The sequence below is a fragment of the Amia ocellicauda genome, chromosome 16 (assembly GCF_036373705.1).
Source record: "Amia ocellicauda isolate fAmiCal2 chromosome 16, fAmiCal2.hap1, whole genome shotgun sequence".
Classification (NCBI taxonomy): domain Eukaryota; kingdom Metazoa; phylum Chordata; class Actinopteri; order Amiiformes; family Amiidae; genus Amia; species Amia ocellicauda.
Window position 1 is genome coordinate 17,583,160 of NC_089865.1, and position 288,358 is coordinate 17,871,517.

General features: G+C 39.8%; 8 protein-coding genes across 13 annotated transcripts; 2 read left to right on the forward strand and 6 right to left on the reverse strand.

Moving 5' to 3' along the window:
- Nucleotides 1-6,297: 6,297 nt before the first annotated feature.
- On the reverse strand, nt 6,298-49,299 carry LOC136711273 (thrombospondin-type laminin G domain and EAR repeat-containing protein). Of its 5 annotated transcripts, XM_066687406.1 has the most exons (16): nt 49,183-49,299; nt 45,803-48,037; nt 44,860-45,043; nt 36,118-36,246; nt 33,669-34,388; nt 26,547-26,739; nt 26,152-26,378; nt 25,846-25,936; nt 25,184-25,340; nt 22,175-22,306; nt 21,806-22,038; nt 17,830-18,016; nt 15,076-15,305; nt 9,023-9,201; nt 8,064-8,165; nt 6,298-7,256 (listed from the first exon to the last, which is right to left on the reverse strand). In XM_066687406.1, exons 5-16 carry the CDS (start codon nt 33,803-33,805, stop codon nt 7,103-7,105), a joined length of 2,022 nt encoding a protein of 673 aa, XP_066543503.1. In that variant the 5' UTR covers nt 33,806-34,388; nt 36,118-36,246; nt 44,860-45,043; nt 45,803-48,037; nt 49,183-49,299; the 3' UTR covers nt 6,298-7,102. The 5 variants fall into 5 exon arrangements, with proteins under 5 accessions (XP_066543503.1, XP_066543502.1, XP_066543506.1 ...); XM_066687405.1 differs by lacking the exon at nt 49,183-49,299 and having other exon boundaries at nt 45,803-48,627; XM_066687409.1 differs by lacking the exon at nt 49,183-49,299 and having other exon boundaries at nt 26,547-26,767; nt 45,803-48,626.
- Nucleotides 49,300-49,782: 483 nt separating this feature from the next.
- ube2g2 (ubiquitin-conjugating enzyme E2G 2 (UBC7 homolog, yeast)) lies at nt 49,783-75,570 on the reverse strand. Its single transcript, XM_066687382.1, has 6 exons — nt 75,403-75,570; nt 73,183-73,218; nt 72,658-72,703; nt 58,500-58,618; nt 53,573-53,713; nt 49,783-53,282 (listed from the first exon to the last, which is right to left on the reverse strand). The coding sequence occupies exons 1-6, from the start codon at nt 75,443-75,445 to the stop codon at nt 53,170-53,172; spliced, it is 498 nt and encodes a 165-aa protein (XP_066543479.1). The 5' UTR covers nt 75,446-75,570; the 3' UTR covers nt 49,783-53,169.
- Nucleotides 75,571-76,993: 1,423 nt separating this feature from the next.
- Nucleotides 76,994-82,244, reverse strand: LOC136711458 (small ubiquitin-related modifier 3). The gene is made up of 4 exons (XM_066687743.1): nt 82,099-82,244; nt 80,465-80,593; nt 78,622-78,693; nt 76,994-78,152 (listed from the first exon to the last, which is right to left on the reverse strand). The coding sequence occupies exons 1-4, from the start codon at nt 82,117-82,119 to the stop codon at nt 78,090-78,092; spliced, it is 285 nt and encodes a 94-aa protein (XP_066543840.1). The 5' UTR covers nt 82,120-82,244; the 3' UTR covers nt 76,994-78,089.
- Nucleotides 82,245-86,054: 3,810 nt separating this feature from the next.
- Nucleotides 86,055-99,407, reverse strand: pttg1ipb (PTTG1 interacting protein b). 2 transcript variants are annotated; one of them, XM_066687723.1, is made up of 8 exons: nt 99,309-99,407; nt 98,916-99,099; nt 97,109-97,161; nt 93,450-93,558; nt 92,479-92,581; nt 90,446-90,511; nt 88,994-89,040; nt 86,055-88,330 (listed from the first exon to the last, which is right to left on the reverse strand). In XM_066687723.1, exons 2-8 carry the CDS (start codon nt 99,013-99,015, stop codon nt 88,287-88,289), a joined length of 522 nt encoding a protein of 173 aa, XP_066543820.1. In that variant the 5' UTR covers nt 99,016-99,099; nt 99,309-99,407; the 3' UTR covers nt 86,055-88,286. The 2 variants fall into 2 exon arrangements, with proteins under 2 accessions (XP_066543820.1, XP_066543819.1); XM_066687722.1 differs by lacking the exon at nt 99,309-99,407 and having other exon boundaries at nt 98,916-99,236.
- A 7,202-nt stretch (nt 99,408-106,609) lies between these two features.
- myo10l3 (myosin X, like 3) lies at nt 106,610-206,634 on the reverse strand. Its single transcript, XM_066687304.1, has 41 exons — nt 206,242-206,634; nt 174,852-174,950; nt 156,024-156,182; nt 153,751-153,938; nt 151,891-152,025; nt 151,562-151,686; nt 151,009-151,022; nt 149,261-149,345; nt 148,731-148,834; nt 148,150-148,279; nt 147,516-147,634; nt 144,714-144,860; nt 143,836-143,936; nt 141,632-141,698; nt 140,849-140,941; nt 140,206-140,274; nt 138,254-138,336; nt 137,470-137,578; nt 136,105-136,185; nt 132,858-132,982; nt 131,940-132,054; nt 124,830-124,936; nt 122,853-123,284; nt 122,441-122,480; nt 121,535-122,329; nt 119,673-119,796; nt 119,329-119,572; nt 118,974-119,069; nt 117,887-117,980; nt 117,412-117,467; nt 116,645-116,787; nt 116,038-116,232; nt 115,728-115,885; nt 114,577-114,700; nt 113,116-113,413; nt 112,528-112,735; nt 111,854-111,990; nt 111,086-111,209; nt 109,973-110,446; nt 109,426-109,617; nt 106,610-109,060 (listed from the first exon to the last, which is right to left on the reverse strand). The coding sequence occupies exons 1-41, from the start codon at nt 206,260-206,262 to the stop codon at nt 108,956-108,958; spliced, it is 6,315 nt and encodes a 2,104-aa protein (XP_066543401.1). The 5' UTR covers nt 206,263-206,634; the 3' UTR covers nt 106,610-108,955.
- Nucleotides 206,635-262,025: 55,391 nt separating this feature from the next.
- LOC136711770 (cis-aconitate decarboxylase-like) lies at nt 262,026-265,588 on the reverse strand. Its single transcript, XM_066688225.1, has 6 exons — nt 265,472-265,588; nt 264,767-264,821; nt 264,447-264,634; nt 264,185-264,277; nt 263,758-263,963; nt 262,026-263,537 (listed from the first exon to the last, which is right to left on the reverse strand). The coding sequence occupies exons 1-6, from the start codon at nt 265,487-265,489 to the stop codon at nt 262,610-262,612; spliced, it is 1,488 nt and encodes a 495-aa protein (XP_066544322.1). The 5' UTR covers nt 265,490-265,588; the 3' UTR covers nt 262,026-262,609.
- A 1,446-nt stretch (nt 265,589-267,034) lies between these two features.
- LOC136711448 (uncharacterized) lies at nt 267,035-269,602 on the forward strand. Its single transcript, XM_066687731.1, has 6 exons — nt 267,035-267,270; nt 267,671-267,976; nt 268,086-268,178; nt 268,566-268,670; nt 268,930-269,039; nt 269,227-269,602. The coding sequence occupies exons 1-6, from the start codon at nt 267,114-267,116 to the stop codon at nt 269,557-269,559; spliced, it is 1,104 nt and encodes a 367-aa protein (XP_066543828.1). The 5' UTR covers nt 267,035-267,113; the 3' UTR covers nt 269,560-269,602.
- Nucleotides 269,603-269,721: 119 nt separating this feature from the next.
- Nucleotides 269,722-272,826, forward strand: LOC136711449 (putative threonylcarbamoyl-AMP synthase). The gene is made up of 5 exons (XM_066687732.1): nt 269,722-269,888; nt 270,118-270,283; nt 270,497-270,591; nt 270,986-271,089; nt 272,784-272,826. The coding sequence occupies exons 1-4, from the start codon at nt 269,822-269,824 to the stop codon at nt 271,069-271,071; spliced, it is 414 nt and encodes a 137-aa protein (XP_066543829.1). The 5' UTR covers nt 269,722-269,821; the 3' UTR covers nt 271,072-271,089; nt 272,784-272,826.
- The last annotated feature ends 15,532 nt before the right edge of the window (nt 272,827-288,358 follow it).

The window sequence follows — 288,358 nt, forward strand, 5'->3', positions numbered from 1 at the left end:
GTTCCACCATTTAGGGGCCAGGGATGAGAAGGAGCGGCTCTGGAGGAAGGAGAATTGAGAGGAGGCAGAGTTAGTCTTCTGGCACTGGAGGAGCGCAGTGGTCTGGAGGGGATGTATGGAGAGGTAACTTGATGCAGTGAAAAGTAACATTTAGAAGCATGTGGCCACTATAGTGTCAGGTTTGCAGAATTTACATTACGTTAAATTATTTGTCATTTAGCAGACACTCTTATTCAGGGCAACTTACATTTGTACTTGTATTATTATTTTAATGAGGACATTAATAGCGTTTGTATGCTTGGAGAGTCAACCCTGACTGATTGTCCTTTCCCCTTCGCTGTGAAAATGATGGAGCCAGTGTTTGGTTCTTTTCTCTTACCATGACCTCCTGAATGTGTCAGCGTGGGGCTGTAAAGTGACAAAATGCTCACTGAGAGTGCAGTGCTCTGGGCTTGAACTCCACAGACCAGAATGTACACCGCAAGCAGATGCCTATTAAAGGCAGTCCTGCTTGAGCTTAGTGGTTAAGAGTGGCACTGGTGTGTCCTAATGAATTGTGATTAAAGGTACTGGGAAAAGAAAACAACAAAATATATTCATTTGATCTCAGTACAAAGAGCCTTGAGGAGCACTCTGTTTAACAGGCTCATTACATCGTAATGTGTTCACCTCCCTGCTTTTCCTGCAGATAATCAGGAAAATAAAGGATTACATAATCAGCATCAACACAAATGTTCTTCAGCCTTGCAACGCGTAGGTCAGTAGACTTTGTATGAGTTACTTTTACTTTTCTAACAATCTGCCATAATGCTTAATTCTTGCAATCAACATATTTCTAACCTATACTCACCCATGCAGGCACTTTTTCACTAATGATGCATATAATTATAGTGATTATAGCTGGTTAATTTCAGACACATGATGGTGTCACGTGTTTAAAAAGATTATTCAATTCTCTTGATGTGATGTGTCCCAGATATGCTTTGGCAATTAAAGGTTAGTCCTACTGTTGTGTTTTCCTGGAAGTGCTTCCTATGGTTCTGGGTGTTTTGAGCTGAAGGCTTTTGGTCTCCACCTCTTGGCCATTCCTGGTAAAACAACATTATTTTGAGCACTTGACCACTCACTACTTTTAACGTGTGGAGCATTTATTTTCAGTTCACAATTGGAATTTTACTTTTAGTTCTTACAAAATAAAGTAATTACTTAAACATCCTGGCAAAATAAAACCAGAAAGCCTGTAAGTGAATGTAAACTATGGACAGTCAGTCTCAAAGACACAGACCAATTTGTACTCACTCAGCTGTGTAGAGATTAATCAGAAAACAAAAAATCACATTCAGTCGCATGTCTGAAGTTGACATCTTTGAATATCAAGGAGTAAAATTAATTGTGTGTTACAGAATATTATTACTCGTTACAGAGGCTAAACAGTAGGGGAAGCTACTGAAAGAAATACAAATGTGATTTTAAATAACTAATATGGTTGCACTTTTAAAACAAAACACATACTCAAAATAGATTTAATTTACTGGCAAAAGTGAGGATCTGTGATGAAGTCACTTGCATGTCTTGTGTATCAGGAGAAAATTGAAAGGGGAAGTAAATAATGAAGCAGCAGGGCTTTGAGAACATTCAATAAAACAGTTTTAATCATTTTAATAATTTAACCATATGAACAGGTAGGCCTATGTGCGGTTGATATTCCAGATTTTCAAATAAGTAATGTTCTTTGTGGCTTATCATTCAGAGCACTAGTCTCAAAACTAGGAAGTCCCAAGTTCAAATCCTGGTGGACCACCTGTCTTCTGAAAATATGATGGTTTTCTTTAGTTTTAATGCAAGAGGAGGCAGTTTAAGGTTTCTATACCAGAATTATGATCAAGTAAAAAGGGAGTCTTTGTGGCTTACTGCATGGCATGCTGGCCTGAACCCTAGCAGGACCTGGGTTCAAATCATGATGCAGAATCTTTCTTCTGTTGCTTGTGATGAGTTTTGGTGTCAGAGGATTCATTGTGCAGTGGATATAGCAGATCTTCAAACAACTGCTTTGGAAATCCTTTGTGGCTCACAATGTAGGGTGCTAGTCTCAAAGCTGGCAAGTCCCAAGTTCAAATCCTGGTGCAGCACCTGTCTTCTGAAAATATATCCACTACACAGTGAATCCTCTGGCACCAAAACACAGCACAAACAACAGATTTATTTCTTATGATGACTGCAAATCAAATACTCCTAAAGAAGCTTCTGGGAATAAACACCTAAATGCTGATAAGTCACAGCCCAGCAGGGAGTTGAACCCAGGTACCACTGAAGTCTACCTAGTGAGCTACTGAGGACTACAGAGCTAGCCTTTTACTGACAACTCTAAAGCTGGATTCAGACTAGTGAGAGAGAGACATGTACTGTGCTCAGTTTCTCATCTTGAATTCAAAAACGTTTTTTTTCAAGGACACTAGGAAGTCTTCATTTTCAGTAGAATCAGGAAACATCTTGAGTGGCAGTAACCATTATCTGCACGATATCCTCCATTTTTAAAAACACAGTTTACGAGATTTTAGTGTTAAACCCCACAATTAGACAAACTTAGTAAAGTAGATCACATTAAGCAATTTAATCTCATACATATATATATATATATATATATATATATATATATATATATATAAACTACTAACATTTCAGGGGAACTGTCACTAGCAAATGCATTATTAGTAATGTAATGAATTCTAATAGACCTTTATTATAAATCACACATAGATTTATCCATCCAATGGTAATTAAATCTTTATGACTTATGATCATAATTATCCATTAAAACATCATATGTATTTAATCAAGAAATATGCAAAACAAGCACAGTAATTTCATGCGTATTTAATTTAATTAATGTGTATTAGAAGAATGAATGGGAAACTGTTAAGATACAGAATTTGTAGAAAATGATACACTTTCTTCTTTAATGTTATAATACATTAAGAATGCCCCATAATTTGATTACCAGAGGGGTTACTACATGCTTGCACGTGGGCTCTGGGACAGAGCAGATGGTGTAGGATCACTCACACAGCACTGCCTTTCACAGAGAGCTGCTCCAATCCATCAAGCTGCACCTGGGCATTTCAGGTGGACCTCAGAAGGGCCATAAGTTACAGAGATTGTGTTAATGAAAACAAACCAGCATGGGAAATGTGTATATTTGGGGTCAAACCAACTGAAGTTTTCATTCTTGGACAGTTTAGTCTGGGTTGTATTCCTGGTAGAATATTATTAGAAACTTTATTAAAATGTCCAGCTTTTGGTTTTGGCAACATTGAATTTATAATATGACAGTTTTATAATTTGATCTTTGATGTTGTTGCAAGGACTGACTTCATGTGTAGTTTTAATTTGATTAAAAGGGTTTGCATATCCTTTTTCTTAATTTCAAGGTTTTTATATGAATTATGAACTTCCAAAGAAAGGGCACAACAAACTTCAAACAAAGATTTAAACATGATATTTATTGAGATATATTAATATGAAATGCACCCATCAGGTTTTAGAAAAATAGTTTTAAATATTCAATTTTAATTACACAAAAAGGTAAATTAGTTCCACACTACATGATAATAATCAATTATATTTCTAATTTAAATAATGTGAGGAATATAAATATTAACAGCGGGAGAACTAAAATATTATTTAAACATCAAAGCACTGCGTGGAATATTGAAAGAGTGATGGAAGGCATATAGAACAGGTTCTGGAACATGTTATGACAAGTGGAACATCAAGCTTTCTATCCATGCATAGGTAAACGCTGAATAAAGCAGGACATATCCTCTTATTTATATGATCTCTTTTTGCAGAATCACAATACCAGTTTGTACAATGTGATTGTTAATCATGAAGTTTAAATTAAGCAAAGTTTATTATACAGTGGTTCTGTATATTATAGCAGGCAATACATTTTCCTGGATGCCTAAATAAAGTGTTGAGATCATGTGCAAATTAATTTACTTAAAATATCTTGGATTACCTCAAATGTACCTCTTTGCCATTTTGTTCAGTACCTTTTCTTATAGGGTGAAAATCTGGTGGGCAGAGTGAAACCTTTATGAATTATACAGTCATGCTGAAATGTAGAGAGGAGGGATTCTTATCATTGTCCAAAAGCAATTCGCTTTCATTTGGGTCTTTTAAATGGCATTTGCCCTAAAACAGCCCAATATAATAAAGTATTAAATGCACCTTAACTCTGCCTAAATAGTAATGCACAGTATTTTGCACTTGCTCTGCAGTAATCATACTCATTAGGACTAAGCCTGTGTTTTCGATTTTCTTGCCAACTGTATTTTGATGTGCATTGCAAAAGCATCTGATAATGATAAATAAAATGGTAGTAGTCATAATATTAAATTTTAAAATAAGGTATATAGAGCAGTGCAACATACTAGTACTTAATTTTAAAGCTTAGTCTTAAGTCTTATTGCCCAAAACAGTGAGTACTGTGTGTACTGATTGAATTTGCAAAATATCTATATACATACAAAGTACAGAGAATGTTGTAGATTCTGTATTCTGTGATGTATTTAAGATACATCTTTTGTTTGTAATTGACCAAGTTTGACAGGTATAGTATGAGCTTATGATCATCTGATTCGTTTTTTATTTTTAATTATTATTGTTGTTTTGTGTATATACATGTTTTAAATAAATATAAATATATTTCAATAATAATGTTTTGCTATGTGATTTAATTCCTTATCCTTTCAACTCTGACAAATGCTTAAAATAACTACTATACATAAAACATGTCATGAGCAGCATTGGTCATTTGTACTGGCTTTGAACTGTGAAGTGTACAACATCCGTTTTAAAACATAACATAACAATTAAACAATTAATAAAGAGATATCTGATGTAAATCCAAGCAGCCAAAATCAGCTACAATTAAATGAGCAGGAAAATATTCAATAGTCGAGAATCAGATTGCAGTATGTAGTTTACATTTTAAAGAACAGTTGTTTTTTTCCCCCCCAAGAAAGTTACAAGAAAACTGCTTTAGCTTATATTCAATTTAACTTAAACTTCATAATTGCAGACATTATCCCTTGAATAGTTGAAATGCAAAGCGAGATTCTTAAAAACAGAAAATAAAACTCTACCTCTCCCAATTCAAACATTTTCTTCTGGAACCATATCAAATCCAGGCAAATGGAATTTTGTAGTTCATATTCATAAGACCTCTTTTCTGAAATTCTTGGTTTATAAGCATGTAATGGTATGATTTATAAATTTCTTACAACTACTTTGAATATATTTTTGCATTTAAAGGCATGTAATGCATTTACGTTAAATATAATCAGAATTGGTTCCTTTCGAAAATGTTTGTTAGAAAATCTGTCAGAGTTTTCTTTAAAATAAAAATTCAAAGTTATTTCTTCAAACATATATAGCACCAACAAAGTTATTCAAGTGTCAAATAATATCAGATTGCAGATATCTGAAAGTGTCTTGAGATCAATGAAGGTTGGCAGCACCACATATATTCATTTCTTCCACAATTTGGTAATCTTTCTACTTTCTTTCTGCAAGTGTGTGACCTGTGATTTTGAACCCACTGGTCTTGTTTAGAGTTAATATGATTGCCACGGCAAGAAAGCGAAGGTGTTAGAGAGGGATAATTGGCTCACCGCCAACTCCTAGGCTTCACAACTCACCTATTTTTGGGAAATGTGCGTCTGTGCACTTCTCAAAGCCTCACATTTCCCACCCTCCCTTTGGCAAGTGTGACCAATTCCACCTTTCTGGTTAAGAACAATAATGATTTAAAAAGGCATTTCAAAACCCATCCATGTTTTTTAAAGCCTGTTTAATCGTAAAATGTAACTGTAAATGTAAATGTATGATTATTTACAGCTCATTCATCACTCATTAATAAAGTGGTCTCTTGAACCCTTAAGGACCCACATGGAAATCCATGTCACATACAGAGGCCTGGGAAATCGGAATAATATGCTCTGTCAGGCCTGTGAAATGTTTGTGGCACATACGTCACACTTCAGGAGTAAAGAAGTCAGACATACAAATTCAAACTATTTATGTAGCAGCACCCTGGCAAAATACAGCTTACTTACTATGAAATATTATGCCCATGGTTCATTTCACTCTTAGGACCAGACTAAATCAAAACTTTGATCCAACCACATACTGGATTTTGATTTATAAGTAGCAGAAAGGGGTTTCTTACAATAAATTCACAGGTGGGTCGAAGTTTTTATTTAGTCTAGCCATTAGTTTGCCATAGCCATTCAGTAACCTAAAGTGAGCATTTTCAGTATCATCTTTGTTGATTCATTAGCTGCCAATCTCAACCATATTATTGCAGTGTATGAATTATATATATGTGTGTATTCATATAGTATATCTCTACAGTATCATTAACTGTGATATTTGTGACCATCTTTTTTATTTGAGAATAAATTATAATTGTTATTAATAAACCATGTATTTCAGCAAGATTTTAGAATTTGGTTCTCATCACATATATTTGAATGATCATTACTAGATATTTTTTTACACATACAAACCAAAAGAAGAAGTTAAAAAAAAAGAAAAAATTCAAACAAAGCTCTCCAAATGCAATGTAGTCTTGTAGGACAATGTCCACTGCATTTATACGCATAAAAGAACCTTCAACGTTGACAGTTGAGTTTGCCATTGGTTCCCATCCCTGAGTTCACAGTTGTGGCTTTTTCTCAGCCACAGATCTCCAATACATTGGCAATGAATTGAGCTGCAGTTGAAAGTCATAAGTCTTTTGTCCATAGAGTGAGGCAATGCTTCTCTCCTGTTCCTTATTTCCCATGAAGAATCTGACTTCTTTGATTACCATAGTTTGTGTATCTGTTTTGAGGTTTGAAATATCATAGTCTTTGTACTCAGCATCAATAGGAATTCTCTCCTTTAATCTGACCAGGTTACCCAGCCCAGTGGACTCCCATAGTGTGTAAAAGGGTAAACCATTTACTTCACACTTCTTTCTGTCATTATTGAATCACAAAGCTTCCGTACGGCAGCATTACCTCTGGTCTTGTGCTGGACGTACGGCTCGTGCACTTTAGTAGGTTTTCATCTTCAGGACCTTTGACCGCGGCTCTTTCGCACTCGAATATATGAGGTAGGAGCCCTCTGTGGAACTAAAGTGCTCCCAATCCGCACACCCGAAAGTTGGAAGTCTGTGTACTGGAACAAAGCCCTCATAGCCCTGCCACCTGTCAAGAAAAGGACCCCGGTGTCTTTAGCTCAGATTCATTCTTTCAGGAACAAATTCGTATTGGGGGCAGTGGTAAATGTCATCTAAAGCAGGGTCTTTTGATTTTTAGATCATCATTAAATCCAGACAGGAAATCAGCATATTCTGTTTGATTGTTTTGCTGATTGCAGTTATTTAGAGATCATTTGGAATGAACAAATAAATACCCTTCAGCTGTCCTGGAGCAGAGTTCCCTTAATTGACCGAGTGAATTGCTTAATTGATTGCCAATTGCTGAAGGATTAAGGGGTGATCTCTTAGAGCTAACCATGATATTCTAAATAACACATTAAACACACAATTGACTAATGGAAAAAAAAAATTTGAGACTCAGAAAATAGCTTTATATTGAATCTATGTACTAGGTGGCACCAATTAGTATTTGTTAACCTGATAAGCAAGTACCTATTGCTGCCATTGATGGATATATGAAACATGTATACATTATTTATAGGCCACTTTCCACGAGCTGTTACTAATTAGCATTACCATTAACTACAGTATGTACTTGTATGATAAACATAAGTGTTTTAAGTATGTTTAGGGTATGCTTGTGTTCCTTTTTGTACACTTATTCTATCTGGTGAATACTGTGAAAACTGAGACTAAATAAGTGAGATTTTAAAAATATTTACATGATTGCACAGACTCAATAACCAGAACAGATTAAAATACCCAAACATTAAATATGCCTCTAATTCTTAGCTTTTTAGGCAGTAAAATGTTCCAGTACAAAAGCACCAACATTACCAAACATATTTCTCACCTGTATATAACACTGTCTACAGAGAAGGATTTCCCATTGAATGAATTTGCAACAATCAAGAACTTGTCTTCTCCCAGTGTAAAAAATTCCCAATCAACAGCACTAATTAAAGCAAGAAAAAGAAAGAGGAGTTAAATATGCTTTCTTGCTACTATATTCACACAAATTTGTAATACGTTTTTAACGGCAGAATGATATTCAAGTTGTTACAACTTCTCTACTTCAAAGGTTATCAGGAAGTGAACAACACAGGAGCGGAGACTGAAATGACCCCTGGGTTCATTAACAGACTGATCGAAGCTACATATTTAACATGATTTATTATAGATTTATTTTTAATGGTAAGCGTGGTTGACATTTATTACCCTGTTCTGGCAAATGTGTTATTTGTTTTGATAATTTAAAAATTTTATGATGCATGTTTGACATGAGATTTATTTTTTGTAAACACATTTATGAAAAGTGAATACGCAACTTATTTCAACAGGGCTTTGGTTTCAGTTGTGGTAGTTTAAATGATATATAGAATCATCTTAAATTCATTAAGTTAATATAAAAATCACTTATCTACCGATTTTAGCATGCACATACAACCTTTTTGGTTTGAATTAGATTTTTGGTTTAAAACCTGCATTGGTATAAGATTAAATTAAATTATAATTAAATCTAAAACAAATGTAATTGAAATCTATATTTATAAAAATACAGAACCCACAGACTTGTCAAATGTTGCCCAGCATATTCTGTCCAGATCTTGTAAAAGTGGGCCTTAATATTTATTAGTTTATTTTTACCAAGGTACTTGACCTATTGGTGGCATGGATTCTCTGTGGCTTTGTAAATTGATTTACGATACCTGAAGTTCATATTGCTATAAAATTGATCTGCCTCCTATTAAATGCACACAGATAGATACATCTAGTCTTTTCTTATACCAGAGAACTCCGCTCCGATTGTACCTGTAGGTCATGATGTCCTGAAACTTGAAAAACATCTGTGCAGTGACATTGAGCTCATAGATTGTAGAGTTAATGGCGTAGGAGCTAGATCCGGTCTCGTCGTACTTCTGACTGTTGGCCACAGCGAGGAAGACCCGGTCCCCAATGTGGAACACCTCCCAGTCAGTCGCTCCATAGGTCTGTGCAAGAGAAGAAGAATGGGACTCTTATGGGTAAATCAACAACAGAATAACAATGTACAATAGCTTAGCATTAGATGACTGGCAGCATGAACCAGAATACAATTATATTGTACCCCCTGATCTGCAATCATTTCACAGGCGTGGAATTCCCCATATAGACCAGAGTATGGTTTTTAATGGCTTTGTGGTTTTCTGCTTGCAAAGCTGTGTTTGTTGATATGTATGCAGGATAAGTGATTAAATGTGTATTCTCTCATTAATTATAGCTTTCACAATTTTATTTTGAGATTTGTATTGACACATCCTTCTAATTTTAAATGAAGTGTTTTTTTTCGACTCAAGGTGCATCTGCTTTTGGAAGGCAGCCAAGTGGGAGATTTCTAAATCTGAATAAATAACACTGGGAGATGGGTATGTTCAACTTAATCTTCTTTTGATTGCACTTGTCTGACAGTTTGTCATTTCTGGGAAGTCTGAAAATGTACGGTAATGCCCTCAAACTATATTTTTGATTTAATAATGTTCACAATGTGGTGCTCTTATTAGAATTGTATCAATTAAGTGGGAGTTATGACTAACTGAATTGAAACATTTATGCTATGGGTATATAGCAAGATTTTCTCAATGTGGTGCACCGAGATACAGATATGGGAAATTATTTTAATCACTCCAGTGATACATTTTCTGCCAGTGGATTTGACTATGTATTATTGTACTGTACTGCTCTCAAGGTGAAGACATCCTATAAGACTTGTGTTGTCAGCATGCATATATATGCACACACACACACACACACACACACACACACACACACACACACACACACAGCTGGAAAATATTTGATCAGCATCTATATTTTTAAATTAAATGTTTGAGGGGGTATTCTATACAGAACCATGAGGGGGCTGTGTCAGTTACATTTTGCACTTATTTACTCCAGTGATCTGTGCATTATATGTTGGGAAGGTTTATTAAAATAGGTGGCAGGTAGAGAAGACTTATATCAACATGTTGCTTCCTTGAAAATCCAAAAGATCATTTTCTTTATTATTCTAAGTATTGAATAAGTGATACACCTTTCCAACTTGTTTTCACAACTGAAACACAGGTATAGAAAAATAACATTTTAGCATCATAAAAAAATAGCCAGAATCTTAAGAGCATTCACTAAGTTTTGTTTTTGAAAATGACTCAAGTTGTTATCTACAAAAATCATGTAACTATGGACCCTGAAGTAACAGTTTCTCACTGTGAACGTGTGCGATACATGCTTTGCTCTATGGATTTTATGGTGCCACTTGTTCCTTCATGCCCTCTTTTCAACACTGAATATGAAGATCTCAGATTTGATGGGGTATGTCTGTTAAAATAGCCTATAATGACACAAACCAAATCTGAGACTTAGGCGAGACATTATCAGTACGATATGTCAGATCTGGCTTGATGCCATCTGGAGTGAGCGATTGCAATTTATTTTCACGGACAGCTATCAAACACCCAGTTTAGTACGTTGCTATTGTAAATTAATGTACTGCTGTGCAATAGAAGTAGAGTTTCTATTTAAAAGTGTGTGTGTGTTTATAATGTTTTAAAGTTTGGAGGGGGAGTCCAAAGATACACACACTACTTTGGAGAATCAGAAATGAATGCTAGTCAAATGAAGAGGGGTTATATTTGCCTCCATGTTCTCTTAAAATATTAAACTGGTGCAAAAACTTGTTTCCTGTACCTTAACGTTCTGCATAAATAATATTCAAAGAACTGCAACAAAAGAGGTACAGTATTTCCCTTTTTGTTTTCTCTTTTCTTTTTTATGGAGTTTTCCCAGAAGCAACACACAACACCATACATTAAAACCACCTGTGCCCTTCCTGGAAAAACAAAAACAGTTAAAGAAAATGTGTCATCGTCTCTATATATAGAGTTAAGATAATATAACCTTGAGAGTAAATGCCCTGTATTTGGGGGGGTCCATGTTCTATGAAACAGATGTTAATTGTTTAAAACTATGTATAGATGTACCCAATGAATACATATTTTGTGAATAAGTAAATGTGTTTGCCAGTGTTTTTCCCTTCTGTCCGTCAGGCTACTTCTTAAAGTAATTGAGCTTGAACTCATCTCACTTTTTAATTCGCCACAAAAATTCCTCATTCCTAAATGAAGACCTGTCACGTTAAGTAGTTACAACCCACATGCAACAAATTAAAATAAATTATAAAATCAACAGGAACACATTAGTGACTTAAAAAAAGCCCTGTAGCTCAAAAAGATACACAAACGTTTAGAATTTATTTAAAAAATTAAAACATTACAAAGTACAGTTGTCTCTGCATTTTTGGTGTGCCCCCCGAAAGATGTCCCAATTGCACTCCTGGGTGAGAAGCTAATTGGCAGATAGATACTTAAGACAAATTGGCAGTTCTACTTCATTATCCACCAAATAATCCAACTAATGATTACCTTCAGGACTTGCTTTCAATGCCTGAGGGTATCTTACCATGATTGAATACCAGCTACCCAACGCATATATACTGAGCACAAAAATTGTCATGTGATCTTTGAAAAGGACAAAACTTGGTCTTCCTTGGCCTCCTTTCTGAAAAGCAGTAAGTAACAGAAGCCATACTAGAGATCATTTACTATGATTAGGATTTCTGACTACTGCCAGCACCGCTGCAGGTTTAGGGTGTTAACATATACATCTGCCAAACACTCTACGAAATGTCAAAGCTGGGCATATAGCACGGTGGCTGATGGAGAATAGCACGGCCTACTCAAAGTCCCGATCTCACTCCTATAGGATCCTCTTCAACACCTCTGGGATAAAGAGACCAAAGAGACCAACTTCGCTTGCTCTACTAGAAACCGTGCTTCATTGTGAATAGCCCTGTATCCCCCAGGCAATCTATCAAAAAGATTACAGTTTTTTTTTTTTTTTTTTAAGGCCAGGGGTGAACCTACATCCAATTCAATATTTTGAACAGCCATTTGTCATATTTCATTTGTTACATTTGCTAATGCTGTGCCTGATTTTCGCATTACTTTTTTGTATTGAGACACGTTGGTTTTGCAGTCTACAAATGTCACGCTGTATCCATTTCAGTGAGTGAGTACTTACAGAGGCTGTCGCTATATTTTAAGAGTGTTGACTCAAGCGAGTTAGAACATTGTTTTGTCGAGTCATTCTTTACCATGAAATGAGATATAAGGCAATAAAATAAGTTTATTACATCGCCAATCTCTAAAACAATTGTTTCACTATTTTATCCCAGCTCAGCATCTGTTTTGAGTACAGAAGACATAGTAATACAGTTGTTTCGATTTAGTGAGCCTTCATATATTGCTCATGGGAAACAGGGTTACAGTAATCTCATTTATTTACTTTCCCTTGCCTCATATCAATTTTACTTTCTTTGCTTTTCTGTGAATTATAGCCCATTAATTACAAAGCATCTACCTTGTAAACAGTAGATATATTTATGTTGAACAGATTACATGCTTGAAGTAAGCATAATGCATATAACAAACATACACAAAATAATTATTAAAAGATTAATGTTTTTTGAAAGAAAATAAATCATATACACACAAATCTCTCTGATGCACATTTATGTTTGGCATTCTGCCTGTAGCAACTGCTGATGTACACTATTTGGGGATATCTTCTGATAAACATTGAAGGCAACATTGAATTTGTATTTGGACTGTAAAGAATGATACGTGGAATTAAATATATATATATATATATATATATTTCAAAACTAATATATAAATAAAATTAATAAATAAGTTCATAATACATTTTTGTATTACCATTTATTCTCCTTGGAACATTTGAATGTAACCACTATTTGATCTGTTTTCTGGACAAAATCAAAAGTGATATTCATTTGAATGTGACTGCAAAACATAAGGACACTTTCTTGTCGTTTTTTAAAATAATCTTTTTCCAGGTTAAAATGGCTGCCCACTGTTGGATAAATACTCCTTTAGACAGTATTGATTCATTTTGCTTGTCATCATGCAAAATATACCCATGTTTGTTCAAGGAGCATAGTCGTAAACCAAGATGATTAACAACAAGCAATCCCAAGTTAGGAGGGCATAAAACAAATAAATAAATAACAATTGCAAGCTTACATTAATCTCCTCTTTTTTAATCTAACTCTAATCAATAAATGCCATTCTGCAGAAATAAACCTTATTCTGTCTATAATTTGAATTATTATTAGGTTTAAACTGGTCAGTTTTCAGGGCTAAACGATGTTTAACTTGAAAGCCAAGGCCTGGAAAAGTTACAGTACATTAAAATAGCTTTGGATGACATGCTGACAACCGCAGTGTTTTTGTGCCTCGTATTGCCTTCTTCAAACAAATTAGAAATTTAAAAAAACAAACCAACAGAAAAACACTGGGGACTCCTGTTTGCCGTCTTTAGCAGTACCATATCTACTCACTCACACAGTATGTCAAACAACTGCCTTTCAGTGGTGTATTTCTTAAATAATGTCTGCTGCCTGTCATTCCAGAGATTTATTAAAATCTAATCAAACAACAACTTTCCATTACATAGGAGCAGAGTTGAAATGTGGACTTTCCTGTTCAAGCGAAAACATGGATTTATGATTTATGGTTTTGCTTTTAAGTTGTTATTAAATGTACTCGCCTTCTGTTCTCTTACATTTTGAGCCTTCTTTTTCAACTGTCACTTTTCCCCCCGGTCTTACACTGTTACTTTGGAATATTTTATGTTTTTAAATGAAAAACAAAAATCGCAATTCAATTCTCGGTAGTCTAATCATATTTCTATTGATGTCAAAAATGTTTAAGTTTTATTTTTTAAAATATTGATATTGATAATACAAGTATTACAAGTATTTAGTTCTCAGTGATAATAGAACTAATAGAACATCTATTGAAACCTTACTATGAGAACCACATAGCTTTGAATGTATACAAATAAACTACTATACCAATCCAATCAGATTTGACTTTTACAAATATTAATTTTAATTAAGGTAAGAAATAAACAAAAGCAGAACATCTGAAGCTATTTCCAACACTCTAGTCATATGTATCTAGAAAGTAATAGTGCAGAAATACCTAAGGATAAGACATCCTAAATCTATGACTTATCAAAGCAGTAATTATGGAATTTGGTATTATTTCTTTGTCAAAACAAAGTTCACCAAATAATGAAGGGTGATATTAGAGTTTGATCAAAAGCTACAGGAGGGATGAAGATGCTTGGAATTAGACTATTGTATTTTATTCACAAATATTTTGGATATTCTTTAATTGTTTTAGTTCTTCAGCTGTCGCTCTGGGAGAAATGACATACTTCATAAGATACTCAAACAAAAGAACAAAAAATATACTTAAAATATAGCCAATATATTGCATTTGTTGTCTATGTGTATAGTGGTTGAAGCTCACTATTTGGGAACATTCAAAAATAGACTGGACGTTCATCTTGGATAACTTAATGGACACTAAATGTGTATGAGGTGTCAAATAGCCTCCTCTCATTTGTAAAGTTTCTTATGTTTCTTATATGTGAGAATATTTGTTGTATTAGTAATTGCACAGAGCCATGTCTTTGTACCAGAACAAGCTGAAGTAATGCAATAGCTAACAGAGAGAACTCACTGTGCACGTCAGAGGTCAGGATTGCAGAATATTGTAGAAATTAATTCCATGTAAGATATATGGGCAGCTTTGTTTAACTCCAGCATCCTGGGTTAAGTCCCTTTGGATTCATGCAAAGTTGTGAGTTTTTGTGAATGCCGTTGTGAATATTGTGGGTTTGTTTATTTTTCCTTTTAAAGAAAAAAAAACAACAAAGGAATAAAAACTAAACAGACTCACTGTAATGGACTGAAAAGGCTGGAACTTTCCATCAAACCAGATGTAAATGCTAGAATCGATGCGAGTGGATACCCCATTGAAGGTATTGGCCACAACCAGGAAAGAGTACGGCCCCACGGTGAAAAACTCCCAGTCGTAGGCCCCAGAGGTAGGGATGCTTTGGTTGGCCTCGAAGAACCGGGTATCTGGGTTCCACTTGTACACAACACTCAGGATGTTGTGATTGTTCTCTGTGAGGAAAGCAAAAAGTGTAGCTGTCAAACTAGTCATTGAAAAATATGACGTACAATAAACCAAGGGTCATTTTCAACGGTCATCTTGTTAATCAAGGGTTTTGGCAAAGGTTATGAGGCAAATTCTACCGTATATATATACACCTATCAGCCATAACATTATGACCATCTGCCTAATATTGTGTAGGTCCCCCTTTTGCCACCAAAACAGCCCTGACCCATTGAGGCATGAACTCCACTAGACCTCTGAAGGTGTGCTGTGGTATCTGGCACCAAGACGTTAGCAGCAGATCCTTTAAGTCCTGTAAGTTGCGAGGTGGGGCCTCCATGGATCGGACTTGTTTGTCCAGCACATCCCACAGATGCTCGATTGGATTGAGAACTGGGGAATTTGGAGGCCAAGTCAACACCTTGAACTCGCGATTCATCAGACCAGGCCACCTTCCTCCATTGCTCCGTGGTCCAGTTCTGATGCTCACCTGCCCATTGTAGGTGCTTTCAGCAGTGGACAGGGGTCAGCATGGGCACCCTGACTGGTCTGTGGCTACGCAGCCCCATATTTGAGCTACAGTAGCTCGTCTGTTGGATTGGACCACATGGGCCAGCCTTCGCTCCCCACGTGCATGACCCTGTCGACGGTTCACCGCTTTTCCTTCCTTGGACCACTTTTGATAGATACTGACAACTGCAGACCAGGAACACCCCACAAGAGCTGCAGTTTTGGAGATGTTCTGACCCAGTCATCAAATGTTCACTTGCTGCCTAATATATCCCACCCACTGACAGGTGCCATGATAACGAGATTAGTGTTATTCACTTCACCTGTCAGTGCTCATAATGTTATGGCTAATCGGTGTATATCAATGAACCTACTTTGAAATAGTCACTCATAATGAGAGAAAAGGAAAATAATAATATGGTTGTCTACATCTCTTTTTTACACAAATAAATGTCCCTCAAATCCCTTCAGCGATGATATTTAGTGTAAATACAAGTTGTACATAAACAGGGAAAATACACTCTTTTGCCTTTCATCTCCAAATGTCCTTAAAAAAAAAAAGAAGAAAGAAATTAGATGCATTATTTCAGTGCACACCTCAAATAAGAGTGGCCTTGTTTTAGAAATGGCTTTCATCATCTTGTAAGCCGGCCGCGTATCCTCAAGCTTTTGTTGCATCTCCCTCTCTCTCTCTTTCTCGCACACCCCCCCCCACCCCAGTCGGTCTCAGCCGTGGTTCCCAGGCTGTCTGTGCAGGTAGCTGTCTGGACAGGTTTTGGGACCTCCTGGCTCTTTGCCAGGCTCTGCAGGTGTACCGACTGCGCTCCTGGGCTGTAAGAGCCCACGAAAAGCTCTTTATGTTCCCTGGGCTCTTTGATCAACAGAAAGACACTTTTCCTAACTTCAGAGGCAGCAGGAGAGAGATGCACACATGGGCGCTGTCGAGAGGTTAAAAACAAATGTGCACTATACAAATGGTGCAGACTAGTAATGGTAAGAATCTTGCTTCTGTTGGTGTATTAGGTACCACAAACCAAACTGGCCCTTCTCTCAGAGCTGTGTATATTGCTCCTTGTTCTGAGACGCAGGTTTTCAAAATCTTTGTTGTTTATCCATCCGTGCAAATGTTTTTGAAGAGTGCATTATATAACATATACACTTCCTTGTTTCATGTTGAACCTGTCTTTTATCCTGTGCTGTGCATTGTTTGATCTATCTGTGTAGATTATCCTAATATTATTATTATTAAATGTGAGCTGATATACCCTTACATAAAGTTATCCAAATGTAATTGCCAGAAAATGAGCAGTTCAGAGTGGTTGCATAAATTAAACGGGGAAGTGTGATTTCCAGCTTTGCGGAATGTATGTTTTGGCTGACAGTACCTTTCAGGCACCCGGCTTTCAAAAGGAGGCAAATGCAATGCAATAGCTTACTTTAAAAGCAAGTTAATATTGATCATATATTAAAGACACATTTTAAAGATTTTCACCAAACTTTGTTACTGTGACATGTATGGATGAATTTTTCCATTACAATTTTATTCCATTTACTGCAATGATCATTAATCTGAATCAGAGTTTGCCAGCATAATGAAACACTCTTTATGTGGAACAGGGCTTTCCATTTTGTTCCCAACTATATCAAAATGGCCAGATGACATTATTCACACTAATGGGATTTTTCAAACAATTCAATCATATTGTATACTTCACAACTAAATGTATCAGTGTACTTTTTATAGGGAACTGTGATTCTTAAAAGCATAGGCAGTGTTGGCCTTTCTCCCTCATTTACATTCCTCAGCCTTGGTTTGACAGCTCCCTCCCTGTCAATCCCCCCCACACACACCCACACACCCACACACCCACACACGTTTAAAAAAAGGTTTTTCGTTTAGAATTTCGCTCAGTTCTTTGTGATTCAGGTATTTATTCTAGTAAATAGCAGCCTGTTCTTGAGTGGCTTTGATTACAGCTTTTCCAAGGCCTGCATGTCTGGTATAATGACAGGACTCAGTACCTTGCCTGTGATTGGCCACAACAAGGAACGTCTCGCCAGCAATGTGAAAGGCCTCCCAGTCTCTGGCGCTGTGGGTCTCCAGGGTCTGGTAGAGCACGAACTTCAGCTTCCTGTGGCTCCATTTGTAGATCACTGAATGCTCCTGGTTTCTTTCGTTCTTTTCAAAGTTGGCAACCACTAAAAATATCTAAGGCAAAATGAATAAATAAATATATATGTGTCTACTTATAGAAGCAAGTTCAGAGCACTACTGTGCACCTATATTGAAACCCCTGTTTTGTGTACATTTAAATTAAGCAATTTTATGTATATGATTTAAGCACCTCATCCACTCATGTCTATCTTAATGTAAAACCCTTTCTATTATTATTATTATCAATACTGCTTTACATTCAATGCTGATTATACCTGAGAAACCAGGCCAAAGTAAGTGACTAGTCCAGCTCTTTACAATTTAAGTAATCACAGCGGCAGCTGTTTGTTCACCTCTCCTAAACTAAATTGTGTATTAAACAATCTGATACAAACTTATACAAATCAGTGTGTGATTTTTCAATTTCAGAATAGATGCACAGTGTTTTGGTGCTTCTGCCTAATTATTTCTCTTTGCCATGGTAACAGAAAGATCCATCAATTTGATTTTGCTCTCTTTACATATAAGTAGTTACATATTGTGCACTTGTTCGTGATGGGAGATGTAACAGTTGTATTGCATTTAAGTTTTTTGGCTATATACAGCTCTGGAAAAAATTAAGAGACCACTGCAATTTTTTCTTAAATCAGCATCTCTACATGTATGGCAGCCATTCTATTCCATTCCATTCATATGTTTATTTTGAATTTGGGAGAAATGTTGTCAGTAGTTTATAGAATAAAACAAAATTGTTCATTTTACCCAAACACATACCTATAAATAGTAAAACCAGAGAAACTGATAATTTTGCAGTGGTCAGAGCTGTATTTCTACTTCCCAAACCACTGCAGTCATTCCACCTTTAGAAGCCAGAGGGCAGTGATTGAATGATATGAAACTCACAGGAGTAACAACTGTGTGAGGATAACTGGGTCTCAGAAGTCAGATTGTGTTGCTTTAACTGAGCTATTTAAAGATAAATGGATTACCAAGGAAGTCAGATTGAGACTGAAATCCTAAACCACTGTATTATATGTCTAAAATCTTTAAAAAATAATAAAGATGATTATCCCACAGACACAACATTGTACGGAACTAAAAGGCCTGCCAGCTCTTAACATATATAGGTAGCTACTGTAATTAAATAACATGCATTGTGGGGGTGCAGGGGGGACAAATAATTTATAGACATGGAAAAAATAAAGGAAAAATTGTAATTCATTTCTGTGATTCAGCATGTGATTTATGACTTTTACACATGCATGTTGTGTCACCTCCCCCCACTCCCTCCAACCACATCAAAGATTCTCATTTCTGTTAATGGAAAGTATTTCCCAAAGGTCAGCCATTGAAATATCATACAATAGAACGTCTTTGTTCAGAGGTCTGTGATTTATCCACACCTATTGAAATAACAAGGTACAAATGAGAAAAAGAAGAAGTCTAATTTTAGCTTTGATGATAAATCAGTCAGTCACAAAGTCAATATATGATTGGCATGTTCTATTTGATTATCATAATTGACCATGAAACGTGCCGTAACAGAATAGTATTATGGAATTTGTGAGATGTATATTTTTTTATATTCTTCCAAACTATCGTTTTGTAGTTTCCCACTGCTGGGTTGTATAAAGAGGCCAATAACATGACCATATTTAAATATCCCTCTTCAAGCAGTATTCATCCATCCATCCATTTTTGAAACCACTCATCATGGTGAGGGTCACAAGGCAGGAATATACCCAGGATGGGATGCAACCACCGCTGGGCAACACACACACACACACAGGGCAATTTAGAGAGACCAATCAACCTATCTTTGGACGGTGGGAGGAAACCGGAGTGCCCGGAGAAAACCCATGCAGACACAGGGAGAACATGCAAACTCCACACAGACAGGCTCGAACCCGGGACCATGGAGCTGTGAGGCAGCAGCGCTAACCACCGCGCCACCGTGCCGCCCCCCAAGCAGTATTGTAAGCATTAAAAGATGATTTCTCCAGCTTGAGGGTGATAATGGTTGTAATAGTTGATGGTTGTAATGGAATCAATAGTGGTGTGTGAATCAAACACCCTTAAAGCACTACTTTTTCCACCATGCCATTTGGAAAGCTGGGGGGTCGAAACAAAATCACAGCGCTAACCTGGATGTGAGAGGTCTAATGACCAATTGAGCTCTGTCCTCTCTCACCCAGTAATGGCGTCTGAAACCTCTCAGAACACTTGATTGTCACAATTTAACACTGGTTGGTTTTTGGTTGTGCCCACCTGTATGGTGGGATTGAGGTAATGTCATTTCTGCAGAAGATTAGACAAACTCAGGAAATCATCAAGAAAACTAAATTGAAAATAACAGGTGGCAGCACTTTATACAGACTGTCAGCTGAAAAGAGTCATCACTTCCAGGGTAAATTGCAGGAACTGAGGATCTAACTGATTGGGGCTGTTACTCAATGGCTTTATCCAATTTGAGTGCCCTGTTGTGAGTGACCTGTCCTGAGTTCACACAAGCATACAAGAGTGCTTCATACTGGGTCTACCGAGCTACCATGCATTTCTGCCAGACTTATCCCCAGTATTCACTCAACCCAGCTGGTGCTTTACTGTTCTTCAGTTTCTTGTGGTTATCCTCAGAAACTCCTATCAATTGCAACCCTGTGGCTTTTTCCTGTTGTGGGTTAAGGCTCGCATGCCGCAGACAGCAGGGAGGGGACTTTCTCCTCGCCTTCATTGTACCTCTACCCCTCCCATTACTCCTGCTTAACTCTCTGGCTCTCTACAAGCTCCACGGTTTCAAAACCAACACCTCCATGCCCACATCAAAAGCGGGCACCTCTTTGTAAATATTGGACAAGGGCCTTCTCTTTAAACGAGGGGGAAGACTTGAAATAATTTTCAGGAAACAGAATACCTAATGAAAAGGCGGAGGTAAAATAAACACAAATAAAAGGAAATAGAGGTTACTCTACACGTGCATTTGAAGTGGCCATGAAAGTTTCCAGGGGATGATTAAAGAAAAGCACTTTTTTGGTGTTGTTCATATAATTAAATGGTAGAATAGAAGGTGGTAAAACAGTAAATGGGGGAAAGTCAAAACAGGACATGTGGGCATGAACCCAGCGGTGTGGAAAACTTACAATTGTGGAGCTGGGTGTGTTTCACAAGGTGATGTCATCTCTGTATGATAATGTAGATGCACAACTTAGCCTGCCCCAAGCTAGGGAGACTATCGTGATTTATTTTGGTTCTTTTTTATGAACTTTCTCAGAGTGGGAGAAGTGTGATAGATTTATTTCTCATTACTGAGTTGTTTATTTTTGTGAATAGAAAGTGCCACTGACCAAGCTGTTATTATGCTGGAATCTGCTGGAGAGAATGAAAAATTAAATGGACTGTGACTTTAGGGGGTAGAAGGTTTTTGCAGAGTTGCAAGTGAAATAGAGTGAGTGGTGAGATGTTCATTGTTCCTGTTATTTTGTTTATAATAAATGTGCCATATTTCTCTGGAAAGTGGCTTGATTACATTTGAGCTCCCGTCTGTTCGCTTTTGTCTTCGTCCCGCTTACACTATTAAAAACTGTGAGTTTCATGGCTTTTGTGCAATTTAGTTTGTTGTAACTGAAGACGGTTGTCACCTAGGGCTGTGCGTCAGTATTCATCTTCCACACTATATTTATTCCCCGCCAAACCACAATGTAAAGAGAATAAAACATAATTACACACATCAAAACAAAGCATCACAGGTAGCAAACAAAAGATATACGAGTGAAGATAGAGAACCTTTTCTTAAACTCCCATTATCAGGTAATGGCGATGTCCTTCCCACTGAATTCAGAGGCTTACCTTGTCATCCACAGTGAAGTATTTCCAGGCCAGCGCTTCGTAGGTGGTAATGTTCTGGTAGGGTTCGAACTTCCCATGGGTCCACTTATAGATTGCCGAGCCGGGATTGGACTTCCGGTTGGCTGTAGCTGCAAAGAGTCCTACAGATGGGATTTCAAAGACCTCAATGTCCAGAGTCTCTGAGTTGGTATAGAGGTCCTGGTAATCTTCCACATAGTCCAATCTCTCTTTCGCTGTTAAAAAAAAAGCAAAAGCGGTCAAGAGATAGTCTGGAGATGAATTACATTTTATACAATATTTTCTACTTTATCCTCCTCCTAGCCTGCTAATACATTTCTAGACATGTTTTTAAAATGACTGCTCTCCTACCTTGCAACATGGCAATCCAGTCCCTGCTGTCACACAGATAGAGTCCCCTCTTCAGGGTGTCGAACCACAGCTGGCCTGTTTCTGTCTTTGTACAGGGGGGGCGAGAGCCCAGGGTGACTCTCAGTTCAGCTTCTGCTTGAGTCAGGCAGGTAAAGAGGAGGGAAAATCAGAAATGCATGTGTGTGTGTTTACAGCAGAACCTAAACGTGCTGGTCTCCAAAACATGACAACGTTTACAGGAATGCATTTCTAAATGTGCCCAACTGGGTCGACAAGAATCTTTTGTATTAGAAATCACTGCGTCTGGAGCTGCCCAAAAAAGGTAATTTGGAATTGTATTGAGCTTTTCCTGTTCCGTCTTGTTGGTTTCAGGTCATACAAAATTGAATCCCAATAAGTTGCTGATTATATTTGAACTATTCTCCAGTACCAGTTTATGGTAGCATTGTAAAAGTAAAGCCAAACTATTTTTCCATTATAATGACCTGCAAAATGAGGTACATCGTGCTTGTCAGTTGTTTTCAGCCAGGGTAATTCCCCGAGTTGTTTATAGGATTGGTTGGACAAAATAATTCTAACTCCAAAATGACTTGTCTAGTTTCTTTGTTACAATTAGTAATCACATCATCAACATACAATATTGTACCAAGATCCCATGTGTAATCAGATCATTTCTGAGGAAACAGGACTTCGTAACCAAGCGTTAAAAAAAAAAAACATATATATATTAGAGAACTCTTTGAAGGTCATTGCAGGGTTGCATAATTAACCAGAAAATATTGCTTTTATTTAACCAGGGTAGATTACCTAACTTCATTTTTAAATTAAATAGCATAAGTCAAATATTAATTCATGTCTGAAACAAAAGGTATAAACATTGTTATTCTTCTGGGATCACCCTGCATGCACAGCCTATTTTATCAATGAATTAAGGCTGGCCAAGTTCATGATTTATGTGCTGTCAAGATTTCAAGTAGCTGAAGTTGCTAAATGTTCAAATTAAAACTGCACAACTTAAACAAAAAATATTGTTACAACATACTTTTTTGTTTAAGGGCAGAATAATGAAGCCATGCCAAACCACACTCAAACATTTACAATAAAGAATGTTTTTCCTAAAATAAGCAGAGAGGTAAATCTACAGTGACAGATTGCAACTTTCTTATTCACGGGATAAGCGGCCTTGTGAAAAAGGTGTCTTATCTAATGTTTTGCTTGGCATCAGTTCATGGTGGAGACTAATGTGTTTACATTTATGGTTGAAGAAAATTTCACCAGCCTCTGACAAAAGCTTTCAGTATAGCTTATTATATTATTTCCCCCCCCATTTATGGATTCTCTTAAACCATTAAATACAAGGCATCCTAGACAGTTTGTACAAGAAGGCTTGTTTTTAAAAGATGGTACTAAATGAAGGACAGAACCTAATGGAAACTTCAACCTTCCTACCAGTTACAAATTAAAAATACCATATTTAATGTTGGATTTGCACTAGGTAGAAGGATGTTTTCTCTTGCAAATTGGTCAAAGGTTTAATTTGGTCCAATTAGGACTATTGAAAATCACCAGTTTTCAGCAAGTTACTGAAGTGTTCTTTCCATAGAAATTACAATAGTCCAACTCAATCTAAAAGGTCCCTGTCAGGAGTCAACACAAACTGTTGTGAAACAAAGTGGCTAAAATGGGTGATTCTCAAGGCTGCACATCGTAAGAAACTATTTAATTACATGTATTATATTAGTATTATATTCAACATTCTTGTAAACAGTTACCTTCTTATCTGGCCGATTCTTTTATGTGTAAATAGACACTACCCTAGTCTTTTTCTTTCCAAGTGTTGCAAAATGTAACAAAATATACCTTTCGAATAAATGTTACTTGTGCTTGTAGTCTTGAAAATTCATCATCTGCCTCGCAGCAAATTTTCATTTCCATTTAAAAATATAACGGAGAATGAAGGAAATGTCTATTCTTTTTTCTTTGCTTAATCTTTGGAAAAACACAATTTAAAAAATAAGGATTTGTTTGTTTGAGGAATTGTTACCAAACTGTCTTATGGGACCTGGCCACTATGTAGGTATATAAATGGGTGACGTAAACTGTAACTTTCACCATAGTTTTGGCCAATATTAACTCCTCTATCTAAACTAAATATATCCCATGCTGTCTCTTAACAGGCTAGGAGCTGCAGAGGTTCAGTATATTGTGATCCGTTTGTTGGCATGGTTCCACCACTTCTTTCAGCAGAAGCACTGAATACAAAACGCTTTAAACATGAAACCAAAAACAAGCTCAACTTTGGCGATGGAGAAGCACACACAACACATGGCTTTCAATCACTGTCATATTGCCAATGATGCAACCCTGGCATAAGATTACTCTGGTATTCATACCATCACAATGGAGTGTTTATAGGTTAAACAAAACTTCTCGGAAAACAGAAGCACTCGATATCTTTCCGTCTAATAGATGGGAAAAGGCAAGAGGATCCGTTTCAAAAATAAACGATAGGATTCACTCGCTGGTACTGTACCACTCAAGAACAAACTTGAGAAGTGAGAAAATATTTTATATTTATATATGTATTTCAACAATATTTAATTTATGTCATTTTAAGTTCTAACGTTATCTTATGGGAGTGACAGCAGTGTTTTAAGTGCCAGCAAATTATTTCCATGTCATAAGGTAGTAAATTGTACACTGTTTCCAAGAAATGTTCAGGAAAAGGTTGTGTAAAAATATACCTGAAACATATAACAATCACTACCTACCATTCATAGCAGGCTCGACTTTAAAGCATTATATAGCAGCCAATTCTGTTTTTTTTTTTAATCTATGTCTAATGCTTTTCGTAATAAAGTGTATCACAGTTCACAGTAACACACATTTGCCATTTATCAAGCATTTCTCTGCCCACACCTCTGTTGCCTTAAAACAACATAGAAACTGCTCTTTGCCATGAAATTCTACCTTTTCCTCACTTCTTGCCTTGTTTCCCGTTCCACTCACCATATGGGTACTTTAAGACTTCATTTCCGGAGGGTTTGATTGGTAGGTCCAGGAGGGCGGGGGGTACAGAGAGGATAGAGAGCTGGGGGATTGAGGAAGGGCAGATTCTTGAGGTAGCGTCCGATCCGGGCAACAGAACCAGCTGTCGCAACAACCCCTGGGAAAGAAGACAAGCCATCAGCCATTAAAACCTACATTTCACTGTTGTCACTTAGTCAACTATATTCTGCCATTAGTACATGTTTTTTTTTTTAAGAGATCATTGTCACTAAACTTTCATGTTGTCAAAATCCTTATCACATTAAGGTAAATTCAAAATAATATAAACACAATATTTTATTCTTTCAGTGACTGTCCTGCAAACTTTGTTGTTCTTGATGAGCAGTCTATACAAGTCAGTTGCAGGGTGTAGTGTATTTTCTATCCCTTTCTCTCTCTGTGTGTGGCCAGAAGGAGCGTACCCTGAGCGGCCAGTATATTCAGAATGTTTCATTAGGTCTGCACGGGAACCTGCTGACAGGAGAGAGGACTATAAAGTGTTATAAATCAGTTGTTTATTAAAAAAACAACGCTTTTGTCAACGCTTTTGTGAAACATAAAAACCTTCTTTAAAATGGTGGCCCTGGTGCATTTTGAGTGAGGAATCAACCAGGTGAGCTTACTGAAAACAATCCTTTCCATCTTCTTCTACTGCCAATGTAGAATCTGGCTCCTTTAGTGCTCAGAGAGGCCGGGAACGGCTTGCCCAGGGCCCTGCATTTCAAAAAAACATTCAAAAGTCAGGAGCTCAGTGGCTGACCAATAATACAAACAGGTTTTACGTGTTAGTTATTCATATGAACTGTAAATAAACTGTGTGGAAAAAGATGTGTATCAGAGTTTTTCGGCAACCCAAAAGCCAGCTTCTGTCGTTCAGTATCGGTGTTGAAGTCAGTGTAAGAAAGACATTCTGTCCTGAAATGACTTACAAGTCAACAGGCATGCCGCAGTCCACAGTGAGAGAAGCGTAGTGCCCAGACACTGCCAGGACAAGGGTGTGCCACTGGTTGTCCGCCAGCCTCATAGATCGGAAGGAGATGCGCTCCCTCTTCCCCAAGATGGAGAACAGAAAGTGCAGCTTATCCTGAGAGTAGCGTAGGCCCAACAGCAGGCGGCTGGAGTCTTCTTCCACCATAGAGAAGATGTATTCATTCCTCTGCAAAGGCAAGGAAACATTTTTACTTATAATACAAGTAAATAAGTAATACAAAGTAGTCTATGCCAGCTCTGCACAGTGGTGGGGGTAATCTTTTCATTTTTTTATTAAATGTTTTGTGCTTTCTATTATTCAACTTGCAGACTGTTCTGGACTGTGGCACTATACCTTCGGGGTGACTCTTGATATCTTCAGGGTTGTGACAATGGAGAACTCCTCTGGGAAGTAGACACAGTTTATGAAGAGCTGCGAGGCAGGGAAGCCGAGGGCCTCATGAGGGGCCAGCAGCTGCAGGCCCCGGGCCCCCTGCTCCTGAACCATCCTGACTGCACTGAAGCCGGCCCCGCCAGCAGGCAGCACCCTGGAGAGGAAATCCAGTGGTAACAAATCTGCAGGAATGACAAAGCCATGGCAGAGATGAGCTGTGTAAGACAGGCCTTCAGCGGTTATGACTTAGGACAGTGTTTCTCAATGCCAGCAATGAAAGACTTCGGAGAATATCAATTGTGTACAAATAAACACACTGTATATAATGATATGTATATTGTCTTTAAACCATTTTTGAAAACTTTGCAAGGACACAAAACCTTGGCTGTCAGTTGGACCACTGGACAACATGGGGAAACACTGTCCTGAGGTTTGGCATGAAGGGTGGAGGGTGTTAATAAAACAAAATAAGACGACAACAAACAAATCAACATTTGTTCATCAATAGTTTTCTGATTTATACAGTAGAGCTGCAAGTGAAATGCTAAGCACCGATACTGAGCCACGTCTAGGGTGGAAGGTGACAATCATTCAAATCTACACCGAGCCTGAGGAAGAGATTGAGAGAGGGATGGGGCAGGAAAAAGGTATTCACCCTATACCTGATCATGGTGCAAGGGGAGATTTGATAAAAACACATGGCAGGTGGTTTGAAAAGACTGCCAGGACTTGAGAGCATTTTATCTGTTGGAAAATGCAAATACTTGATTATGCAAAGCAGATAAGTTAAAGGGAAATAAGCAGGAATCTTGAGAGATCATATATTTTCATCACAGATCATCACAGGATATCAGAATAAACCAAATACAATTATGGACTAATATTTTCAAACCATGAAACTTCATGTATTATTATTATGATAGATTTAAACAATATTGCCTTAGTAATTTAAAACGCATAAACATTCTTAACAGATTGCAGTTTTATGTGAATTCTGATAGTGTCTGAATTAGAATTATGATTTGCAATGGTCATTTCTTTTCTTTTTTTTTAACTGCTGTTTGGTACTTGAACAATGTGCTGATACTGATGCTGAGAGCATGATAGGCATTGATTTGGAGAAAAGCTATGTTGGCTTAATCAGAACCACTTGTCTTTGCAAAAGGATTTCAAACCGAGATCAAAGACTCATATTGGTTACCTTTTCCTGTTGCTTTAGATGAAGCAGTTACATCCTGTAGTCATTGCTTACCTTTTACCTTTAAAAGGCATTTCATTTAGCCAAAACAAGAAGCCGACACTTGAGAAACCAAAATAAGGAAATCAAATTTAAAGACCGTATACAATGATCCTACCAATACTGCTCAGCTGCCAAAATGAAAAGATAACAGCACTGTATTTTCAGTAAGACAGTTATTGAATTGTTCCATTGAAGACAGGAAGTTAAATTCACTCAAGCTCTGGTTTCAAGAATCATTTTAATATTCAGATGTCAATGTTCAGCTCTAACCCATCCATTTTCGTCACCATGTTCATACTGAAAAATAAATGTATAAAAATGCATAATATATATCCTAACCACATGGTACACAACTCAACACAAGAATCATTCCACTAGTGTGGGCAAGAAAGCTGGAAGGGAAGGCATCAGTAAATGACCCACCCTAGAGGAATGGAGACATAGCAATAGGAGCAATAAGGGAAATAGGAAGAGCAAACAGACTAAGGTAGTAAACGGTAATCATCATCTCATTATTCATTTAAAGCACCTGTGTTTGCTCAAAAGCAGACTATCTCCCTGATTATTTAAATGCAAAAACTACATTCCCACAAGCAAAGTAGCTGATAGTATCCCGATTATTTAAAACAGGTACGGTACAGTAATACTCTCTGTCATGCAAAGCGAGATAAATAATCCTCATAATGTTTACGGGACACGTGTGCGATTTTGCAGACAGTTGGGGCTGCTTGTTATGAGTTTCTATGGTGGTGTCATCTTCAAAAGAGCCTACTGTGTGACTTACTGATAAGATTGTGACAACGCGTTTCTCTGCTTCTTGTTTAAATACGCCTATGCCGGCAAGTTTTTAAAATAGCTTCAGATTATGTTTGTGAATCAAAGACGATGGCCATGACAAGAGAAGCATTTAATGGATCAGTTTTTAAAGGCAGGACTTAAATGTGTATGAGAAACAAAACATGTTGTTCTGAATGGTCAAATATGTATTTAAATATAAATACAATATTTTTTTGACATTAACAAGGACATGTTATTACTGAAAACTAAAAATAAAGTACTTTTAAATAAATAGTACATTCATTAGGAATTGACTTTCACTGTCCAATATATTGCAGGAAAACAGATGTTATGGTTCCTAATCTACATTGTAAGGTAAATAAAATATCCAAAATATATTGCACCAAGCATTCATAAGAGGTTGGAGAGTTTAAGTGTATTCACAACATCCAGCATGTTAAGTCATTCATCTGGACATTTGTTGTTGTCATGACTGTAAAACAAGGGAAAATGCATTGCATATATGGCGTGTTAATCAAGAGTTTAAAACAATCTTTCAATATTTTCATTTCAAGCACTATGTTATTGTTAACACACAAAAAGAAAATCATATTTCTGACAGACTTTTAAGTTGTTCAAAGCTCCCTTATGATTGATGCTTGAACTAATCAGTGAAATTCTTAAACGAAGAAGGGTGGGGTATCCAATTACGTCTTAATTGAAACAGAGACAGCTAAACCTTCCAGTCTTCAGTGCATAGTTACTGCTGTTGCACTATACTGCACAAAATATATAGCAAGTTGTTGAAATTGCTTCAGGGGCTCTTGCAATCAATATTTAAATTCAAAGTGGTTTAATATAATACATATATTTAAAATGTGTCCCTTTCACACTAAATATCCTCAAATAAATACATAAAATAAACTTAGACTGCTCAACAAGTCCTCACTACCCATTCCAGCTCTTTTTCAACTCTGTTGAATGAACAAAACAAGAAGTTGGGAGCAATTATGGCATGGCACCCTGGGCTCCACTATTGATAGGTTTGTTACAGTCTGGGAAAACAGTAACTATTTATTACACCTGCAGGTTTGGATTACATTCCACCTCGAGAAAAGATGCAGCAGAAGAGTTTGTGAGAAATTGGAGTGGGAAGTATGGACACACCAGACCCCCTGTGCAGGAGCGGAGGTCTTTAGACCGTAAAGCCCCAAGGCAGGTTGATAAAGTCCATTGGCCCCCAGGGAGGGAGAGTGAAGTCTGGGAAATGGGCAGGGCTGTGGCCTGGGTTTATAAAGCGGGGGTGCAATTCATGTATACTGCCAAGAAAGGAGACATTATTCTACCTCGAGAAATTCCCCTAGGCCTCAAATCTGTGAGTGGCATCTCAGTGTGAATTAATTTTGCATTTAACATTACCAGAACTGGAGGGGAATTGTCAGTAACTTAAAATGAATCAAACTGGAAAAATGTTTTTTCATAAAACTGTTGACTTCACTAATCTGTTATTTTCCTGCAGAATTGGTCCCACGCGGCAGCCTTCCCCGTTCTTCCTGGTTCTGAGATTGTTTTTAACACCCCTCTGTATATTAAACTTTATTTTATTAAGATTAAAACAACAGCAGTTATAAATAAACTACTGACCTGCAACAAAAGCAAACATTGACATCCTATTCTGTATACCAACAGACAAATAGGTGTTAGGGATTTAAATATTATATATATTCATAAAGAAAATGTTTTGCACATAAGGCATTCCAAAGGGCATATGTTAAGATCTAGAGAGCATGTGCACCTGAAGAATCATATAAAGTCTAATTATCCCCTTAAGTTTCCTTGGCTGTGTTCACTGTAATATTATATATTGAGATTCATGAAAGGGGCTGAAGTTTCTCACGTTAGTTGTCATGAAAGATATACTGCAAAGGGTGTAAATAAATGTCTAGTCCGGTGGCATAATTTATGGTTTAATCTTTTCATTAAAAGCCTAAAGCGAAATATAAAGACATTTTGATGATTCACAATAAATACAAAACTATGACGAATAATACCATGCAATATTTTCATACTAATTCAAGAGCTGTTAGTTGTAGTTTACAGGTACTTAGTTAAACTTTATTGTGTGCAATACTAAACAATCATTGTATTTAAAAAAATAGTTACAACTATAATTTTATGATGCATCAACACCTTCATCTGACTCGTATGAATAAAAATGTATGCCAAAATATTTGACAGCTGAAAACATATTCCATTCTAATTCTATGTTAATCTGCACTTTCTGGTAAAGAACAAAAACCTAAACATATATTTGTAGTATTTATTTATTTGTTGTTGTTTTATTTTTTACAGATGTGTTGGTTACAGAGTCTAATCTCGCTTTAACATGATACAGAGGGGACTCGTTGCATACTCTTATACATCTATTCTGCTTTCTGTCTGCATGGGTCTTCACAGATGCCTTGAATAGACGAGGGGGAGAATTACGACCTGGCACCAAAGAAATGCAGACTTGTACGATGTCATTTTCTCACAGTTGAGGGCAATAAGTACAATAGGCTGATAACCTTCATTAACTCCATTTGGTTTTATATTGAGAATCTGAGAGACACTTCTAGCACAGGCTACATTAAAGATATGTGGTACTGTTTTTTTGCTTTCTGGGTTTGCAAGGACTGATGTTTTACATTCCTTTAAAGCCTTGTTATAAATAATTATTTCGCCCACTGGTCATATTTAATATATTTTATCCCATTTTATGTAGGAAGCACTGCATTCATATCACAGGATCTATACACAAATACAGCACCGGAGTCTTCAGTGGAGCGAAAAAGTATTTGCAATTTATGAAAGAGTTTATGAAGAGCACGAACACATTGTCCCTGAGGACTAGCATTTTAAACGCCCACTAAAGGACTGAACTGATTGCCTATTTGTAAACACTGATTGTCAGAAAACAAATGTATCACTCTGATCCTTAACCAAATAATTACATCCATTGAAATCTAACAAAGGAAGAAATTGGTGGTGGAAACGCCTGGTGAAGATAATCTCTACATTCTCCACTGTGCTGTAATTATTTATGTTTAACAAGTGTGCATCTTTTGGTTGGACTTGATTCATTTGGATTGCTCCGATTCCAAAACTTTGAAGCACTAGTCAGGAAGGTTAAGCCAGGACGCTAGCAGCACCACCGCAATGCCAAGATGCCTATGCATACATTTTGGATATCTTTTAAATCTATTTAACATTGTTGTGGTTGCACCTTTCCAAGGGGATGCAGTAATTTGTTAGCAGTGTTCAAATATCTGTATCCCCAGGTGGATACAGACACAGACAATTACCCAGACAGGGCCAGAGAAGCAATTAGATTGAGCTCTGATCCTCTCGTTTCTGTAGCTCACTCTCAGGCTCTCAGACAGCGGAGAGGGAGAGCAGGTGCCGATCTCTATGCTTAATGAGTCTGACCTACGCAGCGCAGATAAGCAGGAGACGTTCACAAGCTTGGCATGCTGATACAGCAAACTAGTAGACTGGGATAGCAGGATAGTAATTAGTCTGTATTTTACAACATTTTAGGTCATAATATGATGCATTACTCAAAATAAGTGAACTTTTGAGTGCATGTGTGATTAAAAATTACTGGTGTGTTTAGTAAATTATATATTAACAAAATGAGCACTTAACACTGCACAGGGCTTATCTGACAACACATTTAATTCTTAAAATGGCAGTTATCCAAATACCTCTATCTTCCAAATATGACCTAATAAAATTAACAGTTTTTAATAAGCATTACATTGTCTTGTGGGGTTAAGTTGTCTACTGTGAGTGTAAACTGCTTACAGAAAAGTGCAGGTTTTAACTTGCTGCTTAGAAACTTACAAGATTTCACTCAACGTTTTTATGTTCTTTGTTTGTAATCAGCTACTGTCTGCTTTTAATTAGCCAGCACCACTTCTAGCAACGTTCTGATGTTGGTTTTGGTTGGATCCTTCTTTAAAATGTATTTACTTGTGCATGTATTGTTCTTATTACGTGTAATTGCTTTTATGCATTTTTCATTACATGTTACTTCATACGTTTTGTTTTTTAGATAGTTTAATTTAGACAGTGCCAGATACTTCACAGAGAAAAGTTAAACACACACAGTCTTTTCACTGTCGGGACACCTGCTGTAAGGGTTTAAAGCACTGCCATGAGGTCTTAGTCTTGTGTTTTTTGGACTGTGCCCATCTATGTTGAATTCTGGGGAAACAGGCTTCAGATCTGACAGATGTTTTAGTTAGTGGTTTTACAAAAATAAAATAAACTCTTAGAAGATATTTTACATATTGAAAGATAGTCTCTGCTATGGTGTTAGGTAAACAATGAATAAAATCCTTCCCACTGTTTGATTGCTGTGAAATGATGCAAGTCATACTTGGTTGATGTGTCTGTGTGGTGTTAAAAAGTTCAGTTTCTGGAGCTACCAAAAGGGAGCATTTTTAAGAGGGAAACGTTAACCTTCAAATTAAATGTAAAAACATTTTGAATTGTTATTCAACCTTATTTAACCCCAAAATGTGTCAATTGGTTTAGCTGTTCCTGGTGTATATAATCATATACATATTTTTGAGTTAAATACTAAATAAAATGGAAAAAAACTAAAATTCTGAAGGTGTTTTTTTTTTTTTTTTTTTTTTTTTACAGCATTTCATATTGTGTAATCCACCACATTTAAGAGTATTACACCATTTACCCATATAGAAGCGATACAGGTATGCTGGAATGCGCACGTCTGCATCCGTCCTGTGCAGTGTGATATAATTTATACTAGCTGTTATCAAGGCACATGAATGTTTGAAGTATGGGGATTTGGAGAGTGAGCCGGGCCAACACATCTGGTGCACTGCCTGTGCGGGGCAGATTGAGGGTAAAACACTTAAACAAAGCATGAATGACTGGGAAGGCTAGAGAAAGCAGGTTAATTCCCCTTGGACTGTCGCAAAGGTGAACCCCGAATGCTGCCCACGCCAACTTAAAAAGAGGGAAAGCAAAGGCAAAGCAAAAAGTATTTTCTGTACCTGTGCAAGGCCTCCATCCTCCGGCCAGGCCGCCTCTGATCCCCGAGTACAGGAGCCAGCAGAGCAGCAGCAGTGTAGACATTAGCAAGATGCGTTATGGAGCTCCATTCACAGGAACTCTGACCAAAGTCCCACATGAGCTCAGGAAACCCGCAAGGAACCCAGCGCTGTCCCTCATGTTAGCCCTTATCTGATGGACATCTTGATTCCAGCCATGTTCCAGCTCGGGGTTCCTCAACAGGAGCAGGCACAGCCAGACTGGGATGATGGGTCCATCAGATTGAAGAGCATTTGACTGGTGGCGAGAGGCTTCAGTGCCAAGGCCTGCTGGGTTTGCAAGTTCGGTGCCTGTTTCCCACTGCTTTTAGTGTCTTGTGAATTTGAATAACTAATCCGCCTGTAAATGTTCACTTTCCTCAACAACAACTAGAGCTTTACTCCCCATTAGGTCTGCTCCACTAAGATGTATAGGTCTTTTCAGGTGTTTAGTATACAGCTAAAGGTACAGGTACATGTTCCCCAGCACAGTTCAGTGTTCGGTCTAATCTCTGACTGCCAGTGGCACCAGCTGGCTCAGGGTTTCTGATCTTGCCCCGGTGCTGCTACCTCTTCCACTGTGAGCGTGCAACTTCACGTCAAGAGTTATTTGAAGGGAGAGGTGGAGGGCAGCTCAGGCAGACATTTAAATGAGAATAAGTCAGCTGTCAAGAGGAGGGGTTGCTGCAGGGGGAAAAAAATAGAAAGAGAGAGAGGGAGGGAGGGAGAGGTGAGTTTTACCGATCGGTTTTCATCTTTTTTTTTTTTTTTCCCTGCCCTCTTTCAGATGTGTAAGCTGAAGAGGAATTCCCCTGCTTATAAAGGAGGCTGTCCTTACAGTGAACTCTCAATGTGATTTGAAGAGCCCAGCCTTGCACACGTAACACCTTCAGCACTCCATCACGTTAAATGTTTGTTTAAAAGCCTGTCACCCTTCCAAGTAGGAACCTGTGAAGAGGCAACTCGGAATATCGAAGTATGCATTTGTAGGGAGCACATTTGGTTAGGGACGCATTTTTCCAGCAGCACATTCCTGAATTTTACCTGCCACTGTTAAACTGTATAATTACCACCACGAAGGAAAGAAAGTAACACCTCTGACTTAATCTCCCCGTTAATCCGTCACCTGTCGGAAGCTGCAGGGCTCTTTAATTAATGTTATGATTGGCTTAAATGATCTGGGGATGTGGCATAACCAATTCTTTCTTGCACCTGTAAATAAATATCATATCCTCACCCAGATGAGTTCGGGAGGCTTGGGAGAGCTTTACTTTAGCAGGGAATAATACACAAGTTTTCCTTTTTTTTTTTTTTTTAATTATTATTTTTTTTTTTAGGAGATGTTGATGTTAAAATGTGCAAGTATGTTTATTCACAGGAAAATTAGCCAAGAAGACATGGATATTTAAAAATCCCACAGAGCCTGCATTCAAGCCTACTCAATATCCAGATTCACAGATATTTGCATAAATGTTGCTGCTCAGTTGCATTATTTTGTAGTGTAAAAGCAGTTACAGCATATCAATGAAATGAACTGAAAGGCTAGCGTTAAAAGGTAATCCAAGCACGCAGGTATTGGAGAAAGATCACACTTAAACCAAATGCCAAAACTCAGACACTGCATAAAAAACATTAACTGTAAGGTTGTAATATTCAAGTAGTGGCTAAAAGGAAAATTAATTTAGTAGCTAGCAGAAGATTTTTAATGATTATACATTTAAAAAAAAAATGCGCTAAGACTGAACATTAACAAAATACGAAGTTTTCCAAATATGCTTTTTTCTGTATGTATTAAACATTCATTGGTGTTTCAGTGTAAGCTACAGCCACTTTTGACTACTCACACACAGCGGGGAAAAAACTTGCTGCCATTCTATCTTTTAGGCATTTTCAGTTTGGCAAATATCAGAGAGGGGTAGTGTAAGAAGAAAGGAATGCAGAGAATCCAGAGAGAAAAGACTGACTAGCTATTTATTATTATTATTATTATTATTATTACAGTAAAATGTTTCCATGTTAATAAAGTAGTAGTAAATATCTGAATTTCTCTTAAATATGTTCACTGCTTGCTCTTCAGTTTGAAGACTCTGCTAAAATTAGTTACTGTGCAGATAATTCATGCAGGGCAGTACTGAACAGACACTTCTGAAGCAAAAGAGTAAGTACAGGGTATGAATGTCAGCACTGTCCTGGTCAGACAGCTGAGTCTAAACAGGGTCTATCCCATCATCATTTTTTGCCCTTCCTATTTCTTTACTGATGAAAAGATATTTTCTGTTTTTAACAACAATAGAGGATCAAATAAAATGTAGACATAAACAGCTCCTTTAATGTTATTTATCCACATGGGTAATTGATGTCTTATGTTGTGGCAAATTCAATCCCAAACACATCTCGTTTGATATATATTTACCTCTGGTTCCAGCAATGTAAGTTTATCAGATTACTATTTGAAGTCCATTTTTCACACTGACAGTTTGGCCTGTCCTCCAGGGACGGTACACAGTGATCTTTCTTCACCGGGTTTCCACCCTGCTGTTCTCTGTTTGAGAGGGACAAGTTCAGAGGTTGAGAAACAGGTGATCAGTAAGCACCTGCAAAAGTGAGGTCGGTCACACTGCCAAACCAGAGTGCTCAAGCTGTAGCCTAGGGCTCGAACCGCAAAGAGAGGTCAAAATGAATTGGCCCCAGAGCCCCTGACCTCTCGTAATCTGCAGGAAAGGCTGTTACAGATCGAGGTGAAATGCAATAGTAGAAGAAGCAGTTTTAGTTGCATTTTTACCATTGAATACAAACACATTTCCTCAGTCACTACTCAATCTACGTACTGCTGTCCAACTGTGGTAGTATAATCCAAATGCAAACATGTTGCACTCAGACTGTTAAATTGTGGTATTATAATACCTACAGTAAAATATTCTAGTCTTTAATTAAAAAAAAACATTTTAAAAGTATGTATTAAAGAAGCCTATTCCCCATATCAAATGCTGTTTACAAGATTAATTTCAAACAAGCCGCTGAAAGCGTTTGATACGAGACACTTAACACGGCGCAGAGGTGTGTCATTAATTAGAAGAAAACTTGTTGGGTAATGGATGTCTTAGTTTCTTTGTCATCACTTTAATTATTTCCTTTCATAACTTTTCATCCTGCATAGTTTGTTGCTTTTCATGTCACATTTTTAACCTTCAGCATTGATGTACAATTAAATGCCTTGTGCATATTTTAAAAATAAATACATGTTTTTTGTTGTTGTTTTGGTTGTGTGTCGTTACAACTAAGCTTCTTTAGTATGGAAAGTTTAGAATAGAACCGCTTCTCACATGTGGAAAACCAGAGAGGAACACAAGTGATTTGAGTCAAGTAAGGATGGTAACTGGCCTAACAGATGGATAATATTGGTTGTTGACCTTAATTAACATTATACCAAGTTATTAACGGAGCTCAGTTTCCAATATAAGTACTTATAACAGTGACACCCAAAAGCCTACATTGCATCATCTTCATGCTATGATTATGGTACAATATGGTACATTAACAATGCCTTGGTTAAACCTTGTTAGTATAAATATAAGTCACCTTAAGTAGGGGCTGAGTTCTAATTACCTTTCTACTCAAAGGAGGAAAAGTAACATTTTGAGAAACTCATGAGTTTAAAAGGAAACTACAATTAACAGCATCACGCACGCCCGAACTCTCTAACTCCGTTCTGAAAGCCCTAAACTTCAAAGGTCTCGTCGTAGGTAGCTGGATTGTGGCTGATGACAAAAAGGGTTATAATTATACAGAGAAACCCAGGGCTCAGGGTGTGATCAAGGGATTCATCATCACACAGAGTCCCCTGTCTATTTATCTCCTGCCTGCTGTGAACAAGGCCTCAATTTACGGACACTGAACTCCATTAGGAACAAAGAAGGCTTTGATGTCAATTATGCATTAAATAAAACGTATTTTATTCCCCCACCAATTCTATGCCTTTTTGGATATTCGTTACTATATGATATTTCTTTCCCCATTATATTATTACTCTACTATTTTTCTTTGCCCGACAATGGAGTTGGCCTACCAGCACTGAAATCATGAATGAATGGAGATTACAAGGCGTGGTCACTTCCAAAGCAACCACAACCTCAGCGAGCTTGTAAGAAACTTCTCTAATGTTTTAGCCATTACCGGATACTGTGCATTCAATTTTGGTTTGATTTATTGATGTATCTATTTGTTTGGTTTATTTTATCGTTCACTGTAATACATTATGCAAAATCAAAAACCACAGACTAGTGCATCGTCCAACCTGTTACACTTTTGAGGGACAATAAAACATTAACATGCACATAAACGTCAAAACGTCTAATTCACTTTGAATTTGCATGTATTGTGTGTGGCATCCTAAGGGTTAAAAGAACTGTAGGGTACATCATCAATTTAAAGTAATTTCTGAAGCAAAGCCAACATCTATTAAAAAAAAAAATCCCGGCTTTTAATAATATTTGCGAAACTGAATGGGATACAAGTCAATGCGATACAATGTTGTATATTTCCATTATTTATAGCTCTTTTATAATAGAAAATATGAGTACAGAAATCAGCACTAGCTGCGAAGAAACAATCCAAGAATTTACTTTTGCAGTTATTGAATCTAGCATGCTAAAAAGCAGATTAGCTAGGAAGCAGGCAACTAGTAGGTGTCTGGTGATGAACTCCAACCTATAAGCCTCCCTTTAAGAAAGTTGGGCCCTGCCTCCGCCGAGCCGACATTCATCTCACTGGCGTCATGGTTACGTTTTATGAAATCGTCTCTCTTGACACGTCCGTGGGTCAGAAATGTGAGCCGTCACCTTATTCCTAGTGTGGATTAGCAAGGCTTTAACTTGTTTTAAACCTCATTTGACATGGTGCTATTTGTGTAGTGTACGGGAGACAAGGGATATCCTGTTTTTGAAAGAACTGTAATTCACTTTCATTGATCCCCTGTGGAAACACCCTGGAGTTAACTGGCCTGTCACGTTGGCCTTCATTCTGTAACAGGCTAAGTGACAACTGCACACAAGCCCTACTGGTGTCAAACATAGCCCACTAATTGTTTAAAAATCATCTCAATTATCAGAAAGCCTGAAGACTGGGTAGGTTATTTTGTCTTGCATGGAGAAGACTGATTTCTCCCTTATATTTTCTATTTAAAACAATGTTATTTTAGGATTTCAAACAAATAGCATGGGGGGGAAGACAACACACAAAACAACCTAGACAGATAAGACGTGGTTAAAATGATTACAGACTTATAAAGTCTAACAATGGTTTGTAAATAATGATGTAAAAAATATTAATAGCATATTACTGATTTTACATGTGTCAAAAATTTGAACATAAATATAAAGTTTACATGCATACATTTTGAGAGGATTTGCTCGAATGTGTGTGTAACCTGACTGATTTCAATTAGCTCTCCAGCATGGTTTCGTTTTATGGAGTCTAAGATTAATACACCGTTCTCTGCCAAGACTCATTTTGAAAATATATCTTGCCAATGTTTAAAGTAAAGAGCATTCATGTAAGAACATGCAATTACAATAAAATGCCGTTATTTTAAGTGTGAATTACAATGAGAAATAAAATGTTAAATAAATTATATAAGTGGTACAAAGGACTTATACTGTAATTATAGTGTAGCACCTATGTGTAACAACATTTTTGTTGCTGAACCAATGACTGGAATAAACTACATTTGCTAAAAGTTAGTTTAAAGATTATTATTAATTTTAATTAGAAACTTTGTGGTAATAATGGCTGGAGATGGTCTTTTGCAATCAAAGTCATGGGGCCCTTATACAACAAAGCCTCAGGTTTCTTTTTGTTTCTTTTTTTGCATAGACGCAAATTTGATCAATTTCATACCACTCGCACTTACAGGTATTATCCTCCTACGTTTGCATGTAAAAATGCTGTGGAGTCATATTAGTAAACGACAATTAGCGCCAAGAATATTGTTTATCCTGAAGTAGGATCACACACATTTTTTTCGCTGGCGAGAGATCTTAAATCTGAGATTTAAATCTGAAAAGTCAGGGATTTGTTTTTACAACATACTGATCATCTCTTCAAAAGGTTTGACCTGTACATCCCATTTTCATCTTCTGTAATGCACTCTCTGAACTTTCTGCTCCTTGTTCCAAAGAATAGACCTATTTTTCAGAGTGATAGGTCTTTCAAAATGTGTACTTAATACCTTGAGATGGTCCTTCCTTCAAAAAGGGAAAAAACTCAGTGTCTATTCTCTAACATGAAAACTAAAAAAACTAAAATAATATATACTGAAGTAAATATTTGTTCTTAAACAACAAAGACACAAGTCTGCCTGTTGGCTTGCAGCCTCCATGAAAGAGTTACACCCTCATTCCCAGTGACCCGGCCTGCTTTGTTTAACCTTGAACCCCAAGCACTCTTCTGCAAAGTTGTTTTGTCTCCAGATTAAGTGTCCTTTCACAACAAGGCTATGATTCGTTTTATGTCAAGCTCAGGTTTACTTAAACTTAGAAAGGAACTGTGAAGGTGGTGGTGGTGAAGTGTGTATATGGAAAAAACAGTGCATATAACGTCCTTACAACATATGTGGGTCGCATTGTTCTGCAATTCAAAGGTGTCTAAGTACCACCCAAACAGGCTTACTGTCAAGCTAGACACCACAAGTCATGTTTACAGCTAGAGGGACGTGGGCAACTGTTAAAGTGGCAAGCTCGGCATTGTATCCAGTCTGGGCAGAGGTACTGGTGTGCTAAGGTAGTCACCCCTTTCTTGTTAAGAGGATAATCACAGCAGCTGTAATGCATAATGCACCCACTTGATTTATTATAGATGATTTTGTTACAAAAAACGACATTCCCATGTGGTTATTTTCTATTCTGAATATATAAAGTCTGAATTGACAGTGATTTAACTTGTTTTCTTGCTGTATATTGAAGTCTATTTGAGAGTGTGCCTCTGGCTTGGACAAACTCCCAGAATGCTTTAGGAAAACAGAACACCAAATATCTGATATTTAGTCAACAATAGGCCGGATACATAACTTAACAGACTCGGAAATGACCACTAACATTGACGTCTTTGAAAGCTCAATGAAATGTAAGTAAAATGGGACAATCTTTACAACATTTTCAAACATTCTTCCCTATACATAGGTATATTGCAGAAATGCATTTTAATACATGTAAACCTCACAATCCACTGCAATACTAATCCAGAAAGATCAAGTTTATGTAATAAATAATTAAATAAATAAATAAAATAAGGTATGAGCAGAAAAACTGAATTTTTCAGGAATGCTCAAATATTATTCAAGATATTGGTGTGTCAATATGGTTTCAGTCAAATTGAAAAAAAAACAGCCTAAATACAGATGCAACAATGCTTGCCAATAGTTCCTGAACCTGGTCTAACAACATAAACCCTGAAGCGATGCCTGTTGCGAGAAAGAACAGTTCAACCGTCCTATAGCAGCTGAGTCACGTAACAAATCAAGGTTAATGTTGACCTTTAATGCTTTCAAAATTAGTAAAGAATTCTGCTTTATAGTTTTATGGTACATGGAATGCAATTTCCTATGTAATTGTGTGCTATGTACCCAAAGCTAGTGGAGTAATACATGTATCCTTTGGAAATTAATGGTGTTGAAATGCACTGCATTAACAGGCTGCAAAAGCCTATCGCTGTAGGTGCATTCTACTTTGATTTTTGTTTATGTTTCATTATCAGTGCGAGGAAGAATTCAGGCATGCTGGTACACGAAATTAGATGTGCATTACTCACATTGAAAGCAAAATTACTGTATATACAGTCAGGGTTGTGGTTACTTTACCCCCATTTTCCTTGAAAACCCCATCTGCGCCTTTGTCACATCAGTAAACATCCAATTGTACCGAGATCTGAGTGCTATTAATTTGGTACTATACTTATAGAAGAAAGCCAGAAGTAAGGCTCCTTACCAACTCATATTGCCTAAACTACACATCAGGTCTGGGAAGAGGGGAACATGGAGACCATCACAGTCACTGAGACCTGAACCAGTCAACCTAGGCCTCCACTAATAACATCCCTGATAGATCTTTCTGCTACAGAAAGCTGTTCAATGATAATCCTGTACATATTTATTTTTTTATTATCTAATACTGATACTGCAATCAGTCCATGTGGGAGGAAGTTCAACTTTAAGTTGCTACACTGTTGAAGCCCAGATGCCACTTGAAATCTGGTTGTTCTTTTTTTCCCCCCATGATAACAATCTCTACCACAGAGCTTTAATCTCAAAAGATAGGGGATAAGAGATATGCCAGGCAAAGGCAACACAATTTCCATGTGGCAAGCTTTCAAACTGCTGCGGTTCTGGTGTGAAGATCATCTGCCACGATATCAGTGTTTACAGACACTTGTAAAGCAGTGGAGAGTCAGAGGAGGGTCAGATACGATAACAGCGCCCAAGTCAGAACAGGGAAGGAATATTTATCTCGTTTCAGCGCCTCCCAAAGAAAACATCCTTTTACCTAATTAATTAATTTTAATGACCTCAATCAACCTCATCAAACCAACCCAGTTTGTTTTATATAAATCCATGCCGTAACCATCTATCTTTCCACTGAATGCAATATTGTTTTTCTGACCTACAGTTCATGCTTACACATTAATAATATCTTCCCCATGATATTATAGTGCCGATAAACCAATTTTATCAGACATTGCATGCGCACAAAAAAAGACTCCACATTACGGTCTGAACTGAATCATACATCAATTCTAAATAGGTTCTAATAATCGAGTTGTATTAGGTCATTGGCTATAATGAGTAACTAAGCAGAGGTCAATGTATTTCGAAGAATGAAACGAGGATGGGACATTTCAGTCACAGGCATTTTCACTGCTTCATTGTAGGCGGAGATAAACGAAACAACCAATGATCCCTGGGGCAGTCATTTGAGTCCCTACTTAAGAGATTATCAGTTTGTATTCAAAGTCTATGAACTTATTACACTTCGATGTAGGTGGTTTCTTCAAGATATTTGTTATTTCTTACCAAATATTTGATCATTGGTATGGAAAATTGGCGTATTAAATACGTTACATTAATTGTCTTGAGGCTTTAAAAATATTTGTTCCAATTGTGCCCTGAATTTGTTTAGATGTATTTTTCAATAAGGTTGAAATTCTATGTTTATTTAATTTGTTGTGTTTAGTTTTTGGGCCAGAAACCAGTTGCCAAGAAAAACTGTCAGGGACTAATTGCTGGCAGCAAGTTAACACTGGGATCATACTGTTGGCAATAAGATGTGCCAGTTGTTACCTTTGCATAAACTGTTTAATAAGTCAGATGGTAGACACCAATTTTTCCTTTGCCAAGTGGTTTAAACATTTGAAATGACCTCAAGCTGTTTTTGTGTATGAGTGTATGAGAAGGTGCAGACTGGAATGCTCTATGGTTGTGCTGAAAGGTGTGCTCAGGTTTAGTGTCTGCCTCTGTCTGTGGCTTCATTGTCAGAGTCCATTCCTGTTGGTCAGAGAGCTAATGTTTCACTAATGAATAAACTGCATTACCCTTGAAATGGCCTTTGCCATTAGCGTTTCGACTAATAGACCTTTAAGAGCCTTTCAAATACACATAACAAACAAAATGGTTAAACACTAGATCAGAGACGATCCCTTGTTCTTTGGATTGATTGGCGAACCTTACTTTATTTGATTTGTTCTGGTGTGTATTGTTGTATGTGTGTATGAGTTTGCAACTGGCATGAATGCAAGCTATATACATTGTCCAATATTTAATTACTCCCTCCATTTTCTTTGCAAATTCAACACACTGGCTCCTGAACTCTTTCTTTTCATGATACTTTATATCGCAAACTGTCTGTACTTTTTTCATGCAGAAGTACATGAAAGTGTTCCGACAGCAGCTAATGTTTCAATTTGTGTTATCGCAAAATAAAGAGTACAAAACATGTTGTTGTTATGGAAAAACACAAAATTACAAAATATCTATATAAAAACAAGTTTTGCAATCTGTTTCAAGGACATGGTGTCTTTGAAAAATAAGGAAGTAAGGACAGAATTCTGCAGGGAGACTTTTGCGCCTCTGAATGATTGGGGTCTGAAAGCTTAGATTACATGGAAAGGCGTTTTCCCAAAATGTCCTTTGGCTATTTAGTTTTAAGATCAGTTTAGTTAATGTGTGCCTATGTGGTGAAGATTGCTCCAAGAGAATCCATTAAAACACATTTGCTTGTCAGTAAAGCTATAGTTAACTAAATGTGTATACTTAGCTGTAGGGGAAAGAGTGGACAAAACTGGATATTTTGACATTTCAGTTAGTTTGGCAATTTGAAATCTTCAAACTTCAATTCACAGCTTTTTTTGTATATTTCTTGGAACATGTTTGGATGGTTTTAAAATGATTCTGCAGTTTGGCATAATACATTTTGGAAATAGTTTTGGCCACAAAGAATCTCCAGAAAATAAAAGACGTCTCATTGGAAAAACAAAAGGCTTGTCCAACACAAGATTAATGGGTAATTGGGTATTATTAATTATCTTAGTTGGGTTTGCTGGCATGCAGAATCCTATAGACAGTAATTAAGATCCAGCAGGCAACAGTAACAGCACTGATTTAGCGAGTAATTTAGGCTTGGCAGCTGCATTTTCTTATAACACTTAGCAAGTATGTCTCTCAAATGTTATTTTTGGAATCTAGTCCTATAAAGTATTAAAAGGGATTAAAAGTATCAAAATCAATTAAAATGGGCAATCATATTTACCAATTCCAATACATCTAGAAGCTCACAATTACAGGAATAATTGTTTAAGTGTGTGTGTGGGAGGGTAAAAACAAGTATCTTCACAAATCCTTTTAAAATATACGTAATAAGTGTTTAGGCCCTGAGGTTTATCCTACTTATCCAAAATAAAACTTCAGACCACAGTAGTTTCAAATAATGGAATTAATACATCAGAAAATTAAGGAGAAAAAAATGGATGGAATGGATGAAATGGGTCTGGATTCATTGTCTGACTGAAAGCCATTTAACCTCTTCCCCTGGTTTGTCATTCTTCTGAGTGGCATTGGCTGGACGTAAAGAACAGAGCTACGCAATTGGCCCCACAGGGACCGCACACCGACCTGCACCTGGTGAAGCTAGGTGTCCTTGGCCCCCGGCTGAAGGGAACAGGGTGGCCTGGGGGTCTGAGGGGGCCAACACCCATGCGCTAACGAGCCGCTCTCACCCTGCCACATTCCAGCGATTCTCTCCCGCCGGCTCCTCGCTGCAGCCCTGCGCTTTAATGCCCTGCCAATTCCAAATTACCTGCAGTGAAGAGAAGCAGGAAGGGACAAGTTCACCAGAGAGCGGGGGCCTGTGAGATCATGCCATTTCAGGGTGACTTACTGCCTTTCTAAACATGGCTTTGGGCTGCATAAAAATAATAAAAAAGGCATTCAGTTGAGCTTCTCCAGAATGGTTGTGGGTATGGGCCAGTAACAACTATAAGACTGTGGCTGCATCAAGCATTCCATCATTCCCAATTATATATAAATACTGTCGGCTGCTCCTTTTTGTAAACAAGTAAAGGTTTTATCACTTGATGTTGTGTTCGAACACCCCATCTTCCACAGTCATGTGATGAGGTGCTCCAGAAACTTCCACAACCAGACAGCTTGATTAATATCTCAGCCAACACGTATTATTGGTAGATATGACAAATTCACTATGTAAATTAATTCACACAAAGCTGCCCGAATGGCATAGTATTCTGGAAGGTAGGGGCTACAGAACTCTGTGTGAAAGTGATTGTTATTAAGCAATGAAGAACGCGCTGTTTTCTCCTCTCCCGATACAATGACACATTGCACCAGCCCAGAAAATGACACAGCACTTCATTGTTATCTATCAATGTAACTAATCTAATCTATATTATACATGTATCTATCCGAAACAATTATACTGATTAGCCGATGTAAGTCTTCTGCTTACAATGACACTGACCGAGGTGATTAGCATGAACAATAGTTTCAAGAGTTTGTTTCTGATGAATCAGCACTGTGTGACATCATAAAGCTGACTCACATTGCAAGAGGGATCAGGACCTTTTCACATTATCCTGTTTTCAGGCTTCACTTATCAATCCTTAAGGCAAAAGAAAGATGATTCTGAGATTTTGCTTGATTGCATACTTGGTATATCCTGACTGACACACACAGAGGAAAATGAAAGCGTTAATCTGCTCCCATCATTTTTAACTGCTCTCAGTAAACTCAATCCAGATAACAGAATGTTTTCTCTCAGATATATCGGTCTAGCAAGATGTTTAGATCAAGGTACAGTTATAGACATAGGAATGATTGCAAGAGATTAAAAAAATCTGTATAGATGTTTTTGATCTATGTATATGAGATTGTGAAGCATGGCAGTAGTTCAGTATTGTGGCGTGCAATAATGGAAGGTTTCCCAAGGTCTCCTGTTGCTTCATCACACCAGTAGCTGAACCATTATGCTTTGAATGTATTTCCACCACTTTACTGTGGAAATCAAACAAAACCCTTCCCTGGATCCTCTTTGCATTCAGCAGAAAACACAGTAATCATTTCCCATTTTGTGTTTGTTTTTGTGCTCTGTTCCTTGGGGCTACGGTCGCAATAACTCCAGATGCCCAGTTTAATGACACCTAAATAGTGGCCTAATTTATGGGTGGCATACTCTACACCCTGTAATCACCCCCGAGCTGCTGCCAGCCCCAGTGATTACCACAGGTCAAGCCCCTTCGTTACCTGTGCTCGGGTTAGAACGGTGTGCCTTATAATTAGGACAAGTGTTTGCCTTCTTTCAGCTCAATCACAGATAGCGTGGGCGATTTGGAAAAGGCAGTCCTTACTTACTCCACCAAGGCCCAATCCATCTCCTTAAATAGCAGTTTACCGGCTCAAAGTGTCAAGGGGAGGAGGACTATGGGCTTCAGCTGTCCAGATAGTATGTACCAGTGCTGGGTGAGCAGTCATTATTTAATACTGTGCAAGAAGAAAAACAAACTGGTAAGAGGTTAGCTATGGGCACCATCTAGATTTGGGCTTCTGTTTTGAGGCCCCACTGCAGTTCTGTGGCCAGTGCCTTCTGCTTTGCATTATGAATTGACCCAATACTTCCCCTGTTATCAAGCTTAAGCGGGCTGGTGCTCTAGATCACTTCAGGTACATTCAGTACAGAAATACAAATTCATTCTTTTCAGACTATTTCAATTATAGTAAAGTCACAAGGATAGTTAACTGAGAATTGGCAAGCTTTGAGACTTAAAAAAAATAAAGAAAAGGCTTTCCTGTATATACAGCTCTGGAAAAAATTAAGAGACCACTTAATTGATTTCTGAACTTGGAGTGGTCTCAATTTTTTCCAGAGCTGTATATACACTTAGACCATCTCTTTGGACCGTTAATCGGCCATGTCTTAGCAGCTTCTCCAAGCCTGGACCACAGAACCATTACAGTGTACAATTGTCAGGATTATTTTAGAGTCCACAACTATGCTTTAATGATGGTGCAGTCACAGCAATATGGGTGTTTTAAGTATCTGTAGATATTCCTCTGTCAGTTCCGCCTCTCCTTTGGATACATATGGCCACCGAGGTTTGTGAAATCAAAGAGAAGAGAAGAAAAAAAGAAAGAAAAATGCACATCCGCGGCATAAACCACACTTGATGCTTTGAACCGCTCAATCAAATGAACTTTAGTGTTGCTGAGGATTAGCAGAGCCTCAGTCTTAGAGAAACCAGATCCTAACATTAGGAAAGAAGGCACTACAACACCTGGGTTTCTTCAGTAAAGGTGCGGGGAGATATCGGGCACATGAAACACGGTGGGCCTATTTTATCTCTCCTTTCCCCTGCTCTGTCTCTCCCACCCTTTGCATTGCTTATTAAAAGGTAACTATATAATTGTGTTCATAATCAGTGGATTGAGTTCTCTTCTGAGTGAAGGTGCTTAAAAGCAAATTCCTTTTGCCCTTAGCTTTCTTCCTTTAGTTGTTATCTTTACCAGTCACAAGCCTACAGACAGAAAAAGAAAAATCACCAGTACATTACACTAAGTAGGCAAATTGTTACTTCCGTGAGCAATGTCTAAATCATGCAAAATGCTCAACAAAAGCACCACCTATATTCAACACATTGTCCACGATCAACAAAGTCTTACCCAAGCCCAGCGATGAGACAGGTTTCCATTCCAAGCAACTGCAGTCGACAACATTTCTCAAAGCCAGTCCCTATGGGTCACAATGCAGCAGGTTGTAGACGTCTAATGAAATCGTTTCCAGCTGTGGACCCGGAGAAGTGTTTACATTTGCTCTGTTAAATTTTCCACAGGTCAATTCAGGAAAGGCTCAAAACTCAATCAAAACTAGAAAGCCAAGTGGATATCCAGAAGCAGAGTTACATTCCTAATGCGTTCACCTTTTGGTGTGACAGGTAGATTTAAAGCCTGCACAATGATTTCAGCCCCTTTCATGTCTTTATTACTGTGTCCACCCCTACAATGTGCTTCTTACATACAAAGGCAGAGTTTGAATAGATATTAACGCGGTGGAAATGAATTCATAATTGCCGAACAAAGCTAGAGTGAATTTGCAGAATGTTGTTGTCACATTGTTGACTTGCAATCTCTATAGTAACTGTGCTTTCACACACCTATCTATTCATTCAGAAGTTTACCCACTGGTGCTATTTAAGACTAGCTATTTTAATTAACAGAGAAAGCAATTCCTTCCCCTTAACTCGGGCAGAATTTAGTTTCCAATAGTAACCCTTTGAGAGTCAGGTATTGCTCTTTCAGTAGCCCATTATCAATCTGTGAATACTTAATTAAAATCAGATTTAGGTATTTTAACAAGCTTTCAATTCACTGCATTTTTAAGAGTATTAGATAATTAATATCAATAAAAACATGGAATTAAACAAAGGACTGAAGTACTAACGAGAAAAAAGGACCCAACGCTAAAAAATAAAAAGTCTCTGGAAAGGTTAAATCAAAGCTAGTTATTTTTGAAGAATTTAAGAAAAAAAACAAAAAAAAACTGTAAAATGGACATTAAGTTTTGATTAGTTACATTTGTGGATCTATTCTTTGATCTGGGAAACCCCGAACTGCATCCCTCAGATACATTAAATCAAAGTTAAATAGTGCACTAAGGTTTTCATCCCCAGCACACTTCCGAATATTTACTCAAGCAACAAATGCTATAGTACATGCAAAATACACCGAAGAGGATAATAGACATTTTCTTTTTATACAGAAACAATAGTGCCATATCATACACGGCTGTCAACTACAAAAGAAAACTGTGCAAGTACCCAAACAGGAGGACTGAAAGAAATCTCATAGGCCCTCTTTGATGAGGTTTTGAATAGTTGATACAAAAGTGAAATATACTTAACTGCTTCCTCAATAAATAAAGAACAGTACCTTGGCACAGAAACTGTCAAAAATATCCCAGAGCTAAAGACACAGACTGCGTTTTCGTTTCAGGTTCTCTGGAGTTCCCTGCTTCCAGGGGAGAAAGGGCTGAAGTTCTGACGGAAGGTTTACCTTCCGGCCGCAAGGAACGCCGTGTTCTTTTTTTCTTGGCTCTGCTCTATCGGAATGATTTTGAGATGAAAGTGTATTAATCCACCCACCTCTTTCCGTCTCCAGTTTACTCCTTTCTATCCATCATGATCCTTGCTTCAGTATTACCAGGTGGGGGGCAGAGGGTCGGGGGCATGGCTTTTCAATGCCCACTTGTACCGCTTTGTACTTAATTGTGAAGACTAATACTCAAGTTTATAGTTATGTCCAATTTTAGGTGCCGGAGCTATAAATATATTCTACTAACTTGACAGTAAGTTAACAGAGCCAATGTACACTTGTAACTTGAATAACGTCAAACCACAATATTTCTGGCTACAGCATCCTTTAAAATAACCATTATGCGTTTTCAACACCTCAATTTGTATTTTGTGGCCAGTCCAGGCAAGTGCTGTCCATAATGGTCTGCTCTGAAAAAGAAAGAATAAGAACAAACAATAAAAGAAAGGGGGCATATATTTATTTGTATTGCTTCATGTTTTTAACAGAGCACAGTAGTTGTTGTTCCGATATAGTGTGCAACAAGTCTGTCAAAGTACAAAGATATGTAAGCATTCAAATTCAAACCCTAATAGAAGCCTTCTACGTTAAATAAATGATTGGAAACCTTGAAATGTGTATGAATCTACAAATACCAGCAGTTGTTTTTTATAGCCACTTTATTGCATAGCTTTTCTGTGTAACCTCAGATTCATTACGGTCTTGGAAAATATTCAAAAAACAGTTCTCCAAGATTGTCCAAATTCAAAATAATAAAGTCACATAATATAAGGAGCATTTAAACATGAAGTCTGAATGACCATCATACCACCAACTCAACAGAAGTAAAGGCTGTTAACAGTTCTAATGCGTTTCTTGCAATGTAGTGCCTTTTTCCCCAATGTCCAAAGTGTAGCCTATAGAAATATTATAATAGAGTCCAATTTTGAGGCCGTACTACGAATTTCGAGGCAGGGCAGAGACATATGGTTTACAATGACTGGGCATAAAAAATAAAAAGAGTTCTAGGCCTAGGAGATTGTCGACTGTTAGGATAATGCATGGGCCCTTTCACCCTAAATATTTTACTACGGTGTCACTACCCTGGTATGTAGCATTAGAGTTTCCAGAACCACTTTACCTCGTCTTGAGAAACCTTGTCTTGAGTCTGGAGTCTCACATGACTGGTAAGCTGAAACAGCACAGTGATAGTCAGGCTGTAAACGGGAGTTTGAGATAGGACATCTTATCACATCAGAACAGAACAGCAGGGATGTCTTTTATCTATCCACTGCTGGGTTTGTTTTATGAAACACAGGCATACATCAGCAATCATGGTTGAATCCTCAGAAAACAATCAAGATAACCTCCAAAATATTCAAAGAGAAAAAAAAAAAGATCTACCAAAAAAAGCTTACAAATCCTTATCTGCATCAGAAAAAAAAAAAAAATCCAGTTATAAATGTATTTGTTTTGGATCTTATTGCCCAAATTCGTTCAGTTCTTTCAGGGTTTCTATTTTTATAGCTGCAGTGAAACAAAGTTGCAAACCAGTAAAATTATTTATATATATATATATATATATATATATTATTACAATATGCCTTGTTAAATACCCTATTCTAAGCTCGAGGGGCCATAGCTTATGGACCAAGGGAGACTGGAGTTAATATTTGAGTAATGTAACTGTCTTTTTTGCAATAAGATCCCCTTATATTTGGCAGCTAAACATTCCCACTGAGATGCGCTCTTTAGCTGCTTGCAAGGCCAGATTATTAGGAAGGAAACCAGAGATGATTTCAAATCTAGTGTTAGAATCACTACTAAGCAAGATTTGTAGTTAATGTGTTATCAATTTAATAACTTTCTCTAGAGAATTGCATGAATCTGGAACCAATTAATTTGACATGACAAAGGATTTTAATCATCTCAACATGAATTCAGCTAATGAATGCACACACGTCTGCAATTACAATTATGTTCGCAGGCCTGAATCTGAATTTCATAATAAGGAAATGTAATTAACTTTACTTTAACATTTAAGAGGAAATTGTTCTCGGGTAAGGGCACTTCATCTAAAATCTTACCCTGCTGCTTGAAAAACACTTATGAGAATGTGATGATCCACAATGCACTGCTGCTCGAACAGCATCCATTAAATAAGGAAATAAAAAATAACCAAAAAGCAAATTCTATATTTTTTGTATTTTAAATTTCACCAAAGATCATGTTAATTATGTCAGCTAGTGTGCTCTAAATTAAATATTTCAAATTAAGCCAGCACAAAGTCTATTAAAATATGTAACTACAATATTTCAGAAAAATACAAGTATTCTGATGATTTTCTCTCAAAACCATCAGAATTTTTTCTCATTTCTATTTACTAAACATATATATTATACTATATCATCATCATCATCATCATCAGCCAGGTATTTCCAGTTGTTTCGAACTACAGAGTCTCTTTCCAGGTCACACCAGCAAATCCTATTTCACCTTCCCCTCTGTTATGTGTTCGTCTTTCTAGATCTTTTTTCATCTCTTGGGATCCCTTCTTTTGTCCATCTTTGGTCTGATCTTCTTGCAGTGTGTCCGGCCCATTGCCATTTTAACATTTTCACTTTCAATGATGTAACATAGGTTTGTTTATTCTCAAATTCATTTGTTTATTTGTCTCTGCTCATTATTCCAAGCATCCATCTTTCAATGCTTCTTTGTGTTGTCCGCAGTCTCTATGTAATTTTTGCGATTAGTGGCCAGGTCTCACACTCATTAATGAGCACTGATTGTATGCATTGATTAAATACTTTCCTCTTCAGGTAAATAGGTAGATTTGGTTTCAGTGGCAGCTGTTTCGTCCCAATGTACTCCTCCGATTTTCACTCTTTTGATTTCTTCCAAAGGATTTGCATCTGCTTGAATTACTTCTTCAATATTTTGATCTACTTCAATTTTCTTATTTTTATCAAAATTAATTTGGTTTTATTCAGTTCATTCAAGTCCAGGTGGTTGAATTTGACTTGAATCACAATAAATCAGCTTTATTACATATATCTATCTGTATTATTTTATTTAGCTACATTTTAACACTACCACCTTTTCAAAATGTGATTTTATATTATTGTTGATTGAAAGTTGTAACCAGATAGGTCTCTCTTTTACATCCCTACAGTGAAATTGATTTCTACACTTCATAGAGCATTAGGCAATTGTGTAGCCATACAAAAGAAAGCCCTTTGTGCAAAAACCAAAAGAGAGAAATGCTGGACTGAACATCCAAAGAGAGACTGCTGATTTCCAGTGATATGGTCAGCTTAATACAAAAGCACTGTTCCAGACGGTTCTGTATTAAATAACACTGGTGGGTATGTAGGCTTTTGTCAGACGTCTGTTGTTTTTCTCTGCAGCACCTAAACCCAGTGGGTGTCATTTAGACCTTCCTATATAGATAAAATAATCATAATACAAAAAAAACAATCATGCTCATGTTTATGTGAGCGGTTGTGTGTAAAAGATTATCCAAGCACGTCTTCCTATATCACGGATCACAAGAAAACTAGAATAATAAAATGTCGTAACGGCAGAGGGAAAGCAGTAATACAGGACAAACCAAGGATTCAGAATCTATTGATCTTCACGAACACTGTCAGGGCTCTCCAAATCAGACCCTACAGGAAAAGTAAAGAAGTGGATAACATACAGCAAAGAGTCCAAGGGAGTGTGAGAGGGGGAATGGGGGGGGAGTGGCCACTTCTTCACCTTCTGTTCTTCAGTGTCCAGAAACGTCTTTGTAACAAAGAAAAAATTAAATCTTTCAGGGTCCGTTAAGTTGAAATGCAGGGAGTATTATAGGCCCAGGGATTTGCGCACGATCTGTTGAGCAATTCTGCAGAACTGGTCTCGGTCTTCACGCCACATCTTGGATGCATCTACGTTGGCTCCACTCTCGTCATTGGGCTCTGTAAATACAAGAGTAAACACAAGAGTAAACACAGAGATATACAGAGGGTAAAACCTCAGAGGAGCAGCCTGGAATATATGACTGTCAATAGACCTCATCACATGACATGTAATTTGGAACTTTAACTGCTTCATTGCTGGATGTTAATGTATTTAAGTACCTTTTGGTAATTCTTCAATGTAATGAAGGTTCTGGCGGAATTTAAGAGACACAGTACCAGAAGATTGTATTGGAAGATTGCATTTGAAAGTCCCTGCCCTGTGAGGCTGTCTTGAGGAGCACACTCACCAGCCAGCATGCTGACCACAGAGAGCAGGATCTTCTCCACACTCTGGACTGGACTCCACCGCTCAGCGCTGCTCTCATAGCCCATGGGATCGTCTCCAGGAGCGTGCAGGATGGAGATACACACCCGCCCATCAGGGTAGACTGGGGTAAAGAACAGGCGGAGAAAAACTCTGATTCAACATTGACACCTGATGAAAATGCACTGATCTTTTGCCAAAAGAGTAGACTTGAGTCAAGGACATGCTCAAATGAGTACAAGCACTTTTTCAACACCTATACATATTCCTTTAATATTTTTGTATCCTCTGCAGTTGTGATTTAGTCTGTAACAGTCCACATTGCACCATAATTAGCCTGTGATCGCAAAGTAAACTTTCTCTAAATGCTGGCAATACAAGTTAGGGTGAGTTTTATCTGCAGCTGTGCCTGTTTTCTAAGCACTGATTGGGCTGCTGTGGTTTAATCTAACCGATATAGATAAGGGTCATTTTTTAGTCACAAATGATTTACAAAAGCATTTCAGCTCCGATTTGAGTTTGAATAATTTTCCATTCAATTACACAGCATCTTTAGCATAATTAAGTTAGTTTTTTCAATTTGTTCTACTAGTTCAGGAATCCAATTCTTACACCACTGAGCAGATTGGACAGTGTCATTAGTATTCGTCTTCCGTCTGCCTGTTGTCTAATGGACCTCAACTGAACTTATCTAACAGACATTGTTAAGAAATTATCGGGGGGGTTGAAATCTACAACCCCTTAATTAAGATTGACTGTAGTCGCACATATTGATCAGATTGCACTGAATAGTTTTATAAAGCTATGGGTATCATTTTGGTACATGCATGGTTATCCATTAGCTTGTTGTTTAAAGCACGTCTTACTGGCGAAGATATTGAGGAAAATAATTTCTATACCATCACAGTAAGTGTGTTGCTATATTGGACCTAATGAAAAAGCAATGATTTTATCCCCCGTTTCTGACTGGATAGGAAACTGTTTTGCCATCAGATAACTCCTTCATTTCTTGTCTCTGTCATACCCAGCTTGCTGATAACACTCTAAACAGGAAGTTGTTTATCAGGATCATTTCCTTAAGCACACACCGTTCTTACACCGCAGTGCTCCAACACGCTGACAGAGAGAAAACGTTACCGTTCCAAATAACCGCAGGCCTCCACACAGAGTCGGGCTGTGGCTGGGATCAGTCCTTGGCAGGTCTTCACAATGTTATAGTCTCATGAAGTGAAACCATTACCTCCTCTTATTGGAGCCTGCAGCCATTCACTATACAAAGACTTACTGTAAATGTCACATAGTATTGTTCTGATCGGCTTCAAGCAGAATGGTAATTTCTATTAAACTGGTCAATTATTTTTTATTTAGTACTGCTATGCTTTCTCAACAATTTCAGTGATGTGTAATGCCAGACAAATCCTCCTCACTAAGTGCATGTGAAAGATCAAAAGCTAACCTCAGCTCTTCTCTCAATAGAAAACCAACAAGAACAACAATAAAAGCACAGCGAGTGTCCTTTTCCTCATGTACAATCAATTGGACATCAGATGAAAGGTGTCCTATATTTGATAAATCTATTAACCTCATTATAACCACCAAACATAAACCCACAAAGCTCTTGTGCAAATAAGTTATGGCCTTCAGCTTAACTTATTACTGTTGCTTACATACTCTTTTGACTGGGAATATTATATTTCCTCAGCCTCAGAGACAGTCAAAGGCTCAGATCCATTAAGTGGCTAATGAGGCCATGCATCATTTAGCCCACATCGGGCATTTCTTCTACGAGACCGAAATAATACAGGAAATTCATTTCACAAGCGCATAGCAAAGGGAGTAACCTTATCGCTGACTTATTTGAGAAACTTGTTTTTAAAACCTGTCAGACAGACAGACAGTGAGCGAGGAAAGGTCAAGGATTTAAACTAATCTCCGCTCAATGAACCTTTGATGCCGTAGTTGTCGGTAGTAAGCACCTTCTTCGCAGAAATGACACAATAGCAGTTTAACCTATGCCGTACCTATGTCACTGCAGTCCCTTTTACAGGGTGAACACCCAAGTCATGGCATTGTTTAAACACCTTCTCTTACAGGGACATTCCTGGATCTGTGCCAGAAGAACAATACAAGATGTGCATACAGAAACCAATAGTGTGGCTTAATTTCCATTATTTACCTAGACACCTGACAATTAACTTTAATCTGCCCCACACCAGCTATGAATTCCACCTAGAACCACTAAACACGAATTCCGTGTGCTGACAGGGATAGCAATTTTAAACACATTTGGCTGTAACTATATGCCTTGGGACATAAGTCTGGAAGAGACTGTAGGAAAGTGCTGCTTTTGTGCAGGCTTAAGAGTTCAAATTAAACCCGTTACACATGCCGTACAGGTTTCCAGCATGAATGCAGGCTGACATCTAAGAAAAAGCAGACTGAAAAGTGATACTTGGGGCTTTAATGACAGGAACTGTTTATCAACAAAACCAATCTCTCCTTGAGATGACTGACCTACAATGGTCTGATTCAATATTACAGGCTGACTCCGAGCTTCATTTCTGGAATACATAATAAAAGGCAGTAGAAATCTTTTCTGTTTAACAAAAACACACATTGCACAAGAAGTGCTAAAACTATCTATTCATCACTTATTTAAATAGAAATTGGTAAAAAGAAACCAGAGAAAGATCATGACACTGACAGGTCGGTTACCTTATATAGACATTATTCTTGGAATGGCAGTGGCACTTTTCTTTTATTTTAAGAATACAGACATTATAAAGCTAATGCTAAAGCAGAGATTATGTCAAGATGAAAATATGATTTATTAATTTTAAATAAAACCAACCTATTGAAGTCAAAGCATATCTAAACATGACTAAGACCTGAAAAGTGAAACATTTATTTGTATTCTTAATTATAGATTGAGATCTTAGTGAAGCTGTAATTGCTTTGTTTGTAGGTAATGTGGCGAGGTGATTACTGGAAATTGACTTGCTGCACTTTTTCTTGCACAATATATATTATATTCATTGTAAAGAGTATAGTTTCCATAGTGCCAATGGTGCTGAAATGTGCTATTTGGTCCTGCTGTAAGTGTTCGGTGGAAATCATTGATAAAGATGTCATGCAAGCTTGCAGTGGTTCCTTCTGAGATTGATTGATTAGCTGCACTTCGGTTTTCTATATAAAGGCGATCTCTATGTAACGGTAATGACCTTAAAATGTATGTTGCATTGTTATAGGTTTGTAGATTTTCTATGAGATGATTGGTAATTAAGTCCCATCAGCCTCACCTGTTAAGTTTGATTTTGGATTACTATCATTACTATCCAAGTCATAATTAAGATTGTCATCTGAATTGTTTCCTGTTGAATTTTGGAATGTGAGGGAGGTTTTGTTATTGACAGAGACGTTAACTATTTATTATGATGATACTGATATATGTTTGATATTTGCAAAACACTGTACGGGAGTTGTCGTCTTCTTTTGAATTTAAACTGAACTGAAAACCTTCTTCATTTCCATTTCCAAAATACACAATGCATTCGCCATCTTTGTGGGATCAATAACAAACAAAACCGGTAAATAAACTATTTCCTTGCATAGTATCAAGGATATGCTTTAAAGGATCAAGGGGATCCTTTCGGCAATTCAAATGTCATTTTCCCCCTTTCCAGAAATTATTAACGACCTCAGACAGAACAGATATCAAAGGCAACTTTGCTTAGAAGAGATGAAAACGTGTCCCTTTGGGCCTTCCATGAGGCAGTCCTGTCTAGATCTGCCCATGGATCCAGAACATTTCCCACAATCCTCACACCAGGGGCACTTTCACCAGGATCTCTTTCAGCCATTTAAAGTCTTAAATGTTTTTTCAGACAAAACTAGAAAAAAATGCTTAAGAGATTCTATTTAGGAGTTTAGTTTAAAAGTCTTCAATTTCATAACACAATCAGTGATATACCAAAATAATACAAATTTCTTCGTACAAAGAACATCTCAGTCCAGATTATAACCAGAGATGGACTATAGGGCTACACCTGTTCTCAGTTGAGATTTCTATCAGTTGAACCATTCAAACACCTCTATATAGGCCTATATTTTGTCATTTGAATGCTTAAAAAAAATCCTCAGAGAATATTCCTAAATGGAAGCTTTTTAAAAGAAATTAAATAATGTATGCAATTAAATCTTCCTACAATGACACAGTCTTACTGATACACACAGAGAAGCCAGTTGCAGGGTTTATCTTTTCAGGCAGCCGAGCACTGGATGGCACGTTTCTAGACGGGTTCCTGGCTCTTTGTAGATGGCCGAGGACAGGTTTCAAAACATGTAGAACTGATAAATTGAAGAGTGAGCTGAAGTTGCGCAAGGGGTGATACTGTAATTACCGCCAGCACGTATCAAATAGCACCATCATTAGGATAAAGGAGGGAGAGAAAAAAAAAAGTTACAAAGTTTGGAATGCACTTGCCACCTCTATTATTACCCGCTGCTTTAATGTGTGTCAATATCCTATAAAAGTCTTGATGTGGGCTCCTGCAATAATTTTCCTATAATCATGAAAGCGATCTTTCATCCTTGTGGAAATAATGCATTATCACTAGTCTGAACAATTAGATGGCATCAGGACAGGATTAGGACTGAAAATGCATGCAAAAAATTATATAATATTACTTACACATGGATCTCTGTGTCCAGATTACAAAAGTACAGACAAATGTGTGGCAAACTGCATTCAGAAATGGAAGTCACCACTCAGATTTGGAATGGTTTCTTAATATTCTATTTTTGTTTTTTTTTATTTTTTTGGTGGGGGGGGTGATCTTGCAAAACTAAACTACATTTAAAAAATTATGTTTTTGATTGAAGGAGAACAAAAGTAAAATGGCCAAGCTTACTGTTCGGGTGGAACATTTCACAGGTGAATCTCATCTTCGGAGGACTGAGGGGGTAGTCTGATGGAAAACTCAAGATTGCCGGAAAAACCCCTCCTTCGAAGCAAGTATCTTCAGGGCCCCTGAAAACAACAACAAAGAAAAAGCACAGCTATTGTAGGTGGTAGTGTATTTTAGAGGGTGAAGAATCCTTGGCAGAACTCGATTCATCCCTGTGATGTGCTGTATATGATAAACGTTTAGGGGAAGAAAAAAAAATTGTATGCAAGCAAACACTTCACAAATGGAACTGTGGATTCAATTTCTATATTTACAGAGAAATAAAGACCTAGAAGACCACCATATAAAAGATGGGAAGATTAAATGGTAAACTCTGCAGGCGTGACATCGGAAAAGAGAAGCATTAGATCAAAGCAAATCTTGGGGAGGCCTTCAACCAGCAGTAGATTGATCTGGTCAACCAGGGCATAGCTGCTTCATTCAGGTCAGAAGGTAATGTAAGGTCACATCTACTGTAAAGTAGGTTAGGGCTTTTAATACCCAGGCCTACCCTCTTAATTCAAGGGCATAGCCAAGAAATTAAGTCTTGTATTGATCTCTATTAGTGCAAACACAAAACCAAAGGGAAGAAAATAAAAATGAATAGAAGACATTTCCCTACCCTTAAATTGACAGTGATCTGACAAATTTCAATGGCTTTTCCCATAACCAAAGCAAATAATATACAAGGTGTTAGTTTTCTATGTCTGCCTCATTTTGTTTGTTTGTTTTTTTATTGTCCACCACCAATATCTCCCCACACTCATCTTATCTCATGCCAACAGTTATCCGTGCCAAACCTAGACAGCTCCCATTGATTGTGATTTCAAAAATACTACTGTATCCACACAAACCAGAGCACACACCAGATAACTGTTGCTGCTTGCTATACGGTCTGTGGCACACCAAGGAAACTCCAAGGTACCACCTTTTGGGAATGTCTGGACCCACCGGGCAAACAATGTGTTATTTAGACATAAGAGAGCTTTTCAAAATGAATGCTCAAAACAGCATGTATGAAAGACTCGGAGAGAACAGCAGTGTGGAAAGACAGGCTTATTGGAAAGTACTCCAGGGTTTCTTGATGAGAAATTAAGACAGGGATAAATGTATTACTAATTCCCTTGAACAGCTAGGTTCCGTTTGTGCCGTATAGGCTCTCCGCTGATGCTCAATGTGAAAACGTCAGCTGCTAATATTGCACAAAACCTTTGATAGGGGGAGAAGGGGAGTTTGAATTGGATGCAGCGGGAAAGAATCGGGGCATGGGAGAGAATGCGTTTTGTTTGAACTTTGTTATGTATTAAAACAGCAAGACTATCCGGAGGAGAAAAAAAAATGACCTGTTGCCGAAATCCTGTGAGGGGTTGAGTTACGGGATTCGGTGCTGTTTTCGTGGACTTAAGCAAGGGCTAGAGGCACTAGAGCGAGTTGACACTGAAAAGACAACGAGACCGAGGAAGACTGCGATCGGGTTTGGGAGTTTATTTGGTTATTTTTTGTTCCTTTTCGAATAACTTGGGACTGTTTAGTGTTTTGGCAATGGAGTTTTTTTGTTGTTCTTCGATAATTAGTGACTGGAAGCTTGATTATATAGCTATTAGGACTTGCAAGGAGGAGATCGGGTTTATTCGTGAATTGTTTCTTTTTTTTTTTTTTTCTATTTGGGACAATTTTTAATGTGAAAGATCTGCTGCGGGACTAATGTGTTTTTTGTTCTACACTAATAAGAGCAACTGCTGCCTCTTCCACGGAAACTGTTTTCATCCAATGTGCATTTTCAATGGGCTTCAAGATTGGGCTGCTAATGAACTTTAAGCAATAAGTCACTTGCTCCTGCTGCTACTAACCTTTTCTTGTATTTGTCTGTCTGCCAGCTTGTTTTCTTACTGTTTGTGCGTTTTTGTTTTGCTCCCCAGTTTTGTTTCTTTTTGATGTATCACTGCCCTATTGCTATGCAGGGTGAAGAACGTATGCACTTTACATAATGCATTTGCACTTTTACCGGATGGTACAACAGTCCATTTCTGAAAGGTGTTATATACTGAAAAGGTATTTATATGTATTTATGCGACTGTGTATATTATATTAACTTATTACCGTCTGTGTGATGATTAGTGATTCAGTGTAATGTTTATGGATTTTAGATAGACGGAAATTTGTTGTGATCATCAATGTAAACTGATATGGGGAAGCGGGTGTATCAGAGTAGTAATTGTGAAACTGTGTTATATGTCGGGAAGAAGAAACTAATAACGAAAAACTGGTGGGGAAGTAATTAAAATGGTAAATGTCTATTTCTATTGCTGTTTTCCTCTCTATAATCCTATTTATTTCTCTGGTGTTGGGGTTCAGTGGGTAAAGATCTAGGTTTGCTGCCGAGTCCCTGTAATTATTTGTACTTCACAAGATAAATTAAAACTTATATTGGTAAGGGTTAATCCTTGCCTGGCACCCAGCATTTACATACAAATACTGTTACATGTTAAGGTGAGCCTTGCAAAGTCCAAACAATTGTTTTACAAAATAAACAAAAAGATGCCCTACAGCCATAAAGAAAGGTTTATGTTCAATATCTTCTACATACAGAGCCTACTGAAGCCAGGGAATCTAAATATATAATTTAAACATAAACCAATCTGAATTATTGCTCTAAATCTACACAAATATTATTTTTGCTTTAATACAAGAAAGCTTTTAGTCTGGCATAGTATTGTAGGGCACAAGAACATTTTAAAGACAAAATAACTACAGAGAAGCATGTCTGTAATCTCATCAAATCACTAAAGCATTCCTAAAGACTAAAAATAACCTGCTACCTCTGCAAAGAGTGGAGTTTTTTCTCCCAACAGGAAATTCCAGAGAAACTGATGGGTTCATTCTTAACCCCGGAAAATTATTAATAAAAAATAGGCACTAGCTCTGAAAATAGCAGCAACAACTTTGACCTCAATAACCAATCCATAAACTGTCAGCAAACAAGTTACTCAGCTAGGGGTGTTGCATGCATTGATGTCAAAGCTATATTAAAGAATACCACACACTTAGTAAGAAACTCTGTTTGGGTCCTTTAAAAGGTATTCAATTAAACAAAGAATTTGTGCGTTAACTGTGTGCTGAACACACGCAGAGCAGAGGACAAACTGCTGTATGAGCACAAAGCTCTGAACATCTGGTCTCAACACGAATACACAAATGAGTCATAACTGTATGTTTTCTTAGGGCTTCAGCAATATTACTTTTTTCCTCTTCTTTAAATGCAATAAACTTTTATAATAAACTTTAGTCCGGTAAACAGAAAAGAATTACATTGAAATCATGGTGTGTATTATGTGGGTCTTGTAACTAAGTGAAGGACAAGCAATGAAAACAACATCTCAAGGTATGAGGGAGAAAAAAGCACAATAGGACGTGACATGTCAGCAAAACCAACAGGGAGATTATAGTGGCACGAAAAGCAGTTACCATTAGGGCTGTGTCAGCTAGTCCGGGGATTGGTTCACTAGCCACGTATTTGAAGGCAATTCCCTACTTGAAAGAAGCATCCACCGGTTCACAATACTTGAATGATATATCACAGATAAAATGTAACTCACATGGGCAATAGCATCTCATGATTTCTTGAAATGACCGTTACTTTATATTATACTACTATACTCATAGGCACCCTATCCATGAGCTATGGCAGCCTTTCCAAAGGTTTCAGGCAGTAAACTAATTAAATGAAAAGTAATCATCAAATTGTTGTTTTTCTGTTCTTTTTACAGCTTTAGAACTCATTGCCACATCCATGAAGGGGATACATTATCTTTACTGTAAAGTACTCTAATGATGGTTGGCAATAAATATTAGAGATCCTTTACTTCAACTATCAAAGGCAGAAGTCTATACGGTACTTTTGATATTGATCTCACATAATCTGTATATACAAACCTTAAAATATTTTTAAAAAAGCCACACAAAAGTAAATACAGTCTTTCATGGATGGAAATGGTCTTGGCAATATCCATAGACCCTGAAACTACGAATAATGAAATTAACCTTGCCTTTTATGGAGTGTTGCAGGGATATACCTGCCTTAAAAGCAGGCTTATTTTTTCCAGATCAGTCACCCAGGTGTCTGAATCAAAACTGAAGGGCCAGGAAACTAAAAATCAGCATCCTTTAACCCATTCTTCAGGGGAGCTGGATGATAAAGCATTACATTTGGTTAAGAGCACTTTAAGAGGTGATCGAACCATTATGAAAAATATATTGTTAAATATCACTACAGGTTCCATTAACAGTATGAGTAACTTGTATAAACAAACAACAAACATTGACATGGCATTGAGCTCTGGAGGAGGATTCAATTTATTTATTATTTTATTTTTTTATGTTTTTTATCAGGCATGTTATGTAAACCAGTAGATGAATAACTATTTTATAAATCCTGGTAATCCATTTTCATCATGATCTAGCACTTCTTCCAACATATCGATAGCACACGATTTCAGTTTCAGTGAAAGGTTTTTTGCAAGATGCCAATCAACACAAAGGGATGCTGCGCTTGCATTTTCCTGGATAGAAGCGGTTTTATGGATCACAAGGATACAGTTGTGGCATAAAGAAAATAAGCTTTCTATTTTATCTTTGAGTGTGTTTGACTGAGGAGGGAAGTTTGTTAGAGCTGCCATGCTTTGTTTCAAAATGTCGACGAACATTTGTCATTTTGCAGACTGCTACGGTTTGTGTGCTTAACACACAAGTTGGCTTTGCATTATCTTTTCCAAGTAGAACTAAGCAAAAATTATCTGTTCCATCACAGACTCTTTTCACTGTCTGCTGTGTGCTTTTTAGATGTACTCATTGAGTGAACCTACAGTTGATGTTATTGGAACTCTTCAAAAACTGCAGGCCACAAATTAACCTCTCTCGGGAAATTACAGTAAATAAAGAAATTACAGTAAACGCTTGCTTAAGATGTTGACTGGACATTATAAAGCAAAAACACAGATCACAGTGGAAGAAAAAAAAAAAAAGACCTCTCAGACAATGTTTGATAAAATTGAAAGTATACACAATATATTTATTTATTGCACTATAATCTGCCCCTTTTGGATCAGTAGTATTGAGGACTGAGTGCTTGTGAACCTGAGAGAGCCTGACGCGTGTAAAATGCTAATATGAGATAGGCCAGCACTTCTTTGTTCTAATGTATAGAACATGCATATTTTTCCATGAGTGTGAAATTGTTCATATACCTGGTTCTTTGTTTGAATGTATAGAACATGCATATTTTCTATATTTTTCCCTTATTTTAATTTATATAATTTTTGCAATGTTTGATTTGTTGTTGTTATTTATGATAATTCATTTTAACAAAGTACAAAATTCTGGCTTCAGTGCATATCTTTGTCACAATTTCTCTTTGAGAGTCAAATCTGAGGAATCCATGCTAGAACAGGTCTATAGATTATCAGCAGATACACTCACCTAAAGGATTATTAGGAACACCATACTAATACTGTGTTTGACCCCCTTTCGCCTTCAGAACTGCCTTAATTCTACGTGGCATTGATTCAACAAGGTGCTGAAAGCATTCTTTAGAAATGTTGGCCCATATTGATAGGATAGCATCTTGCAGTTGATGGAAATTTGTGGGATGCACATCCAGGGCACGAAGCTCCCGTTCCACCACATCCCAAAGATGCTCTATTGGGTTGAGATCTGGTGACTGTGGGGGCCAGTTTAGTACAGTGAACTCATTGTCATGTTCAAGAAACCAATTTGAAATGATTCGACCTTTGTGACATGGTGCATTATCCTGCTGGAAGTAGCCATCAGAGGATGGGTACATGGTGGTCATAAAGGGATGGACATGGTCAGAAACAATGCTCAGGTAGGCCGTGGCATTTAAACGATGCCCAATTGGCACTAAGGGGCCTAAAGTGTGCCAAGAAAACGTCCCCCACACCATTACACCACCACCACCAGCCTGCACAGTGGTAACAAGGCATGATGGATCCATGTTCTCATTCTGTTTACGCCAAATTCTGACTCTACCATCTGAATGTCTCAACAGAAATCGAGACTCATCAGACCAGGCAACATTTTTCCAGTCTTCAACTGTCCAATTTTGGTGAGCTTGTGCAAATTGTAGCCTCTTTTTCCTATTTGTAGTGGAGATGAGTGGTACCCGGTGGGGTCTTCTGCTGTTGTAGCCCATCCGCCTCAAGGTTGTACGTGTTGTGGCTTCACAAATGCTTTGCTGCATACCTCGGTTGTAACGAGTGGTTATTTCAGTCAAAGTTGCTCTTCTACCAGCTTGAATCAGTCGGCCCATTCTCCTCTGACCTCTAGCATCAACAAGGCATTTTCGCCCACAGGACTGCCGCATACTGGATGTTTTTCCCTTTTCACACCATTCTTTGTAAACCCTAGAAATGGTTGTGCGTGAAAATCCCAGTAACTGAGCAGATTGTGAAATACTCAGACCGGCCCGTCTGGCACCAACAACCATGCCACGCTCAAAATTGCTTAAATCACCTTTCTTTCCCATTCAGACATTCAGTTTGGAGTTCAGGAGATTGTCTTGACCAGGACCACACCCCTAAATGCATTGAAGCAACTGCCATGTGATTGGTTGGTTAGGTAATTGCATTAATGAGAAATTGAACAGGTGTTCCTAATAATCCTTTAGGTGAGTGTATATTGGTTATTGGAAAATTTTGCTTCACAATTATCGGTATGGGACCCAAAAAACCTGTGTATCGGTTGGCTTCTAATCTTTAATACTGTGTTATATACTTATAAACCTATTGAGATATTTAAATTATCCTTCACTGCATGATGGCACGTAGTACCCCCGGCCCAGAGCTACGTTTGATCACTGTACTACGTGCCTGGATGCTCTGATGGACATCTCCTTCACGGCCTGCCTGACTACGCCCACTGGAGGACCCGGAGACATGTGCCTCTTCCTCACTCCAACTCCCTTCAACATCTTGGCTCTGCTGTTGCCTCACAGCTGCCCCATGGTCACAGGTGTCACAAACTTGCAAAATGACTCCCATTCACATACCAGGTTTTTTGGTTTTTGGTACAGGTTAACCACAATTACACCATGTCAAGCGTTTGTTGTGGGTCATAGTCTGTAGTCACTGTCCTGTTTTTCCAAGCTAGACGACCTTAATACAACAAGCATTACAACTCGGGCAATTTAATATCTCATCTAATTCTAGAACAATATTCTTATGTTTTAAGGTGTTCCAGAACAAACCTCAATAGCCTCAAACAATTTTGCTTCCACTTTGGAGTTAAACGATTCAGGCGAGCCTGTATTTCTAATATAATTTAGAAAAGGGTTGCAAAAACAAATTAAAGGCCCTTTTCTGTTGGATTTCAATAAACTGAAAAAACAAAAAGTATCAATTTTTACCAAATATTATCTCTCAGATAATATGAATAATATAAACTCTAAAATAAAATAGAAAAATCTACCTCAAAATAAAATGGCATACTTAAAAGTAGCTGTCATCTCTGGTAAAGGTTGTTATACATTTAGTAGAAATAACAAGCAGTTCCTTCTCTGTGCCTCAGCTATCTATTTCACTTTTGTCCCAGCTCAAGCCCACATCTTAATCTATCAAAATCAAATTGCGAAGAGGCATCAGTTCAGGTATTTTACTTCATTTTGTATTATTATTATTAAAGAACAGATGTTCTAAGGTTTCTCGATGTTTTCTCCAATTCTTAAGCATTCCTTCTGGGCTTATTAAAATGACAAAAGCCCTGAAAACAGAATGACACCTGTACTATCCAGCAAGCTGAAGCATTTTCAAAACTTAAAAAAATAAAAAGGTTGATTAGGAGTATGGTTTCAAGCATCAAGTTACACACATACATATTCCACACCCAGGTAATCCAGCTGTTTCAAATGTTTCCAAACAACAGTTTAAAGAGTCTACTTTGTTCAAATAACAGACAATAAGAAATACAGTGTGGAAGAAGGGTCTGAGACTGAAATAAGCCTGTGTTGAAATGCTCCCTAAAGAGATTTGATGGTATAAACTTTTGTAACATCTTTAATCCATGATTGAATACAAGAGCTATTGTTGAATACAAGGGCTATTGTTTAAAAGTATACGTAAAGGAAAGACAAAGATAAACAAAAAATATAAAAGTGCGCAATTAAGAGCTGTAAATTAATGGCTGTTTCTGCACAAAATATCCAGACCCATATTTCATTACTTTCACCAAGTTGTCTCCAGAATTGCATAGTTTTTTCCTCTCCGTCTTTTATTTGTATCTAAGTATTTCCATAACTTCTTTGTTGCACATCCAGGTTTCCTTTCTGACTGTTTGAGTTCTTTGTGACTAACCAAGCTGGGCATTAATATCACCAAGTTTATAAAGACTTTTCTAAGACTTAATGTATCCTTTATGATATCTTGGTTGTTGTTTTCGTGCCATTTCAATGCAATTATACAATCTTGGAAGATCTGGTATGGATAGATGCACTGAGGGTGGAGGTGGGCTGGTCAAAATGACAGCTAAAGGCTACAGCAGCGTCTCTCGAGAAAACCAAAACAAAACTCAATGGAATCCATGATGAGAAAAAAAAAATAGATCAAATAGCACAAGAAGCAATGTTAAATGATATATTAAATGATTAAGACAAAAAGGCATCAAGAGCTTCCAAATAACTCTCTAGTTTATCGAGCACATGTAGCGACTGGTTCAAAGGTTATTTACCAAACCTTCCGCTTAGATTTGGGGACGTCTTTGTCTTAAGTGCGGAGGATAAACATCCACTTAACAATGACTAACACTGATGACAACACGATGCACACTACAGAGCACTCTCCAAAGGGAGCTGGAAAAGTTTCCTTTCATGAACGTACTGTACTTAAAAGACGTTTGACAAAATGAACATGATCAAAAAGAAAGAGGCAGCCACCACCTTTTTACTGCATGTGTGGGCTTAAGAAGTACCCACAAAATGTGATTGTGACCTGGATTCATTGATTAAGAATGGCTTGTCAGGATCAATAACATAGGTATTACACTGTGGCTCTGACTCATAAGCGTGATTTACACAATTAGTTAAAGATATGCAAACAAGGGAACACACATTGAAAGCCTGAAGAGTTACCAGTGCTGTGTTATACATCTGCATCTATATTGAACACTTTTGGTACTTAGAGGTTTAGGTTTTTTTCCATGTTATGTTGAAAAATGAACAGGCTTAAAACTGCTAAACATTACCTTTTAAAGTCTAACCACAGTTTATAAGGTATGAGTAACCTGAAACAACTAGGACACAAAGCAAATTAATCGATTCCTTTGTCCTTCTGATAAAATCCACATTGCCAGTCAAGAACTTTATGGGATTCTGCTTTGTACACATTTAACAGGCAAATGGGGTGCTGTTTATTTTCCACTCCCAGATCACCTCTGCTACAGCAGTTGATATTAATCATTAACAAGATTATTTGGTCCATCACCGCCATCTAATTTCCTTAACAGCCTCAAACCATGTTTCAACAGGACAGGAAACCATTAACTGCCTTCCTTGTTTTGACTGGAAACAATCTGCACTTACACAAATCAGCTTCAAATGATGAATCAGTGGCTTTAAAGCAGGCGAAAATCTCTACATACATTATTTTTGTGCATTGTCTGCTATAGACTGAACATTGCTACCACACTGTTGGGCTTTTAATGAGTTGTGTCAGCTGCATTACTTTAGCCAGTGGGCTAAACAGATTTTAATTATAACAATAACAAACTAATGTGAAAAAAGTAGTAGCTACCACAAAAGCACAAGTAATTGTACAGAGTAGGCTGGAAAATACACCCATTATCCAAAGGGTCTTTTAAAACAGTGATACCAAACCACGTCTTGGAGAACACATGGTAAGTTCAGGTAAGCAGCCAACAGTGGGGCTGGAGTGCAAACCAGCAGGCACAGTGGTCCTCCGAGAACAGGGTAGGGAACCACTGGTCAAAAAGGTTATAAGTTAATGAGGGCATCAATGAAAAGAGTTTAGCAATATCCAAAATCAGCTTTGTGCAAGACTCACTGCACAGAGCCACCAAGGTATCTAGACAGAATACGTTATTACATGTCTTGGATTTTCAGCAGAAAATGTCTATATTGAACATGATTTCATCACAGTTGTTGACGAGAATGCTTTAAAATACTATACTACGTAACTAACATTGTGAGTATTTATTAACCCCTCCCACTTTTGAACATCTCTTATTTTCACTTATTTTACTCAAACAAATAACTGCACTGCACAAAAGCAATGAACTTTAATAACAAAGCTTTCAAACATGAAGAATTGGCAGAGTTCACTTCCACAGTAGTATAGGCTAAGCCCCCATCTGTAATGTAATTAAAAAGCTAATTCCACTACACAATGTTCATATTCTTGTCTCTATGTGGGACATACAAATCTTTACAGCTACTAAATGCTGTAAGTACTTAAAAGATTTACAGAGTTAAGAATCTTTCCATGCTCTGTAAATTTCAGGGATTAATTCTTCAGGAATGTGTTGGCATGTCCTTTGCCATTACTGGCATTTTACTGTGCTTTGCTGGTACCTTTTCCAGCCACAGATAAGGAAAGGCTTAAAAATACAAATTGCAGGCTAGCAGAGTATGCTCAATTACAGATAACTCTGCCCTGACATTACCTTATGTCTGGAAACCATTCATTCACAGTTGAACTCACACTATCTACTCACAGTGAACAAAGTACTGCAGACAACAGTGATTTGCTGCAAAACCACCAGACAATTCAACATTTTAAATAATAGTTCAGCAGTTTTTTTTCTGTGTTTAGAGATACTTTCATCTTGGAATATGAAATCCTGGCCATTCAGCTTCCTCCAGCATGATGAACTAACATACTGGACTAAAACTGGAGTACTTGAGTCTTGTGAAGTTCACAAACACCAAAGTCTAAGGCATATTAATCTTTTTTGGTTCTGTCACTTTACTTTGGATTTTTTAACATTTCATAATTTTCAGCTTGAGTGTTAAGGTTTCAGATTTAAGCTCACAACAAATGCATAATTCAAAAACAATTATGTTTGTCAGAAAACATATAATTTAGGAGAATTTTTGATTTGATTTCCAACAACGGTAGATCTAATTCAGTTCTACAGCTACATTACAGAACTACTTTAGAAAGAAGTCTCTCGAAGAAATCCAGTGAATGTATTTGCAAACTTGCCATTCACTGCCTGTGACATTTCAAGTAATTTAAATCACCATGTAAATAGTTCTGTTCAGATCTGGAGCACAAGCAACCACAATGAGTGTGCCTTTACTAATAGAAGCAGAAGTGTGAGAAGATATCTACCAAAAATGTGGACTAAACTTACAGAACACAAACAAAAAGAGCCAAGTTTGTACGTACCACAAACTTATTAGATGTTAGAACAAACTGCTCACATATCAAGTAGAACCATTACTGTAAATTACATGGCAGTAACAAAATTAATAAGTTATGATATATGTAAAGTAATAATTTTAAATTATGTAATAATTTAAAAACTGCAAAAGCACGGGGAAATGAAGGAGTGCATATTAAAATAGTGGTTTGGTGTGTGAGGCACATATTCCACCGATATATTTTGTCAAACTAAATATTTTTTTCAAATTACCATAAAATCTTTTGTGAGACTTCAGACAATAACTAAAAATATGTTTATTTGGTTTTACAGTTATTATAATTATTTACCATTATTGTTTAACATTGTTATGGTGCCTTAATTCTCACTGGAAGCTTCCGACTTCACTGTGCGGCGGTGCCGCACGCACTACTGAGCACCGTGGTGAAACAAACACACACCCACTGAGAAACACAGGTCTCCTAGACCAATAAACATGTGTTTTACTAACAACCTCATAACCAAAAAAAGTGTTTTTGAAGGCTGTGCTGCATTTGAGTATCCATGGTTTTGATTGTTTATTTTTGTCATGTCTGAAGATTAACGTATATACTATAACATATATGGGCATTTTTACTGAAACGTTATTAAATCACTTTTCAAAACTCACAATAGGAATTAAAATAAAGAAAAATAGTAAATGTTCGCTGAAGATGTTGATATCAGCAAACAAAAACTGTCTCCAAATGACAAGCAAGCTCAGATCACAGGAAAACTTCTAATGAAAATTAGTGAAAAACGTATCTCTCAGACAATGTTGGATAAAACTGAAACTACACATGGGATTTATAAAACTATTTCAAATCCTACATTGTGTGTTGGCTAAGATTTATATTGCAATACATTTAACATACATATTAAATAAGTTACTCTTGTGAGGGCATTTTTAAATACAATTAAAACATATATGTGCTGTGCCGCCTGCACTATAACCTGCCACTGTGTGATCGGCAGTATTGAGCGCTGAGCAGGACTTGTGAACCTGAGAACCTGACGCGTGTAAAATGCTAATATAAGCCAAGCCAGCTCTTAACACTATCTTATTATTTGCTCTAATGCATAGAACATGCACATTTCTCTGTGTGTGTAATTTATTTTTACAATGTTTGATTTGTGGTTGTTATTTATGTTGAAAATTTATGTTAAGTTTATTATGTAAAATGTAAAAATCCTGCCTTCAGTGCATATTTGACACAATTTCTCTGAAAGGGAGAGATTTGAGGAATCCATGCTAGAAAATGTCTGTTTTGCATGCTAACAAAAAAGTAAATATCGTCAGAAATCAAAATCCGAGCACTGAATCAGACATATGTAAAGGATGTAATAAATATGAAGAGAGATATAAAGGAGATTCTCATCTTTGTCTACCACTCCATCACTCTGCCCAGTGCAATCTCTGCACCTTCACACACTCTGCTCCTGCTGGCCTCTTGACAGTGCCTTGACTTTTCTCCCGACTCTTCTGCATCTGCTGTACTCTATTTTTGCTCAACTGTATAGATTACTGAATAATAGTTACGCCTTTATTATATTTATCCACTGAATTTATTCACACTATGAATTTTGACTCTGACTTGTGTCACATACCCAACACCCCCTGCTACACTGCGTAGCTGCCAATTAATTCGGAAATTGTAGTCATAGATACAAAGGTCGGGTCTCTCTGATCCCTAAACTCTTCAGACAATACCCTCAGAAAGGCACAAAGATCTTATCGTGGAAATCAAAGGAATTCTGTAATGCAGTCATATTACTCCGTGAGGTCAAATAGCGTTTTAACCACCTGCCCTTACTGCACAATCTGTCTTCAATTGTGTATAACAGCTGTACTAGCAGCATCAAAACAAAATATATAAAGCTTAAACATTCTGGTTAACAGAGGTGTGGGAGCATCAGATCAACTCTTTCATTTTAGTTTTACCTTTCTTCTCACCAAAAGAAAACAGGATAATTACTCAATGATAGGAGTTCAGCTGTATCTGCACAAACAAGTCTTTAGCCATACACACAGGCTAATGGCTAATAGTTTATGTAATTACTGCACACAACTGTCAAATGATTACAAAAATTATACAAGACAGCGTGGCTTGCTACAGTACAGACTATACATGAAACTGTGGCTGCTGAGCTTTTTATGACAGGATCAGAGCTTCAAACAAAACGTATTATAAAACCAAATCCTTCAGATGAGCTACAGGGGGAATTCCTACATTATGTGCACAAAGATATATGGTTAACTGGTATATGTGCACAGCTCTGAAATTGATTTGCAAATGAGCATATGCAAAACTGTTATATAAATCATTCAGAGAAAATACAATAGCAACAAAATGTTGGCTTTTGAAGATACTGTACCTTGTAAAGCAACCTTCACATTTGTGACCAACAGAAAGAGATCTAATTGAACTCATCCTAAATCAAATATATAAAAAGTGTCCATTTACAGGTTAATAATTGTGTGATCATTAATAAATTAATATTAAGAGTGATCAAAAGGGGATTTAAGTATTTTGTAATAATAACCTGTCATAACCTACAGAAGACAAAATGCATTACATAGTAAAGGATGTATTGCATTTATGATACAGCAAAGGACTTTTTTTTAAAAAAAATTGGATATTGTATAAAAGAATGACGATGAACAAATGAAGACAAGTTAAAAGTTAATACTTACATGATCAAAGCCTCCCATTCAAAGAAATTCTCTTCATTAACAGGACCTGTGAAGAAGCAAAAGACAAAGGCATGCTGTTGTTAAAGGAGCAACTCATGACTTTTCAGTGCAGCAGTTCGAAGCTACTGAAGATAATACATTTTCTATATTTGACACTTTATCTCTATTATGTTTATTTACCATTATGGGTTTTAAATGTGCTGCCCATAAAACACTAACACAGTACACACAAGCCATCTTGTTTACTAATATAAAAGATAGAAACTCAAAGACAGGGAATGATACATGCATATCTGATATCAAGAATGGGGTTGCATTGCCTCCCCAGGGATTCTGGCCTCATTCACATCATAAAACAGGAACACAAACTCCCATATTGTCCCTTGATAGATGATACACATTTACCAAAAAAAGAGCAAAGGAGTGCATTTAGGGACTCCAAGTCTCAGCATTTTCCAAATAAAGCACTTCTAATAGTACAGCACCAATCCTAAAATAACAAATGCGAAGTGAAAAAACTCCTACCTGCCACAATCCCTTCTGGTGGATTGAGGGTCAGCTCTGGAAAGAAACAATATTTTATTACACATTTAACACAGGAGTAAGAATAACTAAGACCAGGCCCTGTTTAAGGTCTTTGTACCCATTTTATTATCAAAACATCACAAACCCCACTTGATAGTGTATTTTATGTCTGTTTAATTCATGGAGAGCACAAAACATACAACCCATCATAATGCGCTTAATGATTAATACTATACAGTTAATCTGACTGAATTGGAGTGTTTATCCTACATCTTTCTAACAGTTCTAAAACAAATATTTTAGTGATTTAATGAATGCATTTAAAATTATCCTTTATCTCAATTAAAACTGTCAAATGAGATTGTACGTTCCATGCATGAATTACCAGAACACTATTGCCCTTATCACCTGTCACACTGGTTTTCAGAGAAACACACAGACATGTACAATACAGGTGATAAACAGATATTCACAATATAGTCTCATATGACCACAGCCATTGTATGAGACAAGCAACTAACTATTTAATTTCAGCTCCAAATGTCATCAACAAAGAGACATTTTTCGGGAGCAGTTTATGATTAATGGAACTTGCGAGCCCGGGGAATGATTAATAGTTTGACATTCTCTTTGCACATCACATGCAGGAAAGAAAAGAACAGTCTGACCACTATCAATGACGACTGCGCAGATTCCTTTACAACAGAATCGACATGTCTTATAATAAGAGGTGCGATGTATGACCACAGAACAACAGAATGCCATATATGAGGTGACACATAGGATTACAAGAGAAACACCTGCTTTTGTTTCTCACAGTCAAGAATTTAGCACAAAAATTACAAATAAAATACATATATCAGGCCTCCAACTCATTTATATTATTACTGCTGCTGCTACTATTATGCAACAAAGAAAATGAATATGGTCCCAGTATATTAGAGTAAGATGGCCCATTTACTTTAAATATATTGTTCTGTGTGGGTTCTTTTTCTTAATGTGGAAAAGGTATTACAGAACCAACTAGAAGCTGAAATTAAAATAGCAATATCCCGGGGATGAAAATTAAAGCAGCTCAAATACAACAACTGTTACATTTAGCAAAGGTTCAAGTTGTCCATGACACATGCCTTATTTCAATCACAGTGGGACCTTTTCCAACTCAAGGTGTGGTAGTTTTTGCAGATTTGAATGCAATACAATTGCTCCACCTGGAGAAAAGCGTCTGTATTGCAGTTTATGTTTGTTTTAGCTTAGGGGAAATTGCAACCAACTAATAATATATTTAAATAACGGTTTACTTGTCAATACTCGTTCAGTACAACCCAGTGAATGTTTTGAGACTGATCTAAAAATTGACATAATTACACATCTGATGACGTGTATTCTCCAGTTGCACGTCTGAGCAGCATAATCTATTTTGGGTATAATGACGTTTCATAATAACCAGCTTCTAGAGAACCGTTTAACTTATTTTGTTTGTACTTGTCTCTGAGAATTCAAGTAGTATGTAATAAAACGGCAATTCAATCTTAGAAGAAAACAAAATGCACGACAAATACATAACTATAGTATTTTGCTAGATATGTGATATAATTGCATCACTCACTACCTTCGTATAACAAAGTAAAGTAAGACTGCATTATATACTGGTAATACATTACACATTTATAAACCTTAGATTAGATACAAAACGCAGTAACATGTAAACGTATAAATAGTAAACCCAATGGTAAACAAACTCATAGAATGGAACCTAATCCAATAATAACATACGATCGCATACGTCAAATGATTTAAAACACTGTGAATGTTGCTGCAGTAACCTAAATGAACAGATTAATTATGTATTATTATATATGTGATTAATTTACCTATTATCTGTAATGTAGGGGGAGGGGGGGTCACATTTCAATACACTCCACCGTGTGATGGATATACAGTCAACAGTCTGCTTTTTTCGCTGGGTGATTAATTAAATGCATTTTATTTTCCACTACATTCCTATCCCCTAAAAGTCAACGCCACGTCTGAGTTTTACTTTCAGATGTCATGTATTTTTTTTACAGGACCTGAAAACATCGAATAAAAACACTGTCATCGACCACAAAGGAGCTTTTAATAACTTTTCAGATTAAATCAATTTGGCGTATCGTATTAAATAGCCTACAGCACGGAACACATAACAATCACGATTGGTTAAAAACAAAAGGCACTCACGTTTATATTCAGCCATGAGTCTTTTCAGTGCTGTTCCAGCCATTTCGAAGAAATATAATAAAACAAAACTAAAGAAAAACACATAAACCGGTCTTAAATCGGATTAATGTGAAAACACCAGTATCAACACAAACGCAGCTACGGAACACAATCTTTTTCCGGGTTATATTGATGACGTCAGCGTGGTCGTTCTGACGCACAGCGCCACCTGTTGGTCGGAAGAGTTATATGCGAGTTGGGTGAGTAGCATGAGTTGCTCCCCCATCGAAAAGCACTAGATATTCATTTTAATAAACATCTATAGTTATGCAATATACATTAATAAATCTTTGCAAAACATTAAACCCAATACCAAGTGCAAAACCAGTGATAAAGGCTAGCTTTTTTTTCTCCGATGTATTTCACAGGCTTTCACTGTGATTATGAGGAAAAACTAAATATGTACTGGCATGTTTTGTGTTTAAATTTTCATAAGCATTAACTTGATTATCTTTCAGTATCTCTAATATGTCCTCATATCTCTAATATGTATCTTTTTCAGTGTCTATAATTTATCAGTAGTGCAGATTCAAATATTTATACATGGACACGTTTTTTCTTTTCTTATTGCTGAACAATATAGTTTTTCATCTCAGTCCACCAATAAAACATGTACAACTGCACCATTCGTGTGTTTGCTCTGGTCTGTACTTCAAATAAAATAAAGCAAACTAGGGCCTAATTATCCCTTTTGTATGTTAATTTCTGAAACTGATTTTTATGCAGCTCCTCGACATCATTAAAGGTCATCCTTTAGTTTAAAGCAGTTCCACATTTCTCACAGGGTTGGCAAGGGTCAAAGATGGGTACCATGTTTCGTGTTTGGAAGCCAACAATCTTAAGTAATTCATATTATATTCAATGCTATTTTCCAAGGTGTTGTACAAATCTCAATAGCCACCCAGACATTGAGAAAAGCTGTTTCTAGGTCACAGTTGGTCAGGCCTACATGGCAACTGAGAGGGAGGATGGATTAGAAATAAAGTAGTAATACATACCTGAAATGAATCTGGCAAACTTTATAGTTTTTCTTTTTTTTTTTTAATTACAGCACATCTAGAAGCTAGGCTACATCAAAGCAATGATTAGGATGGATTTATACAGTATCATTAACAGTAGATACAAAGTCAGAAGCTCTCCTTCTGAACACTGCCGTTTGTTTACACACCCTTATGCTAGTTATTTCAGTGGCACTATGGGAAGAGATGGGGGCCTCCAAAGCCATTGTAACCCACAGACAGGACTTCATGTACCCTGTATTATATATTTACTGGCAGATGTTCTTATCCAAAGTGACTTTACACAGCATTACAAGAGAAATTAAGCACACCATGCAGCTACATTCAAGTAAATGGATCGATCTATACATGAAGACCAGTTGGCATAACAGCGCAACTAAGAAAGCAACGTAATTGACGGTCATCAGCCTGTAGTGCTGACATGCATGTATAAGCAGTTATGAGCCTCCAGTTAGTGGTCTAGCCGAAATAATTGTTTAAACATGAAAACAGGGCACATTGTTTTAATAAATCATTACTCCTGACAAGCAATCTGAGTACCAAACTATATTTATTGTATACAGTAGTAAAGGACAACAAATAATGTACAAATCAGTAGAGAAACATGACAGAATCAGTGGAATTGTCTACCTTGCCCAACTCCCTCCCACCCCAATGAAAAAGATGCAGAAAAAAAAGGAAAACAAAATTAACAAAAAAAACAAAAATAGGACATACTCTCAGAATGCAAGCTGATGAAGCAGTTCTTTTGAACAATGACATTTAAAGGAAAAAAATAAAATTCTTTCAGGTTTAATGTGAGGGAAATCACCCAGTTCTTTGCCACAATACAAAAGGTTGCTGGGGGGGTGGAAGAAAAAAAAAAAAAAAAAAAAAAAAAACTCAGTCAATTACAAATGGCTATTTAAAACTGTCAAGTTCACTTCCCCCCCATTACCTCAAAGAAAAACAGAGGTTTAGATTTAATACAGGCAATAATATCTTGTCTTCATTAAGATGTTACTATAAAATAAACCTGAATTTGATTTAAAGTGGGTTCTTACTTCAAGAATCATCTGCAAAGTATATGGTGTCTGTCTACCAGTTTGTCTGCCAACAAACCCCAGCATTATTTCTCATCCAGAATAAGAACTGCTGCTTTCAATTATTCATTCAATCTGGATGGCAATCCTAAAAATGAATCTATCGCACGAAACGTACAGCGGGGCTCTTTTTGAACGTACACCTGAAAGAGTGAGTTTTAGTACCTCACAGATACAGAAATTGGCTTCATTCTTTACCTCCACATCCTCTGACACCTCCCAGGTTCATCACACAGTCAATTTCTAAAGGGAAACCATAAAATCATGATCGCCTGTATAGCGCCTTTTCATTTGTGCACTCAAGGCGTCTGTTTAAAGCATCCACTGTTCCCAGCGAGTCTTGGTTACCAATTAAAATTATTCCCTTTTTTCACAACTTGTTCACACTCAAATCTTGTCCCCTGTAATACAGTCAGGGTTTACCAAGAGGGGGGGAAATGATAGCGTATTCGGAGGAAAACAAAATAAACAAACAAATTAACAGAAGAGTTTAGTAAAGTGGGTTTTCTCCAGGTCCACAGTCCTCTGTTAGGAGGGATATACAGCTTTAACACACTCCACCAGTCTGCTGCTGAAATACGTCAATAGTGTCTTCGTCCTCCATCTCAAGCTGAAAACAAACAAAAACCTCCGATGTAGGACAACTCTTTCAAGTGGACACCAACATAATTTATGATCTAACGAGTACAGGAAGGTAATCCTTTACCAACTCCCACTCCCAACTCTTAATGTCCTTAAACCACTTTTTAAGCCCCATAAAAAGACAGCAGCTTACAAAAAGGTCAGTAATAAATATATAAACTACTTACTGCTTAATTTAGGATTGTCAAGTGTGCTTTATCATATTCTGGAGCTGAACATTTAAGTAATTAGCTTTAATTGCTCCCAGAAATCTAATATTAATGATGAAAATAAAGTGCATGCGTTATGATATTTAAGAATTACTATTCTGTAAATCTTTAAGAGTTCAATCCAGTCCCATTCAATAACAATGTTAGCAGCATCTTTAGGTGATTAAGCATTTAAAAAAAAAAAGAGGCATAATAATTCTTAGACAGTCTTCTTTATCCTCTCCTTACCTGCGCAGGTGTGTCCGTTTCATTGATGGGTTGACCATCAAACCTGAATCGAATTTGTCTAATTGATAGACCCTGAAAGAGAGAAACAAAGCCATTACACCACATGCATGCAAATCTTGACTTTTCCCCCCCAATTAACAGGGTCCTCCTATGAGGTCCTAAAGATCTGCATGAATAGATGCAATACAACAGTTTGGCAACATCTCATTGGCTCAATAATACTACAGTCTCCATTATAAGCAATCCTCTTTAACTTTGAGCAATGGTCAAATGATGGTGTATTCCTTTGGGTCAGTAAGTCTGTCCATAACTTTGGTCCTTTATTTTTTTCTCTGTTGTATTTCGTCCCACATTCAACTGACTGACTTGCTGTTTGATAATTAACAAAGCAGACCATGCCGAGAAGGCTAGATATAAATAAACAAACATGACTGGTTATATTTTACATGAATATGCTGCATAAGTAATTATGTACATTCACATCAATGGTAACCTGAAGGTAAATTCGGTTCTTTTTAACACACATACATTACATGACCAATGTAGAACATTAACAGAACAGCAGTGTAGCCCAAAACAACAATTACTGCCTATGTTACTCTTAATGTATAGTATAAGATTGCCAAGAAAAGTAATAACATTTAAGTTTTTAAATATATATATATATATAGCTTTTGCTTGGTTCTGCAAAATGTCATCATAAATAGAGTGGTCCAGCTGCTAAAGTCAACATAAGAGACACTTCATGCTTAAAAAATTGAAGCAAGCTTGTTTAGCTTTGAGATTTCTAAAGGTTCAGGGGAATGAAAATCACTCTCTACTCCCAGCTGAATTACAATTTAAAAGCATTGCTTGATATGAAGTGTACCACACTGAGCCATAGCCAGTTAATGAACCTAACTATAATAAAAATATAGAGCACGAGGAGAAAAAAAAAAAAAAAGTTCTTTCCTCCAAGCTGCCATCACGCAGTTACCCATTTCCGTTCAGGTTCAAATTTTGACATGAGAAACCACAATGAAAATCCTTCATGAAACTAAACCCAAATTTGTCATTAATATGTATAAACGCCGTGCTCTATAGGCACTTACTTATACAATGTGGATATTTAGTAATAACCCCCCAGCCCCACTAAACATCATTTAGCTTTGATGTGGTTTTTTTCCTCCAATTTTCTAAGAACAGGATATAAAGCTCTCTCCTTGGCCTTCCGAAAAGGCTTGAACTGGGGGGGAATGCATTTCAATATCAATGTTGGCCACTTTGTGAAGTCAATATTTAGACACAACAAAGCACACACTTACTGAGACAAAGCAATGACTATGTATTCTGAAGTTTATCCTATTACAACAAAACTGCAAAGTTTTCATTGCTAACGATTATGGAAATATAAAGAACTTGTAACTTTCAGCAAATAAAAAAAAGACACACTGCAGTAAGCATAGATGTAGCACCTTTCAATAACAGTTTTGATTTCACCGCTATACAATCAATAGTCTTTTTAAAGATGCAATCAACAGATTTCTGAGCCATCTCTGTGTAAAAGACCATACTTGCTTTAAACCCATTCACAGTTATCAACAGTACAGGCCTACATCATACTGCCCATATAAAAACGGGTTTAGTTCATAGATCTCCATGCCTGCTATTTGAGCATGCTACTTTGCCCACACATAAATTACTGTATGTTCTGTAAACTGTAATGCATTTTTCTTATTATATACAAAGACAGACAAGATCGATGCCTCCATGCATTATTTATTGTTGACTGATAGTCATCTTGGATATAATATAAGCGAAATAAATTCGAGAGGTGTGCGATGATCTACGGAGAAACCTTTACCTGTCTTTCGCAGTACGCTTTCATTAGTTTGCTGAGGGGGGTGTGCCTTTTAATTTTGAACTGGACAACAGAGCCATCCTGGCCCGCCACCTTGAGGTTAATGTGGTCGTTCTCAGTTTTCACTGCTTCCTGAAATGGGGAAGAAAAAGATAAAACCATGTCATCATCACCTACAGCAAATCCAGAAAAAGAGCCCAACACTTTCATGCATTAACATTGTTTTCAAGCCAGCAATTAACATTATAAAGATCTTACCTGCCTCCTGTAGGGAAAGGTTTTAAACCTGAAGAGTTCAATTTGAATAATCAGCATGGTACTACACCGCTCGAGTCCTTATTAATGTACATTGATTGGCAACAATTTGTTCCACAAAGCAGCTAACCTGTGACCTGTTTTTCCACAGGTATCACTAATGCTCTCCTCTCCTTTGTGGCCACTTCAAGATCTGTATAAATAAATACTAACTGTACACTAACCATTCTGCAAATTCCCTTCAATTACACTGTTCTACCAATTAATTTGTAACATTTATATTGGATGAGTTCCAGGTATAAGTATGTTCAGATTTTATCAATGTGTACCTCATTTAGCACATTTCAGTAACTCTCAGTGTCTATAAAGTACCCTGTTGTGTCTCTTTATTTTGTTGCATTTGTCTTACTGAGCATTTCAAAATATAATTGTCGCCATCAATAATAATTTGCACAAGGAGACTTAGGGCTGGTTTCACAGAGCAGGCATGCACTAACCCTGTTATTTTAGGGGGAGACTAGTGCAAATCGAGGTCTGTGAAACCAGCCATTACTGTTTACGTTCAACGTCAATTCGCTCAAACTCCACTGAAAGGATAAACACATATCCACCACCACGAATTGATGTACAAATATTTATGTTTAGGTCTTTGATCGCCTTTCTTAGATCTATAATTGCAATAGCAGGGGATTTCAATGTTTTTAACCCCCAGAGTAATTACACACTAGGGCACCGTAGCATGTAGTATGAAAGCGTGGTGAAAATGCCTTCTGCCTGCGCACCCTGGTCGCGTCGGTGTAGCGCAGATCTCCGCAGTTCTGCACAGATGTCCACATTTAAACCAAATATATTACGAGTAAAGTGCACAATTTGCACTTGTAAACCGCGTAGCTTCACTAAAAACTGCTGGATTTTAATACAGTAGCAAAGGTGGTTTCGCTCTGCTTATAAATGGAGGCTGTTTCCACTGTGCATCTTTCCGCTCAGGACATCTCTTCTTGCGGCATTCGCTACGCCGAAGACGTAACGTGGCCGTGGGACTCCATTACACTTTCACAAAGAAAATCGCGCAAAACAGACGCTGAATGCCAACCCGAGGAGATTGCGCGGCACGGAGAAACAACGGCGCAGTTTCATTGAAAGCCCCCATCCGCTGCGCCCGAGCATCTCTGAGAAACATACCGGACCAATACAAGCGAGAAAATGGTGGAAAAGCGACATATTCACCCTGTTGGTTTGCACACCTTTGTTTCTGTCTGCCCCCACTATGCGGGATCCGCGCTATATGGAATCGCTCGATTACCACACATAACCATTAAAAAAATTAAAAATAAAGCCATCGCACCTCCTTCGATTTTTTTTTAATGTACACTAGCCCTTACCTTTGGCTTCTCTTCAGACATGCTGCCGGTTTTGCGAGCTGTGTGTGCTGATTTATTAGCGCAGATCTGTTTGATACACCTCTCCCAGCCGTCTCCGCCAGATCGAGAACGCGCCTTGTCGCGGGCTGCCTCGCCCCTGATTGGTGGGAAGCCGGCCACGTGACCTTTCCTGTCTCGGGGGCGCGCACGCAATCGAGCACGCAAGTCGGCACGTTATCAGGTCGCGCGAAAACTGCCCGTCGTCATAACAGTGCGTGTGCGCGTGTGTACAGCGTGTGTCTTAGAACATGAGAACATGCAGTTTACATGCGACTCAGCGTGCTCGCTTGGTGTCCATTCATAACTGAGTGACCCAAGGATCCTATCCAGTCTGTTTTTAAATGTTCCCACATTTTCAGCTTCAACCACATCGCTGTGAAGAAGTGTCTCCTGTTTTCTGTCTTGAATGCCTTGAAGCCCAATTTCCATTTGTGTCCCCGGGTGCGTGTGTCCCTGCTGATCTGGAAAAGCTCCTCTGGTTTGATGTGGTCGATGCCTTTCATGATTTTGAAGACTTGGGTCAAGTCCCCACGTAGTCTCCTCTGTTCCAGGGTGAAAAGGTTCAGTTCCTCAGTCTCTCAGTAGGACATTCCCTTCAGACCTGGAATAAGTCTGGTTGCTCTCCTCTGAACTGCCTCTAGAGCAGCGATATCTTTCTTGAAGTGTGGAGCCCAGAACTGCACACAGTATCCAGATGAGCTCTAACTAGTGCACTGTACAGTCTGAACAGCACTGCCCTTGTTTTAAATTCTACACTATTGACAATATACCCTAACATTGTGTTTGCCTTTTTTATTGCTTCCCCACACTGTTTGGATGGGGAAAGTGAGGAGTCCACGTAGACTCCTAGATCTTTCTCATGCGTTACTCCATCCAGTTCTATTCCTCCCATAGTGTAATTATAGTGGACATTTCTGTTACCTGCATGTATTACCTTGCACTTGTCCACATTGCATTTCATCTGCCAGGTGTCGGCCCACAACTGAATATTATCTAAGTCCCTCTGAATATTATTAGTATTAATAGTATTGCTATACCTATAATTATGATGATGACATGTGACGCACCTAATTCTTTAATTAAAAGTCATGCAAAATGAATTCATCTATATATCACACATGTATAGTATAGTGTAAAAGAAGTCATCAACAACTTACTTTGACTGGAGTGATTTCCAGCGGCTGCGGCTCATTCTGGGCTTCTGCAGGTGAGGCCGCTGGGGAGCACAGCGGCTCGCAGTGCACAGAGACCCTCTGTCTGCCCCTCTTCTTTGCAGGCTTTCTTCGGGCTCGTTTTCTTTTCTCTTCATTTCGCTCAGGCTGTATAGTGGGTACGGCAGTGGCTTTTAACCTGCGTTTCTTTGTAAACCCCATCTCCACTTCCAAGGCATTTGCAAAGCTGTCGGGCGTGAAGTGCTTCCCACAAATCAGAGAGTATTGCGTCGCCCGGAGGAAGTCCTTTCTTGTTGTTTGAACAAACTTGACCCACAGTCGCCTTAGTGTGGGGTCTTTGGGGAAATAATGCACACTGTGTCCACTCTGATTGGAGTTCACGCAAAAGTTGACCACACATCGTTTAACCATAACGAAACACAACACCCGACAATAACAATACCTGGATTTAAACGCCGCGCGGTTTGTTTATGGGGGTGTCTAGCAGATCTTCACCTTGTGACGTCAGGGACGCAAACACTTCCTGGTGGCGGTTTCTTGGCAGCGCAACGAAAACCCGGTTTACAGGTTTTGGGAATTTATTGCATCGCCAAACACACAGTCACGCACACATACATATTAAAGTTTACAGGCGTGACGTGGAAAGCCTGGCAGTGATAAGCCGTATTAAAAATCGCATACTACACGTACTACATAGCAACATTTCAGTAGTATGCAGTATGCATGTTGGACGTAGTGTAATTTGTAGTATGGTAAAAGTACCCGGATGGCTTGCTACATTCGCCAAAATATGCAGTATCCAACCAGGGCTCACTACAATGAATACTGCATTCACGGGTAAAACAGTTAAGTCTAAGTCATGTACTGAGTTATCCCATTTATGAAGTTCTGAAGTCATGTAAACAAGTGTATAAGTGTAGCTATATAATCAAAATAATAAACCATATATTTGACTTGCAGCTATTTTTAGTCTCATTCCAAATCCTGCACTTTCATTTGTCCCAGGCACCAATTACTAGGTCTCAGTTTGTATGGTAAACTTTGAACCTTTGCATATAATCTTCCCACTTCCTGCTGGGGTAGAATGAGAGGCATGTTTAGGTGATAATCTGATCATTTGAATGAAAAGGACCAGCCATGCTAGGTGATAAGAAACTGCTCCTATTCTGCTTTGCTTGTGGCCTCAATAGCTTGTCTTCCTCATCTCAGTCAGTGAGAATCGAGACAAAGGGGTTCCATGCCTCGCCTTGACTGTTACACATCAACCAGATGATCGTAAACTTTGTCTATTTTCATCTCCACATTAGAAGAAAGCGCTTTACCAAGGTAATCCATTGATGAAAAATGCAGTTGGTCATAAAACTATGAACATTTACAAGACATTCTAGACGCTGTTCTGCAAGTTAAACATTACCTTTGGAAAAGGGAAAGGGGAAAAAAACACTGATATAGATGTGCTAAGACTAGGATCATTCAGTTGATGTAGACTGTATGATTGACAAGTGTTCAGATTTTGTATTAACATAGCATTAAAACTAGATACGATTTTGAAATTCACATTTTAGCAAGAGTTACTGTGGAAGACTAAAATGATTATCCCAATTTTGTCTTGTCAATCATTACAGGATTCACCTAGATTTAGGTGACAGTACAACAGGTGCATTTCTGTGTTTGCACAATAGGGCTTTGCTATTGTTTTTTCTTGTGCATAAATATTGTAGACTGAATTAGAGGGTGTGGAAGGGGTTTTGATAGAGGCAATATAGTCTGGGATTATTTTATCTATAATTCAGATCAATCACCAGTCAAATGTTTTAGAACACCTACATTTTTCCAGTTTTTATTGAAATGTACGCAGTACTCTGGAATTAAAGCATAGAACAAATAAATTGGAGATAAAGAAATTATGGAATAGTTATAACCCCAAAATGTAACCCCTTAGGCTGACAAACCCCTCTGATACCCTTAAAAGGGCACCAAATCCATGTGCTTCTCTTTAATCCCATGTGTACTCTTCACTGTTGTGTTGTTTGCCAAGTGTTTGATATCCCATGAGAGCTGAGTCTCATCTTTCTAATGGTGTGAAGCGAAGCATTCTCTGATGTGAAAATTTTGTTTTTTATACCCCCCCCCACATTTACGCCCCCCCTCCACATTCTTAAATGGGGGGGGGGGGGGATATTTGGTCTGAGTAGGAATACAAAATCTCAGAAAATATTGACAATTATAACATCCATGTTTTTGTAGAAGCAACACACACCCATAGAGAGCTCAAAATGTCAAGATGGAAAACTGTTCACAGTGTACTAATACACAACGATTTTACATAATTGGATCTGAACTTCTTTGTTTGATACAACATCAAAATCTGATCGAAACGGAGTGATCTGTGACCATCTGAATGGTGTCTTACCGCTTACCTTTGTAACATTTCAGGTTATTCACTGGATTTGAACTGCTTAATTTCAATAACAACTGGAGAAATAGGGGTGTTCTAAAACTTTTGACTGGTAGTGTAGTAAGTACCACAATTATGGTAAATCAGAGTGGGTACAGTTAAATGGGTGGTACTTTTGGAAATAGAATGAACATATTAACTATTATATAGTATTCTGCAGTTTCTACTTCACCCCACCAGACAATTTGTAACCAAAAGCCAAACATGAAAGGAAACCCACCTGTAGATTTTCTTACAAGAATATACAGTAGTATATATAAGAAAGTTAGAATAATGATACAGCAACATTCAATATTCAATATTGTCACTTTATTTGAACAACAAAGTTTGTTTCCTAGATGAAGTGAAAATATTTAAAAATCACATTGAAAAAAACTACTTAAATTTGTCACTTTAAGTAGAACAATCACCTCTGTACAGTGAATATACAAGTATGACATACAGTTATGACATAACATTTTGTTTAACATTTTGTTAAATGCATGCTCAGATTTGCCTATCAAAGATGATTTTAGAAAATATGAAACTCAGTGCCCTAAACAGAAGGCAATGCATTTTTTATCAGAATAAGGAGTGTAATGCTATATAATATTTGTGATAATAATAATAATGAGAATGTGATAATACTTCACTGAAGCAGAAATTAATAACAAAAAACAAGTCTTGTCAGTATTATTTACTCTTAAAGTCAGAGTGACAGTCAGACAGGTTCATTATTACATGAAAAGCATATGCATGCAGACTTGGGTAAGATCTGGAGTTTATTTTTGTGTTAACCACGCTGCTGTCTTAATGGATGGAAAATGTATATTCATTTTTACATTTTTAAATGTGGGTTGTGAGAAAACGCCAGGACAGACTTTTACAGTATGAATATCATGTTATTTATTTATGTATTGGATATTATGTGAATATCACATTTTTTTTGTTTTTTTTTTAATTAGGCCACAACCAAAAAGCAAGACTTTACATAAATATATAGCACAAACTTTAACAAAACTGTCAGTGCAGAGATGCTTTGTAAATGATAAAAGATTACACGGTTTAGCACCTTCTCATGAGGCAGCAAAGAAAGCATCCTCTATTTCAGCTTACTAGTCATTCAACAGCAGGAATGAGTGACTATCAATTAAATAGTGACGGAGCTCAATGTAGGAAAGTCACTTAAAGGAAGTGACCAGAAGCACCTTGAGCTGTGCAGCCTGGCTGTAATTCAGCAGAGTGTTTTAATAGTGTAAATCTGATAGTTCCTGTCATTTCTGTGGCATAGGCAACCTACTTGGAGTTCATATATTGTCACAGACTAACTATTTAGTGTCCGCCCAATAATATTTGCCTCACAGAAGAGTTACGGGCAATATTGGCAGAACTACGAAATAACTGATTGGCTAAATAAACGTTAATCAATCAAGTACCGCATATTAAAGCATTTCAGCATTCTTCATATTTTCAAATGGTTTCAGTTGCTGCATAGGAAATATGAAAACAGGTCTCACTGAGCAGTCTTGCATGGAATGACAAGTATTAATATCTCAATTTCCACTATGTCATCATTGGTTTGTCAAATGGAATGGAACAAAGGGGATTTAGATTAGGGATATTAAAAGGCAACATGTCCAATCTAGTTCAGAATGAGCTTTACTAAAATATGTAAAGAATAAAAAATAAAATGATTGATCAGTTTACTTCCAAGGAAAAATACATCTAAACGCTTTCAAATACTTTATAATTTTGTTAAGTGGAGGATTGATAAAAATGCAGGTTTTACATGGATTATCAGATTGTATATATCAGAATTGTTTTCATACAGATTTTGCCACTATTTCTGTAACTAAAACACCTTTACTAGAGAAGACTATGAAACAGTAACTTTTATTTTAAAGTTCAAGGATGTCTTTCATGCACATAAACCTGTTACAAGACCTTTACAAGAGCAATGTCTCAAAGTCTGTGTCACGGCGGGAATTTTTTTTTTGCAGCACACAAAAATATTTGATCATTTGCTGGTACTACAAAGGAAAGCCACTAGTGACAGTGACATCAGTTTATTCTCTTGTTAAACATTAGTATTTTTCAATCAAGTCATATATTTGATCAGATAGATTTCAGAATTTGATGGTAAAAATACAGTTATGTACATCTATACAAAACAGCTGGGGAGACCAAATTAGCAGTGACATATAAAAGCAGCTTTACGAATGGGATCTCTAATAAATTGAACAAGGTCAGTATCACACCTCTAGGCAAATATATCTTTAACTCAAGTCAACAGTCAAGCCAATCTCTATTTAAACTAACAGTTAGTTATATATATGAGTCAATACATATGCATAAAGTTATATGGTAGATTTAGCATCGCCAAAAACAGTTATAATATTTAATATAATGTGATATTTGGCTTATTTTTCCTATTCTGTTTAACAAGAGAAAAATAATGAAGTCAGTAGAGTTTGGGGGATTGTACAACCATGGAATAAAAGTTTAGCTCTACATAGGATCCTCTTGGGAAGTAATGCAGTTTAATTGTTCTCAAATTTGGAGTAAGGGTTATCCTTTGTCAAACCTAAAAGAAAGAAGGAAATTAATTGTAAATATTTGTACAGTGGGACAATCTCTCAATGTTTTTGTTGCCGTTTTCCATACAGAAATTTAGCACTGTAAACCCAAACTAATAATATTTATATGTGATGCATAAGTACTTCAAAAAATACAACACCAAATCTGGTCAGTATACACAGTGTGTGTGTGTATATATAACAGTATGAATACAGAGTGTGCATGTCACATCAGCAAACCACCACACTTTACAGGCCTAATTGAAAGTGGATTAGCCTTGTCATCACCACTAGAGGGCACACAACCCAAAAAAGGTATAACATTTCACATTTGAGCTGTGAATAACAACCATTTTTTCTTCCAAAGCCTCCGGAAAATAAGAACATTTTCTTTTGATAAAAAATGTCACATGAATCACATGAATGCCCTAAGCAAAAATAACACGTCTTCTCTCTCCCTCTCCTTGAACCTTGATACCAGTCCAACCAAACAACAAAGCAAAGCCATAAAGTGTATTATCCCCTTATATATACCTGTGCTTCTTTGTGATCTGATGAGGTTCTTACTGTAACAGTTACATTTAGGGATTTTTCCCATAACTACAACCAGATATTCACTTAAAACTATAATTTTGTTATTGTAAGAAAGGGAAGTCCGAGAGGTCGCTTACCATACTTCTGCCTGATCTCATCGTGCCTCATCTGCATTTCAACTTTCCTGCAAGAAGACAAACAAACAAACAAAAACTATTAACATTAACTAAAATGCTCCTTCTCCAATCTTTGTTGGGCTGCCTCACTTTTAAATCAACAACTCAAAACCCCAAATATGCAAAAATTGCCAGGGAATCACTGTGTATCATCCCCAATGGCAATTGAGGTACCGGCAAGAGGACTAAACCAGTTATCTCAGAATGATAATGCTCTCTCATTCCACAATGGCAGGATTCAATATTCTGAAGCTCTTCTTCAGAAACCCTTCTCAGTAAGGGAGCTGTCTGGAATGACTATCTAAAGGGCAGCATTCCTGTGATGACAATCTGCAAAGTCACACGACCAGGTCTAAGCATTATGGGAATTATACTGAAGGCACTTTCCTTACAGATACTGTATAAAGTTTTTGAGCGGTGTGACAAAATAGACACTATGTATAATTTAGACTCTAAACAACAGATAAATGCTACAGGGACATCCAAACTGAAATATGTGGAAATTGAGTCCGACACAAATAAGAATAGTACTCACATTGTCACATCATTATTATGATTGTTGTTGTTATTATTATTATTCTTAAGTCATGCATTTATTTTACTATATGTCCAAGAGGCCACTGTGACTCAATCGGAGGGGAATTTCAGAAATTCAAAACATTCTGAAACACGTTTCTATTTTTGCTTTTAGCTCAAGGATCCTTCTGCTTTAGGTCAGTAAAACAGCATTGCTCAACTGGGTGGAGGCAGATCTGTCTGAGAGTTCCAGTTTTACAACATTATGTTACCAGTGAAATGAACTCCTCACATCTGTGTCAAACGCTACACATTGGAACATTTTTTTAAGGCCAAAATACCTTTGTACCAGGAACTCCATAATAATAAACATGATCACAAAGTTAAACAAGAAAAATAGAAATCTGGATCTAAGAAATACATTTCAAATTCAAGAGTATTTTCTCAGCCACTTCCCAAATTCAGGATATTATGACTTACCACACCTGTTTCAACACGAAAAAGACTGAACTTGGGGCAGTCATTTTTTTGTCTTAAAAAATTATAATTTACAATTACTTATTTCAGGTGTAGTGGACAGAGACTGTGAAAGGTAAAGACTTCTCATGGTTTGGATTAGGTTCAAAAGTGTGCCAAAACACACAGACAATCATGGCACTGATCCTTATGAGGGAGTGCTATTTCCTGTAGGAGACTGAGGATGTGCTAGCCACTACCAGAATCGGTTTATGCATTAAAAATGTTCATGTGACCTTTGAAATGGCAATTAATTTTCTTCTAAACTCTGGGAATGGACATGCTCGTGTAAACGCACCGATTGATTGACTGTGACTATAACAGTTAGTGTGTGCAGAATACACATGCATGGTAACGTGTGATTGAGTTCAATCTTCTTACCTCTCCGCCTGGCGCACCTTCCTCTGCTCAGACTGGCGCGTCATTTTCGCATCCATCTTAGCAAGACTGGAGGAAAGAAAGACAGGTGGAATCAGAGCTCCGCTTAATTACATAGCCAAACAAACACAATCTTGTTCACTTCACTTTCCTCAGCAGAAACCTTTTTAATTCCTCCAGCAGAAATTAAAGCATTAGGAATAGCACCATAGGGAGATAACTGACCAAACCAGGGTCTTTCTTGCTGACAATGATTACATTTTCTACTTGGATATCAAGAACACAAATTAATTAAAACCAAGTACAAACTTTGGGCTGAGAAGAGCCCCTTTTCACCTCAGTACCCATGGAAGAGACTCAAATACAGTGTATAGTGTAATAATATTTTAATGATCACATGGAAATCAGGCTCTGAACTCAACATTAATTACCACAACTCCTACATTACAAGATTACCTTTCACAACATACTTTGAATGGTTTGATTTTTTGTTGAAGAGGTTGGAGTGAATTCAGCAAATTTACCAAAACTTTAGCTGTCAAAGACATTTGCTTGAGGCATGTCTCTTCCAGGTACTGACCAGGCTCAGCCTTTGTTAACCTTCAGAGAACCAGCAAAATCAGGCTACAAGGCGAATCACAAAGAGTGGCACAATTAAGACTCTGACAGATCAAACTCTTTGTGCTTTGTGTAGCACGAAAGCTCCCACTGAGCAAGCGGAGAAGAAGATTAAAAATTCAAATTGCAGATTTTCATGTGACTTGCTTCCAGACTGCAGTTTGCCTGTATGAGCAATAAACTGCATTCTTCTCCAGTGTAGCTCACATCACAAGTTTCTTAAAGCCCCGCCACACTGGGGCTGCCCCGAGGGGGTATCTGCTCATGGTCATTAAGGCACTCTGGGATATATTTTCACATGCAGCCAACAGAAGGAAATCCAACCATTACAAATTCATTCCAGTCTGGAAACTGGAATCACCCCATCGTGACTTATTTGAGAATAAAAGTTATTATTATTAGTTATTTCTTAGCCCTAACCCACTTACAGAATATGACTTACAGAATATGAGACCAAAAGTACTACTGTGTCAAAGCTGAAAGTACACCCCATACACCAAGACATCATGTGTTTAATCATTCTAGTAGGGCAGGATCTCTATAATTTGCATCACCATTTACTGTATTATGCCATCTGTATTTAATGAAAAGTAAGATACACTTAGTTTTGGTTAGAAGACCAAAACCATTAAACAAAATGATCAGTTAAGACATAAAAGTTAACAATACGCATAACATAACTGCGAAACAGCTAGTCAAAATCTAGTCAAAATAAAATAACCCTGTGAAACAGCATCTCAAACTGAAACTGACACTTGCATTGAAGAACAGGTTGATCACAGATAAAAGAAAAATGTATGTCATCCCAGCAATGGCAGAAGGGGAAATTGCTCTTGAAATACAGAACATATCTTCAGCACATTTACAGACATCTGCTTCAGTGTGACTTAAACAGCTGCAGCATGGTTACTACATTCGGTTGATTAATCTGCTTTTGTTTTGAGTGGAGTGTAAAGAACAGTAAGAACCACTACATTAGCAACTAACACTTTATGTGATAAGACATCTCAAGGTGCTAATAAACCAGCTCTTCCACCAGAAAACATCAATGACATCTAATAAACACTACTGTATGTGCAATACTGTCAGTTCCCATTTTGGCGAGAGCAACATTCATAACTCAAAGGTAAAAATTGGAATAACTGTTAAACGTCAGTAGCTCATTCATCTAAGGAAACAGTACAATTTAATGATCGGCAGATTGCCCACGCATGACTGGTGTCCAGCACCTAAACAAATCAACTGCTCCCCCACCCCTGCCCTCCTCCCCCAAATTCAAACACTTCCAAGTGAAATTCTGAAAGAATGCAGAGGAGAACAGGATCCCGGCACCACTTTAAAAACAAAAAACAAAGTATTTCAGACACACAGCAGACACATGTTAACACTCTTTTGAAAGGCAAATTATGGATACTTACCCCCCTTTTTCACACTTGCAACAGCAGCAGCAGCAGATGATAATGGATATAAGAATGATCCCCGCTACTACAGACATGGTGATGATCAATGCCTGGAAGTTCACTGAAAGATATAAACATGTACAAAAAAACATAATTCAGTGCATTCAGACAACAAAACTAATTCCACATGTTTCCACATTAACCATTGCTAGAAGTCCTTTATACCTTCACTCATTGTAAAGCAGGTAGTATCAACCAAAACCATGATCTGGATCCTTGCTGAATAATGAAAAGCATGATTTTGTACTCTTTCAGAGTGTCTCTCAACAAAACACTGACATCAGACTTGTTTATTCCAAAAAAATTGACCCAGCCTCCCATTTTGCACACCAAAAAAAATATTTGAATAAGAAATAGTCTCTTGCTTTTCCTGTTTAACATCCTGCCGATGCACAATTTGAATTCTCCCATCCAAGTAGCTCTATGAAAATTATTGAAAAGTCAGACAGACATTTTAGAAATCTAAAGCAAAGGATATTAATGCCAGTAATGACAGGTTGGTGATCTCAAACAAATGCATCAATGAATCTAAAATCTGGGTGAACAGTTAAAAAATACTGTAGATCCTACAATTTGTTTTTCCATCGTATTCTGCTAAGAGGCGAGGAACGAGATGGTGGAAACTGAAATATTTTCATTTTATGCCATGTCATTTTTGATGAGTTCTAGGAAAAATGACCACCAAGGCTGCAACACAGGAACTGTTCTTTAAGCATATTTATTTATATTTATATAATTCTGGTTTTAGAGGTCAGATCCCATCAGAAAACAGAGAGATCATGACTGTCCTAACCTTCATTAATATAAAGAAAATGCATTTTTTGAAAGTTAATTGCTGATTGGACCAGAACAATCCTTGTCTTGATGAGTGTCTGTAAGTATTCAGTCTAGACTTGGTCATTAAGCAATAAAGGAGGAAGATCTCTTACCCCAGCAGAGCCCCCATCGAGCCGAGTTCAGGGGGCACACAGAACTGGGTGGCACGAGGCTCCTCACAGGGTAATCGATGCATTGATGATTGAGGTTACACCACAGGCACTGTAACACATACAAAAACCATGAGCATCTTTTCCATGGTTAACTGAGACATATTTCACATTCATGGATAGGCATCCTGCTCAGAGATGGTGGACTATGCCTTTCACTTTGTTTGTTTTCTCCTTAACAGACGCATTGTTTAACTTATCATTCAATCAAAACCAGAACAAACAAACCCATTTATCATGTAAAATAAGGATAATTATTATTTGAAGTAAAGTATATACATACAGTACTGTGCAAAAGTTCTAGGCAGGTGTGAAAAAATGCTGTAAAGTAAGAATGCTTTCAAAAATAGACATGTTAATAGAATATATTATTCAATTAACTAAATGCAAAGTGAGTGAACAGAAGAAAAATCTACATCAAATCAATATTTGGTGTGACCACCCTTTGCCTTCAAAATAGCATAAATCCCTTGTAGGTACACTTGCACACAGTTTTTGAAGGAACTCGGAAGGGAGGTTGGCCAAAACATCTTGGAGAACTAACCACAGCTCCTCTGTGGATTTAGGCTGCCTCTCTTCATGTAATCCCAGACAGACTTGATGATGTTGAGATCAGGGCACTGTGGGGGCCATACCATCACTTCCAGGACTCCTTGTTCTTCTTTACACTGAAGATAGTTCTTAATGACTGTCGCTGTATGTTTGGGTCGTTGTCATGCTGCAGAATAAATGTGTGGCCAATCAGATGGCTCCCTGATGGTATTGCATGATGGATATGTATCTGCCTGTACTTCTCAGTATTGAGGAGACCATTCATTCTGACCAAATCCCCAACTCCATTTGCAGAAATGCAGCCCCAATCTTGCAAGGAACCTCCACCGTGCTTCACTGTTGCCTGCAGACACTTATTCGTGTACCGCTCTCCAGCCCTTCAGTGAACAAACTGAAAATCAAAAATCAAATTTTGATTCATCAGTCCAGAGCACCTGCTGCCATTTTTCTGCACCCCAGTTCCTGTGTTTTCACGCATTGGTGAGTCACTTGGCCTTGTTGCCACGTTGGAGGTATGGCTTTTTGGCCGCAAGTCTTCCATGAAGGCCACTTCTGACCATACTTCTCCAAACAGTAGATTTCTGTTTTCTGCCAATTCTGAGCTGATGGCACTGCTGGACATCTTCCGATTGCGAAGGGAAGTAAGCATGATGCGTCTTTCATCTGCTGCAGTAAGTTTCCTTGGCCGACCACTGCGTCTACGGTCCTCAACGTTGTCCGTTTCTTTGTGCTTCTTCAAAAGAGCTTGGACAGCACATCTGGAAACCCCTGTCAGCCTTGAAATGTCTGCCTGTGAGAGACCTTGTTGATGCAGTATAACTACCTTGTGTCTTGTTGCTGTGCTCAGTCTTGCCATGGTGTATGACTTTTGACAGTAAACTGTCTTCAGCAACCTCACCTTGTTAGCTGAGTTTAGCTGTTCCTCACCCAGTTTTATTCCTCCTACACAGCTGTTTCTGTTTCAGTTAAGTATTGTGTTTCAACCTAAATATTGATTGATGATCATTAGCACCTGTTTGGTATAACTGTTTAATCATACATCTGACTATATGCCTACAAAATCCCTGACTTTGTGCAAGTGTACCTAGAAGAATTGATGCTGTTTTGAAGGCAAAGTGTGATCACACCAAATATGGATTTGATTTAGATTTTTCTTCTGTTCACTCACTTTGCATTTAGTTAATTGATAAATATAATCTATTAACATGTCTATTTTTTAAATTATTCTTACTTACATTTTTCACACCTGCCTAAAACTTTTGCACAGTACTGTAGTTGTTAATTCTTCAAAGTTTTTCTTGTAATAATTAGTGGTGACTGTCCCTCACAATTAAGTTGCACATTCATTGGCCACCCTCACAATATCATCATTTGTGATATGCTCATTCTAGGATTCAGCCACAATATTTTTACTTTAATAGCAAATTCATGCAATGCATCCAATAGCCTTTTGATTGTATGCCACAGACACTGACGTTTACACCATGGTGACTAAGTTGCTAATTGTTTTCTTTGCCTGAGGGTTAGAAAGTAGCCATGTATACATCTTTTTTTTAAACAGTGCATGGATAAATACTACTTATGATTAGTCTCGGCCAGTCTCAAGAAAATCTATTTTGCAACACAATATAGCCTCTTCTGTCATTTAACCTAAAAAAGTCTCACAAGCTCAACATGTTTTTCATTTTCAAAAACACTTAAAGGGATGTTTATCAGTCTAAAATCTGAATTATTGGCATTTCTGGAACAGGTCTGATTTAAGTCTGCACTGCATGGGCAAATAGTATTTGTTGACATTAGTCAACATATGTAACAGACAGGGAAAGCTGCAGATGTAAAGACCACAGAAACCTTTTAGTTCCTTAATTCAGTTATATTTTGTGACTCACCCTGGACAAGGGTGTCTGCTTATAAATAATTAATAATAATAATAATAATAATATTATTATTATTATTATTATTAAGTTTGAGCAACACAAAAGCAAACATTCAAATCAGGGTGCTATGTTAAGATGAAAAAACATGCAATATCTAGATAAACAAATTTGGTTGCTATGATCTGTCAGGAGCAAAAGCAGTCTCAAAAGATCACCATTGGTTCACAGATAAATATTGTATGACTGTTTATAATGCAAGTCGAAGCTGAACTGGAGAAAGCATGTGAAAAACATGTCCACACTTGCATGCACTGTATGTGACAACTGAAGCCATTTTGGAGAAATCAGTCAAGATTGACACAAACTAGTGTTACATATATATATATATATATATATATATATATATATATATATATATACACATATACATATACACACACACACATATATATATATATATATATATATAATGTTCAGTGATTCTAGTTGAATTTAAAACTTTAATCAGGTTACTGAAACTCACTTTTAAAAGTGCAGATTTCTAAAACTGAAATGATTAAGTAAAAATAGATTGCTTAATGATGCAGATTGCTGCAGAACAAGATGGTAACTATGCTCACTGTATTTAGTAAGGAAGACATTTACAGCAGATTGTAATGGTTGATTTATGGCATTGCTTTATTACCACCTCAAACTTTAAGTGTTAAAGTCACAAGTCTTCATTTCAGAATACTTAAACCATTAATAGCTAGACACTGTTTAAATGTATTTCTACATCAGTAATTGACAACAAACAAAAACAATGTCATCACCTTATACAAACGTTTGGCTGTGAAACAGAACCACTCCCTCAGAACTTTACGAGAACATTCTGCTTATTCATAGAGTGATAAAGCTTCCCTTTCATGATCCTTGAAGGGTAACTAAGACTGTTAAAAGATGGCTCGCTATGAGTCATGATCTGACTAAGAGAACTGAAGAAGAAAAGAGAAAAAAGAACTGAATGACCGGCAACTGGGGGTGTTATTGGCCATCACTGAATCTAACCAATGAATCTGCTACCTGAAATCATCCTGTCTGCAACAGTGGAAATTAATGGGCCAGTCAAGGAGGAAAATGACCTCTTGACTGATAGGACAGGAGAAGATGAAATTGTGAAAATCACTCTCTTACCTTAACATTCTTCAGACACTGCTCACAACTGCTGTTGGAATAGGTAGAACAGGCTGCGAGAGACAAAAGAGTAAGGAGTACAGATCAATATGACGCGCACACACAAACATCACTGCAATATATTATCCAAAAATCTATTTTTGTATGAATCTATACTGAATACATTATCTATAATCCAGGGACAGTTTTGTGTTTTAATGGTTTCATGTAAAATCTGGGGCTTCCAAAGTCCAGTTGGCTGGTCTCTTCTTCTTTGTTTGAATGTTTAAGTGCTGAAGTACTTTTAAAATGTGTAAAATACATAATTCTAATCTAATCATGAGATTCCTCACATCTTCATAGGAGAAGAATGTAACACTGAACTTCAAGCCTTCAAATTTCCTGTTCACTAAGTCAAAGTAATGAAATTGTTAAAAAAATAATCATGGGATTAAACACATGAATCACACAAATCGTTCAAAAAGCATTTAAAGCCATAAACTCAAGAACAGCTAATAAAATTGGATTCTAGGTTTATTAACAATACTGCCAAAACATTTTAATTAATCATGATACAATGCTGCTTATGTTCAGTTCGTAATGCTGTACTACTTCAGAAATGTAATGCCAGATTTAGCCTGCTTACATGATGTTGACTGGGCACAGCTGGGTTGTGTTCCTATGTAACGACACATTGTATCCTTGTTTCCACAACAGAACAGTCAAATCCCCTGTTCATAGCAGATCATCACTTGGCTGAGTTCAACTAATCTTTGTTTTAATACTGTCGGAAGTTAGTTTTAGTCCATTTGCAAAGGTCTTGTGAAATGTTGTGAGCACTGTACTCATAAGCCAAGATAATAGTTCTCAGCTTTTACAGTAATTTAATGAACACATAAGGTTGGTTTACGATATATGCTGTAATATTGACATTTAATACTGATATGTGTACACTCACTATTGTATGTATGAAAGAAATCAATCAAGGGTTACAAGGGTTAAACAAAGATTAGGGAAATATTGCCACATACAGTGTGAGGATCTTGACGTTTCTTATTGTTTTCTTTGAATGTATTTGCATTGGAAAATAAAGTGATATGTGAATATTATCATACATTAGCATATTAACATATATTAAAATGTCAGTATTTGTTTGTTCTTGTTTTGTATTTGTAATTGGAAGATTAGTAAACAAAGCAAACCGGACAATCTAATGATTTAGGCTCATAGATACACATCAGCCGTTTTTCTAGACGTGTTTGACAACATTACGTAAATTGGATTCTTCGCTCCGGTTCAATATGAATTCAAATGAAGACGATTCGATTCAAACCATAACTTATAAGTGTACAATTCAAAATAACTCAACCGATTAGGACAAAACTTGAATCGTAACACAGAAACACACAGTACGTGGGGAAACTGGCATTCAATATTTCGGCCAATTGAAAGTAACTGTATTTCCACCGTGTTACAGGAAGTTACTAAAAAAGCTGATAACATATATACTATTTTATGCATCTGCCTGGCTCTATGACTAGTATAAAAACACTACACAGTTGGAGTAAGTTGAAACTGACAGACTGAGATAATGCATGTGTCAAATCACAGCCCCTTACAGTTACCCAAAAAATTGCTTTTCCTTTTCTTCCTGCCTGGACACTACTGTTTCTGCTCTCATATGGGGGTTTAAAACGTGGTTCAAACTACTTCTCAGAGACGTCGTGGTACGAAGTGCTCGTCACCTTGATCAACACGACATCTAAATGACACTGAGAAACACTGCTCGCTTGTGAAGGGGAGGGCAATGAAATAAAGCAGGACTTACGTATCTCGGGAGCTTGGGTCGTGGTCTGAGACAAGACTGTGGCCAGGTTAATGAGAGAAAGACAGACCACCAGGGCCACCGCGGTCCTCAGTCCGGCCATGATCACCGTTTCTGTCTGTAGTGGATGTGTCCGCCAAGGCTTCTTGCTCTGTTCCTATTGCTCCAGCGAATACCCCCACACAGACTAAGATAAAGAGTAACCAGATTTAAAAGGAAGGGAAACTGTCCGGAACTGGCACTAGACCTTCACAGATATTGTAAGCTATATATATATATATATATATATATATTTTTTTTTTTTTTAAGTACCCTATATAATAAGTTACCCCCGCGTATACTTTTATTAGCGAATCCTCTCACAGCCAAACTGCAAACTTTTCCTGTTGTTCTCACCTGACTGCCTCCGCCCACGACCAATGGGAAGTGAGCTGGACCGCACCATGTGACCCGGCGGCCTCCCGGGGCGGCCCGTTTGGACGTAAGCCGTGTGTGATGGGTTTTGATTGCAGCTCAAAGAAAGCAATGAAATGTAATTTACTTTTAGTTTTATTTCCTTTTCAGGTGGCAGCCATGATGTTGTATCCGGAGAGTCATTAGACGACACCGAGAAAGCTGTTTTGCTATGAAGTGGTTTTGCAAGTTTGGTTGTCACTAGTTTTTGATTATGACTAGATTTTGTGATGGATTAGGCTGTGGGCACTCTTTTCTCCCATAGGTTGATTATATTTTCTAAAATAATAGAACCAAGCAAAAATATCCCAACCCCCCCACATCATTACACAATTTAAGGATATTGCATAATTTAAGGATCATGTTTGTTTTGTGCTAATGTTCCATTCATACCTAGAGCTATAACAAGTCTGTACTTCCAACTAAATTAATGAAAAGTATTAATTGTTTTGTGTTCATGTGCAGAGGCTGTTGAGTGCCACCTTGTGGGCTGTGCAATGCATGATGGTGTTTTTGCTGATTATGTTTTTCTCATGAAATTGAAAAACAAAAATAAAAGACAGGAATACTCACAAAACGCACGCTGAGGCGGGACAGTGCCCTGTCTAGATGCCAAATATATTATATTTGCACCATTGTTGTAGCAAGATTGTGTAACCCATGTAGGAATTTAATCTTTGTGTATCACTCCGGAGAGGCCAAGTGCCGTAGTTCTGTGTAGCTGATTTCTAGAAAAACATTTTCATCCAAGACCATAGAAAGAACAGAAGACACAGGAGAAGTGTGAGATAAAGTTTGGGGTACCTCACAGACATCATCTAGTTGCCCAGCAACCAAAGGGAGTCCTCTTACATATGATAGTATGTCCTTTAGAAACACTTTAGATGTGTCTTGCCGACTGGCCATCTCTGGAGCACTTTGTTGTAGCTGAATAAACTATTTTGGTATTATTTCACTTAAATCGGGCCCTGAGTATTCCTTGTCCACGTATTTATTGAGGGAGTACATTTCTGCCTATCATTTGGTTCCGAAACTCAGAACCTGAAACAGATATCTGCACAGATATCAAGTTTTATTTTACTGCCTTTTAGGGATAGTGAGAGTGATTTGTGTTCAGACAGTTGATAGCTATCAGAAGTAAAATTAGTTGGATTGAGCGGACCTGGGATAACAGGGGGGGTGTCGCCTGGCAGAGTCAAGTGTCCTTTGTCAGAGAGACGTTTGTATTGTGTTAGTATTGTCCTTCTCCCTGGTAAAGTTGAAGTGTCCTTTCTAGGGAGACACTTGTGTTGTTTGTGTGTGTGTGGCCAGTTGCTTTTGTGTGAGAGTGTCCAGATAGAGATTCAGGCTATGGTACAACTGCTAAATACTCTGTGTCTTTTGTGTGTGTCTGGAATTTGGAGAGAGTGCAGCCAGTGATCATACATCGCTGAAACAGTCTGCTGAGTCTGAGCTGCGCAGAGGAGTGCCTCTGTATATGGCAGCCAGAGTCAGTGGTTGTGATCAGGTGATTTCTGATGTACATGTAGGTCTGTTCAGTCAGGCTGGCTGGACGGCACTATAGAGTATTGTAGAGAATAAAGGAATTAATTTGAGGTGTAAATCAATAATCATTATAATTATAATATATATTAATAATAATAAAACAAATATATCATAATAAATAAAATCAGACAGCCATGGCAAGTTTAAAGTTACCAAACTCCATGGAGATTGTAAATTTCATGAAAGAAAGGTTGCAGACAATAAGAGACAAGGCTGTAAGTAAAGGGTGGGACCCTAAATCTCCAGTTCAATTACAAGTTCAGTGATGGAGAGGTTTAAAGTTAGGTGGAAAAGAAAAATATACCGTGGTGTTGTTCATTCAGTGAATAGAGGGATAGAAGGGTTTCTCCAGTGGAGTTTGTAGTTTGGAGGCTGGGATGTGTAAAACAATGGGAACAGTGCAACACAAACTGTACAGAGTTATGAAACTCAAACCAGGAAGTGTGAGTGAGGGGAATGAGGAAGGAGGAGACTGGGAGAGAAGATGGGATGACATCAGAGCTGAAGCACAGAGGCAGTGATCAGAGTGGGAAGTCAAATGCAGCTTTTATTTGCAATATTGGTATGTTTGGTATTGGTATGTTTTGTGCTGCTGTTCTTTAAATATTTGTGAAGGAGGATGTTACGGGTCTGTTATCTATTCCTCAGTAATCGATTAAGTTTACTGGCCCAGACCCCGGAAGTAGGGCTTTTGTTGGAGGAACTATACAACATGCTGTTTAAACATCATCTGAGAGTCTGTCATTATTTTCATATAGAATTAAAACACCAAGCTGATAAAGGATTTGATCCACCTCTAGGTAAAGGGGGGCCAGGAACAGTAGCTGTAGCCTCACCCCCGACCACTGTATGCCAGACAGCACAGGGGAGTTGAGATTGGAGTGAGAGAGAAAGAAAGAGAGCAGCAACTTTGTGATTGGAGTTGTGAGTGAACAGTATAAAAGCTACCCGTCTGCACAACTGTGTCAATAAATGGTCATATATTTGGGGGTATTAATTGGAGAGCAATTTTGACCACAGTGCAAAACTACATAGTGTGTTAGGGTTCTTAAATTAGATAATGTATTTAGCCACATTCTGAAATAGTTGCTGTTTGATAAAAACAAACAAATGCACCCCAAGACTGAAAGCTGATCTATATATATATACACATATTCTTTCAACGGGTCTCAGGTGAAACCTCATCCAGTCCTAATGTCTATGTCTCGAATAACTACTTTATATAGTACAGGTCTGACTGGGAAAATCCAGCAACAGAAACATCTGAAAACCGTATATAACATAGAGACCAGTCTACATATCTAAATACTAAATCTAATACAAGTGTGTGTAGGGAAAACATCTGGAGAGAAGTGGAAGCATTGGACTCAGGTGAAACCACATATAGTCAATTAAAGGGATGACATTTATTGTGCGCACTAATACTAACTTGGATGTGAGTGTCTTTTCTTTTACAGATTTCAGCCCGCAAGAAGATCAAGGAGAAGACTTCAATACAGCAGTGAACCAAATTGATTTTGAAAATGGGGATAAGTCAGTTTTGGGCCCTGCTTGTATGTTTCTTGTTGTATCTTCTCTTCTTGTATATTTTATGTTGTGTCCTGTCTTGTGTGTGTCTTGGAACCTACTGAGAGTTAATATAACTGATTCAGCATGTTTAAAGATAGGTCAGTATGCAAGACTGACCCACAGGACAGGGCTTTACACTAATTTGTTTTCATAGGAGCACACGGTGTTCCTAAATAAATAAACAAAAGCAGAAAACACACAAAGACTTTATATCTCTATATTTATGTAATTAATATTTACTTTTTCATTTTTTGTCCAACTTGGTGCAAAATGAAGACCATATTTCTCATTGTCATCAAATAATGAATAAGCAATCAAATTAAATTAGCAAAGCAGCATTTAAGTAACACAAAATGTTGGCCTAAATGAAATTAATACAGATTAGTTCTGTTAAGAGACAATTTATGCTGATTTTATACTTCGTTATTTCCTATTTTTAAATAATATATTATCAGAGATCTCCTCACCTAGATATTGTTTCTAGTTTGTTTAATAATAATAATAATAATAATAATAATAATAATAATAATAATAATAATAATAATAATCTCAAAATGCTTGCAGTCATATACTGTATTATTTTTACATTAAAACCTTTTTCATCTGATTATTTGTTGTTGAAAATATAAAATCTACTCCCAGCCCCAATGCTAAAAGTGTTTTCAGTTAAGTATTTAAAGGATAGTTAACATGTATACTGTATGTACATTTGTGTTGTTTAGAACATGTTACTTTCAAATTGATTAAACTAGAGTTGCTTTACAGAATAGGAACCCATGAACACTATCCTACAAAATTGCTGCAATTAGAATAATGCTTTATATCTAGTGAAATTCTAATAGTGTATTAGAAAGTACTGCCCCTGGTGCAAATGTAATGTAGCTAGGGATACTATCCTGTCTGTTACTGTTTACTGTGGAGTAACCTGGTCTCAGCTGATATGCAGAATTCCTATATATGAGGATACAGAGTTAGGTAGTTTTGTATGTATGTGCACACATTTAGGAGTCCACCTTCTTCGAACTTGGACAGACAGTTAATGTCAGGATGGCACAAGTGTCATCAATCTTATGGGAAAATGTCATACCAGGACAATATTGTCAAGAGTATTGATAAATGAATGAATGCTGTTTTAACTTAATTACTACAGAGCAATGACTCGTTCATATAGGCAGGTGGGGCAGAGCCCCAATAATAAATACACCGATCAGCCATAACATTATGACCACCTGCCTAATATTGTGTAGGTCCCCCTTTTGCCGCCAAAACGCGTCAAGGCATGGACTCCACTAGACCTCTGAAGGTGTGCTGTGGTATCTGGCACCAAGTCGTTAGCAGCAGATCCTTTAAGTCCTGTAAGTTGCGAGTTGGGGCCTCCATGGATCAGACTTGTTTGTCTAGCACATCCCACAGATGCTCGATTGGATTGAGATCTGGGGAATATCTGGGGAATCTGGGGAAAGTCAACAACTTGAACTCGTGATTCATCAGACCAGGCCACCTTCTTCCATTGCTCCATGGTCCAGTTCTGATGGTCACGTGCCCATTGTAGGCGCTTTCGGCAGTGGACAGGGGTCAGCATGGGCACCCTGACTGGTCTGTGGCTACGCTGCCCCATACGCAACAAACTGCGATGCACTGTTTGTTCTGACACCTTTCTATCAGCACCAGCATTAACTTTTTCAACAATTTGAGCTACAGGAGTTCGTCTGTTGGATAGGACCACACGGGCCAGCCTTCGCTCCCCACTTGCATCAATGAGCCTTGGCCGCCCATGACTCTGTACCCGGTTCACCGCTTTTCCTTCCTTGGACCACTTTTGATAGGTACTGACCACTGCAGACCGGGGACACCCCACAAGAGCTGCAGTTTTGGAGATGCTCTGACCCAGTCGTCTAGCCATCACAATTTGGCCCTTGTCAAAGTCGCTCAGATCCTTACGCTTGCCCATTTTTCCTGCTTCTAACACATCAATTGTGAGGACAAAATGTTCACTTGCTGCCTAATATATCCCACCCACTGACAGGTGTCATGATAACGAGATTATCAGTGTTATTCACGTCACCTGTCAGTGGTCATAATGTTACGGCTGATCGGTGTACATCCACTAAAAAATATTTATACACATCCACCCAAAAACATAGTTGTTGCTCATAAATAAATGATCCACCATCAATACATGGTAATAGATATTACCCAGTTTTTGTACAATCAATTAATCAAATAAGACAAGTGTTGATATTTCAGAGTTAAAATCACTATTTCAGCTATTCAGTCTCAATCCAGCTATTGTGCAATATTGGGGCAGGAGATCTCAGCATCCCACTCCAGCAGGCAGGCTTATTATGGTGTCTTGTGGTCAAATATGGGAATTGCAGGACTAATAGAGGGTTGCGATATTGACGAATTGTTTGGTAGTACCAACTCATACAGAGACAGATTGGCAATATGTCTACTAATATGGATTAGATCTCAGACCGCACAAGTGCTTGAGGAACCTTACATATACTCTTACTGCAGTAGAAAATGACTGGGGATGCATTAATACAATATTCAGAAAGCTTGATTGGTGTGATAACAAACATCACTACATCTCAATCTAAAGATTGTGATGTTTTAGCCAGAGACCTTTTAGATATGTTAAAAGATGATATTTTGACCGCGATGCTACCAGGGGGGGTTGTGTTGATGGTGTTTTGTCCGTGTTGTCATGAGGGGGGCCAGTGGGGGGGGCAGCGATTGTATTGGGCCACCCCTTGGCCGGACCACTGCTTCTATCTTTGGATTTCCTCTAATCTACCCTGCAGTTACAGCTTCCCAGACCTTCTCTAACTCTTTAACACTTTAAATCTAGAGGTAACCGTTCTAATGCCACTGTATATCACCTGGGGACCTGGATACATGTCTCCATATTCTACAGGGATGCTTATGACCACTGCTGACTGCTGCACAGAAACAGTCTCCTTTAAAATCTGATACTGTTCTACCCTTCAGCATTTTGGTAATACTTCAGCAACTGTGATCACAGTAACCCCTCTATCTGTATCTCAGACCGCTGTACACATTTCAGTTACCCAGTGCTGCTTCATCACCCCCCTACTGTCCTATCAGTATGGGCCTTTGACGTGCCCCACTTAACCTGTTATGTGTATCAGATCTCTGACTCTTTTGCACTGGGGATATTCACCTACCAGGCATATTGGCATGATTGCTCTGCCTTGGTGGCATGGGCATCTCATTGAAGACCGCCGGTTGCTCAGTGTTGCCCTATAGGATGTGCGGAGGCCGGTATCACTGGTCAAGGGAGAGGTGGTCCAAGGAAGATATCAAGTACAATTAGGGAATAGTGTGGTCATGGCTTTATTTTCATCATCAAGTGCTGAGGTGAATTGAACTGATATTAATTGTTGGGATATTGGCCGAATGTTAGCGGCTGCCGCCTCAGTAGTGGTCTTCACAATAACCCTGTGTCTATGTTGATATTTCTACTGTTTGCTTACTCACACTAAAAAGTTTACTCAGCATTCAGAGCCCCGCTATACTTCTGCTACTATCAGGGATCAGCCCCTTACGCCAATATGCTCAAATAGTGTAGTTTTCTTTTACAGCCACCGACACGCTGCAATACATATTCACATAATTGCACACACATAGGTACAATTTTATACACTACATATATACCCTAGGGAAAGTTGTTTTCTTTGAGAGAGCAGTGTTTCTGATGACCTGGTGTCCCTGTCCAACTTCGTGTGGCAGGGCCAAAGGGAGGTCTGATGAAAAAAAGCAGTTGTGAAAATATGTCAGTCAACTATGTGTAAATAAATTAGTTAACTGTTATTAAATCATTGCTAAGTAGGAAGATAGGATCGAATTATTTATTTAAATCAGTATTTCTAATGGTGATGTAAAGACTTTGGGTATTAAAGTATATTTAATCAAATCAACATCTAGATTTGCTGAGGTTTTCCCAGGTTTAAGAATTTAAGATACATGTCTGATAGTATCTGATTGGTTGGTGCTTCATGCTTAAGATTAACTTACTGGAGTGAGCATTATAAGAGTTTTTAGCAAATAAAACATTTTCAGAATATACAAACTATGGAAAAACAACACACACAACATACAGAATATGTAATCCAATAATTTATTAAAGCGTTTTGTAAAGCCAGTTACAAATAAAAAAAAAAAAAACATTTTTTCTTTGACTTTTCTTAAAAACAAGCACAATGTTCATATTAAATGATTACATTCTAGCTCTGGTGTGGCTGCCTGCAGCTTTCCCAGAGGCCTCAGCATAACAGCAGTAAGAGACAGGTAGGTGGTGCTGGGGATGAGGCCTAGTTTTTATGACAATGTGTGCGACCATTAAACCTACACACAGACACATTTCCCAAAAAGACAGCACCAAGAGTGACGTATTGCCATTCTGCAGTAAGTTTAGGTGTCATATCTTTCATGTTAAAGAGGCCTTCTCAGGTTAAAAAATAATCTGGACCTTCCAGGCTCACAGTGCACAAACTACCCCCGCCCTTATTTTCTTTGCATTAGAAGTATCATGAGCAATATATAAATAAATACCCCACTTCCCCTCCCGCCCCTTCCCTTGACACACCACAACTCCTTTAAACACATAAAAACTTCCTTCCATAACAGAAGTACCTGACTATATCTGCCTCCCCAAACTCTGACTGAGGTCTGTTCTCAATGCTATTCCTTTTTTTTTTTTCCCAATTCAAAAGCACAGTTTGCTTTACACTAAAAATAAAACAAAACCTTTGTTTGCCTGGTAACAAATTGTTCCCTACGGTTTTGGTATTGGAAATAAACTTCAATACCATACTTTTGATTTTTATTTGACTTACTCTGGTGTTTTTCTTGCTATTGTTGGTTTGTTTATTGTAAAAGGAGAAAATCTGAATTTGGGGTCTAATTAATTGTTGTCTTGGTTACTCTTATTATTTACTAGTTTTAAAACATTAAAACAAATTCAAAGCCTGGTGTTAAAGGCATCCATGATTAAGCCTTGAAATTCTCTTTCACTTTTCTGTAGAAGAAACCTTCAATTGTCTCTTCTAAGAAGCAGTGAAACATTTTGGTAATACAATATAGGCTAACTGCCACTTCTCCACTGAGAAAGCCCAAGTACTGGAGACAGGAAAGATCACTGAATACCAGTGGCTGACAACTATAAAATACTAGCTTGATTGGATACTGGTATACTCCTGGCTCCCTTCTAACTAAAAGAGAAGGCATCAGGCCACACAGCCTGGATGGAGAACACTTCTTTGAGGTTAGTTACTTTGTTGTGCCAGTCTGTACACCTTCACCCACTTTCCACTTCAGTAATGGGCTCAAAGCTGAAGAGCAAGGCATTGTATGAAAGCAGCAAGTCTATTTAAGGCATAAAGACTTAGGGACGGAATATGGTTCTTTCCAGTTTCACATGAAAGCTGATATATTGTTCCCTACACCTATTGACCATACCTGAAAAATTCAGTGTTTTTTATAGAAGAGGTAAAATCCTTAAAACAGCTAGGGCATTTCCTTTATGGATTCATACTGACTAAAATGGCTACATGTTTTATATTTAATATTATATAAAAGTAGGGTGCTGTAGTAGTATATAGTATACTGTAGAAAATAGTATACAAAAAGTTTCAAAATATTGTCACAACCATAGCCATATTTTGTGCAAAACTGACACTGACCCATCGACTGCAGCGAGGTGACTCATTTTTCTCACAAAACCAGAGCTGCTGGACTTAAAAAACAAATATTATATTCGTTTTCTGAATGGATGGTCAAGAAATACTTGGAAACATCACTTTCCAGTTTTAGTCAACTGTTAAGATTCAATTCTGCAATTCTGAGGCCTTGAGTCTGAGACTGTACAATGACTACAACCAAAATCTACGAAGAAATTCCTTTTGAATCTGAGCCTAGTCAGCCAGTATATGTGAGGCAGACTGATATTCCGTTCCCTGGTATCATAAAACACGAGCTGACATCAAAAGACTCACTTGTAAAAGAGGCATTTGCATATGTGAGGATGAAATAGAAGAAAAGCAAGCAAAGATTGTTCTTTGACTCATTGAGGTGTGGCGGCAAACACAAAGAGGCTGGACTAATTAATGTGCTGTGCTCTGTTTGGTGAGAATGTTTCCGTTACAGTATAAAAAGAGGAAAACAAAAACTGGTAGTAATTACAGCATATATAAGAATGTGCTAGCCATCTGAATACATCTTGAGTAGCACAGCAGAAGTCTTCTCAGGGTTAAGGTATTGTTCATTCCAGTCCTTTAGTCTGGCAGGACATCAGTTTTCCCTCATTGGATTTTGGTTTCCCTGTGAAGCAGCAGATCACCACTTCCAAAGCTTCCAGCTGACTGCTTTTCCTTCTGGCTGCATGACAACTTCCTGCTGCCAAGCACACGCCTTCCCGGTGGAGTTACTACGTGATGATTGGGCCACGCTGATCACCTGATCCAGGTGCTGCCACGGCTGGACACAGATTTGACACTGCATCGCTTCTTCACGATCATGTTTATGTAGGCTTTCATGATCTTGGTGATCTCACCAACCTAAAAAGCCAAATAGCAGTTCATTATTTTATAATCATGAACTTTAACGGCATTTAAACTATTTAAATTCATGCTACAAAGGGTACATTTTCACAATGTTAAGCGCAAGGTTGTCATGTGCTTTTTTTTTCTTCTGCCCTGGCCTGCTGTTTTTCTCGATGGTTCATGCTTCCCTGGTCTCTGGTCACATTTTCAGATAAGCAGCAGCTATTACTTAATACATGCTGAGTAAGAATTGAATTCATAGATTTGAAATGCGTGAAAGAAACATATAATCAATTAATTAAAACAAAGTCTAAATAAAGCATGGTGTTTCACATGGTCAATACAGATGCATTGCATTAAGGAATTAGCAAGGCCAATACCTGTGGGGTCTCAAAGAACATCTCCCTCTCATCCACAGTGATCTTGTAGGTGCTGGCCTGGGGTGCCCCAAAGAAGACAATGTGCTCATAGGGGAAGGTCTCCAGAGGCTTGGGCTCCCCCCTCTTATAAACAGAGACGTTCTCTGCACTCACTCCCAGCCACAGGTCATGAGGGAATCCTCCTTCCTTACACTGTACAGAAACACAAGATGCTGCTCTTAGGACAGGCAGCGTTCCTCCATGCCACCCAATGCCAACTGGCTCATGTAAAAGGAGACGAGACTAAGGTATCCAATTTCAAGTTTTTACACTTAATCATTCTACATCATGCTTGGATGTCAGTAAGTCAGTGTAGAAGATCATGCTATCATCATGGATTTTTACAAACAAGATCATCAATTGTCTTCTGGAAGGTGCAGTTACAATGCTTCCGAATACAAAAGTGTATCTGAAACCTGTTCTAAACTGAGTAAAAGACCAGTCCAGCTTTAATCTCAATTTCTTCAGATCTACCAGCACAAGCTCTGCAGTGTGAAATGCATCTCACCTCCACGTCGAAGAGTGTGGAGCCATAGCCCGGCCACTCCATGATGATGGCCATGTACTTGAGCATGGCCTGGTGCTGGGGAAGGCCCTGGAGCCTTGACCACTTCTCCAGCACACTGGCGCGGGTGGCCGACAGCTCCTCCTTCACCCACATCTCCAGCATCTGTTCCTCCTCCATGCGCTGCTTCTTCATGGAGCCCGTCTTGAAGCTGCGCCTCAGGGTGCCCTCCAGGAAGCTGGTCCTGCGGCGCTCCAGGGTGTGCCCCCCTGGCCCTGCTGCACTCCCCCCGGCCCCACCGCTGGACTTGGTGGACTGCAGGATGCGGCTGCGCAGACGACCCACTGGGTAGATGTTGTCCAGGGTCCAGCCAGCCCGTCCCACCTCCCCGTGGAGGTACAGCAGCCGCAGGGCAGCCAGCTGCTGGAGGGTCTCCTCTGGGGCAGGGAAGTGCCCGCTGATCAGGCTCTCGTGGGCCTGTGGGGAAGACGCATAAACAGAAGGAGGAAATTGTGAGAGAAGACATCACACCTAGGTATGTTATGAAGCAATGAATCTGTCATGTTTGTTTTGTTGCAGTCAAAAACAGACATGCCAATATCTTCAGAGAGTCAAGCAAGCAGTAATCAAGTGTCAAACACAAAATCATTCTGAATATATGTCTTGGATGTCCTGGATAAGGGCATCTGCCAATAAATAATAATAATAATAATAATAATAATAATAATAATAATAATAATAATAATAATAATAATAATAGTATTTCTTGTGTTTACAGAGTTTACCACTGGGGTCACTACTCTTGGTTTATGGCTGTAGATAACATATTTACTACTCTGATTGTTATAACTAACAGAACTAACTATATTCGTAATTTTCCTGCTATTTATATTGGATTATACTACTAAACTGCACTTCTCAATTTGAAAGGTATAATTTTAAATGCCCAAGGTGTTCTTTGTTGTTGAGTCTAAAACCTAGGAAGAACACTGACGTCTGTTTGCAGCTACAAACTAAGTTGACAGTTTAATTTTATTTCTACTCATTTCCAGTAGTTTGCAGTTACTCAATTCTTCTCTCTAGTGTTCACTAAACACAAAGCGGTGTGGGCCTCACCTGCTCAAACATGAACGCAAACTCAACACCTTCCTTGGGAACACTCTCCACATCCAGAAAGCAGTAGAGCTTGAAGTACAGCTGCCATTGGCCCTCCTCTTCCTCTTCCTCTGTGCCTGCCAGCCTGTGTGAACATCACAGCAACAGGTCAGTGGCACTGCAGCACCAGACACTTTCAATATTGATGTCTAGTACTGTGGACCAGCAATTAACAAGCTTTCCTTGGCAAGGAAAAACAAAACCTAAGACACATACCCCTACAATATTTACCATGCCAGCATAGTTCCAATAATCTTTGCTGTTTACTTTATTAGTCATTAGATTATTATAATATGCCCATTGAACTTGATTCTGTATCGTGCTTTACATTTATATTATTACATTAATATATATATATATATATATATATATATATATATATATGTATTTATTCTTTGTTAATAAAAACATTGCTTCTAAAAAGGTCGACCAAAATTAAGAGAATTTGGGTCATGTTTTGTGGGGCATTTGGTGACAGTAATGTGCTTAAGCCTGTATATCTTCCCACGTCGTCTCCACCCATTCAGCCAACAAGTCTTTTCAGGAACTATGAATGAGAGAATAATCTAGGACAAAAATGCACACTGGAGAATAGTGCCAATATGAAATCAAACCTGAAGGAATTAGAGCAGGACAATGAGTGAAGGATAATCCCCTCCCACCCCCTTTAAAATCAAGTCTAATGGAATAATCAATCAAACAGTTCACATTTGGGGTGGTCCCACCCACCTCTCGAACTTAGCCAGCACGTCTGCCACGATGACGCGGCTCTCCACAGCCCGGTCGGTGGTGTTGTTGTGTTCAAACAGGGCGAACATGTTGCGGCTGTCCTCCATAGCCAGACCTCGGATGAGCTTCTCTACCACCTGGACACAGAGAACATTGTCAGCTGCAGTAAATGTAAACTCTCCAGACTCTCCAAACACTATCATATCTGGAAAGCATTAATTTGACTTTTGAGAAGAGGGCAAACACATTACAAAAAAATCTTTAGAAGGATTTTTAATCGAAATTCTCCAAGCATCAAAACATGAACCTATGATAAGATGGTTTTCTTATTTATCCTCACAGTTTTGTTTTTTGTCTTCCAATGATTGTTTTTCTAGTTATTTTAAGATGCCCTCTTATTTTTTAAATAATACAATAATTTTGCACAGCAGCTGGATCCATGTTTCAGACCAGTTTATAAAACATGCTGTGAGAATTTTTTATGATGATAACAGTGTTTACAAGAGTGACAAGAAAATCTTTCATGCAGTAAATTTTTCCTAGTGAGATTAACACTCAACAGATATGATTAAAGGAAACAGCCTTTCTTCCGAAACCGGCTTCAACAGATAAGCTAGTTTAAACCTCCCACAGTTGATCCCATGGCGCTGTGTGTGGTTGGTGAGTTGACGTACCTCCCCAGCGGTGGTGTGGGAGTTGATGGAGATCTTGCAGGAGCCCCCCCCATGGCAGTACACAGTGGTGGTCATCTCCTTTCTGGTGAGCAGCGCCGCAATCTCTTCCTGGGAGGGCACAAACTCCCTCGTCTTGGTCTTCTTCAGGGACTCTCCGATGAAGTGGGCATACTTCTCAATCTCCGTCCCCGAGAACTGCTCCTTAATCCTGTAGGAGGGAAACACAGCAAGGGCAAGGATGAAGTCAGGAGATGGAGAGCTCGAGGCAATGTGCACAGACAGCAAAGACAGGACGTCATGGCTTGAATCTGAAGACTGGGCTATATCAGCCTGTCAGTTTATACCCTGCTAGTTATTTTGTTATCTTTCTATGGATTTAAATAAGCCCTTATTTGTGGTTGCAATGCATGATAGGAAATTTAACTGCACGGAACATGGCTCAGTTCCCTTGTGCAGCTGGGGGCTTCTGAAGTTTACTTGTTGATACCTGATTGTACAAGTTCAGCTGACATTTGTCTCTGGTGAGGGACGCAACATAACAGAGCGGGTGAGAGCCAGAATCTAGTGCAGAGGAGAGAGGACGCTGACCTCTTCAGGTGAAACTTGAGATAGCGCAAGATGCCGCGGCTGGGCAGGAAGGTGCAGCTCATGCAGGTGAGGAGGTGCCAATGGGCACGGTTGGCGGGGCTGTTGGGCTGGGGCACGTGGTTCGTCTGCTTGATGAGCTGGCAGTAGACCTCGTCTCGCAGCGGCCTCAGGTCCTGGCAGGTCTGCAGGATGCCCTGGATGATGGGCACAGGGTCTAACACCGTCTCCATCTCCTGCAGCGAGTTGAACATCTTCACTGCCTCATCCTGCAAGCTGGCATAACCCTTCTCCTTTTGAACTGGAAACACAGAAACACACAGAGGCGTGGATGTGTTATTTGCAGATATAGGCAGGGTGCTTGTTTTGTAATTGGAAGCCAACAACTTCCGAGCAAAATTAATACAGGGGCTATTGTATGTGTACTCTTCCTCCCTCATACAAGCTGTATTCTACCAGCTGGGTTAATCAAATTAAGATACTTACTGCTACTTAACAGTTTATGATATGCTTGAATTATACTTTTTGTGATAATATAAAAACCCATCTTACTCTTATTTTATATTTCCAAGGCAGATTAATATGATTATTACCAGCTACCGAGCTTTCCAAATACAGCTTTGAAGCATTGCCTGTGGCAGAACACACTGTTCCCAGAACAGTAGATGGCAGATCACATTACCTAGAGAATGAGCTAACCCTGCACTGCCTGACACAGTGCATAACACTGACATCTGGGTGTGTTGCTCAATTTTTGCCAAAAACATTTATTTCACCCATAACGTCATCGATGGTTCCAAGCAGACGGAACTGATTAAATTAATTAATTAAAAACATATCAGCTTCTACTACGTTGACACCAACATTTAAGAATGTTTGGCCCTGAAAGATTAATACTCCCTTTTAATTACACTAAATGATGAATGAGGGCAAACACTGCAGCTCTGTATGAATAGTTCTTATGCAAACTAGGCAACTTTAACTGTTTCTTTCACATGGGATACTGCAGGTTTGAAGTCACTTGAATTGATTTGAACCACTTACTTACCATTCTATAAATCAAGACTTATTTTGTTATTTGTATAAGCAGTCCACTCACCTGTTATTTCCAAGTTATTAATCAGTTGTTAATTGAAAGGCACAACAAAAACCTGCAAGAATCTGGGCATTGTCTCAATGTCTTGAGTTGCTAATCCCTACTCTGCTATATATTTTGTACCTTTCACCTGTCTTCATATGACAAAGAGGGGTGTGTATATGAACAGGCAGTAATACCTTTGGTGAAAATACCCAAGGTAGGTTGAAATAACAGAAATAAACAGTTTAAATGTGTATAATGTACAAATCAGATTGCACTTTGTTTGCACTTATGTTGTAAGTCGCCCTGGATAAGGGCGTCTGCCAAGAAATAAAAATAATAATAATAATTAAAAAAAAGCTGGGGGGAAAAGAAACGATACTCACGATTGATATTGATGTCTCCATAAGGCAAGGGCAGGAGGGGGGAGTGCAGGGGATGCTGGGTGTATCTGAGGATGGGGTTCCTCCTGTAAGTCTGCTCCACGGCTTCTGCATTCAAACTGTTCTCCTGGAGAGAGCAAGGCAGAGCTGCAGGTAAGAGACTGCCTTACTGAACACCGTTCTCAGGCACTCGGGTCACCAGTTCTCATATGAAACAACACAATCTATAAACAGAGTCCAAATTCTGTGTTAAGGGAAAGCACATCAAACCATAACAACCTGTATACGATAAAAAATACTCTATACCTGATAAATATGTTTCGTGATAGTATAGCTGAAGAACAGCAACATATTTTTGATCACAATGTCAACACAACATTGCCTTTCAACTAGTTCTGGTAAAAAACGTATAAGCAGATAATACTGATAATACTTTTAACGCTTATGAATATAAAAATGAGGGAGTGGTCTCACAACATGACACACTTGAAACTAATGAACAAAAATGGCACGGCAACCAGCAGAAAAATTAATGTCAAATCATACCTAACAAATCGTTAAATAAATGGAACCATTATCTGGATCCCACCAAATTTGTTCTCCAGCTTAAAGTGCCAGAAGTGGAGTAAATGAACACAAAGTCCAAGGCTGAAGGAGTTAAAAGAGTGATTCAATTCTATAAAGCATGCAGAGAGAGTGGGTCGAGTACCCTGGCACAACTCCAGGTACCTCAGTGAACTACAATGCTTCCCTCTTGACAAACAGGGTGTGCAGAGTTATGCGCTTCCACAGCTGAAATCAAGATGCGTCACGGGTGAGTTGTAGAACAACAAGTTAATTCTCTATTCAAATTATTTAGATTTTGCCTATTGGAAGTAGACATACCAGGGGACAGCATTCAAAATTAATCAAAAGACTGAGATCTGCAAAGTTTTTTTTTTTACACTTACAATACAGTCTTCAATTTACACTGATTACAGCCAGTCTATATACTGGTCAGTTGACACAGCAGCATCTGAACATCATGAGGATGAACTTTCACAGCAAACACAATCTACATTCCTATTTGCAGGATGTTGCAATGTCAGTACAAAGGTGGATGTGCTGGCAAGAAGTAAAAGTGCATCGTCTGGTCTGTCTGTCCAGGGTCTTACCTTGATATCCCTAATCAGCTGCTGTGTTGGCGTCTCGATGGGGACCTTGTTGTCGATGACGCCCTGTATTGCGTTGGCCCACCTCATCGCTTCATTCAGCATCTTGGTGTAGAGGCGGTAGGAGTGCTTGCGCCCATGGACGATGATGTTCCAGTAACCTAGGAAGAGATGAGAAGAGCTTCAGAACAAACCAAATAATCTTTCCTGACCACAGGACCTGGGAAAAGGTTGGGCATTGACTCTTCTATAGCTTTAGCATTTACAAAAATACCAACTGTGAAGCTGACATACGGGGACCCGAATGGCTTACCGGTTTCCTTGAAGATCTTTTCGTCGGGCTGCCCCACGGAGCAGAGGCTATTGAGGACCAGCGTGCCCAGCTTGGAGGCACTGCGCTCGGAGGATTTGTAGTAGTCCAGGGAGTTGTTGGTGAGCACAAACCAACGCTTCTTCAGCTTCAGAGAGGTGCTCTTCCCCCCAGACTTCACCTCCTTGTGGAGCCAGCCTGGAAAAACACAGCATTGACACCAGTGACGTTTAGACACAGACTGGGCAATGATGAGCTGAGCTGATTAAGACCTCGTAGAAGTTCTTTCTGCGGATATTTAGAGGTTTACAGTGTTTTTCCTCATGCTTTACTTTGCCATGGTTTCTCATTGTTTGCATTAGCTGTACTATGTCATAGCTTTATGATCCTTTCTGAAGGTCTAAGGCAGTAATTTTCAAACGTCCTTTTGGATGAACTGAAAATATATATCATGAGGGAAGGTGGGGACTAATGCAGCCCTCATGGTAGCTTTTCCAATCAGTCGGTGGCAGCTATTCAATTCTGAACCACTTTCTTTCATGGCTCTTAGAGAGAAATTTGAACCACCTCCTGCTTTTTCCACTGAAGATTAGTCAGAGAGATGGCTCACCTCGCACTAAGAACTCCTGGCCGTCAATCTTTGAGTCTCCCTTGGGCTTCTGCAGCAGGCTGATCCAGTGGTGCATCTCCTCGGGGGTGTCTGTGTTGCAGTGGATCACTCGGTTCGCAGTGATGATCACAAAGGAGTTGGGCCTGTGACGAGAGACAACCAACATGGCTTCCTCAGTACAAACACGACCTACTGCACATCATCCACATTATTGTTTGTAGTTTAAGTCGGGCTTACATTTGCATGTTCACCTGTGGTATACCTGTCATTTTGTATACAATTGTCACATCATATTTTGCTATCAACCTTCAATAGCCATGCAGAATTTTCAGGAATGTAAAAGAATTGGACTTAAACTATAGAGATATGTCTGAAAATATGTTTACAAAATGATAGACGATGCATCTAATAGAGCATATTATGTACTGTTGACAGAGTGAAGGTTATTTTGTGGCTTCATATTATTTTCTGTAGTGGACTCTCTCCCAAGTGTATGTTGTGATTATATGTTGGTAACATTGCAGCAGCTCTACCATAAATAAACCACATGCTTAGTCCACTACAAAAAACGAATGGGATTATATTTACAAACAGTATGTTTTGCGATGACTGGAGAGTCCTCAGATAGTGAAAACCACCATGGGAAACAATCTTCTCTTGAATGTAATCCTACAGTTCTAGGTAGGTTAAGGCTAATTTTAGTACTAAACACTATGACTGAGATATTACTTTGACACTCCACCAGTTGCCTCAGAGACCATCTTTACCTGTCTGGATTGTCCGAGGCACAAACAGAGTCAATCAATCCAACATCCAGCGTCCCCTGGAACACAGCAAGACACAATACTTTAGACAGGAAACCGCAGGATCAAGAAGGATGAGTTTAGAAACTCTTTAGTCTCAACTTATTTTATACCTACGACATGGCCATTTTTTAGGGATCTTCTTTAAACACCCACAACACTCTATGAAATGTTACTTACTAGACTGGATTTGTTTGGACTCTGGTATAAAACTAGATTTGAGCCTCCAATCTGGCTTCTTAACATCCACATTGGAGAATTGCAGGACACAGAATAATATTTAATCAAATTTCCAAAATATGGCAAAATATGTAATCTTTAGACTATTTGACATTCTACACTTCTGTCTCAATGCACTGGACAAAGATCAAATGAAACAGAACTGACTCATTATCAGAGAAGGGCAGGGTAGGGCAGGAAGTGAGAGGGACATACTGACCACAGCATTCTTGGGGTTGGCCTGCTCGTCCTGCATCTCTAGGAGCTGCTCTGCGGTGGCGCTGTGGACCCGGCTCAGCACATTGAACCAGCCACTGAAACAAAAGACAGCAGGGGTTTGAGGTTAAGCAGGCTGTTGTAGCAGCGAGAATAAAGTCTTAGCTTACCAGCATTTAACAGTATGTGGCAGGGCTTTAGAGAGCATTCATGCCTTCGGTTTCTATTCTGTACATTTTGTACTAGGATCTAGAAACTATCATTCTGTCCCCTACCCCCACCCCAAACAAAAATAGCAAATATATGTCATACACCCATGTGTTCAATGTGAATGGAGATGTTTTCTGGGAGGATGTGAGCAACAGCAGCAGAGTTTGTATCCTGTGTGAGTAATGAGAGACTGCCTTATGTTACACTGTGTCTGCCGAAATCATTATCAGAGCTCAGGGTCTGCTGGCTTCGGGTCTAAGTGTTGAAATATGTCTCCCGGGTTAGTTTTACAGAGAGGATTAGGATTATTACATATTGCTATTTTGGCAGTGGTGCAGCAGTGATCTAAGGCCAATGGTGGGAAATAGGATGGATTAGAATAAAAGCCATATGGTCTGGGAAAAGCGAGGCCAGGAGACTTGAACCATTCAGAAACTTTCCTTTTCCTTTCCTGTATCTTCCTGGTGAATAATTAGCTCCTTCAGTTTCCAGAAGCAGGCATTGCCACTGGATGGAGTTTGTTCTCAGTTCCTTTGTTTCTATTAACAATACACCCTTTCATAGTGAGGACATTTTAGGGTGAAAACTGTAATTTTGGAGGATATTACATTATAGGGACAATCTCTGTAATCTATAGTAATGTTTATTGAATTTTATTGTGTTTTATTTAGTTTGTAAGGAATTTAATATTGCAGCAAGAAACCACAATAATTATCATCGTCATCAAAATGCACATGCTGTACTGAATTATTCCAGCAGGGGGAGACACCCATCTAAATGTGCTTCTTAGCCTTCAGTTGAGCAGATCCACACTGCTTTTTCAACAACAAAAAAACCTTCATGGCCAGGGTGAGACGTTCAGCGGCCACACGGGTTCCTACCTGGCATCCTCTGGTGACTCGGCCACAATGTGATAGGTCCTCTCGTCGGTCACAATGTCCAGGGCGTTCTCCTTCTCGTGGTTGTCAACAATCTCCCTGCAAACAAGCTCACGTTCAGTGCCAACAGTCTAGCTGAGGAGCTTTGGCTTTCCTTCACAGAGCCCTACCATGTTCAAATGTTAACCCCTTCAAAACAAGGGAATTTCCTAATTTTCATGTTGTCTTCATGCAAATTTCCATAACACCCTACAGGGGGCACAAGGCTCCTTTAAGAGCAAATATGCAGTGTAAAAACCTTTCTTTAAAGCACCGACAGACTGCAAACTGTCGGAGGCCGATCACAGGGTTGTCTTACTTGGCCACCCGGATGTCGATGGTGCCCTTATGCTTCTCCTCGCTGTCGTTCTCAAAGTACATGAGCTTGGACTCCCGCAGCACGAACCAGCGCATCTTCCAGTTGCGCCGTGAGAGCGTGGATAGGCCCCCGCCCTTCTTATACAGCCAGCCGGACTTCAGGGCCTCCTGCTTGGCCCTGAACCACATGAAGGTCTCGTCCTTCAGAACACACCAGCGCCGTCGCCACGGGATCATCAGACCACCTGCATATGGAGGAGGAGGGAACGTATGCTTAATTTCCAATATTGGGCAATCAACATCATATCTGTGGACGTACGCATTGTTGTAAAGAAGGATTCTCACCCTTCATGTAGAGGTAGCTGTGGAAGTATGGAGGGCCTGTGCCATTGAAGAGGCTCACTCTGCCATTGGACACCTCCTCGTCTGTGTCAATGTAGCCATCGTTGTCATCATCGCTGTCAATGAACTGGAGAAAGGCGACCAATTACCTCAGCTGAAAATAACTGCTCTGTCTGGGTTCTAACAGCAGACATATCCCCCCTGATGTAGATGACTAATCCAGTTCTCTGCTTTTAAAGGGTTTCTTTGCATTGTTACAATATTTTTTGTTTGTTTGTGGCTTAAATGCTTAAAGTGTCTCCATGAAGGTGGTTTGGAACACTGTATAAAATAAATAAAACCCAACCAGTTTACTGATGGAAAGTTTTGGTCTCACCACAGAACACCATCACCCATGAAGGGAACTCTGTGTCCACTTGTATACGGATTGGCCAGAACTGGTAGAGGTTTACCATTGCAGGTCAGACTCTGTTCTCTGAGAGGAGGATTCCACCCCCTCCCTGGGTTTAACAAGCAGCAACAGTATGTCACAGTTGAAAAGCGCAAGGACGAATATCAAGAAAAAACTAGTTCAGTGATTATTAATTGTGCATGGCGAAATTTCAAAACTAAACAGTGGGATCATTGTGGGAACATTCCCATATTTTCCCCTGAGGATAACTGGCCAGCCCAAGAATAGGCCTTGGATTGTTGAACTGCCTCCATTTACTGTATTTGCAACAGCTCTCATGCTTTCATGTCGTGGACAATATTTGGTCGCACACTGGTTGAAATAAAGATGAAAGAGGTAGTGTGACCGAAATAGAACATGGTCTTCTGTTTCCAGTTGGGAAGCGAGAGACCACACAAAAAAAAAACGGAGGAAAAAAGGTTTAACGTGACAAGGTCAAGTATGTAGACGTGGAATAAAGAAAAATACTGAAACAAATCAAATCAATAAACATGAACAAAAGCAAACCACAATGAACTGTCACGTCACTGAGAGTTCAGTTAACTGCAGCTAGTTTATGTCAAGTCGGACAGACAATTCTTGTTTTATCCTGTCAGCCTTGCTGTGTATCTGCTTAGGAATTGCTGAACAAAAACCCACAGCTGTATCTTAACTTCCTGTTTACTCTTCAGCTCCAACAGTGCAGAACGTTTGGATTGGTAGGTACAACAAAGCAATGCAATGCAAACTCCACCCATTGCCTTTAAGTTTGGGGTTAAGACCCTTTCTATTGGAGCACCCTTTGTACTAGAAAGGCACTGGATATTAAAGTACAAATTCAACCACAATCCTTCCACTAGCTTAATTTGAGGCTCTCCATCATATCAGACAAAGGTTTTCAGTGGGGATCTTGTGTTGTTGATTTAAGACTTTGAAAGCACTTCACCTGCAATAAATTGGTTCATTACAAATTGGGACGCAGATCTGCTTCTTAATTAAACATGATATTTCTTTAAAAGTTGAATTTTAAGATTAACTGCATTAAAATGAAAATAAGGTTTTCTTCTCAATTTCTAAGAAAATGGGTATTCGATGAGTTTGAATGGTCAACATTCATCCCCCATCCTATTCTAATCTTCTATCCCCTATTTCTTTATTATAATTTGTATGTGCAATCAGGATTTCTTTCCTCTGAATTAAGAAGTGCTATATTCTCTTCAAGCCTAGAGGAAAGCCACTATCAGTCCCGCTTAAGTTATGGCATGAAGCACTTGAGCTTCTACAGAAACAAAGGAAGCAAGACAGCTGGCAACTTTCCATGTTTAAGAACAGGTTCAAAAACAGACACCAGAGCCTAAAAGGTCCTTAGTTTGAAGGTCATTCCCATCGGCAAACATCTGAGGAGAATTGTGACAGTAAACCAAACGCCACTCACCGAGTCTGAGCTGCCCCGGTACGAGTCCAGGCTGTTGTAGGTGCAGGTAGACTTGCGGAGAACCTCTTCGTCGGTCAAGTGGCCATCATTGTTGCTGCCCGCGTCCCCTGAGCTGGCCAGGGCCTCTTCTAAATCATCGTGGTCATAATCAGACTCCATATCTGGGGGAATGCTGTAGATGGGCTCCTCTGAGTCAGGCAGGCTCTCGGGGATGGTCTGGTCGATGCTTTGGTAGTCACTGCCGTCGTCCTCAATGACGGCAGGGGGGGGCGGTGGTGGAGAAGGTGGAGGGGGGCAAGGTTCTGAGGTGTTGGGAAGGTCCACGGGGGCTGGAGGGGGTAAGTCCTCGGGTCCCTCTGGGAGGATAAGATCAGGGGGTGGGGGAGGGAGGTTGGCAAAGATATCCTCCCCCAGAGCTGGGAAATCAGGCATGGGGATGTTCTCTTCTTCGGCATGGAACCCCTCGTCCACCTCTTCCTCAGCCAGGGGGGCCGTGGTATCCAAGGGCTCGTTGAGGTTCTCCTCGCTGGAGAGGGAGCGCTCCAGGCCCCCGAAGTCCAGCAGCTCCAGGAACTCCTGGGCCACCTGTGAGGCTTCCTTCTCCAGCCGCTGGATCTCAGCATCGCGCCGCATCTGCAGCTCTACCCTCGAGGTCTCGCACAGCAGCGACACACCCTCCTCACGCTGCTTTTGGAGCCGCTCAATCTCCCGCTCCAGGCGCAGGATCTTCTCCATCTGACGGCTCTCCTCTTCCACCACACAGGGGCTCGGTGTGCGGGGGGACGCCTGCTCTCTCTGAGATGTTGAGAAAGAGAGGGAGGGAGATTCATATTCTGGATTCCAAATGCATTGAAATAGGACTGTTTCAATGATAAATAAATGGGACAATGAGAAAGGAAACATTACCTTTGGAGGAAGCAGCTCAGATCCCAGTTGCTCCATCTCTCTAAAAGGGGAAAGAAACACTTAGGTTCACTAACTCTTACTTCACAAGTGGTGGCCAGCTATAGTTGGCCTAATCAAATCATATCCAGTATTGCAGAAACTGAAATGCATGCCAGCATAGATCAGAGCTTAAATCAGGTGTTCAGAGACCATATTTCTTTAAAATGGACTGATGCCTTTTTTAAATATTTATTTAAGCATTTTTTTGGGGGGGGACCTTCTTTCCCGAATTTAAGCTCATGAGATAAAGGAATTATATTTTGCGTGTATTAAAAATCACACTGCACACTGTAAAAATCTATTTTCATAGATTAGTCAATCTGTCAAAAGAACAGAAACTCAGCCCAGACAATCAGGGAAATGTTTCCTGTACCTGCTCTCACTTTCCTCCTCCTGTGTCTTGGCTTGGTCTTTGGTTTTCTGCTGTAACTCCTGCTGGGCCCTCAGCTCCTCCTTTTCCTGTTGTCTCTTCAGCTCAGCCTCTTCCTGTAGTATCCGGAGCTTCTCCTCTTCCTCCTTCCTCCTCAGCTCCTCCTCCTCCAGCCTCTTTCTCTCCACGGCGGCTTCTTCCTCTACTCGCCTCCTCTCTTCCTCCTCCTCTCTCCGTCTCCTCTCCTCTTCCTCCTCTCTCCTTCGTTTCTCCTCACGGATGTGCTGGAACAGGCCCCGGGCCAGCTGGCCTCTCCGGTGCTTTTGGAAGACCACGGCGGCGGAGCGCAGTCGCAGGAACCCTTGCCTCCAGAAATGAGCTCGGTAGTTCTTCTGGATGGTGATGGTGCTGGCCAGGACCTTCTTATAGTGCTTCCTGTGTGATAAAGCAGGAGACGCATTTGGTTAATGACTGTCCAGCAAGTTCAGCACTAAAACCTCACACTGTTGACAAGTAATGTCAACTTACTGTCCTAATGCAAGTTGGTGCACGTGCTTGAAATAAGTTCTCAGACTGGAGCGCTCCCCCTGCTAGTACGTAGGTTTTTCATCTGTTGCCTGCTGTGCACAGTATGACATATCATATTAGAGCTGGGCTTTGGCCGTAGTTCCTTTGGAAATGCTTTTTCCTTCAGAGGCTTATGTGGTTTACTCACACCTAGTTAATCTTGGACTGACAGACCGATGACAGTAATGTGTCAGCAGTCCAATTATCTTTACACCATTTTGCCCTGTGAATTGAAAAACTTGGTCCTTTGAAGGACCACCCAAAAAGCTAGGTCTCCTTGGTCAGCAGTCTTGGATTGTTATTGTCTTTTGTGCAATAAACAGTAGATTGAGACCTCCAAGCATTTCTATTGTTGAAACCTTAGTCACAAACCAGAAAAGACTACTTTATGAAGTTGCTGCAATATCTATTTTTCTCTTTTCATGTCATCATGGCAAACATGTCAATAAGAGTGATTTAAGGAGGAAGGAAAGCTATTGCACTGTCCAGGGTAGATCCCATCGGTGTAAGAGCATAGTGTAGCTTTCCAACAGTGTCCGGCTAAATATATGGTAAACCAGACCATAATCATCCATTGAGACGTAAAGAAAAAAGAGTAACTATGCTATTTTAGATTTGTATTTGGAAAAGATGGAAGATGCAACTCATCCTTTTCTACATCATCACTCTAAAATAAGTTTAAAATAATTATATAAATACATTTGATTTTCAAGGCAGGCAGAAGGTTTTATAATGTAGAAAGCTTTCCCACAAGCTTATACAAACACATTTGGGAATAATAGCTGTCAATATGAATAATACACCTGTAATTCTACATTCAATCTGTATGGAAATTGAGTGAACTTCCCAAATGCAAGCAGAAAGCAGCTGGTGACTCAAAACATACAAAAAAAATTAGTCTTCACTGTTTAACAGGCTTTGTTTCCACCAGTTGCATGGGCTTTAACCCTTGCAAGACAATGGCAACTGCTAGGTATAAGAAGATACCTTGAGAGGCAAATAGAGACATACTCCTCTGTTTCTTTACTGTACTCTGTACTATGTACGTATTCCTTGTCTGCTTTCACTTCTTAACCACCTTTGTATGTAAAATTTTTATTATTAGCTATTGCAGCAGCAACCTTTTATTAAACTGTGTGCAAAGGTTAATTATATTGTCCCTTTAATTCCTGGTATTCTTTGTGGTGCTATTATACGATTAGTATGGACTTCTTACAGGCATACCTGCAGCAGAATCAGACCCCCCCCTTAGCTACTGCAATACCAACCTAGGTTCTTCCTGCAAAATAACTTCTGGGCACAGGTTTCTAACAGGTTGTTGTCCCCTCTTCTTCCCCACCACCCCCCGCAACACACACAACCGCACGCCCCAGCCCCGCTCTATTTCTCCCTCTCGCTGTCCCCAACACTAACCTTGCCACATAGCTCAGGATGTGGGCTCGGATCACCATGCCAGCCTTCCTCCGCACTTCCTCCCGCTCCTTCTCCAGCCGCTGCTCCAGTGCTTCCTTCAGGAACACCTGTGACAGGCGAGACCGCAGAGGTAGTTGAAGAATATGGGAGGGGAGGGGTGGGGAGTGGGAGGGTGAGGGTGGGGGTGGGGAGAGGGCAGTAAAGGGGAGGTTTTGTCCGGCGGGGTGCTTAGAAGCTATTCCCCAGGATTGCAGCTAGAAACATTCCCAGGGACGCTGCTATGGCTCTGCATTGCATGACACCCAAAGCGGTTTGTGAGTCTTGCTCCTGCTCCCACAGCTACGGCTGCTGTGGCTGCTGCTGCTACAGTTTCCCCTGCTCTACTGACGTGCGCGCAGAGGGAGAGCTCAACAGAGACCGAGAGGGGAGGGGGGGATCAAAGTTGTGAATGGCTGTAGTCCAAGGCCTAGGCCACACCTCTCCCTGCTCTCCTTGCTCTCATGAAGAAAGAAAGAGAGACACACACACACTTTTCTTAACCCTTCCCTGTCCTACACTGACAATGGGACGAACCGACACTAAGCCTCGAGATTTATTTTACTGCTACACTCAACAACTCGGGTGTTAGTCACTGTCACACTATGAGCCTCAGGCGCTGACACAGCAGTGTGCTGAAATGTCAGCGTGGAATTGCTAATGGTTGCTCTGTCAAGGAGCAACTGGAACAGAACAGGGCGTTTTAATTGCAGGAGATCTGAACTGCACATGTACAAAGCACTGCAGTTTGTGTTTTCAAAAGCCTTAGCCTCTTGCTACTCTGATGCCTGGCTTCAAATCACACTCACTGCTATAGGCCAATTTGTATCCTGTTCATTTTCACACACACAATTGGTCACATTTTGTGATCAGCTGTTTTGCAAAGCCATGAAGTCTGTTGAGGTATTTTAAGGCAATGCATGAGTACTTAAAACACCTCTCCTTTAATAAGATATTAAATTGACAGTAGGTTAGCTTCACAGACACTCATATTTAGTCCTGCAGTATCCCATAAATACTTAGCCGTCAAAAGATCAAATAATCATTTGCACTGCAGCTTCTATAGTGAAGGGCTGTTGAAATTGTAGTACTATACTAATAAAAGTATTTCAGATTTAACCGTGGATTGCAAAATGAATAAATCAAGCATTGTTTGATTTGCTAAACAGCAATCCATAAAAGCCAATTTGACTCCTATCACAAAAACAACGTAAACGCATCACAAAGTGCTATTGCCATGATTCATAGGTTACCTATTGACGGTACACATGCAAGCCCAGATCTGACAAAAGGATTTGTGCTCATCTGTGACTAAAGGACTTTGAGACCTGTTGTACTGACACACAATTCTGGAAATGATCCAGGCCTCAGCAGGTTGAAACAAAGCACTACTAAACACACAAGGTAATTCGGATTTCAAACATGGAGACTTTCCCATTTCCAACAAAGGGATCTAACAGCACTAGTAAAAATTAGGTTTACTGCACCACTTCAGTTTGGGATGTTTAAAATCTTAGGAGGTACCTTCACCTCTCATGTGAATTGGATCTTTGTCATTTGAAGACCAAATAGAACGCATATCTACTCGAAAGCCCTGCCGTATTCACTGCCGTACCACCACAAATAAGTGGAAGTGTCCAGTTTCCCACAGTAACGGGGAAAACAGGGTTCTCTCTTTGCTCCTGCTGTTGTGGACCTGCGTTTCCCTGTCACGACTCCCCAGATGTTGGTGGAATCAGAGATGCACAGCTGGGCCGATTGCTCCAGTCATTCTTAGGAAGTTTCCTTGTCCACATCCTTCCCGCGACCCACACAATCCAAAACACTAATTCTGGGAACGCGTTTCCTTTCTACACAATCAGCCCAGATATAATTACACACAGATTGTTTCAACAAAGGAAACTCTGCCCCCCCAAGTCCTCCTACCTCCCCCACTACCTCACATTCACATGCAAATACATAGACAGAAGCATGCTCACTTAGGAAATCTCAGCACACTACCGAACCACAAAATAAACCACACTTCTAATAGTCAATGGGGAAATACCACTAAATGACAGTATCGTAAGGCCTTCCCATCTATTCAAATTGTTGAAAGCAGAGGAATCATTTCACTGCAGTGAGAGAAAGGAGAGGTAAATGGATCAATGATCTATTGTCACCTGGAAGATAACTCTGAACCAATCATTATTGACTATTTTGATGCACTGCAAGTCCTTACACTTTGTTTACAATTCAATAACACTGCATTCTCAAAAACTGCAGAACTAACACCCCAGAAACAGAGAGGGAGACATTCTGGAACCATATCAGTATTGATATGCTTCATATATAAAAACAGGTATGTTCCATCTATACAATGTCTTTCCAACTCCAGTCAAAGCATTAAGTGTTTGCTTATATTTTAGCCTATCCCATTTGTCCCTCTCTGGACTGGTGGAGTGAGATTTTAAACCTCCACTGTAGTCAACAATTTATTCCCACAGCTATGAGACAATTATTTTCTCTCTTTCCCGTAATCTGTCCTTCAGAGAAGCATGCCCGACTGGAAACCTTTGTCTATCCGTCCTTCACCTCATCTACGATTTACAACCAACACAAATGGTAGTCAGATTACCTCATATTAGATTACAGCCCATTAGTAAAACTATCTGCACAATGTCAAACATACATGTGAAGCACGAAATAATGTTGTTGTTTTTTTTAATGCTGAGGGCTCCGTCGATTTCGTATTGTGCTTAGCAAAAGCTGTAAAAGAAATCTAACATGCCTGGTTCAGTTGAGGCGATGTTGACTTAATCGGAGATCAGTGCACCCATGCCTCACTCCATTATTGTGGACGGTTATATAAGGCTTTCACCACAACACTGCCAAAAACAGCAAGAGCCAGTGTGCCCGCTAAGCCCTAATGACGGGCCTGCTGACTCCTACAGGGCGCATTAGCCCAAACCCAATATTAGAAACCATTGTTATTATATTGGCTGCTTGCTGCAGGGATGTAACTTTTTCTCCCACTTAGGGATTTGCCAATGATTTTACTGGCGAAGGCAGATATTAAAGGTGGATTATGCTGCTATTAATGATGCTGCCACCAGAGTGAATGAAAAATTTCAAAAGTATGCCTTTTAATCTCCCAATGGTGTTATGACTTACAGAAATTAAGCTGGGGAAATGCGATGGCTCCTCTACAATGGCCAGAAGGATCATAGATTTGGGAAAAATAGTTAAGACCATTGGAATTCAGCGATGGAGGCACCAATACTAGGAACTGCAGGTAACGCGAAGACCCGCTGTTTGGTGTATTTTCTGAAGGAGTGAAGGGGTTAAGGCAAGTGACCTTGGGCACATTCATAACTGCAACACGCCGAGAACAAATGGGAGGGGGGCACGGGGAGGCTGTCCACTTCTGACCTCGCCACAGAACAATGGAGCTATTTTACTGCTGAACAATCGGTCAAGCATGTCCTAGTCAGTCAGCCTTAGCAGCTCTGTGTTTGTGTGTTTATGTGTGTATGTGTGTGTGTGTGTGTGTGTGTGTGTGTGTGTGTGCGCGTGTGTGTGACCAATCGCCCAAGTTGCATGGCTCACATACTGAGTTACTTTCTTTAAGGCTGTTACAGCCAGCTCTCCGATAACCTCAGAGAAATGGCTTGCATGTTCGTGCTGAAAATAATAAATTAGAAATTAGGATGTTGTTGGTGCAATGCTTTAGTCTCAGATATCTAACTGCCAATAAATACTGTACATACACCGTAGAGATATTCAAAATAAACTTTTTCTCTGCCTTTAAATCTCTTTCTTTCCATTTCATGTCTAGGCTCCAAACCTGTGTACTGTATTTCAAGAAAAGGAAAGGCAAATTATCCTGAGGAGCTGCTAAAGCTAGACATCTCTGTGCATCTTCCTTCCTAGGTTGACTATTTTCAGCTCCTGTGCATCTGATTTTAAATGCACAGCTTCAGGGTCTATTAACTGCCTCTTTAAAAAAGATCCAGAAAAAGACACACAGAAATTATTGGAATGGAAAACCACTTTGAAATGTCAAAGGAAAGCAAGTTATTAAAGAAAACTTTGTAACACTTTTTAGTAATAAATAAATCTTATATTAAATGACAATGGAAATTCCTTTTAAGTAAGGAACTATTTATGTAATACACAAGAGACAATTTAAGAAAATGAACATTGTAAATGTTGCTCCAAAACAAACAAATAAAAAAAGCTCTGTCAAAACAACATAGGAGATAATATTGACCCAAATGAAGAACTGGTTAGAACGCGGGGCCCGTTGATCCGCCGAGACCCTTTAGTAAACAGAAAGATGACATTCTGGAATCAATTAGTTACCAAGAACAGTGGGAATTCGGTGGGTGGAACAGTGTCTTCTAAATTATAGCGGTTTGTGAAATATCCCTCAGAAACTTCTCACCCATTGCCATCGTCTCCGAGAAACTGATTTTAATTCCTGAATATGTCTGAGCTTTCATGTGCGCAATGATGAGTACCTCTATAAGAATTTGAAGGGGCAAATTACCCTCACTGTAGTAAAAGGTAAAGATTATTCCTGACTATTCCTTACGGCTGTAGAGAAGTTGGCCAAGAGAGGTCAGTCATTACCAGGGAGTTAATTGAACTGTGTGATATTGTTTTCCCTGTAAAAGCATACAGGATTTGTACTCTGGATTTAAATGGCTTTACAATGGAAAACAGGAAAAGTTTGTGTGTGACTCAGCCAAGTAGGCCAATTTTTCATCAGGAGCCTTGTGTGAGAAGACCGGAAAAAGAAAAAAAAAATCATCCCTGACACAAATACGGTGAACTAAAGCACTGTGAACTCCAATTTACAGACGATGAATCCAGACTCCACTCACTCTCTGTAACTGAGGAGTTCGGCCTGAGAAAAGGTCAGTGCCTGAAGAGGTGAGTCACTCTTCCTCAGAATAGTGTCGCTAACTGCTTTATTTATCCAGAACAAAGAAACCTTAGTCACTGCAGCACACGTCCCGAATCAAAGAAACCGATTTCTCTGCTGTGTAATTTGTATCCCCAGTGTTCATTTTCCAGTGCATTTGTTTCTTTCCCTATCGCTGCGGATTGTTAGTAATCCTCCATCGTTTTCCAGGAGGAATTATTACCTATTCTAAAAAGCAACAATGGGGGCAGAAAAAAGCTTCTCAAAAGGTTTCTCCAGGCTGAATAGAAGGAAGTATGTCCGTTTTTCCCTTGTGCAACGCTCAGATGGAAGGGCGATTGGCAGACCGAACACAGGGGATGTGCTGTTTGAGGAGTTCACTTAAGCTAAAGCCCAACTCCCCCTTCAACCACTGTGGCAGTCTTGTTTGCAAATAAAGTAAACAGAAAATGCATAAGGGTAAATTCCACAAGTTTATAACCCTTAAATCTAAGACAATAGTGTCTTTTCTTCCCTTGAAACAGTTTTGCCAAGGAACAGCACAGTACCTTGTGTGGCGACGGAGGGAAAAGGCAAATGCACAATTCATTCCTCTTGCCTAAACGATTAAAAAAAGCTTACATTTTGATTTCAGTCTTAATACGGCTAAAATTTGACACATCTCATCAGAACTGACATAAAAGCACATCTGTAGTCGCAAGCTTCACTGGAACTCAAACCATTAAAGCAAAGAATGATGAGAAGAAAAGTCTCTTTAAACCACACTGACTGCCGTACTTATGGAGAATAACAAATGAGCTCCTGATCACTCGACAAGCACATTCCTCAGGATTTCAAGGTTTAAGAGACACTCCAATCTCAAAAAGACTGAGCAACGCAATTGCATAACTGTTCAGCGGATTTCTATTCTAGTCACAACAGCAATTTATTTGTTCTTGGTATGATGCCATCAAGGTATGCAGGAAAAATCTCCTTTCTTTTGTATGTCGCTCTCCAGCTTTATCACAGTCAAATATTCTCCTAAAGCATTTATATTAATCTCCACATTAAACAAGAAAGAAATGCACAAAACTGCACTCAGGGTATACAGAACACCTAGCCGATGTGTATGCTTATGAAAGCATGAACAAACTTGGCTCCAAAAACCAAGGAGAAAAAACTACCTAGAGTCCTGTCCATCATTTTCTTTCTTTTTATTTCCAAAACCCTCTCCCACTCCCATTGCCCACAATTCGTCGCCAACACAAAGAGAGCCAAGAATGCAGAAACCACAAAAATCTCAGAGCCTTTGATGACTTCTCGATACAACCTAATTACTGTAGGCTTAGCACTGCACTATGAACCCTCCGAACTGGTCTGGAAAAATACCAGCTCCTTCCAGCTGGGAAGGATGGTGAGACCAACTGAGTGTTTGATATTGATTGCATTAAAACCATGAATCAATTAAATGCATAGTACCACACTATTACTACTACTATAACAGAAAAGAATACAACTGTATTGCCAGATTTGAAGAAAATTGAAAATAACAGCACTAAAAAAAGTTAAAATGTTTTGCTTTTACAGTAGAAGAGATAAATACGAAATGCATACACAGAAACTGTAGTCATTTGTGATGTGTGTGAATCTCTAAACTTCTAAATACCAACAACAGTTTTATGTTAATTATTTTAAGGTATACTATACATTAGCCAATAGCATATAGCAAATTCAGACTAGAGGTCCAGTTTTTCACCTATATATGAAGAAATACTAATTTCTATTATATAATTTATATTATTGGGTTTACAGAGGAAAACAAAATACAATGGGGTATATCCATAACACTTTTACCTTCAAACTAAATTAAATTAAATCTATTTTCCCTAACGAGGAAAAAAATACACAGAGCTGTGGGGAAGAGTCACATATCTTTCAAGGTGCTAATCTAGAAGCAAATTAATGCAAATGTTTCTTCTTTATTTTGCACTATATAGTGCTTTCTTTCCAATCTTTTAAAAAGGGGTGTTTTTAACATGATAAATGGAATGGTATTTTATGAACACTTCCCTCAGTCCCTCATTCATATTGATAATTGAATACAAGTTCAGAGATGATGCCAATACGTGCAGACCTGCCCTGTGTTTAAAAGTGAATGCTGTTGTTATTTTAATTGAAGAGGGTACCTTTGTCTTCCCAAGCTGCCACTCCCTTTTGTTGCCATCATACACTTTCAGCAGGTCAGTGCATTTCTGCTTGTCATCCTGAGTGGTGTTTATTCCCTTCTGTAACATTTTGTATCTAGAAAGAAAAGACCAAACAGAGTAAACGACTGAGGCTGGACTCTCCTTCTCTCTCTCTCTCACACACACAGACCTGTCATAAAAGACTAGTTCAGTATTATGCAATTAGGCTGGAAACTTGGCGAAGAAGAAGAAAAAAAAGGAATGGAAAACCTTAAAAGAAAACAAACCACCATTGAGGGCAACTTTACTGAAATCAAACTAATTAAAAAGTATTACAAATATCACTTTATTCTCCGTCACTACTTCATCATTATTTGAAATTTGAAAATCACTACTTGGGTGGCATGATATAGAGTAACACTCATTCCACATTCCACATTTGCACTTCATTTCAAGCGGAGTTAATTTATTGTACTAGCTACAGGCTTTTAGTGAAGTGTCTCGAAGAAAAAAAAATCTAATACAAAGCTTTTTTTCTCTTCAAAAATGTCTGAAACTGAATTGAGAACCTCTTAAAGGAAAGTGCTTCTAACTTACTAGGTCTCTGATGGAAAATAACAGACTTCCCCAAAACAAATATTGTGCCTTAGCCTCAGCCAGGTGTGAAAGGGAATTCCATAATTAAGTGAAAGCCCCACATCCGCCTCCAACAATAGAGGCCAAGAGTGAAGACTCTCCACAGAATGGGTACAAAAGCATGCTCAAATAACTACCAAGGTAAACCTTTTGTATATTATTTTAAACCATGGGGGACTTCTGTATTTGTATTTATATCCTATTTGACAATGGAGGGGTACCACTGTTATGATCAGTTGCTTGAGGAGAAAGAGGAAGTGTTAGCTTAGGTCCTTTATTTACCTGCTGTAGAAGTCGCCAAACTGCCGACGCACAGGGAACCCAGCCCGACGAATCTTCACCGTTTCCAGCATCCCGGAATACCGCAGTTGGTTCAGAACCACTTCAGGGTTGAATTTATTGGCAGTCTGTTGAGCAAAGCACACAAAAACACCTAAGTAGTACCATACACACAATACCGGGCCAGGTACATGTGGTCTGCAGAGGCATCTGTGGAGGTTCTGTATGCGTCACTCTGTTGCAGGGTGGCCAGCGTGGTTTCTGAAGACCTGTGTTGTTGTGCGAGTTCAATTACTAGTTGAAACACATTCTATAATTGGCATGGTCTGCCACTTTCACAGATCTAATTTGCCATGCTACAAGTTTATACAGACCGCCTGTGAAAAAACAACAACTGTGAACTGTGTACTCCGGATGAAACCCGTTAAAAACACTTTGCCAAAGTATAATGAGCGAACATAATGCTAGGAATGTGTATGAATAGGAATACATAGTGCCGTTCATATCTGGGGCTCTGGTTTTACATTTGAGGCACATACAGTCCTCAATGCAATAGCTTAATAGACAAACCAGCACATTTTGTTGTTTATTGGTATTTGTTCTAATTTAGCTTTTATTGGGTTCTATTTTTAATTTGTGCCTCCTACTGCTATATTATTAGTAACAGCTCAAACAACAGAGTAAAAAACTACAATCCTGGAATCCTCTGAATTCCTCTACTTAGTCAAGCAAGACAATTCTTCTCTGCAATGGTAAGCTGAAAAAGAGAACAGGCTGAGAATTCAGGGAAAGCATTTACAGAGGAATATAATTTGTAAAAGACACCGGCTATTCGTACGGATCCATATTAAATTTCTTGGTTCTAACTGTAATGATCCTTACAAATAGCAACTAATTTACTGGCTATTCATATGGATCCATATGAAAATGTAATCCGCTAAATTGTACGGATTCTAACCCTAACCATAAACAGATCTGTACCTGATTTCCGTACATAACATCCGTACGAGTTAAAATGAAAACTTTAAGTACAGATCCGTATTAAATTTCTTGATTCTAACCGTACTGATCCATACGAATAGCCACATCCTTTGTAAAAATGAGTCAGGCACCAGACCTTTTTTTCCCCTTTGTTTAATGAAAATTAAACAAATCTGTAAGCACAACAAACACAACTATACGACTTCTTGAAAAAATCTCATGCTTCAAGCATCCAACTACTCGGTTGCAAATCATATGGTTTTCAGAAACGAGTGATTTTAGCTTTGTTTTTTGTGGTTGAATCCTTATCTTATCCATAAAATAATGTTTTGGGATTGAAAAAAAGGTACAGTATATTGGTGTATGTCTTCATATAGTGCAGTTTTTTTACTCTGCACACACCAGCACATGACAGTATTTGACAGCTCTATGCGGGTTAATCAGGGAAGACACAACAAACTGAAAAAGGCAGATCCTCAACAACAGGTTCTATCTTTTCTTTAAGTTTCTCCTGATATCAAACAGATTTAATCTATTTTCAAATGGCTGCCAGCCCTTCTCTCAGAGAGACTTTTCCGCCTGCCTAGCTCTTGCTGTGGCCTAAAGTCATCTCTTGCTGAGTTAAAAAAGGCAAAACAGTTACCTGCACACAACCGCATGCTCTCACTTTACTGACAGTAAATATTATGGGGATGAGGACTTTATCCAATAACAGTAACACATCAATTAGGGACAGTAACATTCCAAGAGTCAAAGCGGTTTTGTTTTAATGCTGACAGTTGAGAAACAGCCAAAGACTCTTATCACTAATTTCTCTTCCTTGGCATAACATTCTGCATCTGTATTTACAAGAAACCCCCCCCAAAAAAAAAAAAACTTGACTTACATTCGAAGATACCTTTGACACAGAGGCGTGGAAGGCAGAAATGCAAAAATTGATAAAACTGGCTTTAAAAACAAAAACAAAAAGCAGTCCGGGTGTTGTGTTCTAGTCCCACAATGCACCAGTCTTGTCAACGGACACCGCTCTCTCTCTGTGTCTTTGGAATCAAGGGGTTTTCCTTCAGACTCTTTAAATGATCCATCTCTCTTAAAGGTTCAAAACTTTTTTTCCTTTCCAACCCAGCTGCAAATCTCAATACTATTCCCTTCCACTGACCGCTTCACACCCTCAAACATCCACAAAGACTTAATCTGCCTGTGAAGTCCAGTTGGCCTCACAATAACAATCCCCCCAGCACACACACCACCCCTTGTCACCTCTCTGCTATTCTCAGCCCCTCAGGAGGTTCTTGGCCACAGCTGGGAAGTGGTGCATGAGGACAGGATTTATAGATGAGGATTAGCACATACTGTGGGAGTTCGAACTTGGAACGCAAAAAGGAAAAAAAAGGTGGGTGGTGGTGGTTGCATTTGGGCTTGGAGACAATCATATGGGGGTGTTGTGGAGGTTTATGGAAGGTGAGGGGCAACAATAACAATGCTGATGCTCACTTGGTGCTAGTTGAGGTTCCTCAAGCTTCTGAACAGTTCTGAACACCAAGCATGCTGACAGGAACAGTTCTTGCCAGCCCTCTGGTTCATTTTGAGGACTGTGATCTTTGGGAGCCTTACATTGTGGCTCACTAAGTTTATAAATAGACCTTCAACAAAAAATTAAATAAAAACAGATGGGAATGTAGATGTGTGGATGGGATTAATTGCCCCAAAAAGCAAGCAAGTAAACTGGGTCTCTTTAAATCACAAGCTCCTCTCTCTGCTCTCTGACTTGGTGCACCACGGAGGCACTCGGCTGTGGGGCGACAGATCAGAGGTCAACAGGACGGCTCGTTGCAGCTGGAATGGGCAGCCATCCTGCAACAGTGACCTTTACCCTCTTGTAGCAGCTTTGGGCTGTAGGAATGTGCTGCCAACCAGACTCTATCACACTGTGTTTCAGAGAGACAAAAGGCCTCCTTTCACAGAGCTGAGCACGGGCTGTGCGATATATTTTTTGTAAGTCTGCTAAGAAATAAATAATAATAATAATAATAATATATTTGATGTACCTATACTTGAGGGAGTTTCATTGCCAATAAACTTACCAGTGCTCCTTTGCAAAACTAAACATCATTCCTCCCAGAGTGAGTTAGCACACATTTGTAGTTCTGTATGTCATGTATACTGAACCTCTGCCGAAGGTCATTTCAAGGCAAACTTCTCCAGGACATGATATGACTGATCCATGAAAAGGCTAGGCCCAGAGTAAAGCAAGATGTCTGCTACCTACCTTATCCATGTTGGGTTTGAGGCAGCGGACAAAGAAGGGGTTGGATGCACTCAGCGTAGCCATTAGGGAGTGAAGTGAGTCCTGGAGAGAGACATTTCCAAGAAACAGAGAATAAAAATTAAATGTGAAATATTCTTGTTATACCATCAATATTTCTCAGTAAACTCCGCCCCAAAGTCAATCCAACTGAACCAAGTCTGGTTAGAATTCAAATCCAAACAATCCTAAAAGGGCAACATTTTTATTTATTGTTTATTAATTCAGAAGTCAGGAAAACCTTGCAGGAGAAAAAGATAATTAATGTTTCTTAGCCAGTTAAAATATGACTTAAACTAAGTGTTACTATAGAATAAATGTAGTTGTGGGAGCGTTCTTAGAAATAATGTTATAGCCTTCTAGTTGCTAGTGCACAACTGGCCAGATCTGCCACCCAAGAAGAAATGTCTGAAATGTGTTGCATGACATTTGGACTCCTAATATACCACCATTCCACATTAATGAACCTCAATGCCACACACCTAAGCTATCTATGGTAAGACGAGATTTATTGTCTTCAACAGTGAGGACCTTTGAACTTGGCGCCAACCCCCAACGCTCTCACTTTCAGACTCAGAGTCTCCAGCCCAATCTAAAGCCCCCCAGAACGGTAGAGAAGTATGTGCCGCAGAGTCACCCAAGGTTAGAGTAATCCCCTCGGTTTAAGTGCTCAGTCAGCGCAGGAGGCTAAATCCCCCCCTCTGCTATGTTTTTCAGATGCTATCTTCTGCAAATCAGTCACAGTAAATCAGTGCAGCATTTTAATCTCGTGAAACTGAGCTGACTTTACCAAAAGGGCCATTCCAAATATATAATCAATATTCTGGAATCCTTTCAATCTTTTCAGAAATGTCAGGGAAGCAGGGCAGAGGCAAAGCCACTATTATACGTTTTCATAGTCTGGATTTCAAAACCACAAATCATTCTTTCACCCCTGAGCAGGAGTGCTAAGTAATTTAGGATATCCACATTGATGAGAATGCTAATTTAATCAAACTCATTACCTTAAGGAAAAATGCTGTGATGTATTTGTTTTACTAGAATGTTTTGGAGCTTTTAAAGATGTCTTTACTCCATGCATTGATAGCCATACACAAGTAAACTGACACCCAAGCTAATAAGAGAACACCAGTTTATTCTGGAACAGAGGGGGAGTGATTGACTGAATCGAAGGACAGTTATGGTGCCCCAGTTTAGTTTCTTAACACTTTCACAATGTGCATCTGTTCTTGGCTACTTAGGGAAGGGATGCAGCCCATGGACAGATAATGAAACAATGAGGTCTTGACACAACCCTCCCCCGGTCCTTCTCCTAGCCTGTTCTCTCACCCTAAACTGGGAGCTGACGGTGGGTTTGCGCCTGGCAGTGCCCATCTTCAACGTCTCTTCGCTGTTCCTGCTGCCCACTCGCTCAAATAGGTCATAGATGAAATCCAGCCTGAAACACAGCAGTAATCACACAAAGGCAAGTCAACGGAGAATCCTGACAGACACTGAAGACCAGGACCCACGTGCAGAGGCTTTGTATCCAGGAAGGTCACAACACAAGTCTTCTGTCAGCGTGAACACTGGAATCCATACATTCATGTCACTTCCTCTATTTTATGGCATGCAAACATGACACACTGAAAGATATTGTGTATATGATCTTGACAATGGGCAGTTTGTCCGAGAGAGATGACCCTGAAATGAGTTGCAATGGATACTTATTCCAAACTATCCAAACGAACCAATTCTGTTCAAACGAATGTCTTTATCAAAGATTAAAGGAATTTGTATTATCTCTAATTGAATTCACACTACATTGAAGTTCACTGGCAAAGAACTGAAACCTGCAAAACAGGCAATTTCTCGACTTATTATATTTCAGTCTAGTGGAATCTCTTCCAGAGCTACATTCTCTAAGCTGGAAAAGTATAGAACATCCCCGCAGGAAATAATCTGATGAAAATCACTTAAAACCCACACAATAGACTAACAAATGAGCACCCCTAAACAAAAAAAAACAATGAAATATCAAACCAGGCATTTAAACCTGCGCCTTAAAATACTCTTCAGAAAATATTTTACAGCAAAGTCTTGAAAGGAATGCTCGTCTATTTATATGGCTCACCTGCTGTCTTTCAACATGTTCAAGATATCATCTCTGAACGTGTCTCTGTTTTTCTCCAAAATCCCTTTCACGTCATAGAGGACCTGGCAGGATAAGAGGCAAGCCACATCAATTATCACACTTCATCAGCTGCTGACTGGGAGAGAGGGAGACGAACGGACCGCACCCCCCCAACCACCTCTGCTGCACAGAGCAAAAACACTCAGACTTCCAGTGATTAGCCAACTATATACAAGGTGTTTTCATAGCCGAGGATAAGAGGGGAGAGTGCACTATCTGGCCACATTTTTAATTAAAGTAGGCCGTGGCCGGCTCTGGAAAGAACATGCCAGCTGTGTGGTAGAGCATGCTAATTCAGTCACCTGTTCCGCTGCACAAGCATATTTATAGCACTGGAATCTCTTCAGCCATCCAGTGAAGATAATCACTTATAAAAACAGTCAGACTGGCCCACTCCACACACAATTGTCAAAGTGGGATGAGGCACTTTCAAAAGTGGGCCACATAAAATAAAATAAAATAAAATAATAATTCGATAGCAATCCCGTAGCCCAAATTGATATTAACATAAAACCCCACTGTGAGACAAAAGTCCCACAATTTGTAATCCAGATCAAATGCATCAGTACACTGGTTTGGCAGTGTAAATGCTCAGTGATCAGATCAAATGTTCCTCTCAGGGAGTTGGAACAGATCTGGATCAAATGCATCGGTAGCATTTTTTATATATAGCTCTTTGTTCTACAGTACTAATTTATTATATAAATATAATAAAGTTTGGAATTATGTGCTAGTGCGCATTCGAAGACACCTGGGCTGCTGACAGTTGATCTGGACCAAATTACAGTGTAAACGCAACACCATTGATTCGGATCAAATGTACCAATGCATTTGATCCGGATCAGAAACAGCAGTGTAAATGTGCCCAATGCTAAACCAGCTCCACATTCAGGAAATGGTGTCACCAGTGTCACCTTTTTTGGTATTTAGCTACAACCTCTTTAGGTAAGAATGCCCTTTGGATAATACAAAGGTGCTTTCATCTCAGACACGAAGGCCAAGAACCAGCAGCTCGAGGACTCTTGGGGCCAAATAATTATCATAAGCGAAAGTGCCAGGCATTCTGCTGCTAACCTAAGACACTATAGAGACATTGTCTGCTGGCTTCTCCGAAAGGGCATCTTCACAAAGCACTCGTTTCGCTCTATAAAGTGAACAGGTCTTATTGCTCCTGCTGTCACGCTGCCCACTCCAGCCCACTCCAGCCCAGTGACCTTTTTATTTTTTGGGTGGGGGGGGAGCCTTTCTAGTCTTCCATTCAGTGGCAGACGCCAGATTCACAGGCTGGTTACAGCGTGTAATTGTGTCCGGCCCCGTTCCTGGCAGGGTTCCCAGCTGTGTGCTCCCTCTTCACAGAGGCAACTCACCCCATTACAATCCCAGAGCTTTCTAATTACTGAAAGACAAACTGACTCTGGCACAGTCGCCCGCTATCAGTTACTGTGAAACCCTGATGCCGATTTCTCTTCTGGCGTGCAGCACTTAATTCTTTTTTTCTTTTTCTTTCTTGTATCCCTATGAGCATACAGGGTCGGGGGAAAATAAACAGCATATTGTTACACTTCTGCTCAGGGAGTCCTAATAATACTTTAGAATGTCATTCTCAAGAGAAATATGCTTGTATCAGTCGCCCACTGACAGGCAGGTGTTTATTTATTTAATTTTGTGGACAGGGTGGAGGCTGCTGTGCCAGGGAAGAGAGACTTTTACAAACACAATGGCTATATCTTGGCTGGCCTGCCCTGGTTACTCATTATGTGTTTTATTTCCTTTAGTGAAAGAAAGCATTGTGGTGAAGAAGTAATTTGACACTTTCTCACAATGGATAGTGCTTCAGGTAAGCGGGGGTGGAGGGCTGCCGGGGGGGACCTATGTTTGCTGTGTTCTATTACCTCTCCGGCGTAGTGTTTGATCCCAAACTGGTGATCTGCCACCCGTGGCTTCACGTAGTAGGGGTTGGTCTGCAGAAAAAAGGAGCAGGATTACTAAACAAGTTTTCAATAAACACTTAACTGTCTGTGGCACACTGAGCATTACATTTGAATGAGACAGAAAATTGTGAACTCTTCTCTTCACAAACAAAAATAAGCATTTTCAAGCCTTTCCATGATTGGTGGGTTTTGTCATATTAAGAGGAAACAAATTCATCCCTCCATTTCTCTAATTCTGTTGGGCAGGAGGGCTTGGGACCTGGCATTAACACCTATTGTTGCTGCATCTGAAGCATTTCATATCAGGTTGCTGCATTGTGTGTTTCCTGGTGACATTAAGTGGGTGTGGGAGAGGGTCAGCACTACATTATTCAACAAGAAACAAAATATGTAACCCACTTTTGGCTACTCAGCTGAAAAGTGCACGTTGAAGGCTTTGATTTTGCATTTTTCAGTTTACAGAGCTGGATACCTCAGTCAGTTCTTGAGCAGAGTGAAACCAATACATAGATAGAAACTGCAAAAGCGTGACAGTCCTCATTTAAATGTTGTTTTCTGACTTGGACTCATGGAAATGTAGTGTCAAACTGTAGATGATACTTACTGCATGGCGGCTGTGGAGCTTCTCCAGTAAAGTGTAGTCTGTACCTTTAGGAAACCTGCTCTCTTCGTTTATAAGGGCCAGCATGCCCAGTTTCTATGGGGAAAAGAGGTTGGCATGCAGACATAAACAGACAGTTTGTGACAGACTTCTCCTCTATTTTGATATATTGACGTTCTTGTCACTTTTCATTCCTCTGTTTTCCTTATGTTTCATTCCGTCCTTATGTTTTCAGGACACCCGAGGCAATTAACAGAGGGATTATAAAGAGCATCCCTGCCAAAACGAGACTACCTCTACAGCTGAGATTGCTTTCAAAGGCCCCTGAGAGCTATGCACAAATAAAACATATATATGAATTGTACAAGTGTATGGATTATACAGGAATTATTACTGGTTTAAATTCTTCTTTAAATGTCTGTTTTGGAGGAAATTTAAGAGTTGAAAGAAAAAGTGCAATACAAGGATTTAGTACAGAGAGAAAACACAAAATAAATCGATTCTTGTTGTTTTATTGATTGGCCCTTGGAGAGGATTACTAATGAACTAATGAACCAGTCTATTTCATATTCATACAGACAGATTTCATATTCCCTGCTGAGCTCCATCTAATTACCATTTAGATTAAAAGCTCATGTCCCCGTTCATAACAAAGCCAAAGGGGCGTTTTATTATTACCAATTTTGAATTGTGCATCTCACCGTAGAGTAAATTAAATGTTTACACTAGGAAAAACACAACTCTCATTTTCAAAGACAGCCTGCTTTAGTTCAGGGAGGTCAGTACCTTCTCAATGAGATCGAGACACTCAGCGTTGTCCATCCAGTCAATGGCTTCCCAGTGGATTCCCTCCCTGCATAAGAAGACAAGAGCTGAGGTCTACACCTTGAATGCAAAGCACCTGACAAATTGTAGTTCAGGGATAACAATGAAAAAGGTGCAGAATAAAATAAAATAAAATAAAAATAGACCTTGACAAAAAATGTAAAGCTGTGCTGTTCTTAAATCAACACTCTCACCCCTCTTTAAAAAAAAAGACTAATTAATTATATTTATTTTTTTATGACCATGATTGATGGTCATAAGACCTTTAAAACACCCAGCAGTCAAAGGGATTTGGCTCAATATACAGCAAGTTGATAGTACTGTTGGGCACCAGACACCGAGTCTCTTGGCCCTGAGTGGGCAGATAAGTTTGATCAGCTTCTTTCGCTCACTGGTTCTGGCCGGCCGAGTACACACACTCACACACACATTGGGGGAGCCACAATAGTTATCTTGTTTGTCTGTTCATGTGATTTAATGGGCTATGACCGGCCTGATAGCCCCTCAAGCCACTGTATCTTACAACACAAAAAAAAAACAAGTCTTCGAATAATCAACCCATTCAAACATCAGTCTCCCTGTCCTTCTTGAACAGTACAGCATTTACCACACACAAAAAGGGCTGGATTTATATCTTTTGTAAGCTCCTGATGTCGAGCTTGGTCTACTGCGATTGTTGTGCTGTTTCTGAGCACATGAAAAACATGAAGAAAATCGTGAAATATTTTAACTTTATAAAAAAAAATATATCTAGCACCTCAAGTGAAAGTAGAGGATACTTATTCATTTTGGAGAAGTTACCAATAATGTAATTCTTAAAATACACATAGAGATTTAAACCATGGTGTGTTTTTGTTGCATTAGTACTTGGCAAATAGAGCTTTTATTTGTACATTTGGTAATGCTATGGTTGGAATGGTCTACTGTTTCGTAATCACTGTTGGTTAATGCAGTGCTGAATATTGAAATTAGTGAAATGCCACTTCCCGTCATCTGTTCTGGGTCTGTGATTGAGAAGATGACTCATTTCAATGCAATTTTGCTTAAATTATTGAAATAAGTGACTTTAAGGTCAAATTTTCTTGTAATTTTGAATGACATAAAAAACATACCCAGAGCATGTTAATATGCTATTTTAGGGGAGTGCAATCAGGGGTGGCCGAAAGTTAGACAGCCCTGACGTACATACATACATTTCTTTTTTTTTTTTTACAAGGAGAACAACGCTATGGATTTAGAGAAAATAAATAATTTACTCATTCACAATGTCAAAATTCACCCCCACCACTCCCCTTGAACCGAATACTACAGCAGGAAATGTACGACTGCGGAAATCTTCCCATGTACAAATAAAGCGGTTCCTGAAAAGCACAGTAGATGGCGGCAGTTGGGTTCCTACAGCGCATATAAGAACATGGGAAAGCAATTATAACCACAGCCTGTGAAGTCTACCATGAAGTGCACACGGGGCCACATACACACACACACACACATATATATATATATACACATCTCTATATATCAAGAGATAGAAAACTTCAAAAACATTTTTGGTAAACCATTTTTGTATCTAATGTCGCCAATTACTTGTTTCTGCACAGATGTTGTTGCATGCTACAAACGCTCGAAGATACATGGTGCATGGGACCATAGATATTGGTATTTTCTAATATGCATATTTCTGTTTTGCCGAGGATTTGACATCAACTTTAAGCATGAAATGGACACATATGTAAAATCATAATGGTAATGAAGAGCACTTTTAATTCAGAAAAAGCCATAAAGTAGACCTTTAATCAGGTTTCAAAGTGATGCATGTGCGGTCTGGGCACCACCTCTTGTCCTGGAAAACTTGGGATGGTTAGGGTCCCCCTTGACAACAAGTTAAAGATTAATGTCCAATCTGATGGATCCAATATGCCCTGATAACGCAATGGTATGGTTGCACAGACTTACTGGGAAACAACATCAAACGATGTACCAGTATGTTCATTACCACACAGTACACCGTCACAGGTCGGCTACCAGCCAGAGCAGGAGGCTTGGTACCTTCAAGGTCAGTCTAGTCTGACTTAGCCCAAGTAGTTGGCAATATAACCTCATAACATGCCCTTAATGGGGCAGGATCCCAGATCAAACGGCTTCCTTCCAAGCCCTAGCCTCACCTGTTGTACTCCAGCTGCTCCAGGGAAAAGATGTGCTTGTTGAAATACTCCTGCAGTTTTTCATTGGCGTAGTTGATGCTGAACTGCTCAAATCTGTTCACCTGAGGAGAGAGAAACACAGGCCCACAGTCACACACGTCCCACACACTCACTACAAACTCACCCACCTAGTGCCCAACCTTCCCACCCCTACCTCAAGCTCACAAACCCAGTCTCAGGGAAAGGATATGTTTATGTTTTCCAAGAAAAGGAAATGGAAATTGTATATATCCAACTTAATTATTACATATCAGAACTTTACCTGACATTTCCTGTCATGTTATGATGTTCTATTTGTTATGTATCCTGTTATTATTTGATTCTCCACTGTCTGTGCTACAATTGTTTTATATTTACCAAATACACCATCGCAGAGGCCCATAAAGGAAGCATTATAAACTCTGGTGTAATCATCGCTCACCCAATTAGCCCTGTCATTCACATGACAGACATTGCCAGAGCAGGAACATTAGTTATCAAAGCTAGTAACCCAAGGAGAAAAAAAAAAACAGTGAGAAAAAGAAAAGGACAGGTGATACACAATACTCCTTCAGTTATACGTAACATGGAAAATGGGGAAAACTGTTCCGCATGATTGGAGCAAAATTCTTCAGATAATATGTGTTGTGTTCTTCAACTAGGAACCAAGCTTAAACTGAAGAGTCTTACATTGTCACATTTAACATGCAACAGGAATTTATATTCAGTTGTGATCTGGTTCAAAGTAACCTCAGATGTCAGGGTATAATAAAGCCTCTCTGAAGATAATGAAAGTGGGGGGGAATGGCTATTCAAAGCTGCCCTTTGGATTTAAGGGGATGCAAACTGTGGGTTGTTACCTCAAAGTTCTCAAATCCAAAAATGTCCAGGATCCCTATGGACTTGAAGTTGTCCTTCCCTTTGACCTTGTGGTTGATCTTCATGATGATCCAGGAGAAACATTGGGAGTAGAGTGCCATGGCCATAGAGTCCCTGGAGTCCTCGGCCTGGAACACAAGGGTAGTACTGTGAGTCAGGAGAGAGATGAGCCTTTCTGCCCCTCGTGTGAATGCTGGCAATGCCCCTCTTAAATCTCAGCACCTGGGCTCAACCGCTGCACTCCACACTTAACACACCAAACACTCGCCATATTTGCTAAACTGATCAAGTTAACAACCTTAGATATATTTACTCTATTCTTCCTCTACTGCTCCATTTTTTATTGTTTTCATTTTCAGGCTAAAGAGGTCATGCTTAACTGAGCGCAAACGATTTCCACGTTATTAACTGGATATTCGGTCATCAACGTTTTATCACAACAGCTTTCAAGAGCTTTCAAATACTGCAGCAGTAACCAAAACATAAACCGATAATTGATGGCAACACATTTTTAGTGTGACGCAAAGAAAAATACAGTCAAATACCAACAGGGCATTAAATCAAGTGACCTTTTGGGAACACTGTATGGGTGACAATTGTCAAATATGGGTGGAGACCTGTTATTCCCTTCTGTAAAAGCTTGTCAAAAAGGAGAAGTTAATATATGTGAACAATAGGCTGTTTGTTTGAGATGTTTAAGTTGCTGGGCTAAAACAAACAACAATAAAAACTCAATACAGAGGTATGAGCTTATTCCAGTATGTCTGGCCTCCTATAGAGCAGAAGAGTGTGTCAACAGAGGGCTCGGAGTGAATAGATCGCATTGCAATGGGTGAACTGTACGTGTGACCACAAAGGAAGCCAACCTCAGGTGAGCTCCCAGCCTCTGCATTGCCCAGACCTCATATTTACTCAGTGTAGGGTTTCAACTGACTGACAGTGCTTCCCCACCCCCACTCTGTCACACTGTCACACCCAGGCACTGCCTCGCCATGCAACAACCAATAACACAACAATAGAATGAAAAAGCCAGTCGGGGACAGAAAGAGAGAGTTGCTAAGTCCTGGCATATTCCTCACTCCTGCCCAAATCATAATCGTAAGAACAGCTTTCATTCGGAGGGAAAACAATGATAACAAAAAGGAAAGCAGGCAGGTTTGGGCTTCTAATAGGCCTCATTGTAACCAGGGAATGCTTTCAGTCTAGGATAGCTCTGGGTCATAATTCATAAATTTTTCTCATTTTGAATGCCGCTGATGGTTCCAAGAGAAGAGTCCATTTCGACGGCTGAAAGAATGCCCATTTGTCAAACTTATGGTAATGCAAAGCCTGCATTCGGTGACTAATATGAGAATAATTAATGAGCTGGGCCAACCCGAATAATACAGACCATTAAGATAGTTTATCCAGCCATTGACTGAAGGCTTTTAGCAGCCTTTGTTTTGTCAATGAAAAGATCATTTGTATTTGTATTTATTGCACAAGCTACTAGCTACTGCAACGGTAGAATGACTATTCATAGAAATAACCTCTCACATGTACCACTTATTTAAAAAAAGTGTATAAATAAATATCTGAATATCACTAAAAACATTCCATATATACAAACATATATATGATTTTACAAAGTGCACATTGCATCTTCACAGCAAGACATATTTTGTGAAGTATATTACTGTGGTTGTTGGATGAGAAATAAGATTATCCACTTCTCCCCGGACACAACTTTCAGAGTAAATGCAGTGTAATTTGCTGTGTTTTAAGGTGTTGGGAAGCTCCTGCAGCAGCACTCCTGAGATAATGTAGCTCCAGATTCTTTTCTGGGCAAATCTGCCAAAAACATAAGTAGCAGAGCACTACGGCTGAATGATTACAAATGTGTAAGAGGATATCCCTATACCAGCCCTTACATTACATATTGCACGTCTCTAAAACACAAAAGCCAGGACAGCCCAAGTTGTCTTCCCTTGATTGTCACAGGGTTATACTCCCTCTGCTGGTGACTCCCACCCAAAAGATTGAAAAAATAAAAACGGTTTCTTGTTTTTCCAGTTTTTATTCTAGGTCACTCTCCCCCCACCCCCTTAATTTTCATGGAGGCTTTGGAAAACTGGAAAAGGAACAAAGTGGTGAACAAAACAGGTATAGATGTTTTAGAATCATTGTTCACATCTTAAAATAGGAAACTGTCTGAAATGAGAAACAGCCCCTTGTGGATTTATTAGCTGTATGTGTTAAATGTAGTTCAGAAGCATGTACAATGTAAACACACATGCTATGCTTGTGTAAGTAGTAAAATAAATAAATAAACGCCCCATCTATACTTATACTAAGTGAGGTTTAGCATCGTTGGATACACTAATAAAATAAAACTCACTTTACCAGTACCTGTAATGCTGCACAGAAATTAACCCCTTAACATTAATTCTGCCATCAAAAACACTGCACTAATTAGATTAAACTCATAATAATAATTTGGAAAATGAAGCACCATTTATTTGAAGACAATTTCAGATCATTTCTCTTCAGACAACTGAGAGAAATTAATAATGAATGTAATTATTATTCATATTTATTGTACTATGCATAGATATGGGCCAAAAAGCCAACAGCTTTCCCCAGGGCAGAAGTGTGTCAGGTCATTCCCACTTATCTGGACTTTGATTGGTTATCATTTTCGCTCTAGGTTCAGTGATTGTTCGTTGTGATCATGTGTTGCATGCAAATGTCTTGCCCTCTCCGCTGGGCATCTGCTGTGACAAGGAACAGAAGCTAGCATTTACCTGCTCCACGGTGAGCGGAGAGCAGATCTCCTCCCCCCGCAGGATCATGGATCTCTGGGTCAGAACTTCGGACAGCTGGAAGGAGTCCAGGCCCAGCAGCTCGCACACGTTGCTGATCACTGCGGACAAGTTTAAATTCAGATGACATTTTTCGACCACAGCAGCTATCGACATTTGATTTACAAACCTGGGTCAATTCCTTCTCTGATCACCATCCAAATACTTTATTGTACATTTCTGGCTGCAGTGTAGCAGACTTGGCCACAGTTTGTAGTTTTTTTCTTCCGATTTCAATACGAAATATGGTCACAACACGTTTGTGGTTCAGGAATTCCAGCTCGTGTTCCGGCGTGTTTTTACTGTACTGAATGAACCAAAATAAATACAGTAGTTCTGGGCACAATGACAGCGGAGGGGCGGAAATGCAATTAAAGTACACTATGGTGTCAATGTCTTCTCTCCATCTTATGAATAGGGCTGTGCATGGATGCTTTCTTGCTTTCTTTATATTTTTATTGCATGCAGTAATTATTATTCACTTGACCTCAGATATGTGCTCACATTACTTACTCAGCTACTCCCCAGCTAGGATCTACTGTGCCAGGTGGATGTCTGGCGAACCCCTCCCTCATACCTGCTTTGGTGGTGATCTGCGCCCCTCCTGCAGTCATGAACTCAATGTTGCCCATCTGCAACACCCCCGAGAGCAGCTTGAATACGTCCCTGATCTCCTCCTCACTGAACTCCATCACCTTCAGAGCTTCCTGTGGACACAGACACCTTTATTTGAATCTTTATATAAATAAATAGAAAAAAACACTATTATAGAGAGTGCCAGCATCTCCCAGGATGCATCAGCACCAAAGCCGACATGAACACAATAAACATTATTTATCAAACTCTTGCTTTTTGACAGGTTGCTATTGGAAAGGCAAAGGGGATCACTAAATTGGAGGCCTTTTGTTTATACTCCCAGCTTTTCTGCTCTATTATTCAGCACAAGCACATCAAGCCCTATCATGGCTGCAAAACACATTCATCGACTTCAAAGACTCCAATTATTTTTAGTGGCACCCAGCGGTTACAGAACACCCTTATGCAATCATACGTCATTTAGTCATATACGACTAAAGCAAAGATGTGCCACTCAGCAGAATTTGTACGCAGCGGTACGAGAGTTGGGTGCTGGTTGGCACGACTGCAGGACTGGCTCACCATGACGCTGTTGAAGAGCTGCTTGTCGTCCAGGCTCTTGTCCTTCACACAACCTGACTGGCTTAGATAGTGGTACGATTCAGGCTCCGACAGGAAATACAGCTCTGCAATAGGGACACTGGGCTCATAATGATGCAGTCAACATACCTCACATAAATGTACAAGGAATTCCTAGAGAGTCGATTAAAGACATGTAGGGGAAATTCAAAGATGTGAGGAAATGTCATTCTAAAATTCAGAGTGCTTCTGAACAAACAGCATACACTTTTATATAATTTTACAAAGACCAATTTGGTTTACAATTTGGTGAGTTACAAGCTGTTCCTTTGGTTTGGTTACTGTGGTCTACATATGATAAGTTTCAAAACATTTCCTGCTGTGTTTGCAGTGGTTATACTGTAGCAATTGAATAGAAGGTATGGGAGACCCACTCCAACCTACTCATAAATATGTAAACATACAACCATCTACACTATTTCAGATCAGTGTTCTCCTGTTCTACTCCACTAGAGGGCGCTGTGGCCACTGACCTCTGTGTTCCTCATCAGCGCCGGCCAGCAGTGCATAGAAGATGTGATAGTTCCTCTCGCCGGGATTCTGTCTCACCACCCGGTTCTACAATTCAGAGCAAACAATAGGTTTATTCCCCAAGTACAGGCTTGTGCACTTTAAATCGGGTAGACACTGTGTAGGTACTGTGGTGCTGCTGTGAATGTTATTTCGTTTAAGCTACAAAAATATATACACATTTTTAGGCTTATGCCACAGTGAGATATATTTGGAATACGATCATCATTTCATATTTTCCTTATATGATATATATATATATATATATATATATATATATACACGCACCTAAAGGATTATTAGGAACACCATACTAATACTGTGTTTGACCCCCTTTCGCCTTCAGAACTGCCTTAATTCTACGTGGCATTGATTCAACAAGGTGCTGAAAGCATTCTTTAGAAATGTTGGCCCATATTGATAGGATAGCATCTTGCAGTTGATGGAGATTTGTGGGATGCACATCCAGGGCACAAAGCTCCCGTTCCACCACATCCCAAAGATGCTCTATTGGGTTGAGATCTGGTGACTGTGGGGGCCAGTTTAGTACAGTGAACTCATTGTCATGTTCAAGAAACCAATTTGAAATGATTCGACCTTTGTGACATGGTGCATTATCCTGCTGGAAGTAGCCATCAGAGGATGGGTACATGGTGGTCATAAAGGGATGGACATGGTCAGAAACAATGCTCAGGTAGGCCGTGGCATTTAAACGATGCCCAATTGGCACTAAGGGACCCAAAGTGCGCCAAGAAAACATCCCCCACACCATTACACCACCACCACCAGCCTGCACAGTGGTAACAAGGCATGATGGATCCATGTTCTCATTCTGTTTACGCCAAATTCTGACTCTACCATCTGAATGTCTCAACAGAAATCGAGACTCATCAGACCAGGCAACATTTTTCCAGTCTTCAACTGTCCAATTTTGGTGAGCTTGTGCAAATTGTAGCCTCTTTTTCCTATTTGTAGTGGAGATGAGTGGTACCCGGTTGGGTCTTCTCCTGTTGTAGCCCATCCGCCTCAAGGTTGTACGTGTTGTGGCTTCACAAATGCTTTGCTGCATACCTCGGTTGTAACGAGTGGTTATTTCAGTCAAAGTTGCTCATCTATCAGCTTGAATCAGTCGGCCCATTCTCCTCTGACCTCTAGCATCAACAAGGCATTTTCGCCCACACAGGACTGCCGCATACTGGATGTTTTTCCCTTTTCACACCATTCTTTGTAAACCCTAGAAATGGTTGTGCGTGAAAATCCCAGTAACTGAGCAGATTGTGAAATACTCAGACCGGCCCGTCTGGCACCAACAACCATGCCACACTCAAAATTGCTTAAATCACCTTTCTTTCCCATTCAGACATTCAGTTTGGAGTTCAGGAGATTGTCTTGACCAGGACCACACCCCTAAATGCATTGAAGCAACTGCCATGTGATTGGTTGGTTAGATAATTGCATTAATGAGAAATTGAACAGGTGTTCCTAATAATCCTTTAGGTGAGTGTATATATATACACTCCATGATTACTCGCCCTCAAGTGTTGAAAGCGGGCATTGCATTTAATCTTATTTGAAAATAAAATGTTGAAGATAACCAGTACTGAATAAATATAAGTCCTTCCTTGACATTTTTAACAAAAGAGAACAAAACATTGCAAATGAGCTTTGCAGATCCACAGGAGAAGTAGCACCAGCTGCATTCATGTGTTACCTTTTCTAGTAAATCTGGTAGAGAGAGGTTAAGGAAATCACTTTGTGAAAATTGATAAAATTCTCACATTTGTAACAACTGATGATCAAGGCTGCCCCTGGTAGTTTATTGTGTTGACGTGCTGGAATAAATCTTATAACTCCTTAAAAATTGGAACATAAAAATAATGTGTTTTATGTGGCTCTTGTCCTTGTGGGGAAGGTCGATTTTGGGGGGGGGGATTCTAGTTAGGTCATCTGTCTGGCACTACTTACTACCGGCTCCAGTAATTTAAAGATCTTGTTTCATCACGTTCTTTATGTGTGTATTGAGCCAGTGGATGTTCAATTGTACAAGTGTAATGAAGCAAAAAAGAAAAAAGTTGTGAATAACCACAAATGCTTCAAATATAATTCACATTGGCAGGTTAACAGGTTAGAACATGGCAGGAATTGTCTGTGTAGCCCCGCTGTTGTCATGTCGTGGAAATTGGCCACTTCAAGAAAATGAAACTTGCATGACAACCATAGTGTTTAAACCAAGTTATTTTCTATGTTGCAATACAGAAGGATACAGTCGATGATACAGCCTCCCTGGATGTTCCCGTTCTGAGAGAAATGCAGCTGAATGAACTTCCCAAAGCGGCTCGAGTTGTTGTTGTAGACAGTCTTGGCATTTCCTAAGGCCTCCATGATGGGACTGCAGAGACAGACAAGAGAGTTTGAGTTGGTGCTTTTGAGCCGGTTCTTTCGGTTTCCCGACAACAACGGCTCCTTGACACCTCCAGTTTGAAGACACACCAGAGCGTGAGCAATAACTTCAGAACTTCATTAGAAATCCACTAAAATACTGTTAAGCTAAGTCGATCATGTTAGAGAGGTTCAATTGAGGGTGTGTGGGTACCTGCTCTGGATGATGGCCTCCTCCACACGGGTGGATTTTTCGGAGGCAGGGATCCCAGAAGAGTTTTGGCTCATGACCGACAGGAACTTCAGCAGCAGTTTTGTGCTCTCCGTCTTTCCAGCGCCACTCTCCCCACTGCGGACAACACACACACACACACACACACACACAGACATCATTCTCAAGAATAGTTATCTATGCGATTTCAGCTAAGCTTCCACTGTCATATTGGTGGTTTTGTTTAGAAAGGCTGGCAAAGAAACATCATTGTCGTTAGGTTTGCTTTGAAAGCAGAGAAAGAGAGAGAAATGAGCTGTGATCATCTTGTCTGCTCTACTCAGCTGTCAGAGCTAGGAGCCTCTGAGCCACACAACACACATTGCTTTAAATAGCACTTGAGACAACTGAGGGAGTTTATTACATTGTCAGTAGAGTAGGATGGTAGAGACCTTCAATCCAACAGAAGACATTTTGTAGAAGTTAATATACAAGAGGCATTAATCTTAAAGCATTAATCTTTAATACTTGACTTAATCAGGTTCTAATTAGGATCAGATTATGCTGTATAGCTGTAATGGGAGAAGCCTATTAGCTATGTAATTTAATATCTATACAAACTATCAATGTGTTACTAGCAAAGGATGTGTTTTTGTGCTTTTCTAAACGCAGTTTCGTCTCCCAGATACAACCACACGGTTTAATTCTACCAAACTGCTGGGAAATAACAAATCGATAATTTGCTACATCAAAACAAACCCCTGCCAATAAAGATCCTAAATTCAAATCAAGGTCTGAATAACCTAATTGCCTTTTCTTATTTGATCTCCAACGAGTCTCTACTGTGTCGTTAAGCGCGATCAATCCATCACTCTATCGCGGGCCGCTGCCACTGCAGAGCCCGGGAAGACGGACAGCGAGGGGGTCTGCCTGGGGAAACTCATTCATCACGCAGACAGGGAAACGAGGGCTCGCTGCGGTTCAGACAGGCCCACTAATCTTGGCGACGAGACAGACAGCGGCGCTGATACACAATCAATGGAAAAGGGCTTCGATGCAGGAAGGCGGGCAGGCAGGCAGGCGGGGAGGCGTGAACAGACATTCTGGAGAGGCATTAGGAGTGATGGTTTGGATCAATAAACAAGAGGCCGGGGAGCAGACACCCAGACACGACGCTCGCTCGAGGCGGTGGGATCACACGTGTTCCTCATTCTTTTACACATTCCGACTAATCCCTGTTAAATCCGCTCTCTGGGGACAGACTGAACGCAGGCAAAAGTAATTAAGTGGAAGGAAGCAAATAAATAAATATCAAACACCTTCTACTCCAGACTCCATGCAGAACAAAAACGTGGATTAGTTATCCGGTTTTACATCCTGCTCTCTTGGCAGGCTGAGTGAAGGTGTCTGGATTGCCAGGGAGAATTCCCATGATGACTGTCGTATGTAATGGGTTCCCAAACTGTACCTTGTTAACCACAACCCCACAATGCACCTCTCCACGACACTCTGCATGTCCACTCACTCACCAATCCACTGGCATCTCCCTCTTCCATACCTTTCCTGGCTACAGCTATGATGCCAGAGTGCTTAAGGTTATAGATGAGGGGAATTTAAGCTACAAGTTGGCCTTTAAGCCTCCTGGGTTGTATTCAGTGGGAAAGAGAGACATTCCAATGTCAATGAGGTTTCTTCTGAGGAAAAGAGGTGCAAAACAAATTGGGGTAGTGTTTTTTCTGCACATGACCTTCAGTGATCTAATCTAACTCCTTAAGTCATATGAAAAGACTCAAGAGATGCTTTTCAAGCTTCAGATGAGGCCCTTGACCTTTTTGTGGTGCAGGAGAAGAAGGCCCATCTTACCTGATGAGGACGCACTGGCTGTCGTGTCTCTTCCACAGGCAGCGGTAGCACTCATTGGCCACCGCAAAGATGTGGGGGGGCAGTTCACCCAGGTGGTGCTGGCTGTACAGGTCCACGGCAGAGGCATCGTACAGCCCACTGATCGGTTTATAGGGGTTCACTGCGGCCAGGATGGAGCCGATATTGGTCTGAGATGCGAGAGGAATAAAAAAAGTCAAAATTATTTAAATAAAGTGAGACCTTTAGCTTTTAAGGGTTTATATGTAGCAGTATGTGCAGAGTGCAGCAGAGAACAGAATTAATAATAATAGAAATTCATAATAACATCACAGTTTTTAGAATCCACCATTTTATTGCATATTTTAATGGTGAAGTCTCAAAGAGCTTGATACCTGATTTATTGTCATATTTATCTGACCTCTCAGTAGCAGGCAATCTAGTATACGAGCAAGAAATACTGAGGGTTTCTTCTTTTTTGTTTTACTGATATTTTCTTTCCAAAGTGTAAAGATAACAGAGCAGACCGTAAGGAGACTCCATCGATCAGATCACAGTGCATAATTCAGTATCAGTACGAGTGAGTAATCTAGAGGAAAAAGATAAACTTATTGATACTAGTAATAGATTCTAATGCAATTTAACTAAAAGCACTGTCTGATCAGATTAGAAGATGCTTTCACCATAATAGCCCAATGTTTCTTTTTTTTTTAAACTACACATAATCTGTAAAACTGATTAAAACGCAGCCTCATCCTAGTGTGCATTGCCTGTAAAGTACCAACTAGTGCAATTGGGTCAGCCTGAATGAACTCGAGCAACAGCTGTAAACGCTCATCTTAAATTGAAAACGGGATCCCTCCCCAGATCACTCATGAAGGATAGGTGTCATTTGATAAAAGCATCCATTATTGAGAGACAATTGTCCTTTAAGGCTAAGGTTTACTAGCTGGCTGTTGTTTGATGTCTCTTGAGTTCGCCAATAGACCTCTATCTCTCTGAGAAACCTCACTACAACACCAGAGGGCAGCAGGGTCTTTTGACCGGGGTTTAATCAATCACCACTATCGATACGTGGCGGCTGGGCTGCGGTTTAAATTAACAACAATTTTGAAAAGAGACAAGAAGAAAAAAGATCCTTGCATATTTTAGCTGCTGTCTGTTATTCTGAAAGAAATAAATTGAACGCAGCTGTCTTTGGCACTGTAAATTACTGCCTTGTTTTGTTTTTACAATTTAAACCAATTTTACACAGCTATTGCTCGAGGAGTCAGGACATGAAAGTAGAGGAAGTGGAAGAGACCTTCAGTCTGGAGCTTTGAAGGCAGATAGAGATGTATAAGAATGCATCTGCAACACTTATGAAGAATAACCCAATCAAAAACGAAAGTGGTGGCCTAAGGAACTTCTCAGGGAGGTTTTGGAGCCCTACCAGTAAGTTGCAAAGCTATCCCACGACCTGTACGATTATGTCCACTTGTTTTGTTGTTTACATTGAACTTTGTCCTTCAAACCTTAGGAGCCGATTCATTGGGAATTTTTTAAAATCCATTTGTGACCCCGATCTGACGTTCTTCCAATAACCATAGAGGGGAACAGGATATTGTATTTATGAACCCTTATTGGCAGTTTTATCCATGGCTCTTTCCCAAGGAAAATGGAAGGATTACAGACTGTACAATACGACTGAGCAAAAAGGTCAGGGAAAGAGTTTTCATGAAGCGCTGGTTGGCCGCCGCAAAGATGGCTCATCTGTGGAGTCCAGGGGAGGGAGACGGCCCCTTGGGCATGCAGTGTTGCTCATCTATTCTGTGGGAGTAGGGCCCGTAATGGAGGAGTCCTGTAAATACCTGAAGATAAATGTATTTCGTATGTTTGTTTTTTATTCACTTGATTTTACAGCCTTATGTAATGATTAATTAAATGAATCACTTTCGTTTCCTGTCTACCTAATTCAGATTTTTTATTGCCTCATCATAAAGCACTTCGGGGTGGTAGTCACTGTGAAAGGACAGTAAACTGCTCGATGGACTGAGAGATGAACACTTAAGAACCCAATGTGGCGTAAATGCCACAAACATTTAACAGGCTTGACAAAAATATATTATCCCAATTTGCCAGGCAGTCAGCACCTTGTCATATCCTTTCCGATAGAAAAATGGTAGATTGGAAATCAAAGAAAGCAGAAAGATGCCGCACAGGGAGGGAAAAAGTAACAAAACCCAAAAGGGTAAAAAAACAGGAGTTATTAAACAGAGAGCAGTTGTCCAACTCACATAAATGTTGTCCTTTTGGTAGCGCAGGTAGAGGTTGTGCATGATGGCGGCCTCGTGGAGCTCAGACAGAGTGGACATGTCCTCCACGCCCTCCACGCTGCTCTGGTGCATGGGGAACACCTTCTCCCTTGACACCGTGCCCTTCTCCAGCCTGAACACCTGCAACACAGACACAGATGACAGCACGTCAGGGACAGGACACTGCTTTGATATGTGCCTGAAAGGGCGTTATGCATCTTCATGTACATGTACAAAATGGCAGATTTAAGGTTTGCGTTGAAAATATGAGTCTTAAAGGGTCCTTGTAGTTTTCATACAGTTCCCTTGAAGTGGTGTGTAAATGAGTGTCTAAAACTAAAAAAAATTAATGGGGTGCTAGTTTGGAGTTGATATTAGGGCAATTTTCACACCATGGCCGAAATGCAGAGTGCTTAGATGTACTTCAGTAAGAATGCTACAGCACTGTGTGAATCTAAGCCAGCTGAATGATTAAAGGAAGGTTGCTTTTCCCCATAACAGACCATTTGAACAGATCACTGTAACCTTTGGCAACGAGGAACTGAAACCTGAAATAAACGTCCGGGAATGCTCTAATGTTCTTCCAGTGAAATCAATTTGAAAGATCTCCTTTCAGAAGCAGTGCTGAAAGTGATACACTGGAGTGATACGAATGCACAGGGGTCCCCAACCCATCCAGCTGTGTCTTGAAGATTAAAGCAAAATAATTAATAGACCAGGTTCAACAATGTATACAAATTACAAAAGATAAACTAAAAATGGAAATGTTTTTTTCCCTTCCACCAGTCTTTCTGCATAAATTAATACTGTTTCTTCAGTGATGCCTAACATGAAATTTGAAAGAGGATACATATAGGTCACAGATTCATGTAAAATTCCAACACAGGCCAAAAGATACATTTTTCGCAGACCTGTCCATTCAATAACGGAGAAGGATGGTTACATACAGAAAATGTTACATATGTTAAAAGCTTCTATGTATTCCGTACAATGGAGAGGATGCCGAGATGTGCTGAATGACAGTCTAGGCGCTTTTAGACAGAACTACCCCTTTTCTTTCCATTAATCTAATTAGGGAACCTTTGATCTTTATCTGTGGTTTCTAAGGCAACCTACAAAATGACCATAATGGTTTCCCTGTCACGATTTCTTGAACACAGAATAACATTTGCAAAAAAGCTGGCAAATCGATAGTCCAAAGTCTGTTGTTTAGGCTTTTGCCTCTTATCACCCTCCCCCGCATTTCAATACTCAGGACAGTACATTCAGGAAGCCAAGACACCAGGGAGGATTAAAGGCAACAACAACCTATTAAAGATCATAACAATAAATGCCAAAGTCTGTATCCTATACATGACTTTAGATATTAAGGCACTGATGATAAGGGAATAGTTACATTACCGGGACAAGAGGAAAGGTGTAGACAATTAAACAACTTTTTAATTATTATTATTATTATTATTATTATTATTATTATTATTTGTAATATTATTATTATTATTGTATAGGCAGCTTTCGGTGAGAAAAGCATGTCAGGAGATTGCAGCGGAAATCATTTTTCCACAGAAATGAAACCATAAGTTAAAACAGACAGCTCAATTCAGCTGTTCATTTGGAAAACAAAGTAGTTTCAAACCTTCTAGGATATAAGACAAGACTATTCCCTCATTGCTCTGAGTGATTCTGGCTGCCGGGGGAACATGGCAAGTCATCTATTGTGCCACCCCTTGGGTTTCCTTGAGGCCACGATGTCTTGGGAAATGTTTCACAATGGCTTCTCAAATTAGGCAGAGCCTGTTGAGACTTTATCCATTCACACTCCTGATCAGTCTTAACTGGGGGAGATACAGTGAGGGAAAAAAGTATTTGATCCCCTGCTGATTTTGTACATTTGCCCACTGACAAAGAAATGATCAGTCTATAATTTTAATGGTAGGTGTATTTTAACAGTGAGAGACAGAATAACAACAAAACAATCCAGAAAAACGCATTTCAAAAAAGTTATAAATTGATTTGCATGTTAATGAGGGAAATAAGTATTTGACCCCTTCGACTTAGTACTTGGTGGCAAAACCCTTGTTGGCAATCACAGAGGTCTGTCTTTTCTTGTAGTTGGCCACCAGGTTTGCACACATCTCAGGAGGGATTTTGTCCCACTCCTCTTTGCAGATCCTCTCCAAGTCATTATGGTTTCGAGGCTGACGTTTGGCAACTCGAACCTTCAGCTCCCTCCACAGATTTTCTATGGGATTAAGGTCTGGAGACTGGCTAGGCCACTCCAGGACCTTAATGTGCTTCTTCTTGAGCCACTCCTTTGTTGCCTTGGCTGTGTGTTTTGGATCATTGTCATTCTGGAATACCCATTCACGACCCATTTTCAATGCTCTGGCTGAGGGAAGGAGGTTCTCACCCAAGATTTGACGGTACATGGCCCCATCCATCGTCCCTTTGATGCGGTGCAGTTGTCTTGTCCCCTTAGCAGAAAAACACCCCCAAAGCATAATGTTTCCACCTCCATGTTTGACGGTGGGGATGGTGTTCTTGGGGTCATTCCTCCTCCTCCAAACACGGCGAGTTGAGTTGATGCCAAAGAGCTCGATTTTGGTCTCATCTGACCACAACACTTTCACCCAGTTCTCCTCTGAATCATTCAGATGTTCATTGGCAAACTTCAGACGGGCCTGTACATGTGCTTTCTTGAGCAGAGGGACCTTGCGGGCACTGCAGGATTTCAGTCCTTCACGGCATAGTGTGTTACCAATTGTTTTCTTGGTGACTACGGTCCCAGCTGCCTTGAGATCATTAACAAGATCCTCCCGTGTAGTTCTGGGCTGATTCCTCACCGTTCTCATGATCATTGAAACACCACGAGGTGAGATCTTGCATGGAGCCCCAGACCGAGGGAGACTGACAGTTATTTTGTGTTTCTTCCATTTGCGAATAATCGCACCAACTGTTGTCACCTTCTCACCAAGCTGCTTGGCGATGGTCTTGTAGCCCATTCCAGCCTTGTGTAGGTCTACAATCTTGTCCCTGACATCCTTGGACAGCTCTTTGGTCTTGGCCATGGTGGAGAGTTTGGAATCTGATTGATTGATTGCTTCTGTGGACAGGTGTCTTTTATACAGGTAACGAGCTGAGATTAGGAGCACTCCCTTTAAGAGAGTGCTCCTAATCTCAGCTCGTTACCTGTATAAAAGACACCTGGGAGCCAGAAATCTTGCTGATTGATAGGGGATCAAATACTTATTTCACTCATTTACATGCAAATCAATTTATAACTTTTTTGAAATGTGTTTTTCTGGATTTTTTTGTTGTTATTCTGTCTCTCACTGTTAAAATACACCTACCATTAAAATTATAGACTGATCATTTCTTTGTCAGTGGGCAAACGTACAAAATCAGCAGGGGATCAAATACTTTTTTCCACTCACTGTAGCATAGTGCCAAGGTGTATTTTTAGCATCTCTTTCCTCTGTGGCAGTTTAACTCTCGGCCTCTGTGAGATCTCTAGATCAGCGCAATAAGTAAAAGATGCATTTACCGTCTTCTATTTATTTGCTACTCTCGATTTGTTCCACAGTGAATCTACTGGTTTAAACACACTGAATGAGCCTGAAAAATAAATTAATATTCATAAAAATGTGTCGGCCTTTGGTTGACATCTAGCCCCTTCTCCCTTGTGGTGTTCAGGTGGAAATGAAGTTTGGTTTCACACTAAATGGGACAGCTCACAAAGAGTTGCGGCTTCAGGACAGATTGACTATGAACTTCCGATAATGGGGCTTAATGGAAAAGCGGGAGCTGTGGAGGAAGGTAATTTGAAATTGATTACCCAGGCCAAGCGGGTTGTGTCTAGATGAAAGGAAGCAGGACCATTAAAGAACATAATATATGACATAATCTGAATTGGGTTTATGCTTACTTGTAGTTACCTTTATAGTCACACTAAAGACACAAAGATGACTTAGACACCAGGTCAGAGGATTATGCTCTGAAGATTCTAAACATGGAGTAATATCATGTCACAAAATAATGCACTTTTTTCAGTCAGTGTATAAAGTACATATGATTGATAATGATGAAAGATGGTTGTACGTGCTACAAGAGGACTGCTTTAGCTCATTGCTCCTTTGGGGTAAAACAATTATCTAATAAAATAACAATAAAGACTAGCTATATTATTTACACACTGTATCTGAAGGCATACATGGATTTAGAGCAAATTAAATAAGTAATTATGAGGTGAGAGATGAATGTTTTCTTCAAACATCTTTTACAGAATCATGGAATAAGAAGAGAATCATGGAGCCACTGTCACCACATTGAACTGCATGTAGAGCTCCCCAGGTGTATCTTCTGGACGGGGCAGTGCCAAGATGAAGCAGCTGGCCCCAGACCCTGGAGATCTAAGGCCAGTCCCAGAGAGTGTCTGCTTCTCTCAGCCTCTCGCTGATGGGCCCTGCGTAGCCAGGCCTCTGATAACGCCAAGCTGAGACATCTGTCCCTGCACAGGATCATCTTACCTGCTCTTTGTTCCACTTAACTAATCCCATCTGCTGGGCCCCGCTACTCACACCGAGTCCCAGCACCCTGTCACCCCGAGCCCAGTGAGGTCCCAGCAGGCCATCAGCCCACAGTCACTGTGTTCCAGACTGTAATTCCAAACTGTCGACTTATTTCTTTATTTCTAAGTGGAACTGTCTGTGTTTCAGGACAAGTTTCCATCGAATAGGAACAATACATCCAATAAATATCTTAAATTGATGAATGCAGTGCAAATGGACACCTTATAACAGAACCCAGATTGGGAACCATGGTTACCAAAATATCTTCTCAAACTATAAGAGGGTGTCCAGTCCAAAACTGGCCACTTTGTCTGGGAAAGAAATATGTCATTCCAGTGTGTTCTTTTTAGGCTTGTTTTAAAAGCCTTAGAACACACACCAAGGATCTGAAAAAAAATAAACTGAGCATTGCATATAGGCAGGGTGACACTGATTTCTGATGAGAGAGGGGATTCCACGTTTCACAGCACAGAAAACAAATTGAAACCCTATCCAAAGAATCGCACACTGGAAAGAATCTGAGAATCCATGCTGAGCTGCCCTTGCATATAAATAAACAAAACCTGTCCTCCAAATGTTTGATATTAACCTTCAGGGGACTGCACGGTATAAATATTTTATGTATTGCTTTTGTGCGAGTGCTTCTCCTGTAGATGTAGTCATGTTTGTATACAAGGTGAGTCTTGAAGATGAGGGTTGTTGAAAAGACCTAGAAAATATGGTGATCTTAGAGACTTGCTTTTCTCCCACGAGCGCCAGTCAGTCACATTTCAATTTCGGCGCACCTCTTGACTGCTTGTGTTCCTTGTTTCTACAATGAGACCAAAACCAGTCACTCAACACCAGCATCAAAGATCAGAAACTGGTCAGATCATCAGATCTTATTACTGTGTTGCCATAGTGAGAGAGCAGTTTAACTCAGCACTAGACAGACAATACTTATACAACCATTGCTCGTACCACTCACATTGTGCATCTGATAATGAACTCTTAATAAGGAATGCAAAATGGCCTCTCATGTGTGTGTGTGTGTGTGTTTCTTCTTCATTTCTTGTAACCCACTCTTCACCTCAATGGCTCTGAGAGTTGGCTGGAGACATATTGTGCTAATGTACTTCATAATTGTACTACAAGACTGAGGTCAGGTCTCAGACAAGTCAATGAAGTGACCCTGTGTTTATCTTTAGCAGTTTTAATTAAACTAATCCATTACTTGAAGGAGGAATTCACTCAGATGCATGTTCCTGTTATTTCAATTCTGACACATCGTATTATGTGTTCTTCTTGATCCAGCATTGTTGTTCCAGCGTTGGCAACTATTTGTCACGCCAGCAACAAGCTGATCCAAAGAAAACAACCACTAAGCAGACTTCTCGAGCTGGTTGGGAGGAAGTGCACAGGGGAAGATCACAGAGGTTGCATAAAAATGTGAATTCCACTGCTGCATTGCACAAGTGCAACAACGATTAACTTCCCCGTGTCACTTCCTATCACTAGCTGTTCAATCAGGCTTTCAAAAGTGTCTTACTGAAATATTAAAACTCAGCATGCAAATAAAGTTGGCAAATATAACAGGGAATCCAATATAGTACAGTCCTATTACCAAATGGAGAAACACTAACTGCAAATTATATTACTTTAGAGAAATATATAAAACTCATTAAAAACTATGTAAATATAATCTAATTTGTAAATCTCTAAAGAACTCCTAAAACATTAAGCACACCATTATCCTTAATTAATGCCATTCATTCATTTTTAATTAAAAAAATAAGCCCTTTTCCACATAAATAATCTCGAGAGAAAGCATTTGGTGATGGAAGCGAATCAATCAAGTTTAATTTCTCCCTACCTATGTAAAAGTAGACTACATAACCAGTTAAACATAACTGCATAATTACATTAATGCCAAGAAGAACCATTTACCTAATGTGTCATTTTAGCAGGGCTCTGGTTTTTGTTCACAGCCACATAAACCAAAACGAGTAAAAACCACTAATGACGAGTCATTTTGTTAGTGTCCAACTGTGACCATATTTTTTTCCAAACAACACATTTATAGCACTCTTTATACAAGTATCTATATTTATATGCTGATCTATGTTTTATTTGTGTCTACTCTCGAGTGTAACAGTGACATTTTGGACAGTGCTTTTGTTTTCTGTTTTTACATTTGCATTTACTCACTTTCACAATTGTGTTATGATGTTCTTAGGTCCTGAACCACAGGCACTTTTGAAGGGCACTATTACTCTACATTAACAACACAGAACATTTCTTCTTTGTCTGTGGAAGCCAACTGCACCGGCTTCCCTTAATTTCAGCCCACATCAGTCCTGACCTCCACACCGCTGTCATTCCAAGTTGTATGTGCGTGTGTGTGTTTTTTTTTTTTTGTCAGTGTAGAAACAGATGTCTACTGGGGGCTAGGCTGAGACAACCACATTCATTTGTGCTGTGACCAGAGACAGATTGTAACTCGGGTCTACAGAGAGCGAGGGATGGGGGGGTGTGGGGGGGTGGTACGACAAAAGAATTTCAATCTGTTGTGACAGCCAGCTTGGGAAGCCATTTTTTTCCCCCTGTAGTTTACCTAGCTTGCTTAACAATCACAGGGTTTGCAGGGTTTAGTTATTTAAAACAGCTGCCTCATAGTATCTTTTGTACCCATCTTTTTATCCCCTCTGTCTGGGTTTTGTGCAGATTAAGCTCATGTGTATTCCCTTGAGGACTGGTAGTGATTTATTATGTGAAAAAGTGAACTGCAGCTACTGTGTGTAAACAACACAATGCAACCAAGGATCCATTTTCAATCCTCTCTCACTGTCAACCGAGTTAAGGGAAGAAACCTGACTGACTTCACTAGACACATGACTATGAAGACATTGGAGACAATCAAAAGTGACAACAGTTTGGGTCTCTGCCAAAGGTTTGGGTAATTATTCCTGGTTGCTTAGCAACTTCCCATCTCTGCCAGGAGGAGAGAATTTTAGGCAGGGACAGTTATTTATTTATTTAGCTTCCATGTATAATTAGATCGGCCAAGTTCAATTAAATAAAGAAAATAAATCAAAATTCAACAAAGAAAACAAACAAATAAGAAAACAAGAAACCTTCCTGTGTTCATTAGTATTGTATCTGCATCATTAGATTCACATTTCACAGGAGGAAGCCACCCGTATCCTAATTAAGGATGGTAATACAGGTGGATTGGCGGGGAGGAATGTCTGACTGCAGGGGGTACAGGGTACTGGCCTGGTTTCTTGGAGCCAAGACTGGAGGCCAAATCCTGTCGTTTGTTTCGTGACGTGATGGAGTGGATGGGGATATTGTGAATACACTATTTTGTCTGTTAAGACGTTGGGGAGAACATAAACTGGGGGGGTCCTACAGCCATTCAGAAAACAAATAATCACCATAAAATAAACATGTAGAACAACTGTGTCCACGTGCAACAGAAATTAAATCAAGGGCAAACTTGGACTATGTTTTATTAATAGTGCAATCTGCCAACTGTGATGTTAGACATGTAGCTCACTTTTACTTAACCCTGCAGAACATATTAATATATCTACATCTGGAGAAGCCTGTCTCATTAAGTTTGAGGTTATTAGCTCTAGAAATCCTTTTGAACCCCCCTGAAAAGTGATATAAATGCAGATCGTTGAGAGAAATGAGGAGGAACACTGATTTTACTTGGTCTCTGCTGAGGATCACAGAGGGGCCATTGGCCCTGACAGTTTTTCACTCCTTTTTGCAAGTAAAAGCTCATCCCTTAATTGAAAAGACACTGTGTGCTGCTGGAATAGTTTGCCCATCAGCTATCACTGCCACGGTGCTCTTTGTCAAAGCTCCAACCCATAGAGCCCGCCAAACCCGAGGATGTTCCCCAGAAAAGACAAGAATGGCCATCTGAATGTCGACAGCTCGATGAATATGGAATGCCATGAAAGTCTTCCTGTGCTAGGAGACAATATAAATTGAATATAACTGGTCAGCTTCTTAGCCATTGGATTTGTGGTAGGAGGTTTTCAACGTTCAGAAGTAAGCATGATTTTCATATGACTGTAAATCCAATCTAAGGTCCTGGTTTGGAAATTAATTATCGAATCAGCGTTTAACAGCTGTAGGCTTTGGCACATTTAAAAACAGGAGACGTACTGTTCAAATGGGGGTTATATTATATTATATTGCCTCAGCTTAAAACGACTACAAACCTGTGAGCTTTTACTTGAACAAATATTCTTCGGGAGATTTTGAAATTTGTCTGTAGCAATTTTAGCCAAAAAAAGAAGAAATCGTATCACAGATATACTCTTCCAATATCCTTCATTCAATCTCTCCCTAAAACCCTCAAAACTCATACAAAAGGACTAAGAAGTTGACATAGACGAACTTGACATCAGCGTCACGACAACATCAAGATCAGACACCGCCTTTCTAAGTCAGCGCCGGGTGTAACTCCTCTCTTATGTAAATCAAAGCAAGGCAAGGGGTAATTAAAGCGCAGCCAGTCACGGGGAGATCAATGGCCACCTCCAGGGGAAGTGAGGACTGAGCAGGCACCGGCCAGAAGTGATATATGGGACCATCTGCTGCTAGGCATGCCCAGCCGTCTGAGGACCTGGGCTGACCAGAGAAACACCCTTTTGCTGAGGAATGCTGGGACAGCGTCTAATGTATCCCTTGGGTGGGTAGGGGGGACAGAGGGCCTGACAGGATACAGCTGCACACACCTTCTGTTTTCCTCTACACTCACATTCCCCATCCTACGCATGCTTTTACACTGTTCCTGCAGAGGGTTAAACAGCGTTGCTTTAACATGCTTTAACTCTAGTGTGCTGATGCTTATTTCCAGCTGCGGTGTTTTTGCAGAGTCCGCACGCCTGACATCCCTCCCCGAGCTCCGATACGCGAATGTTGATTTGCATGAATATGGTCGAGAATCCGTAGAAAACACAAATTCTTGCTATTTGACTTGACAAATTAAGCAGAAAGGCCCCAGGCATCACTGACCTAGATCTTAAAGACTACACATCGTTTTGCGTAAGCAATCCGTAGGTGGCAGAATAAAAGGATTGAATTAAGATGGTTCTATATCATTTTCTTTCAAATGAAGGTAGCTTCCTTTTTTGCATAGATAAGGCTGCTAAATACACAAATAAAAAGGGAATTAAAGCTTATTTTTCATGCATGCATTTATTTGTATTTGTATCACTTGCTGCTGAATTACATTACACTACAGCCTATGCGTAAAACGAATTAGGGTCAGCGCCTAAAAGCAAACAGTGTCTGATTTATTTGGTTGGGAACACTTTGCGCCATTTCAGGCTAGCTCACAATTTAGGTCATGGGAATTTTTTTCGCAGCATTTCTTTTCTTGCTTTCTATCGCAGCTAACCTTTATAAAAACAAGAGGCACATTAAAAAACATGGGAAGGCGGTGGAGCCCTGCAGCCACTGAAAGAGCGCGGACCTGTGAAAGATTAAACGGATGAATAGGCAGGGAGTAAACAGTAGCATGAGCAGTGAAACAGGTGAACGAGTTCAGCTTTGCCATATAAGCTCATACAAAGAATTAGCCCTCATGGTCATACAGTGCACAACAATCAAACTCTCTTTTTCTGCAGGATTGCTGTAGTTCCCCCTCTTTCCTCACTGGAGAATAACAGAATAATAAGCTACACGCCCATTGACTCTTCTGCCTTAAAAATCCAATCACCTTCAGGGAAATTTCAGACTAACTTCCTGTCATTGACATATCTTTAAGTGTAGAGTAAAAGTGTTTGACACAGCTTCGTTTCTGAAACCTTGCTCTTTTTGCTTCTCATGAATCTGAACTTCCCTGCAGGAGCCCTCCTTACACAGCTCCTTGTCACACGGCCACAGACTTTTCTTTCCTCTTCAAACTACTGCCATCTGGACAGACAGAGGGGTGGAGCAGAGTCGAACAAAGGCGCCGACCAGAGAAGCGGCCAGACTCTGTGCCTCCACTGGGACCAGAGCAAGACTGCAGGTGATGCTGGGTTTTATCTCCCCCTCACCCAGCAGCCACTAGAGTCCTCCTCAACACACAGCAGCCCCCTCCTGACAAAAGAGCACCATGGGACTCCAGCTTTGCCCAGCTGCCCACCCATGCTAATGTAAGGATGTCAACATGGATGATATCTATTGATCACTGTCAAACAGAGTAGTCCAACAAAAGCAGACCCAAAGTGTATCCACTGATGGAAAGCCCTGATCAAAGGAAGGCTAGATTGTGAGAAGCACAACACCATGCACACAATCTCCTCGTTCCATGGACTTAGCGTGTTACAAGAGGCGTAGCTTCCCTGCTCAGTCACGTGACCCAGGTCCAGCATTGTGTCGAGGTTAACTGACATCTCAGCAGCTGGCAGGATGAATAGCCCCTCCGCATCTCGGCTCATAGTCACCGATCTGTCATAGACACTTATCCAGGGGACTACTCACTTTGGCTGTCCCAGTCTTTGAGCAATATACGGCAGCGTAGTATAGAACGCCTCCCTGCTGATAGGTAATCACCCGTCCTCTGCTGACAGCAGCTAGGACACGGGAAACATCTCACAGAGGGATATTCTGCCATCAGATCCTCAGCCCTCCTCCCCCACCCCTTGGCTTAACCTGTACAGAAAATCAACCTAGACAAAGAGAGCCAGTGCCATGTTTTACTGCCGAATTACATGAACAGAAGGAGAAAAAGACAAGAATCGTGCAGGAAGCTGTAATTCAACCGTCTGATTCAATTTGTCTTTGCAATGCAGACCCAGCAGGGCAGATAGGCTCACCTTGGTTTGAGCGGGAAAGACTTTGCAATTCGCAGACTGATGTCCCTCAGGTCAACATGGTTCACATATGTGCTTTTCTCTCTCTCTCTCTCAAACATGCATTCCCCTGCTCTCTTTCACTATACCTTTTTCTCCTCTCTCTCTCTCTCTCTCTCTCTCTCTCTCTCTCTCGCTCTCTCTCTCTCTCTCTCTCTCTCTCTCTCACACACACACACACACAGATACACTCCCCTGCTCACTCTCACTCAAACACACATGCACACACAAACACGCACTCACTTGCTCACATACTGTCCTGTCACTGAAGCTCAGCTGACAGTTTTCAAAATATTCCCAATGTGCTGACCCAGCAGTGCTGCAGGATTTGAACAAATGTAATTCCTCTATACGACTGCCTTCGAAGCCTCATAGCAGCAGCAGTATATCACTATATTTGGCCTAATTCTTTTCCTAGCCTCCCTACATGACCCCATTCTTCTTTGGCAGCACACGCCTCTGATGTTCTCCAAATCACTCTCAGAGAAAGACACCTGCTCCCAGAGCATCTTACATAATTGAGCAATTTGTATGTGTGTCTGCGACATTCAATGTCATATTTCTGGGGCCATTATAGCTATGGAGATGGCTTTTACAGCTTACATCCCCACAGGTGTTATATAGCACCTGTGATAGCAGATTTCTTTTCCAAGGCCATTCTTAAACAGTTTTCAGACAAACAATAATGAAACCTAGTAAGCACACTTATGGCACCTTGTCGTTTTTTCTGAGAACCACCAAAACATCACAATATTACTTGATTATGTTGTGTAGCTCAGATTAAATTAAATACACACGTAAGAATAGGGTCAGAAATCATGTATTCTGTGAATATAGCACAATACAATGGAATGCTGATGGACAGATTCATTGTGGACAATTTCCTTTTGTAGCAGAGATCTTGTGTGTCTGTAACAGCTGCAGCATTTCAAAGGCAAAAGCAGTGAAAGGCATTAGAATTCATGGCTTCTCAGCGGCAACCAGAGAGTTAAGATGAAGAGCAGAGAGCTGGAGACGGCTATGGGAGGTGACGGGTGCAGTGAGAGGAACAGCGCAGGGCTAAGATTAGCACACACCAACAGCCGCTCTCCCTTCCAGGGGCATCCTATCACTTATTCAAAGGTGCTGCCATTTTTTTTTTTATTCTGAGGAAAAGACAACCTCAGCTCAATCTGCTGTGGCTGATACTCTCACTCTGCGTAGGTGGGAGGAAAGGAGACCAGTGTGCTCACTAGAGTCAGGATTTAGTGGCGAGGAAGTTAAACACCGATCTCAACAAATATTTAACAAACAACAACAAAAATACAAAGTACTGGGGTGGCTCAACATTCCTTAAACTTGTTAACCTTAGCTTGTTAACACAGTTCTTATTTCTTATGTAACACAGATAATGTTGGTTACCCCTAGGCCCCTTCATGTCTTGCATGTTTTACTGGCTAGTGCAAAAGAGGCAACAACACAACTTTCCCACAATGCTCTACCTTTCAGTCGCTCCCTCACATGTCATTCTTAGAACTCACTTGGTCCTTTTCAAAAAGATATCCAATGTGCCGTGACGAATTGGGAATGTGTTTTTACTATCTCAGCCAAACTACCTGGAGAAGCAATAACCAGCACCTCTGAACTCTCGGTTCACGGTTGAGGAGAGATGGATTAAAACGCAGACTGTGGTCTACTTTCTGTTTCACTCTTGTTGCCCCCGTCCCTGCCCCTGCATGATCAAGGTACCTTTTTAAAAAAGGTATGCAGCTTGTCACATGTTTAATTTTTCCCTCTCCTTCCCATGGAGCAGTGCGCCCCGGGATGAGCCACAAGAGTCTCGCTGAGTGGCGGAGCCACAAGAGTCTCGCTGAGTGGCGGAGGATGACACAATTCGCTCATTATCAAGTCGGCGCACTGCAGATTAACATAAAAGCATATGATCGTTTACCGTTTGCATTAGCTCCATGTCGGTTTCCATGGGAACCTGCCTAGGAGCCTACACAAAGCCTAGCTGACAGCAATGAAGAGAGAGTCTGCAAAGAGAGATGGTTCCAGGATGATTTTAAATATATCTTTTTATTTTATTTTACTTTAAAGATGTGGGTCTTCAACACCCATTTTAACAAATATGCCAGATGAAAGCCTTTACTATTCTAAGATAACTACATTTTAAAATCTGAGATACTGCCTAGAGAAAAGCACAACACTGTGTTAAAGTATAAACCAGTAGAGTTTGAAGAATAAATTACGAATCACATACATACAGTATTTGATATTTTGTACCAAAAATAAGCTTAATGGAGAACTACAGCAAACTAATGAATGTAACAGTTGTACATTATGGTAAACCGTGTCAGTGTAAAATATGAAATACATGAGGTTTTAGTTATCTCCCTTTGCAGGAGGTTTTGGCTTTAAAAAGTCATTGTCCCAGAGGTCCGAGACATTTCAGCACTGCATTCCTTGAACCAGTATCTGTGGCTGTAAAAAGAAAATGGATGGAGAGGACACAGATATAGAAGAAAAATAATTTGTTAAATGTGAAAAATTATGGCTTGCTGTAATGTTTTCCCAATATGTCATAAAATATAATTTAAATGAAACACCTTTATTATCAGTGCTATTATTAGAATGCAAAAACATTTCAGAAGACAGTAACTTTAAATAAATTATTTTGGAGCCCATCTCAAGACTCATGGTTTCATGGTTTTTAAAAGAATCATTTGTCAAAGTCGTTTTGATCAACGAAACAGAGTTCTGATTTGAATGGATTGAACTGACACTCTCGCCAGTAGTGAAGTCTTCTCTGAATAAGTCAGTTTTAATTAAAACCCGTAATATATTTCTTGATTTTTTATAGCAGATTATACATTTTAATTCAATTTTTTACCTTCCTATACATGTATTGTTACATCATCAAACTGATTCATTTTAGTTTTCTCAAAACACCCCCCCCCCCCGTGAGAATGAAGAGGCACTAATTACAGCAGAAATGAGAGACAATCACTGTACATGTTTGCATACAACCAAAAGGGATAAAATCATTATTTATAAGTAGAAAATGATTACAATTATATACAAGTAATAATACGTTAAATACTGTAAATAAAACAAAATAAATAGTCTGGGTTACCTAATGCTTTATATGTTATAGATTAACAAAGTTGTAGTCCACAGATATTGAAGTAGAAGAATGGCTGCCAACAGTGAGTGAAGTGAGGGCATCATTTACAATAATCCTTGTTGCAGTTGCCTCAAAGGAGAAAACAACACCAGTGATTTGGACTTTGAAAACACTTCATAATAAAATCCTAGAACAAAATTATATCCCTACTGGCAAGTGATCTTCTCTGAGACACTCTCTACCACAGCAGGAAGTAAACTAAATCATTCACAGAAAACAGTAATACACATGCCAGCTCCAATAGAAGACAATCATTGAACTCTTCTCCAGTTGAAGGCACCCCTTCTGGTCCACATTAACAATTGAACAAGGCAGTTTTGTTCCCATTTATAGAAAGAAACAATGTCACCCATATTGAAGTGCATCATTGGCCAAGCTAGAAGACTGTCCTACTGGAGAAGCAGAGGCCTTCAGTTAGAGGACAAGCCTGGGTCACGGGTGAAGACTGCAGCTGAGTCGCAGTGAGAGGGAGACTGCTAGAGGTCATTCCAGCAACCCTGACATGTCACTGTGCGATTAATATGCTCTAGTTTTTATACTCGTTAACATACACACACACACACACACACACACACACACACACACACACACACACACACAACCAACCATACGAATAATGTACTGGAGAAGTTTTCACTTTGCAAGATGGAGAAGACACATTGGTTGGAAAAGAGTCGAGAGAAGATGCCAACACTTAAATTCAGGTTTCCTCCATAATTAATATTCAAGGAGCCTTCATTAATCAGATTGGCATAAACGTCAGCAAAGGAAAAGCAACTCCAAAAGCAGGAAATTAAAAGAGAATGTCTTCGTTCCCGGTGAAGGAGTGAAGTGAGACCATGGGAAATGATTGATTTGTGTGGCAAGAAACCCTCTTACAAGTACCAACCCTAGTTCAAATGGAGGCCTTGTTTCAGCACATTGAGGGAAAACCAGTTGTGTTCGACAGGATTTCACAGCATGAAGATAACAGCCAGAGGATTGCCACTAATTGGGACCCAAATACATACTCAGCTCACACACACACTCAAGTTGCAGGGCAGGGAATAGGGTGAAGATGAGGGTTAGCCATGGGAGATGCTGGCTGTGTTTCTGTACTGGGAGACTCTGCTATTCTCAGGCAATCAAGGTTTAGTTCCCCAATAACATTACATCTCGTGCTACTATGAACTTAAAGCATGAATCTATTCAATCAAATTCACTTTCCAAAATGTCTTTTGCCTCAAGATTATTAAGGTGTTAGAACCTTCTCTCTGTACTGACACCAAAATATCTGCATTGGACAAAGAAACACGGTCCATTTGCTTATAGTATATAATAAGAGTAGTTTAGGACTGTTACTCTCTGCCACCCACCTTCATGAAACACACATCCAATGACTAAACCTCCAACCTAGAGAAAACAGGCAACAGCCTAATTTCTATCTGGAAAAGAGTGGATATTTTTCTATTCCTTTAATTTTTTTAGTATTGTAATGATATCGCCACTAGAATCTCACATCACAGAGTAGGTACACAAAAACTGTCATTTGTACCAGAGAGAGAGAGTGTAAGAGAGAGAGAGAGAAGGTAGGATAGTTAAACTCTTCACAGACTCCATTTCCATTAAATTGCACAACTCCAGCCATCAATGGATGAAATCCATTTTTTCCCTGACCTAGTTCTTCATGCTTTATTTTTATTTATTTATTTCTCTCTCATCTACAAATGTGTTTATCATCTGGATTGTATTCAAGTTGCTGGAAGAAGGAGTGTCCAAAGTGTGTGCTGTAAGACCCTGCCTTTCCCCCAAGCTATCCACCCCATGCGGTAGTGAGAATAGTGAGATTGTGCTTTTCTGCTAGCTATTGAGATTGCATCACATGGGGGACCAGTCCCTGGATTTCAAGTGGTATTTAAATCAAGAAGGATGGGACACAGAGACTCTTTCCTGATTCTTTAATGAGGCAGAAACCACCATCTTTAACCTTTATTTTCAAAAGCCGTTGAGTATGACAATATTGGCAATAAATCTACTGTTTAATTATAAGATGCGTTGCACAAGGGAATTGATGGTATTCTGAAAACATTTATCTCAGCAGAAAGACATTCAGTGGAAAAATGTACAGGCTAACAAAAAAAAAAAATATTACGAATTCACAGACTCTGCCTTGGTTATAACTGAGTGTTTGTCACTATACTGCAGCTTACACCACATGAAAGCACCACTGTGAATTTAATTGTTGTTATTAGCTTGGTACATGTTGAAATCACTTTTTGGTGAGTCAATGTCAAACCAGTCAATGTGAAGGGCAAATATACATATCATAACACAGTGCCCAACACGCTTGAGTCGAGTTCCTCCACAGTAATGACTCTATCGGGGAGCACAAAGCCATATAAGGGTGTTTGTGTCAGTACAGTCCGGAATGCATATGCAAAAATCATTGAAATCGCTCTTTCAAAACACAACACCGGAAGACACTTTATCCTGCTAAGACGTTTCTGGTGGCGGTCTTAAATGTTAAGATCTGATACTATTTTCAAATATCTCTTCTCTCCTCGCAGGATTTCCTCCAGACACAAAAGGTCTCCACCAACTGCCAAGTAGATAAGAGCAGAGAACTTGGCTGGGTTCAAACTGGACACAATTCCTGCCATTCTTTCCTCAGGCAGGGTCCCCTCATTCCCTTTCAATACTCAATACAGACATGGACCACAAAGGCCCGTATGCTACAGAGAATGGAAAAGGCACTGAGAGAGAGACTGTCCCCACAGACATATGACCCAGTTCCAGACCCTATTACCTCAAAAGTCCCCTATCTAAAGTCCACCAAGACTTGGGTAGGATATAAAGCAGTCAACAGAATGAGACTGGCTCAGATTTGAAGCGATTGTGTGTGTACTTCTATTATATGAACATCTGATAGGACAATGAAAGTGCAGCTCTGATACACAGAACATTATGCAGATACAGAACATTAAAGGAAAATAATTAAAAAAATTCCTAATGCAGATTGTTCCTTTGGGTACTACACAGCAGTGAAATTAGCTTAGCTGACCTTCAAAAAAATAAAAGAGTCAACAGTTAAGTACTGCTATGGAAATGCTATTAACGAAGGGGGCTGGTACAGACATACTCTCATTAACACTTCAACATTCTTAAGACTTGAACCATTCCTTCTAACAGTCAGTTTGTCAGTTCCTCTGTTTACAGAAGGCTGAAACTGGAGATACTTCTCAATAAAAACGAAATCCCAAAACACTGCATTAAAAATATTTATCACGGTTTTAATGTTTGGTTTTACTATTATTAACAGCATAGTGGTTCAGTTGACATTGGCCAACAAAATTGAAAGATATGTGTTACACAATGCTTTGTGGAACAAATGAATCAAGCTAAGAAAGCCAATATGACATGACCTGTGCCCTTTTTCAGCAGTTGTACGTTATTTCCATGCATATATTTCTTAAACTGTCATCTCTAAATGGTTTCAATTATCATGTCTGTGCTACACCATTTGGTATTTTAACACATATATATATGTTTAATGGCAAATATCTCCACCCTGATGGAGGGGTGCCTCATGTGACATGTCATGTGACTGACCCGGAGTCAGGGAAACCCTTAAATCACATCATTAGTATGCATGATATGACTTTGCCACTGTTGCGGTGTCTGATTTATTCATCAGACCTACACAGTTAATTTTGGGACCATTCAAGGAACCAGTACTTTCTTTGCACTTTGTGAGAGTCCAGCATAAATACAAAAAAGCATGAATGTGAAACCAGGGCTCAAGACTCGATAAACTATTCTATAACTCACAATAACTCGCCTCTCCATGTTTACCAGTTACTTGCCTAACTTTTGAACTTTTATTACCTATCTGTTCTTCTCTCATTCTTGCAGCAATCCCCAAGGCCAAATTCCAGAAAATTGACACCTGACATCAATCGAGTATCTAGTTTCCAAGTTCAAAGTCAAACGATGCTGTTAAAAAGGTCAGGCAGGGAACACAGAAGAGAGGGAACAGAGACCCTCTGACACTGACCCCATTGATCATTACTCCCCCACTCAAGAACACAGATCTAAATCTTCAAAGTCTACTGCAGTGCTTGTGTGTTTTTTAATTGTAATTTTAACAAAATTAAAATCAAATTGAGGCATCATTTTCTATTATTGACAGAATAATAAAATACTTTATGGCTTGGTTCATAGAGTGGCTGCTGCCTTCCCTAGCTGTGAGGCTTACCTCCCCATAGTCGGTGGTGAGGACAAGAGCGCCATCGCTGCAGGAGCTGACGGTCGAAGGGTGGAGTTGCTCCTTCTCTCTCACCCACACCCGGGCACCCTGCAACACAGACAGACAAGACACAATGAAACAACAGGCCTCATCACACTGCGGCCACAAGCTGGTAACAGTGGTAAGAGAGTGATTCATACCATTCAAAGACAGGAAGGAAATAGTTAAAAACACACAAGATCAGGATAAACACTGCAAATATATATATATATGTTGTACAGAATGCTTTTTAAGGTTCTAAAATAACAACTGAAACAATCCAAAGGCAGTTTAGAGTTACTTCCTTTACTGGAATGCCATCACTGCTGGGACTTCACTTAATTTTTCTGGGCTGTCTGCGATATCAAACCTCGCCATCCAGCTACTCGGCATTTACTTCCCTCTCAAGTCCTGCCAAGTGCTTTCTTTACACACAGCCCCTGTTGTTTCACAGCTGGGAGATACGCCGTCATTGCTTTTGACAGCTCAGCAGATCCCCGGCAGCCTGGCAGTCGGAGAGTTAAGCGGTGAGCAGCCCGGCCCTCGGGGTGTGGCGCAGACACAGCACAACTCTCGCTCTCGCCGCTGCACTGCAATTACCCCACCGCAGACTGCTTCGACAGGGGGCTCTGGGGAATGACTGTTTTAACAGAGGCACAACTACCTCTTAACTGTATATAAATAGTGCTTGTTTTGTAGTTTTGTAGTCATTTTTTCCCTCCTGTTTAAATTTGGAAGCGGCTTGTATTTCTTCACTTTGATGTCCTGATAATAAAACCCTCAGAGCTCCCGCCTTGTGGTACTGGAGGGGTTAACAGTGTGCTTTGTTGAAGGAAATGGGAGTGATTCCACCACATCAGTGATTATTAAAATGCTAGTTAACTTGAAAGATCCCTTTAACCCCACCCCCCACCCCTTCCACACTTTCCTCCACCCTCTCCATTTCATTTTCCTGAATTTGTTGCTGTTTAAAATAACACAGTTCACAGCCCATTAGGGTCAGTTCTTAGCCTTTATGTTTACATCTGCTGGTGGCACATTTCACAGCGCTATCATCTGACACGGTTCTGCAGCTCTTTTCATAGCACAGAAGTGAAAGCATTCCCCTGCAGTGAAAATTCACAACCCAGGGAGTCAACTGAATGAAGCCGTCCAATAGTAACAGCAAACCTTCACAACCCAGTGAGTCAACTGAAATAAACTGTGCAATACCAACAGCAGATTACAACACAGCAGCAATTCCATACACACATACGATTGGTAGGATGTGGAATATCATTCTTCTAGATTCATAGAACAGGCACAAAGGCAGATTATATAGAGACAGAGGTGGATGTATGAGTGGATTGTACCACAAATTGTTCAGCAGACATGATCTCCTATGATCTCCTGTTTATGCAAATGCCACATTTTCCTTGATCTATTACTTACAAAGAAGGTTTGTGTGGCAGTTTTCTTAATTTAGATAGCAGATTCACTAAAAAATATCTGTGGTGTAGTACTTCGGTTATGCAGCTGCCAAAGCTAGGGGTTGCATTTCAGACTGTACTAGTTTCTACATGATGTAGTACATCCTCTGGAACAAGTCTTCAGTGGCATAGTCCCATTGTGGCCATTGCATTGTACCTGCGTTCTCCTCACGTTTGCTTCAAATGCCCACAATTCCTGCTAAAAAACATTCCCAAAGGAGCACTCAAATACCCTTTCAAGAGTATAAATCTGAAAGTGAAGCTATTGAACAGACAGTGTGTTGGACGCATTGCGTGTGGAGCAGGAACATTAGAATAGCGAGATCAATAGGCATCGGGCCTTGCAGAAATCCAATACAAGGTCCAACCTCCAAGATATCAATCTTCATTAACAATTTACAAGGCTTCTTGATCCAATTCATGCCGCCTTGAGACTTGCCCAATCGACACACTACATAGGAACTCTCTTCTGTCACCATGAGTTATGAGGATGCTGAAGGAACACATGTTTAAAGTGACTTCATGTTCCAACGCCAAGGTGAGATACTATATAAGTTACGGGAAGGCAGGCACTTAACTGCTTTGTAATGAATGGCATTTTAATGTAATTTTATGCTCATTATTTTATATACTTTTGTAATAAAAAAACAAAATGCAATCTTGAATTGAATTACAGATGGTAATAATATGAAACAGCCTTTACGATTTCCCTTTCATTGAACATCTCTGGGATTAGTGTCCCTGGTATATATGCATTTCAAATCTACATTGCACAAATCTAAGAGATGAAAGGAGAGTTCCTTCCAGGGAGGGATTTGTAAGAAGTAGAGTAGGTTAAAAATATCTCTCTGGAACTCCCTGTTCCTGTTACAAACCACCCTGGATGAAGCCATACATTATGAAGGTTCTTAACTGCAGTTCTAAACAGGATGTAATAAATGTACATATATATATGCACTAAGGATCAATGAGACAGACACAACCCACTACTGATACTACCTACATATACTGCCCTCAGTCTTTTTTGCTGTTCATAGTTATGTAGCAATAGCTTATATAGCCATATAATGTGTCAGGGAGGTAAAGCACCATAAAAGGCTGTGACAATCAATCTTATAGCAACTAAAGCTACTGCACTGCATTTAACCCTGCCATCAAAGAAAAATATTCAGTCAGGATTCATCAGTTAACCTTGATTGTGTACTTATAAATGAAAAGGCAAGAAAGAGGTTCCTAACAAAATGATAAAGGGAAAGGAGAAAGCATGGTGGCCTAATCTCAAACACTGCACACAGGTTTTTAATTCCTTTTCAAGAGGCATACCAGAACAGCAGCTCTCACTGAGTTACACAATTGCTACTTCAGAAGTATGGACTGTGACACCCTGCAATTTGACAGATTTCACATTTGTTGAGAGATGTTAAAAGCCTACAAGTTTATCTGTCTACACTGGTGAAGATATAGATTCCACAAAACTATTCAGCTGATAGTTAATCAAAGATCACACTCCTTGAACAACACTATGTCTAAGATCCTAAGCCTACACTTGCACCAGTTTTCTCTCTACAACACAATGGTTGGTTTAATGAGGAGTAAAAAAAAACAAAAAAAAACAGGGTCATTGATGGGTTCTACAGAAGGGGTGGGATTTCTCTGAGTGGTACCATAAGTGCATGACTTTATGACTGGCAAGGCTCCCAAAAGTCTTACAAGTCACCTGACAGCAGTAAATGTTTAACAAGGGAATTCAAGTATAGATTCATGGAGCTGACTTGTCAATTGCTGAAGCCATTGTACATTAAACTGAGAGGCTTTCTGGTTCATATTATTTTAAATAGCAATGGGCACATTGCAAGAAGAACAGATCAAAGTTGGACAAAGGAAGCTTTCTAATGGATCCCAATAGACGAAAAAAGACCTATAAGAAATCATACACTTTGCAGGCGTGACATGGAAAAGAGATGCTGTAGATCGAAGCAAGTGGAAACATCTTGGGGAGGCTTTCACCCAGTCTTCAAGTAATCTGTTTGGTGGAGTGCAGAAACTAGGCTGTACTACATTAGGCTATTCCATCAGAGGTTTAAATGCTAATTCTTTAAAAGATACTGTGCTTCTTATCAGATTCAAGGGCAGTAATAAATCATAAAACTCCTAACAGAATAATGGCTTCTTTCCCTATCTATAGCCTGTATAATCTGACAAACAGGGGACTGGGCAATAAGATTATGGTTTTAACCACTTTTAACCCCAATTAACCAAATCTAGTGTAACTATATGGCTTTGATTTGTTTCGCTTCTGATTGTATGACAGGCATTCCAGACAAATTCCAAAGCTTCTTTTCCTACATATAGGAAAAAAGCAGAATTACTCCCTATAACTCTGAGTAGCTTGAAGCTGGCTGGCCTGCTGTGATGCATTAAATCTAGGCATGCCAGGACAAATACAGCAGTTTGACAGCTGATGGAAGAGGAGCAAAGGAGATTTAGCAATTACAGAGAAATGTAACTGGGTGAGCAAAGTAGTGCAGCTATAGAAGCCTACAATGTCCACAGGAATGGAAATTCACTAGAAGATAGTCATCATGTTTCTCAGGAAAAAGGCATGGTATTTTTGATTTCCTTTACCTCCCACATCAGGAATCGCAGGCCCTGCCAAGATTTGTTTCTCCATATCTCTATCATATCCAGATTGGTCAATAATCTCTGCTATCTCACTCGCTTGGCTGGAGGATGTATTACTATACTTTATTGTGTTCAGGTTGGCGTCTCTGCAAAAGCTTTTCATCTCATGTCTTCATCTTCATGTCGTCTACAGTTTCTCGTATTAACAGCAAAATCGTATTATTTTAAACAGCTCCTATGAATTAAGTCGTCACCAAGCTTCCACATAAAGCAAAAATGCAGGATTAAAAAAGGCAATCAAAATGCTAAACCAACACATGTTTAGAAAAACAGCATTCATTGTTCATCTCTTTGGTATTACATGCCATAAAATATTCCAGGGATTATAGACACCAAATATCCTTTGAGATCCCAGAAATACATTCCTGCAGTTCTCTTGAATACTACAATGTTAAACGTTATTTTGTTTCTGCACCTCTGTTGTACCAAAGACTCACTCCACCAACACACACATTATTTTAGACTCTAAGACTTATCCCAGCAATGGTTTCTGTAACAAGTATACACCTGATGGTACAGAAGAGTAAAGTAAATAATCAGATTTCGATCAATAATGTTCAAAACACCAAACCGTGGCATTATTTGTACTAGATTGGTAACATCAGTGGATTTGTTTATTCACCTAAAGGGTATGACAGTAACCATGTTTTCTCTGCAATGTGATGGGCCTCATTTGTGAGTCAATTTGGACCCATGCAAGAATTATATATTATAAATAAATACAAATACCAATCTCCCCTGCACTAAAACAAGTCTATTTGCTCTGCCCAATGCATAAAAACATCATACATTGAAACAAGTTGCTTCTTCGATATTTTCAGTGTATTTTTTTTGTAATGTACAATACTAAATCCAAATAATAATTTGGAAGAGATGACAGCTGCCTTTCCCTGCCCTTGCACACACTCCCAAACTGCCACTGGAAATTAGTCACGTGAGGGCACAGAGACTCAGTTCATAATATCCCCTTGCACACCAAAAAAAATGGGTGAGTTTTCCAGCAAGGTTTGTACACTGCTGCATATGCTGCAGAGAGTTTGGATGCTTCATCGATTTCCATTTCACTGAGGATATTATAAATGCATCTGTGTCCTGATGAAAAACATGCTTGAGTGTTTTCCACCACCTAATATAAGTGACTGGTTGGGCTCTTGAGTCGGACACCAATATAATTCAAATAACCTGTAGGATACAGCCCTTGGATTTGAACTCTGTATTTCAATTATCTCAAAATGTTTCTATTGAGATATCCTTATGATTATGAAGAACCAAGAAAAGTGGACAAAAGGAACAATCACCCCTCTCTGCAATGTACAAAGCATGCAGTCTTGGCCTGCTACAGAGAATATAGGGCCTTCACATTTTGCACTGCGTTTTACATTGTCAGCTAAAACATAATTATAAGCCTTGCTGGACAATATGAGTAAGAGAACCAGAAGTAGAAACTGACATGGTAACCAGCTCTTCAGACCTCAGACTTCAGCAAGATCTGAGTCTGACTACTGGTGGAAGATTAAGAAAGTTGTCATAATTAGAGGTCACCAGGAGAGAAAATTTGATTCGTCTTTGAAATGGGGCTGAACTCAACCAATTTCAGGCTTTTGCCTCATCTGAACCCCCTTCCACAACTCTGGAGCAGAAAAAGCTCCCAGTCAAAACAAAAACAAATGGGGAGGGGGGAGAACGCATTTCAAAAGGGATGACAGAGCTGACCAGATGTGTCACCCTGAAAGAGTGCTGAAAAGAAGGACGGGTGAGGAAATGAATTATTTTAGCAACAGATGGTCTGCCGGGGCTTGTAGTGTCCTTGTGGCGACTCCCCCGCAGCCCCACAGTCTATACCCCTGAGCTGCAACTTACTTGTTCACTTTTCACTTCTGACAAAGGGAACCACGGTTCCCTGAGGCCTAGAAAGTAACCAAGCGGAAACTACCTCACAATAGCCAGCTGGGAGGCTAAGGCAAGGGGAGTCGGTACAATCCCTTTACCCCCGGGAGATTTCACTCGGAAGGAGACCAGCATCCCCACATATTCGAGGCACTGAAATCAGTGTATATAGCTTTCAAAATCTAGTAATTTCCACCAATTTTATAAAGGACCAAGTAACCAATGTATCTATGGCTATTGATATCAAATTGTACAGATCATTTGGAGTTTAAGACACAAAATAAAACATCAGCATACAAATTACTGTAATTGAGAGTATGACTTAGCAGGGAGACTCGCAATGTTTCTGTTTCATTGCCCCTGCATTCAGGCTAAGGGTAAAGGGAAATCATTAGAATGGATTGGAAATACTATACTATACTATACTATACTATACTATACTATACTATACTGATAAAAACATTTTGGAAAAAGTTCTTTAAGACAACATAACCCTCAACACATATCTTACAAAGGAAGCTAATTTTGTACTTTAATGTCTAGAAATGTCGGATTAAATTACCACTAGTTTGCCAACAATACTTAATCACCTGTGTAACTGGAATCCAATGCATGTGGCTGAAATATTTATGCAGGGACAAGGCCATTCATCTAATTGCTCAGGTGTTGAACTGCCTGCTACCAACTAGCAGGAGCCTGACCACATCTGCTGATTAAAATCCACTTAACAAAGAATGGCTAATTAGTCCAAACGAATCGAGGCATTGTCAGTCAATTGGGTTTAAGGTAATTTCAGAGAAACACCAGCCCTCAGCGTCTCCGGTCTCAGACGTATGAGGGGGGCGAATGGCCAAAAGGGGAAGACCGTTTACGACTCTTATCTCTGCAAGATAAGTTGTGATCTGATGCCGAAATAAAAGGTGACCTTGCCGTCCCAAATGGTGTTCAATGTTTGTTTCCCTGTGGTTTTGGTAGAAGAGCTCTTTTGAAGGGTGGCATAGCATTCTTTTAATGGACCCTGCCTTTTACAATACCCATATATCAGCTCTCCTTGTGTCTTATTAATACATTTAATGTACTCATTAGGGAGCTGGCTGGCTTCCTAAAACTACACAACCACCTCTGTTTAAAATGAAGTCTTTAAGTCACTTCAGATCAATACCTATAAATAGCTTTTGTTTATTTTTATTTGTTCACTTCTACCAGTGAGCAAAAATATCTAAAATCAAAAGAATGACAATGCCTGCACTAATCCAAACAGGGCTATACCCGTCTATAGCCTCGTTTTTTGAGACATAAGGAAATGTTCAAACAGAATGTGCATCACTTAATTGATTGTGTTTGGGATTATTTACAAAGCTGACAAAACTGTCTTCAGCAAAAGCAGATCATGTATGGGCTCGAAACCTCTGCCAGGAAGAGCACACAAAAGCTGAACTGCGATGCATAAGCATACGGGTAAAGCATTACAAAACCGTCATCAAGCAACCACCTCCGAGAATAATGCAGGACACACCCAACAGGATATGCAACAGAAAAATAAGGACGTGACAGAAGCATGGATGATACTGTACAATAACACACAGCAACCTGGCAACACAACACATATGTCAGACGAAAAATGCAAGTGACCTTTACAAACGTCAGCTGAGTCGCATTCTGAGTCAGATTAGACCTGCATGACTTCCTTAAAACGCTCGACCCTGGATGCTGTACCTTTAAGGATCCGTCTTGAGCATGCCAGGTTTTTCTATAATGGAATTCGTGTCGGGGCAAAGCCACGCAAGGCACGGTATTGATTTACAGAGTGGAAAAAATAAAATTCAAATCAAGCTAAAGTGAGCAAGAAGAGAGTAGCTGGAACTCTATGGCCATGTTATTTATACGAAGAGGCTTTGCTCCTGAGAGGCAAATTAATCTTCTGGTCCTTTTCAGGAATCCTATTACCCTTGCCTTGTGTCCGTCCATAAATAACACCAAGGTACATGCGTTAGAACCAGGCTTTTGCAGATGAGAAGTATGTGCCAGGTTCTAGTTAAATATACAGACACCAATTCCTCCCATTGTCATCTTGTTTATGTCACAATTAGGTGACACTCCACCATACTGTTTTCTCAACAAATACCAACAGCTATTCTTATTACGCTAACAGTGGGGGAACCACACAACCCCCAGCTCCTTTTCTCGCTCTCATTAAGAGCAGTGCCCCACCATGAGACCAGAAATGTAGCTCTGCATTTTGCCATCCAGAGACACTGCCTGAGCAGTCCGGTCCCCAGGGTGGGTGTAATTAATGACCTGCCTCTCACAGTATCAGTGTGCCCCTCCCCCATCATCTTCTGCCCGTAATACAGACACCTTAACCCTTTGAGCACCGCCAAGACCGCTTCGCCCCAGTCACCGTTTTCTGCGGGTTTGCTTGCAGTCGATGGAATAGGAGGCAAGAAGCTAAGCTAGTCCTTGTAAGAGCAGCAATGATCTCAGAACCTGCAGCTACTATAGAGCTAGTTGGATATGAAGTCCTTCTTGATCTGATGGGAAGAAAAGGATAAAGCTGATATTTATGATGTTTTATTCAACAGTCCCTCATAAATTTAGAAAGAAATCACCCCAGAAAATACAAGTTTTTAAGCTTGCAAGATGAATTTGCTATCCATTTCTAGATTGTATTTTTAAAGTGGACCTGGAACTATGATATATAAGTTGCTAGCATCTCGACAGACCTCAGAGACAGGCTGTCCCTCTCAAGAAGTGACTAAGCCGAGCCTTTGATGCTCAAATCCACGAGTCCCAGCAAGGTCCCAGCATGCTACAGTACATGGCAACAAAATGTGGACGGTTTGTTTCCGATACCATTAGGACAGTAAAACTAAAAACTTGAGCCACAGACAAACAGTACACATGACAACACATGAGTTTAGCCACTGGAGAATGAGTGTATCGCAGGCCGAGAAATATGAAATATGTTATATTCTAACAGTTTCAATTCAACAGATTTGCCAAAATCTGCCAAACAGAGGGAGAGGAACAAGCTCAAAGACAGGGAAGGATTAGAACTAATATTGTCTTGTCAGTGAATAAACCCTGCCAGCTGGGGTCTGGCCAGGTAGTAAAAACTCTCTTCAGGGGTGATCAATCAAATCTGCCTGCAATAGAGCTTAGATCCTTTAAGCTGAATAGTACAGGTGTGTTTATCTGTCTGAAGACTGCCCCCCTGACAACCACTCCCACAAACACGTCACGGCCCAGAATACAAACCATTTCCATCCCCTGATAGCCTTAAGAAATCCCAAAGAAAATGTGTAGATACCAGAACACAAAACTCATCAGAATAAAAATAAAATGCTATGACTTTGCTCTTAGGGAATGCTACAGGAACTCAGCTTAATTAAAAATCTAATCTTAAAAAGGGAAAAAGCTACCAGTCAGAGTGAGATTCTTTTCTGAATGCCTGTGTTGCCGCTTCGATAAAAGATAGCAGTAATTAAGGGCTGGTTTCTGCTTGGATAAGCCCATTAAGCCATGCCATTTGATTGAAGAAGCGCCCTAAAGACATGTAACCCTCTCCACAGTCACAACATCGCCACAACAGCCATTAAAACAGACCAAACACAATTCATGATAGCAAATCAGAATTAATCTTCCGTAAAGCCGTATTTCTTGACACAATTAGGAAATAAAGCCACTGCAATGAGGGCTTTTGAGAGCTGCATTCAGCTCAAGGTGCTCATTAAACACTATTTTAGTTTAAATCCAATCGAAAGGGGGAATGAAAGGTAGGCAGGACTGAATTTAAACGGTTATCTGCAATTTTCCAGGAAAAGGAGAAGCTATTTATATTATAATCTATAAATAGACCAAGGCTGACAAATGTACTGCTCAAGATACAGCGAATAACAATGATCTAGTTTTGTTATCTGCTGGTTTGTTTCATGTTCAGCTTGTGTATTTATCACTGCTCCTAAAATATTTTTCTGGGTCTATTCCATTTTAAAAATCAGCTTGCTGATTCTGCTACTGTACACTTTCTAAAACTGCAAACCTACATAAATCCTACCTCTGCACGTCTCATCAGGTTTTAAGTAACATCACTGTCTGTGTGTATTGATTTTTCTGGAGAGCAGGGAGGTTGACTGTAAAAAAACTGACCAGTAAAAATCTTAACAACAAATCCATCCTTTATTTCTAAACTTGATGCAGTAATTGCATCATAGAGTTTTGATATATGGATGCCATTTTGCCTGAACCAAAAATCAAACTGAAAACATCAATGCAACACCTAGTGAGAGACAAATATTGTGACCTGTTGGCAGCTAGCCATCGTTGACAATAATACTCCATTAAAAAGACAGAGAAAGGTTTTTGCATTTTATGCCAGCCTCATAAAAAAAATAACTTTCTACTGCAGCAAACTGACCCTGGGGGAATCAAAGACAACACTCATATGTCCTGTTGCTTCGATACACACTGTGGATCTGGGCCGCAGACAAGCGAGGCTGTAAGTGTCACCCAGAGGATGGGCACACCTCCCACAGTTAGCCCCCAGTCCTGCAGGTGACCAGGCAGTGGCGGGAGTCACTGTTGCAAAGGAAGATGAGAGTCTGAAATCCAACACTACCCCACCCAATCCCTGACAACAGCGCACTGAGGAAAACTGGGAACCGCCTTGGGCGACACCAAGCAACTGTCAGGAAGCAACACGACTGAAAATGTTTGAATCTGCAGTTTCCAAATAGGACTCAGCCTGAGTGCTGGTTAGAGTTTTGTTTTTTCACCAGATGAGGCCCTTGGGAGCCCAGATGAAGACTCCTAGCTTGTCACACTGTAAGCTTTTATCTGCACTAGATCTCTATGCAACCATGATTGAGATCACAGTGAAAATGTAATGAGGTTCTGTCCTTCTCAGTTTAAACCCAATACTCTGACCACTAAGAATATCAATTGCTTTTTGTTATTAAAAATACATGATGGTAAACCAATTAGTAATGGTTCTGGGAAAAGCTTTACACGCACACACACACACACACACACACACACATTGTACTGTATTCAGGCAACCAGGTCACATTAAACAGGTTATACATCAGCTATGTTATCACACAGATCTGAAGGAAAGGCCTCCACATAGCATCTGAAAAGTGTGTGATGAATTAATGATGGCTAGGGCAGTGGAACAGAAATTAGCTAATGGAGAGGGGGTGGCCCATGGGAGAGTGGAGCCCCTCAAAAAGAGGAAGGAGAGATTGGAAGTAACATAAAGAGGGAGGGGGGGAATAACGGAGAGCAGAGCTTATGAAATCGAATGTATTCCTTGGAGACACAGACAACCAAGACCCCTACTCCCTTGTACACTTTCCTCCTCCTTCTTTCCAATCTGTGCTGGGGGATGGCTGGAGGTGAGCATTTGAAAATGACACAACAGAGGTCAACAAGCTCTGATGTAGTGGCTGCATCCCGACTGGTGCGTACAGCCAGGACTTGTTCTGGTCAGCAATTACACTAAAGAGACTGCTCTCGTTGCCTCAAAGAAGTAACAGCCTCCGTGAAGGAGTGGTACAAACAGTCTTTTTAAACTGCTTCGGTGATCCCCCACTCATAAGCACAAACATTGGAAAACGAATGCAGCTTCTGGATATCTAGTTGTTTCAGATTTGAATGGGGGAAACACTTGCGTTAGCTCCCATAAGTATTTGTGCAGGCCAATCCTTCAATTTCTGCAACACATTCTCGGCTGTGGTACAAGCTGAATTTCTGCAGGTTTTAAAATCCACAGTAACTGAGGCAAGTGCTGGAAAACAGGAAGCACATTAAGTTGACCAAAGACAACAAACATCCTTCAGACCGTTTAAACTGGGGGACACCTGGACCGTGTGGGAGGAGAGTCACCAAAGGTCAGCAAGACTAGTAAAGTGATAAAAGGGTTAATCAGCCTTACAATGGGGCATATGGTCAGCAGTGCATCACTCCATCATCGAGACAGACTGGTCTCAAGAGGGGGACTGCACTGAAGAGGCTTTTATTGGGATAGTGTAGCATCACTGCCAGCTAGGGACCTGATGGAGCACGCTTAATTGCCTTGGCTGCAACAGACCAAGACCTAGAGGAAATAAGGCCTTCTGGAGCATCAACCATGAAATAAGACATCCACTGGTCGTACATACAGCTTGACTGAAGCAAGAAGTATTATTATTATTATTATTGATTATCAATTCAATACAAATACAAATTCTTTTGTAACCCTAGCTTGCCGTCACATTTAAATTACTATAAGAGAAGGGGTCAACTTATTAATCTCTTGGTTTTGTAACTTTGATGTCATTTCAAAAATAATATTTGTATATTGTTTGAAAATAGATAATAAAAATAAGTATCCATGCCTTGTGAATCATTACACATACCAACACAGTACCACACATTCATTTCCCATCAATCAATAAATGAAGAAAACCAGACAGCCTATTCCCTAGGTATAGGCCAAGTGACAATATGAGGGATGCCTTTGTTGCTGCTCGGGTTTGGCAGAGATGGAGATTACATTGAACTCATGATACCGGCTACATTTGCAGCTGAAGAAACATCAGTAATTGGATGAAAGGCGATAGGTGAATTTGTGTGAACACAGACAAATGCATGTTCCATGTTCTAGCCATGAATTAAAACTGACAATGTGTTCTCTTTAGTATCACTTCTCCTCCTCCTCGGGTCAACTGCACCTTATAACTTGACCTCCGAGAAAGGCAATGGAGTATTGCAAATATGCAGGTTAATAGCACAACAGCCCTTCTCTTGCACATCTGGACTGCTGCCAGCTGTAATTTACCTCAGGCAGAGTCGCACATGTGGCAGTCCAATGACCTCCGCTTCATTCCAGGCAGGAGCCTCTTCACTCCAAGCGAAGGACGAAGGCTGGGCAATTGTGTGAGAATTTCCCAGACCTCTTCTGGCCTTAAAATGTGCTTGTCTGTTTTTATTACAGGATATACAGACCACTCAGCATGGCGGGGCCGAGGAAGACACACAACAAGACAAATACACTGTTTATTGGGCGATGTGCAGGGAGATGGGATATTTAAGAGCACAGTTATGCAATGAAGCACAGAGGGGAAGGTTACCTCACTGGACTCGGTTGTCCTGTGGGAACCACATCATGTGATCAATGTTTTTGTGCCCTTCACTTCGATCAACAAATATACAAAATAATGATTGCATTTGCAAGTCTAAGTGCCTAACATCATTGTAGCCATGTGATCATTTTTTATATTCCACAAGTAAAACAAATAATAACTGTAATACTGAGGATTTGTGGGTTGAGAGTGTTTTTGTAATTGGAGGTGAGGTAAAACATTTAATGAAGTCAACCTCTCAACCATTACAGCAAGGACAGCCAAACAATGAAATGATGGACAAGGCAAATAAAAATCTAAGGTCTAAGCAGAAGTCCACAGTTGTGACATTCATTCAACAACTACTGGGGTCTTATCTAATGGGTGTATAAGTAATTTGAAGTCCCACACAAACAGTAATTAACGCTAAACATTACATACTCCTTTATGTTTATTCACAGAGCCACAGAGAAGGTGGCTACATTAAATCAACTGCTGTAAAATATGGGGTGGAAAAGAAAAGTGTGCTAATTTCACAGTAAGCCAGCAGGGAATAGGTTTAAACCATTCAATTTAACAGCTTTTTGCTGGCTAATGCAGACCATGGTTAGAAAAGATGAGCAAGACAACCTTTCCCAGTGACTAAAAAGGCTGGATTACAATCCCCTAAGGAGAAAGACACATGAAATCAATTGGTATGAAAGCTTTATAGTACAGTGTTAATGCACTCATCCATCCTCTATCTCCTCAATGTGAGCTCACTATACTCCAGACCAGCTGAAGGACAATTCATTATGGGAAGAGATTTAGGATAGCATGGCTTCCCAAATCAGACACACATCCCACTGAGTGAGTTTGGGCTATCTTCAGCACACCCCAGCAGAAAACATTGTGGTAAATCCCCTTTACAGGACTCCATCAGGCAGCTCCTGGGCCAGCAATGGGCCGCAATCCCACTCTGGTGTGCTTGTGGTCATCTCATCCACAATACACTGCTGCTGTTAATAAGGCACCGGGCACAACATCACAGCCCTAAGCTTCAGTGCTATGGAAGGTTCCAGGACCTTGTGGGTCTCGTTTAGTCTCTGGGCAGGATATGGCTTCTGTAAATGTATTAAGCACAGAACCACTTTTTCCTTTTGGGTTGTATTACCTCAACCTAGGTAAAGTAACCAAGTAGGGTTAAATGTGTCTATCCACATGCACAGAATGATGACATGACTATAGACCATTATATTGTCTCGAGAAGCATCACAAAACCAAAGATTGATTTTTCATGCAGCTGACCGAGCATTCAAGTTACAAGAGCAAATAAAAAGACCATAGCCAATAGATTGGAGGAAGCCAATTATTTCAGCACAATGGTTCCTAAGCCCACCGGGAAAAGACTCCTACACTGGAGCTTGTGCAGAAACACAATCTTGTGTTGAATCTGTGAAGCACTATACCAAATACAAATTGAGCAGTGTTTACTGAGCCACTTAGACAGTTTTTCAAACCATCTAACAGACTAGAAAAGAAAGTGAATATTTGTGAGTAGATGTGAAACTAAAATTGAAAAAACAGCTAAACTTAAATAGCATGCACTACTCCTTTAGCAGACTGGTATCCATATACACTGCTTTAACTGCTCCACACACACACACACACACACACACACACACACACACACACAAGCAGCTGAACATTTAAGCAATTCCTGTACTAATTATGTATGCCTGTTCCTTTAAGATGCTCAGTGTTTTTGGTATATCTTTCTTGAATAGAACAGGATGCAATTTGCAAGGAGCTTCTTCAACAATAGCCCCAAAAAATTGATTTCCCTCAAGGTTTTAAGTGACTGCTTCGGGGAATAGCCCAATGCTGTAGAAGGGAAACAGTCTCCATTTGTTAGCACCAAGATAGATATAAATAAATAAACATATTTGGCCACTATCAAGATTATGTTAATTTGACTGAATATAAAATGCTAAAATAATTTTTTAAAAAATTGTGCAATATATTATTTTCCCCAAAATAGTATGCCATGTTGTAAGACACTGATCTTGCTTGGTGAATCTGTTTTTCTAAAATATGCTTGTTTTAATTATATTTTTTTATTACCAAACCAATGTGTTTTGTTTTTATTATTACCAACAGTATAACAGTGGTAGTGAATATAGGGGCCAAAAATGTGTGTGTGTGTGGGGGGTCAATTAAGAAAAATAAGTACACCTCCTGACCTATATTTGCTCCTCAGTTGACAAACAACTGTAATATATTTATATATTATTTTGTTTTTCATTTTTGTATTCATGTATTTTAGAGGAGACTATGACACAGCAAGCCTGTCTCTTTATAGCACCTGTCTGCTGATAAGGACAGCCACACCCAGTCTGTAAGAGGCAGAATTATGAATCACTCCGCTCAGTTCCCAGAAGGGTTGATGATGCGTACAGGCTCCGCCCCCTCGGGTGCCAGCTCAGAGTGTGCTGTGTAGCCTGGTGGCACTGCTGCCCTGATCTGTCCTGCGGGGGTTGAGGGTTTCCCGTCTCAACACAGGCATGTTACTCACCCGGCCAGGCTGGAGCTCCACTGAGAGGAAGCACTTCCCTTACGGGCCACTGTGGGCACAGACAGGCCCAGACAGGACAGGCCCTGTCATCAGCCTCCACCATACAACATGTGAAACACTGCCTGGCCTGCACAAACCTACCCCAGCTAGCTCTCCTGCCCACGCTGCTCTCTATGAAACACTGGGGGACAAATTATCTCACTTAAAATCTAATTGAAATTCCCATTAAACACATTAAACCTACACCGAGTGAGAGACAAACCCTCTGCTTAACAAAATGTTATTCGACAAAACAGTTAGTGTAAGAAATATTGTTACATAAACCATACTTGTTTCAAATCAATTATGTGTTTTCAGCACTGATTCATCCTAGCAAGTAGTATTAAACTTCCAAATGTCTGCAAATATATAGATTTCTACATAACATAATTGAAATAATAGATACAGAGCAAGAGCGTTTTATGAATAACTGTTTCAAATGAGATGCTAGTAAGTAAGACCTTCTCAAACTCTGTGAATCAGATTTTTGTGGTTTTCCCCTCCCCCACACGGTTTTGCGATAGTCTGGTCATACTCGAATGGCACGTCACTGGTAATAATTGCACGTTTGATATAAACCACTTGAAGTCTCAACCAGAAAAGAGAAAGAGGCTGACATGTCAAGCACTGAGCCTTTATCAACAGTTTCCCTCCAGCGATTGTCAAGGACAGCGCAGTAAACCTCCGGCATGTTGGCCGGAGGGGGAGTGGGGATCACCGGGATTAACGCGGGGGGCTCTCCTCTCAAGCTGGCTCATCACTTCCACGTGGGATCAGCCTTTTCTCAATGTGATGAGATTACCATAATTACTGATAAAGCTAATCAAGTCCCCTAAAGAGCTCTCCACTGCCCCAGGGCTAGTACACCCTGACAGAGCCCGCAAACAGGCACCCGCCACCAGGAGACAAGATGTAATTAATCAAGAAGGACAGAACTAACAAGCTCATCAGTATTAGTCAAGGCTTACATGCTGTTGTTAAGTGTATAGAAGATGCTCTCAGGCATTTCTGTTGTTCTCTGTTCACGTCTTAATGTATTTCACACACGTAAAAAGACTTGAGCCCCACATATCACAATGAAATGTTGCCCAACTTTTCTGCACTATTTTCAGATAATATAAATATCTGCCGACCACATGACTACATGCACAAGGCCTGCATGATACACAAGTCGTAACTATCAGAGAGAGCTGTGTTTATGGGTTTGCTCCTTTCTTCTGATCGGAGTTTTGTGGCACTTCTGTTCTCTCTTTATTGAAACGTCTTATTTTATGTGGTTGTGGCAGCTGCTATATTTGTCACATGTTGGCAGTTTTACAAAAGGGGAGGATTTTATTTAGAAAAAATAGGTGAGATAATATAAATCTTCCTAGATGACAACATTGATACAGTTCTGTTTGATCTGTTCTGTCTGTAAGGTTCTGTGCGAGTCTTGCTCCCATGAAGATACTAGAAATCTCAGCCCATCTTAAAACCTGAAGCCCCAGCCACAGCCTGGCACGGTTCACCGCTGATCTCTGACAGTGCCAACCCCCTGCTCCCCTAGCTGATCCCTGCCGTGCTCTGAGCTGCTGCCTTCCAGGTGTGGCTGCTGCAGGAAGACAGCCCGCGGTTCCTGAGGAAGCCCTGCCGCGCAGCTGGGAAGGTTCTCAGCAGAGGGCTCCCAGCTGGGCACTGTGCAGCACAGAGCTGAGACTCCGACAGCCACGCCCAGCCGGGCTCCAAGAATTCACAGGCCGGCAACGAAACGTGTAAACAATGAAGCCTGGGGAATGACTTCCACCACTCACTACAGGAGCTCTGAATTCCTCAAGGATGACTATGAGATTCTCTGAAGAAACAAATCTTGAGTAATTTTTAAATGTGTTTTAGTACCTTTGGGTTGATTTTATTTTATTTTGAGTCCGCCTTGGTTTGACAAAATCCTGAATGGAGGCCGATCGGATCCTTTAAAAGGCAGTTCCTGTGTACCATTAATAACAGTTGGTTTGAAAACATGCCTTTATTCTTAGGCTATTCATTATAAAGGATGTTTTTTTGCCGTGAGCACAGGATTTGTCTTACATACAAACTGTCTTCAACAACATACACCCTGCATTGTTTTCAACCTGTTTTCTCAGCTCTATTAATCAAGACAAGTAAATCAATAAAGGAGAGCGCCTGAAATTTTGACCTTCCTTCTTTATGTTAATGTGATGAATTCAAAAACTATGAGAATAGCAGGACTGGAAATATATTGTAGTCCAAGTGTGGAGGCTTCTCAAAATTGCTCCACCACTGTGTTTTAATATCTCGCCTTTCAGTTTTAAGCCGTTCCCATGCACAGATTACCCCATGTGGTATATTGGCAATGCTTATGTACACTGATGACAAATGTGTCTCAATCTTAACCTTGACCAAACCTTGACTAAGCCATCAACACACAAAAACCCCATAACACTACCTTCTCCAAACTATAAACCTATCAACTCATGCCTATAAACTAGCATGATTATTAGGATGTATTAAACTGCTTGATTACAAGATTACATAGATTTTACTGTTAATAATTCTAGAAACTGGGTTTAACTAACCCTCACAGACATGATGTGTGTTTCAATACTGTATTTTAATAGCATTAGTGCTGGGATTAAGTCTGTAGCACCCTGATCTTGTGACAGACGATACATGTCTACGGCCTCTCTTCACCTCTTGAAAAAGATAATGAGCACACAGTATAACAGATGGCGAAAAGTAGATAAAAGAAGGCTTAAGCTGTCTTCAGGTGGGGAGGGGAAAAATGGGTTTTCAGGCTCAGTGAGTAAAAACAAGGAGCGAATAACTGTGCCCTCCAGCCAAGTCTGGAGCAAGATCGTCAAGATTCAAATTTTATGAGCTGCAAAACACAAAAAAGGTACCGAGCTGCACAGACTTCTTGCCTTGTCTGAGCAATCGAAAGTCAACACAAGGGCCTTAGAGTACCACCTTCATACCCTCAAGTTCTGAGCTCATATTATGAGTCCAATCTGTGTAGATACAGGGATGTTGCAGGCCCCAGGATTTCTCATAAATAATTTAAAAACTTCTATTAGATGCCACATAAATACCTTTTCTCAGTGGAATAATACAATAAATCCTCTCCCATTCTTGGCATAATTTGTATCTCTAAGTAACTAAAGGTTACAGATTACATTACAGATTGTATTGTGTCTCAGTTTTAATGCTCATGAATTCTTATACAATTTCTTGAAGGACAGGGTTTTCAGTTGCCATAGCAGGAAACAAAATTAAAATCCTACCTGGAGCAAAGAAAGAAATAATGACTGGAATTCAAATTGATGTTTTGGAGTTTCCTGTAAAATTTTCAGGAGCCAAAAATATGTCATTTTAAATATGTTTAGGTACATTAGATGCACTTCAAAATGTAATAATTTCTTAATAATATTCACGCCATAAAAACTAATTTTAAACATTTATTTAAACCATTATTATTATTCGTATTTCACTGTGAAAGTAATGGGTTTATCTCCAGCAAACTTGCTGCATCGCTGTCATAAAGCATTCCTTTGCAGATTCATAGAAAAAAGTCCCCCTGCAGCATTTTGCATGATTGAATTATTCACATACAAAAGATGATGTGTTCTAACTAGGTCAGACAAAGTTTTAATTTCTCGTTGCAGATCTTAAAAGGAACCTTCTGATGTCACACCTGCAATTTACAACTTGCTTCACCGTATAATCTGAGTAAACTACTGTCTGCGTAAAATGTGCACGTCCTTGCAGATCACAGCTATCAACCCATTTTCAGCAGCCCAGAGGCGTCTGACTTTTGTTCTAGGTGTTTCTCATCATCTTGCACAGAAGTGGAAAAGCGCATACATTAATATTGAAGTTATTAAAACTTTGGGATTTGAAACATTTCCAAATAAATATTACAAAAATGCATAGAAATACTGTTTAGCTATATAAACTCAACCTAAGCTGCAACCTTTAGTATTTATTTAAATGCTGGCGAACTGACTCATTCTAATACGATTTAAGATTAGTTGAGTGATCACAAGAACCATCACAGACACCACTGCATATCTCAACACTGCTTGGTACAAATGGAGGCTGACTAACCACTAAATCTTGCCTCGAGCTGATTGCTCCTGCAGGGCAAGGCTCTGAATTTTTTGCCTGAGCAATACAAAACAAATCATTTAAAAAATAGATAGCCCAACATCCTTGCAATAACCCACACATCTGTTTGGAAGAGATACATCAATAGCTGATACTTAATTTTGTATTAAAGAGTGTGTGAAATGCCAAACATTGAAGAAACCTGGAGAAATAAGAAAGTGTGATCTCTGAACTGGTTGAGCTATAGCCAGTGAGAGCTTTTATTGGTGACCATTAATACAGCAATTGATGCTACATTATTATCTTCAAACCTGCAAGTCAAGGTTGAAATCTATATGTGGTAAAAGGCTTTCACTCTCATAAGGTCACTCTTTATTACTCCACACTTCAGAACCTTCTCTCACATTGGCTTCACTCAAATCCGGATATATATTTTGATGGCTTTCACTGCATTATTTCCTTGAAAACGTCTTACATTAATGCTCACCATTAGTCACAGTTTTTTATTACCTTATTAGAAATAATAGAAGGAAGCAGACCACATCAGGTTCAAGGGGTTTTTGAAACACGTACAGCACTGCAAGGAATAGCAGCAGAGCATGAATGATTTTGCGGTGCTAAAAATAAATTGTGAACATGCAAACATAGGATCCCCCAGACTCACTTCAGCAGCAGATTCAGGGGGAATTTCATGTCAGCCAAGCGTCCAGGATTTCAGACATTCGCATCCCTGATCCAAGTCCTGGCCAAGAACTGGTAGAGGTATTGGAAGTGAAAACTGAGTGCGACCCCTTCTACACATACTGATTTTCAGGGGAATGCAACAGTCCAACCCTTCCATATAGAAGCTCCTTGTGTTCATTTAAGTCACAGCCTTGCTTTTGTACAGAACTCCACCGAAACAAAGAATTTCACACAACACCAGCAGCATATCAGCACTCTAGCTGGTATGGCGCACTGGCACTCACATCTCATCAGCAGATAGAGGAAACGCAAATGCTCTGTTAGCAAATAGTTCAGCTGATACAGTAAACTGAGTCCTGCTCGGAGAGGACTACAGATAAACACAGACTCACTCATCAGGACAGTGCTGCTGATGTATCCCCCAGCTATAACCATGACAAAGCATCCATCTCAGAGGCATGCAACATCAGATCATTAAACTTCTATTTTAGTGGCAGTACATGTTCTCTAAACACAGCAGGACAACAACAAAAAGATCCACCCCCAGGGCCCGGAGTATGTGAAGGGAATAGATCCCTTTCTGAGTATTATAAACCCAATGCTAATCCTAAGTGAGGTTTACATGGAGAACGCTGGCTTTGGGAATCACAGAAAAAAATATATTTCAGATGTCTACCAGGCCTATAGCATTACAGTGAAAGAACGCGCAATATTCCCTCAAGATAAAATGTAATTCATATCATACAGATAAAGGGCATTTTGAATTTCATCATATTTTCTTTTTAAGGACTGTTCAGCTGTTTTGGATAATTTTTGTTTTGAGTTCGGCCTCTGCAACGTTTATACCATAATAAACAATGACAGATCCCAACCGCCGTGTCCCTTGGACTAGCCTTTATTATGTGAAAGTAAAATAAATACATACATACATATTATGTTGGCTTTACTATAGTACCCACAAAGGTCGGAGTTCAAGGCTAATGTCACCTTCATTTGAGCACAGGGTTAAACTTCCCACACACTTAGTCCCTGATGTGCGAGATTTTAGGTTTTCACACTCAGCAGTGATTGTTCTTTCTTCCTGCAAATACTAAACCATGGAACCACGGACCAGGCAGCGCTAGGGCAGAGATCAAGCTCCAGCTTACAGTCGTACCTTGCCCCAGGGGAACCCATAGTGGCAGAAATAAAAGTTCTCTCCAATGATTCACCACTCCTCTGTTCAGTGGTACTGGAGTTTCAGTACCAAGGGCGAGCGCACCCATCACCAGTTTTCAGTGAATCACCTCCAGAGACTCCCTGGTTGATTCAGAAAACTATCAGGAACATTTAACTCGATGGAGACCAGCGGCATGACACAAAAGCACTCCCAAACTCTGTGGATTGGCTACAAATACCACAGTTCCTCCAGGTCTGTGGTAGAAGACTCCTGCGTGGGATTGAGAAGCCACACAGTGCTACAATATACCAAATCCTAAGTAGCTGCAGAGGGCTTATTTTTTTGTTTTGTTTTTAATATCCATTCTGTGTGGACCCTGATGCGTTTGGTCTTTGTCAAGGCTGCAAATTTGTATAGGAGGAGGCTCTGTATTTTCTTGTTGGAATCATTAAACCTGCAAAAAAATGTTTGCATTGAAGACCGCAGAGATTTTCTCTCACCATCATCTCGGCTGATTCATACAACCTTCTCAGACAGGGAGGCCTAATTGACAGACAATGCTTTACTGTGAAGTATATCCTAGATTGAATGATGTTGTGAGGCTGATTTCGTGACATCCTACAGCTCAGGAATACTTTGAAATGGGTTATGGCCATCAAACAGTTAAATAAACATGAAACAGTCTGGCATTTCAAACCTCACTTATGTCTTTCCAATACATCTCTGTTATTGGGCGCAGCCATTATGGAGTCCATCCAAACATTTACAACTTAATGTATTAAGAGATAACCCCTAAAAGCTACTTCCTGTTGTATAATGTAAATTATATTTCAGAAGTATCTGAGGAATGTGGGTTAGCCATTTCCTCTTTCAGAAACCAAAGCCTTGGTTATCAGTTTTCTAATGCAGCTACAGCTCTACTGTTGTAATAGCCAAGCGCAAATATTAGGATCTTGCTTTTACAGTAGCCATTTTTTTCAACTGCACTGAATTCGGGAGTTTGCCTCCGACCTCAGCGCATCCAAAATGATTTAAAATTTCTGTGCTTAATGTTGCACTTAATGCAGTGCCCAGCCGCGAAATGAACGGAGAAACGGATGCCAGAGTTTCACGGCATTGCCCCAATTTCTACGGCTCAGGTAGAATCTTTCCTCTCCACCCTTCCCACCGCTTTTGCTTGAATGGGAAATATCAAGATCCTTAATATGACAAATTGTTACAAATTATTCTTTTTGCACTCCTTACATGAATACAAATCTTTGCGTAAACGTACAACAAATAATACGTCAAAATAACAATGAAGCTGAATGGTCTGCTCTCCATTTGGATTGAACATAAAAAAAGAGAGCGAAAAGAAAATATAATTGACCCAGTTTAGATCATTAGCAAACACACGGCCTGGGGCTAATTAAATTTCACTCCTTTCCTGTAATGAGGATGTGTGCACAGCTGACGGCACATCCAGTAGTGTATGCACCCAGAGCTAGACGACGGCCTCGGAGGTCAATTAACGTGAAGCAAGGCGCTGGTAGTGGAAAATAAGAGCACCTTGTGTCATATAAACCATAAAATAAAGCCCTCTAAGCCTCATTTCCAAAGTAATGTACTGATTCAGTAATCCGTCACCAGTAATATGAGCCTTATGATGATTTTGAAGCATACACACAAACTCCAGAGGTAAGTGACATACTGCTCTCGGTCTATTCCTCTTAATGAGAGTTAACAGGAAGCGATCGATCAATAAAAAAAAAAAAGACATTCGAGGCCTTCAGACCATATAGTGCATCTATTACCAGCCTTTCACATTGATACTGGCTAATGGTCTTACCAGTCTTAATGGGACTGATATCATTACAGCAGTGGTATGAAGTAGTTTTACCACCCTTGTAATTGAGTTTGAACTTCCGCTCAGTCTAGCAGTCTTCTTCAGACTACTGCTGCTGCCCAGAGACCATTTTCTGTAAAACTAGTAGTGTTCTGTGGCAGACCAGATCATTAAAAATCAATCAACACATTAGACATTTCCCATTACATAAATTGTTAAATTAGGATAATCGTAGTCTTTTACTTAATAATTGAAACTGCCTACCTGATATTGAACTATTGATGTTCAAAATGCCCTTTTCAGCTTCCAGAAATTGAACGATTATGCAGGTGCTGATATTTACCATTCCCTCATCAAGCTCCTGTTAAGACCAGGCACCATTTTGACTAGTTTCTATTCTTTTATTATCCTTAGTTATTACTTTGAAACTGAGCCGATTGGGAAGATGACAGATTAATTTCCTTTGTCGGAGAACACATTGAATGAACAGGTTTGGAATTTGACAATGTGTTGAAAAGGAAACAATCACTATAAGAGTACAAAAGTGTAAAGTTGAGTAATAAAATCAGTATTGAAGGAATAATAATAATAATAATAATAATAATAATAATAATAATAATAATAATAATAATAATAATAATAATAATAATAATGCATGCTAGGGGAACAAAAAGATGAGACTAGAGGGACTAGGCTAGTACATACTATTTTATTGTTTTCCGTTTCCTTCAAAACTCCACCAGCAGGAAACAGCGGAAGAGCAAGGATTTCAGATGCCTTAATCATCTTAAGAAAGCAGCAAGCCCAAGGGAAGTTGTCCCGACCCATGTGTTCAAACTGCCAGGCAGGAACCAGCAGATGAGGTGTCATTTTGCAGATGGTTAGGGGGCAAAACCTTGGTTTACCAGTGGGACAGTGTCATCCCCCCAAATGTCCACTCATTTCCAAGCCATGGGTAGAGAGAGATAACAGAGCAATGCTTTCAATATAGTTATTTCCCCCAAATTAAGAGCTGTGAATTAAATAGAATTCTATGGATTAAGTGCGAGGAAGCTCCAGGACTGGATCCACTTCAAGCACACATTCTGGTCTGGTATTCCAGGGTCAGGAATGGGAATCTGGGCAATTTTTCCAAGGCAATGTATAAGGTAGAAGGAAGGAATTTGGAAGTTCAGCGAGGGTGTGCTCCCTGCGAAGGGTTCCCATGCCAGTGAGACCGGTAGACGGTTCTCAAAATGCCAAAAATGCAAGCTATATTCAGTCAATCTGGACACGCCAGCTGCGATAGAAAGAATGTGTCGGCATATGAGCCTTTTTGATCAACTATATCTCACTTGTAGGTCTCAGTCAAGACCCTACGATCTAACAAAGGTTAACAACATAGAGCTTCCATGAGAAGTGTTCTTTAAAGCAGTTTGGGAGAGCTGGGCCAGATTGCCGGTGCGTTCAAAGGACTTGACACACAAAAGCTTTAGTGTGTGGCTGTCTGTCTTGTACCTGCTTGCTAGGATTTATCTACTGGACACTATTAGGATTGAATCTTGTATGAGGGAAATAAACAAGAATGGGGTGTACTACATAATATAATAATACAGTAATTTGATGAGGTGTACTGCTTTTTCCTGGTTTCTAACGAGTCAATTAGCAAACTCAGTAAGAAAATTATTGACAGTGACAAAAGTCAGAAGACTGCTGGTTGCTGTAGTCCATGTTGTTTTGCTTTGTCGTGTTTTGTTTCTTTCCACAAGCACCACCACACGTTTTCCATTGCATCTGGACTTCTCACAGCAGGAGTCTAACTAATGCCCCTCATTAGACTCGTGTCTTTAGATTCGGGAACTTGGCGTCCATGGTGCAGGTGGCTTTACTACCTTTTACAAGCACAGCAATTAATCAGTTAGCTGACACTTATTTGAAATCCACAAAATTAAGTAGGTTTCAATGCCAAGTCAAACTGATTTATACTATACAGACTATATAATCACACTAGAACTTAAATAACATACCTGTGGTGCAAACATGGGAGATTTTTTGAAATAATACACATCCAAACACTTTCGTTACTGTCTGAACACCATATTAAATTATATAGCTTAGTGCACTGGGAAGAAACAAAAAAAATATATTCAAAGGATTTTGAATGAATGAATGAATGAATGAATGCATTAATTAATTAAGGAATGACTAAATAAATACATATATACATAATAAAGTGACAGTTTCTTCCTTTAATTAGCCTTCAACTGGCTACATCTGTGACTGGTACTTAACAAGTAGTGTGACTGACACCAGAGAGACAGATACAACTGGGATGTAAAACAACAGCAGGTTTCTTTCTGTTGTGGATCAGCAACATCTGCTTCATGGGGTTTCCATTCCTGGCCTACTAGTAGTGCGACGCATCAATCCTAACAAATCTATACGTGTCAAATATGTCAAAGATTTTGCTTCTTTACATTCAGCTATCTTTGTGTAAACAGTCAGTCCTCCAGAATGGCCCTGCCTTGTCTCTCCTTCACACTTCTGTCCAACCTGTCTACTTATCAATAAAGTGAGACAGGTCTTCTATCCCTTCTCTCCTATCAGGACCCTAGGAAAACAAGAGCCATGACTTCCCAACCTCACTACTGCTGAATCCTAAAGTGGTCCCTTTCTAACACACCCAGCTAGAACAGTATATAAGAAGAGGTTATCGTTCCCTGTAATTCCTTTTCAATTACTCCACATTCTCACTGGAACATATTTTCTGTGGTTTCCTAGCATACTATAACAGTGACAGAGTCCTGTGTTTTTCTTAAATTAGTTTTCCATGATTTGGAATAAGTACCTCATTGCCCAGCTCACTTGAAAAGGAAATTGGGGTTTCCTTCACTTTCCAATTGCAGCCGAGAAAAGAGTGTAATAACTAAATACTTAGATCAAATTAAATCTGACTATGCTGATCTTGACTGACTTGCTAGAGATGCCTTGGAAATTGTCATTTGTTTTCAAAACTTCATTTTGTATTCTTCAAATACACCCAGAGAGAAATTACACCAGCTTGTATCTGAATCCTTTAAGTGTAAGCAATGAAGTAACAGATTCCTTAGATTGTATTACACTGTGGGTTTAGAATTGCTAGTAAGTATGTGCAAAACTGTACATGTTGCCATCTTTATTTCCTGTAAGAAATTATTACTGAATTCATTCAAATGAGGATAGTTGAAAGAACAGGGTTGTTGCAATGAAGTTATAAGTAAACAAAGCCCAAATCTCATTGTATCTCCCTACAGCAAGGTTGCCACGGTATGTCAAGCCATTACGTCTCAGCAATATGTCATCCTGGTTAATAGAAGATTTCATGGAGATAATGATTCAAGGGCCCACCCCAAGGTGAAGCAGACAAGGCAGGTCCAGGAATGCAAAGACATCGACTGAAACAATTCCAGTGTGTTTATCTGATGACTCAGCGATGCCGAGGTCAGTGGCTGAGGAAGGATGAGGTTTGGAGAGGGTAGGAGGAGGCCTAGTGGCACTCTTTCAACACTTTTTCTTTCGTTTTGTCCTGACAGTGTTTTACATCATCCAGTGTCTTGAAAGCACCCCAATTCAGCGGGAAGTCGTTCGCCCAGCGACTGGAGCGAGGTTATGTAAAATTCACAGAGTTTTCCTGTATGACACAAAATCCCTGCACAGCCATGACTCCTCCTCTGGAATGACTCATTTTAATGGAGGAGGCAAACCTGTCGCCTCAGTTCATAACCACCTCTAATATAAAGCTCCATTCATGACTTAGCACTAACTGATTCTTTCATCAGGTACGAACAATGTCGTTTTTTTGTTATACACTGAACCGCAGGAAAATGAGGTATGCTTGCATGTTGGGTTCATAGCTCAGATAGCCTTGGCTTTTTTAGCTATACTGACAGCTGACAGACAATCCCCCTTCAGCTTCAGAATCAGTTCAATGTCACGGACACCATACCAACAATTCTTCACAAAATATCATGTTCTTGCCTGTATCTCAAATATTTATGGAAGTCACAATAGCTCCGAGAAAGAATGTTCCAGGAGTCTGGCTGTTATGGTAGCATTCAACCTCAAACATGAATGACCAATGTCTAGATCATTGTAAAATGTAAAATGATTATTTCCCAAATCCAAGTAGAGTAAAGTTTCAAATATATTATCGCTGTACTGTACAAAGTTTCTTTGGAGTCCCACTTGTATCCAAGAATAGATCCACTCAGCATTTTATTTTTCTCCTATGACTTTAACACTAATAAGATTTTATGTAAAAGGTTATTTGAAGAAGCTGCTGTCAAGAATGATGGGGAATAAAAGGGTATATAGATGTTTGTTCATTATTCAGGACTTCATATTGTTACTTACTTTCACTCTCTTCCTTGACAGAGTATACAGACACCTCCAGAAGCGGATATGAGCAGCAATCATGGTGTCAAATTTAATAACCCTCCTGACAATTTTTATAGCGGCCCTGTCACCCAAGTTTTCTATGCTCTGTTCATAGTAATGCCTTTCTACAGTTAGGCAGCAGGTATCAACATTGTTTTACTTCTGCAACAGTGATCCCCAATTCCAGTGAACTGCGTTGGATATGTTTTCTCACTTTCAGTTGTTTTTTGGTCATTGCTTAGGCTTGCAAGACCAGCCAGAGACAGAATTCTTCCATTTCATCAGATTTCCTCTCAGACCAGAATAGGGCAATTTTTGTAAGCACAGCTGCCACTTCAGAGATGGTGCTGCACAAATTCCTGAGTGGATAGGAAACTGCCAGATTTCTCCAATATTAGAAATTATAATTAATAGAACTACAATACTCATCCACCACAATGGGATTTGGGTTATAGAGTGTGAATGATGTTATTTTCTGTCTAGGAACAATCATTGATGTTTATTTTATTTAAGAAACTGTTTCTTCATTTAAAACACTCAATTAAAACTCATATTAATAAAGAAAAAAATGAGTTTACCTCTCTCCTACTTCCCTATTAGCCCTAAACGATTCAATGAAAGACTGTAGAATTTAATTTGAACTTGAAACACTCCCATGCCATAAAACATCCTACCACACTCCTAAAATAGTTGCTCTTTTCCTTAATGACATAAGCCTGGAACTCTCATTTGGGTTCTCTGGCGAATGGGCCATTAAAGCCTTTTTCCTCAAGCAGGATCAAGAGTTCCCCTCTCATCCTCTTTAAAGTTTTCCAGTGGAATCTTCTTTAGGCATATATGCCAAGTAGCAGGGTCCACCTTGTGCTGCCACATATCGTGAGAGGTTTATAAGCACAGGCAAGACATAAAACCCTGGTCTTTCATCTCTGGAGAATGAGCGAAGTGGAGTATAAGGGCATGAGTGGACGAAATAGCAAAGAGGAGTGGAATTTCACATATGAGGCATGGAAGGGCTAGGGGTCCCATTTTCTGATGGCTCCTCACATGCCTGGTCTGGGGGAAATAGCCGTGGCACTCTCGTCTCAGTTCAAGACCACTCGTTTTGGATCCACTGACAAGCCTCAGAGATCTTAATCTCCAACCATTGTCTAATGTAATGTAAGAAGTAGTCGTGCCGGCATGAGATTTAGGTCTCATCTTTTCATCTACGGGATGACACATTACTGTGCACTGCTAGAGACTGGCTTGGAGGCCAGGGGATCAGATGATGTCATTGCTCACAAAAGCGGTTTCCAGCTCCTTTGAGCAAGGTAACAGATGAAAGGGAAAGAGCAGGTGTTTTGTAAAGTGAGCGCCTTCCTCAGAAGATGAAAGGACCCCGCACCACAGAAGTAAACAACTAATTCATTAGTAAATAATTACAAAAGAAAGCTCTCTGCATGCTAGTGAAACACATCCTGCAGTAGACAGAAAATTTGACAATCTTATCTCGGAAACCTTGCTACTCTAGTTTTTGCGAGATAACAGGGTTAGAAATGATGCACAAGGACAGAACGAAACTATAAAAACATCTCTGTCAAGAGATCACTGTTAGGACTATGCTAGGATAAAAGAAGGCCATGAAGTTATATTTAGATGTGACAGACCTACAATGAATGGAACCTGTAAAGTTATTGCTACTTGATGATAGGTTTTCAAGATATAAAAAGCACAGCTCTGATATATATATAAATAAAAAAAACGTGGCAATAGAATATAACAACTGTAGTATTGTTGCAAATATAGACAACACAATATTAGGTAAGTTATAAGAATTCTAACCAAGAGCATTGTTCAATATGCAAACCAACTCCAAAAAACAAATTAACATTGTAAAACTAATTAGTTCTGCCCACTCAACTGCTTGAGAAACATCTTGCTAATATACATAGTAACCAGGAAAGTAGCTGAGGAAAATTTGTAATTGCGCTAAAGTAGTAAGAAAAGCGCAATTATACTATACTAAACAGCATAAACAATGCTATCGACATGCACATTAAATGCGATCGATCAAAAACAATGCACGAAACAAAAAAAGGCCAAAAACTGTCACTCAACTGTCAGCATCACCTAAAACTTCAGCCAGTCAGCTGCAGACCAGACACTGTCTACCGGCAGTTTAATCTCTCTATCCCTGACAGCAGAGGCATGCATTGCGACAGCCGAGACCCCTAGCAGGAACATGTGAAACTCCTGTATCACCTTGAAACACCGACAGCCTGGACTTTTTTGTCAGATCTGCGCTATTCCACCAATGGAATCGGTGGGACTCTGCAGATCTGCGCAGAACTGTGGACATCTGCGCTATAAGAACGCGACCTTTGGGACTGTGGAATGCTTCGTTCATATTACAAACAGAAACCAGGCTCTTTTGGCATTCATAATCATTTATCTGCGAAGTCTGCATTTTTAAATTGACAGTGCTGTGCATTTTGAGAATCAAATTGAACGTCGTTTTACATGCATGCAGAGACTCCTGTCATTTCCCAAATTCGAATTTTGTGTGGAGTCCAAGTTCTAGAACATACATTTTTAGCACATTGGACTAATAGGAAAAAACATTGCATGATCATGAATGTAGGACAGGCATTTTTATTTTGATATATTCAATATTTATTTTTTATCATTTGTCTTGAGGGAGGGGGTGTGTGGGGATTCTCGGTTAGTGTCTGATGACCTGGGGTCTGGATTTGCCTCTTCCTGCCCCCACCACCCCAGCTGAATCATGTGCCAGAGTCAACAATGCAATCGGTCAGCAAGGTACCCAAGTATGAACCAGAGAAGGAACAGCAAGCACAGCGATGCGCAAACACCGGGGGGGGGGGGCATTCCGTGTTTTATACCTGAGTCACACGCACTGCATCATAACTGACTTTACAAAAAAACATCAGACCAGACGGAGTGATCATCACATATAAAAGCAGTCTAGTCTCTGATCCAATTCAGTCACACACACAGTATCGATGTGAAAGTCCAGTAATGCAATAAGCGTGAAAATCTGGTTGATCTTCTCTTACAATCTGCTGGAGCATGGGCTAACACAACCACCGTGATCCTTAAACGTCCAGCGCATGCTTCCCCTAACATAAACCCTGTACATGTGAGAAAACGCGAAAGAAGGGGTCTGTAATGTAAACCGCATCGCCTGTAACACAAACCCCACTGAAACTGATCAGCTAGAAATCCTTCATAGAGACATTTTCAGCCCCCAAGACTCATGACATCACACTGGCCATGTCTTGGATCTACAGCGGCGTTGTTTTAAGCAACATATTCCTACAGACCATAAACAAGACAATCCAACTTGCTACGCTGACCACCTCGCATTATCCTTCCCTTTCCATGATGAGTGAGTGCCCCCACAACCCCCAAAAGCAGCCGAAAAACTTCAACATGGAACGATGCCTGATTAAGGAGACATACCTCAGTGAAGAAGTTATCCATGCCCAAACCCCACGTCCAAAGCCTCCGTGCCCAGTGATCGGTGGATTACAGTACCCAAGCGTGCGCGTTGGATGGAGAGGTTCTGACCCAGGCTGCGGGCGCTTTCCATTCACAGACCCCAGTCCAGATCAGCAGGTCCCATCCGCATTCCCTCTCCCAGACTGAGAAGCCAAAGACACAAAGCCGGCTGCCTCGTTGCTCCCGATGACACACGACCTCGGCTAGCCTGCTGTGAACAGGGTTGTATTTAGTCCTTTTCGTGCGCTCCCGGGGACAGTCAGGGACCAAATCTGCCGCAACGTTGCACCACGGTGTGCCGGTTCGCCCGTCTCTCGCTTAGTCTAGTGTGGCACAGTGTTCCGCTTGCCTGGATCAATGAAGGCAGACGAGGGGATTTAATCCAAGGAGGCGGGCGCACCAGCCTCCAGCCCAACCTCTCCAAGCCATATAAGCAATCCAACTCACACCCCTTCAGTCCCGACAATAATATTACTACTACTAATCACCATCATCATCATCATCATCATCATCATCATCATCATCATCATCATCATCATAATAATAATTATTATTATTATTATTAAAAATACAATGTTCACAGTGGGTGTAACCTAAATGTGTAACTGATAGTTTTACTGATTTTACTGATCACCTAAAAATGCAGCCAGTGATTTTTACTGATGTCATAATCTGAACAACAAAACCAAATCATATCTCACGACCATTGCCCCTAACTTACATAAATCAATTACGTTTCCAATTATGGAGGTGTTAGAATTGAAAGTGAAAACTCTTTGAACATTCACTTTTAGTTTTCCTATTCACTTGTGATGCTTTTTTTATACAAGCATGTGTTCAACCTTGATTTTCATCTAAGAATAGCACAGAACAATATCTTCTAAAAAAAAATGCCTACACACAAGCAAGTATTACACAATACTGTGACTTGCATTTAAAACTCCTGCTTTAACTTTGTGTTGTAATTAAGTATTTTAGTTTATTTTAATTTAGGAATGCCACAGTAAATTCTGAAGGTAACATTTTTATTTTATTTTCATTAGAAAGAATAAAGCATATATTTTTTAATGTATTTATGTCTGAAAACGTGCATCATTCCTGCATTTGTCCTGAATGTTTTGGGTTGGACTCCTGCACTATTTGTTGATGGAGTTTGTTTTGTATAATTCATGATACAACAGAAGGTTTTGTTTGTTGTTGCCTGCAGATGTAGTTGTACACCCCTAGAAAAGCAGTAAGCAAATGACCTGTGTTGAGGTTGATAAATATATCCCTTCAAGATACACTTATACTGAACTAACTTCTGCTTTACCTATAATGAAGATGTTTCCATAGTATCAGTGCAGTCTACAAAGGCAGTGCTAGCAAATACAACAAGACTTGACTGTGGATGACCGAGGCATAGGTTTTGTTATAGTTACTGTGTAAAGTCCATCTCCCACAACCACAGCAGAAGCTTTTTGAGTAGGAGCTCGCTGTGCAAAAGATAAGCTTCAAAAGACAAGCCCTCCCCCCCAACCCCCAGTGCAGACAGCTGACACGTGGGCAACCTAGATATTGGTCCACAGGAGTAGACGATTAGACAGACATGAGAGCTTGTGCTGCAGGTCTTGGGCTCATTGCTCCACCACTGATGTTTTCTTCAAGGAGGAATTTGTGTTATCTTTTCTTTTTTTTCTCTCTCTCTCTTTAGTCGCATGTCTGTTCCCTCCTTACCCATCCTAACAGAGGTTGCTCAAAGGATTTAAAGCAAGATAGAGCAGTCGAAGGAGCACTGAGGGATAAAATGTTCACTGCAATGCTGGTTTTTTTTTTCAACACTAGCGGCAAAGCTCCTGTCCAAAACTGTGATATCTGAGAAGGGCTTTCTGGCAGAGCACTCGAACACATGACAAGCCATTCCCTCCTGACTGAAACACTATCGGAGGCCTCTGTGCAGCAGTAGCTTCGACGACTACTGTGTGTTTGTTCCTCCATGTGAGGAGAAAAGGATGATGAGAATCAGATTGCTATGTTTGCGATTCTAGGAACATGTACAATGTTAAAAAATCACCTCCGTAGAATACACAGAGAGTTATCACAATCTGGAACAAACTCCCCAGCAATGTGGTTGAAACTGAAAATTTGGAAACATTTAAAAACAGACTGGATAGGATCCTTGGATCACTTAGTTATTAATGGACACCAAACAAGCACGATGGGTCGAATGGCCTCTTCTCAGTTGTAAACTTTCTTATGTTTCTTATGTTTCTAATAGAAGATTTGTATTTATTAGAGATTAATGAATATATGCAGACAGTTTTTGTGAATCACAAGCTCATATACAAGATATACAAAAAATATATGAGAACCTATTACTATTATTTGTTTGTTTGCTTATTTGTAGATGCCCTTATCCGGGGTGACTTACAGTTTACACCATTTTAAAGCATTTCAAAAGTACAGTAATACAATCAGCATATATCCTAGTACAATGAGCTGACAAGTGCTGACATAATACAGTTAAGTCCTGCATATGTGCTGAAGGGAGGGGTAGGCACTGAAGAAGTTGCAGTAAAACAGTAGAAGTGCTAACAAAGGCATAAGTAAGCAGAAGCATAAGGACACATAGTTTAATAAAGTGCATAGCAGCAAGAGTGCTGAGCAGCCCAGGAGATTAGGCTGCTGTATTACAGGTACAGTCTGAACAGATGTGTCTTGAGTAATCACCAGAAGGTGGTCAGGGACATGGAAATGAAGAGGTGTAGGTGAGTTTACCTTTCTTTTTAATTTAACATTAATTGTTCCAGAGTAAGTCTTAGTCCTACTGCTAAACAAATCAGGAGCAGAGCAGGCAGGGTCATGTGAGAAGTACAGGGGAGTGTAATACCTGTGTGATCCACAGAGTGGCGGGGGGACAGAAGGCTGAGAGAGGAGAAAGTCAGGACTGGCTATTCCATCCAACATATCTCTATTTGAAATTAACGCAAATGATTTTACTAGAGCGGCATGCTGTCTATTTGAAATGACTTGTGAAATGTAAAGTTAATGTTCCTACAGAGATTAGATGGCAACTGCACAGCAGCAACAGTTAAAGCTTTTTGATTCTTTGCTGTCTTTCATCTAATTTTGTTTCAGGACTTTTCCTTACCTGTGCCCATCTCTGTATCTACAGAAATCTGTAGGGCACAGGTTTTGAAAGGGAAACTTTACAGAAGACTAGGCCATCATTAGTCTCTGAGGTATTGGAGCTGTGGAAGAGAGATTTTGCAACAGGGAAAGTAGTCTTCACAAAGAACTGAATGCGTCCAAGAGGTGACAAATTGAAAGCGACTGTGCGTCAGTACTTCTCGCTGTTAAACCAGTAGTGCTTGGGTGGCAGTGAGATATCAAGGGCTGGACAGAATGACCAAGAGACACGGCCTGGGCACTCACCCCCGTGGGCTACACAGCTCAGTTTGTCCTGAAGTGGCCTTGACCCATTTGTGTACTCAGTTAGACATTTTGTCACTATAGTTTAGGCTGGTTTATTATTTAGTGGCTGGCAAAGCAAAACTTGGATATATCGCATCAGTTCCATTCAATAACACAGCCAATGTATGCCACAGTGCAAAGAAGTAAAACAACACAGATTTGAGATTGCAAGGCTTACTTCAATATTAAATCGATATTTAATTGATAATCTATTAACTACTTGATCGTTAAAGTTCAATAGGATGTTAAAGTCATGTCTATCTATACTGAAAATGTAGCCAATGTGAAAAAAACACCAAGTTACAAAATGGCTTAGCTATCTAAAGTGGAGATATCAAAGTTTACCCCAATTGTTTCATGTTTGAGGCAGCTTCTAACCTGACAACTTCGACCCAAGGTAAGAGGGGTCACATTCTCACACATGACATTTTTCCTGACCTATCACCCATACCACCCCCTATATCAGGACCCATGTTTTATGAGCATGCAAGAAGCCACACATTGAAATCTGTTTCCATTGTCCTAGAGAAAAAGTTTATTACAATAATTCTAACCAATCACACGCTTTACAGTTTTTAATCATGACATATAGGACAGTTCTAATCATCGTATAATTGTATTACAAGCCAATTACACTTCCTAAACCACTAAATGCTGGTGGTGTCTCCAAGTGCCATGGTTTGTCTTTGACGCCACTCTTATGAGGAAGGTAGCAGACAAACGAGTGATGAGGTGATTTACCCTCCTTTCCAGAGTCGTGCACAGATCCAGCCAGCAGGCACCAGTCTGCTGTCAGTGTTCTCCACGGCCCCAGGCAGAATTTCTTGGTATTTTATTTGATCAAGTTGGAGGTAATTGCACAGGAGCAGCTATAAATATCATGGTACCCTCAGGGGTAGGAAACTAAACGAAGCGACAGCTTTGACAGTGTTTAGCAGAAGATGCTACTTTTGAGCCACATTACCACATTAAAGAAAACAGAAGGGGAGAAATATCTAGTTAACATGTGATACGACCGCAATAAAACATGCAGTATGTCTCACATTTAGGACCTTAAAAATATTTCTAGATGTCCAGCTTGATAAGGGAGAGTCTCCACTTAAGTTTTAAATTCCTTGGGTGAACCCTTAAAAAACAACAGACTGAGATAAGCATTGATCTAATTATTTCCACAGGCCTTTCATTTCCTTGAATTCTTCATGCACCAGAGTGGACCAGTGGTACACAGAAGCCTGTTAGTCTGATTGTATTGTACATTCCACTACAGACTAATACCACATTAGATGTGCATAATGTGTTCATCCCTGGATGCAAGCCGCTTCCCATTAAAAGGCTTTGAAAGCTTTAGCTCCAGTCCCGTACTTCAGCAAGGTCAAACACAGCAGAAGACAAACCCAATGATTTATCTCCAGCTGACTGGATCCTCTGGGACCTCTCTCTTGCAATCTCTCTCCATCTTTTGCTTTCTGTGTGCTGTCTTGTTTTTTTATGGTTCTGAATTCACTTCACCCAAACCGGCCATAAAACAAAGCTCTTAGAGATATTAGGGTTCCCATAAGAAGAGGAGGTTTTGATGGGATCAACTCATCACCATGGAATTCTGGGAAAAGGCAGGGACTGTTTACAGAGAAGGAGTTTAGGTATTCCCTCTGTGGACATATGTCAGATATTGTGCTGATGAGATAGGGTAAATGTGTACCTCTGCCTTGTGTTCAGAAGGTCCTCAAGGATGACACCATGTTTAAATGATAATTAGCTGACTATACAAATACAGACATGAGAGCTGTGTGCATAAAGGCTCCAGATTTCCAGAAAATTGATTAAATTTGTACACTTTTTAGTGGTGAATGCAGGCTAACAGATGATGTGGGGGACTGCGACAAGCTTGATGTTTATTTTCAGTCTCGCAACATCAAACACAGAGTTGTTGTATCTGACGCATCTGTAGGTCTACATATCATTACACATAAGCAGAATTTTATAACAGCCCAAAATCAGCTGGCAGTGAGGCGTTTATGCTCAGCAGCCCCACTGGAGAATACTTTCATGTGAATTTCTGGAAGTATTTGAACATTGGTGACCAAGGAGGACTGCTGATTTTTAATTTCAGTGTTTGACTTTAAATCTGCATATGGAGTTGCCTTGCTTTTATTTCCTTCAGTTCAAACAAAAAATTGGGGTGGGAGATTTTTGGAAAGCATTAGGTCATAAATTATGTATGTATTATGTACTAGTCTCCTTTACCATAGCAAATATAAGAGTCATTCTCCTTCTCTTAATAGCGGTGGTCTTTTTCTTCTGGTTAGGAAGTGCTCTGGTTTATCTTCACACAAGCTTATAGGATAAGCCTGTTTGCATTCATAACGGATGAAAGCCCAGCCATTTCTTGTACTGTTTTATGTGTCACCTGAAGTACAGTTCAAATGAAGGATTAATAGTCCCCAGAGGTTTTTCAATTTGCTGTGTTTTCTTGTGTTTTTTTGTGTGTGTGGTGTCTGCCAGTCATTGCAGATATCCCAGAATGCACCTCTGTCCATCTCTTTCTCATCATTCTATGACTAAACCTCATTCTGTCTGGCTGTTTCTTTTGCTTACTGTGGAACTCTTTTTCAAAATTAAACTGCTACATAGTTATGGGAGTGTTATACTACATGTCCAGTCCACAATTTGTGACTCAAATGCAGTGCTGCTTGTAAGGACCTTGGGAGTTTTCATAAGTTCTTAATTTGAGTAGAAACTATCTATGGAACACAGCATGGAATCCTATTCTAGGAATCCTTCCTTAAATTCCAACCAGAGAGATCTAGAACAGGTGGCAGGCCTAGATATAGAACTAATAAACAATATGACCAAGCACCAGCCTGACATTTGAAACCCATGTCACAATGCATGGCACTAAAATGCCACACACTTTTTTTCCATCACAATACCTTGATGATTTGAATCCTTATACGCCTGGTATGGGTTTATAATTTAAGATACAATTCTCAGAACTTCTTAGGGAAATACAAAAAGCCAACTCAGCTTTTTATTTATTTTAAAGTATGCATACCTCACTATTTGTGTCATTGAAACAAGAAGTACATTGCCAACACCCCACACCAGCATCTGTACAGTGTGATGTACCCAGAATCCCCTAGTTGAGGGAAGTCAAGTTTTATCTAGGTAGTATACAGCCATAGTACAGAGCTATTCTCATCCAGTGATGGCAGGGGCATGGACTGAGGCTGCTGAACTTCTGGTGTTCTTCAGGCAGAGCATTCCAGGTTCCTAAGGAATGTCATTTAAAGATAAGCTCTATTTACAGCTACTTACCGGTCAACACCGTTGTGTGCTGCTTCAGGATATCACTTACTCAGTTTCAGTGAACAAAATAAGACGTGGATGATCCTCTTGATGATGATGCCATTAGCATTAGCATTAGCATTAGCATGGCAATGAGTTTTAGGGCTCTGCTGTGGGTGAATTTATCCATATGTATCTACAGAACACAAGCTGGCTATTACGAACCAGAGTGCAGTCCCCCAGGCACAGCCTGACTTATTGTTTTACGTTGATGCTTCCCTAAACATGACTTTATCATCTTGAAGGCATGACTATCAAGGCAAATCCGTCTAAAGCTCCTTTGCTCTTGGCCTTGTGGTTGAATGTAACACATGGGGAGAATGCCCTGGAACGCCCATTAAAGCCTGACGCAGTAATACAGTGAATATTTCTATTTGATCATTAATCGCCCCCTCCCATTAAGGTAGCTTGGTTTCCCTAATAGGTCCCTCTTCAGTACGACAATGCTGGGTGTGTAAAAATGTGTTCAGCATTCATCAAAGAAGTCGAACTCAAGGAATAATCACTTAAAAGGGGAACGTGCATCATTTAAAACCTATAAATTATGCCACAAAAGGGTATGCATCATTATATATGATGCAGAAAAGGCAATTTATCTCTTGAAAGTTGTTTCCTTTTAAGGTGCTTTAAAATAATGTCAGTTTTTGTGTGTTTTTTTTCCAGGACCACTATGTAAAATGGTGAAGATCATAACATCAGACTTAAATTCCTTTTAATATGTTCAGAATGTACACATACATACAAATTGTCATTTTTTTATTGCTAAAGATGTAGCAGCCCTCAGATGCTCAATCAAGTAAACCCATTTATTATTTTGATAGGTTTGCATGTGTCACAAGTGGTTTTTTTAAAATAGTTTAATAATATGGTGATTATATATTTTTTTCTTCAGGGCCACATTTTCTTTGCTTTTGCATCCTTCACATAAAGTCCTTCTGAAATTCCAAAACTATGTTTCAATCATAATATTTTCTTTCTCTATTCAATACCCCATTGCCCTTTACTAATTTGCACCCATAAACTTTTACAATTGCTTTCAGAAGCTTTCTCAGGAGCAAAAAGCTTTGAAAATAACCCTGACGGTGCTATTATTATACCTGAAGATCATACATTTAGAGATGTTATTGATTGCTACTTCCATTGAATTTCTAGGTCATTGAATTATTATTTTTATCATCGAGGGCTGACACAGTATTTTCTGAGTTTTAATGTGAGGACATAATGTTCAGAGAAGGGGCTTGGGTATTGAAATCAATAAAACAAATGGCATTGTAACATTTGCTGAGCCTGGATGAGCTTTGTGTCAGCAGACACTGATCTTTGATAATCAAGCAGCATCACCATGTTTCAGTCACATGATGTCTGCAAGATCAAGAAGATAAGTCTATTAGTAAATAGCAATACATACAGAATGACTGAATTAGTGTCTCATTAAAGGATTAATAATGGATGCTTAAAATATAGCACTGTTACTTTAAAAAAAATGGTAAAGTGCTAATATGGCTGAAAGAAATTACTAAAACCTGTCTAGTAAGTGCAATAATCATAACAAATAATACAAATTTTGCTAATCAGAACCAGATAACACAAGCCTAAAAGTATCTTTGACAATACAATGCTACCAGAGACTTTATAAGCGAAGTGTGAAAGAAAATTACCAACTTGGCAGCACCAGGTGTGGGTAAAAGACAACAATATAGAAAAGCTGTCTTTCAGTATGGTGTGAGTGTGCCTTTCTTTCACTGGCAGGACAGCAAACTCCTCTTGCCCTTTCGGCTCCAGCACAGTGACCACAGTTCACCATGGCTTGAATAGCTTTTGTGCTCACCGGCCCAATGAACTGGCCTTCCCTCTCCCCAGAAGAATGCCAGGAGCTTCTCTCAATAGCCGGCTATCACAATTGTCCCGGGCTACGATGAATCCATATTTTTTTGTTGCGGTGCACTCTCAGTGGACACGCTCCATCCCCTGGCCATTAGATCCCTGCAGTGTGCAGACAAAGGCAGATGAAGAACTAATTTCTTAATTAATCACTTGACAAACCCCCTCTCTTTCAAGAGCCCCCCCCCCCCCCCGTAGACACTAGCAGCTCCAAAAAAATCTTGTCACCTAGTCCTAAGGCTATCACTACCTCAGAGGAACAAAGAACCCAAACAAGAGTGCTGATTTGACATAAACTAATCAGTAGGATGCCCATGTTATGGGGGCGTTGGATAACCCTCTGTCTTCCCCAGGCATCTATGCATGCACTCTGGATATTTCTGCTTGAACACATAATTGTTCAATGTGAGGACCATGTGGACATATTGTATTTTGATTGATGTCATCAGATAACAATTTGATCGAGTACCACAGGAATAGTTCATGAAATCCCGAGCCTTCATTCTCAAAAAGCCAGGCAATCCAGAAATAAAGTAGACAAGGTGATTCATCCTCAACATCATACAGGCTAGTAACTAACCCTGTGCATTTAATGCACCAGGTTGTAAAATGCAAATTCATAATGTTGTCAAACCCTAGGGAAAAAAACAGTTGAGGGTAGAACATTAAAGTGTATTTGTGATGTCCACTTGCATGTGCAAAATACACCATTGTCACATTATATTAGCATATATATCTTTGTTCAAAACGGCTTCTAAAAGAAATGCTTAAATTGTGGGCCGACGCACATAGTTCAAAAGCTATGCAAGACTAAAATAACTCATAAAAGAAGAGACAATGGAGACCTGCTGCAATTCTTGTCAGTATGATACACAGCCTCTTCGCAACACTGCTGACAATCATTCAGTTCTGAATTATATAGCACGTCCCTTATCTGAACAATTTGATGTGTGATCTTTACACATTGTTCATGGATATCTGTTACGGAGCTGCTTCTCTGGCCTAGACATATTGAACCAAATTAGAAAGGACATGATACATTATTTGAGCTCAGTAACATGTTTTATATTATAGATGACTTCTGCTTTAAAATCAGAGGCATACTAATGATGAAATCCTAAAGGGTCACTCACCAATTCCATTAAACTTAAAAGTGTTTTACTTTACTTACTCAACTTAATAGTGTGTCATTGATATAACATAGCTGCTATATTCCATTGCTTAAACAGTTAATGAACAGTATATAAAAATCAATGGACATTATATAAAGATATAAGGAACTTCCAAGGCAAATATTAAACAGTCCAGAAGACAACAAAACAAAGGAGATGTTTTATGAACATTAATCACTATTACTCCATGACATAGAGCATTCTGTGGAATCAATATGAATTTCACATCTAAATGTCACCTCAGCTGACAATGTGCTGAGAGTAGAGTTATTCACCTCAGATGGAAAACATGTTGGACATAGTTAATTTATCTGGTGGCAACTGAACATATTATTTGTGGAGAAGACTAAGGGCAAACATGTTGTTTAAAACAAAGAAATGGATAACTTCATTACTCATAACAAGCCTACTCCTTCCGCTAGCACACAGACAGTGCTTGACTGCTGCTTCTCGATTTAAACACACTGACTGGCTGCTAAGGTTTTCGAAATGAGAAGAAAACCAGTCAGTTGACTCCAAAAATGTTTACAGTGTGTTTAGTGTCCTCTCAACTGCTCAGCATTGCAAAACCAACAAATAAATCCTTGAGGCTCGGAATACAACTTTAGGAAAACCACGTAGCACATCGATAGAGAAATAGCAATGATTCTACAGTTGCCTCTGCCTGCTGCTGTTTGTATCCCATTCACAAGGCTTTCAGAATTCACTGAAAGGGCTGTTATTTGTCATATTGGTTTTTAAAGTGTGGCCGGGGTTGCTGACCTTTTCTGTAACATTGCTGACCAGCTGCTGCAGCTCCCACAATGCCAGTATGAGGCTTGTGGATAAGGGGGGTCAGTCATCCTGTGGATTACATCACAATTCTTGAACAACAACAACAAAAGGTATAGAACCACTGGCTGCTCTTCCTGTTGGACTCTTTGCTTGTTTGGAGCATGACAATGAGCTGCAGTGCAGGAGGGGGGGGAGGGGTGGATATGCAGGCCTCAGACGGAACAAAAAAGGTTTCTCCGTGAAGCAAAACAGTGTTTGACATTTTGCCTCTTTCAGAAATAATGGAAAGCAAAGGCAAGACAATTGACTCCGGCCACGGTTAAGTGCGCAGAGCAATTATCTAACTGGTGAAGAACTATGCCAAGTCTATAAACTGCTCTCTGGACTGAAGAACTGAGCTGTATGTGGAGCGCTTCTGTAAAATTGCCTTTTGGATGGCTATGACATGCCTCTCAATGCAAGGTTATAAGCATGGCTTACCTTATAGAGGTCATTTGAGGGGGGACAAAATAGAAACAAAACCCTTCATAACAGATTTCTGCAAGGGGATAAACCAGAAGCTAGAGGATTGACTGATTAGGCCTTTTATTTGCTTTAATAAGTACCATTTGTGGCAATTCCTCAGAGAGTGGACTTGCTGCTTTGTTCATTTAAAGCCCCTATCACTCCGTGCAGAGAAGCAAAGCCTGCAAGATCATTCGCAATTGGCTCCTGAAACCGGGTCTGCTGTCAACCAATTATACATTTCATCAGCTAGGCCCTCTGACTGCAGTAGTAAAAAAACAACAGTAAAAATAATCCTGTATTTTTTACACATAAGCATATAATACCAACTGTAAAGAGCTTCAGGCATACTTCAATGTGGAAAGTGGCATGGAAGCAACCAACACATAATACTTACAACTGTGGGTCAGAATTGATTTTCAACTGTAAGCCAGTTTCACATCATGCAAATTGACACCTGGAACTATCAACCAAAGCCAATCAAGCCAAACCCACTGATGCACAGTTCCCTCTCAACAGAACATTATTATTTATTTATTTATTTATTGGGAGAGAAAGCGACTGGAGCATCAAACCAAAAGGCATGTATCAGTGGCAATCGCTGAATCCTCATTTTCCTGTTAATAAATAAATACAATTATGTTTCTTGCAGTTTATAGGACCCACGGGAATTAAACTAAATTATCCTGTCAGGCTAGATTTTTCCCAGTGATGGAGAGACTGATCATGCAGTGTTGGTAACAACCCATATCATGACGAGAGATTTGTGACAGCAGCACTTTGTGCCGCACCATTTCACAACACAAGCGTGAGTCTGAGGGCCGTGACTCATGAAACTGCGTCATTAATCAGAGTATTTGAGATGGATGCAGCTCCCTCAGTACTGGTTTTTTTTCCTATGGGTTCTGTGGTTATATTGGTGGTCTACACCGGTAGTGATTAGCTTTGAACCACTATGACCAGACTAATGCATGCTCCCAGGACTGAAATGTGAGGCATTTCCTTTCTGAGGAAATTAGTGTTATCAGTAGGCCCCCAGCACAGTCATGAGCAGCTGAAAAGAGTTTCTGACTTCGGCTGAACATGTTCCATCTGCCCTAATGGGATATGATGCATTTCTGATGTAGAATTGTTGCAAAGCATGGATGCATCATTTGATTCAGCTTTTTGGGTTGTTCATCCACCTCATTCTCTCTCTTAGTAGTAAAAATTATTAGGCAGCCCTAACACTGTTTATACCCATCTGTTGAATTGCGCCTTCGCGTTGGTACTGAAGCTTAGAATCGTACAGATCTAACAGCACAAGGCCATTCTCTTTTCAGCAGGGAGTTTTGAGGTAAACATCTTATGAATTATTGAAGAGCTTCCTTTAGAAGGCACTGCAGCTTTAAGACAATAAGAGCACTGCCCCCTAAGGATTTCATTTTCATCTGAATATGGAACCTCTGTCCCCATCTGGCTATTTGACCCAGCATCTGATAATGAAGAAAAAGACAACTTGATGATGAAGGGGTTAACTTTTCCTGGCCTGAGGAGTTAATATCTGGCAGCAGCTATAATGAAATTAACTCCAATTCCTAAATGGAGGGGAGGGAGGGAGGAACTGGTGGGGAATTAAGGCTTTTGTAGAACAGACCAAGCAATCCATTATCATGCAGCTGCTCCTTCTGTGAACGTGTGCAGGAGGCGTGGGGTGGGGTCGGGAAGGGGTTATCTGATGGCTGTAGGATCTTGGAACCATCAGGGTCCATTGTGCTTGTAACCTGTACAGATACTCCTGCAGGTGACAGTTGACTACATACTTCACTTCAGTGCACTGTAGACAACACCTGCATGAGCTTAGTCTCTCCCAAGGAACGTGGAGTCACTTCACATCAGAACCTGATGATTCCTGACTCACAATCGAGGATCCTTTCACAGAGAATCTCGTAACCACTTGGTGCCCTGTTTGATATGAGCAATTATTATATTTTTATATAGATTTTCATGATTTGTTCTTACATTCCTAAACACAGAATCAGTCCAAGACTAGGCTTCTAACATGGCGATTAATTGCACTCCCTTGTTCTGTCCTTGTTTCAGAATCAGTTAGTTTGACTGTGGCCTGACTGTCCAAGATGATTCCACTCATTCATCTTCCCAGGAGGCCTATCTCCTCATCCTGTGACACAGCTGACCAGTGCCTTTGATCTCCCCCAGCTGGAGGTTCCCTGGGGCCTGGCCAGAACAGGCTATCCCAGACTCTACATGGCCAAAGAGAAGGAGGACACAGGGGACTGCATGCCCTACGTTGTCAGTGGTTTTCTTAGAGAGTGCATGATAGCTCTCTGGTCTCTTGAGAGCCACCAGGAATGTATTGAAGTGGATGTTTATGTAAGTTTCATTAATGGCCTGCTGAATTTGCAATATCTCAGAGCACCCTCTGAGAAAGCAATGCTCTCTGGCGCTATTTGACACCCACTCAGGGCTCACTGAAGAATGTGACTTTTGCCTTTTGCTCTGAATTGTTAGAGCCATTTTCTTCAAAAAGCAAAAATAAAATGAATCCCTAGCAGAACCACAGATAAAGAACTGAAACTGATTTAAGTTGCAGCCACGTCTGTCTGCAATTTATAAAGTTATTGTGTATATTTTTGTACATATATTTCTGTATATATTTAATTAATTTGTTTCTGCTTTACAGAAATGCAAATCCTGGAAAGAATGCTCCACTGGTTGCTCTTTACCTTCATATGCAGGAAGTTTGAAAAAGGAATAAAATGTGACTTCTTGAAGTACCAATGTTTACACAGATCCCTCTGCTTGTTTAGATTTGAGGGGGTTGTGCTTGCCCCCTCCTCCTGGGGAGAGAGAGAATGTGAGAATCTGCAGAGACAGCCGAGACAGACTGGGACATTTCACATTTCTGCAGGAGAGAGGACGAGATACTGGCACCAGTGGAGGTCCAGCCTGAGGTGTCATGCATTAATGAACAAAGCGACAGTCATGGGGGGAAGGATAACACACAGCCTTGAATAAACCCATTGCGGAGCCAGAGTTTCATATACATAGGATGTCTTGCTGAGACCAGAGTTTGTTTTGGGTTATATGTGGTTGTTTTCCAATGCAATAATCAAACAATATTTTAGTCCACGAAGCCAAGGGCATTTCTGATCTCCTTTACCCAAACAGAGCGCAGGACTCTTGAGTGTACTCTTTCTCACTCCCCAGGGGATTGAAAAGCTGGTGGGAAAGAGTTTGAACACATTTCCACACAAACATTTGTGCTGTTCAAAGCTGCTTCCTCCACTTAGTAATTTACTCATTTCTCTCTATATTGAACACTGTTAGAGTTAGCCAAACATTTCATTGACACAGATATGTTTTATCTTGTCAGAGATGAGAGTGGACCTGGAGCAGTACAGTTTTCTGCATGGCAACTCCCAGCAGGGAAGGAGGGCTACCCAGACAGTCAAAGATAAAAGGCTTTATTTTATCTCTGTACCAATCACTGTCAAACAGCACACCGATTATTCAGGGGGCGGAAGTCACTGATGTCTTAGAATAGTTTGAAATAAAACAACAAGGGGACCAATGAAACATGATTCCAAACCAGAGCACCTTTGGGAAATGAAAAGCAGTTGAAAAGAGACGCCCATTCTGGTAATGCCATTAAACAAGCAAAATGGTCTGCAACATAATCTGGATGAAATGTGCCTACAATTGTATTATAATTACATTTATTATTATAATTACATCTACTGAATATATTTTTTACCAAGGACAAACAGCCTAGACACATTGAGACATCTCATTTTTCATTATACCAAAAATAAAGGTCCAAAAATACAGCATCCCGATTTTCAGTGTTGGGCAGATGCAATTTGATGTCGAAAAGTGTAGACAGTGTGTCTAAGAAGATCATTAAATTATGTGATTTTGGCCATACCAGAACATATACTCACACACCTATAAAATATACAGTATGATAAATATGATATGATACTCAGTACTAAAATAATGACATTGTGTACTTTATTATGTGTGAATGACGTGCCCATTCCTTCCCATTTACATTCTTTAACATTGAATAATAATTTAGTACAGCACATGCATATCAAATCCCTATGTTTGACCATAATCAATGGAACAAACAAACAAATGTGTGTTCTGTAATGTGAAAAATGTATTTCAGTTATTTAACTTAAATCCTGAGTTTTAAAGGGATGCCCATACTTTAGTGAGGGGCACAGCTTTCCATAGGCTTACAGACATATCAAATTGCAGCTCTAACCATAAATAAATGTACTGGACTTTGGTGCTAATGCTAAGGATAAAGTGTGTGTCACAAACTACAAAGATCTCTGCTTCAAAAGGCTTACATTGTTATAATAGGAACAATTCATTTCAGAAAAGAAAAAGACGAAACAGCTGTGCCAAGAGTCACTTTTTGCCTTTCTTCTGCAGGAGATGGAGGTATTTTTTCTGATGTCACTGAGGGCGAGTGGGCTTAGCACTGACACTATTCCAGAGCACCCTGCACAGTCATTTGTACAGTGGGAATGTGAGGCAGTGCTGTATCGCCTAATTACCTCCTCCGAGACGGCGTGTCTGAAAGGACCATCGATCATCGCAGGATGGCAGTGCCAGAGTAAGTCCTCATGCAAAACAAACGGTGGCCTCATCCACGCTGCAGATGCCTGTGAAGATAAATGAGCAAGGAGGTGTGATGCTTGATATGCTCTACATTTTTGTCAAGAATGCAAAGCACCTTATTTATCAAACTTTAGATATTTTCTGGGTTCTGTAACTTGCGTTTACTGTTGTCTTTGCTGCGCTGTGTTTAAAATGTAAATATTCCATCCTACCAAGAATTTATATAATGACTTATGTCTCTGTTTCCTCATTTGCTTAAATCTCTCAGTTATTCTTCTGTATACTTTCCCCATTTTGAAGATCACTTGTTCATGTTGGGTTCATTTCCTGTGTTCTATATTCTGTTTATATCCAATCCGGTTGTTTCCTACTACACAGAGAAATTAAAATTCAGACAGACAAGGTTAGATTGAAAGAGATTTGGAGGGGAAAAAAGTATAGAAACCTCCAGCTTTACTCCAAATCACAGGATAAGCCAAGCTTGAATATCTAACCCAGTTATTTCTACATACATATTCTCACCATGACTTACCTATGTGAAATATCAGATAATCAGAACTTCCATTTTAAGCAATGTGTTAAACTGAAGAGAGGGAGAAATAACAGATATTGCTTGTCAGAGGGAAGAGGAACCTGCAAGAAATATCAGGTTATCAGCAGCTCTCTTTTTTTCATTAATTTCTGTACTTTCTTTCAGAGCTTATCTGGAGACAGTCTCTCAGTATTCCACTGACATATAGCACAGTTGGGCTTTTATGACAATGTGCAAGATCTCATCAAAGTCACTGATATGCTGCTGCCAGTTTTCTATTAATATAAAACATTAAACGGGGTGCAATAATACTAATAATACCACACACACACACACACAAAGATCATAGAGAGATGAAGGCTGCTTTCTCCCACGCACTCAGAAAAGATCCAGACAGAGAGAAAAGGCAGCACGGACTCTCTGGCAGTTCCCCGTCTGTGTATGTTCATTGGTATGGCCTGTCAGGAAAATGACTGGAAATTCAATTATGTCTTTAATATGCTCCAAACCTACAATAAAATTAATGTAGATCTTCACCTTTAATGAACATCTCAATTCCCATTACAGGTTCTTCAAACCCACAATGCACCTAGGCTTGTCATGCTGGAGACTGTAAATGTCTTGCATTTCTGTAACTTTAGGCAGTTACTGCCATGGGTATGGTTAATTATCATGAAATTGAAATGATTTCAGCAGACATGCTGGGAATAATGCACATAGTCTTGAGCTCATTGTAAGTGCTATCAAGTGCCATATTATCATATAGCAGCATTATGTGAATGGTTTGCAGTGAATGGGAGGTCAAGATATTGGTAATTTCTTTCGCATGTGATAAGATCTTCCTATCAAAGATGTAATGATGGAGCACACCACATTCAAATGAATAAAACAGACCAGCATTACATAGAAAACACTGATAGGCATATATTGGAGCGGTAAGTGATAAAACAGCGAATAAGAATTATGGGCAAAACACCTACACCAAAGATGAATCCCACAAAGGTAATACAGAACTTCAAAGCATAATCACAAACAACTGCATTGCGAATGGACCTTTTCATTGAGGTGTTGTGTCTAATTCCAATTAAGAAAGAAAAAATATATAGTTTATAAGTCTGTGGAAAATAAGAGCTACAAAACAACAACATGCAAATGACAGCACTTTTTTATGTATTTATAAACACATCAGTAATGAAAAATGCCCCCACCCCCTGTTTTTTCTTACAAGAAAAAGAGGAAGAAATTAAACAAAATAAAGTCTTGGACTACAACAAGACTCATTCATTCTAATAGCCACATTAGTAATGTTATATAATTTATTAAATTACTACCATAACATTATCAATATAATATGATGTTATATATGTGGTATATAATTACCATCAGTCCTTTTTAATGGGACAATTACAGAAGACACCAGCTCAAACTGAACCAGCATCTTTCACCTTCTCCATCTAAGAGAATATTTTCCTTCAGCCCCAGGACTCTCAGTCTTGCGAAATATTTTTGGCTTTAAGCTTAAGGTCCAGTCATTCCTCCCCCATGCAGCTCTAACTAGGCCTGTTTCCTGTTTGTGTTGGTGGGTAATATATATAGCCCTCCCCTGCCTGTGAGCAGTCAATATTTGTGGGTGACACATGTGTTTTGAAGAGGCACACGTTGCACCCAGCAGGTATTAAATATAACCCGGTTGATACCTTATGCACAGGAAACACTGACCGCTGTGCACTTTGATTCATCAGTCTACCACTGTAGACACAATGTGTGGATGTGCTGCGAAGTGTATGACAATCCTAAATGCCAGACTGTAGGATTGCCCCACTGATACATAATAACAAAGGTCCAACGGCAACTAGACGATGCTATCAAATTAGACAAACAGGACTCTCAGAAACTTGTTAGTGTTCCAACCAGCAGGACTTTCTCAGCATACCATACAGACTGTAAATATATACTAAGCCTGGGGCTATTTTAAACCTAATACAACCTCCTCAGGAAACAAGAGAAACAAACACAGATATCAATGGTGAGCACTTCACTGTATTTAGAACAGAGAAGAGAAATAAGTGGAACTGAGCAAACCACGCTTGACACAGTAGTTGCCATGTATGAGATTCATTTTTTCATCTCTAGGATTTCATTTTGATCCTGAAAGTATTACATGTGTCTGATCTGGGACGAGAATTTTAATGATTAGTAATCTGCTTTCCACTATCAGATGGTCTTGCAGAGAGCTTCGTTCATGACTCATGATTCATGATTTCACAGTAAGAACCACTTTCCTCAGCTAATAAGAGTACAGAGTAAGATAAATTATGAACAAGGTATTTCTCAACCTTTTTACGATTCTCTCTGGGATTTTTCCATTTTGTAATTCTATTTTGTAATGTTTTACCAATAGTAGAACTGGCAGGGTTCAGTGGTCGACCAAAGGAACTTTCCCTCACAGATATTTAACTGCAATAATTGCCTTTAATCTACTACCGCTTACACTAATACAGAAAATATTGCTCATGGACATACCAATACACCCAACTGAAATGGTGAAATCTTAGATTATTGCAAAAGCCTTAAGATTTTTAATGGAGTCTTTCAGCTGTAGTCACTCGAGTCTTTCAATAACTATTCCAGTCAATGATGTAGTTCCAGTTTTGGTGTTGTTGTTGTTTTTTTTTTTAATCAAAACTTAGAAACAGAATTGAATAGTACACATGAAAGCAATCTTTCTCCTTTTATTTGGCCATTTTTAGAAAAACTTGTTTAAACACAATTATAATCTAGGCAACCGTAACGTTCTATTCATTTCAGTGGAGCTATGCAATCCTAAGTCCCCATTGTCCTTCTCAAATAGGCACTTCAAACCACATCTGAATCATATTCGTTTTGATCCAAATGAACACAAGGCAACAACACAAGATGTAAGAGGTCAATTAAAGGTAATTGGGTGTTATTTCAGGTAAGATGTGATAATGGGGTGAAAAGAAAACAGATTGAAATGTAACAGCCCTCATGAAAAACAATGTAAAATAAAGGGAAGGACAGAGAGGGTGAGACAGGATATTCAAACAAGTTATGAACATTAGACTAGGAACTTCAAGGGTTACAGTAAAGTAGAAAAAATGCATAGCAGAAATTATTACATTTTAAGGTGAAATTACAGTATAGTAAAAAATAAATTGATGACATTTAGATATGCACTGAAGCCCCCAAGGCAACAGTGCACTAACTGCCAAAGTATCTCATTCTTCTCATAACAATGCTGAATAAAACACTAAAAGTTCATATAATACGCTGCTATAAAACAAATCGCCCCCAAGTTAGAGGGAGTCATAATACTTGGCATGAATCTAACCGGCTTCTATAACAATCATGTGATGCCAAATTCTTGCCTCAGGTCTGTTCTGTCTGTCATATCTGCAGTCACTTTTAAGAAATAATGAGATGCGTTTAACTGAACCCGAAAAGCTTTTGAGATAGCCATCCCACTTCAAAATTGATTACTAGTAATGTAATAGCAAGACTTTAATTATGAGAAAATATTATCCACTGACCTATACAAATGTATAAAAAGGGTTGCAGCTGAAAAAGGAGTGAAGTGGAATCTATAGGCTTCATTTGCTGTCCTGACTTTAGGTAAAATAATATGTATTATAACAAAAAGAGAGGGAAAGAAAAATAATAGATTCATGCTGTATAGGAGAAAGAAATCAACTGATTTGTGTCAGGGAATTAAATGCAGCGATTATTTGTGTTTCTGAAATAGTTTTTGTTCTGGAGTTTTGGCGTGACCCCCCTTATCTGCCGATGTTTCTCTCATAATGTCCACTGACCCACCTTCCCCAGGGCACTGCGCTGGCCACCAAGCCAGTGGGGCAAAAATAACACAGTCCTGAACGCTGACAAATTAAATTCCCTTTTGTAAAATGTATCTGAGACATATGTTTCAATACAAGCTTCAAGTAACACAAGTAATTCAAATGAATAACTTAATACACTTGAAATATATGTATAAAATATTGCGGGGTTTGTGGGATTGATTGTTTGACACATGTATAGCTTTTTAATCAGCACAAGCAGTATTTTATTAGTCTTCTACAAAGAGGCATGCACTTCTAAAGAGTCTGCATTCTATTATTCAAAGTCTTTCAACAAAGGTCAAATATGGCCTACAGCTCATCATATTGCCTTGCAAACGTATGTTAGTCCTTAACATGGATAATTTCTGATGACATGTTCCATGTTAAATCCCATCATAGATCTAAGGAGATAAAACATAATTTTCCTTATAAGTTATAGATTTGACTCAGTGGGAATCAGTGCTCTTCAAATATCAACAGGTTCTATGGCTTTCTTAAATATTTTTGATTTTAATTTAACCCATGGCAAAAACTTAACAAGCCACAGAAAACAAAGGTGTTCAAACCTAGATATGGCTGTTACTATAATGCTAGAAACTTGCCAATTATTTGTAAGTTTTGTGCTCAATGCTGCATTATCATGGTAACAAAAGAGCTAATACATTGATACGCAAAGCTGGGAAATGTCTAGTAAAATACAGTCTCTGTGTAAACTGCTGTGGTCCTATTTTCCAAAAATTGGCAAACCAATCTTATCATGACATGCAATTTTGAAAACTAAATCTACTCCTGTACATCTAGTGCTGAATTAGGAGAATTTTACAACCCTTAAAGTCAACCTGATTTAGAATAAACACATTCCCTGGCATAGTGAAAATCATGCATCTGCGAACAAGCTTTCAGCTCTGAGATCACGTTGCAAATAAAGAAAATTGTTATTTTTTCTTCTTCTTCTTTTTCTGCTTGCTATTATAACCTGCCTGACCCAATGAACTACTTTTGTGGAATCGGCAAGAATGCAAAGCTGATCTACTCCAAACAGCAGCCTGCTGAATAAGGGTAAAAGAAAATAATCATCAAACAGATGTTCCCTTTCTATTCTGCAGTATTGAGCGGTTCAAACTGGAGCACTGCAGAAAGTTGCTGTGGGTGTTATATGAAAAGTACCAGACAAGATAAGACCAAGTCATTAACGCAGGTGCTGCACAGTTCTGCTTTAGAACAGAATAAACCTCTGACTGAAAAAAAGCATGAATGCAGGGTGAAGATATGTTATCTTGATATTCAATACAAAAGAAGTTGAATTGTATTTGCTGTATAATTGCCAACCTATTTGTACTTGTACCACCAACCTGTGTTCACCTACTTAGACAAGCACAATTTGAAAGAGATCAAACTCATTCTTTATTAATGACAAAAAGACATGTTTGGGCATACATTTAATACAAGAAAAACTTAATTAGGCTTTATTTAGTGATTCGTAGTATTTATAAGGCACTGGTTTGGAACAATTAGATTACTTATTTGTGCTTAATACGTGAGTCATACAAAAATGTGTTACCAAAAATGTGGTCCTGATATCTAAGTAACCCCAACCCTCCACTTATTAAGTCATATTAAGCCCAATTTGACACTAAATCACTAAACTAAGCACCCCCAAGTATTCCTAGTCACTTTCTTGTGCCTTGCGCAGGCCCTGCTGAGCTTAGCCTGGCTCAGAGAAGGCACTCCCAATCACAGCTGTAATCACACCTAATTCTCACATACACACTGGTCATAACCCACTTTTTCATAACCCACTAATCCCTTAAGATGCTCTGTGACAGCTCACGGCAAGAATTATATTCCCTTTACCTGGTGACTCGTACAAGCAACGTGGCTCAACTGAGTCAGGTTTTACTGAGAAATCATGGCTGGGTTTTCATTTGAATGGGTACACCTCATACCAAAGATCGTATTAACCCAGAGATCCCTACCAGCAACAGAATAACAGGAAATCACTGTTGGTACACACTATTTCTTTATGTCATGTAGCTCTGTGAGGTTTTCTTAGAAAAGCTTGTGTTCTGGCAGTGAGACTGTCAAATTAGACTCAGCTGTCCGGGCAACTGAGTGAGACTGTCATTATCTTCTCATGGGAACCATTTTAAATTAACAAAATCAGAGGTGGTCTGCAGGTGACCAAAGACCGAGTCACATGGCAGTGGAATCTCTTCCTCACACTCTCGATACCTGCGCTACTGTCCCTCTGTGGCAGGAGAAAGAATTCAAGACTCATCTCTCCAGCCCCTTTCCCTCAGCGCTGAGAACTCAGTGCTGTGGTCTCCTGTTCATACCATTTTCCCCAGTCATGATGCTGATATTTTTCTCACCTCTTTACCATTGCTCTCAGTATCTGCAAAACCCTCCTAAGCAGACACTTTGAAGACCATTCACATCACTCCTGAACCTGCACAGCAGATTGTACTTGCAAATTCCACCGTACATCCAGCGCGCAGCTTAGACTGAGAGGAGAAGGGAATTGCAGTGATGAATAAATGATCAGCAGGAGCCGAGACCACTTACTAAGAAGTACAGCCAGCTGGTCCCGTCATGGGAATGTGAGTTATATTTAGCCCTTCTGCATCCTCCTAACAAAACAAAGTGGGATCCCAAGCTGCTTTGTTGTGAAAAGCTCTGCCACTTTAGTAATACCACTTCCTGTGTCCCCTTGTGAGTCAGGCTTAAGATTTCAGATTGGAGGAAAATGTAATTAACTGAGTACGCTAGTCAGAACGCCGGTCTTATTAAAACGGAGGGGGGCTGCTGTCACAGTGTTACATGGCATTGTATTCTGAGGAACCTTCATCACCTTAACCACATTTTATTTTTCTAGCAGTAGAGGAATACATTTTAATAACAGTGGAGCAGCAGCAGGGCTTTGTGATTTTGTGTGCCGCAGATTGAAAATAAAGAAACGACAATAGCATTGCCATGTAAAAAGATGCATTGTTAACTCTGGGCTCAATTTAAAGGTTAAAATAGCTTTCTTGGGCCTCCAGCTCTGCCAAGTCAAACAAAAAAGAGGCAGAAGAAGGTATGAAGGTTTAATAAAAAGCGCACATAAACACGAGAGACTTCCTTTTGAACCGAAGGCAATCAGAGACCCTGGCCCCCAGCCTTTTCTTCTTATAAATGCAGGTATATTTAAATCCAGCTGCCATGAACTTAGGTCCAAGACACTTTAAGTTACTTATTTTTTCCTTATCCACATATATTAAAAAAAGAAGTTTAGAAATATATATAATATATCATTTAATATATATTAAATGTAAGTAATGAAAGTAAGTCCTATGGTCCTATGTTTATAATTTGAAAAACAAACCACCAAAAAAAAAAACATGGTTCTGTGCTTAGTCTCAAACTAATTAGTCTATTCAGACTGATTTTATTTCTACAGCATTAACTATGCTAAATTAATTTATTGGGCCGATGGGCAATTGTAAAGGTAATTGACTACAACTGAGCTTGAGACCAATGTGAACAGAAGTCTGAATGGAGAGAGGAGACAGACATTTTGCAGACTAGTGCTTGTGCAGCTTCAGACATGCATTGCCAGGTCCAATGCTCTCCCCGCATGGAACACATGGACCTTAACTCTTGAGATCTGTCGTGTGACGATTTTTGTTCTGGCAATGCGACAACAAGCTTCTGTTAATAGGAAATGTCCTCGGGGCGATCAGTCATTGGGGAGACCCAGGGGTACTACACAGGCCTCCACAATTGGATTTCATTCTCCAGTGGGGATATTTCATCACAGTGATGCACTAAACTAATGAGGGTCTGGTTCCATTGTTTCCATTGCAGGTGACAGGAAGCAATTCCCTGGACCAAATTAGCTGCCATGGCAACACAATGGTATTATGATGGCAGAGATAATAAAAAAAGGAAAAGTTTGCCTCAGGACAATATTAATGTTATCATTGAGGCATCGAGTGTTGGAATGACAACAATGGGATTCCTATAACACTTGTATTATTTTTTTATACAACAGTTGTTTATTACATATGTATAACATGCCATCATTTTAAAATAAGGAAATACTCTCAATGAAGATCTTCTACCACAATTATGACAAATATATATTACTTTTTTAGAATGATGGTTTATGTGACTTCCTGTTGATTCTGAGTGGAATCCTGACTGTGTTAATTTCACATTCATTTATAAATATGTGTTTTTAGTTTTGGGTTATGTGCTTGACATACTCTTATAAATATTCAGATCATTAAAAGAACAGCAACATCCTGAAGTGGTATCATCTCTGTCTCTCTAGGCATAAAATTAGTTCAATCTTACAGACACAGTGATCTGATTAAAGTAAATCCTATTTAGAAACAGGTTAACTTGCACTGCTTAGAATCATTAAGAGATTACATGAATAATGTACAACTGTTATCGTTCTTAATTAATACCTTAAAGGTTTGAAGATGCATATTTGAGTACAATAACAGTTTTTGGTACAGGACAAAATAAGTAAACAGTGTAATTACCTTATACAGAAGAGCTATAAAATGCTGAAATGGGTATACTCCTCATTACAGACAGTGCTAAGCAATTATGAAGCATACACAGAGCATGGCAGCCACAGGAGATGATGTAATTAGCAGAGAAAGAGAGAGAGAGAGAGAGAGAGAGAGAGAGAGAGAGAGAGAGAGAGAGAGAGAGAGAGAGAGAGAGAGAGAGAAATTGGGTTCCATCCCAGAGTGCTTCCATAAACCACGATTGAATCAGTCATTCTCTTCGAAAAGGATGGTGGCAGATGGTGGAGAAATTTAATTATATCACATACACGTGCATGGCAGTCAGCATCGTAAATCTAGTTGTTTTTCTCATCTTGTGTGTGTGTAGAAAGGGGGTGGGGAGGGTTGGGGCCGTGTATTCAGCTAAGAGGCCTAATGACTGTATTAGAAAGTGGCACCATTAGGCTCAGTTGCATCCAAGAGAACTGCAGTTGATAACGGAAGGAAAGGAAAAAGAATATGCCTACACACGTTTTATATCTCAAAGCAAATCAAATGTAAATTCTTCAGTACAAAGTGATGGTCAGTCACCTAACTGTGTACCTTTATGCCATGTGTGTTAGGTGTGTTGGTGTTACATTACTCAACATCCTTCACATGTTCATTCTCTTCTTACATTCTACCACTGACTAGTCAATTTCTCTTAATTGATGCAAAGGGATGAATTAAGTTATTTTTTTCCAGGTGTGTGTGTATGTGTTCACTCTTCATTTGTATATGCAGTCCTTTATGTAATGTTGTGGAAATATTTGTGGCCTCTGACTTCCAGATATGGTTGCAATCTGGTCCCACAATCCCTTTTCGACATTTTCAAAATGGGCACTGATTTGTAACCTGCCCCCAGACTGCAGTGTGTAAACTTACACAGTGTGCTGTTTTTAGAGTTGGTAAACATTTTCACATTAGTATGGGGGGGTGGAGAAAGAAATTTAATAAGAATACAATGAATCAGAAGAACCAGAACTAATAATTAATATACTAATGCTTACAGAGACTAGGCAGTGGACTAGGTATTAACTACTACAGAGCACTAAGACCAGATCATAGTCTAGTCTTACAATAACCTTTCAACCCAATGTATTCAACACACTGCTCATTCCAACAAGGAGGAGCACATGATGCAACACTGTTACAACACTATTACAACATTGTTATAATATGCTGCAGCCTGTGAGACCACGTTTACCCTAAGACCTTGGGTCACTATCAGAGACAGAGAAAACAGGTAGGTTCGGCAAAATTCATCAGAGCACAACAAAGGGAGTGAGGAGTAAAACTATAGAACTAGGGTTCCCTCAGTCAACTATTTGAGCACCAGATCCACCAAGGCCAGAAATATGTGACATCCATTTTGACAGAGAATAACAATGGCTCAGTTACAAAAGAGAAAGTGTGATATCTCTAGCACTCTCATTCCTGTGGCAGGTCTGGTCTCCCAGCTTTTATCATGCAAAGAACTGTCACGTAAACCCCTCATTACTCAAGTGTTTATGGAAAATGTGTCTTTCTGCCAGAGTTAATTACAGCTGAAATAGACAAAATATTTGAAGCTAAATAAAGTTATAAAAATACAAACAAAACATTCAAAATAGATTCCTTCATTACCATTTCTGTATTAAGACAAATTTCTATTTTAACATTTTCTTAGTCAGTGTAAAAATAAGCACTTGTCTGGCTCACATTTGTACCTTTCTCCCTGCTATTCTGTTGTGTGAAATCACAAGGGGAAAAACAAACCTGGTAGGAATTCTATTGCCTTTTGAGTCTTTTATAGAATTGTTAAAATAAGATTTGTTACACTGTCAAGGCCATTTTTCCTTCCCTAAGCTGTACCTATAGATGATGTTTTACACTTCATGCAGTGCTTCACAGGGAGTAAACACTAAAGCGGTTCACCCACACAATGTTGAAGTGTGTCATAGTGCAGACAACAATGCTCAGCCGCCAGTACAATGGATTGTGGCGACAGATGGGGAGCTTACAATGGCAGGAGCAACTGAGTCAATATCATAAAGAGCACGTTTTATTTGTCACTGTGTCTGCAGCAGTAAACATGCAAAGGCTGGCCAGGTTTACCATCAGAGTGAAAGGCAGCTGGTGGGTGTTCCCTGAAAGGACCACCTGTTTCTAAGGTGTTCCTTGACAATGGCATGCTGCCCAATGGTATGTGCCCACTTTTGCAGGACAGGCTAAAGAGCTGATTGACACCCTTCTTTGGCCCCTCAGATGTTTTCATACAAGAGTCAAAGCTTTGACAACTTGCAGATTGCGTCTATCGAGACTGGGCCAAGATCTTAAACAGAGCTGTGCCACCCTGTTTTCTTCTGCAGCATTCTTGGCTCACAGAGGGTAAACATAGGTTTTGCACTGATCCTTGCAGAGGACCACGGTAAAGTTCAGGTGATGCCGTTAGGATTATAATGCAGCATCATCTGACTTATCAGCTCATGGCTCTATATAGAAAATGAACAATGCCCTCGGTGCGACCCAGACGTTTATCAAGATGCCTTCATCTCTGGTCGGCCTGATTACATGAGCTACAGATCTGACTCTGAAAATGTGTTTTCATTGCCCACTTAAGAAGAACCAAACATGGTAGCAAAGATGCCTTCCTTAGAGCATTGTCTTTTGCATAAGTAGCTATTTCTCTCTTCTATGATCTAAGATAAGAATCAATTCTCGAGATCACTAATTTTCATTTCCCTCTTCTGTGAAAATCTTCTTTTAGACTGTGCCTGCACAGTAGTTTAGTGTTTGAACCGTTTCCTGCACTCAGAAACACATCCTTGTCAGAGTGTTAACAACTGCTGACAATTGAGAACAAAGGCCTTATCTCTTGCACACACTCTTATTGAAAGCTTAAGCACGTAATGTAAATCATTACACCTCCTATCTGATTATAACAGTGCACCTTTCAGAATATTGGGTTTGCATTTCCTTTCTTCTCCATGCTCACAGGGAATTAAAAGTTAGACAAACTGGTCTAGAAATGGCAAAATATATTTTTATATTTCAATAAAGAACAGAGGCTGATATCTAGACAGCAGTCTGTAATTATGTTAAAAGACTGAAGAGCTAAGACAGATACATCATACAACACAGTAGAAAATATACGGAAGAATTTCAACATTTTTAGGTTTTCAAAAGGTATCTAAGATCAGTGAGGTGAAACAGCTTCCAAAGAAATGGAATAAGTGTCACTCTAATACAAAAAAACATCTAAAGAATGGTAAGTACAAATATCTGATGTTTACTTGGCATTAACTGGATCAACAACAACTCTTTCAATCCTACAAATGTCAGGTTCGTGAGGAAAGCAAGTTAAATATGTAATGTGGATTAAATTTGATCTCATCTTTCCTCACTTGTTCAAAGATTTGCACTTTATTATTATTTGAATTGTAATAATATTAAATAGATTCTAAGAGTGAAAAATTAAGTCGGTAAGCTGAGATTTATATTTTTTAAAATAAGCTGCTTCTAACTGTTTTTTCATATATATTTATTTTTAAAATAGTTCAAAGCATGTGAACTCACACTCACTTCCTCATTTTGCAGTTCTGCATCATCTGTCGCGTCTCTTGTAAATTATTTTTGGATTTTCAGAACCGCAACCTCCTCTTCTAAATCGTCTGGTAACATTACCCATTTCTTGATGTCTTACAGATGACCTTGCACAATCTGTAGTACACGCTAACACAAAAAAAAATTGGCCATTGTTAAATATTTATACTCTGACTGTGTAAAACAAATAAAGCAATGGTGAAACAGAAACTACTGGCATGACCATCTGTAAATGGTACTACTTATAAATAACAAGATCAATTAACTGTCATTTCTGACAGAAATCTTCGAAAATATTATTAAAATGGAAGCACAAAAGTCACTATATATTCAGACTACTCAAGTGGACGTAATCCTTAAGGTATACACTTGTAGAAATTGTTGAGCAGGTAATCTACTCAGTTGCCCAATGCATATTCTGAGAGTGCAAGTCTACTAATCTGAAGAAGTGTTAGATATTCACAGAACAATGAAAAAGCTTAAGTTCTTGTTTAAAAGTCTGAGATATTCTACTATTCCATGTTAACAGGGACATTTCACACCAGTGTAAAGGCTGCTAACCAACACAGATTTTAGCATCAAAAACAACTAATTTAGACTTTAAAGAAGAGTGACAGCTGTCAAACATAATATAAATTATCCTACCGGCCTAAAGTTTAAGCTGCAAAATTAAAAGGTGGTTCAATAATTCTCCATGCGTGGTATAGCATCATGGACCAATCTGACCATAACATCTGAGCGTGGTACACCAACCAACCAACAAACACATAAGTTGGGTTTAAATCTACTTCTGGCTTAGAACAGCTGTGGAATAGATGACAAAGTGGACTAATGGATGTACCAAGCAATTCCCAGAGTAGTCAATATTCCCATGTGGTAGGGGGCTGTGTGGCTGTGGATGGGTATCAATGTTCTACAGCTGAAAAGGAGGAGTTCCCTCAAAAGAACATGAAAACACTCAGATGACTGGCCCAGGAAGCAGGCAGAACACATTTGGCAGGACCTGAAGAATGTACAGAGGTGGGGGTCACAAACATAGTGTTGCTACAGCTGTTGAAGTAACATACCTGTCATTTTTCTTTTCACAGTTAAGATCTTGGCAAGGCCTTGGAGTAGAAGGTTGAATATCCCTTCATTGGTATGATGTGGTCTCTCAGTCATTCCCATTCCATTATCAGAGTGCCAGCTCCTTCCACTCCTAGTAAAGTACTGACTGCAGTTGTGGGAATTGATGTATGTCTTTGTTTGGTTGTTCTACTGGATCACCAGGGGGGTGTGCCATACGTGACATGATCGTTTACAAAGGCTGCACTTTTGGCCATGAATTATTCAATTATTCAAGCACCAAACAAGACCCACGGCAGTTAAATCTTACATAATAACAGGTTATCGAAATATGAAAGTGATCTCATTCTTTTGTGCTCCTGCTTCATTTACTATTGTAAAAAAGGATACATATATTTTACTAGAATTAGAAGTTGTAAAAATATTTGGACTCCAAAATTGTATCGCATTATATTTATTGTAAACAGCTGAATTCTATGTTTAAATAAGAGAACATCTTGGCTAATTGTGAACTATAAAATGTAATGCAAGTGCCTTTTAATATAACAATGTACAATATGTAATTAAACAATTCATATTTATTAAATACTGTAATACCAAATAATTTAACAACCATGAAGTAAGTATACTATAAAGATGCTTCACAGTCTAATTCTTTGTCATTCTTATATACTGTGATATGTGTATGCTTGTGTGAGTGTGTGTAAAATATTATGCTGACAACAACCTAATAAAAATATCTCACTTCCATTTAAAGTGAGGAAGGGTTTAGAAAGGGGAAATGGCGTGTTTAAATTAAACTTTTGATTTCAAGTTAACGGGGTTTACCTAAATCAAATTTCCTTTCTGGTTGCATTTCCTGAACAGTTATGAAACAAGGCAAAAAGAGGTCAAGAGAAGTCAAGCAGAGGGCACGAGGCTGGCAGCTGTACTGGGTTTTCAATCTTGTACAAGTAACTGCAAGATTCATCAGTTAATGATGTATGCATATTCAACATTGAAAAGCATTTATTCACATTACTTGTTCAGATTACTGTTTTCATTCTTGTAATATAATTTTCAATGCAAGTGAAAAATGTTTTATTATGTCAAATTGAATAACTAACATAATAACTATTATCATTTTCATATTCGTAATGTCTTAGGGAGAATTAGTTTTCAAAAGAATCAAAACATATCAAATCATAAATACATCATTAAATAATTTGTTGTTGTTGTTGTGTTTTGCTTTGTTTGGTTTATTAGATTGTTGTATGCACTTTCACAAAATCATGCTGAAGTAGTGTGACCCTGCCCTCCTGTGTTTCATGTGGAGAATTATAGGGATTATGGGGCTGAGAATGAATCTCTTTTCTTATGTGTATAAATCTTTGTGAAATCAATGCACTGGGTTAATTGATTGTGCGCTTTTCACAAAACATGGTTCTGTGAAAAATAATTACTGGTAGTGTCCAAATTTGAGTTTAGGTTCCTTATTTAAAAAGTGTTCCTTACATAAAATATAATACTGTTGTTTGAACTATTAAACTGACCAGACAAAACACAGAGAGAACTTTAAATTGAAAGTGTTCTTGTCATTTGAGCAAAACTGGAAACGGGGGGAATCATCACATTTTTAATGTGGAGGAAGATGTACTACAATTAGTGTGGCCTTTCTACAGTATGTATCTGTTTCCAGAGAAATTTTAAATCACTCTCGGTTTTGATTATAATAAAATAAATGCAAACATCATCAGGGATCATGCGTTTCAACATGAACTTTAACTCACAGGACAGACCAAAATGCCCTCTGCACACACAGACCCCCTTCCCAGGAGAGCTACACAATGCACAGGACATTCACATGATTGTGGGACACTGAATTGTCATTTTTCAAATTTGAAAATTTGATTTACTGTCAGGTGAGTATCTCAGCGACATTTTTGGTGGGAAGAAAATGCAGATCCCTTTTGCTTTTGGTTCCTACTTATCCATAACAATTGAATGGGTCTTAAATATCCCAATATCCTTAAGAATGACTCAATTGCACCATAATAATATGATAATCCCACATAGACAATTTATCACTCAGTCACAAACACACTTGCACACACATAAAAATAAACAGATTACTCACATTATTCTCACTTAATGAAAAAGTACTGTTGGAAATATACCATCTGGCCCAGGTGATTTATTTTTGATTCTGCTAGTCCCTTTTGTACCTCCTCCTCATTTATCCTGATGAGGGTTTGACTGGACTGGTTGTTAACCTGTGGCATGTTATCTGTCTTTTCTTTTGTAAAAACCTCTGTGAAATACTCATTTAGAACATTTGCCACATCTTGTTCCTTTTCCAAGATACTTCCTCCTTTATTGACCTCTTGCTGTTGTAGTAAACATGAAAGTGTGCACTTTGCAGCTGAGAATACTGTCATGTTGTTGACTGAGTCTGCAACATGTTCAAATGATCAATGATACTATGGAAAAAGGTTTGTCCCAGATTGCAATCACAGCTTGCAAGTATTTATTTCTCAAATTGGAGCAATTTTTTAAGACAATTAGTTAATCCGGTCACTAAAAAGCCTAAGCGCCCCTGTTACGTACTATAAACTGTGGCACAATTGTAGTGTGATCATGAACAAATAAAGGTTACTGAAAAAGGCACAATAATTGCAGTTGTTACAGTCTCAGAATAAGGTTAGATCACCAGATAAAAGCCTACTCGGACAATAAAAGCAATTTAAAATACAAAACAGAGGCACACAATCGATTAATAATGGAAAATGGTAATTTAAAAGCAATATAAAACAAAGATAAAATGGCAATAAATAATAATTTGTTTTTTATTAAAAAATAATAATTTTAAGATGCTCTCTCACTGTTGCTGGTCTTATTAATATAAATGTGGGTCTGTTGTCCCTAGACCAGGACAAAGCTTTTGATATGGTTAACCATGGTTATCTGCTCAAAACCCTGCATTCATTTGGTTTTGGGGCAGGTTTTAGTCCTATTTTAAGCTCTTATATACCCATGTGTACAGTGTTTTAAAGATTAACAATGTTTTAAGCAGGCCATTTCCAGTGCTGATGGGCATCCGCCAAGGCTGCGCTCTCTCTGGACTACTGTATTCTTTATCAATAGCGCCTCTCCTGCATGTGCATGTGCACTTGGGTGGGCTTCCAGTGTCAGGAGTGCCCAACTCTCCTCCTCTCAAAATCACAGTATATTTTGATGACATGACTGTTTTTATAACAAATAATCAAGACATTACAGCCCTCTCTAATTGTTTAAACACGTTTGGGAAGGCCTCCTCTGCTGCAGTAAATTGTGGCAAATGTAACACTCTTTTAACAGGTACTTGGCAGGATGCCGGTCCTCCACTGCTCCCATAGCAGCTACAGTGGGAACGCACTGGGCTTGTTAGTGTTTATTGCATAGGAACTGGGAGAGGGTATTATAAAAGGTGCAGGCCAAGTTATGGAAGTGGCAGGGGCTGTTGCCTCAGCTCTCTTTCAGGGGGTGGGTTTTGGTTGCTAATAACCTGGTAGCCTCTATCCCATGGCACAGGTTATTGGTGTTGGATCCACCTCAGGGAATTCTGCAGGCTATACAGAAATGTATTGTTGAATTTTCTGGGGTGGGTTTCACTGGCTGAAGCCAGTGATGTTGTACTTACCAGTGAATGAGGAGGGGGGGTAGGGCTTGATTCTGCTAGTCAGCAGGGTGGTGGCCTTTCGATTGCAGACTATGCTCTTTCCATCCTTCACACAGCAGGGGGTTTGAGGTTTGATTGTAATTTGATTTTGCTGGACAGTACTAGATTGGGCCGTTTCGTTTTATGCCAGTGTGCTCTATGTTTGGGGTTTCTTTACTAAAAATCAGATGGTAGATACACTGAGCCATTTTTGGTTGTTGGGAGAACCATTAGGTTTTATTCCATTGTTGTTTGGCTAACCGTCAGGTGCCGGTGGAACAAACGGTGTTCCCTTCCTTGTCAGTAACTTCCTCTGTTTCTGAGGGCGGAGAGGAGGGAGGGAAGCTGTTGACTTTTCAGAATTTAGGTAATGTATGTTTTCACACCTTGGATAAGAAACAACTGTACAGTGTGTGCGTCAAGGTTTATGGTTTTAAAGAGCTTTCTGACTGGGTTGACACCAAGTGGAGAGCTCATCTGTCTGTCTCTGAGTCTGAGTCCCCTGTGTGAAGAGTGCTGTATAAACCACCTCTCCCAAAATGCTTGGGGAATTTGCAGTGGAGGATCTTGCATGGGGCTGTTGCTACCAATTCTTTTGTCAATAAGCTTGATGCAGCGACAGCAGAGCAGTGTCTGGAGAGGGACGCAGCAGAGTAATGCTGGGGGAGGGGCTGTCATGTGCTGGGTGTGCTGAAGGTGTTGGTGGTCAGCAGGCTCAACATAGAGTTTATTTTAAGATGATTACTGATTTGAAGAGTTTGAAATCAAAGTGGTGTATAAATAATGCTTTGTGTGATGTTGGTGCTGATGAGGACCTGTTTTTTGTTTTTGTTTTTTTCACTAATTTACAGGTGTTTGTTGATTTTAATGCATTAACATTTTATGATTTGTCTGCAGTGTTTAGTTAGTCTTTATTATCTAATTTTGTTGATGTATGCAATTCTGTAACCTCAGTACACAAAAATTATTGGATGAATGTCGCAGAATGTTCTTGTATATCTTGTTTATTTATTACACCACTTGTCTGTGTAAATGTGTTTTTCGGTGTCTCTCTGCTTGGTATAGAATCACTGTGATTTAATTTGTTCATCTATTAATATATATATCATAGATTCATTACACAGTACAATGATGACATAAAATAATAACATATGCCGAAAATATTGTACAAAAATTATTCTCGGCATAATAGCCAAAATAAATAATAATTGCATATCATCACTGAACATTTATACCAACTTTCTATGACGTTTCATTTCTTAAAAACGAAGAGTGATAGATCAATGATTTAAAAGGTAAGTGTATTACATCCAATCCTAGCAGTAGTTCAATAAATAATATAATTATGTTTTGCTGAACACTTAAAAGTCTTTCTGAACCGCTGAAGTAGTTGTATTGTAAACAGCTTTGGATAGTTCAGGTAAAGGAATCCGTAAAGAAAGGTAATAAGACATTGTGGTATGCCTGGTGGTTCAAAAATACTATTGCAGTCACAAGTCCTGAGATAAAAATACCAATACAATTGATATGTGGGAGAGGGGAAAAAAGTAGACAAAACCCCCAAGACTGATTTTCACAAGCAAAACAGAAGTAAGTAAAAGTAAAAAGTAGCTCATTTAAAAAGTACAAGTTACATAGTTACTTTGAACAAAGCATTGTCACATGATCTCAAAGCAAACACTAACACACACACACACACACACACACACATATATATATATATATATATATATATATATATATATATATATATATATATATATATATATATATATATATATATATTATTATTATTATTATTATTTTATTATTTATTTAAGTATTTGATCCCCTATCAATCAGCAAGATTTCTGGTTCCCAGGTGTCTTTTATACAGATAACGAGCTGAGATTAGGAGCACTCTCTTAAAGGGAGTGCTCCTTAATCTCAGCTCGTTACCTGTATAAAAGACACCTGTCCACAGAAGCAATCAATCAATCAGATTCCAAACTCTCCACCATGGCCAAGACCAAAGAGTTGTCCAAGGATGTCAGGGACAAGATTGTAGACCTACACAAGGCTGGAATGGGCTACAAGACCATCGCCAAGCAGCTTGGTGAGAAGGTGACAACAGTTGGTGCGATTATTCGCAAATGGAAGAAACACAAAATAACTGTCAGTCTCCCTCGGTCTGGGGCTCCATGCAAGATCTCACCTCGTGGAGTTTCAATGATCATGAGAACGGTGAGGAATCAGCCCAGAACTACACGGGAGGATCTTGTTAATGATCTCAAGGCAGCTGGGACCATAGTCACCAAGAAAACAATTGGTAACACACTACGCCGTGAAGGACTGAAATCCTGCAGTGCCCGCAAGGTCCCTCTGCTCAAGAAAGCACATGTACAGGCCCGTCTGAAGTTTGCCAATGAACATCTGAATGATTCAGAGGAGAACTGGGTGAAAGTGTTGTGGTCAGATGAGACCAAAATCGAGCTCTTTGGCATCAACTCAACTCATGTTTGGAGGAGGAGGAATGACCCCAAGAACACCATCCCCACCGTCAAACATGGAGGTGGAAACATTATGCTTTGGGGGTGTTTTTCTGCTAAGGGGACAGGACAACTGCACCGCATCAAAGGGACGATGGACAGGGCCATGTACCGTCAGATCTTGGGTGAGAACCTCCTTCCCTCAGCCAGGGCATTGAAAATGGGTCGTGGATGGGTATTCCAGCATGACAATGACCCAAAACACACAGCCAAGGCAACAAAGGAGTGGCTCAAGAAAAAGCACATTAAGGTCCTGGAGTGGCCTAGCCAGTCTCCAGACCTTAATCCCATAGACAGTCTGTGGAGGGAGCTGAAGGTTCGAGTTGCCATACATCAGCCTGGAAACCTTAATGACTTGGGGGGGATCTGCAAAGAGGAGTGGGACAAAATCCCTCCTGAGATGTGTGCAAACCTGGTGGCCAACTACAAGAAACGTCTGACCTCTGTGATTGCCAACGAGGGTTTTGCCACCAAGTACTAAGTCGAAGGGGTCAAATACTTATTTCCCTCATTAACATGCAAATCAATTTATAACTTTTTTTAAATGCGTTTTTCTGGATTTTTTTGTTGTTATTCTGTCTCTCACTGTTAAAATACACCTACCATTAAAATTATAGACTGATCATTTCTTTGTCAGTGGGCAAACGTACAAAATCAGCAGGGGATCAAATACTTTTTTCCCTCACTGTACATACATATATTCTATAATCTACATTTATGTACACTGCAAGTTCAACCTTATCTGAAAAAATAAACTGTAAATAGACAACTATATGTAAAACTATGTTATATCTTAATAAAGTGTCTAAATCTAAGTTGCATAGAAATACTATAAAGAATATTAATAGGAAATTAACATCAATAAAGAGATGGACAGTATTACGATAATTAAGTGATTAACGCTCTTTATTTGCTTTGCAAACTTTCAGAAAATTATTGTCACAGTTCTAAACACATCCTCAACTCTCCACTAGATGTCACCATTACCCTTCTTTCCCAGTCACCTCTCCCAGTTCCCTTCATTCAATCACATTCCTGAAACCCATGTGCACTTCCACAATCACCCTCTGCTCCCATTCACCCTGCACCTCCCAACCTGGTTTTCTGTTCCACTTATAAACCCCTCACTAACTCCCAGCAATTGTGAAGTTTTGTCAGTCTGTACTACATCTCCGAGCATTAATCCCTGTGCCTTATTATTGCCTTACTCCCTCGATTCCTTGCCTGACCTCCCGACCACAACTTTGGACTTTCCTCTTGATTCTGTTTGCCTGATCGCCCGACCCTTGCCTGTGACCACGACCATGTCTTTGCCTTGCCCTTGATTGCCCTGTCCTGCAGGTACCCGACCCATGCCTGTCTGACCTCCTCTACCACGCACCGCAACTGGGTGCACTGTTCCCGTGCCCCGCGGTACATTACAATTATATTGTTAATCCATTTCTTCACAGTAATTGCCAATCAATAAGTAATTTCTATTTGATTGAATTTTAATATTAAAGCAATAGGTTTTATTAAATCAAATATGTGCTTTTTTTGTGTAGACAAGGTTTGTTTAGTCTGGAAAGTAAATTAAACAATCAAATGAGAAAGGACATGGTTCTTTGTTGTCAATGCAGAAAGTGGTATCATGGAGCTTGCCTTTCAACAAACATAATCAAACCTTCAAAGTATTTCATTTGTGAGACCTGCTTCTAAATCAAAATATTTCTGTTTTGTGACAACAATCCTATTATGTTTTCAGTGCATGTTTGGTATTCCAGGCCTGTTATTCCATGGAAATCAGCTGTCATTCCATGTCATTCCACTTTCATTTTATATATTAGGTTATTTTAAAGAAAGTTAATTCAGGATTTTAGGATTCCTGTGTGGGATTTGGAGATATAGACCATCCTTCTTTCCAAAGATTAAGTATGAGTTTGTAATTTGTGATATTGTCTGATATTTCGTCAACATTGCTGAATGATGTATTCATTGTGATCATGTGAACGTTTACCGTTTCAGAGATCAGTGATATTTTGAAATCGAGCATGATGCTCATTGGCTAAAATTAATATATTGGGTTTTCATATAAATCAGTCAAATGTCAAATTTCGTGTTTTGGAAAAAACAAAACACACATTTTTAACAAGACATAACTAATTTGAGATTAAACTGTGTATACTACGTGAACATGTACCTTACTATGGTACATACAAGTATTAATAAAAGGAATAAACGAAAGTTCACAGTTCAGAGGGATTGGAGTCCGTTGCAGGACATAAGGTCTCGATCCGTCTCTGCCCTTATAATGGCAACTGGCTGCGCAGGTCCCACGGTGCAGCGCTCCCTTCCTGCAGCTACAGCTTCCACTCCGTGGCACAGTCAATGGGAAAAGGAAAGAGAAAAGAGAAGGGGGGAATCAGAATTAATGCAGCCACTATCGTGAGAATGACTCCTTCTACCCGCAACCAGATTACGCCTGTGGACGTCCCTTTCTCACCCCTTCACTGCACATCTCTCTTCCCAGCTTCCCGAGCCCAGTCTCCGGAGCGCCTTCCACTGCCGAAACCCCGTCCTGGTGCAGCTCTCGTGTCCTGGTGCAGCTCCCGCACTCTGAAGACCTGTGTGTCCTTTTTCCCTCCTCTTCCTTAGTCCAAGGGCAGTCTCAAATAGCCAGGAGTGTAATCAGTCATGAGTGGGAGCCAATGGTGGTAGCAGTGCCGTGGGTTAGGGATAGGCTGCCTGCTTAATTTGGCAGATGTGCCGCATTAGGTGCAAAGGAAAACTCATGCAGAAGTTAAAAAAAAAAAGAAATGTGAATAAAATCAATCAAACAATCAGTGAAATCAATAAAACAATCAGTGAACAAAGTAAAATAAATGAAAACCATACATATCAAATAAATGTAAACAAGGTGATAAGGCACCTTTCGTGACTTTACTGTAGCATGTGAATTACCATAGCAGTTTTTGAGCCATAGTTATATTAATCTGGGTCAAGTAAGCAATGGCATAAGTGACACAAGAAATCACCTGCTCCTGATTTTGTAGATATTGAATTAGCTCGGGTTCAATGGGGCCCCGGTCCAACCTGTGCTCTGCAGCTGAAATTCTGCACATAAACTCTCTCTCTTGGCAACTAGTGGAACATCCTGCACATATTTGTTCTGCCTCTTTCTGTCTCAAGGCTGGTGCTGCATATGGGTTCGCCCTCTTGGCAGCACTCTATTGGCCACATCTACAGAAATAAGGGTGAGTAGTCAGTGCTCTGATGAGCCATGTTATTGTAGGCATGCACCAGCTCTGCAATCTTTTCTGGCCAGGCTGTCTGCTCAGTCTCCTCTAAGGCCTCAACAATGCCAGTAACGTTTGATTCATGTATTCACACGCCACATTCCCTTGAGGGTGGTACAGGGCCATGCGACTCTTACAAATGCCATGCATGATTCCTAGATCTGTCATGAGCTTGGATGCGAATGTAGCACCTTGATCACTATGGATCCACTTGGGGAATCCGGAAGACTGGATTACTGCCTTCCATATGGCCTGGACGGTAGTGGTTTTATATTGTTTTTCTGAATGGCTTCAACCTGATTGTAGAGTATTAGTTGTATGCCTTTAACTAACATGCAGGCTTTTTCCATCAGTTACACATTCTTATTTGATGCCTTTTATGCCCGAAACTCTTCTCTTGTCTCACAGAAATACCTGCAGCACCTCTGGACCTCTGCACCTCTGGATGAAAAAGAGACCGTTCTAGAAGTTGTATGCAATTGCATATTGAGTTATTTCTGTTTTCCTTATAGGAAGAGAGACGTGTCACTGAACCGGGGAGAAGGCACAGGAGACCATAGCAACAGACCTCAGTATTCAATAACTTTTCACAATAAAGACACCTGCTTGAACATTTAACTGATTGCCTCAGATTCTTATTCTTTTCAATCTGTCTTTAGCCTCAGGTGCAATTCTACTGGTATAGCTATTAATAACAGTGCAGAGCAGTATATTAAATAATGCATATTCCTCTCACATCAGTGACCTGGTTGAGGCCACAGGGCAAGCTTTTGCTTTTACTTTCTTTTATGTAAGAAGACTCTTCCCATTTGGTAATGGCTTTCTTTCTTTTTCAGGGTACCAGGGTTATGATAATAACCTATCGATATATGTGTAGGGTTGTACCTGGAAGTATGTCAAATGCTACGGTCATGCATAGTTTATCAAAGAACAGCTTACACTTCAAGACAACTACTGTATACACACATACACCAAAGTTTCATAAGGGAAGAAATGTTAGTTATTCCTTTTTTTTTCCTGAAATATTGCAACAATTTAACAGGAAACGGGGTGAAATAACATCTAACCCAACATAAATTAAACATTTCAACAATCTTCAAAGACACGGATGTAGTAATATAGTAAATCTGTAATATGTGTGGTTCATCGACCATCAGCATCATAATTTAACCTTGCAGATTGTTGCAAGAAATGTATGGGAATTTGTCACTGTTTCATCCCACATATCCCGCAATTCACAAGCTCACCACCCGAGGTCGTCATCACCCGAATACTAAGCCTTCACATTCCCCAGCGATCAGCCACTTTCCTCGGCACCATGTGTGCTTGTTCTATCTTCCTCAAACACCCATTGGACCTGCACTCTCCTTCACTGCCCTCTGCTCTGTCGCTATCTGTCGCTGTTTCTAACTGCAAGTTTGATTAATTGCTCGTGATTTCGGGAAAAGGTGTTAACAAGGACAAGTCAATCCTTAAACACACCGTTTAACCATAACTAAATACAATTGATATTAATAATACCGAATTTTAAATCCTGCACGTTTTGTTAATGTTGATGTTGACGTTGCTTACGTCTAGGTAGTTACATTTTGGGCATTTGTAAGTTATGTAAAAATACTTTTATGATGCTAATCAATCGCTTGAATAAGGCAAATGGCAGATTCTTTGGTGTAGTTTGTGGATTACAGAAGTTTGTTTCACCAACCACACCCATAAAAGTAATACAAAATTGAAATTTCTTATTTTATTTTGTATGCAAGCTATATTTTGTTGTGCGACCAGTGTGCACATGCACACAGTTTAGAGTGCATATTGCATGTGAGGGCTGGGTTTTTCTACAACAACAAGCCCTTTTGGCTTTCAATGGGGTGTAGCACAGCCTGACCTCCTTCTGTAATTCTAGAAATAGTTCTGGAAATTATGAGCATTCATTGGCTAAATGGTCATATGACAAAAGTCTGCGCAATCTGAACACACCCTATACCTTATGTTTACTGAGTTGGAGGTTTAGGGATGTGCTGATTAAAAAGCAAATACACAAATCATGATAAAATGTAGGATTATAATAATTTAAGACCAAACAAACACATTCCAAATAAAACAAGACGCTAAAAAAGAAGCCCAAATCAGCAGGAAATTGGCAACTGTGTGGTACTTATTTTATGTAACCTAGTGGTTACATATGGTACCACCCTGTCTATCATTCAAAAAGTGTCTTATTCTGCAGAATTCTGCACGAGAAAGAGAAATCTGCATGAGAATGTGGGGTGGAGGTGCTGCTGAATTTTTGACCAGGTCGGGAACTTCCACAGGAGCTCATTGAGAGAAAGGGCACTTGTGGAAGGGGGGCAGGGGGAGGATTTGGGCCAGGAGGGCAGGGATTACCTTGATGCCAGAAGCTGTAAACGGTGACAAAGTGCAGAGGATGGATATTGATGAGTGCTTTCGTTTTTGCATAGCCAATATTATTATTATTACTATTACAGAGTTCTTGGCTCCCAAGGACCTTGTTATATTAGGCTATAGGTGTCATTAAAATAAAATCTCTAATATCTAATGGCTGGGCTCCTTAATGCAACACCATGTGTTCCTGGTACTGCCCCCCTCAGCTCAGTGTGCCTGAATTGAGTCACGCAATGGGAGACTGCCTGGCCTCCCCACAAGCAGACCCTTCATGAGCTGCAGGATAAGATCAGGAGGCTGAGCCAGATTCCAATTATCTAGTCAGAATAAGAGCCCCTCAGTCACACTCGACCACTGATTGTTTTCGCTGCAGCCCCGTAGCCCTATGGCAGAACAGCCCTGGCCCAACGTCAGCTTTAAGTGGCTTTAATGAGTCTGGACTTAAAATGATTTTACAGTGGCAAACCTTTACAACGCAGGCATGCTAGCAAATGTCTTAGAGAAATTCTGGAACATTTTCTACTGTGGGTACAAACCTTTTTGATATGAATATAAAATGAAACAAAAAGTGTAGTTCCATTAAAAAAGGGTGGACATCCAGCCTGTGATTTCTCAATGCCAGATCATTGTTTTATCAAGTGGGCTGTAATTCAGGGGAAAAGCAGTCAACCACAGCTCATAACAACCCAGAGGTGTCTGTGGCCGCCCCTGAAACTTGTTGTAGTACCTTTTTCAAACAACAGGTGGTAACAAGTCATCATAAAAGAGTAAAAGCAGAACAGAGCACAATAATGTTTACAAACGAGAGGAGGCCATTTGACCCATGGAGTGATGCTGGAAGTTTATGAATGGTGACTGAAGAATGGAGCACAGGCAGTGATAGTGCTCTTTAGAGACCAGTGTGTGTGTGGTTAGGAAGGGCTGGGTGAGGACAGGTTGGAATTTTTGAGTCTTGTTGGCACTCAGGGTGTGTCCATGCAACAACAGAAGAGGAAACTGATTCCTCAAAGCCTGGGACAATCCTTGCCCCCAGACCCCCACCCCTCACCTCCTCCAAGAGTGCTGTGTTTCAGTCCAGCTCACACCTGACCCCTTTGAATTACTACGTCATTAATTTGTTATTTCATAAGGTGGTTGAACATTCCTTCTCAGTGTTCATCAGTGCGATGGCGAAGCATTAAACTTGAAATTTAGATCATGAAAAAATGTATTATATCTCAATATAATGTAATATGTGTTAATAAAACAAAGGTAATGTCATGTTTTAAATTGTGAATCTGCTGTGGTTTCTGTTGTACATAAAAACCCACATGAATTGTGTGGTTTGACTGTATGCAAGAGTAGGTGTAAGTGACATGTAAGATGATGCACATACACTGCATCTAAATTAACACACAAACACAGGGTGGAAGGAAATATTTCGATATAGCTCCACCGTGCCGATGGTACTAACTCAACAGGTTTTTTAAATTAAGGGTATAGAGCTATGACACATAGAAACTTCTCAAGAAAAGCAGGTATTTAATCTCAGCCATCATTTTGACTGGAAAGTGATCATCTGCCGCAATCTCAGCATCCCATGTGAGAAGGACTACAATAAATATCCACTAATTCTAGACCCACCAGTTTACAGTCAATAAGAATGGTTTTGTTATGGGTATGCATTGAATCTCAATTTCTCTGCTGTCCAAATGTCACTCTTCAGAGAAAACACTGTGCCGTGGGGCAGATGGGACTCTGGATAAGGGCAGAAATGTAATAAAGAAAAGTCACTTGATCAATTGTTACTTCTGAGCACTTCCTTTGTCTTTATGTCAGAGGCCCTTTATTCTCAAAAGCAGACATTCCAGGTATTTTAGGTAATCTGTGTGTTTCCACAGGTATGTCACAAAGCGAGTGCGAAACATTCAATTATCACTCATGCATCAAGACCCCAGCCCCTTCTTGCTCTTCAAATAGTTGCCTGAATAAAACTGTCACAGTTCCTCATAGCTTGCAGAAGACTGCTTTTCCAGATTGCTAAGGTTGTCGACAGATTCCACTGCACAGCAATCCTCCCCCTCCAGCCATGTCACTGTGTCATGGAAGTATATTCTTCTGTGTCCATCGTATATTCTTCATGAATTTTCAGAAGCACTGGGCACTGAATGAAAAAGTGAGGCACATATAATAGATCTCTCAAAAAATAGATTACGATATAGACAACATCCACTGAGATTGTACCTGATACAGTTCGGGCACAGCTGTCAATGATAGGAGTGAGACATCTGAGGCCTGGCATGGCCTGTTGTTAGGCTACCTTGACTTTAGTGTGCACATTTTCATCATCGGCCACTGAAGTGTGTGTTTGTGTTATTGGCAGACCAAGCCACAGCCTTATTGTAAAAGAGAAACATTTCTAAAAAAGCAAACATCTCTCCTGCAATTTATTCTGCCGTTTCACTTTTAGTTCAACAAAATCAGTTACCTTTGTCTTCCCATGCGTGCTTCTATAATTTTCTATTTGAACTCGAGGTACTGTCTGTTGAGCTGGGTTAGTAAGAACCATTACTCAAACCTAGTGGGCCAAGGTAGACCCATGATCTACGCCTCCCTCTAAACCCTGTCCTCAGAGCAAAACAGTGCCAAAACTCATAAACGACGAAAAAAAGCAAATCCAAAGAAACCGGTGGCGAAGCAAAGAATTCAGTATTGTAACCAAAGTCAGGAACTCCAGGCGAGCGCATGAGTGAAATGGACTCAATCAATTTGAGTTTTGCTCTCGATTTAAAATTATTTGCTTTCACGTTTTTTTTGTATTGCTTTAGATATAATTATTTTTGTTTACAATTCTACACATTTTGCTTTCATTTGTTTTATTTTTGATCCCAACATCCATTTTCTCTCAACTTTATTTTTTCAAGGTTGCAAATATACTTTCTTTTGAATTCTTTACTTGGTGCTAATTGGAGCCCAAAGGTCATTGTCCCCCCCTTCAAAATCACGAGAAGTGTTTTTGTAATTGTTATTTTATCCACATACTTTTGGGGGGAAATCTGGGAAACGTAAATTATTACTTATTTTTTGAGAGCTGGGAAACAATAATAGTTAACCATGACTTATTTTTGGAGAACCAGGAAACAGAAATAAGTAATCGTTACATTTCTTTAGCAACCTTTTAATTTTTATAGTATTGCCAATTGCTATTGTATCGATATAGCAAAAAGGTGCACTGTTGATTCGGTTTCTTTCTTTTGTTGTTAACCTCATCAAAGTAGAAAAATCCCAGTCCACACATATAGGTTCCTGTGAATAGCAGCATCAACAGAACACTAATCTTACTTAGCAGTGGATATTCTTTGAAAATACTGATCCAAACCGATGACAAATGTAATGACTGGTGGCGTGTTTTCAGTGTGAGTTGCACCAGCTCTTTTTCTCCACGTTTGCAAACCCCTCTGCAGGAAAGTAGCAATTTAAACTGTCAGACAGAGCACCGAGATGTGACACAATGAAACTTTTAATGTAACTCACTTTTTCTTCACTGATGCTGTCCTCCTCAGTGTGTTGTAACAGTGTTGGGAACATGTAGTACTTGGGACCGTTACTTTTCAGTCATGCTTGCCACAGTTCTAATGACTTCTGGAATGCTTGTATGTGTTCCCAGTGTCCGAATAAATCACTGCCTCTTCTTTGTAACTTCAAAATAAGTTGAAGACTGAAGTTGTCATATCTCACTTACATTTTCTCATTAACCAACTGGTATTGTCACACACATTTGCCAAATTAGACTGTTTCTCTACCAGAAAAATGTGAACCTCATTCTTGAGTTCATACACCTTTGTAAGCACTTAATAACAGCCACTGCCACAGTGTGAAACAGTAAATGAGTGTGCTCCACTCCCAATTCTGAGCATAACGCTTCCAAAAGCCTGCTGTTCAGCGAGCTTCCTTTAAGAACATAAGAAAGTTTACAAACAAGAGGAGGCCATTCCACCCATTGTTCTCGTTTGGTGTCCATTAGTATCTAAGTGATCAATGGATCCTATCTAGTGTATTTTTTAATGTTCCAAAATTTTCAGCTTCAACCACATCGCTGGGGAGTTTGTTTCAGATTGTAACAACTCTCTGTGTGAAGAAGGGTCTCCTGTTTTCCATCTTGAATGCCATGAAGCCCAATTTCCATTTGTGTCCCCAGGTCTATGTGTCCTTGGTGATCTAGAAAAGCTCCACAGGTTTGATGTGGTCAATGACCTTCATGATTTTGAAGACTTGAATCAAGTCCCCACATAGTCTTCTCTGTTCTAGTTTGAAAAGATTCAGTTCCCTCAGTCTCTCAGTAGGACATTCCCTTCAGACCTGGAATAAGTCTGGTTGCTCTCCTCTGAACTGCCTCTAGAGCAGCGATATCTTTCTTGAAGTGTGGAGCCCAGAACTGTACACAGTATTCCAAATACAAGTTTGCTAACTATCCCAGAGTCCAGATCATTAATATAGATTAGAAAAAGCAAAGACCCTAGTACTGATCCCTGTGGAACTCCACTAACAACCTCACTCCAGTTCAACTTCTCGTATCGACATCCTCCATTTCCTATATATCAACCAGTTTATAATCCATCTACTTACATTACCCTGAATGCCTACAGCTTCCAATTTGAAGATCAGTCTTTGGAACCTTATCAAAAGCTTTAAGAAAATCGAAGTATCTCATATCATATGCTTTCATGTGATCTACATTTGCAGTTGCATGTTCAAAAAACACTAAAATATTAGTGAGACATGATCTGCAACGTCTAAACCCATGTTGACTGTCTCAAGAATATGGTTTTCATTTAGATGCTCCTCTATTTTCTGTCTAATCATTTTGTAAGATATTATTTGTTAGAATATATTTTTCTATGGGAAATTCTATACCATCTGGTTTGGTAGAGGAAACAGACCTCCTCCCTTTTATCTAAGTTCCCTGGTAGCCCTGGTAGCCCTGGTAGCCCTGGTAACCCTATCCTTATGACCAGAGACCAAAAGGGACCTGTCCTCTGATTGGCTCCTAGCCAAATTCGAAATGACCCCCACTTCTAAATTACTTTAGCATAATGCACCCAAGTCATGGTGGTGGCAAAATGCTATTGGTTGGAAGGAAACATTATAAAAGGGAAAACCAAGAGAATTTGAGTTCTCTTAAGTTCTTCATCCTGCAACGAGACAAAAGACAGAGCTGGAGAGGAGAGACAGAGAGAGACACATCGCTTCCTGCCTGACCAGACTGGCCTATAAGCTGTACTGTGAGGAGAAAGAAAGAAAATGGGTATTATCTGTTTCTTACTGTAATCCAGCAGAAGCTTAATATGACTTATTTTCAGTAATATAATTGAATGATATTAGTTTCCTATTTTTGTCAAAATAAATGATTATTGCACATCTGTAACTTGACCACATCTTCCCTCTAAAAAGAATCTTAAAAGAGAATCCAATTGATAAATGAGTTTTCAGTTTATTTAGATTGACTGGAAAACCAAGCATTCCAAATTCTCTTACATATTGGTGTCCAGTACGGGGAGATGACGGATATTTGCTACAAGTCACAGATTGCTCTGGAGTATTAATGTGCATGCATTAGACAGAATAGCGCTGTATATCCGACTCTTGCCTGAAAGACGAACCTCGCGTAACGGTGTCGTCAGCATAGCCAGGATTGTACAAACTGTATCATTGACCTTAGGAGTGTGTAGTAATTTCAACTCCAAGGAGGAAAACCACATAAAGTGTGGGCCAGTGATTGAAAAGTTACCTTCTGTAAACAGAGGCAAACATGGATCATCTGTGTCAGAAGGCAAGCCGGTGTGTCCATAAGGACCGAATTAAAAACGCCATAGCAAAGTGTGCGAGCACTTCATTACAGAACTTAGAGTCCTGTTTAGCGGAGTTAAATGAATGAAAAAGTGAAGAAGTCACAACTGAAATGATCTGCTCTTTATGGGTTAGCTCAGTGTGTTAAGATCTTATCTGATCATTCTGCCCAGGTAGAAACTAAATTGAAACTCGTTAGCGATGAGAAATCTGCCCTGCTTTTACAAAATGCAGAGTTGAAACTTCAGATGCAGACAGTGAGCAATAATGCTGTGATCGCAGCTGCTGCCTGTTTCGATAAAGAGAAGCGCAGATCTGAGAATGAGAGTCTGAGAAAAGAGAATCGCACTTTACAGCAACAGTTCAATGATTGCCAGGCAGCTCTCTGACACACTGCGAGCAAAGTTTCCCAAAGTAATCACACAGCATGTAAACAGCTAGTAATGCGCTTAAAAACCAAACTAGGCATGAAAACTGCTATCATTGCAGCTGTCGGAGGTCCGTGTTGTCCTGAACTGGACTCTGATGATGATGAATACACTCACCTAAAGGATTATTAGGAACACCTGTTCAATTTCTCATTAATGCAATTACCTAACCAACCAATCACATGGCAGTTGCTTCAATGCATTTAGGGGTGTGGTCCTGGTCAAGACAATCTCCTGAACTCCAAACTGAATGTCTGAATGGGAAAGAAAGGTGATTTAAGCAATTTTGAGCATGGCATGGTTGTTGGTGCCAGACGGGCCGGTCTGAGTATTTCACAATCTGCTCAGTTACTGGGATTTTCACACACAACCATTTCTAGGGTTTACAAAGAATGGTGTGAAAAGGGAAAAACATCCAGTATGCGGCAGTCCTGTGGGCGAAAATGCCTTGTTGATGCTAGAGGTCAACGGAGAATGGGCCGACTGATTCAAGCTGATAGAAGAGCAACTTTGACTGAAATAACCACTCGTTACTACCGAGGTATGCAGCAAAGCATTTGTGAAGCCACAACACGTACAACCTTGAGGCGGATGGGCTACAACAGCAGAAGACCCCACCAGGTACCACTCATCTCCACTACAAATAGGAAAAAGAGGCTACAATTTGCACAAGCTCACCAAAATTGGACAGTTGAAGACTGGAAAAATGTTGCCTGGTCTGATGAGTCTCGATTTCTGTTGAGACATTCAGATGGTAGAGTCAGAATTTGGCGTAAACAGAATGAGAACATGGATCCATCATGCCTTGTTACCACTGTGCAGGCTGGTGGTGGTGGTGTAATGGTGTGGGGGATGTTTTCTTGGCACACTTTAGGCCCCTTAGTGCCAACTGGGCATCGTTTAAATGCCACGGCCTACCTGACCATTGTTTCTGACCATGTCCATCCCTTTATGACCACCATGTACCCATCCTCTGATGGCTACTTCCAGCAGGATAATGCACCATGTCACAAAGGTCGAATCATTTCAAATTGGTTTCTTGAACATGACAATGAGTTCACTGTACTAAACTGGCCCCCACAGTCACCAGATCTCAACCCAATAGAGCATCTTTGGGATGTGGTGGAACGGGAGCTTCGTGCCCTGGATGTGCATCCCACAAATCTCCATCAACTGCAAGATGCTATCCTATCAATATGGGCCAACATTTCTAAAGAATGCTTTCAGCACCTTGTTGAATCAATGCCACGTAGAATTAAGGCAGTTCTGAAGGCGAAAGGGGGTCAAACACAGTATTAGTATGGTGTTCCTAATAATCCTTTAGGTGAGTGTATTGGGAAGAGTTAGAGAGAGAGGCGTGGGACTGTGAATTCAATCCTGAATCCGCTCCCGTCTGTGTGGTTCGCACTCGGGCTGCAGTGAAACGCAGGATGTTAAGGACGAGCGACACAGACCTGAGTTCAATACATGAAAGTACGAGAAGACGAAGTCATTCAGAAAACACAGACAGCTCTGATGATCCTCAAGTCAGTAATGAGCCTCAGACAACTAAGCATCTGACTGCTCTGGAACTGAGAGTATTCAAAGATGATTAGGGTCCAATAACTCTAGAGACAGATTTAGAGGAATTAATAATTCGACTTTTATCTTGCATTCAGTTACACCCACAATTGAACGACCTGCATTGGAAAACAATAGTTTTAGCTGCATGTTCTCCGACTTTAAGATCCCTGTTAAGTGTTGATGAAGTGGGGAGAGCAACTTCGTGGACTGAGGTCTTGAAATATGCTACCTTACTACAGCATATCTGGTCTTCTATTCAGTCGAGACCAGGCGAAATTGCTGTTTTGAAAGATAAGGCCCATGTGAGAAAGGATCGTAGAGGTGAACATCATATCAGAAATGATGAAGCTGATCGGTGTGCTAAATCTGCTGCTAGACACTGTGGTCCGTGACATTTGCCAGACCCATTGCCTACCAATGAAAATGTCTCTGCCTTGGTGAACTCACAGTCTCTTTTTGAGATTCAAAAATTAGATTCAGACATCCAGACTAATATTCACAGGCATTTGCAGGAGAAACCGCTTCCACAACCTACGTTTTGTTCTCACAAAACTACTCTGGTGGGTGCGGGTGATTCTGACAAGGTCCTCATGGTAAACATTCCACAATCTGAATACCCTGTAGTCTGTGTTCCCTCACAATTAGCTCCAGATATTTTTGACCTATTTCACAACTCACCAGTAGGAGGTCATTTTTCTGTAGAAAAGACACTAGAGAAGATTACACAGTACTACTGGTGGCCGACTATGAAAGCTGACATGACCACTGCATGTAACCACTGTCTTGTCTGCTTACAGGTGAATCCTGCACCTTTCACACACAAATCCAAACTCAGACTATCAACTCCACCAGAAGGTCCCTGGACTCATATTCAAATTGATTTCATTGGTCCTTTAGCCAAAACATCACAGGGAAACCAGTATATTTTGGTTATCCTTGACAAATTCACAAAGTGGATTGAGGCTTTTCCTTGCAGGCATGCCACTGCTGCCACTGTAGCGAAAACTCTCATACAAAATGTGTTCACTAGGTGGGGACTACCGAAGGTGATTGATAGTGATCGAGGAACACATTTCACAAGCAGTGTAGTGAAAGTTATGTGTCAAGCGTTAGGCATCACCCAGAAATTACACATTCCATTCCACCCTCAATCGTCAGGAGTAGTCGAGCGTGGAAACCGCACTCTAAAAACACTTTTGAAAAAAATGTGTCAAGACAATCCAAAAAGGTGGGCTGAGGCACTGTGCCTAATGACAATGCGGTCAACACCACACTCCACTACCAGAATTACACCACATCAAGCGATGACTGGACGTCTTATGCATGTCCCAGGACATTGTTTGCTTCCTTTAAAAGAACAACCTGTTCTTTTGCAAGCTGCTAATGTGACTTGGTTACAAAATTGCCTAGCGTCTGTAGATCAAATGCAACGCTTTGTAGCTAAACAATTAGGCCACAAACAGAGACAAATTAAGAAATATGTTGACACCAAAGTTCATGAAGAAGAACTGCAGATTGGTGACAAATGTATGGTTCGAAATTACAAACACAAACGCCATACCTTAGAAGCCGATTGGTATGGACCATTCCTCATTGTGGACAAATTAAGTCCAACAGTGTACAAAGTCAAAATTCAGGAAAAAGGCAAAGATACTCTTAAATGGTTTCACATCAATCAGATAAAAACTGTTAAGTGATCACTGCTACCCTTGATCTTTCAGGTGTTCCTGAGAGAAAATGGAGACCATGATGCTATTCCTCGTTGGTTTCCTGGGGGTTGTCATTGATGCTGCAATAGTTTACAAACAACCATGAGACTCCATAACCATTATGGGAATTGCAAGCCTAAAATTTGTTCTGAATATTGATAATCTGACTTAGATGTAGAAATTGCTGTAATAGTGTCCATGTGTGTTATCCTCATTTAAACTATAATATGTGTTACTGGATCTGTAGTTAGTAGACACTTGGTTTGTGATGTATATGATGCACAAACTTGTCAATCCCTGCCACTTGAATTTCTATAACTGTTGAAAACTGTTAGTGTTACCAATTGAAACCACATATAGACACTAGGACTATAGGTTTTGTTTTTATTTTGTATACAGCTGAAAATGTGATGAAGTTCCTGCATAATATGTATGATTTAGGTATTATTGCACATGGAAAAGTATTAACTCTATGACAATTACCTCCATTTGTAGGTCAAATGAGAACCTCATGGAATGTTGTTGATCATACTGAATGTTGAATCACCTATCGCTCTACTATGTTGTGTACATGTTACATTACTGGAGACTCATTACAGTTTAGGGTTAATGACATAACCAAGTTATCAACCTTACATGCTGTACCTGTGGATAAAATAGGATATTTACAAGCACGACTAGTAGGCAATCACACGTGGTGCATTACAACAAACCGTTATTATTTGTACAATAATTTCGAATGTCGAATAACTAACTCCACTTTCTGTGTTCAAACCAGAAGTGCAATTAAGATTGGTGATCTGACCTTGCCTTATATTCCGAAAGACTTAAATTTTGCACCCACGTTGCCAGCTATGTTTGCAGAGATCCTGAAACCTGTTGATGCAAAGGTTTTATAGAATATAGAGCCTTTGTTGTAACTTTCTAGTATAAAAATCAATCACAAAACATTTCAACAGGGGGTACAACATTTAATTTCTGATGGAAATATGGAGATCACTTACAAGCATTCTTGGTGGGATTTTGCTTTTAAAGGTGCTACTTTCTCATCTGTGTTAATTGTTACTATGTGTATGTTTTATTACCTATGTCCTCTAATATGTACTTATTATAGTGATGTTATCACCATTCGGCGTGAGACATTAGTTTCACGTAATAAGCTTGGTAAATCCAATCTACCTCACAACTACATATAACAGGTTCATTGACTAAATGTTTATTTGTATTTTGTAATTCCTGCTTTAATTTGTTTTGTTTTGTTTTGTTCTGCATTCTTTTTATATTATTGTATTATTTACTGAAAGGTCAAACATCTGTTGAATGTTTTTCCCTCCCAAGGTAGGGACTGTAAGATATTATTTGTTAGAATATATTTTTCTATGGGAAATTCTATACCATCTGGTTTGGTAGAGGAAACAGACCTCCTCCCTTTTATCTAAGTTCCCTGGTAGCCCTGGTAGCCCTGGTAGCCCTGGTAACCCTATCTTTATGACCAGAGACCAAAAGGGACCTGTCCTCTGATTGGCTCCTAGCCAAATTCGAAATGACCCCCACTTCTAAATTACTTTAGCATAATGCACCCAAGTCATGGTGGTGGCAAAATGCTATTGGTTGGAAGGAAACATTATAAAAGGGAAAACCAAGAGAATTTGAGTTCTCTTAAGTTTTTCATCCTGCAACGAGACAAAAGACAGAGCTGGAGAGGAGAGACAGAGAGAGACACACCGCTTCCTGCCTGACCAGACTGACCTATAAGCTGTACTGTGAGGAGAAAGAAAGAAAATGGGTATTATCTGTTTCTTACTGTAATCCAGCAGAAGCTTAATATGACTTATTTTCAGTAATATAATTGAATGATATTAGTTTCCTATTTTTGTCAAAATAAATGATTATTGCACATCTGTGATTTGACCACATCTTCCCTCTAAAAATAATCTTAAAAGAGAATCCAATTGACCTATGAGTTTTCAGTTTATTTAGATTGACTGGAAAACCAAGCATTCCAAATTCTCTTACAATTTTTTCAAACATTTTACAGGTGATGTAGGTGAGACTGATTGGTCTGTAATTTTCTGGCTCAGTTTTGTCCCCTTTCTTGTGGATTGGTATGACATTAGCAGTTTTCCAATCATTTGGCACATCCCCTGTTCTAAGTGTAATTTGGAATAGTTGTATTAGTGGCCTATAAATTAATTCCCTAATTTATTTAAGTACTGTTGGAAATATATCATCTGGCCCAGGTGATTTGTTTGTTTTTCATTCTGCTAGTCCCTTTAGTACCTCCTCCTCATTATTCCTGATCTCTCTTAGGGTTTGACTTGACTGATTTGACTGGGTAGTGTAAGTAGATGGAATATGAACTGGTTGATGTATAGGGAGCAGAGGATTTCGAGTTTAGAGTTTGACTGGTTGTTAACCTGTGGCATGTTATCTGTTTTTCTTTTGTAGAAACCTCTGTGAAATACTCATTTAGAACATTTGCCACATCTTATTAGTTTTCCAAGATACTTCAATTTTTGCCCTTTATCTATTTCACTTCCTCCTTTATTGACCCCTTGCTGTTGTAGTATTGAAGAAAGCTCTTTGCATTAGTTTTAGCTCCAAGAGCTGTTTCTTTCTATTTCCCTAATTGCTTTCCTGATCTCTTTCCTAAGATCTCTTTGCAGCTCAACATATTCTTTGTATTTTGTTTCGTCCCTATCCCTTTTGTACGCACAATACAACATTTTCTATCTATTTGTTTCGCATACTTCATTAAAAACCATTTTGGCCATTGTTTTTAGGTCCAAGTTTCTCCTGGCCCTCAAGTTGTATATTCTTAAAATATAACCATCATTTTCAACTGAATCTGTATTTATTGTGCCCCAGTCTAAATCTTCTAAGTGTCACCTCATACCTTCAAGGCTTGCTTTTCTAAAATTAAAAACCATTGTTTTTGATTTGGTCCTTGTTTTTTGATAGTATTCCTCAAAGCTAACCATATTGTGATCACAGTTTGCCATTGGTTCTCTAACTAAATCTGACTCGATTGTGGTCATTTGAAAAAATCAAATCAATGCATGTTCTCTCTCTGCTGGTTCCCTGACAAATTGAGTTTGGAAAACTACTGTTTTCTATGTCAACCATTTCTTTTTCCGTTTCTGTAGTCCCAACTGGGATCAGTCTATGTTTGGGAAATTGAAATCCCTTATTATAACATTGTACAATGTAACATATTTCTGAATATCTGAATTGGGTGGTCTGTAACACACTCCTACCACAAATCCTGCAGATCTTTTATTCAAAATCTTAACACACAAAAAATCTGTTTCTTCCAAATTGAGTTCTGCCTCAATGTCATTTCTGACATGAAATGCTACCCCACCACCTCTTCGATTATTCCTGTCTCTCCAAAACTGTGTGTATCCTTTCAATGTGTATTCATCTCCATAATTTTCTGTAAGCCATGTTTCTGTCACTCCAACTCCTGGCATTGAGGCACAAACATTTCAGGACAGTTACCTGTCTGCTCCCCACACTCCCACCTGTGCCAAAAACAACACTTTCCAATTTGGCCTTCTTTTTGTTGTTGGCCTCAAAGTGGCAACCCTCACCAGTTTCTCACCAAGTTTTTATTACAAGCAGCTGCAAGGAAGAGGTTCAAAAGGCAATCTCAAGAAAAGTCTTAGAGAAGTTACAATCTACAGGCACTTTTATGCAGACCAGACAGTAGAGTCAAACCGGGGAGTATTAAGGTATACGTAAAGGTTTAATAGAAGGGGGGTTTGTACAATGTATCAAGCCCAAATTGCTGGGGAAAACTGGTTCTTATCAGAACCTGTTCTTCTAGGTATCAGGGTTGAACTATAGCACAGTACTGAAGCAGAGTGAGACAGTGACCTTGTTCACACAGGGAAAGAAATGCTATCTTCACTCTGAAATCTCAAGAACCATTTTTACTGCACAGAAGCCATTCAACTCATTGTGTGCAGCTGTGCACAGCACAGAACACACTCACAATCATATTTAAAATTAATAATTCCTTCTACAACCTGCCATGTACTGACTAGGTTTGGGTATATTGGCCTTAGTATTTGCGAAACAGGAAGCTCGGAACAGCTGTGAGGCATGGTGCGGCCATCATGCACCACAGTGCCTTTCTGCTTCTCATTGCAGCTGACCCTCCGATTATTTAATTGAGCCATTAGGTGAATTAGCCAGGTGCTCTATGCTGGGCTGACGGGCTGCTGTGGAAGTGCCAGAGCTGGGCAGTGAGACAGGTCCTACCCTGGCCTGGCTGCTCTCAGGCCTAGGAAATTCCCAGCATGCTCCCTGCCAGTGTGTCTCTAGGACGCAGACAGAGAAAGACATTAAGAGCAGGGAGCAGGCCATCTGCAAATTCCCCCTAAGAGAGTCCCATCCCCGTGTGTCAGTGAGGATGTGTCTCAGCCTTCAAGCAGTAACAGAGTGTGGGACTGCTCAGGGAACTTTTCCTTTAGGGTGTGGATTATGTATTTATCTTTTGAAAACTCTGGCCCGATAGGGGCTCTATATGGAGAGCTTGACAACGAACAGTGCCCTCTGGACTCTCATGTGGCATTCGACACCCACAGTAAAGAGAGGGTGCGGTCCTTCACCCCGACACATCTATGTTTTCTCCTTTCAACCTTAGAGTCGGTCAACAACAGTTTGCTATCTATTGTGTCGTGCTTCAGGGTCTGGAAAGTGCCACACCCCCTTCTCCCCATGCCACAAGGCTAGAATTGTCCAATATTGGTTCCACGAACATAACAGTGAATTCCACTTAGTGCAGTGGCCTGTCCAGTCACCAGATCTCAGTCCAATTGAGCATCTGTGGGATGAGATAGGAAGAGCTATTCGGAGCACAGATCCTGAAGAGTCCAAATAGTGAAATAAGAGAGAGATGCATGGTCAATCAAAAGGAATTTAATACGAGCACACACTCACAGAATAGGTGTTCCAAGAGGCAATCTCAAGAATGGTCTGAGAGAAGTTGCAAAGTACATTAACTTTAATGCACACCAGACAGGAGAGAAAGACAACAGGGCCCACATGTCATGTGATGCTGGTGAAAACTGTCTCTTATCAGACCCTGTTCTTCTAGGTAGCAGGTTTAAACTGTAGGGACAGAGAGACAGGGGGACACTGTCAGTCAGAGGGACAAATGGACAGAGGGGCAGATGGACAGAGACAGATGGACACTGCCACCTCAAGAGTCAAACACCCTGACACAGCACAGTTTTGATCTCTTTAATTTGTCATAAAAATACATGTTCTAGTTAAAATACAATATTAAAGATCAAGTTATATATTAAGATATATTATGTCATTATAGTTAATAATGTACAGCAGAAGAACAGATATAATAGAATTCATATGGTGATTCACTATAATATATATGTATATCTGTATGCCTCTATATAAACAATCTTACAGCACTTCAATAGAAAGTACAGAGCAGTAATAATTTTGTAATTTCCATTATATAAGGACAGGTAGTGTTGTGAGAGCAGTACCAGTGAGCCTGAAACATGTCCCCTGAGTCACTGGGTGAGAGTGAAGGTTTCTGTGGCAGGCTCAATGCAAGCAAGAGAGCAGAGAGGTGCAGTTCTCCAGCTGCTCCAGCCCCTCCACTGCCTGCAGCAGCTCCTCCACCTGCTCCTCCGGCAGCACAGCACCCGCGTTGGCACGGAACTTCCTGCGCAGGGCGTCGGCGCTCAGCGGGTGGCGCCAGTGCCCATAGAAAGTGTCGCACCGCCCCTGCAGCGCGGTGCCGTCCACCAAAGTGACATGGACCTCTGCATACATGCGGTCGAAGTTGGCGGGATTGTCGGGAGCGTGCTCCACTCGCACCAGGGACAGCAGGGCATGCAGCTCGGGTCGCTGCCGTGCGGCGGGGGCGAAGGAGCTTGACGTGACCTCCCCGTCCAGCAGGGCGGAGCAGGCGCTGAACTGGAAGGAGTGGCGTGCCTGGTGCTCGGACGTGGGGAAGGGCCGGTTGATGTACTTGGAAGGTGGCACACTGAGCAGGATTTCCTTCACGACATGGGGCGAGAGACTGCCACCCTGGGGGCCGACCAGCAGCTCACGCACCGAGCCAGCTGCCTCCGCCACCCAGTGCATGCCCAGGTGTGCAGGGAAGCTTTTGAAGGCCACGTCTTGATTTTCCAGGAGGAAGCACAGGTTCCTGTCCTCAGGAGGGTGCATTGGCTGTGGGACATAGTCCTCGTAAAAGGCGCTGAAGCCGGCGACCCCAGGCAGAGCGTCCAGCACTAGGGCGTTGGCCTCCAGCCCACGAGACGCCAGCAACGCCGCCTCCAGACCCAGCCTGGCTGCATTGCCCAGATGCAGCGGCTTGGTCTGTGTGGCTGCGTTGGCCATGGGGGCACCTGCCAAGGAGGCTGCGATCGCCAGGGCATGGCAGCACTGTGTGCGTTCCAGAGACAGTAGCCGCGCACAGGCTGCCGCACTGCCCAGGGTGCCCACCACACTGGGGGGGTGGAACCTGCAGGGGAAGCAGAAGCAGAGAAGAGTCAGAGAAAGGGACACTCTGCTCAAAGAACAACCAGTTTTACAAACTGTTTACACGGTCAAACAGAGCCTGGCTCACTGTGCACTGCTTTGCACACCATCTCCACCATCTCCAGCTCATTCTACACTTCCAGTCCCTGCCTCCTTCTCTCCTCTCTCCTCTCTCTCTCTCTCTCTCTCTCCGGGGGTCTCACCTCTTGGGAATGTTCTGTGCCTCATTGGAGAACCTCATCAGCCGGCCCTGGACCTCAATGCCCACATTGAAAGCCAACAGGAAGTCCAGCCCACTGGGTTTGCTGTAGCTGGGCAACATGTCACTGACAGCCAACAGGGCAGGAAGTACCGCCCCCGAGGGGTGGGTAGCTGGGTGCCAGGTGTCATCAAAGTCCATGGAGTGGACCTGGGGGGGGGAGAGAGATGGGAGAGAGAATGTTATCAGGGCATAAGAGACTGGCTTCACAAACAACACAAGGAAACTACATGCTTCTCTCCCAGTGCCTTCATGCATTAAGTGTGATAGGGTGAGTGTAGTGGGGTGTGAGTGAGTGTGGTGGGGTGAGGGTGAGTGTATTAGAGTGTGGGGTGTGTGGATTGTGCTGTGTCCAAGCGGCATCTCCTTACCGCCACGCCATTCACGAAAGCTGCCAGTGTCGGGGAGAGCCGGGTCTGACTGCGGCCGTATACAGCGCTGATGTCATCACTGGCATACATGTGCTGCAAAGACAGTGGTGGTTAGTGTCCAGGCTGGGCGCTCTAACCACACCCAGCTTACCCATCGCCAGCCTCCACAGTCTGGACACAGATTGACGGGACTGTTAGTACGGGTCTGACTGAGGGACAGGTGGAAGTGCAGTGCAGTACAGTACAGTACAGTGTGGCTCACCTGGCAGTGCTGCAGGGCCAGTTGGAACACCTGTGTGGTGCTGCCCAGGAGTCCCACCCCCAGGCTGTCGAGCACCATCCTCTTACTGCGCTGCAGCAGGATGGGGGACAGCTGCTGGGGCACCACGCCCTGGATAAAGCTCCCGAAACTGCCCGTCACTGTGTCCTCTGACACTGACTTCTCCACCACTTCAGGACACACACACACAGAAAAAGAGGATTCTGATCAATTTACAAAATTGGTAAAAAAACAAAAACAACTGAATGTATTAAGAACTGATGCAGTGGAGAGACAGAGAGAGAGCTGAGCGTTTTCTTTACCTTCCAGTGCAGATCTGTGCAGTCTGCGGACGGTGAAGACCTTCTTGGCCGATCTCTGAAAACAGGAGGAGACGCTCAGATGCTTAGAACAACTCACCTTTGGCATTCAACAGACACATGATCTTATCTGCTGCACATACAAGTGTACACCGCACAATTAGAACAGGTCAAACGTCTCAGAAGATCTTTTGGAGATGAAACTTTAACTAGCTCTTTATCTTCTTTTGCTTATCCTGTGCTGCCTTTATTTCATATTCTGTCCCTAACAAAGCATTCTGGAACTCATTCAGTCTCTCTTTGTCAGTTAAGTCAGACAACCACATCTGTAACACAGGGGATGTACAGCATGAAAGAAATGTAAATAAATATGTATCATTCTCATTATAACAAAGGAAACAGTCAGTTTCGTCTAATACAGCTTGTGTTAAGCTTGTGATCAAGAACAAATAATGCTAAAACAACAACAAAACTTAAACAAACTTCACTGTTGTAGTATATTTATACATATATTGTTAATATTATTATTATTATTTATTTCTTAGCAGAGGCCCTTGTCTTCTGATGTTTCCAAATAGTTAAATCTGTAGTATGTATACTCGTAATTGACATCACATTTGTTTTATATGAAATATCCCTCAGTTCTCAGACAGTTCTAACCAAGCTCTTGAACTATTGCAGTCAAGGCATGTGTCTGTCTGTGCTTACCTGCAGTGTGGAGAGCATGCTGTGAGTGAGCAGTGTCTCTATGATCGTCTCTCTCAGGTGAGATCCTGAACTCCTAATACTCTCCCCAGACCTCCTGCAGGTCTTATACACCTCACTTGCAGATGAGCTGGGCAGGAGCTTCACCAAAACACCCCTTTTCCCTCGAGGTCATATGCAAATCATTGTATTTTTTTAGTGGGAATTTCTCAAAATCTCAGAAATGAGTTTCGTAATCGAGTGGAGGATGATGTCATTCCATTGTCAGGTGGATTGGGGACTCATTGCATGGGACGATGGTCAGGGAAGTTTTCAGACTCCTCCTGCCACCCCACCCCCTGCTGTCCCAAGGACACACATGCTATAAAAAATACACTGCCAATACACTCACAGTGCAGTACATCAGGACTCCTGCCAGGTAAATACCACACTTGCTTCAATATCTTAACATGTTTTTCATGAAGCATGCATGATAATATTATAATAATAATATATTGATTTGTGAACTATTTTTGTATGTATTATATTGCATTTTGTGAAGTGACGTTTGATTTTCTTTCGATATTGTCTTATTATGGTATTTAATAATTCATTTTCTGCTGTACAGTGTGCTAACTGAGGAGGTTGTGCAATGGTAAAGCCAATAAAGCCAACTAGAGTTAAAAATATGAATGAAACCAATACAAATAGACAGTATGTATATAATAAACAGTATGCTTAAGTTATTAAGTCTGTACCATTGCCCAAGGCAACACACATTTGATCAAACTATAATGCAAGACACTATATTTATATAACATAGCAAGGTGTGACATCACTACAGAAAATACTTACATAGCCTATAACTAAAGTAATATTCTTAAAAAAATAGAAAATTGTATAACGAAATGTATGAGTTACCAATTGGGACTTGTTGTAGCAACATTTTTAAAACAATAATTCAGTCTCTTATTCCCCATTTCTGTGGACACGCAGGTTGTTTATTAACTTTAAAGGGAAACTTACCATGCTCCAGGTCCAAGTGACAACTGTGCTGTGGAGTTTGTATTCAGATACTCAGTGTCTGTGCCTCTGTTGTACCACTCTGTCCTGTATCTCTCCATGCTGTTTCTCTCACCTGTATCCCTCACTCTGTACTTCATTCTCCACTAAACATACAGTGTGATGAGTGGGGATTAGAAAATTAGGAGACAGTACAGGCATTTGAAATATATATTCAAGGTTTCTTGTATTTCCTCAGGTCTGGAAACGTCTTGAACCAAAAAGCAGGGAAACCAAGTGCAATACCTGCAATGTAATGCAATATAATTGAGACATGGTTGTTCATGAGGTTTAATTTAATCTGTTAGTTAAGGTTGGGACTCTGGCTACTCCTCCAGCCCTGAAAATAGCCAGAATCCAAATGCCAGAAAACTTTGCCCAATCATTTCAGTTTAGCCAGTAGAAACTCCCCCACCATTCCCCATTCCCCATCCCAATGCTATTTAAAGTGTTTTCTCACCTGTCTGTATTTCCACTGTTTAGGATGGTAGACTAAGAGCCCTGTTACAGAGTGGGTTAGGGTTCACCTGCTGTGAGTTCAGTGCTCTGTTTTCTCTCTCAGCAGATACACACAGACAGACAGACAGACAGACAAACAGACCACATGGGGCATTCAGACGGTTTCCCTGCCAGTTTCTATGGAGAGCCAGGCGTCCTGGGGCTACTGGCCAATGGGATCAGTGCTTTCCTCGTCCTCCTGCAGAACTTCAACAGTGCACGGACTGGAGTGGCACCGCTTGGCGTGGAGAACATCCTGGCTGGTATGCCCCCCCCATCCGCACTGCCACACTGCAGCAACACTTTAGTCTATCAAGTTCTCCTAGAAAGACTCAGGCTTTGATATTCATCTACAGATCTCTGATAAAGCTGAAGTAGGAGTAGATTCAGGTTCAGCCAGTATTGTAACAATGCAATTCAACATTTCTCAGGTAATGTCCCTAGAAAGCAAAAACAATTCAGGCTTATCTTTTCCCTTGAAGAGCCAGTGCGGCTCTTACTGCTAGAGAGGCCTGTTTGGTTCCTTTTTGACCTTCAACATTCTTACACAGAATATCAACAGTTATCAGCCTCTAAAGATGAGAGATTTATTGAGAGAACTTTCTACCTCTTAAGATGAACCCCTGACTATTCTCTGACCCCTGACCTGCCTCCTGTCCACAGGTGTGCACATCATCCTGATTGGTGGCGTGTCTCAGCTGGTGGCCGACCTGCCACCTAGCACAGTCTCACAACTGCCCGATGTCCTCTTCTACCTCACCAATGGGGTTGCAGCCCTCTCTGCTGTCCACAACAGCCACTCCTCCTCCACATTCCTACATCTCTCCCTGCCCTGGGTGTTGGTCTCTGGGGCCATCATGCAGGCTTTTGTAAGCAGGCTGCAAGCCCAGGGAGGGCGATGGTTTAGGCCCGTCATCGCCTTCGCTTTCGCTGCCATCTGGGCTACCTGGACCTGGTACCGGTTTGCAGGTAAGTAGCAAATTGAGCTTGTGGGTATCAGTAAAATATCGTTAATTAATTGTTCATTGTCATTCACAGACAGGCCTGTCGTGGGTAATGAGATGCATGTTGTTCTCAGGTTTTTTGCTTGATGTGACTCCGGCTTCAGCACAGGGCTTCACAGCTGGTGCCATTGCCTTCCTGATTGTGAACGGCTTCCTCATGCTCACTGGTGAGTCAACCCAACCTAGCAATTGTTTATTTTGGGCTTCATTGCACTTGACAAAGCTTTGTCTCAGTTTCGATTTGCTATTCTGTCCCTGGCTCAGATTATGCAATGGAGTGCTACTTCAAATTGGCATTTGAAGCCTGGGTGTTCTTGGCTGTAGAAGCATGTATGTAATTTAGCATCATAAATTAATACATTGTCAAATAAATCCTTCAATCTTTACTGCACATTCACATCGCTTAATGCCTTCCTGTTCTGTCTGAATGAAAACAGTGAACTGGTTCCACAAGCCAGAGAATCAATGAATTGAACCTCTTGCCAGGGCTGTAGTGTAGTGTCTGTTCCGTTCTCTGACGGGCTCCTCTATTTCCCGTCACTCCCCGTGTGTAGCTGCCTATGGGAACCTGGTGCTGCTTGCCCTGACTGCTCTGATGGAGGTCCTCTTGGTGTGTTTCCTCCTCTCCACTCTGGACAAGCTGCCCTACAAGCTGGAGAGTAAGATATTCCCCACCTGCAATACAATAAAAAATAAATGATGTATATAGTATCTTTCTTGTGTCACAACAGTGGTTTAATGTAGAGTGATGATGCTGTTGTGTGCGACAGTCTGGGGAATATCTGTGTTTGATGCCAGTGTAGACCTTGCCCAGCTGAGAGTTTCAACACAACACATGAGCTGGACAAAAGGATGGGCTTGGCAAGACCAGGCCTGATTATCTGTACTGTCCTCAAACCGCTGGGTTTCTTATTGCAGTTGCCATGCTGGCGATATTCTCCATCGTGTGTCTGTACGGCATGCTGGGCTCTCTGGCCAATGCAATCTTCTCAAAGGACATGCTGCCCCTTGGGCCCCCAGTGCTGAAGGTGAGATTTGTTTTTCATTATTACTAAATAGCAGCTCTCATGTGTGAGTGAGAGTGCATCCTTGGTCAAAAATACAGATGAACACTGCTTAGGGAAGTGCAGACTTAACCATGAAAAGGATAGGCCCGTCTCCTGGGTTTGGCAGGATATTGCATCAATTCATTCAATACTTTCTCATATCTCCCAGGTTCTGCAGAAGAGGACAGAGGAGATGCCCCCTGCGCCCTGCCCCCTGGCCAATTCCCGGCTGACCAGCGGGCTGTTGACCATTGCCAAGCTGCTGGACACCGGCCGGGTCTGTGGTATTCCCACTGACACGGTGTACGCCCTGGCTGCCTCCTGCCGCCACCCCGAGGCCAAAGAGAGGATATACAACATCAAGGTAAGGCCCAGCAAGCTGCCATGGGTGACAAAAACACAGGCACTCCATTCTACTCGGACAGACAGCAATATAATTTCAATGGCGACTACCTATACAAACATGTATTTAAATGCATACCTTATACCTATGTGCTTCTGAAGATAGTCCATATGCTATATTGCTACAATCTTTAATACAGAGCCCGGATTTTTACAACTTTCAGAACGTTTTTCTCAAATGTGAAATCATTTAGAAATAATTTGTTCATACTTGGCGGCTGTCACTGACAAGTCACCCACCCTGCCTCTGGGATTCTGCTCCTTTGGACCGCACAGCGGAGAAGCCCATCTGCATCTGCATCTCAAACCTGCAGCAGCTGGTCACTTCCCAGCCCCCTTTCAGCCCCCTGCTGTGGGAGTTCATGAGGAACGTTTACCCCGGGGGCATCAGCTGTATCGTGCAGAAGGGACAGTGGCTCTTCCAGCTGGGTGAGTGGGGGGCCCTGAGACATGAAAACGGGGCTGCGCAACGGCTGGTGTGTCATAGGAGATGATGTCTTATAAAATAATAATAATTATTTTATTTACCACATGTCTTTATACAAGATTAGTTAACAAGAGGACTTTGTAGATGTTAAGATTAATAGATAAACAGAAGCCAGGGCTGTGAGGAGTCACCTGCCCTCCAGTACTGACAGTCCCCTTTCTGTGGATGCAGGTGTGGGTCCCGCCTATGACCGCGTGGGTACCGAGGAAAGCATCATGATCCGCGTGCCCGACCACACGGTGACCGCACACTTGTGTGACATGACTGGCCCGCTGGCCATCACGTCCGCCAACCCCAGCGGCGAGCCAGACAGCACACACCATGATATGGTCATCACGTGAGTGTCACTGTGGAACGCCCATGTGTCTCTACTCACCATGATATTCTGGTACTGGGAAACTTAGATGGCCTGAAATGTATGTTTTATAATTCAGTATGATGTTGATTTCAGCTTTGTCGGGATATTACTGAAAATCTGTAACTGTGGCTGTTTCTCACGCACAATTGGAGGCAGAATCCTGATTTACCTAATCCTGATCTTGTTGTCCAGGCGTCTGGGACACAAATTAAATGGAGTTCTGTGTGACGGAGAGTCCAGCGAGGTCGTGGCATCAACAGTCGTCAACTGCCTTAAAATCGATGAAGGTAAAGTATAGTGAGCTATTCACGCCGAAAAACACCATCACAGAGGAACACTGCCTTCATTTTATATGTCCTTGTCATTATAAGCCTGGAGAAATACATTTATATTACTTTTAAAAATATAGTTTATTATGTCACAAGAAAAGTAAATTTCTTTACTTGTGCCTGTAATATATTTTCACTCTACTTTTAAAAGTGTATCTCCTAACCATTTTAATACATTTTTAATATACTTACTTTTACTTTACTTCATGTTGTAAATATTAGTTTTTCATATTGACACTGAATCAGACTCTCTGAGATACTGTCTCACAACACTTTTCACACATCACCAACAACAGCTGACAGACTGTGCTGACGCACTGAGCAGGATGTCATTGCCGCTTTCCGTTCCCAGGTACCATCACCATTGTGAGAGAAGGCTGTGTCCCAGCCATCAGAGTCAGGCAGATTTTTGAGAGGGTGAAGAGCAGCATGGCATGAGCACATGATCCCACCTCAGTGAGTGTCTGAAACCCACAGGTCTACTGGCAGGTCTGGGATGAACCTGACTGAGCAGCGTCATAGCTCTGCAATGAAGATTCCACTCAAACAATGAAGAAACACATACAAATGTTAACACTTTACAATAGTGAAGTGATGAGTGAGTGCACATGAACACATGAACATCATAAAATGAATGCAAAGCTATGAAATAAAGCAATTCACTTTGTAGATATTAAGTTTTTTGCAAGAAAATTCCGTTCCACTTAAAACAATGCGTATTTTACTAGTGTCTTCATGTGCCCATTGTGTGACTGTTTCTTAGCATCTTCACTGTATATTTGGGTACAAAATTCATTATTATTTATTTTACACCAGGTGTCTAAAATCTGAAATAAATGTATTAGATATTGTGTTAGCTATTTATTTAAATTTAATGTGCAGTATAGGAAATTGTCAGGTTTTATTACTGTGTATCTGAACTTCAGTTTTCAAGATTTTTTACATGACAAATAAAACATTACACTGAATTTGATGTTTTAATCCAACATTTTAATTAAACAATCAAGGTATTATTACTGTTCCTTCGATTTCATTTTGATGAAAACCACACCCAACAAAAAAAAAATTGATTGAATCACAGATCTGGAAATGTCTTTCATTTGTGCTCAGTATCAACAAAGGGTAAGATTAGGCCATAAACACAGTGGTCTTGAAAGATCAAATTATAGACTGAGGTAATTGAATTAAATGAGTGATGTATGTAATATTGCAACAGTTTGTATCTTAAACTGTCTTGGGTTCAAGACAAATTAACATGTGGACGGTGACACTTGAATTAGAACAGCTCTTTTATTACCAACCACTACTCCCAATGCTCTACATGAGCTGCAGGCTGTGATTGAGAAGAGAAAGGGAGGAGGGGTGTGACAGCCACTATCCTGCACAGCCAGGGTGCACAGGCAAGGTACACACAGAGGGATGAGAGCGACGCTTAAAAGTCCCGTGTAGGGCTGTCCTCTTCACAGGATGCTCCGCTTTGGCATAATGAGGTTGCAGCTCTGGAGTATATTCACTGGATGTATTCGAAACCACATACTACCATACTAGATGTAATACATACCAACATTTCAGTTGTATACAGTATTCATATTGGACATAGTATATGAAATTGTAGTATGGTAAAAGTACCTGGATGGCTTGCTACATTCGTCAAAATATGCGGTACACAACCAGAGCTCAATACAATGAATACTGCATCCCATCATGCTTCGTGTCTGTCACGTGAGATCACATGACATATATAGTACACTGAATCATCTTCATACTGCGTACTGCAGTACTTACTAGTCAGAAAATCAGTATGTATCATGCAGTATGCACTTATGGAGTATGTTGTATGTAGTATGTAGTATGTAGTAAGATAGTTTTACGAATACAGCCAGTGAAATGGCTCCAGCCTCCACGGTAAACAGCCTTTGAGCTTCCAAGGTATGGGAGGGCAGTTGAGCACCAGAGAATCACGGTGCCCACTCCCCCTCCAGAACAGGGAGGTCCTTATAGTAGGAGATTCTTAGAGGTATAGATCACAAAGTGTGTTCTAGTGATAAGGAGACCCGCATGGTATCTCGCCTGCCTGCTGCTCTAGTATGCACCTGAGAAGACAAATACTGTTAAGTCTTGCGAATGATAAATCAATGAAATCTTTGCAGGAGTGGCAGCACTACCCATCGCCACCAGAAGGGGAGGAGACAGGCTCTACAACCAAAGTGAAACCAATATTAAAGTGCAGGGCCTTCTCAAGCCCATGGAGGAATGAATGTGGAGACCTGCCATTTGAATAAAGACTTATTTTCTCGCACAGTGTTCAACCATCTATCCATCCATTTTGTATACCGCTTGTCCAGGTGAGGGTCACGGTGGCAGCATACTAAGCAAGGCAGACCAGACCTCCCTTTCCCCAGTGACAGATTCTCCTCCTGGGGGATTCCCAGGCGTTCCCAGGCTAGCCGGGAGATATAATCCATCCAGCGTGTCCTTGGTCGGCCTTGGGGTCTCCGCCCAGTGGGGCGTGCCCGGTAGAGCTGCACAGGCAGATGCCCGAACCACCTCAACTGGCTCTTCTCATTCCGGAGAAGTAGCGACTCTACTCCGAGGCTCTCCCAGATTACTGAGCTCCTCACCCTATCCCAAAGGGTGAGTCCAGCAAGTATTTAAAGTACTTAAACTCCTCCACTAAAGGCAGCTGCTCCCCCTAACCTGGAGCGGTAGAAGATTTCCCTCCCGAAACCTGCCGGTTTATCTGGGCTAACGCTACGCACGTTTGCCTCACGAATGCGCAGAAAGATGTCTCCTGGATGGCTGTGAGTCGGTGTCTCCCCACCCAAGTGTTCATGCACAGAAGGGGCATAGCTCCTTATGACACCTGCCCCTATAAGGGTTGCCTGGGGAAGGAGACGGAGGCTCACATCTTTAGTGAGTGCCCCTCCGCCCACAGGGTCTGGCTCCTGTTTTCTCCGTTCCTCCACAGGTTTGCCGTTCCTGCGCGGGCGACCGCCCAGCAGATCCTGTACGGTCCGGCCAGGGGCATATCATCATCTACCCTGAGGTGCTGGTGGCGTGTCGTCTGCGCAGTGAAGCAGGCACTGTGGGAGGGACGGAACATCTGTTTATTCAATAAGCAGGAGCTGGACCCGATTGTCATCGCGCGGAGGGGCATGGTGTTCGTTAGGGACTATGTCAATCTGGAGGTCCATCAGAGGGGCAAGGAGGAAGCCTATAAGAACTGGCACATACAAGATCTATGGGAGCTTAGGATCCCATGATGGGACCCACCTCCGGGGACGGTCAGTTCCCCCTGCTGGAGCCCGAGTCCAAGATCTTTTAAACATTTTATGGATAATTGTTTTTAAAAAAAAGTTTTTAAAAATGAATCTTAATTGCTTTTAAAGATTTAGTTGTTTTTAAACCACTAATTGTTTAGGGATTTTTTGGTATAGTTTTGTTATATTCTTTTGTCAAATACATTGACCTTTTTGGATTTAATTTTAAATGCATTGGACCTTTTTTGTTTGTTTTTTATTTTACCTTTGTAATTGTTTCTTTATTTTGTCCAATGCATTTTCAGTTATTTTCAATTTATTTGACTTTCATGTTGGTGTGCAGTTTTTGCTTTAATCACGTTTGTTTTGTTGTTTTGGGCACGTTTATTTTTAAGTTAATTGTTTTGTTTCTTGTTAAAAAAATCACAAAGATTTTAATTTTTTTTAAGTGATTTTAAGAATTGATTTTAAAAGATTTTAATCATAAGTATTAAATAATTGAATTGTTTTTTTTTAGAAATATAAAATACTATACCCAATAAACAGTATCCTAACCTGGAGCGGGCAAGAACCATAGCCACAGACTTGGAGGTGCTGATTCTCAACCCAACTGCTTCACACTCGGCAGCGAAACGCTCGAGTGCATGTCGGAGATCATAGTCGGATGGGGAAAGAAGCACATCATCATCTGCAAACAGCAGAGATGCCACCTCCAAGCCCCCAAACTGGGTACTCTCTCTACCTCGGCTGCGCCTTGATATCCTGTCCATGTAAAGACATGTAGACTGGATTAGCATACTCCTATACCCCCTCAAATATCTGTGAAAGGGCAAAGAGCAGGTCCACTGCTCCACGGCCCGGACAGAATCCACATTGTTCCTCCTGAATCCGAGGTTCAACTATCGGACGAAGTCTCCTCTCCAGCACTCTGGCATAGGCTTTACCAGGGAGGCTGAGAAGTGTGATCCCTCTGTAATTGGAACACACCCTCTGTGGGGACCACCACCCCAGTTTGTCAATCCAAAGGAACTGTACCCGGCTTCCACGCAACAGTGAAGAGGTGTGTTAGTCACGCCACCCCAACATTGTCCAGCGCTTTCAACATCTCCGGACGAATCTCGTCTACTCCTGCAGCTTTACCACTGTGGAGGCCCTTGGCTGCCGCAGCAACCTCAGCTACAGCAATAGATCCGATCCCGCCGGAGCTATCTAGCACTGCCTCCTGCAAGGAGGGCATGTCCACCGGATTGAGGAGTTCCTCAAAGTGTTCCTTCCACCTCTCAACGATCTCCCCAGTAGTGGACAGTGTTTCCCCACCCTTGCTGAGAACAGCTTGGGTGCTGTCCCGCTGTCCCATCCTAAGGCGCCGAATGGTTTGCCAGAACAACTTTGAAGCCATCCGATAGTCATTCTCCACGGCCTATCCAAACTCCTCCCATACCTGAGCTTTCGCTTTGGTGACCTCTACTGCTGCTGCCCTCTTGGCCAGCCGGTACCTCTCAATCGACTCCGGAGACCTAAACACGAGTATCGCTCGGAAGGCCTCCTTCTTCGACTTGACAGCTTCCCTCACCGCCGGTGTCCACCAGCAGGTCCTGGGGTTGCCACCTTGACAGGCACTGACCACCTTCATGCCACAGCTTGTTGAGGCAACCTCCACAAATGAGTTCTTGAACAAAGTCCATTCAGACTCAATGTCCTTGACCTCACTCGGGATACAGGAGAAATAAGTCCGGAGGTGGGAGTTCTGGGAGGATATCTTTCCTCACAGTATCGTCAGCCAAACGTTCCCAGCAGACCCTCACTGCTCGTTTGCGTCTCCCAGGTCTATCCGGCTGGCGTCCTGTTCGTCGGATCCAACTCACCACCAAGTGGTGATCAGTTGACAGCTCTGCCCCCCTCTTCACCCGAGTGTCCAAAACATATGGCTTTAGGTCCGATGATACAACTATAAAATCAATCATTGATCTTCGGCCCAAGGTGCTCTGGTATCATGTACACTTATGAGCATCCTTGTGCTCGATCGAGGTGTTTGTTATGGACAATCCATGACTAGCACAGAAGTCCAATAACAACTCACCGCTCAGGTTCAGATCGGGGAGGCCGTTCCTCCCAATCACCCCCCTCCAAGTATCTCCATCGTTCCCTACGTGAGCATTGAAGTCCCCTAATAAGACTACAGAGTCGGTAGGCTGCACCCTATCGAGCACCATGCCCACCTTCTCCAAGAAGGCTGAATACTCAGAACTGCTGTTCGGCGCATATGCACAGACAACAGTCAAAGTTTTCCTCTCTGAGACACGAAGCCTCATCGAAGCGACCCTCTTGTCTACAAGGACAAACTCCACCTGTGCGGCATCCTTCCATCCGGCAGTGTTCACGTATTCCATGCAATTCTACAGTGTATACAAAAGGCTTGAATCCCAGTACTTTTCCTTGAGCCTATGCCATCTGCTTCTTCTGTGCTGAATCCACTGCTTCCGTCCGGTGGTCTTTTAGCAATTTGTAAATCACAATGTCAGGAAATCTTTCAATGCTGGTTCGCTGCATGGAATGGAGCAATACAGCCTTACTCGCCTTGCCAATCTTGCAGTGAACAAGTGACATAAAACGAATTAATAATAAATGGATGGTTCGTGCAGCACACAGAAAAGGTGTATTTCTCAAAATTATGTTATAGGTAATGGAGGTTGATGAAAGAGTTCAATAGCTGATCGTTCAAAAGGTGTGATCGTTGTGGGGCTTCGGTAAGAATGCACAATTCTCATTCATTCCAAACAGTTTTCCTTTATTGCATCACTAGCACTGTATCCAAATACCAATTCAATTCAGTAATTGTAATATTAAGTTTGATGAATATGTATGTGTGGTTCTACAAAGAAATAACTTATTTCCCTCATTAACATGCAAATCAATTTATAACTTTTTTGAAATGCGTTTTTCTGGATTTTTTTGTTGTTATTCTGTCTCTCACTGTTAAAATACACCTACAATTAAAATTATAGACTGATCATTTCTTTATCAGTGGGCAAATGTACAAAATCAGCAGGGGATCAAATACTTTTTTCCCTCACTGTATATAAGGGCATGGTGATGGGTTAGAGTTCGAGTAGAGTGGGAGTTTAATGGAGAGAAATGTCTGTGTTCAGAGAGAATCTGAGGGAAAATGGGGAAAGAGAAGTACCTCTGTGCCAGATTAATAAATCAGTTTTTGTTTTGGAAAAACTCTGTCTCGAGCGCTTTATTTCATTAGCAATCTTTAAAAAGGCGAGGTCGCTACAGTATTTTGCCTGCTGGGAACTTTCATTACACAATGAAGCTGGTTTCAGTTATTGTCAAAACCATAGATATAGAATTCTAGATCGACACTGTAGCATTGTCAGTGCTTTATTAAATAATTACATCCATTATTTTTAAAAATATAATATAAATCTATGATGCACAATTATTACCCCCCCTAGCAGCCCAGCAGCCCCCCTATAAGGACTGGTGTTCAGTCAAAACATCCTACCCATCAAATTGTCCTACTTAATGCTAATTCGCATGCGTACATGGTCTTTGCGTCATTTTTGTTCGGATTTTGCGTGAGGTATTACATGCATTTTTTTTGATAAATGGTTACTATATTTAAACTTAATTTTTAAAGCATATATTCATAATTGCAAAACCATGATATTTAACTTATGTCATTGTTATTTAGTTGTTTTGGTTCGGGTTGTCCAAGTAGCCAAACTTTGGTCATTCCATTACACTTATGTCTTAGTTATACCGTTATTGCTAGGTGCTAGCAATATGTCTATATAAACACTGATAACTTGCTGCAGTAATGTTTATAATTGCATTGATTCGTCCTCATTTTTGATAGAGAGAATTGTCGATTTACGCTACGGTAGGATAATCTGGCGAAGTCGGACAGCTCGACAGAACACCAGCGAGAACTGCAAGGGATGATTGAATAAGCTTTGCATCCCATGGCATACTTCAACTTGAACAATAAGGGACTGTTACAAATCTAAATCCTGCACTATTTGTTGCACACCTGAACAATAACAGCGACTTTCAGGCATGCTTGGGTTTAAAAGGGGTTTATTTTCCTTTGCATCTGAAATCACAAACACAGGAGCACATGTAAATCAGAACTCCTGGTGTCTACTCCTGATGACGCAAACTGTGCACACCTTACCTATGACCTCTGAGCTGGATAAACAATTCCAGAGTGACAATAACCATATTTTAATCTCTGAATATATCTGCATTACAAAATACGTGAGTGTACAGTATATTTAAAATTACATTGTGTGATCTTATTAAAGCATTAAGCAAAATAACAAAACATAATTAAGGGGGGCCATCATTTTGGGGGGGTGCTCATTCTCTTAGAATACTCTTATTCTAACGGGGTCCCACATATACATTAGAGTATGAGTACCTGCCCCTTCTTCCTTCAGGCTCTCCTTCTTCTTTTTCTTCAGCCTCCTCTTGTGTGGGAACATCTCAGACTCCCAGAGCTCCAGCGTGCTCAGGGTCAGCTCCACAGTCTCCAGCTCCCCCACGGGACTCTCTTCCCTTGAGCTCTCCCCTTCCACTGCAGCAGCTGGGAGTGAGAGACCAGCAGCAAGATGACCATGCACAATCAATGGCTATGCAGACATCACACATCCTCGAATCCTCTGGTGGACATGAGATATATCTGAAGCTGAGGTTAAATAAGCCTGTTGAGCTGATTGTAGAGTATTAGTTGTATGCCTTTAACTAACGTGCAGGCTTTTTCCATCGGTTACACATTCTTATTTGATGCCTTTTATGCCCAACGCTCTTCTCTTGTCTCCCAGGAATACCTGCAGCACCTCTGGACCCACAGAGCTGAGCCACGCTGTGGAGAAGGAGATGAAAAACAGACCATTCTATAAGTTGCATGCAATTGCATATTGAGTTATTTCTGTTTTCCTTATAGGAAGAGAGACGTGTCACTGAACCGGGGAGAAGGCACAGGAGACCATAGCAACAGACTTCAACTGTTCAATAGCTATTCAACAGTGTTCAGTAACTTTTCACAATAAAGACACCTGCTTGTACATTTAACTGATTGCCTCAGATTCTTATTCTTTTCAATCTGTCTTTAGCCTCAGGTGCAATTCTACTGGTATAGCTATTAATAACAGTGCAGAGCAGTATATTAAATAATGCATATTCCTCTCACATCAGTGACCTGGTTGAGGCCACAGGGCAAGCTGTTGCTTTTACTTTCTTTTCTCTAAGAAGGCTCTTCCCATTTGGTAATGGTTTTCTTTATTTTTTAGGGAACCAGGGTTATGATAATAACTGATCAATATATGTGTACGGTTGTACTTGGAAGTTTCTTCAAATGTTATTGTCATGCATAGTTTATCAAAGTACAGCTTACACTTCATACAATGGTAAATAACATTTGGCATTTTTTCTATGAATACTTGTTAAGACAACTACTGTATACTCACATACACCAGAGTTTCATAGGGGAAGAAATGTTAGTTATTCCATTTTTGTTTCTGAAATATTGCAACAATTTAACAGGAAACGGGGTGAAATAACATCTAACCCAACATAAATTAAACATTTCAACAATCTTCAAAGACACGGATGTAGTAATATAGTAAATCTGTAATATGTGTGGTTCATCCACCATCAGCATCATAATTTAACCTTGCAGATTGTTGCAAGAAATGTATGGGAATTTGTCACTGTTTCATCCCACATATCCCGCAATTCACAAGCTCACCACCCGAGGTCGTCATCACCCGAATACTAAGCCTTCACATTCCCCAGCGATCAGCCACTTTCCTCGGCACCATGTGTGCTTGTTCTATCTTCCTCAAACACCCATTGGACCTGCACTCTCCTTCACTGCCCTCTGCTCTGTCGCTATCTGTCGCTGTTTCTAACTGCAAGTTTTATTAATTGCTCGTGATTTCGGGAAAAGGTGTTAACAAGGACAAGTCAATCCTTAAACACACCGTTTAACCATAACTAAATACTACAATTGATATTAATAGTACAGAATTTTAAATCCCGCACGTTTTGTTAATGTTGATGTTGATGTTGACGTTGCTTACGTCTAGGTAGTTACATTTTGGGCATTTGTAAGTTATGTAAAAATACTTTTATGATGCTAATCAATTGCTTGAATAAGGCAAATGGTGTATTCTTTGGTGTAGATTGTGGATTACAGAAGTTTGTTTGTTTGTAAACACCACACCCATAAAAGTAATACAAAATTGAAATTTCTTTTTTTATTTTGTATGCAAGCTATATTTTGTTGTGCGACCAGTGTGCACATGCACACAGTTTAGAGTGCATATTGCATGTGAGGGCTGGGTTTTTCTACAACAACAAGCCCTTTTGGCTTTCAATGGGGTGTAGCACAGCCTGACCTCGTTCTGTAATTCTAGAAATAGTTCTGGAAATTATGAGCATTCATTGGCTAAATGGTCATATGACATAAGTCTGCGCAATCTGAACACACCCTATACCTTACGTTTACTGAGGGGGAGGTTTAGGGATAGGCTATTTAAAAAGCAAATACACAAATCATCATAAAATGTAGGGTAATAATAATTCAAGCCCAAACAAACACATTCCAAATAAAACAAGTCCAAAAACACGCAACACGTTAAAAAAGAATCCCAAATCTGCAGGAAATTCGCAGACTTGGCAACTGTGTGGTACTTATTTTATGTAACCTAGTGGTTATATATGGTACCACCCTGTCTATCATTCAAAAAGTGCCTTATTCTGCAGAATTCTGCACGAGGAAGAGAAATCTGCATGAGAAGGCAAGTTTCACAATTGCCAAAATGCAGATTTCTGGAGGGACTAATCAGTACCGTGCAGAGGACAGTAAAAGGACAGTGGCTAGGCTAGGGGGGTTGTCATTGAATTGCCCACTGGGGTGGTGTGAGGTGGAAGTGCTGCTGAATTTTTGACCAGGGCGGGAGCGGTGTGCATACAGCGAGCTTCCGCAGGCACTCATTGAGAGAAAGGGCACTTCTGGAAGGAGGATCGGGGGTGAATTTGGGCCAGAAAGGCAGGGATTACCTTGATGCCAGAAGCTGTAAATGGTGACAAAGTGTAGAGGATGAATATGGAGTGCTTTAGTTTTTGCATAGCCAATTATATTATAGTATTATTATTACAGAATTTCTGGCTCCCAAGGACCGTGTTATATTAGGCTATAGTTGTCATTAAAATAAAATCATACATCCTTAAAGGCTGGGCTCCTTAATACAACAACATGTGTTCCTGGTACTGCCCCCCTCAGCTCAGTGTGCCTGAATTCAGTCACGCAATGGGAGGCTGCCTGGCCTCCCCACAAGCAGACCCTTCACGAGCTGCACGATAAGATCAGGAAGCAGAGCCAGATTTCAATCATCTAGTCAAAATAAGAGCCCCTCAGTCACACTCAACCACTGATTGTTTCCACTACAGCCCCGAATATAAAACGAAACATAAAGTGAAATTCCATTAAAAAAGGGTGGACATCCAGCCTGCGATTTCTCAATGCCAGATCATTGTTTTATCTAGTGGGCTGTAATTCAGGGGAAAAGCAGTCAACATCAGCTCATAACGACCCAGAGGTGTCTGTGGCTGCCCCTGGAACTTGTTGTAGTACCTTTTTCAAACAACAAGTGGCAACAAGAAATCATAAAAGAGTAAAAGCAGAACGGAGCACAAGAAAGTTTACAAACGAGAGGAGGCCATTTGACCCATGGAGTGATGCTGGAAGTTTCTGAAAGGCAACTGAAGAATGGAAAAGCACAGGCAGTGATAGTGCTCTTTAGAGACCAGTGTGTGTGTGGTTAGGAAGGGCTGGGTGAGGAAAGGTTGGAATTTTTTAGTCTTGTTGGCACCCAGAGTGTGTCCATGCAACAGCAGAAGAGGAAACTGGTTCCTCAAAGCCTAGGACAATCCCTGCCCCCAGACCCCCACCCCTCACCTCCTCCAAGAGTGCTGTGTTTCAGTCCAGCTCACACCTGACCCATTTGAATTACTACGTCATTAATTTGTTATTTCATAAGGTGGTTGAACATTCCTTCTCAGTGTTCATCAGTGCGATGGCAAAGCATTAAACATGAAATTTAGATCATGAAAAAATGTATTATATCTCAATATAATTTAATATGTGTTAATAAAACAAAGGTAATGCCATGTTTTAAAATGTGAATCTGCTGTGGTTTCTGTTGTACATGAAAACCCACATGTATTGTGTGGTTTGACTGTATGCAAGAGTATGTGTAAGTGACATGTAAGATGATGCACATACACTGCATCTAAATTAAGACACACACACAGAGTGGAAATATTTATTTCGATATAGCTCCATCGTGCCGATGGTACTACCTCATCAGGCTTTTTAAATTAAGGGCATAGAGGAATGACAAATACCTGCTATTCTTGAGAAGTTTCTATTTAATCTCAGCCATCATTTTGACTGGAAAGTGATCATCTGGCGCAATCTTAGCATCCCATGTGAAAAGGACTACAATAAATATACACTATTTCTAGACCCAACAGTTTATAGTTTGTTTTCTCAATGATAATGGTTTTCACATGGGTGTTAATTGAATCTCAATTTCTCTGCTGTCCAAAACACTGTGCCGTGGGGCAGATGGGACTCTGGATAAGGGCAGAAATGTAATAAAGAAAAGTCACTTGACCAATTGTTACTTCTGAGCACTTCCTTTGTCTTTACGTCAGAGGCACTTTATTCTCAAAAGCAGACATTCCAGGTATTTTAGGTAATCTGTGTGTTTCCACAGGTATGTCACAAAGCGAGTGCGAAACATTCAATTATCACTCATGCATCAAGACCCCAGAAGACTGCTTTTCCAGATTGCTAAGGATGTCGACAGATTCCACTGCACAGCAATCCTCCCCCTCCAGCCATGTCATTGTGTCATGGAAATATGTTCTTCTGTGTCCATCGTATATTCTTCATGAATTTTCAGAAGCACTGGGCACTGAATGAAAAAGTGAGGCTCATATAATAGATCTCTCAAAAAACAGATTACGATATAGACAACATCCACCAAGATTGTACCTGATACAGGCATGGCCTGTTGTTAGGCTACCTTGACTTTAGTGTGCACATTTTCATCATCGGCCACTGAAGTGTGTGTTTGCGTTATCGGCAGACCAAGCCACAGCCTTATTGTAAAAGAGAAACATTTCTAAAAAAGCAAACATCTCTCCTGCAATTTATTCTGCCGTTTCACTTTTAGTTCAACAAAATCAGGTACCTTTGTCTTCCCATGCGTGCTTCTATAATTTTCTATTTGAACTCGAGGTACTGTCTGTTGAGCTGGGTTAGGAAGAACCATTACTCAAACCTAGTGGGCCAAGGTAGACCCATGATCTACGCCTCTAAACCCTGTCCTCAGAGCAAAACAGTGCCAAAACTCATAAACGACGAAAAAAAGCAAATCCAAAGAAACCGGTGGCGAAGCAAAGATTTCAGTATTGTAACCAAAGTCAGGAACTCCAGGCGAGCGCATGAGTGAAATGGACTCAATCAATTTGAGTTTTGCTCTCGATTTAAAATTATTTGCTTTCATGTTTTTTTTTGTATTGCTTTAGATATAATTATTTTTGTTTACAATTCTACACATTTTGCTTTCATTTGTTTTATTTTTGATCCCAACATCCATTTTCTCTCAACTTTATTTTTTCAAGGTTGCAAATATACTTTCTTTTGAATTCTTTACTTGGTGCTAATTGGAGCCCAAAGGTCATTGTCCCCCCCTTCAAAATCATGAGAAGTGTTTTTGTAATTGTTATTTTATCCACATACTTTTGGGGGGAAATCCGGGAAACGTAAATTATTACTTATTTTATGAGAGCTGGGAAACAATAATAGTTAACCATGACTTATTTTTGGAGAACCAGGAAACAGAAATAAGTAATTGTTCCTTTTTGTTAGCAACTTTTTAATTTTCATAGAATTGCCAATAGCTATTGTATCGATATAGCAAAAAGGTGCACTGTTGAGTCGGTTTCTTTCTTTTGTTGTTAACCTCATCAATGTCGAAAAATCCCAGTCCACACATACAGGTTCCTGTGAATGGCAGCATCAACAGAACACTAATCTTACTTAGAAGTGGATATTATTTGAAAATACTGATCCAAACCGATGACAAATGTAATGAGTTGTGGCGTCTTTTCAGTGTGCTATCACAGGTGAGTTGCACCAACTCTTTTCCCCCAAGTTTGCAAACCCCTCTGCAGGAAAGTAGCAATTTAAACTGTCAGACAGAGCAGTGAGATGTGACACAATGACACTTTTAATGTAACTCGCTTTTTCTTCACTGATGCTGTCCTCCTCAGTGTGTTGTAACAGTGTTGGGAACATGTAGTACTTGGGACCGTTACTTGTCAGTCATGCTTGCCACAGTTCTAATGACTTCTGGAATGCTTGTATGTGTTCCCAGTGTCTGAATAAATCACTGCCACTTCTTTGTAACTTCAAATTAAGTTTAAAATTGAAGTTGTCATATCTCACTGACATTTTCTCATTAACCAACTGGTATTGTCAAACACATTAGCCAAATTAGACTGTTTCTCTACCAGAAAAATGTGAACCTCATTCCTGAGTTCATACACCTTTGTAAGCACTCCACAACAGCCACCGCCACAGTGTGAAACAGTCAATGAGTGTGCTCCACTCCCAATTCTGAGCATAACGCTTCCAAAAGCCTGCTGTTCAGCGAGCTTCCTTTAAGAACATAAGAAAGTTTACAAACGAGAGGAGGCCATTCAACCCATTGTACTCGTTTGGTGTCCATTAGTATCTAAGTGATCCAAGGATCCTATCCAGTCTATTTCTTAATGTTCCCAAATTTTCAGCTTCAACCACATAGCTGGGGAGTTTGTTCCAGATTGTAACAACTCTCTGTGTGAAGAAGGGTCTCCTGTTTTCCGTCTTGAATGCCATGAAGCCTAATTTCCATTTGTGTCCCCAGGTCCCTGTTCATTGAGTCTCAATTTCTCCACTGTCCCAACGTCACTCTTCAGAGAAAACACTGTGCCGTGGGGCAGATGGGACTCTGGATAAGGGCAGAAATGTAATAATAAAGAAAAGTCACTTGATCAATTGTTACTTCTGAGCACTTCCTTTGTCTTTAAGTCAGAGGCCCTTTATTCTCAAAAGCAGACATTCCAGGTATTTTAGGTAATCTGTGTGTTTCCACAGGTATGTCACAAAGCGAGTGCGAAACATTCAATTATCACTCATGCATCAAGACCCCAGCCCCTTCTTGCTCTTCAAGTAGTTTCCTGAATAATACTGGCACAGTTCCTCATAGCTTGCAGAAGACTGCTTTTCCAGATTGCTAAGGATGTTAACAGATTCCACTGCACAGCAATCCTCCCTCTCCAGCCATGTCACTGTGTCATGGAAGTATGTTCTTCTGTGTCAATCGTATATTCTTCATGCATTCTCAGAAGAACAACTGGGCACTGAGTGAAAAAGTGAGGCTCATATAATAGAAGATCTCTCAAAAAATAGATTACTATATAGTCAACATCCACCGAGATTGTACCAGATACAGTTCAGGCACAGCTGTGAATGATAGGAGTGAGACATCGTTTATATTTTATTTTGAATTCATTACTTGGTGCTAATTGGAGCCCATAGGTCATTGTCACCCCGTTCAAAATCACGAGAAGTGTTTTTGTAATTGTTATTTTATCCACATATATTTTGGGGAAAACCTGGAAACATACATTAGTACTTATTTTTTGAGAGCTGGGAAACAATAATAATTAACCATGACTTATTTTTGGAGGACCAGGCAACAGACATGAGTAAGCCTAATGATTACTTTTTCAGAACGTCAGGAAACAGACATAAGTAATCGTCACATTTCTTTAGCAACCTTTTAATTTTTATAGTATTGCCAATTGCTATTGTATCGATATAGCAAAAAGGTGCACTGTTGAGTCGGTTTCTTTCTTTTGTTGTTAACCTCATCAAAGTCGAACAATCCCAGTCCACACATACAGGTTCCTGTGAATAGCAGCATCAACAGAACACTAATCTTACTTAGCAGTGGATATTCTTTGAAAATACTGATCCAAACCGATGACAAATGTAATGACTAGTGGCGTGTTTTCAGTGTGAGTTGCACCAACTCTTTTCCTCCAAGTTTTCAAACCCCTCTGCAGGAAAGTAGCAATTTAAACTGTCAGACAGAGCAGCGAGATGTGACACAATGACAATTTTAATGTAACTCACTTTTTCTTCACTGATGCTGTCCTCCTCAGTGTGTTGTAACAGTGTTGGGAACATGTAGTACTTGGGACCGTTAATTTTCAGTCATGCTTGCCACAGTTCTAATGACTTCTGGAATGCTTGTATGTGTTCCCAGTGTCCGAATAAATCACTGCCACCTCTTTGTAACTTCAAAATAAGTTGAAGACTGAAGTTGTCATATCTCACTTACATTTTCTCATTAACCAACTGGTATTGTCACACACATTTGCCAAATTAGACTGTTTCTCTACCAGAAAAATGTGAACCTCATTCTTGAGTTCATACACCTTTGTAAGCACTTAACAACAGCCACCGTACTTCAGTGTGAAACAGTCAATGAGTGTGCTCCACTCCTAATTCTGAGCATAACGCTTCCAAAAGCCTGCTGTTCAGCGAGCTTCCTTTAAGAACATAAGAAAGTTTACAAACGAGAGGAGGCCATTCAACCCATTGTTCTCGTTTGGTGTCCATTAGTATCTAAGTGATCAATGGATCCTATCTAGTGTATTTTTTAATGTTCAAATTTTCAGCTGGGGAGTTTGTTTCAGATTGTAACAACTCTCTGTGTGAAGAAGGGTCTCCTGTTTTCCGTCTTGAATGCCATGAATCCTAATTTCCATTTGTGTCCCCAGGTCTATGTGTCCCTGGTGATCTAGAAAAGCTCCTATGGTTTGATGTGGTCAATGACCTTCATGATTTTGAAGATTGAATCAAGTCCCCACATAGTCTTCTCTGTTCTAGTTTGAAAAGGTTCAGTTCCCTCAGTCTCTCAGTAGGACATTCCCTTCAGACCTGGAATAAGTCTGGTTGCTTTCCTCTGAACTGCCTCTAGAGCAGCGATATCTTTCTTGAAGTGTGTTGCCCAGAACTGTACACAGTATTCTAAATTCGACAAGTTTGCTAACTATCCCAGAGTCCAGATCATTAATATAGATTAGAAAAAGCAAAGGCCCTAGTACTGATCCCTGTGGAACTCCACTAACAACCTCACTCCAGTTCAACTTCTCGTATCGACATCCTCCATTTCTTATACAGCAACTATCTACTTACATTACCCTGAATGCCTACAGCTTCCAATTTGAAGATCAGTCTTTGGAACCTTATCAAAAGCTTTATGAAAATCGAAGTATCTCATATCATATGCTTTCACGTGATCTATATTTGCAGTTGCATGTTCAAAAAACACAAAAATATTACTGAGACATGATCTGCATCGTCTAAACCCAATGTTGACTGTCTCAAGAATATGGTTTTCATTTAGATGCTCCTCTATTTTCTGTCTAATCATTTTTTCAAACATTTTACAGGTGATGCAGGTGAGACTGATTAGTCTGTAATTTTCTGGCTCAGTTTTGTCCCCTTTCTTGTGGATTGGTTTGACATTAGCAGTTTTCCAATAATTTGGCACATCCCCTGTTCTAAGTGTCATTTGGAATAGTTGTATTAGTGGCCTATATATTAATTCCCTAATTTAGTTAAGTACTGTTGGAAATATATCATCTGGCCCAGGTGATTTGTTTGTTTTTCATTCTGCTAGTCCCTTTAGTACCTCCTCCTCATTATTCCTGATCTCTCTTAGGGTTTGACTGGACTGATTTGACTGGGTAGTGTAAGTAGATGGAATATGAACTGGTTGATGTATAGGGAGCAGAGGATTTCGAGTTTAGAGTTTGACTGGTTGTTAACCTGTGGCATGTTATCTGTTTTCTTTTGTAGAAACCTCTGTGAAATACTCATTTAGAACATTTGCCACATCTTGTTAGTTTTCCAAGATACTTCAATTTTTGCCTTTTATCTATTTCACTTCCTCCTTTATTGACCTCTTGCTGTTGTAGTATTGAAGAAAGCTCTTTGCATTAGTTTTAGCTCCAAGAGCTGTTTCTTTCTATTTCCCTCTTTGCTTTCCTGATCTCTTTCTTAAGATCTCGTTGCAGCTCAACATATTCTTTGTATTTTGTTTCGTCCCTATCCCTTTTGTACGCACAATACAACATTTTCTATCTATTTGTTTTGCATACTTCATTTAAACCATTTTGGCCATTGTTTGTTGGTCCAAATTTCTCCTGGCCCTCAAGTTGTATATTCTTAAAATATAACCATCATTTTCAACTGAATCTGTATTTATTGTGCCCCAGTCTAAATCTTCTAAGTGTCACCTCATACCTTCAAGGTTTGCTTT

Bases quoted from the DNA above. Each gene is read 5' to 3' on its own strand.
- LOC136711273 (XM_066687408.1), bottom strand. From the start codon at position 33,805: ATGTGGGACTTTGGTCAGAGTTCCTGTGAATGGAGCTCCATAACGCAT. The intron at 26,379-26,546 runs GTATAGTGCCAC...TTGCCTTTGCAG, and splicing joins TATCAAGAGTCACCCCGAAG to AGGAATGAATACATCTTCTC. The intron at 22,039-22,174 runs GTAGGAGAGCAG...TTTTTTTAACAG, and splicing joins CTGGATTGCCATGTTGCAAG to CGAAAGAGAGATTGGACTAT.
- ube2g2 (XM_066687382.1), bottom strand. From the start codon at position 75,445: ATGGCTGGAACAGCACTGAAAAGACTCATGGCTGAATATAAAC. The intron at 58,619-72,657 runs GTAAGTATTAAC...TGTTGTTTTCAG, and splicing joins GAATGGGAGGCTTTGATCAT to GGGCCCTGAAGATACTTGCT. The intron at 53,283-53,572 runs GTGAGTGTGCTC...TTGTATTTACAG, and splicing joins TGTGGTCAGCATGCTGGCTG to AGCCCAATGACGAGAGTGGA.
- LOC136711458 (XM_066687743.1), bottom strand. From the start codon at position 82,119: ATGTCTGAAGAGAAGCCAAAG. The intron at 78,694-80,464 runs GTAAAGGTTTCT...TCTCTCTTTCAG, and splicing joins AAGCGTACTGCGAAAGACAG to GGTCTATCAATTAGACAAAT. The intron at 78,153-78,621 runs GTAAGGAGAGGA...GTTTGTTTTCAG, and splicing joins AAACGGACACACCTGCGCAG to CTTGAGATGGAGGACGAAGA.
- pttg1ipb (XM_066687723.1), bottom strand. From the start codon at position 99,015: ATGGCCGGACTGAGGACCGCGGTGGCCCTGGTGGTCTGTCTTTCTCTC. The intron at 97,162-98,915 runs GTAAGTCCTGCT...TGTCTCTCGCAG, and splicing joins GACCCAAGCTCCCGAGATAC to CCTGTTCTACCTATTCCAAC. The intron at 90,512-92,478 runs GTAAGTATCCAT...TCTTTCCTCCAG, and splicing joins TGCAAGTGTGAAAAAGGGGG to TCTTGCTAAGATGGATGCGA.
- myo10l3 (XM_066687304.1), bottom strand. From the start codon at position 206,262: ATGGATAACTTCTTCACTGAG. The intron at 148,280-148,730 runs GTGAGCCAGTCC...CTGTGTCCACAG, and splicing joins AGCTCTTCAACAGCGTCATG to GAAGCTCTGAAGGTGATGGA. The intron at 124,937-131,939 runs GTACCCTCTTCA...CGCCTGTCACAG, and splicing joins GGCAGCTTGGGAAGACAAAG to GTGTTCCTGAAGGAAGCACT.
- LOC136711770 (XM_066688225.1), bottom strand. The intron at 263,964-264,184 runs GTAAGGAGATGC...TCCCCCCCCCAG, and splicing joins CTTTCGTGAATGGCGTGGCG to GTCCACTCCATGGACTTTGA. The intron at 263,538-263,757 runs GTGAGACCCCCG...CTTCCCCTGCAG, and splicing joins GCACAGAACATTCCCAAGAG to GTTCCACCCCCCCAGTGTGG.
- LOC136711448 (XM_066687731.1), top strand. From the start codon at position 267,114: ATGGGGCATTCAGACGGTTTCCCTGCCAGTTTCTATGGAGAGCCAGGC. The intron at 267,271-267,670 runs GTATGCCCCCCC...TCCTGTCCACAG, and splicing joins CGTGGAGAACATCCTGGCTG to GTGTGCACATCATCCTGATT. The intron at 269,040-269,226 runs GTGAGATTTGTT...CATATCTCCCAG, and splicing joins TTGGGCCCCCAGTGCTGAAG to GTTCTGCAGAAGAGGACAGA.
- LOC136711449 (XM_066687732.1), top strand. From the start codon at position 269,822: ATGAGGAACGTTTACCCCGGGGGCATCAGCTGTATCGTGCAGAAGGGA. The intron at 269,889-270,117 runs GTGAGTGGGGGG...CTGTGGATGCAG, and splicing joins ACAGTGGCTCTTCCAGCTGG to GTGTGGGTCCCGCCTATGAC. The intron at 270,284-270,496 runs GTGAGTGTCACT...CTTGTTGTCCAG, and splicing joins CACCATGATATGGTCATCAC to GCGTCTGGGACACAAATTAA.